The sequence below is a fragment of the Callospermophilus lateralis genome, unplaced genomic scaffold, assembly GCF_048772815.1.
Source record: "Callospermophilus lateralis isolate mCalLat2 unplaced genomic scaffold, mCalLat2.hap1 Scaffold_112, whole genome shotgun sequence".
Taxonomy (NCBI): Eukaryota; Metazoa; Chordata; class Mammalia; order Rodentia; family Sciuridae; genus Callospermophilus; species Callospermophilus lateralis.
The window spans coordinates 3,100,467-3,388,824 of record NW_027511460.1 but is presented as its reverse complement, the minus strand read 5'-3'; the positions used below and the strand labels follow the sequence as shown (position 1 = coordinate 3,388,824).

Here is a 288,358-nt window from a genome sequence, read left to right as displayed (position 1 = left end):
TTTCATTTCCTAATTTCCCATTTATTTTAACAGTCCATTTTGTTTGTCTCTTCCTCTGGTTAAGCTTTTTCCTTGAGTTGGAGAAAATAAGTTGCAAGGCCTAAATCTTTATAACCTGTATTTCCTGGGAAAAAGAAATTACAATTTCAATTGGGTTTGATGAGAATGGGCAAAAGAATGGAATGTTAAATATAAATACTTGCTATTCCATTTTTTTCTCATAAAAATATTCTCTTACTTTACAATATGACTATCTTTAATTTTAAAATAAATATGTGCACATAGTAGAAAGTTCAAATGCATAGAGAAATGTAAAATGATAATCTTTTAGAAGTCCTCTTTCAATCACTAGTTTACCTCCTCAGAGACTATTGGTTAACAGGCTTTTCTGTAGCCTTTCAGTTTATCTTGTGTGTATCTTTCTAATTATAATTATATTTTCTAATTATAGAATAATTTTTGTATGCCAGATATTGAATCATGCTGTACATAAAAAAAAGTTTTGTTTTACCCGGGAATATTTAAAAAGTACATATTTAAAAATGAAGTGTAAAATCTACTATAATAAAAATACAAGAGAAATAAACAATCGAGGATAGTTTATCCAGCATACTTTTTAGTCTTTAGTTATTCCCTATTGGAGGAAAAGGTAACAGGCTTCTCTTCATGTCTTATGTTAGTTTTATTATAATAATAATAACAATTATTATTATTAGTGCTGGGAATCAAACCCAGAGCCTCACACAAACTATGCAAGTGATCTACCACTGAGCTATACCCCTGGCCCTTCTCTTCATATATTAATATTTGTAGTCAAGAAGCTAGTATTTATTCAAAGATATTCCACTTTCTTTTTAGAAATAAATTTATTTTAAACTGATTTATAAAAGTATAAGAATTTTATATTTCTGTAGTTTATATGATGTTTTGATACATGTACACACTGTATAATGTTTAAACTGGGGAAAACATCTTTCTCCTCGATACTTATTATTTCCTTGTGGTGGAAACATGCAAAATCCTTTGCTTTAATGCTTCACATTTTGCAGTAGGTTACTATTGCCTATAGTCACCCTACTGTGCAGTAGCATACGGAACTTCTTCCTCCTAATTCACCTTAGCATCCGTTAATGAGCCTTTCCTCATGTCTCCCTCCCTCCTTAGTCTCCCCAACCCCTAGTAACTGCTATTCTACTCACATAAACAAGGATGGTTACTACTACTCCTTGGCTTTCTCTCTCGGTCCTGTAAATGTTGTTAGTGAGATAATCATCCTGGAAGTATTATACCAAACATTTTGGGTGGTGTTTATTGGTATGGTCTCATTGTATATGTCTAGTTTTAAAGCTTAGCGAACTATTAGTGGTTATTTTTAGATAATTTTTCAGAAAAGACTAGATCTATGAAATCATAATCTCCTAGGAGAAAGTGTGGCTAGATGTTATGAAGTATACATACTTTCTAGAGAAATTATTTGATACTACATTATTATTATTGGTGATACTTGGGATTGAACTCAGGGGTATTCTACCACTGAACTTGATCCACAGCCCTTATTATATTTTTAATTTTGAGATGGGATCTTCCTAAGTTGCTGAGGTTGGCCTCAAAATTGCCATCCTCCTACTGCAGCTTCCTGAGCTGCTAGGATTGTAGGTACACACCACCATACTCTCCTATAATATTATTTAAAATACACTGTCCTATGTGATATGAATGGAAATAGAACTATTATTTGACTCTGGTTGTGAGCGACTCATTCCTCTATGATGCCTCCAATTGTGATCTGCATATTTGCAAAAATAAGCGATTTTGGATTTTTAGAGTGAAGTGTGAATCCTACTGTTGGGTAAATGTGTAGTTTCACTAATTATGCTTTTCTTCTGGCAGAAGTGATTAAGTGAAGTCAAGTGGTGTGTGCTCACAGGTAGAGGGCTTGTCAACTGCCCTTGTTCTTTGAAGACTCCTGTCCTTGGAATTAGTGTTTCTTTAACCTCCCTGGAGGTGGGAGAAAGTAGGAGGAGAAGCCAGGTGTCTCTGGTGATTCTGGGACTGCCTTCCTCCACATAATTTGGCTCAGTTAGGGTGGATATTCATCGAAACATATGCCTACTACTCCTTTGCAGGTTCTTAAGGAACCTTAACAAATTTTTAGAGCAAAGAAATATTTTCTCTAATCTTTTTTTTATAATATAAAATTATAGTTTTCTAGAAATATTTTGATGACCTGTTTTGTTTCTTCTTACTTTAGAAATGTCTCCCATGCATTTTGAAAGCCTTCTCCCTTAGCAGCAATTACCAGCCTCTCATTGACCTCTAGACCAATTTTGCCTTGAAAGCAGAATAAGCTAGATTTCATTTATTTGTTTGTTGACTTGTTGTTTGCATACTTTGCTCAGAATAGAATTTAAACCGTGCCATGAATGGATTTTATGCACATATGATTCCTCAACTATTTTACTTTTTTTGTTTGTTTGTTTAAAAAAGAACTCAACAACTTTCATTTCTCCTTCCTAGTGTTTCTGGGGCTGAGCTAGGTGATCCTATTGGTGCATAGTTTGGAGTACTGGAATTATTGTAATAAAGATTGAAATTTGGGAAATGAAGGGTTAGCAGCAGTGTTTGTGCCAGAGAGGGGTAAACAGCCTTTTTACATGAAAATTATGTTTCAAAGATACAGGGGTGCTTTGTCCTTGAAGTATGCTTTCTTCTTTCCCATTTTTCTCTCTTGCCATTATTTGATGTTTCCTTTGTAGAGAGTAGCAGAGGGAGATTCTTGGTATTCAAGGCAGCCAGTGTTCTTCCAGCACTTGTGCCTGTGAGTTACAAAAGTGTATTGTTCTCAGTGTTGGTGGGTGAGGCTGGAAGAGTAGTATGTGGGGGGAGATTTCATAGTGTAAACCCTCACAGTGTTTTTATATTTCACATGCCAACTTACCGAAGAGTTGTTACTCCTCTATGAAGATGTCTTTTTGAAATTTCAGGGTCTCCTCCAAAGAAACTGTTTATTTATCCACAAACCAAGTTGACCTGACAGTTATTGGTTGACACATATCAGGGTGCACCTTTCCCCCATGTCGTTAAGTATGTGATCATGTGAGGGGGTGCCCTGGCTTTGGGCAATGGGGATGTGGGGCTTGTTTCTGAACCTGTGATTCCAGCAAAATCACTTGACTTTGCAAGATTTGGTTCCTTTCTATATGAAACACTGTAGGGAACTGGGATATTTCTAGATGCCCAGCCTACGGCCAGCATAGAGTAGGTGTGTTCAGTGAATAACTTTTCCCGCCCACCTTGCCTTTGAAGGCCCTTGTTCATCCTGCCAAAAGGCAATCTTTTCCAAAGCATTGACATTTCCCCCTTACACTTTGAAACTGTTTCAATTCTACTTAAGATGTAAAATATTTAAATTTAAGAGAGATTACACATCCAAGATGGTTTGTCTAAGTGCTGTTGACATTTTTGGGCAATTCTTTGCTGTGGGTGGTGGTTCTGTGGATTGCAGAATGCTTAGCTATATTCTGCTAGGTATTAGTAGCACCAACCCTCCCAGTTGGGACAAACAAAAATGTCCCCAGACATTGCCAGATGTCCTTTGGGGAGAAAAATCACCCTGGGCTGGGAAACACTGTCTAAAGGGGAAGAAAGTCTGGGCATAGAGACTTGTCAAACATCCAACCTTTTGCAATACAAATGTCATCCTTTCAATGAGGCTATTTGCCCTGTATTTTCTTCTTCTTTTTAAAATATATTTCAAGCAGAGACTTTCTGTATTCAAAAATTTTCCACATAACAACTTGTTTTGTGCACTGAAAGTTAATTTAGTTGGCAATGGATCTTTTAAAACTGTTTATATAATTCTTTTTAGTTGTATATAACATTAGGATACTTTCTGACATATTCACAAAAGCATTGGTTATAATTTGCTGTAATTCAGTCCCCAGCACATTTTCTCTGTGCCCCCTTCCTCTGCTCTACTGATCTTTTGGTGTCATTTGTATATATATGAATATATATATTTAATTATATTATACATAATTATATATATATATATATATATATATATATATATATATATATATATTTAACATATTCTGTTATATATATTAGTGTCATGTGGATATACTTGATGTTGAGATTCACTGTGCTGTATTAATGTATGTGCACATTAAAGGTACATATTAAAGTTTTGTCAGATTCATTTCACCTTTCTTCCCTTTTCTCATCCCACCTTCATTCTCCTCAAACCTCTTTTGTCTACTAATTTTTCCTCTATTTTGATGAAATCCCCGTTCCCATTTTTCTTCTCTCTCTCTCTCTCCCCCCCCACCCCCATTTTGGATTAGCTTCTCCATCACAAAAAAAACATTCAACCTTTGACTTTTTGGAACTGACTTATTACAATTATTCAATGATAGTCTTCAGTTCCATCCATTTACTGGCAAATGCCATAATTTCATTCTTGTTTATGGCTGAAGAGGGAGGCTATAGAATGGAAGAAGGTCTTTGCCACCTGCTTCTCAGAGTGCTAATATCCAGAATATATAAAAAACTCAAAGTTTAACACCAAAGCAAACAAGAAAACAAAAACAAATAACCGAATCAATAAATGGGAAAAAAAAGAAAAAGAAAAAGAAAAAACTAAACAGACACTTCTCAAAAGAAGAATTACAAATGGTTAACAGATATATGAAAAAATGTTCAACACGGGGAAATGCAAATCAAAACTACATTGAGATTTCATCTCACTGTCAGAATGGCACTTACCAAGAATACAAACAACAATAAATGTTGGTGAGGATGTGAGGAAAAGGGTACCTCATATATTGTTGGTGAGACTGCCCGTTAGTATAGTCACTCTGAAAAGAAGTATGTAGATTTCTCAAAAAAATTTGGAATGGAACCACCATATGACCCAGTATGTCATATAACTTCTCTATATATCCAAAAGAATTAAAATCAGCATACTTGGGCTAGGATTGTGGCTCAGCGGTGGAGCGCTCGCCTAACATGTGTGAGGCCCTGGGTTCGATCCTCAGCATCACATAAAAATAAATAAGTAAAATAAAGATATTGTGTCCAACTACAGATAAAAAATAAATTTTAAAAAATCAGCATACTACCATGGAATGGTCACATCAATGCTTATAGCAGCATAATTCACAATAGCCATACTATGGAGCCAACCTAGACGACCTTCAACAGATAAATGGATAAAGAAAATGTGGTCTATATACATAATGGAACCCTGTATTTTATCGAACCTCTTGGCTATACTAGTGACAGAATATATTTTATCACTATTTTAAACATAAGTTTTTTTAAAATCACTTAATCTTTGACAAATGGAACTGAGCTCCTATGTTGTCCATGTAATGAGTGTTTAAAAATAGATAGGATGAGGCAGTATTCACTTAAGAGTTGTAGACCATGGGTTCTAGAGTCTGACTGCTTGAGTTGAACGACCGGTTCTTGCATATCTGCCATCTTCCACATTGAATTCCTCAGTTATATTCTATATAATAAAATGGTGGTGGTGATAAAACCTCCTTCTGTACACTTGTTAGGATTAAACAAAACCATAGATATAAAGCATGTGATACAGTGCTAGTTATGTGGTAAGTGCTTATAGGATGTTAGCTGGAGTAGATGTCATGGTTATTTTTACCAGCAGCATCATCATTAAGGATGTGCTCATTCAGAAAAGTAACAGCTATTCCTGAGCAGAGAGGTGGAGGCCTTCTGGAAAAGAGGACTTTTCCCTGGAGAACTAGGTCAGCAAATGAAACCTGGCTGAGGAAGGGGCAGAAGGGCATTCTACTGCAAGCATTACCTTTATTTTCTCTCTCTCAAAAGAATTTGAGAGAGAAAAATGAATCAAATATTACTGTTTCTTTGAAATATTTAAACATGCCATCAATTTTCATCCACCTTTATTTCTCAGGCCAGCATGTTTGATAGTCTATAAAAGTTTATTCTATTAGAAAAATTTTATGAAATATTCTTTATATCATTTTAATGAATTTTCAGTGAAGCCCTTTATTCATGCTTGGGGACTACATGATAGTCTTGTCTAATTTTTGCATTCCTTCCAATTTCAAGTCCATAAAACCTGGTTATTTCTTATTTCCTTTTGCCTTTTCATAAATAATGTAAAAGCCCAATTTTATGTAATGGATATTTATCTGTATTTCATTTCCATGTTAAATACTTTATGTGAGAATATAATCTATTCTGTCTTGGACAGATCCTGATGAATGTGCTCAGTATTCAAAATCAAATCTAACCCCTTTCTAACATCTATATGACATAGCGCTACACTAGCATACCCATAGGTTCTATGGCGATTGGAATAATCAGTGGAGTGAGTCAGACAAGTTTATAAGCGAGGAAAGTGGCCTCATAAATATTAAGTTACTTGCCTAGATTGGCTCAGTAAATAGCAGAACAGGGGAGAGAAACCAAGTGTCCTTCATCCCAGAGCCTGGTATTTGTACCACACACCCAATGATGTATTCCAGTGTGCACCCTGAAGGCAGACTTCTTCTTTTCATAGACTTCTTATTAGCTACCTAGGTAGAGTGATTGTAAAAAAATATCAACAACTTGTCTATATTTCTTTTATATTTTATGATATAAACTACTGCCAGTAGTGAACACCTACTCATCATTTTTGCTTGTCACTATTCATTATTTTTAAAATAATTCAAGAATAACATTGTTGAATTAATCACAGAGACTATGTGGCATAGTAAAAGATACTAAAAATCACTTATCTTGTCCTTCTGTGAGCATAACTTTGACACATTTCAGAGTCTCTTTCACCAAATTCTGAAATTTTTGAAAGTTCTTTGGAAAATTGAATACTCATATTCTAGGGTAAATTGGACACTTCTTTAATTGGGTGAATTGTCAAATTGTAACAGATCCCCATTCCTTGGTAGTCTTGTTTGAGCATGCACTTCCACATGGAATGGGGCTGACTTGGGTAGCAACAGGAAGTGCTAGAAAGATAGGTTGTAAAACTCATTTGGGCTTTTCCCTTTGTTTTGTGGATTACTCATGTGTAGGAAGCCAGTGGCCACCCTATGAGGAGGCCTAAGTAGCTCCTTAGCGAGGTCCCCACATTAAGGAGCCCAGCCCTCCTGTCTTACCTTGAGGAAGTCACTTAGGAAGCTAATCCTCTAGTCCCAGTGAAGTCGTCCAATAACTGTCTTCTAACCACATCTTGACTGCAGCCTATGAAGATGCTAAGCTGCTACCAAATTCATAACCCATAGACACTACAAAATAATACATGTTTATTGTTTTAAGTCCTTAACATTTGGAATAATTGGTTCCCTGAGTAACAGTTAACGAATAGTGTGTATCTTTGGAATTTTAAACTTCTTAACAGGCACTGCTAATACACAAGTGAAATATTAAGTGCTTTGCATAGAGTTTTGTGTTATTTGAAATGGAATACATTTCTGTTCTTCTTTGCTTAGTATTATCATTCAAATTTAATGATTATGTTAATTGACATTATTGTTAGGCATTTAAGCTTAAAAATAAATTAGACACAAATATGGACCGTGGGTTTGATTTCTAAAATTAGGAAATGGGCTTTAACACACTTACAGTTTCTTAATAAAATCTCTCCAGGCTGTTTTTTTAATATTGTGATAAAAATGGTACAGTCCTTAAATATTACATTTTTGTCAGTATTTTATAAAATTTATTTATGGCTTTTGTAATGCCTCTGAGAAATAGAGACCTCAGAAGGAAGAACAAAGGAAGGAAGATGAGGCAATAAACATTATTAGCCCTCGTCTGCAACGCAAATATTGAAAGCACATGAAACCTAAATAAACTGATTGTCAGTTGCCTAGCTCATGTTCCTTCTCATATCAAAGGGACTTGAATTTCTTTCTCATTGTCAGGATGATCTTTGTGTTATGCAACTGAAAACTATAGCTTTGAAATCTGGGTGCCTCAGGAGACTTGCTCACAAAATAAGAATCTTGTTTTCATAATTATTGAAAAGAATGTTTTTATAAACCAGGTTAGTAGTATATTGAAACATTAGCATAACATTCTTCCTTCCTAAAAGCATTTTGTTATTCTCTGCCATATTTTGAAAGTGTGGTTTCTTACATTGGCATAATATATGATTGCTGCTAACCATGATTCTCTGTGCTTCCTCAGGAAATAGAGCCCTGTTCTCATCACCCCCTCCCCCCTTATATTTATTAGCACTATCAGAAGCCACAAAACTTCCTGAAATATTTAAAAATAATTCATATCTATCAACAATGATTTTTTAGATTCTATAAGCTTCTGCTGCTTAAGGTCGAAGACTATCTCAGATCCAGAAATCAAGCTCTATCTCTTCTAGTTGCCCTTTGTTCTGGCCAGAGCAATTGCATTTCATTTTATCCCTTCCTCTGGCAATTCCCTCTGTTGCTAAGGTAAATAAAACATATGCATTAAAAATGTAGCTGTGAATCTCAGTATACTTTCTTGTCTTTAAGCTCTGAGTGCAGGACTGCCTGGCTTTTGAGCAGCCATTCCAGTTGCTGCAGATGGTGTGGCCTGGCAATTGGATTTACACATGATGTATGGCATTAATTGTTTGGGGACTGTGGAAGGATAAATGCCTATGCTATCACAGGGGACACATGGGAAAGAAAAATGAATAAGTAGAGTTGTCATGGTGTGAATTGCTTTCTTTAAATCAGTGGATTTTTGTTGTTTTGTTTTCATTTGTATCTCTCTTTTTAAAGGTATAGGAGGAGGTATTGCACTCTCAAATGATTTGGAATGGAAGGTTTTTTGTTTTAAGGATCAGATGATGGCAAGTTAAGATAACAAGTCTCTCTTTGTCTCTCTCTCACACACACCTCCCCCCCTCACACAATAAATGTAGTAATTTTTATTAATGTTGATGTTGACAGGTGTTTGAGTAAAAAAATGTCAATACTCCAATGGGATCCATCTGTGAGGAACTTATCTATATGTTTGTACCCTCTCTTCAAATTAACAGTTCTGATTTTGAATATCCATTTTTGTGTCATCAAGTAAAAAGGGATCAAGGTAACTGGCTACATAAAAAGTTCAAAAAGAAAATATTTTGACACGTGTATAAGAACTCAATATGAAAACCATTAGTTATAGAGCACTTGGTAAAGTAAAAATGAGAAACACAGGTGGTATCATGGTAGAATTTTGAAATGCAGTACATGTCTGGGGCAGAACAATTGATTCTGATTTTTAATGCATAAGATGAACTATTCTTGAAGGACTGGGTTTTCATATGCATTCATTCTGAAACTCAAGACGTTCTGTGATATGTATTAGAAATGATAAGCAAACAACTGTGATATTACAAGTTAACATTTGTAGGATCATTTCTTATATTATGGACTGATGACTATGAAATACAAGGGGATGGTTAATATTAGAAGCCCTTCTATAGCTGTTGGGTCTTGTTTTGTTGCTATGGTTATAGACATTGGCACACATGTACTCAATGCCCTCCTACCCAGCAAAGCCCCCAACAACTCATCAGATCTGAAAAATGAACCACTGTAGCCTCTGTGTACAATCTGGCACTCACTTTGTTTGAATTCTTAGGAAGAAGCCAGGCGCTAACAGTGCAGTGGGTGAGCAACATCTCTTAACCACAAACATCCATTGCATGCCCTGTTTGATCTCAAGATGTCTCAGCAAAGGAAAATAACTGACCCCCCACTATGACTATCACATAATTCATATTTCACTGTCTAGCATTTTATCATTGTATATCATGGGACCAGAAGAATATAAAGATTTGGATGAGTACAGTATGTGGAGATCTGTGATGGGGAGAAGCATAAGTTTCAGAGTCTTCTGATGAAGCCATTCTGGCTTCCTTACTTTCTAGCACAGTACTTGCCCCAATCATTTCATTAGAGTGAGAAGAAATTGAGTAGAGGAGGCAGGGGACCCACAGGGTCTGATTCAAAGCCTTCAATGTTTTTTCACTACACTGCGTTGATTAAGGTCCATTATTGCTCTGCATGATGTTCATCTGTATGAATTTTTAATTGGAAGTTGGAGGAGGAGTGATTATAAAAGCACCAAGAAAACGTGATGCATAAGCGAGTTGTACTTGTTCCAAAATATTTAGAAAAGCAATGAAGTTCTCATATTTTCATTCCTGGCTTTGGCATATTGTGTTATATTAATCACATTAATTGTATTCCAGTTACTAATTAATTTGGATTTGGAATACCTTATGAAATAAAGTTGGATGGAATATATATGTATATTACTTATATAGTTACAATTTACCTTTCACCACATTATGTATTGCCTAAATCAATACTGTGACTAGATGCAGAGACAGTAATTCTGTTGTTATCTAGATGGGTGCATGAGGTACATATTTGTTCATGCCCAGAGACTGGAATACACACAATGCCTTTCAGGCAGTACTATTTGTGATACAATTTTATGTTAGACAGTGTCACAGTAAAAACTGATGGATACCAAACCATGTTGACAGGAGTGTGACTTGGCAAACATCAGGACAGAGAGTGGAGTAATTCATCAAAGTGTCTGTTTTGGATTTCTCATTGCAGGGCAGAATTGGAGGCTATAGCACTTTTGTATGAGCATGAATATGTTCATTTCTAGTTAAAATATGGTATTTTTCTGTTACTGAAAACAGCTTGATTTTTCTTTAAAATTCTATAAGGCCCAAAGTAAAATAATGAAAATAATTTTTTTTTTAAAAAAATGAAGAGCTTGTTTTTTGCCCAGTGCATCTTAGACACAAGAGAGCCAAGGGAGCCTCTTGATTAGTGATGTGTTTCTGGGAGGTTAATCTGGCAATAATTTATGCAGTGGATTAGAAGGAAACAGAATTCAGTCAGAGTCAGAGTAGGAGGGAATGTTACAGAAGAACAAGAGTGAACCCCATGGGTTTGGGGTTTTTCCCAGGTTTGCAACTGAGGCTGTGGAAATGTTTGGAAACATTTTCAGTTTCAGCTTGCCTGGGGTGCCTTTGGTGTTGAATTGGTACTGTGTTATGGGAGATCTCTTGCACATCCAGAGTGCTGGCATAGCCCTTGCACAAATGATAAAATGGAGTCCATGTGAGTCTGGAGGATATTATCTAAGAATCATCATAGTTAGGGATAAGAAAATTTCAGGGAAGCTGACTTTATACCTGCTCACCATTATTAAGGCCTGCTGTGTTCTCTGGGAGAGAGGTATGTTTATGCCCATGTCCTTCATGTCTCAAAGAATATCGAGCTTCCTTAAAAAAAAATCAGGGAGATAATTCTTACTAGTACCATACAGACAAACATTCTAACCTTTAAATTATTGACATCATCTCATGGGGAAGAATTAGAGATGAAAGTATCTGTGAAAAGTGCAGGCCATGATTTTAACAATCAATCTCCTTAAAGAAAATAAGATTACAAAGAACTATACTCATTCCCTCTTACACTAGTAAAATGATTATAGAAAATAATTCTGTATCCAAATTCATCCATCCTTTCAACACCTTTTTTTTTTAAGTTTCCAGGAATGTCCTAGTCTAGGGATCAAGCATACAATAATGTCTTAAGGGAAGGGAATTTACATAGTAATAGGTAGACAGAAAAGTCCATTAGGTCAGTAAACACACAAGAGCAGGACTGAGAGGGAGAGTGTTGTCTTAGATGGGATGGCCAGGAAAGGGCTATCACAGGAGGTGATGTTTTGAATAGCAATGGAAAGACAGATTAAGAGAGGGGAAAGTGATTCCTTAGAACCAGGAGCAAGTACAAAGATCTAATTGTATTCATTCATGCAAGGGACAAAGTGGAGTCCAGAGAATAAGAGGAAGAGTGCAGGAAATACAGCTGGGGTGGCAGGCTAAGGACCAGACATGTGGGAACTCTGGGAGCCCAGAGGAGAGCTTAGAGTTGCCTCAGAAGCCACTGGGCGATCCTAAGCATATTAAAATAAAAGGGGATACTCTGAACTCTGTGTAGAAAAAGCATGTGATCCAGCAAGATGGAAGGAGGGAGGCTGGTGCTGTCGCTTATGGATGATGCATTTGAATTTGTAAGGGGTATGGAAGTGCAGAAAGTGCAAAGTACCTGTGGAAGGTGGAGGTTCCGGACATGCGGATGGGTGCCTATAGTGTCGATTGGAAGAGGGAGAGTGAAGGATGACACCAAGGTTTATGGCTTGCCATCAGGTATCCATTTGAGAAAGTGGCATTTTATCCCAAATTGAGGTTGAGGTTATTTAACCTGGGGTTAAACTCTTTAAGTACTTTCAAATACTGCAGGATGATTCTGGGATGTCATCCTCAGTTCTTGCCATTTTAGTGGTTTATTGTAGATTTTAGATTTTTCCAATCTTTGATTTTTGCCTTTTCATATTTTTGAGTAAAATAGTGAACATATGTAATGTTTAAAATTAATATAAGAAATGCTTTGCAGAGAAATTACTTGTAAATAATAGTGTTGTGAAGATGGTGAATTCTAGAAGCAGACTGCCTGGGTTTAATTCCTAGAACTACCATGAATGATCTCCAATTTTAAGGAAGTTAGTTACCCTCTATTTCCTCATCTGTAAATTAAAATCATAATTTTTCCTACTTTAGAGAATCATTGTGAGGATTTAATGGCTCACTACATATAAAATGCTCTGAGCAATGTTTGGCACATGGTAAGTTCTTATTAAGTGTTAATGATTTTTATTATCTATTAATACCATTCCTAATAGGAACAGATATGTAGTGACTTGAATTTAAAAAGGACAGTTATAGAAGCAAGAGACTTGAACAAGCCAAACTGAATAATTAAATATGAGCTATACATAAAATTAATCATGAAAAGTTAAAGTAGTATTAAATTATTTTGTATAACAACATGTTTCATATTTGTAGCCTAAGAGAAGAAACATAATTGTCAGTAAAATAGATGAAGTTTTTCAATCTGTATCATTAAACCATAATTCTGCTACCCATTAAGTTATTCCTCCACCCCCAATTGCAGATTGCTTCTCAGGAATCCCAAATCTAAACACGTCTTCTGTGTTTTTCAGAATTTTAGATTTCTTAATAGCATTTTCAAATTCAATGAGAAGACTAAACCTTAATTGTTCATTGATTTGAAAATAATTTTATCACCTTGTAAAAAGTGCCCAAAATGCTGAAAACATAGTTTTTCAGATGTGAATAATACTTATAATATTTTAAAACATTTTTACCCTTGCATGAAAATAATAAAGGTATAAAACTGTGGGCAGATTTTTTTTCAAGTGCATAAATACTGTCTGTTTTTAGAGTTTAGTAACAGGATTCCAACTGTCTTGGACATAAGTATTCAGTAAATATTTGCAGCTTGTTTTATAAATTTCATGTGCTAAGTCAAGTGAAATAGAATTTCTGAGAATGCTGTATTAATCACACACAGCAGAAAATAATGTGACATTTTAAGGTGTAATTGTGATAAGTGGCCTTTAATTGGACGTTTTGAACTTGACCTGGCAACATTAGGATCTTCCACATGTTTTATTCAGTGACCATTATTCAGTGTGTATTGTGAGTGTGCATTGAGAATTTCACTGGTAAAGTTATGGTTAATGTGGTTCCCTTCTCTGGTTCTCTTTTCTCCTTGCTTGGACTATTGTAATACAATGTACCTTTCAACTTGAAATTTTCCCGGGAATAAAGCCCAAATCCTTAAGTAGTTTCTGCTGTGTGTTACCAACTTACATTTCCAGAAATAAATGTTTTATATAGTAATATACTAATGTCATTATCCTATTCTAATGTCATATTACCTAATTAAATGTCATATTTTTAACTTCAGCTAAAAGCTGTCCCCTCAGTTGACAAGGACATTTTGTTTATTATGCCTTCTTTTTGGATATACCAAGAGTTTAACATTGAAAATAGGAACAAAGCAGGCTTGGGAGAAGAGGGGAGGAGCTATCCCATCCAAAGGTTGAGTCCTTGACAGGGTATTGCACATAATGCCACTACTCAGAACTGTAGCCTCAGTTTCCATTATGGCATACCCAAGGTCTTTTTAAGGGAGTCTGTGCTGGAGATAACTCCTAGCAACAATGCTTGTAGAAGTAGTTTTTCAAGGGGTCCCATCCATTTAGCCCAAGAAGTTATGGAAGCAAAGCCAGAGAAAATCAATGAGCAGAAACTAGATAAGGTTCTCTCTGATGTAATTGACAACAGTAAAATTTAGGGAATGGCAGTGAGGTTCTCCTTTGAAAACCTGAGGCAGTAGGAGTATGAACAGTAGCCCATGCTTGCAGAGATTTCTGTCTCATAGTGAGGGAGTTCCTAGTTCTTACCTTCTTGCTAGTTGAGTTGAGGGACACACTATGCCTAGAGATGAGTGGATGATTACTTCTAGCAGGTATGAGCACCTCCTTTAAGGATGTCAGCTGAAAACTGTTGCTTCGGTTTCTGGGTTCCCAGTAGCATGCTTTTTTGCAACTCTTTATGGAACTGGATGGAGCTGGCTTTGTAACTGAGTAAATCTTGCACCCTCATACCAGACTTCTGTTCCTCTCCAGAACTCTGCCAATAGAAATTTTGCATCCCACAGGTGTCTTTTAAAGTTTGATTAACTATGTAAACTATTTCAGTGAACTAAAGGAAGAACAAAATGCTTAGCAGCATAATCCTTTAGTCTTAACTGGAAAATTTTAGGCTTCAAAAAGCTTCTTACTGCTAAGAGGGGAGAATAGCAATTTTTTTTCTGCTTTATTTCAATAAAATTTGCATATTCACACCTGAGGATTTAATCATCTATTTTTAGGCCTCTTTCACCCTCTGCATACTGGGTGAACAACTTGCTGTTCATTAAACAGATTGTACATTAAAAACTATAGAGTACAGAAGCAGAAATATCATACGTTTGGTGATAATTAGAAGTGTTCGTTTCCTCACTAAGTACCAGGGCATACCACACTGTTTCCATAGCAACTTCTATTCTGTTCAATTAACTGCCTAATGTGAATATATGAATAAGTTTCTGTGTTTAAAGAAAAAGCCTCCAAACAGGGATGATTTAAGAGTTTATTTATAGTTGTAGATGGAAGCATGTCAGTTTTACCCTTTTTCTCCCCCTACTTTTAGAAACACATTTTTGATGTTTTCAGATTCTGGACATAATCAGGAAAAGCATAAGTAGTGAATAAATTTTTTAATGTGTTTCTAAAATGGCCCACTGAACCAGATTCTCCTAGTCCCTCAGCTACTCCCTGGTTGTAAATTATGCAAATCTGCAAGCTGCCTTAACTCTTTCAGGTCACCAAGTTACTATTGGGCAAATACCACTCCAGGGGACAAATCCATTAAGGGGAAAAAAAGGGAAAAAAAAAAGAAGAGGAGGAGGAGGAGGAAGAGGAAGAAGAAGGGAACTAAGACTGTTTAGAGATTGAATCAGTGTTCCTTTAATTTATAAAATGTTCCTGGAAAGCAGAATTGGCATTATTAGTTTTTTTTTTTTTTTCCTGGAAAGAAAAGCTTAGATATCATTAGCAGAGTTTCAGAGGTTTTGGTTGATACCATGCTATATAGAAGGCAATGATTTTAGAGCCAGCGATCCAAGTTCAAATTCTAAAGCCACTATGCACTAAAACTGGAAGCACCCACTTTACTCCATTATGAGAGGGATAATAATCCTGACATTGAGTTCTTACTCTGTGCCACCCTTTTACATGAACCACACCTGAAGCACAGAAATTATAGGAATTAACATTGATCAGTCTTTCTCTTTATGTGGTGGAATCTTAAAATGATAGTGTTTGACCACTTTTGACCTTAAAAATTTAGTTCATGTAATTCAGCAAAATAGATGAGGGAGAGAAGCAATAAGGCTTTTGGAGGATAAGAATGGTCCCATGTCACATGATCCATAGGTGTATATCAAGGCCTATTCCATTCTCCTAAACCACAGAGATCTACTGTTTGGCTAAATAGTCAGTACAGCTAGGTGATTTGCAGGGATGCAGAAATCATTAATACTTAGCATCACCAAAAGAAAAAAAAAATACCTTCTCCTCATTCCACTTATAGATACAACTTGGGATTTAACCATACTATTCCTCTATGATCACAGATTGCTTAGTATTTTTCCTAAAAACACATGAGAAGACATGAAGTATGCTTTTTATATTTTAATAAAAAAGTTATTAGTCTATCTTAATATATTCATGCATATCACTGAGAAATATTTATTCTATTATCTTTACTTATAATGTCAAAGAAAAAATTTTGGAAGTTTGTCCTGCATGCTTATTCTTCACAGCATTGAATAGTCTTTAAAAGCAATTTATCAAGTTTTTGGTTTCCCTCCCCTACCCTATACAGATACACACACAAATTTGTATTTATTTATTTATAATTTTTTTGGTGACACTGAAGATTAAACCCAGGACCTTAAGCATGCTAGGTAAGCTCTCCACCACTGAGCTACATCCCAAGCTCATAATTTTTAAAAATAAAACATGCATAAATATTTTGAGTAGTTATGTATGTATTTCCTAAGATGTATTCGATATAACTTTAAATCTTTGTTAATGCTTAACATTGGCATAGTGACCACCTAGAAATGTTAGCTATCATTGCAGCTGGTCTTCTCTTATATGTCATATAACAGGAATAATTTGAACAAAATTATTTTTCTAGGTATTTATAATTTTGCTCTAGAGTCTTGCATTGAAAGAAAAGTTAAAAAAAATGTTTCTGTTAGAGTAAACTCAGTTATTAGGTAGATTTTATTTTTTTACAATGTGCAAGACAACACATTAAACAAGTATTATCTCATTGTATTTAACATCCCTAGGAGTCGTATGTTCTTCTATCTCTATTTAGTATATTTAGATTGCAATTGTAATGTTCTGATGAATCTGTAAATATTTCTGTCTATTTTTCACTGAAATAGAATCAAGTATTCTAAAGTTTAATTACTATTACAGTCATTCAGCTCTTAAACTCTTCTTAGGCACTTAATACTCATGGCTAAAGCTAATATATACCTAAGGTAAAATAACATTATCTTCCTGAAGTTAATTTTCTAATTGTTGCATCTCAAGTGTTCTCAATACAAAAGTTGAATTGATAGTTAAAATACAGAATTTTCAATTTATTTATTAATTTTTAAATTTTCAGACAGTGTCTCACCAATTTGCTTGAGGCCTTGCTAAGTTGTTCAGGCTGGTTTTGAACTTGAACCTCCTTCCTCAGCCTCTGTAGTTGTTGGGATTAGCTGTGTGCCACCATGCCTATTACTTTTCCTTTAAAAGAGCAGAATACAACAGTTACTAATATGGCATTATGTAAAAATGTGGATGTGTAACCGATGTGATTCTGCAATCTGTATTTGGGGTAAAAATGGGAGTTCATAACCCACTTGAATCTAATGTATGAAATATGATATGTCAAGAGCTTTGTAATGTTTTGAACAACCAATAAAAAAGTGAGAATTCTGATGAAATTCTGATGAATTACTGATGAAAGCTGTTTATTGAGGTCTACTATATATTGTTTAGGGCACTAATGCTAGAAATAAAATCCAAAAGATTTCAACATATTTTTCGAATGAATTTAAACATTTCACTTAAAATTTTAAAGAAAAAGACTAAAAAAATTGAAATCCTAAAAGAATATTTTAGTTAGTATTGAAGTTGGTAATGGTATGTATTTGTTATCTGTGTGTTAGGCAGCCTTTCCTCACTGTGACCAAAATACCTGACAATAACAATTTGAAAGAGGAAAGATTGATTTTGGCTCAGGGTTTCAGAAGTTTCAGTTCATATCAGCAGGTTCCAGGGACAGTACTAACATGGTAGAAGCCTAAAGAGGAGGAAAGCTACCCAGCACATGGAAAAGGGAAAAATGACAAGATACCATCCCTAAGGGCACACCCTCAGTGACCTCCTTCCTCCAATCATATCCTACCTGCCCACAGTTTCTATCTCCTCTCAGGAGTAAATTCAGATTACTAATCCACCGCTGAGGTTACACCTGAATACTCCAGCCACTTTCCCAAGCTCTGTTAACGAACATTGCTGCATTGGGGAGCATGCCTTTAACACATGAACTTTTAGGGGATATTCCAGATCCAAGCCAGAGTGGCAAGAAACTGTTATTTTTGAAATGCTAGATAGTTCTCATACATATGAATTTTTGACTGATCTCAAGTGCTATCACATAATATTTTTCTTTCCCTTTTTTTAACTTAGCATCATATCCTCTAGTTCCACTGTAGATTTTAGTTGTATTTACCAAAAATAAATTATGACTTGGTAGATACGTAATTTACTTTACGACAGTAATTATTTTACTCTCTTTGTATGTGCCATATCATTATACAAACCTCAACTATGTAGGGTACAGTTTATTTAAAGGCTTTTCAATTTTATACCACTACTTTATTGGTTGAATACTGCAAGATCTTACTTTCCGTTGCCATTTTATTTTATTTATTTCTTTTGTTAAAATATACTCATTTGATTCTATTTGAAAATATATTATTGGTATACTAATTCAAATTGCTTTAAACTTATATATAGGTTGAGTATCCTTTTTCCAAAAAGCTTGGGATTAGAATTGTTTTGGATTTTAGATATATCAGATTTTGAAGTGTAAGTGTGTGTGTGTGTATGGGGGGCAGGTATTTTAGGGACAGGACTCAACCATACGGAGGCATTATTTATTTTTTTTCATATGCATTGTACGGGTAGTCTGAAGTAATATCATACATCATTTTTTACTGCACTCGAATTTTGACTACAACCTGTCAAATGAGGTCAGGTATGGGATTTTCAGATTTTGGAGCATTTCAGACTTTTGGATTAGAGGTGCCCCACCTGTATTTATTTGGAAGATATAGCATTTCATAATGTTATGTTTTCCCATTCTAGAACATAGAATGACTTTCTAATTGTTTAGATCTTATATCCTTTAAAAATATTCAGTGTTTTCATTCTGAATTCCTATTTTTCTTGTTATGTGTAAGAATTTAATATTCTTGTCACTAATGTAAATGGGATATTTCTTACTTTTTTGTATGTATTTCAATCTTGTTTCCAGCTGACTTGGAAAATTTCTTATTAATTTGAGTTGTTTTAGAAGAGTTACTTCTGTTTTTGAGAAGATTAAAGTGAAATATGCTATTAAAGAGCTTACCCAGTTTCTGGCACACAGCAAGTCCTCAATCTATAGGGGCTCTTCTAAAAACTTGAGATTCCACTTTGAGATTGCATGGTCCTTATCTGTGGATCATCCTCTCAAGTGTTAATTGCATGCTTTGCTACTTTGATGATTTGATCAATTCACCTTAATTTCAAATAGCATTTATTGAACACCTGCAATTATATGTTAGTTGCTTTTACATAGAAGATGATTTTGGTAATTTTGTGAAGCAGTCTGTGCAATAAATTCCCTGTTACAAGTGTTATAATGTCACAAACCTTACAACAAGGGACCAACCTGCAAATTAAGCTTATTTGGAACCACAATTAGTGTGATCAATGTGACTTAAGAAAAAGTTGAAAATGAAGTGTTTTTGTCCTTGCAGTATTTTCACATTCAATAAATGACAACTACTGTGTTGTCAAAAACCAAAAATATTTGTGTTTTAGCATGTGAAACATGAAACTCATGATACTTTAGAGTAGGAGTTTTTTTTAAAAAAAAAAAAAAAGAGAGAGAGAGAATTTTTAATATTTACTTTTTGACAGACACAACACCTTTGTTTGTATGTGGTGCTGAGGAACGAACCTGGGCCGCACGCATGCCAGGCAAGCGCTCTACCACTTGAGCCACATCCCCAGCCCATAGAGTAGGAGTTATTTTAACTCCATACATATTCTTTGTGTATGTTAATGTTGGGAATTCTGTGTCTTAATTAAGATGTTAGCAATAATTTCACTTAGAAAACAATTATAAAAATTTAGCAATAAGTAAATTACATTGTATTTATGGCAAATGAAATTACTAAGACAATAAAAGTTTAAAGTATTAAGAAAATAAATCATAGCTAAAGATTTATGTTGATAATGTTCATATTGTAACCTTAACAAATATTATTTTAAGGATGATTTTTTTGTCTTCTAAATTAGGGAACTGTTTATGTAAAATGAGAAATATAATCTAACTTGGGAAATAGATATAGACAAAATTTCTCCTGAATTTTTGTTTATATATTAGCTTATAAAGATGTATCCCACATTTTGTGTCAATAGCAGTAATTAGAATAGAAAATATAGACAGTGTTTTCAAATGTCCTAAGACTTTACTACCATGTCTTTACTTGGAAGTTCCGAATCAGTTGAAACTGATTAATTTCTTTGGTTTATTGAAAAAGAACCTTAAAATGGATTAAAGGGTATTTTTATGGTAAAAATGAATAATAGCAGCTAACATTTATTGAGTACTCACTGTGATCCAGACTCTGAGATAAACATTATCCTTGAATTACTTCAGTTGCCATTCTGAAAAAAACACTATGAGGTAGGAAGGATCATTCTGTTTTGACAATGAGGATATTAAAGTTCTGAGAGATTAAATAAACTTTCTGAAGTTACAGAATTAATGTGTACATGGTCCAATGCCTGAATCTTATTTGAATTCCAAAGTCAGCCTCTTACCCTGTATTCCGTTACTTCATGGCAAAAGAAATAATGGTGTAAGTTATTTTTCCTTAAAAATTTCCAAATAGTTCATGTGTATACAGGCATGTTTTAATATGTAAAATAAACTTCACAAATGTTTGACTTTGAAAGATTAACGCTATGACCAAAAATTGACCAAAGAATTTGCAATATTTAGGCCATGCTTGAAATGTAAAAATTATTTATGATATTCCACTTTCAATTGTAACAATTAGGTATTCACTATAGTATTAAGGGGAAAACATTCCCACAATCCAAAAAATTGTATAATTTTGTAAAAATTTTTATATATATTTTTTATATTTCACTGGACTTGAATTTCCAATGTTGATCAAAACCAATTTGATTTTCAAAAGATGTATCTATTGTAAAGTTATTTTTATCCTTCAAATATATATTGGACATCATGTACAAGGGACTGTTTTGAATACTACATATCACACTTACTCTAGGCATTATCATTATGCTTATTTTACAGAAGAGGAAACAAAGAGTAAAAATTTGCTGGTATTTTTGTAACTAGTGAGTGCAGCTATTAAATTTAAATCTAGGCTAATTCTGGAATCTATGTCAAATGCTCCCTCACATAAATATCTTTTAAATACCTGATTAAATAGTTTAATCAGTGCTCTTATTTTAAATGTATTGCACATATTATACAATGTTCTGTGTCCTATTAAGAAACTGATGTATGCCAGCCTAATTCTAAAAAATGTAATTATTTTTTCAATTGTACCATGATAGAAAGGATTCATGTTCTTAAATAGTATGTTCTTATTTGAATACTCTCATAGAAAATTTCTGAATTAATTGACATTTTAATTAACAAGTCAAAGGTTCTCAACAGACACTTTAACAGTCTCTATTTGATTCTCCATAAAGCAACCTTTTTGGTGTGCTTTGATGCCATTTGTAGTCATATTTGTGCATTAGAGCATAGAAGATAATTTTTCTTGTCTATAGAGATTTCTTTTACAATTGATCATTAATTGAAAAACACAGTGTAGCTAAGTCCTAGGGGAGAAATTAATGTCTTATCCCAATTAAATGCATTAATTAAAAAATAGAATCTTTGGCTGATGTTTATGAGTTACTAAACTTTGTAATGCAGTCCCATTCCAAGGGTAATGGGAATTATTACCCTCTGTTTTGTTTGAAAACAACACCATCTTGGAATTTCTCTTCATGGATATCCCACCTTCCTGAAAAGGTAAGTTTTTCTTCTAACATGTCATTATTTTATTTAAAGACAAGAAATAACACTGAGCATCAGTTTACTACCACCTCATCCCTGTTCTACTCTTCCTGTCATCTTTCCTTTGCTGCTCCATGTAGTGTGGTTGTGTGCTTTCTGTAAGAAGACAAGGTCTTCTGTTCACAGCGAGTCTGCACAGTCATCCAGAGGAGCCCACAAACCATACTGTATGAGCTGCAATTCTGTCATATACTGAGCACGTTCTGATACTCTGAAAATATTGATTGGAGAATAGAGCAATCCAAGACCCTGATATAGGTTGAGTGTCCTTTATTGGAGATGCTTGGGACCAGAAATATTTCAGATTTGAAGTTTTCAGGTTTTGGAAGATTTATATAGTCTAGACAGTTTGATTTCCCAGTTTGAAAATCTTAAATGCTCCAAAACCTGAAACTTTTTGAACACTAATTTGATGTTCAAAAAATTTCAGATTTCCTTATGAAGATGGTAATTCTAATTGCTCTGATTAGGTCCTTATGCATTGTATATATCTCACATTATCAGTCTGCACCCTATAGATATGTGGGATAATTATGTACTGATGTTGACAGAAAGTTTCAGATTAGGCCCAAATTTCCATCAAATCTGGTTGGAGACTTACAAAAGATCTGGATGAGAACAGCATCTAACCTGAGATTGCAAAAAGAAGACACTGGTGTAGGAAAGAGTTGAGAATAACTTCCACAGGAGCAGGCGTGGCCATAGGCAAGGATACTTTTATGCCATCATACTAATCTCAGGTTCACATTATAAAGATTAAGGCTTACTGATCATCCTAGTATCTGGAACCTTACCCATGCTGCAGATAGCTTTTTGTTTTTTTTTTCCCCTTTAATTAAGTTATAAGATACTGAGCTATTCCAGGAAAGTAGATGTTAATTGACAAGCTTACTTTAGGAATGAAATGAACAATTCAGAAAACTAATGTCAGATACAAAGAGTAGAGAGGTCTAGAAGTTTTCTGCTGGAGTGTTTTGGATCTTCTAAATATAGAATCATGTCATTGGCAAATAGTGATAGTTTTGAATTCTTCTTTTCTAATTTGTATCCCTTTAATTTCTTTCTTCTATCTAATTGCTCTAGCTAGAGTTTCAAGGTCTATGTTGAATAGAAGTGGTGAAAAGGAGTATCGTCTCCTTGTTCTGATTTTTACAAGGAATTCTTTCAATTTTTCTCCATTTAGAATGATATTGGCTTCGGGTTTAACATCTATAGCTTTTACAATTTTGAAGTGAGTTCCTCCTATCCCTAGTTTTTCTAGAGTTTTGAACATGAATGGATACTGTATTTTGTCAATTTTTTTTCTGCATCTATTGAGATAATCATGTGATTCTTGTCTTTAAGAGTATTGATAAGATGAATTACATTTATTGATTTCAGTATGTTGAACCAACGTTGTATCCCTGGGATGAACCCCACTTAATTATTGATAAATTCAGCAAAGTAGTAGGATATTAAATTAATACCCATAATTCAATTATGTTCCTATACATCAGAGCTGAATCAACTGAAAGAGAAATTAGGAAAACTATTCCATTCACAATAGCCTCAAAAAAAAATAACAACAACAAACCTTGGGAGCCAATCTAACAAAGGTTAAAGAACTCTACAATGAAAACTACTGAACATGAAAGAAAGAAATCGAAGATGACCTTAGAAGATGGAAAGATCTCCATGTTCTTGGGTAGGAAGAAATAACATTGTCAAAATGGCCATACTACCAAAAGTGCTATACAGATTTAATGCAATTCCTATTAAAGTTCCAATGATGTTCTTCATAGAAATAGAACAAGCAGTCATGAAATTTATTTGGAAAAATAAGAGGCCCAGAATAGTCAAAGCAATCTTAGTTAGTGGTGAAGCAAAAGGCATTACAATACCAGACATTAAGTTATACTCCAGAGATACAGTAACAAAAATGGCATGGGATTGGTACCAAAATAGACATGTAGACCAATGGTATGGAATAGAAGACACAGAGACAAATCCACATAAATACAATTATCTCATACTTGACAAAGACACCATAAAGGCACATGGAGAAAAGATAGCCTCTTCAGCAAATTGTGCTGGGAAAATTAAAAGATATATATATATATATATATAAATGAAATTAAACTCCTATCTCTCAACCTGCACAAAACTCAACTCAAGGGGCTAGGATTGTAGCTCAGTGGTAGAGTGCTTTCCTGGCATGTGTGAGGCACTGGTTCAATCCTCAGCACCACATAAAAATAAATACATAAACGTATTGTGTCCATCTACAACTAACATATATTAAAAAACAAACAAATAAACAAACTCAAAGTGGATCAAAGACCTAGGCATTAGACCAGAGACCTGGCACCTACTAGAAAAAAAATAGGCCCAAATCTCCATCATGTCAGCTTAGAAACCAACTTCCTCATCAAGATTCCTAAAGGGCAAGAGATATAAAATCAGGAATCAACAAATATGACAGTATCAAACTAAAAAGCTTCTTTGCAGCAAAGGAAACAATCAAGAATGTGGAGAGACCCTAAAGAATGGGAGAAAATTTTTGCTACCTGCACCTTAAATAGAGCATTAATTTCCAGTATATATATAGAACTCAAAACACTTAACACCAAACAAACAAAAACAAAAGCAAAACCCCACCAACCCAGTAAATAAATAGGCAAAGGAACTGAACAGACACTTCACAGAAGTAGAAATATTATTGGTCAACAAACATATGAAAAAAATGTTTAACATCTCTACCAGTTAGAAAAATGCAAATTAAAACTACACCAAGTGCTGGAGTTGTGGCTCAGTGGCAGAACACTTGCCTAGCATGAGTGAAGCACTGGGTTTGATTCTCAGCACTACATTAAAAAATAAATAAATAAAATAATGGTATTATATCCATCTGTAATTAAAAAAATAATCTCACTACAGTCAGAATGGCAATTATCAAGAATAAAAATAACAATAAATATTGGTGTGGATATGGGGAAACAGTATACTCATACATTGCTGATGGGACTGCAAATTGTTGCAACCCTCTGGAAGCAGTATGGAGATTTTTCAGAAAACATTGAATGGAACCACCATTTGACCTGCTTATCCCACTACTCAGCATATACGCAAAGGACTAAAAATCAGCATACTATAGTGACGCAGCCACATCAATGTTTATATAGGCTCAATTCACAATATTTAAGCTATGGAACCAACTTATGTTCCCTTCAGCAAATGAATGATACAGAAAATGTGATATATACACACACACAATGAAATATTACTCAGCCATAAAGAAGAATAAAATCATGCCATTTGCCAGAAAATGGATGGAATTGGTGACTATTACGCTAAGTGAAATAAGAAAGTCTCCCAAAACCAAAGTCCAGATGTTCTCTCTGATATCTGGATGCTAACACATAATCAGGGCAGGGGGCAGGGGTGGGTTGGGGTGGAGAGGAAAGAATAAAAGTTTATTTGTTCAGAGAAAGGAGAATGGGGGGAAGGGAGGAGGGATGGGAAAGACAAAAAGAATCAGACATAACTTTCCTATGTTCATATATGAATATGTGACTAGTGTAACTGCACATCAAGTACAACCACAAAAATGAAAAGTTATACTCCATGTATGTATAATATGTTAAAATACATTCTATTGTTGTGTATAACTAAAAAGAACAAATAAAAAAATGAACATCCAAACATTTAAAAAAAATAAGAAAAAGAACAGAGAGGAAGATCACCAGTGCACCATATAGGAAGAAACAGTTCCTTATTGAAGGGATGAGTGTTCATTGGTCAGAGGAGGGTGGAACAAAGCAAAACTTTCTTGATAATATGCCTGATTGTAAAATAAATTTGTACCCTTTGACCTTCTTTTTCTCCCCATTTCTACCTCCTCACCTGTGTTAGCCAAAATTGTTGTTTCTATTTATTCGACCTTTTTTTTCCCTTTAAGACTCCTCATAGAAATGAGATCATATAATTTTTTTCTCTGTGTTTGGCTTATTTCATTTAGCATGAAGTCTCACAGTTTAATCTCTGTAATCTCAAATAGCAGTTAGATAAAATGAATAGTATAGAGATCTAATGCACAGCTTCAATGTCATAGTTAATGTGTTACTGAAAATTTTCTGAGAGTAGTTTTTAAGTGCTTTTATCACACAAAAAGTATAACTATGGAAGATGTTGAATATCTTAATTTGTTGAAAGAATTTATGCCTACATCAAAACATCATGTTATAAACCTTAAATACACATAATAAAAATATAAAGTATGTAAATGGGAACACCATTCTGGAAATAAATTTCATAAAATCCAGTAATCCTGCAGTGACCCAGAAAGTCAACTAAGTATTAGGTTGAACCATCAAAAATTACTGTTACTTGGCTGTTTTTGACCTACAAATATGAAGGTTTTTTTTTTTCTGGCTTCACACATACACCCACACACATATGTACCTTAGAAAATGTACATGTACCTTAGAAAAATTTATCCTTGTTTACAAGAAATACAAATGTGATGCAAAACATTGCAAATGATCCAAATGCTGTCAAGAAGTGAATAGATAAATATTTACAGCTTATTCATACAATTAAAAGAGCTAAAAAGCTAAGCATTTAACTTCTTGACAGTTAAGAAAATAGGGAAATGTCTTACTTCTTGGTAAAGAGGGAAACAGCTCCCCAGTGATTAGAAAGGCTTTAAATGCCTTGCTGGTACACCAAATTATATTTTATTCTGTTTCTGTACCAGCTAAAATCACAACCAGAAAACGTCATTCATTTTCTGAAACCACTCTGTGCTACCACCAGCTGGAGAATTGCAGCACATTTTTCTCTGCTGAAATGAGATAGACATAATTTTTTTAATCTCAGAAATTGAAGAAAGTTTAGGACTTGTATTACTACATCCATTTCAACCTCTTACCTTGTCTAGAAACACTTAAAAGGCACGTAATGGGAATTAAGCCACTTCCTGGCTAGTGCTATGCCTGATCCTCTTCTATGTGATGTAAAATAAAGTGATTTATTAATGCTATATGGTTGGTATTCTTGTCATACTGGACCCACTCTCTCTAAGGGATCGAACAATGCAATATAAATGCACACCCTTCCTATTGATACTACTACTGTATTGTGTTTTACTACCTCAGAAAAATAAAGCCTGCCCCTGAGGAAATTGCTTGATTTAAAAGCTAAGCTCAACTCTTTCTAGAACATGTAAAATTTACAGTGCACATCTCAACTTCTTCTAAAACAGATGGGGAAATGCAAATAATATTACATTTTGGGCCCTTAAGACCAAGGAATAACCTGGCCATACTCCAAAAATAATGACATAAGAAAGAGAAAAAAAAAAAAAAAACAGATCTTGATTCTTCCCTGATGTTGAACTCTTTATCATTGGCAAACCAGGGATTTTGGTCTATTTGAAAAATCATTCTTATTTGGAAAGGCATACAAAATAAGATAGAGTATTTCAGCTTTGTCTGATGTAAGTAAAGGACTGGTTTCAAAGGAATTTCTTTGGGGGAGTATAAAAGCCAAGAAGCTGCTGGAATTTATTCTCAAACAGGGTCTGATCCTAAATTATGGTATAATTCATCTGTACTTAAGAGACCTGATCTTTATTACTTTTCAGAAACACACACATACACTGTCAGACACCCCTAATTTTGCTTAATTAATTGGGCTCCTGGTTGGAGACTTTAAGTCAAGGGTGGCGTTTTAAGTCAAAAACATCAAAGGTAGTGAACATTTCAGACAAGTAGTTTAATAGCAGTATTAATATCTCACAAATTACAGATTTTCATAATATATTCACTGATTATTAAATGGCAGTAGTTGAATAAGGGCCAATCTGATTATTCAGGCATTTCTGCTTCCTGCTTATGAGATTGACACTCAGTGCAAAAGATAACTCGAACTCACTGTTGTTCATCATGTAATGGGGAAATTTGTAAAGAAATCTATAACCAGTGGGGCCTCTAATATCTGTTATTATAATGATTGTGATGACAATTTGTTTTTATTTATTTTCACTAATTGTCTTATTCTTGTCTTATGGATGAGCGGTAGGCCTGAAGAGGCTTTTTAAAATTTTTTTCCACTATAATTTCTATGATCGCAGCATACAGGGATTAGGGTGTCTACTAAGGAAATTCAGGTTTTCTTTGAGAGTTGATTGGAAACCCTCTGCATCTTGTCCTGTTTCTGATGTAGTTAATTCTTCAGAAAGTCTCAATGAACCATTTGGGAACTAGGAAAGAACCCAGAAGGTGGTCCAGATAGAATCAGGTTCAAATGATCTGCTGCAATCATAAATTATTTCTAATAGATGGGTTTCACCAATACCATTCCAGCCTTTAATTCCTTAATAAATTTCTTAATATAGTTTAGGCTAGATTTTGTTCAAGCAAATGTCTTTTCAGAGAGATCACTGCTACACTGATGGACCCAGATTTCAAATAAGATATTCATATATTTGTTCAACAAATATTTATCAAGTGTATACAATATGCTAGGCATTCTGTTGTGCATTGAGGTAATACAGGGAGTAAAACATAAATGGACCTCATGTAGTTATATGCTGGCATTTGTCTATTCACATTTCTATATGGAATAATTATTAAGAAAGACTTAATTGATTAAATGTGACCCTGATATAGTAAGACACTGTACCTTGTGTTTTGGATCCACTGGTTCTTATTTCAAGTTTTAATTTATCTTGTTTAATTAAGATGCATAAATTAGCACATCATGTTGTTTGCATCTAATTATACAGTTGAGTTCTTGGATTATCTTGTGCCATTCAACACACCAACAGGAAGAGTAAGTCAGAAAGAGACTTTTACTCTGAATTTTTAAACAACAGTGAAATTAATTTATACTATATTTATTATTGTGACTTTCATATAGTAATCTTATTTTAAAATGATTTTGTTACAGTATTTTATTAGTCTTCTGGGCAAATACAAGATCACTATACCTGTATCACTTCTTGGCTGTAATTAATATGATCAAAGATTTTGATTACACCTTTGAAAATGAATGATGTCATAGCACTTTCTCTTTCAGATGACAGTCTCTACTCTTGTTTGTCCCTTTGTAATAGTTTTATTTTCTTTATCAGTAAGTCCTTGAATTCCTATTTCATTTGGTTCAGACTCTTTCATGGATAATTTAGCCAGAGTATGCTAAAACAAAGATCTTTTTGTTCAGGTACATTGAGAGGTATACTTTATTTTCAGTGGTATCCTTGGTCTCCCTTTGCCTTGCCTCCTTTGGATTCTCAGCTCGTCTCCTATAGGTTTGGCCCCTACCAAACCACCTTTTTCAGACATTTCCCAAGTGCCTCCTCTGTGCTGGCTTCTGGGAATACAGTGATGACATCAGCAGTCAGAGCACCCAGGGAACTTAATAAAAGTTTCTTAACCAAATAATCACACAAAGGAATTTCATTTCTTATTTTCATATACTGAAAGAAGTAAGAGCTTTGAAGAGGTGTAATAGAAGAAACTTACCCTGTGATGTGGAAGAGGGGAAGACTCAAGCATTTCTTCCCTGAAAATCATGATTTAAGCTAAACATCGAGTGTCTACAGTTGGAGAGTCCCTCCCCCCCAAAATAAATAAATAAATAAATAACCCTGATGAGAAGAGTGTCTAGTTGCCACTTCACTGCTGTCAGGAGACTGATTTGATGCTGAGTTTTAAGGAGGTACAGCTGGAAGCCTTGATGTTTGATGCATTTAATTAATCTACTGTGTGATTTGAAAAGATTTAAATGTGCAGAACTCTAATGAAAAGATAATGTATTATGAACTATTATTATATATATATCCTTGACTTATTTAGTGTGGTTTATTACTTTGATTTAAAAGTTATTGGGGCTGGGGATGTGGCTCAAGCGGTAGCGCGCTCGCCTGGCATGCGTGCAGCCTGGGTTCAATCCTCAGCACCACATACAAACAAAGATGTTGTGTCCGCCGAGAACTAAAAAATAAATATTAAAAACTCTCTTTCTCTCTCTTAAAAAAAAGATGGGGAAATCCTTTAAAAAAATAAAAGTTATATGCATTATAATGTACTTTTATAAAAAAATGTTTTGTGGAAGTTATAAATTTGAAAATGTTCTTAGAGTAGGATATCAGCTATTGGTTAAAATTAATTCAAGGTATGACTTAATTTCTTATTTATGGCATTTAATAAAAGGTTACTATCGATGAGAGAGAATCTTAATATCTGATTAGGTTAGTGTTAAGATTAAGAATAAAATAAGTATACTGACAATGATAGGAACAGCTTCAGAGATGTCCATTTGTTTTCAAATGATTTGATGTGATTGAGTACTGAGGATCAAAAGATTTCATTTCCTGTAAGTTTTTAGCAACTATTTTAAATCAAAATAAATTTATCCATATAATGACTGCAAGAGAAATTAAACAGTCTGGTCAGCACTTTAGACTCATCAAAGTAAAAAATCAATTGTACATTTTTGACAAATTGCCATGAAAATATCTAAGACTACACAATCCCTTTGAGTCAAATTGATTGTAAACCATTTCCGTTTTTTAGTTCAGCTGCTTGCATAATTTTCTATTTGACTAATGTAACATTTTCATTCCTTAGAATGTTTTAGCCATTAAAATACAACAGAATCCTCCATCATATTTACACTGACTTCAGAAATATTTAAGTAAATTTCAGCTGCTTTTTCTCAGCCAGTCCTTAATTTTTTCAATTTTATGCTGATTGATCCATTCTTGTTTTCTCCACTTTGTTGTGAATTCAGTTAGTTACTCCTGAAATAGTTCTCCATGCCTTTTCTTCAGTAGTTTTTTTTTTTTTTGCTGCTGGTACAAGTGATGATTTAAGAAGATATATTTATCAGCTATAGGGTTTTTAAAATACCTTAAAATAAAACTTCTTAAACCTTATCCATTATTAGTGTAGCCTTTGCCCCAAACTTAACTTCCTTGAACCTGTTTTTATGCATAGGGATTCGCTAGGTGACTATCAAATATAGTTTGCACACATTGAAAAGCTCTAGAGACTAGAGAGAATTGGAATTTTGGCTGAGCTTGTGTGTATTATTTTCTTCTGCTACTTCAGTTATATGCAGCATGTTAAATGTGCCATTTACACAAAAACTATACTTAAAGGATAAAGGTACTCTTTATAACTAACAGTTTAATTTAAAAAGTGGAAAAAAATATAAATTAAAACTGTATAAAAAATTGAATTTGCTGAAAGGATGTTTCTTAACTAATGTTGTAAAAACAAACTAAAGATCCAGACTTTGAAAAGCAAAGAGTCAGAGGTGCTGGACTATGAATAGTAGCAAGTATCCTGGTTTTAGGAATCTAATCTCAGGGAGAATCTGCTCAGCTTGTGTTTGGTTGATTCTCCAACTGTGGCAAACACAAATCAGGACACTACTGAGAAAAGAGGAGCTTTCAAAGCAGTGGTGGGGGTATGGTGACCAAAAGAAGCAGAATGGTGCTGGGAAGGCAAACCAATAACTTTCTACTCTGCTTGAGTTCAACATTTTTTTTTTTTTTGGAGAAGGGATGTTACTACTTTTTCATATGTCACCAACAACAGTGAAACTAGAAGTACATAAAATAATTATTTAACAAATCTTAAGCACTCAGTGTCATCATTATTTCCATGTTTACAGATAAGAATCTGTGGTTCAGAGTGTTCTAAATAACCTTTCCAAAATCACTCTGATGGGGATTGGTTGAGCTGGAATTCATCATACCATCATTCTCTCTAAAACCCTGTGCCACATTTCCTACTCTCTCACATTCAATTTATAAAGAAAAGTTTGAATTCTACTCCTTCACTAATTATAACACAAATCTTACCATTTTTCCTATATAGAACATATGTTACTTGATTTAATCTTTATTTTCTCTTCTTAGAGGCCAGTGATAGGATCCTTATTTTAAAGATGGTGAAAATACAGCTCGGAGTGTTTAAATATTGTATTCAAATTCACAGATTAAGCTAGTACAACAGCTGAGCTTTGAACTCACATCTGTCTCAAGTCTAAGACTTGCTTGTCTTGACAGAATTTTCTGCACCTTGGACAGCCAAGAGTATCAGCAGTGTCCCTTGCCCCCTAAACAAGAACAATCTAAGTAATTTTAAAAAAAAATTAGTCCATCAGCCTTATATAACCTGTATACAATGAAAAGAAGGACACTTCTCAAACAAAAATGACATTTGTATGTGTTTTGAAAATTCTGGAAAATATTATAGCTCCTTCCAACCATCCCATGATGTACATATTAAAATTATCTTGAGTTTTTTGTTTTTATATTTCCCCAGATTGCATAGTCTATAGGTGATGGGGCCAAATCTGTAGACTGTCTACATATAAATTCAGTTATGAGATTAGTACTTTGAGGGCTTCTAATAAACAAGTATTGGATTCATGAATGCCTTTAGGCCACAAATTCCTAGTTTGTGTTCAGCACTTTTTCTTCTCTATTTTCAGTAGTAATAAAAATGCGAAGATGTGAGCAATTGACAGGACCAATCAAAAGACAAACTGGAACATGAAAAAGATTTAGTATAAAATACCAAAACAATATACCTATTAAAATGAACCTGAATTCATAAACTCTGATGTTTTGAAATAAAAGATGTAACCAAATATTTGAGAGAAAAACATCATAATTTTGATTTTTTGGAAGAGGATAAAGTGAATGCCTGAAGACTAGCAAAAAGTACATGGCATGTCCATTTTTGATAAAAGAGTGATGTATGAAATTAGAGATTGTTTGATGTTAACTTCCATTATAGCCGACAAAACAGTCAAGCCCATTAGGCAATTGGTGTTTGTCAACCCACATTTCAGTACATGGTCAGCAGACACAATTTATTTTCCAAATATTTTTTTTTATTTTCAGTTGGTTGATTTGGTGGATATGGGACCCAAGAGAAGGAAGGACCAGCTGCTTTTGGTATTCTTCATGGTGTATTTAGCAGACGTTAATAGTACTTGACTAGAAAATACAGTACTGCTCAGATATTTTAATATTGATAAACTTCCAGGGGGTTGAAATCTTGCAGCATTTCTAAAACTCCCCTTACTGTCAATCTTGGGGCTCCTCTGAGCCAAAAAGCAACATGCCTTGTTGGGTTTATGTAAGTGCCTCCTTTGTACTCAAAGGCTGCTTGAGGGCAGGCGCTCTCCTTGTTCCCCTTTGTGTCACTGCCACCTAGTGAAGTTCTATGAGGGCTGCTCAGTGACAATTTAACTAAATGAGTACATGATTAAATATTGAGTAGAATCTTAAAGAAAATGATAAACTTTTTAAAAACTCTATTTAATAAGAGAAAGCTGACTTAAAACAGATTTAAAATTATTTCTTATTTTCATTGATTTTAGAAAGGGTTATCTATTTTATCATTGGATTTATTAATGAAATTTAACTGACAATTAATGAATTCCTTTATATGATATGTTGGAAATAAGAATCAAATTTTATAGCAAAATAATACTGTTATTATGTATCAAAAGTATAACTTTTTTTTTTTTTTGTAATTCTTGGCCTGGTATGTTACCTAGAGGAGCCTTCAGAAGGACATATGGTATTACCAAAGCGTAGTTTAGTAATTTTGTGTGAATACATAATAAAGCTCCACATTTGTACCTAGACATACATAAATGTAAGTATATATGCATACGCAATATACATTATATCCTTATAAATATACAGACATTCTTATTTCTATATTTGGAAGCACATACGTGCAAATATGTGGAAAAAGCTTTTGAAAAAACTCTGGTTTTCTGAAGCAAGTGAAAGCAGATAAATAAATACCCCCTGAAGTAAGGAATATGAGATAGTCATCTCATTTTATGGTAATTATGTGTATAAAATTAATATCAGAAATTACTTATAGTAGGTGGAGCAAACTAACTGAATTACTTTAGTTTAATTGCCATTGTTAACTTTAAGAAATGGTTTATTAATGGAAACAGAAAATCTACCAAGGAGATCTTATATTATTCTGGTGATAAAATTTACCTTCCTCCACCCCCAAGGATGAGTATTTTAAGTGAAAAATCTGATCAATGCTAAGTACATTCTGGATGCATTCCTTACTGTCAAGCCTTGATTTCATTAAAGAAAACTGCTTATGCCTTATCATGTTTATTGCATAATTTGCAATTTACAGAAACAATGAATCTATTTAATTTTCACTTAAATGATGTAAATTACACTCCTTAAGAATACATTGAACACAAATCTTTTTTATTCATTGGAGATTTTTTTGTTTAAAGAATATGACTCATTTTTACACATCTCACACTTTACTAAGATATTTTTTTCCTTAAGTAGTTTTGAGTAAAGTTTTTTAGCTACATAAAAACCAAACTGTTAATACCGTTTTCCCCAAAGTATTAACTGGTATGATGATAAAAACACATCATTTTTTAATTTGCTGTGTGGGGTGTGTCAAAATATACCTCACCTTTCAATTCAAAGACATGGTCATGGGTTTTCATTTTGTCAGTTCTGAAATTGAATGCATTAGTTAGTAAATTATGGGCACAAGAAAAACTATTCTACAAAATAAAAATACAAAAAAATGATGTGACATATAAAGCTATCTTTTTTGACCACAAAAGAGGATTGTACTTGGGGCTGGGGATGTGGCTCAAGCGGTAGTGCGCTCGCCTGGCATGCGTGCAGCCCGGGTTCAAACCTCAGCACCACATACAAACAAAGATGTTGTGTCTGCTGAAAACTAAAAAAATAAATATTAAAATTCTCTCTCTCTCTTTTGAAAAAAGAGGATTGTACTCTATGCAAATATGCAAAAAAGTATTTCTCTTAAATGTGTGTACAGGTTAGTCAATATATGTGTCTCTGTATCTGTACGTGTGTGTGAGAGAGAGAGAGAGAGAGAGAGAGAGAGAGGTGTGTATGTGTGTGTGTGTACTGAATTTTGAAGAAGAGTGCCTGGTGTATAGTAAGCAATCAATATATTTTAGGTATTATGTTAAAATCTGGTTGAAAAACCTTAGTGTAATATTTCCTAGAGCTGATGGGATATAAGCCATCTCTTAGTTTTAAACCTTTAGTATGATGCAATAAGACAAATGTGATGATAAATGCAAATAAATCAAAATGGAAATCTTTGAAATTGTCCAGGATTTGACATGTGACAGTGAAGTACTTACTGTAAATAACTATTAATATTCAATTTATTAATATCTTAAATATTTAATGGAGATGTTTGGAAAACTGAAATTTTCTTTAAATACCCATGAAGATTATCCTGCTTAACATGTCAGAACGGTATTTTAGTGCTGGACTAAATAATTGGAATATCCAAAGAATAATAAAATTCTGTTTAATATATTCTTAGTTTTTAATTTCCTGGAAGATTTCCCTAAATATTCAAACATTCCTCACAAAACTTGTGGATATTTAAATACTTTTTCCATTTTCATACTTATTTTTCTTCATTTTTTATTGGCTCATGTTAGTTACACATGATATTCATTATATGTTATACATAACATTCAGTTTGATATAATTATAAATGTGAGGAATATAATTTGCTCCAATTCTTTCCTTAGTACTAATCCTTATCCTCCCCCTTATTTTTCCCAAGTTTTTTTTTTTTTTTTTTTTTTTTGGGCGGGGGGTAGGTTTTTTCTTTTCCTACCAGGGATGGAATCCAGGGAAGCTTAACCACTGAGCCACATTCCCAGCCCTTTTATTTATTTATTTTTTATTTTGAGACAGGATCTCACTAAGTTGCTGAGGGTTTTGCTAAGTTGCTGAGGCTGGTATTGAACTTGCAGTCTTCCTGCCTAATCCTCCCAAATTGCTGGGATTACAGGCCTGTGCCATCAGGCCGGCTCATTTGGATACTTTCAAAGTGCATTTGTAATTTTATTAAATCAATAGATAATTTGACATTATTATTAATAATGCCAAATATACTCTAGAAAAAATACATTATTTTTAATAGTATTCTAAAGATATTAATGATATCAGGTTCTCAATTTTAGCATTATTATAATTCCAGAACAGATTTTGTTAAATTTCAAAAGTTAAGTAAGTGTTGTATAAGTTTATGAATTTTTGTTCAAACTTCTTTATAAGTTAAGATGTAGTATCATACTTAACTGCCCTTCCATTTATCAAATTTCTTCAGATTTAACAACAAAAAAACCCAGAAACACCCTAAAGTCTCATTAATATGTTTATCTCCCAGAACACATCTTTGTACAGTAAAAATATATTCACTTGGACCTCCATATCTATGAGTTTCATATCCAGAGATTGAACTAACCATAGATCAAAAATGTTTTTTTAAAAATTGCATCTGTTTGGGTATGTACAGACTTCCTTTCTTTATTCTGTAGAGGATACAGTATAAAAGTTATTTACATGACATTTACATGACATGACTTGTAGTAAGTATTACAAATAATGTGAAGATGACTTTAAGTATGCAGAAAAATGCGGGTAGGTGATGGGCAAACGTCACACCATTGTGTGTAGGAGATTTAAGAATCCAAGCATTTTGCTTTTCACTGGATTTTGGAACCAATATTTCTTAGATACATAGGGATGATGGTACTGAGTAAGAATTCTCTAAACAAGTTTGTACTATTCTACTCGTATGTACTAAAGAGTTGTAATTACTAACAGTATTTACTAGTAAAGGAGTTATGTCAATACTTTTGGAAAAAGTGAGGATTCCTTAACTTTTTGTGGTTTGGGACCCTTTAGAGAAAATATTAAAATCTAGGACTTATTCTCTGAAAAAGGAGGCACACATGCAAATAAAATCATTTACAGTTTTATAACATCACTAAATCTCCTTAATCAAGGACATATTCCATAATTCTTAGTTTTTTTTAAGAAACCCAATTCTAATATTTCTTTGTAAACCAAAGATTATTCTTAACTCAAATTTTCTTTTATTTAGTTAATATTATAGAAATATCATTGCTTTTTCTGTTTTATATATTACTGTGTATCAAGTCATTATAGGTCTTGTAGTTTAATTTCATATTAATTGTTATTATAAAGAGTATAATATTTTTTAAATTATATATTATTCTGAAAAAAATGAGTAAGCTCTCTATCTCTTGTTTTCATTTCTAAAGATGATAGTTTTTATTCTTTTCTGACAGGAAGTTGTGAGGAGGTCTCCCTTGTTAGTAAAAACTTCCAGTATCTTTGGGAAATAAAGACTGCATAGATTTTACATACCTTTAAAATCTTTTATATACTGACCTTAATTTATAAGCTAAACACATTCACTGTATAGTAGGCTTATCTTCATCATGATTTCAACATTATTTCATTCATACTGTTAAGAAAGTATTTTAAAATTGATCTGATAGAATGCAAAGTATTCTGTTTTTTTTTTTTTTTTGTATTTGCTAAGAGTTGCTTTGTGGCCTAAGATATGATCTATTTTAGAGAAGGATCCACGTACTGCTGAGAAGAAAGTATATTCAGTCATTGATGGATGAAATATTCTATATATGTTTGTTAAGTTTAAAATACTAATTGTATTTTTTAGTTCTATGCCTTTTTTGTTTGGATTTTGATTGGATGATCTATCCAATGGTGGGGAGGTGTGTTAAAGTCACCCAGTATTGTCTTGTGGTCTATGATTCTTGAAATTTTGAGAAGGGTTTGTTTGATGATGTACATAGACGCCCCATTGTTTGGGGCATAAATATTTACAATAGCTATGTCTTGTTGAGGTATAATTTTCTTAAGCAGTATGAAATGTCCTTCTTTTCCTCTTCTGATTAACTTTGGATTGAAGTCCACTTTATCTTATATGAGGATAAAAACTCCTGCTTGTTTACAAGACCCAACTGAATAATACATATTTTCCCATCCTTTTACCTTCAGTCTGTGGCTGTCTTTGCCAATGAGGTGAGTCTCTTGGAGACGGCATATTGTTGCCTTGTCTTTTAAAAAAAAAATTTTTTTTCAAAATTTTTTTTTAGTTGCAGTTGGACACAATACCTTTATTTTATTTATTTATTTTTATGTGGTGCTGAATATCGAACCCAGCATCTCACATGCACTAGGAGAGCGCTTTACCACTGAGCCACAAACCCAGCCCCTGTTGCCTTGTCTTTTAATCCAGTCTGCTATCTGAATCTCAACCAGTAATTACTCAGAAGACAGACTAGGGTCCTTTGTAATCTGTTGGAGTTTACAGTCTTTGATTGTAACCATTCTACTTAAAGCTAAAATATTTTGCCTGGAATCATAAATGAAATGTTATCAATAAGTTTGTAAATTAGAAAAGAAATGCACATCATACAGCATCTCAACATTTTCACCCATTTTAATTAATTTATTCAGTAAGTATATAGTGATTAAATATCTAGTCCTTATTTGACATTTGACAATATTGAGGAACTATGTAATTATGTACGTCGATTTCAATGATTGGAATCTCTCTCTCAAAGGTTCTGTGTTGAAAGCCTGGTTCCCAGTGATGTGCAGTGAGAGGTGAGGGAGCCTTTAAGAGGTGGAGCCTGGGGGAAGGTCCTTGCAAAGCTGCCTTCAGAAGGAATTAATACTTTTTTTGCAGAGTGAGTCCTCTCAAGAGAAAGTTTTTACTGAAGATCAAGCCTGATCCTTGAAGCTCTCTTACCTGTTGTTGCTGTGATTACTCCCTCTAGTATTTGCTCTCATCTGTGATATGATATGGCTCTCCTCAGTGATAATGGCAGAGCTAACACCATTCTGTTTGGACTTACAGTTTTTGAAATTGTAAGCTAAATAAACCTCTTTTTTAAAAAGTCACCCCTCCACAGGTATTTTGTTACAGCAATGAAAAACATACTAATGTGTTATGATTTTAGTTTATTGTTTTTTTATGACTTAACCCATATAATTATTTTACTAATGATCTGTTTTTGGAAAATCCCACTATTCTTGTAGACAAACAAATATATATTTATAGTTGTTATCTAGACAGAGACATCTGTATTGTGAATTTCAAATCACTCATTAATTTCCCTCTAATTGTTGGCAGAACAGTAGTTTTGGGTTTTAATAACTTGTATTTCAAAAGCATCTCATTTTTAAACTAAATGCCTCATACAAAGCAGATTAGAAACAAGTATTTGTAGAACAAATCGATTAATGAATGAATTTTTAATGGCTTGACTACAAAAAGTGTCAGATTACTTTAGTTATATGTAGTGATACAGTATTTAATCTGACATATGTTAAATAAGAAGCCAATGTCACAAATATTATCTATTAGGAAAAAAGAATACTCTATAAGTAAAATAACAGTCTCAATTTAATGTGTTCTGAGATTGAATTCAATGATTATAAAGCGGTTGGCTGTGTTAATACATAAACTTACATATTGTGTGAAGGTATTAAATTGAATTATGAATTAAAACTCATATTTGAAGAGTTATATTGTGTTTCCTTGAGGCTTATTCTATGTGGATTAAGTATTTTCATTTGATATAGAATTTTGTTTTGATATTCACATTAGGAGGAGGATAGAATATTTTGGAAGAAATTCTTGTAAGTTTGATTTGTGATACTTCTTCTGTTGAACATTTTCTATATGATGCTTATTATGTTGGGTAGCAATGTGTTTCTTTGGAAGATAGGTTTGTTTCCTGAGTGTTTCATATTTAGTTTTATACAGAAGCCAAAAATGTTAATGGTCACCTTAAAATAAGAGTATTTTTTAAATGAAGAGCTTGTTACTACAATTATATGAACTAAAATGGAATTTGTGGGTATTGAGTACTGAGATACTTGGAAATACCAGTGGGGGTGTTTATCTGTTTTAGATCTATTAGTTCCATGCCCAAGTTCTAAAAGTACATTTCTAACTCTATAGAAATTGAAGTGGTAATGCAAGGAATTTTGTGGGTAAGGAGCTACAGGCTTTAGTCAGTGTGAATTTATGAGTATATCGAAATGCAGTAAGAGAACAACAACAAAGAAAATAGAGAAACAACTAAGGCCTTCCAAATAAACTATACTTACCTGTCATTCTTTTTTTATACCTTTATATTATTTATTTATTTTTATGTGGTGCTGAGGATTGAACCCAGTGCCTCACACATGCTAGGCAAGCACTCCACAACTGAGCCCAGCCCCAGTCCACCTTTCACTCTTGCTCTTACTTTTATCTATTTTTTTTCTTGAGCATTTAGTAGCTGGTCCTTGTACTTGCTCATATTCAGAAGCAATCAAGTATATTTTGCTTTGTACATTCTATTTTAAAAAATCTTTTGCATATACATAAGGATTAAATGAGGGATATAAATTTGAAAAATATCAGCATTTTTCTCTTACCTTTGTTGAGTGAAATTTCTCTCAGAGCCTCACTATGAATTTAGTTTTATGGTTTATACATATATTGAATTAAAATTGACTCTTTTATAATAAGATTGCTCCACCAGAGATTCATATTCAGTGTATAGTAGGAATAATTCACTAAGACTAATGATCATAATAATAATTTATGATTCATTGAAAGAGGTAGCATTAATAAACACCAGTGATAACTGTTAAGGAGATTTTCTTTTAATATTAAACCCAACTTATAACATACATTTTTCAAATTCCTAGGTCTACTTTTAAGCATGAAATCTTTCTTGAGCCAATGAAGGTGTCTATCTTGGTAGATATAAAAAATTAGATAATTTTTTGAATACCAACCCAAGCAATCTGATGAACCAATGGCTTCAAATTCATTTGAAAGTTAATATATGTTTCTTAGTTTTTATATTGTGTTTGATTTCAACCATTCCTACATACTTACAAAAGAAAGAAATTAAGAGGTTGCGGAGTAGCCTTTTCTCATGGGAGGATTTTCTACAAGAAAGATCTGCTATCTTAAATTATAAAATTTGTATAAAATTATAAGTAGGTTCTATTTTCCTTTTTTATAATCAATTCATGGTGTAATATTGCTTTTTAAAGTGTTAACTGGTATTTAGATTTAACTTTATTTTACAAAGAAGCAAGAATTTGGTTAACCTTCAGAGTCTTCATATATATTTTTATTAAAAATATTTACAACTCCCTATGTCCTCATTATCTAAATTTAACTTTGAAATTAATATCTCAAGTCATGATATGAATCATTATTTCCAAAGGGATCTTAAAATTCTATTAAGAATATCATAAAAATGTGCCATTTAGCTGTCTCAGCTGTAAAATCTATGATTCTGCATAAATGTAAAACTGGCAAACAGCTTTATGGGATTTTCTTCATGCAGCACTGGCTTTGGATCTTAGCTCATATTATTTGGATAATATTTATTAAAAAGGATTCCATGATATTTAGTGGGTTGCTTACACAGACAAAGCTAAATGATAGCTGTATTGCTTATCACTAAATTCACCTTCTGAATCTTACTCAAGTGTTCTTTTGAAGATATAACTAAGAGTCAACTGTTAAATGCACATATTTTCAAATTATGCTCAAATTTTGAACTCTTATTTTTTAAAAAAAAACTGTACACATGTATATCCAGTCATTCATGCAATTAATATTTATTGAGCACCCATTTACATATCCTAGAGAGTATGCTTCAGGATGCTCAACAGTGAAGACACTTTGGTGGCCAAGTGAGACCTGACCTCTGTCTTCATAGAGCTTGAACTCTAGAGGAAAAGACAGATAGGTACCAAACAATCATTTCAGCTATAATATGTGCTACCAAAGAAAAGTGAATGTCATGAATAATCTAACAGCAGGATCTGAACTGATATGGAAGTATTAACAAAAGCATTCCTAAAATAGTAGATCTTTAGGTTGGGGCATGAAAAGTGGAACTTAGGGTGACTGAACTTTAAGCAGAGAGGTACCTTATAGGAAGTCTTAGAAGTATGTGGAGACCATTTAAACATACTGACTAACTCACACTACATGCCAGATATTGAAAAAATATATAACATTTTACTTTGTTCATCATAATTTTAATCTTCTTTGTGAATATCCATTTATGTCCTTCAGATTTCAGCCAGAGAAGCAGGACTACTAGGCATTGTACATTAAGAGATGTATTTCAAGGGTTGGTCTTACAGTTGTGGGAACAGGCTGAGACAGTCCACACTCCACAGTGTAGGTCTTTAAGTACAAGAGGCTGAACCTCTGAGGCAGGATCTGAAACTGATACTCAAACACAGAATTTCCCTCAACTCTGTTTTTATGACCTTATAACTGATTTCCCAACCCCCACCCAGATCCTTAGGATAATCCTCATTAAAGCTTAAAGATTGTGCATTTTATCATAAGCTTAATTTACCTTCATAGCAACACCTAGATTAGCATTTGATTATATCACCAAGGGCTATAGCTTAGACATGTTGATGCTTGAAAGTGACCCCGTCACACAAACACAATGGAATTTGCCAAATTTAAACCCTTAGCCTCTCATTTAGATCACAATGCACTTTTCAGATTTCCTGTTTCCTTCTCTGTGATGGTATCCAGGTTCCAGGAGTGCATATTCTGGGAAAATTGTATCTTGTAAGTTCTGGAATCCCAGGAAGGGCTATAGACCCACTCCCTCCCACTGCACCCTGTGAGGGTCCTTGTGTGCATACTAGGTGGTGTTTGTGGGCTCCAGCTTTCTGCATTGGATCTACCTGGCTGGTCAATGCCCTTCTATTCCTGCACTTTGATCCTGGCCAATCCTTCTAATCTCCCCTCAGTCATTAGTGCAGACCTCTGGACTTCAACTTCACCCCTCATTTGGCCCCTCACTAGGCAGGGTTGATGGTCAATGCTCTGGCTCTTGAGTCATTATCCATTTTATGAGAAGCAGCTGGAGAATGCTAGCTTTAAGAATATCTGTGCTTGTCGAGACAGCACCCCTTGACATTGCTGTTCCCTAGCTTGACAGAAGGTGGCTCGCATGATGGCATCTCCCTTGACCTCTTCTGGGCACATGATACACTATACTCAGTGTTCCTCCAGCATCACTATTTGACAAGCCTCACACTGGATTTTATTTCTCTCTCCTTTAATTCCCCAGGATTAAAAGGGAGTGGACCTTCTTTTCTTTTTGCAGAACTCATCCTGTTGGCCTTCTTGACCCCCTTTACTGCCTGAGTGGCTGTCATATTGTCTTCCATCAGGCATGAATTGAGGAGTCAACACTCTTCCCCCTTTGCTATTATCTACTGTTTATTATAGGAAGATAAGGTTTTAGGGATGAGGTGGGCTGTATGACACTGGGGGGAGATGTGAGGATTGCATTCTTTAACTTTGCTTAGAGCCTTGGAATTTAAATGTCAACTTCAGATAGGAATGATAATTAGATTTGAAAACAGTTTCTTGGAGCCATAAAATCTCCTAAGCCAGCACAAACAGAATATGAAGTGTTTCTAACAGTGGTGTGGACTGACTCCTGATGAACATCTATCTTGTCTTAACCCATCTCCACACTGAACCAGAGGCATGTTTGCGTGACTTATTGAAGAAAGCAGTTCCTTTTGAGACCCCAAATAAGTTTGTCTATTCAAGAAATGTTTATTGAGAATATCTAGGCATAGCCTGTAATATGAAATGTCTCAGTTTGTAATTGGCTAATTAGCATTACAAAGACTTATTCTTTGAATAATATTTATATTAAGATAGATGGAAAGTATAATTTCACTAGTTTATGAGCTGATGGACAGAGGCAAGGCTGCCTTCTGGATGTCATTCTTAGAAGAGTCCCTCACTTGGCTTAATGCTTTGCCGTTGCCATCATCTCAAAATTCTTAGTTTTTGAACAAGGTCACCACATTTTTTATTTTGGTCTACAACCAGGAAATTATGTAGCTAGCACTCAGCATGAAGATTTGTCTTCTGATTGTAACTTCACTTACTAGCTCTTAAGCCAAATTATTTAACTACTCTAAACCTCATGGCCTCATCTGTAGAATGGGGATGTTCCATTGCCTGCATAGGATTGCTGAAAAGATAAAATGAGATGTGTAAATGGAGTAATGAGTATACTGTTTAGCAATTAGCAAGCACACAGTAAATGTTAGCAGCTGCTACTGCCGTTACTACTATGTGAATGAATGTGTTTCAGAACCAGACTTTTTTTTTTAGGTCTTAATAACTTACTAAACTGGCAAATACATTTCACTGTTCTAAAATAAATACAATATAAAGCCATTTTTAAAATTCCAAGTATTGTCCTAAGATTTCCAGCCTCTTTATTTTATTAGTCACTGTTTAGTTTTCATATTATAAGTAGATTTTCCTTGGTTCAATTTAAATTAAAATTGGATTAATTTTTTTCCTTATGACTTTAAGACTGCTAAATAGCTTCATCTTATAAAAGAGAAACAGTAGGCTTTTCACCTCATTAGTTTTGGTTTGCTGTCTGGAGTTGAACAATTTAGGTTCTATTTTAAGGAATTAATATTTGATATAGATTTATAGATTAAGTACATACAGGCCACAATAAATAGGACAGGGCAGTGGACAAATGGATATGGCAGACTAGAAAGAAGCAATAGATATAAAATACAGTAGTATTACATTTAAAAACTGTGTAAACAACTTCATTTGAGAGAGAATGTTCTACTCATTCAGCACTCAGGGCAATGGATAAGTCAACTTTCCTCTTAACTAAAGCTTTAGCATTTAAGTTCATAATATCCAAGATATTTTAATGGAAATTATGTTTCCTATACTTGTTGTGTTATAGACATCTGATTCATAAGTTGAATATACCAAGTATTGTTCATCTTAATGACTTATGGTCATCACTGTGAAAATCATGTACTTACATTGTTTTCTCTTTGAGGCTCTTAAAGAGTCATAAGAGTTACCCATTTCTTTAAAGGCACTTCCCCCAAACTCCTGTAAAATGCTAACTGGTGCTTAATTAATTGATTTGTTGGCATGACTTTAGCTTTCTAATGACCCTTCAAATTGAAGTGGCCTGTTCCTGCTGGTTACCCATTTCTCGGGATTTAAAAAAGAATACATGTCTGATTCTTGTCATTCTTATTATGTGGTTTGAATTAAGAGATTTGCAGAAGTTCAGGAGCAATGTCTTAGCCTTCTTATGCCATATGGTGCCTAAGAAGTAGAGAAATCTAGTTCCAGAAAGATTAGAAGGAAACTAAAGGACAAAGAGCAAAGAGAGAAGAGATAAGGAAAGTATGCCCAGATTCCTGCAGGCTTTCTGGCTTCTGTTTCTAGAGTTCTTGAAATTCTTTAGATATCGCATTATGTTTTAAGTGATTACAAAACTTCAAAAAATATATATAGTCTGAATATAGTCTTCTTTTGCTTATGAAGAAAATCACCGTATATATGACTAAGCCCAGGTATTTTAGACTTCAGAGCAGTTACTATTTAATGTTAGCTCAGTTTGAATTAACATTTCACTAGCTCTGGGTCTTTTTCTTGGTGGCTTACCCAAATTTTAGGACCTTACCTTTAGCTCTATTAAATTGCAGTATCACCAAGGTACAATTGAATATCTCAATTGTGAAAGAGATAATGAAGACCTTGGCTAGGGCACTAACAGAGATTATGGGGAACTATATATAGGACAGGAAGATGTGAGGAGAGGGTTTGATAGGTTATGGTGTTGATTGGATCTGAAGCAATGGATGAGAAGCTGAATTGTTAGGATAATTTACAAATGACAGGGTGGAGTTTGATGCCATTTACTCATCTAGAACACAGAGAAAATGGTGAAAGGGAAGACGTGTTCCCATCTGGTCATGGTTGAGTTAACTTCACTTATAGGAGGGAAGTGTATGAATCTGAAGTTCAGGAGAGAGGCTTAGAGAATAGCTTACAAATCTATGAGTTACTTGTTTTTCTACAATAGTTCATTCCAGTGTGGTGAAAGAAACCACTCAGCAAGAATGTGTGTAGCATGAAAAGAGAAGGCTAGAGATGGGACAGTGAGAAACACCAGCAAGCGGAAGAGGAAGAACTGTTGAGAAAACAAGAGTCAGAAGTCTGAAAGGTCTGCAGGGAAGAAGGAAAAGACAGTGTCAGAGAAGCCCATGGAGAGATGTGCTGGATAAGGAAGGAGTGGTCAACGGTGAATGGGGAGTGACCATAAGCACTGGTTACTGATAGGGAGATGCCAACATGAGGTACCAAACTGTCAGTGGATGGGTGGGAGTAAGGGTAGCTCATGATGGATCTGGAGGTAATGGCCCTTGTGGAGGAGAACATCCTATATTCATTCTTCAGAAGATCAACTGAGTGAGAATCGAGTGGATTTATAAATATGAGAGTTCTGTATGTATGGGTGAAGGGGAAGATTTTCAAGAATACAAATTATATTCTGTTTTACTAAAGGAGGAAGAAAGAAGGTACAAAGAAAAGGGTAACTGACTGATGGAGGGACAGAAGGAATAAGATCTAAAGTTCCAATGTCTGGATTAACTTCCTGATAAAATTTCAGGAGAAATAATCTTATGTCCTTAGGGAAGTACATGGGTGTGGGGTGGGGACCTGGAAATAGAGATGTTCTTCTTTCCCAGCCCAATGTTGATGTTTCCTTTTATCAAGAAAGAATGTCTATTGGGATAATTGGCTTCTTTCCTCTTTCTTACCTACTCCTCCCCCAGGAGAAGAGGGAAGTAAAATTTACTTAATTTGTGAATTTGAAAAAACTGGATATTCATAACTTACTGTTTCCTTTTCCTTCTTGTTGGTAATTTTCTGTTTCTTCGTTATGCTGTGACTCGGCTGGTGAGACCACCTACTTTTGGTTTTCAAGATTCAAAACTTTATTCAATTCTCACACTTCAGCTGCGATTTACAGTGTTGGCATTAAAAAAAAATAAGATGGTGTTTTGGATTATATTGGTTAATTTTTTTTCTTATTTTTTACTTGGTCCAGAATTCAAGCAGAGAGGAAGAATCACTACTTCTTGGTCCTCTTTATCAGTTTTCTGCAAACTGATCTCCTATGGTATGTGAAAAGTCAGTGAGAATAGAAGAAAAAAATAGATACTTGTTCAGGGGTGAATGGGATTTTAAGAGAGTCTTAGCTAAGTGTAGGAGACAAAAATGCTGGGAGAAATGGTTAGGAGTAGATTAGAACTTGAAGCGAGTCACATGTGGACCTAGAAAATCTACTGGTTGGCTCTTTTTAATTCAATTAAGAATCTATTAATATATTTTTCTCTTTTATTCCTTGTTAGGATTGACTATGATTATGAGATGAGAATCTTGGTGTGATCAGGGGAGAGGGTAGGAAATTCATCTTCTTTGTTAGGTTTCTTGCCCCGGAATCTAATCTTTTCATTTAGCTTTTTCTGAAGTCACTGTTATGTATCTGAATATGCCAAATAGTTCCAAGATGGCTCGATTACTTCTCTAATAAGCTATTTACCTTATACATCTTTTAATTTAGAAAAAGTTTCAGTCCAGAATAGTGATTCTCTAACTTACTTTATTTCCCTTGTAAGTATTGAAATTCACCCTGTTACAAACAACATGCTCTTCACAGAAGAAATACAGTCAACAAATGTATGAAAAAAATGTTCCACATCTCTAGCAGTTAGAGAAATACAAATCAAAACTATACTGAAATATCATCTCACTCCAGTCAGAATGGCAATTATCAAGAATACAAGTAACAATGTTGGTGAGGATGTGGGGGAAAAAGGTACACTCACACATTGCTGATGGAACTACAAATTGGTGCAACCACTCTGGAAAGAGGTATGGAGATGCCGCAGAAAACTTGGAATTGACCAGTTATCCTACTCCTCAGTATATACCCAAATGACTTAAAATCAACATACTATAGTGATGCTTCCACATCAATGTTTGTATCAGCTTAATTCCCAATAGCTAAACTATAGAACCAACCTAAGTGCCCTTCAAGAGATAAATGGATAAAGAAAATGTGGTATATATACATAATGGAATATTATTCAGCCATACAGAGAAATGAAATTATGGCATTTGCCGGTAAATGAAGGGAGTTGGAGAATATCATGCTAAATGAAATAAGCCAATCCAGAAAACCAAATGCCCAAATGTTCTCTTTGATATGTGGATGCTAACACACATTAAGGAGTGGCGGGTAGGGGAGAATATAAGTTCATTGAATTAGACAAAGGGCAATGAAGGGAAAGGAGAGGGAATGGGAAAGACAGAATGAATCAGACATTACTGTCCTATGTGCTTATATGAATACATGACCAATATAACACCACACCATGGACAATCATAAGAATGGGAAGTTGTACTCCTTGTAAGTGTAATATGTCAAAATACATTTTACTGTCATATATAACTAAAAACAACAAATTAAAAAAAAACATACAGCACTGGGTTGTAGCTCTGTGGTAGAGTGCTTGCCTAACAAGCATGAGGCACTGGATTCGATCCTCAGTACCACATAAAATTAAATAAATAAAGATATTGTGTCCATCTACAACTAAGAAAAATATTTTAAAACAATATGCAATTTGGTAAGCATGTTTTGGATTCCATTTGGTGGAAGAAAGGCCAGTAACAGCTGTTTTGTATTGATGATATCATATACCAAATCTTTTATGGTAATTCTATGCCAGGGGCCTTTGACATTCCTTTTATATTCTGTGAATTCATATAAATAGAATATAAGGATAAATAGTCAGTAGGCATTTTCAGTAAGATGAAAATATATTTTATTATAAAAATGTCTATTTTAAAATATTAAAATCAAAAGAGACTCTTACCTTAATTAAAACACCTGTATATGAGCAACATTTGCAGTTTGGGGAAGGTAAGAACAGTATATTGTGAAGTAATCAATTTTTTTAATCAGTAGGTTTCTAACACAAGATATTCTCTTAAAATGATTTTTCTTTTTGTTTTATGTGGCATAATTTCCAAAGTTAAAAAATTCACAATTTTTTAACTGTTAAGTTTGATGAGTTTTATAAAAAGTATGAACCCATGTAATCAACACCCAGGCCAATGGCTGCTCTGATTTCTACTTTCAAAGAAAGTTTTTATTCTATTCTCAATATCTCGTTGTGGTTTTAAGTTATTATTCTATTTTAAATAGGCAAGTAGAATTGAATATCTCTTAGGTGTAAAACGTGTTTTGGCATGATGTGCATCGTGGAGTGGCTCAGTAAAACTATTTAAATATACCTTGTCTCACATACTTATTTTCATGGGTGTATGGGGCAAACAATCTGCTCTCAGCAGTATTCAAATATATAATGTATTGCTATTCTATAATCACCATTTCCTATAATAGATTTCTTGAATGTGTTCCTCCTAACTGAAATTTTGTGTCCTTTCACCAAAATCTCTCCAGGCCCTCTAAACCACAGCTTCTGGTAACCACCATTTTATTCTGTTTCTATGAGGTTGGTGCCTTTGGATTCCACATATAAGTCAGATCAAGTGGTGTTTGTATTTCTATGCCAGACTCATTTAACATGATGTTCTCCAGGTTTTCCCATGTTGTTGCTTAAGATTTCCTTCTTTTTGAAGACTATATTATTACATTTTTGTGTGTGTGTGTGTGGGGGGGTGTGTGTGTGAGAGAGGGGTGTTTACTTTATTTATGTTTTTATGGACTCTTAGTTCGATTTTATATCTTCAACTTTGCGAATAATACTGTCATGAACATGAAAATACAAATACCTCTTTAAGGTATTGATTTCATTTCCTTAGGAAATGTATCCAGTGATATGGTTTCTGGATAGTGCTATTTTTATTTATTGAGAAACCTCCATACTGTTTTCCATAATGGATATACTAATTTACATTCCAATGAACAGTGTATAAATGTTCCTGTTTTTTCACATTATCTTGGCCATTCTAATAATAGGGAGACAATATCTCATTGTGGTTTTAAGTTGCCTTTTTTAATGATTAAAGTGATAGTATTTTTAAAAATATCTGTTGATGGTTTATATGTCATAGAAACACTGTCTTCAGGTCCTTTACTTAATTTTAAATCAGGTTATTTTCTTACAGATGAATTCCTAATATATTTTAGATATTAATCCTTTAAGAAATACACATTTTATAAATATATTCTACCATCTAATAGGTTGTTTTCTTTGCTCTGCTAAAACTTTTTAATTTGATGCAGTTCCTCTTGATTGGTTTTGCTTTTTTATACTTTTGATATGATATCCAAAAAGTCATTGTCCAAAATAATGTCATGGTTTCTATTTATGCTCCTTTCTAGTAGTTTCATAATTTTGAGTTTTATGTATAAGTCTAATTCATTTGAAGTTATGATGAAGGTCTAATTCTTTTGCATGTGGATATACCATTTTCCCAGCACCATTGATTGAAAAGATTATATTTTACCCATTAAGTGTTCTCGGCATCTTTGTTGAAAACCAATTGACTGTGTGTGTGTTTATTTTTGAGCTGTGTTTTCTGTTACCTTGGTTTGTGTATATGTTTTTACATGAGTTCCAACCTGTTTTGGTTACTGTGTCTTTGTGGTGGTTTTTGATATCAGGCAGCATCCTGCTTCTAGGCTGGTTCTTCTTGATCAAATTTGCTTTGTCTGGAGTCTTTCATAATTCTATATGAGCTTTAGGATTATTTTATCTATTTCTGTGAAAAATGTTATTGGAATTTTGACAGGGACCACACTGAATCTATAGATTAGTTTTGGCATTATGGACATTTTAGAAATATTTTAAAATAACATTTTATTTAAAAATTACTATTTAATTTTTATTGAATATTGTGACAGTGGGTTAAGCAGTAAGGTTTATTTTTAGGCTTCTTCTGCTAAACAAAATGCTTCTGGGATTTCTCCATTCACCAGTATCTGAAATTCATGTTTATTGCTTGAATGGTGCTCTGTTGTATGAATATTTTATATATCTCGTCTCCTCTTGATTGTCATCTGGATTGCTTCCAGGTTTAGATTACTGTGAATAAGCTTATTATATGAACATTTTTGTATGATAAGTTGGGGGTCATATTTTTCAAAATATTATTTTGGTAAATACATTGGAAAAGAATTGCTGGATCATAAACTAGGTCTAATTTTAAAAGACGGTGCTTAATGATTTTTCACAAATGTTGAAAAATTTTATATGTCCCCACAGTAATATCTGAGGGATCCCATTGATCTGCATTCTTGCCTACATTAGGCATTATGACTCTTTTTAATTTTAGCAATTCTAATGAGTGTGAAGTGGTATCTTGCTGTGGATTTAATTTGCATTTTCTTGTGGCAATGTTGAACATGTCTTCCTGTGGATGTTGGCATTCATTTATACTGTTTCCTGAAGTGTCTGTCCAAGTCTCTTTTTAATGTCTTGTTGGATTATTATTATTATTTTGTAGGAATTATTTATTTAGATAACCTAGATATAGGTATCTGATATGTGCATTATAATTTTTCTCATATTTTGAAATTTTTTTTCATTTTCTCAATGCTGTTTTTGATGAGCGGAATAGTAAATAGTGAAAAGGTAAGGCTTGTTAATTTTTTATGGGTAGTCTCATTTGTGTTCTAAGAAACCAACTGGATGTACTTTCCAAGGTTTTCTTGAATGAGCATTCTTGTTTGGTTTCATATTTAAGTCTCCAGTCCACCTTAATTTTTCCATGTGGCCAAAGATATGAATAATTGTTCAATTTTTCCATATAGATGTAATTTAATTCAGAAAAATATATCAGAAAGACTTTTCTTTCCCCCCTGAATTCTCTATTTCTGATATCTTTGTCTAGTCATTTGGATCTTTATGCACTGTTCTTTTGATCTGTTTTTCAGTTCTTATGCCAACACCATACCGTCATGATTATTCTACCTTTATAATAAGTCTAAGGTCAAGTAATATCTTCAGTTTTCATTCTTGTTTTTCAAAATGTCTGAAGCTGGACTTTTAAAATGAATTATTTATTGCTTGAATAGTGCAAATATATGTAATTATTTATTGCTTGAATGGTGTAAATATATGTAATCTATTCTTCCTGTGCACTTGTTGAAAGATGATGATTTTATTAATGGGTTATTGAAACTCAAATGTGTAGGTATGCATCTTTTCACTGTGCTTCCTTTAAGCATTGTAAGACATACCATGAAATTTTCGAAGCATCTTCAAGTGATTCTATTGTGTAATGAAACAAGTTTCTGGACAGATGCATTGTCTCCTGTTTATTACTTCCAATGGATGGCTTAAATCATGGTGAAGAGCTTAACTTTCCTCCTTTTAAGTTCAAAGTCTTCAGTGATGGATTTTCTAGTCCAGTCTCTAAGATGCTTTTCACACATGTGTGTGCTTGTGCTGTGTGTTTCTGTAATTCATTGATCTCTTTGCTTCTACCCACTTTATCCTTCATATCCAATTACTATTTCTACCATTTTCCTCACTATAGACCCTTTTGAAATGGTCCTGAACATTTCAAATCTCCACTAAGTCTCAGAGGACTGTAAGAATGACTTTTTGTCAGGTCATTGCCAATCTGGCTTCAATGTTTAATAAACTACTCAGTGTAGTCTCTAAGCCTGGTTGGGTCAGTTAACAAATTTGATGTTGTTTTTTAATATAAAATAATTTATAAATAAAAGAATTTAAGCACATTAAGTTCATTTTTCCTTCCTATATTCTTGTATTTAGAGTGGCTTAAAAACTAATAAAGACTTTGAAAATATTTACTGTAAGCAGAGTTATTTTTAGCTAATAGAGTAGTGTCTTTTTAGTGTTGCCAACTCAAAGGAAGTGTCTAGGTTTTGAAAATCAATGTTTAATTGCAGAAGAATAGATTAAGCATCTAGATGAATTTCTCTTCCTTCATTCTTCCTGATTTTTAACAGTCCTGATACTTGACTATCCAGGGCCTAACTAAACTCACTATTAAGGGATTTTTCTCCCTCCTTCCCTCTCTACCTCCTAACCTTCCTTCCTTTCTTCCTGCTTTCATCCTTTAGTTTCATACTTTGGCTCATTTCTCAAGTTTGTTTTTTGATTTTTGCCTTTTTTATATGTGTGATGCTTGAATTATCATACTCTTATTGTAAGGGCCTTAAAAACTTCAAAATCAATGTTCACCCATGACCCATGCCATCCCTAGGTGCTGAATGCTTTGCATACATTATTTCATTTTGTTATTGTCCCACTTACAGAACAAGGACACTGAGCTTTGACAGCTAAAATTAAGGTGCTCTTCCAAAATCCCAAATTAAACTCTGGGTCTTTTTGAAATAAAGGCAAAGGATTTATTCTGGTCATGGCCAAGGGAGCAGAAAACAGACAGTTCTGCAGCCCAAGACACAGAACATTTGTAGGGGACTGATTATAAGCCAATAAACCGTGAGGGAAAAGAGGCGGGGGAAACAAATACAGTTATAGAACATGTTTCACAGGGTAGGGAATAAACAGGTTAGCTTTTCTCAGAAAGATTCTCAGTAAATGCTCAGGAAGCAGGTTAATGTCTGTTCTATGAATTATAGAAGCTGTGGTCTGGGGGCAAGAGGGGTGAGGATGTTAGCTTCTGTGCCAGTGGGCTTACAGGAAGGCGGGCCAATTTTGCACAGGGTGAGATGTCTGAGCAGAATGGGGTCAGCCTGACTTAACTTTCAAACCAGCGAGGGAAGTCAGGTATGTATGATTTCACACAGTTCAAACTCTTAATGTACATTACTATTTTTCTATTTCAAACATTTAGTCTCTTAAAATAGCTTTCCATGTAAGAACTGTGATGAAGTTATCAAATGACAGTTATTTCTTCCTGATTAAGATTGATGTTGTAATATGCAAATGTAGAGTTCTGGGGAATTTAGAAAAATAGAAAACCTCAGCATGTGTGCATATCTATGACTCAATACTGCCTCTCCATGGGGTCTTTTTCCATAACAGTTTTTATGTCTTCATTACCCCACTAGTCTCCATGCATCTTCTATTACTTAAGTCTGTAATTTTATATAAGTATTAGCATATGCACATTTCAGTCTGGCTTTCGTGTTGTATCTTAAAAGCCAACATGATTTAGATTTCCCTCATGTGTCATCTCATAGACATTTTATGTTTTTGTGCTTTATATTTAGACTTATGATCCATTTTAAATGAATATTTTGAGAAAGGTCTGTGTCTATATTTTTAAATGGTATATGGTGGTCTAGTTATTTAGCGCCACTTGTTAAAAATGTTATCTTTGCTGCATTGTATTGCCTTTGCTTCTTTGTGAAACATCTGTTGAATATACTTACGGGGGTCTGTTTCTGGCTCTCTTTTCTGATCCATTGATCTATCTGTCCATTCTTTTGCAATAGTCACCCTGCCTTGTTTCTGTTGCTTTATAATAAGCCCTAAAGTCAGGTAGTATCAGTCCCCCAGTGTTGTGCATCTTGTTTTGTGTTCCATTCATTCTTCTCTTTTACCTCTGTGTGTAAACTTTGGAATCAATTTGTCAAGTTACACAAAATCACTTGCTAGGATTTTGATAGAGTGTTTTCCTTTAATGTTTTGGTTCCCTCTCCTGCTTCCTTCCCTACCCCCAACCTTGTGATATAAATAAACTTTCTTCTTTAAGACCACACTTGCTTCTTCCACTTGTGTCAGGAATGTAAACTCTGATGAGGTTGGGAGAGGGTGTGGTTATGTGAGAGGAATAATATTTATATTTATAGATGCTATGGTGAAATCATCCACTTGGAAAATTTATTGCTATAGAAATTTAGCCATGTATAAATAAATATTATTTAAATCTAGAAAAGTTGGGTAACTGATTAATAATAAAGCAGTAAGTTTCTTGTTTTCTGCAACAAACTGAAAAACAGGATCTTAATAAAAACCTGCAGAGCATATTTTCAGGTCAAAGAATACTGATACAATTTTTATAACATTACACTTATAATACTTTATACTTGCAATTTCAGCTAATGATAAAGTTTTGATGTTATCTATAATTGACAACTAATATTAATATTTAACATTCATTATTCTTTAACAAGTTAGTTAAAATCCATAGTATGATTTTGAGAAAAAATAAATTTTATCTGATGAAATCCTTATGAATTTTTCATATCTGCACCCTCCCCCACATACTTCTGTTATTATGTATATGTGTTCACAAAGTGCTTTTTTCATACTAGTAATGTTATATATTATTAAATAAACTCTAAGCCCTTATCCATTTCCAGTATGGATGTGTGTGTGAACACATGGAGATATCTATATGTATACACACATAGATACACACGAACATATATATCTAGTATGGAACTAAGCTCTTTAATCTTCACTGAGTGTTTCAAGGTTGTGAACTGAAGATTTTCCATATCACAGTTGAGGAAGCTGAGGCTTTGGAATAGCAAACATCTCTCAGTTTCTTACAATGTGTGCATTACTGTACCAGGATGCAAAACTGATTTCTTTGACTTCAAAACTTTTTTTTTTTTAAAGAAAGAGTGAGAGAGAGGAGAGAGAGGGAGAGATAATTTCAACATTTATTTTTTAGTATTTGGCGGACACAACATCTTTATCTGTATGTGGTGCTGAGGATCGAACTCAGGCCACACGCATGCCAGGCGAGTGCACTACCTCTTGAGCCACATCTCCAGCCCCAGACTTCAAAACTTTTAATAATTGTACTATAATGCCTAACAAATACAAATAATTGTACTATAATGCTTACTCTGCTTGTCAAGTCACAGACCAGTTAAGATAAAAAGAAACCAAGAGCCAAGGAAATCACCATTTCCTCCCCTCTCCCTGTTGGGCGACACAAACAAATTTGATGTGGGAATGAGGGGCATGCAAGGCTTCCCAGTTCAGCCGCATAGGTCACCTGAGCAAGCTTTAACTTCATCCTCCCTCAGAAGAATTAACAACACACAACCCCAGACAATGAGTCTTGGAAATGTGCATACTCACAAGGATCTCAGCCCACCCTGGTTTGCCAACGTTTTTATATCTAGTGCTTTACTGGTAGAAAATTGTATTACTTCCTTGTGGCTGCTGCAATAAATTATCACCAACTTGATGACTTAAAACAACAGATATTTAATCTTTCACAGATCAGAAGTCTAAATTCTGGATCACCAGACCAAAATCCATGTGTCATCAGGGCTGTGCTTCCTTCAGAGGCTATAGGGGAAATCCTTTCCCTGTCTTTTCTGGCATTTGGTAACTGTCAGCATTCTTTGGCATGTAGCTACACCAATCATCATGTAATCCACAAAGATATAAAAATGCACTGCCTAGTTAAAAATAATCTGGAAGAATCTTGAAAACTTATGAAATGTGTGGAAAAAGTAGACTTTGCACTCTCTTTCTAGCTTTACCTTCAGACTGCGCAAATCCATCCTTACAATTAGCAAGTTATTTATTAAGCATCTATTTTATGCCTGGCACTGGGTCCTAACCACCTCTCAAGTGGTAGAGAGTTTAAGCCAGGGGATATGAGTAGTTCAATCGGAATGTTTAAATTACAGAGGTAACAAGAATGGTGTTGTAAGAAGAGCAAGTTCATTGCAGACTGACAGGTTTGGGTTTGAATTCTGGCTCTACTATTTACTAATTTTGCACATTGATAAATGCCATGCTATGACTCTAAACCTCTGGTGAATGCAAAAAACGAATACTAACTTGACTGGAGTAAAAGTTAAAAGGTTTTTGCGTTTAGAGTTAATAGAATGCTTGCTTAAAATTCTATATAAACAAGTTTCCTGTGCTAGGATTTTGGGTGAGGCTGAAGGGAACTGAGAGGTAACTTCCAAACAACTTTGCTTTTCTCCATTCTTGACATGCTAGATTCTTTTCTTTATTTTTTTCAAACTGCAGCTTCATCATGCAATGTATTGTGTGTTTTGTGAGGTTAGAGTGTTATTATTGACTTATTAAAGTCAATTAAAATAGAATTTTAAAAAATTAGAGTGCATTGCAGGATAGTATGAGTAAAAATCAATTTGTGAAGCCTTTATTATCGTCTATCAATAAATCTGTATCCTGTGTGGTCATATAAAAATTTTTATTTCCAATGCAGTACTGATCATTTTTTCCCATTAGATCCCATTAGACCTCTGAGCTTTAAGATCAAACCCAGACCATTAGCATGGGGCTTGGATGATGCTCCTCAGTGAGCCCCACTTGTCTCTTTGGCCTCATTTCCCACCACCAGCTTTCTTCAAATTTCAAGATTCCTAACCCTGGAGCCTCTTCTGGCCTTATCTCCCTTCCCCTGCAGTTTCACCAAACCAATATGAAGCTACTAACCTTCAGAATATTTTCAGATTTGATAAGCAGTTGAAAGTTGAGAAAGAGTTAGGTGAGGTTCGACTTTTAATTTCTGGCTATTCTGAACTATGATGTTTCTCAACCAAGCTCTGTTCACATTTAGCTCCTTCCTGGGTTCACCTCATAGCACCTCTTTTTGGTGAGCCCTTCCTAAATGTATAAGTTGGGCTTCCCTTTTATCAGCAAAACCTGCGTGTTAAGATCATGGGCTCTGTGTGTCCTCCTGCAGGATGATTCAGTTATTAGATCAACACTTTTTTCATTTGAATTGGTGTAGATAAGTCCAGGTTAGAGGAAGAGATATTTACAGCGATTTTATATAAGTCTAAGTTACTCTTCTTTGCTAGCCTTCTTGGCCTCTGATCAGGAGTAGGCTCTCCCTCATTCTTCTCTAAGAATCTGTGTTTCTCTGATCACAACATTCATCACATTAAATTGGATTTATTACAAATTTATCATGAAAAATAAGAAGTAAACATAATTAAAAAATAACACAAGTCACAAAGGAATTCACCTTCCAGAGACAGCTGAGGTTACAATAGGTTTTTGATCTTCTAGACAGCGTCTGTATGATTCAGGACAGCTCTCTCCAGGACTTCAAAGAAATCCTAATTAGGATGCATTTCTCCTGTAGAGAAATGAGTCTTCAAGGTGTGATATTGCAGCTTGGTTTATGATTACTTAACCTTTTGTATGGAAGCACTTTTTGAGTCTAAGGAGCAGCACAGCCTTTAAAATTCCAAGTCAAAGTCACCTCTGTAAGCAAACTGCAAAAAGCGAGGGTTGCCATGATTTATTCTCCAGCATCTCTGCAATTATTTTTTCTTATGGTTTCTCTGGTTGGCGGGGACCTTGCTCCTCCCTCTCATGGATGTCTAACATTATCCAAATCTGACTTATCTGTCAAGTCTAAATGACATGTCTGTGAAGCTTTCTCCAGATCTATAATGAAAATAGATAACTTCATTCTCTTAAATGCCATACAATGTTGTTTATAATTCTTCATTGAAATGTATCATATGATGCTTGGTGCTATGGTGAGTTATAAATCTCTTTTGTATCTTCAGCTGCTTTATAAACTCACAATGACTGAGACCTTGTAATTCATTTTTATATCCCTTCACCAGCCAGCAGAACTCTGCCTATAATCAACAATCAATATTTGTTGAATGAATTAGTCATTCAATATTAAGGGTTCTGCCATAGTTTAGACTTAATCACAAAATCTAAGGTTGATGTTAATAGAATTGTTCTTATTTAGGAATAGCTTACTTAACACTGAAATGAATAAATACAAATACTTATAAAATATATTCTGTGTTTATGTCAAGTATACATGTTAACCCTCAGGTTTAAAAAAACGAAGGTATAAATATATTGATACTGTCTTAAGTTTTCATAAATGAAGAAAGAAAATGTGAGACCTTCTTTATCTCAACTTGAAATCCATTTGTGATCAAGCAATTAAAAATGCTTTTATTTATAATGTTCATAAAAATCATGGTAATGTACAATTATGATATCAGACAATAAGCAAAATTTCTGATTTGAAAAATGGGCTCCCATTTTTCATGGGAGTAATTGAAACTATTGGAAATAAGTCAATGCTCTCTAGAATATTTAAGGATAGTGGCTCTACTTTGAGCATAATGTAAGTGTAATAAATGTTCAGTAAATAAATAAGTGGTTTGATTAGAACATAAAATTAAGTGAAGGGACTCCAACATGCTGACATTAATTATACAAATAGTAACTATTCAGATCTAAAAGTATGTACCAACTTCTGTTGACTCTGTTTAATTTCTTCAACCAAAAAAAAAATCTAGACAGTAGTCCATTTTCACATTTACTTTAATAAAGCTCTACTTTTGTTTAAGGTTTCACAATAACAATAACTATTTGAATAAACTCCAAAAGCCTTAAAGGGCAATATATTTTGATACTCCTGAAAATACTGACTGAATCTAGAACTAGTGATGTTTTATTCTGTTTTCATTATATCAGTGTTTTCATAGTTACCTAATTATAATTAAATTTAACATGAAACAGAGAGGGAAAGTAGGTGTTCCATTCCAAAAAAGAAAAAGAAAAAAAAAAGGAAAGTCACAAATAGAAGACAGGACTCAAAAAATTGTGCTTAACTTAACAGTAGACAAGCAAGAGTTTTGAAGTGACTGTTAATAAGCTACAGTATGACTATTAACTGAGCCAAATGAAGAATGTGGTGCCTACAGAACTCAGAATAAATTTCTTTGTACTACTGCTGTACACTTTTAAAAATTACATAAATATCTCTCTTTGTATGTATATATGTATGTATATCCTTTTATATATAAATATATACACACATATATGTTTGCTTATCTATATTTAATATCATGAGAATAAAGTATAAAATGCATAACTTATGTTATACCATGACACAAATAACCAAAGACAATGGATTGCTAGGTCTTAGCAGTGGGATTCCTGCATCAACATGGGAGTACACTGAAAATATATACAGTTATTTTGAAGAGCATAGATTGATGCTGTAGTTTCCAAGATTTGTTGGGAGTTGAAATCACCCAGGAAGTGAAACTGGCTCCTATATATTGGCATTTTGTTTTAACTGATAGGAATATAAATTGGGCATCTGTGGATTTTAAAGTCATGCTATTTATTCTTATGTACAACAAAGATTAAGAATCTCTGGATTAAAAAAATGGGTTAGCAGGGTTAATGCAACATGCACAGTTCTTAGGCAGGTTGACATAAGGCCTAAAGCAAAAGAGGTGGGCTTTCATACATAGCCACTAACTATTAGTATTAATGACTTACATAATCATAATTCATTTCTTGTTTCTTGAGTCATTTTGTTCTATATGCAGTGTATCATGCTGTATGCTTTCCATGTACAATTTCACTGAATCTTCTAAGTAATGACATTTATTATCTGCATGCCATCTCATTATTTTTTTATTGAAAAAAATTATATATTGAAAGGGTCTTGTGAGACTTCCATAGGCTCTGCTGTTATGTGAATTCTTTGAAATTACTTTTTTAAGCTCAAAATATATTAGGAGCAAGTTCCTTTCATACATAGTTTCAGTATTTGTGGAATATTGGTATGTCTACATGTTTTGTTAGCTCACCCAAATTTGATTAATCCTTTGACATTTCCATTTCTCAGCTGTTTGCCTGTTATCAGTGAGTTTTGGCTTTCTACTGTCATTATCATCTTTTCTTTTCCAGAATAAACATATTTTCTTCCCTGACTTACAACAGCCAAAGATCAGAAATTGTTTTTGAATACATATCAAATTCATGTTATATTATAGAATCTGGATCAATAAAACATGGTTCCCATTTTCCAGAGACTGAAGGTCTCAAGCTTACATCTTCATAAAATCAAAACTACCTGAACAAATAAGTAAGCATACCTATGAGAGCTTGGCATACAACTCTACATGCTCACAAACTAAATAGGGGGAGTGAGGAGGAGATCAAGAAAAGAATAACTTTGTCAAATAACCTAGTTATTTTGAAATAGTTTAAATTTGGACAAATAATTGGTTGCTTATTAAGGACTAAATTACATTAGAACTCAATTCTTTCCTTTATTTGTGTATCTAGACAAATTAAAGGGGGCTGAACGAAGTAGTAAATGTCTTGTTCAGGTACTAGATATGGGGACATGTAAAAGTTAACCATAATTATATAGCCCGTATTTTAAATATTGTTCATTAAGTATCTAATTTAATTAAATTTTGGAGATACTTTGCTCTGAGCATGATTTGCTAGTTATTAGCTACTGAATATAATCTCCCCACATAAAAAGAGGCAACATAGCCATGGCAATGCTCTGGTTTTCTTTAGGGAAATGTTTTTCAAATTGTGACTTACCATCCATTAATGGACCTGAAGTCCATCTAGCAGTTCTTAATCAACACTTAAATAGATTTAGCAGAAGCTAATATAATGTAGTAGAAAATATCACTTTGTAAGTTTCCCAAAAAGTTAAGAGGTTTTTAGTTCAAAGAACATTTGTGAGTTCATATGGAAAAAAGTAATCAAAACAATATTTATAGTAGGTCTACTTAACTGGAATATATTTAAGGATGATGTATTTAAAAACAGCAGGAATAAAAAGATCATCTCTAGAATTTATTAAAGTAAAAATAATAAGTAACTGAAGCATGATATCATATAGTTAAAAATTCCACTCAAATTATTTTCAAGTATGCTTATGGTGAGGAAACTGACTACATAAATGGAATTTAATAAGATTTCTCAAAGCCATTTCTTTATACTGTAATATATTTTGATTGTGTAAAACATGTAGCATAATACTATCAAGTGTGATTGAATTTATAGGACTGAAATTAATCAGGGAAAAGATTTTAAAGTTATGTTTATTATACTACTGTATTATCAGAAAATTCATTTTGGCCTGGGACAATATTATTGAATAAGTAAATGAGTTTTAAATAAATTAGCCTTTAGTTGATATATTAGAAAAAAATATTAAAATATTTATTCTCTTGCTATTACTTAGCTACCATAGTCATAACGGAGACCTGATAGAACTATTTTAGGTTGCTGGTGCTCATAATGAATGACATAGAGGAAAAAAGGTGAATGCTCCTGAGAAATAGACTTGAAAAGAATTAGGACTGCTTTTTACATTTCTCTATTTGGGTTTTATATGTTTTCTCTGATATAAGGTGACTGATTCATAATGGGGTAGGGAGAGGGAGCATGGGAGGAATAGATGAACTCTAGATAAGGGAGAGGGGTGGGAGGGGAAGAGAGGGGGCAGGGAGTTAGAAATGATGGTGGAATGTGGTGGACATCATTATCCAAAGTACATGTATGAAGACATGAATTGGTGTGAACATACTTTATATACAGAGATATAAAAAAGTGTGCTATAAATTTTTTAAAAATATATATACATATTTTTAGTTGTAGATGAACACAATACTTTTATTTTATTTTTGCGTGGTGCTGAGGATGGGACCCAGTGCCCTACACATGCCAGGCAAGCACTCTATCACTGAGCCCCAGCCCCAGCCCCAGGGTTCTTTTCTAATTGTGGTTCATGTTGATGTAGTGCCATGTGTTTTTAAAACCCAATCTAGATATCAGTCTATTTCATATGCTGACTGAAAAGTAGACTGAAAAATGTATCTTACAAACTTAAAGACTCTATTTATTAGTATTTTGTGAATGTCCCACCCAACTAACCTGCTCATGTACCATAAAAGTAATTCAAATTTAGGAGATAACATCCTGTTAATATTTTTCAGTAAATGGCATATTTAAGTCAGAATTTTTCCTATTTTCTATAAAAGACTTATAATTGCTATGAAATTAATAACATCAGGACTGCTATTTCAAACATTTAAAAATATTTATCCATTTTTTTCAATATTAAGTCACAATCAACACTTGTTATTTAAAAATTTAAATGGACTTGAAGAAAAGAATTAAAAGACTGCTCTGGATGGATATAGGACATGCAGTTTCATCCATTTCCTCTTCTCTTTGCTCCTCCTTTTATTTCCTATTTAATTATTTTCTAGTAGCAAAGTGAACTGAGAACAAAAAAGAGGATTTGATGTGTATTTCAACATTATAGCCTTGCTGGATATTCAGATACTGATAGGCAGATAAAATTAATTAGGCTGTATTGTTACCAGCACATTCAACTCTATTATTTTTTGCAGTAGAAAGATATCAGTAAAACGAAGTGAATTAATATAAAAATCTTTTTTACCTCAAAGGAAATGTGTATACCTTGGCTGTGTCCATTTTCAATCACAGGATATCTCATTGACTATTACGTTAATTTTATACAAAATTACACTTAAAAAGGAATATGGTTTGTTCATTTCATAAGGATGGATTTCGTATAAATATATAAATTTATCTTTCCTTTTGAGTTTTTAAAGAAATGTTTTGACCTTACTATGATTCTAAGTTAAAGTGGACACTGGCAGAACATTAAATGTCTTCATGCTTGGCCTTTGATAAGAGCTTAATAAGACAGAAGTTAATATCTTCCCAATTTATTAACTTTAAATTTCTTATTTACTTTAGAATTCCAAGATTTATAGAATAGTTTTTTTTAAAGGCTCACAAAGAGATGGAATTTTCTAGCTTTCTGTACTTTTATGAAAGTCTTTTAGTTGTGTAACTCCATGGCCAATATTAAGATCAGCCTCTTACTTATAAAATAAGTCAGTCATTTTTTCTTCCTTTCCTTTCCCCTCACACTAAATGGTTATCAGAGGGAAAGGGATGGTACTGAAGAATGAGAATATAACAGAATATATTATGTGAATATACAAATATGGCATAATGAATCCCATGACCTTGAATAATTTTAATGTACCAATAATTATTTTTTAAACAAGTATGGATATCACCCTTTTAAGGTGGAAAAGTTAATACCTTTTTTTACTATAGGATTATTCAATTTTGTAGAAATATAAATACAAGTTCTGAAATAAAGATTTTCTGTCGTTTAGAATGAAAATGTGCCTCATTTCTTTCATCTTAACAACTCTTTTTCCACTTGTCTATTTTTCAATATTCTTTTGGAATTCTTAACAGTATTACTGGCTGAACCTCTGTTACTACTGTCCTAACATTCTGAGACACATATGGCAATCTCATCCCATTTGGAGATTTTTCATTGACACTCATTAAAGCACAAAATCCGGCTTTATGTTAAGTAGGTGGGTTGCTACTCTACCAAAATGCCATTCTTGACCAAGCCCTTATGAATTGTTTGTAGTTGTCAAACTGGACAATGAAGCCTTTATATTCACTCTGTAATTAGCCAAAATAATTCTAGTTAAACTCTGGTAAAGAGATCTCTAGAATGAAATGAATGTAAAGTATCCATTCTTTATCTTTCTTTCTGGTTTCATTCTAACTCATGTTTTTATTCAAAAACAACCTTCTAAATTGCCTTTTTCACTGCTTTTCATGTTGCAGATTGAAAATGTTGATGTCTGCCTTAGTTTTCTAGCAGCCAGAGGAGTAAATGTTCAAGGTCTTTCTGCTGAAGGTAAGGAAAAGTACCATGTAGTCACAAGTGGCATTATTGTTATCTAAGAGTTTTTGTAATGTAAGAAATATAATCTTGGAATATATAACTCCTTCACATGCTAAAGGAAACATATATTTCCAAAATAACAGAAATATGAACATAATGGTAATTAATATATATTTTAATCACTTAAATGTTTTCCAGAATAACTTTTGTTATTGTGACTGAGTTCATGGGATGGGGGTGAATCAACACAGCCTATGTGTAATAACTAATGTTGAGTATGTTTAGATTACTAAGTAGATGAATAGATGGCTAGATCCATGTTGGGTAACAAATGGACATAATTGCAGGTAAAATAGTGTAAATAAAACTCAAATATGATTTTATCAGTAACATTTCTATAGTATAATCAAGTTAGTAGTCATAGCCAAATATTTTCAAGTTTAAATAAGTCACCATGAGTCTTAAGTGATTATAGGAATAGTTTTAACCACTATTATATGTAAACATTTAAAAATCATTAGAGATTTGAAAAATCATCACAAAAATTGAAATATATCAAAGTTGAAAGAGATTGAATTACTCTTGTGATTATTTCTTTGTTTTAGAGCCTCTTTTTCTTCCACATATAGAAGGGGCAAAATTTTGTAAAAAGTTAGCATACATTAGAAAAACTGCCATAATTGAAAATAAATGATGTTTCTATCTCCTTCCCTCCATCATCTGTCATTTTATTCTTCATCAATATTTATTCCATCTAGTCATTTGTCACTTTAAATCTTATGTCTCAGGTGTATTAAAGTGTTATAAGCTTTTTGTATAAAAAAATTTTTACTTAGTAAAATACAAAATTTGGTAAGTTTTAGTAGACCTTTGCAAAATATTCAAATGCTGTTATTTTAAAAATCAGTTGTTGAGATTATGAAATAGCAAGTCCTTTTGGAACCTGCATCAAGAATAGTAACTTTTAGTTAGAATATGATTTATGTATTTAAAGTTATGATTTACATACTACTAAACACTTTAATAGTTCAGCTTTCACTACCATTAATTTGCTTTGAAAAGCTTTTGCCAGCATTTTTAGAAATATTAGACCATTTTAAGTATTTATAATTTTGTTTTCATTAGAATAAGAGAAGTTGTGTGTTTCTGAAATAATGGACATTTACTAGTTAGTTACTTCGTTCAGTTTCCCTTCTGTATTTAATTTTTCTAAAAGTTTCTTTCATATTTATATGCTATACTACATAATTAAACTATAGATTTATGGCCAGTAAGCTTAGGTGTAAACCTAACTGGTGACTCTGTTACTTAGAATAATAATTGAATAAAATTTCCCAGGAAAATATTTTGCTTTCTAAGTGGGTAAAGGCAGGCTATAAATGCTGCCAATATTCATTTTATGTCTCTGCCTTCTCACATGATAACCTTTATCAATATAAGGTTACTACCACTTGTCTTTTAAAATTATATGATGCTCCAAAATGATGTTCTGAATTAAAAATGCATAATAGCAATGAATTTTCTTAAAAACTCTGCAAGCAAGATCATTGAGGTTTATAGGGTAAAATTAATAGTTTCTCACTATATCTTCAGATTGATGAAGACAACTTTTCTATATTATGGAAACAGAGGGGGCACTGGAGAGTAAAAGAACAGTTCAGTGGCACATTTTACAGGACTCTTCCCACTGCATCATTTGGGTGAACCAATAAACAATCCAAAGATCAAGAAACCCAAATAGCCTGTTAATGCTCCTAAACTCTATAAGGGGATATAAAACCTTGACCACGGAGGTAGATGTGTTTTATTGACAATAGCAAGTTTTATTTAAAATATGATAAGAGGTTATATAGTTTTATTTGAAGTTTTTCTTAATTCTCTTTCTAATTGTTACATTATAAATGCAGAAGAAAAAAAGTAGGCTCATGTTGTAGCTGACTTTGTAAATTTAATCATTATTCAAAATGTTATTACTCAATATCTGCCCTTCATGTTAGAACTAGATTTCTACTTATATTTATTCACTTTTGTTATTTAGTGTGACATAAGCTGATGTTTATTATTTAATAATATATAACATGAATTAAAAATAGAAAGATTGGAACTTTAAAAATTGATACAGTATAGTCTTTTGTTAAATATATATGTAAATTTGGAAGATATAGACATATGTACATATGTAAAATAAATTGATCAGTGGGTGATTTAGAAAGAATGTTGGCTACTCTAAATCCAACTGAGGCATACCCACACCATAAGTATTTATAAATGTAAGATAAACAAAATTTAAGTAGTTTGTTTTCTTTAGTTCATAGTCATTGCAGTGTTGGGAACAGCTGTGTGTATTTATTTGTGAAGAAATCAGAGCACTAAATTAAATGATTAGCACAAGAGAGCAAGCACATCCATTTCCAAGAAGTTAACTCTAGGAAAATTGTAGTTCAGGGTCAGATAAAACAGCATTTCTGTTAGGTGAGTTTTGTTCTCTCTTCCTTCATCCCTTCATTCTCTTCCTGAAATTCCTAGCTACTTGGGAAGGTCAGCATGTTTCCAGAAATCCAGATTCCTTTGACACTGTGACCAAGACAATGAAGTCATAGTTCTGTCTTCATAGATTTGGTTTAAGAGGATTGCATATAGAATTTCATTTGTTAAAAAAGAATATATTCAATATATGATACTGTTTTTTGTATTTTCCATTTGTTACAGAAATAAGAAATGGAAACCTAAAAGCCACTCTAGGACTGTTTTTTAGTTTGTCTCGCTACAAACAGCAACAACACCATCAACAACAGTACTACCAGTCCTTGGTGGAACTTCAGCAGAGAGTCACTCACACTTCGCCTCAGTTGGAAGCCAATCAGGCCAAAACCCAACAAGATATGCAGTCCAGGTAAGGAAGGGTAGCAGAGAATGCAGGGAAAATTAGCTTGTCTAGATAAACTTGAGTTTTCTAAGTTATTTTTTGTCAACTTCAAAAATTTACTGATGTAGGTTTTTAGAGTGATGGAAATATTTGACTAATATTATAAAAGTTAAAACCACTCTTTTCTTTTTTTTTTTTTTGGTTGGAAAAGCAATATCTATTATCCTTTAGGAGAAACATTTTTGTTTGTTTTCTTATAATAATTGTTGCTCTGTATCAAACTGTGTGAAATGTCTTTGGTGTAAGTAATGTCGCATGACTACTTCCTTCTATAAATCACTTTATTATTTAGAATGTGCTCTGAGTCCTGGTCTCCCGTTGCGTAGTTATCTTTTGTTGATGCTTCTGACTGATTAAATCTGTCATAAATGTCAGATCTGTTCAACATATGAATTTGACCATGTGGAAATCTACTGTTTTTAATTTAAGATTGTGTGTGTGTGTGTGTGTGTGTGTGTGTGTGTGTGTGTGGTGTGTTTGACAGAGAGAGACAGACAGACAGACAGACAATGGGTATTTATATAAACAAACATGTATGTCTGTCTGATTTGAGTCTCTTGGCACATGTAAACACAGCCTAGGGTGGGGTGCTCAGAAATCTTTGCAACTTAGTAACCTTACTTTTTTCCCCTCAATTTGGAATTTTGGAATTTTATCAATCGGTATTCAATCAGGAAAAAAAAAACAATAAGAGTTAAATAGATTTATTGTTTAGAATTAGGGTTCATGGTTGTCAGGACTGGATAAATAACTTTGAAATCTGACAGACAACCCAACTGGAAGGGCTAGTTACATTTTTCTTGTCATGCACTGAAACTGTTCAACACAAGGCAAAATTTCTTCTCTCAAGGAAGCTTCAGTTCAACTTCTAGAACCTTTCACCAAATTGACTCCAGAGCATTCCAGTTATGTAAGATAATCTTCTTTACTTAAGGTCAACTGATTAGGAACTTTAATCACATCCCCAAAATATCTTCAAAGCAACACCCTTTATTGTCTGATGGAATATCCCAACAGACTTTATTGTCTGATGGAATAAATGGAACTGTAGCCTAACCTAATGGACACATCAAAAAAAAAATGACCATAAAATGAAATGTAAGTTAACCAACTTTATGCAAATCAGAGCATTTGTTTATGAGCAATGGCTAGGACATTGTTAAAATTAACACTATTGAATAAATATGAATGAATATTAAGGACGGAGGATGTAAAGATGCTTTTCAGGAGGGGGGATAGTAAAGAATAGGAAAGGCAGCAGAATACAACAGACACTAGTATGACAATTTATAAATCAATGGAAGTGTAACTGATGTGATTCTGCAATCTGTATACGGGGTAAAAATGGGAGTTCATAACCCACTTGACTCAAAGTGTGAAATATGATATATCAAGAACTATGTAATGTTTTGAACAACCAACAATTAAAAAAAAGAAAAAAAATATACATATAGTGGAAACGTGTAAACATTTAAGTTTTTTCATCTTAGAATCCAAGCATAAAACCTAGTAATACTCCATTTACCCTGAATTTGTTGTTGGTAATAAATTTCAACCCAAAAACTAAAATGTACAGACCACCTTACACTTATTGCAATTCTTCAACCATTGAGAAATCACCTTCCCTTTTAACCAGTCACTCAGCTCTCATTAGAATTTGTTTGCTACTTTATATCAAGTACTATTTCTTTCTCTATATTCATATGTAAGTTTTATTCTCTTTGGGAAATTTTTATTAATTGGTAAGTTTTAAATCTATGAAAAATGATCATATTCTTAGCAAAAACATAGTATGTACTATAAAGTCCCTGGAGTGTTGGGAGATGGTTATCATTGTTCAGGAATTCAGATAGCCTTCCAGTCTTGTCTTGACTTTCTGTGATGTCAAGAAAAATTGTACCAGAGTCAAATTTTAAAAACTTGTTAATGTAAGTTCCTTGAACCTCAATAATCAAGAAGATAAAACAGGAAACACCATTTCATATTTACTAGGTGTATGTGTGTTTTTGGTATAAAGATACCTAAATTTTGAAAAGTTCTCGAAATAATATTTCGTAGAATTTGGTTTAAGCAATTCAAATGGATAAGAGGCAAGAAAAGTAACTGAAGAAATAACTTAAGTAATTTTCTACAAATCATATTGATGCTGGAAGTGCTATGGAATATCATTGGGAGGTACTTTACCTCACTGTTTCTTTATCTGTCATGAAGAATTTTTTGTCTGGATTTTCTTGTTCAAAATTTCCTGGTAATTATGACCATTCGGAGGAAAGGTTTCCTTTCCTATCTCTCTGGCTATTATGAAAATGTAAGATATTTTAAAATATTATAGTTAGAGATTTTACACTATTTTAGGGAAAGATATTTTGTTTTTAATGCAAGATTTTATGAAAAGTATTCTTTTCATCAATATACTTTAAGGTGGAACTAAACATTTAGATAATTTTTCTTCGAATAAATAGGATTAAGCTGCTTTTTAACTGATATTTAATAGGTTTGTGTGGTGCTCACTTTACTGAATGCAGTACTCATGACCCTGATATAAAGGAATTCAAAGTCAGTTTTTATACAATTTATTATACATTTTGAAGAATGTTATATTTCAGGTATTAATATATAGTCTCATTCATATATATTTGGTGTATACTGAATTAGTCCAAGAATTATAATTTATGCAGAATTATCTGTAACAATATAATTAAGGAATTTTTCAAAAGTTCATAGTGATAACATGCCTGGGAAAGAAATGTAGTATTTTTGTGTTAAAACCAAGAGAATTAATGCAGAAAAATATCTCAGTGACACATTTATCTTCATTTTCTGGAGGCATGAGTCATAAATCATGATTTATGATGCCTTTGTATTGATTTCTCTGAAGTAAATAGTTTAGATGAAAGCTTGTTGTATTTTTTTGGAAAATGTTCTAATTTTTTCTGTAGACTAATAAAAATTTCTTAGGGCACTTTGTTTCATTTCAGTGAGAGCACTTTGGTTTTGTTCTCTTTATTTAAAATAAATTGTATATATCTCCATAATATTTATGTTACACAATAAGAATTTTTAATTTAGTTTTGCTATTTTGAAAATAACTCCAGTTGTTTTCAAACAATTTAAACATCTTTCATATAAACATTTCAATCTGAAGGTTAAGAAGTGAAATTTACAAAAGAAAACAATATCCAACATGAAATAGGAGGAATAGAATGTGGACAGCAGACTGTCTTCCTCTCGCCTGTCAGCTCCCTTTCACTGAGTGTGTACACAGCACTGTGGGCGTGTGGGTGTATCTGCAGACCTGTGAGTATGAATGCATATGTGTGGCCTGTTCAAATCACATCTAAAGCTCTAACTATCCAGTGCTCCTGTGGAATCAGACTCTGAGAACTGGATCCTAATTCTACCAATTCCAAATTATATAATCGTTCAACTTCTTTGTGCTTAAGTTTCTCACTTGTTAGAAAAGAATTTACAATGACACTGATGTCATAAGGTTGTTTAGAGGTTACATGTACACATTAAACACTTTGAACTTGCCTGGCACATGTTATTACCTGGTACAAATCCTGAAAATAGTTTCTCAGGGTGCAGTCCTATTCCCATCTTAGGAAGCCTGCTCTACCCAGTTCCTCTGCCTAGAACACAATTCCCCAGTATGCCCATGGCTAACCCTCTTACCTCCTTTAAGTTAATTGCTCACATGTTACCTTCTCAACCACACTTACTTTAAGCTTACTTTTAATGCTACAGTCTACTCATCCCCACTCCACGTTGGATGTTGCTATACTTTCTCTTTTTCTGTAGTTCTAATTACTCTCTACTTAAGATTTACTTAATATTTATATTCCTTGTTCACTACCCCACTGCCCCCCTTCTAGAATGGAAGCCCTGTAAGGACACCAGGAGTTTTCTTTTTTGGCTACTGCTATAGTCCCAAGGTTAGCACAGACTCTGACACTTAATAGGTTCTTGATAATTAAATGTCAAATGAATTATTGTAAGATCTATGAATCTGTGTTATTGCTGCTTCCAATGTAAAGCAGGAAAGCTTTATGAGATTTATAGTTATACAGTCACAGAAAGACAAATGCCATATAGTCTCACTTATTTGTGAAAGCTAAAAACAGAGAATAGAATAGTTGTTACTAGGGACAGAGAAAGTTGTGGGGGGAGATGGAGATGAAGAGAGGTTGGTTAATCAGAACAGGAGTGGAGCTTGATAAGAGGTGTAACTTCTAACGTTTTATAACACCTATGTAACATTTTATATAGGTTAACTATAGTTAACAGCAATTAACTAACTATTTCCAAATAGCTAATAGAAAGGATTTTTAATGTTTCCAGCACAAAGAAATGACTAATGCCAATTACTCCAATCTGATCATTACACATTATATACATTTAATGAAAGTCACACTATACCCCACAAATATGCACAAATATTTTGTGTCAATTGAAAAAAAACTATAAAAAATAACCATAAAAATAATTATAAGTAAAATTTGAAGACATTAAAAATTAAACCTATATGTATTTATAAAATTAGTAAAGATCACTGGATATGTTTTTGATTTGAGACTACTCATGATATTGACCACCTGTTAGTTTCAACATAGTTTACAGTGGGACCATCTGAGATTGCCAACACGCACTGAACTCTTTGCTGCTATCCTAATTTATCCCATATCATATCATTCTTCGGTCATTTGTCTATTTAATGTAAACATTAGGTTCCCTTTGTTTCTGATTGTTATGTGTGGTAGTCACTCTGAGGTGTGGCTGCCTCCAATATTGAATGTGACTTCTGTTTGGTGTAGGGTACCAAGATGGTTAGCATTTGGGGTATGGTGAAAAATAAATAAGCAATGTGAGTGAAGTGCTTGGCAGCATAATGTCACTGCCAACTTAAAGCCACTTAATGTTTATAATTTCTTTTTTTGTCATGCTTTGTTTAGATGCACTGATTAAGAAAACTGATACATCTTTAAAAATGACACATCTAAGTCAATTTTTATTACAGACTAGTAAAAACATACTGATACTATAACTAATTTGACATAAAAGTATCATCTCTGAAGATGTTCAGTTTGTTAGTAAATAATATTATTATGAAGAATTGCCTTTATCTTGGCAATATAATTTAAAGTTACAAAAGGAAAAATACTTTTTAAAGCCACATGATTTGAATTATGTGGTTTGAATTAATGATAAATGAGGAAAAGTGGATATCTTGAACACTGATCAGCTTTATCATTTGACTTAATTATCTACTTGCATTAAAATATCTAATTAAATACAGAATGTATATTTAAATAAAACTGGGTCTCAGATTCTAAATTTGCTAAATTCTTCTGAGGAACATATTTGGTTATATTTGGAGTGGTCAAGATTTATTAAATAAGTAAGTTCTCAAAAATTTCAGTCTATTTAATAATTAGATTTAATTTAAATTTGGTGTTCTTTGAACAAACTTCAAATGGATGAAATTTAAACACCTTAGTATAATACAAAATATTAACCATCTTATTTTTATTTATTTAATATTAAAAATCCAGCTCATTCTATAGTTCTAGCTTTTCTTTTTATTTTTTTGAAAAGGGGTAGGTTAAAATTTCACTCTTCAGGAAGGTAAATATGAGAAATGCTTTAATGAAGTCCAAAAAAATTTTCTATAAGTGTTGGAATCATGGTTATTTTCTATTATCATTAATTAGGAGATGGAAGAAATCCTCTTTGTTGTTCTATAATACATGGTAAAAAGAATCCTATAATTTTCAAACTCAGAAGAATTATTTCCATCAAGAAATATGTCTTGGGCATTTCTACTGATAATACTTTTTCATCTATTCCATTTTGACAAAAGAAGAAAGGAAAAAAGTTAAATTTCAGTAAAACTATATACAATACCTGGCACATGAAACCAGCAGACAGTACCTGGTAAATGAATGTATGATTCTGCTAAGAATATCTAGGCATACACACCATAGTGAAAATAGTTATAAGATGAAAATTTATTTTTCTTAGGTACTAATTAGTTAAATATAAAGTATTATGATGCTAGCACATAGAAAACATTTATTTGCCAAACAGCATTTATTTGCCAAAACCTAAAAAAAAAAAAGAGTGTGTGTGTGTGTGTGTGTGTGTGTGTGTGTGTGTGTGTGATTTTTCTTAAAATGCAGGCCCTTTAGCTTAATTTTGGTTGAGATTATTAAATTACTTTTCATCCTGTTATCAAAGAGTTGGCCACTTTTATCAGTTTACAAGGGGTAGTATTAAATCACATGAAGAAATGTTTTAGTTTATGCTTTATAGAATTAAAACATAAAGGAAACAGTAGAATGTGAAAACGGAAGTAAGAAATCACTTAGATGACAGAAGTGACAAAAGCAGGGATCACAGTGAGTCTTTCTAAATGAAAAATAGTTATTTTAGGAGTTTCAGAAATTATAGGGGCTAGGATTGTGGCTCAGTGGTGGAGCACTTGCCTAGCATTTGTGAGGCATTGGATTTGATTCTTAGCACCGCATATAAATAAATGAATGAAATAAAGGCCCATCAACATCTAAAACAAATTATGATGTCTACAGAAGGTCCTCTGTCTTTCTACTTTTCATTTTTTAAGAGCAAATAAAAAGTGTGTTCACTTTCTGTGTGAGAAGAACTTCCTCCTGTAGGACTCATAACTTTAATTGCAAAATCCCTGGTTACATGTTCTCTGAGTGACCGTTCCCTTCCCAGCCCCTTCCTAAGGTTCTCATGACCCCTGCCACACACATTGCTCTTGGAGCCTTCTTCCCATTGAGGACATTTGCCTTCCAGGGGTTCTTTTCCAGGAAACACCATTTCCTTCTGGGAGATTCACTCTAAAACTGGGACGGTTTACAGCTTTTCAGCCTGGGGTTATAAATCTTGAAAAGTATATAAGGAAGTTTAATTTAAGATGACAGGAAGGCTCTGGTAATTTAAGCCTTCATGAACCTGGCTTCAATTAGTTGCTTGACTCAGTTCTGTGTTGTGGCCTATAGTGTGTTCTTTTAAAAGTCAGTGAATCAATTAAACTTTAAACAAAACAGAAAAAGGAAAAGGGACATTTATGAATCTTAACACAATAAAAGCAGAATTTTTTTTCAGTCATAGATACAATTGAAAAGAAAGAGTTTCTTCTTTGATGGAATTTGAAAATCAAGAGTGGGGTGTTTAATCAAAAATGTGTGTGATGGGAGGGGAGGCAAAGGGATGGGGGATAGGAAAAATAGTAGAATGTAACAGATATCATTAATGTATATATATAACTACATGACCAATATGATTCTGCAACATGTACACTCAGAAAAATGAGAAATTTTATCCCATCTACATATGATATATCAAAGTGCATAAATGCATTCTACTGTCATATATAACTAATTAAAACAAATAATTTTTTTTAAAAAATGTGACCATGATCCTGAGCATACAACAAACACATACATAATTTGGTTCAGTTCTATGCTTTTATTTCATTATCTAGACAGCTTGAGAACCCTGAATAATTATGTTTTTGTAGAAAAAGACACATTTGTATAGTTTTTGTCATAAAGAGTCTGGCAAACTGTATTTAAATCCTACCTGTCTATTCCCAGTGGAGTGGCACTGGACAGGTGGAGTTAATCTGCTCAAATTCTGGTCTCCTTACCTGAAATACTAGAATGGTGATAACTGCCCCATGAGGGTGTTGAAGAGACTGCATGAACAGATTTATGGGTAAAATGCCTACTTAGCATACCACTTAGCATCTAATAAACAAACTAGCTGTTTTTAACTTTCCTTCTCCCACTTAAAGAACATGTCACATATATAACAAAATACATTGACCCACATTAGAAACATTGCTTATCTCATCACTGTTGCCTCTTTTGTCACATTCTGTAATCACACATGTGCATTCCACTTCTAAATTTATTTAATATATTAAAATAATTCACAATAATATCCTCATAATTAAAAATAATAATCTATTAATAATGCTTACTCCTTTCCAAGTCATCTAACTATACACAGGTAACCCCTTTAATTATTTTAGGTATTACTTTTTCATATATTTTATTGTGTTTTAAGTATTATCTTTAGTAGTTACTCTCACATAAGTGAATATAATACTTCTAGAATAGTTCTTATTTATCTGTTTTGGTCATTATATTTTGATTCACAATTCTCCATCTATCACTCTTCATTTGTTTATTTAAAAATATTCTTTAAACCCTTAGGATGCTGCAAATAATCTGATGGGCACTGGAAATATGGTAGAGGATGAAATAGATTTTTAAAATCTTTGTTCTCTTGAAGCTCCCATTCTAGTCATGGGTGACAAACAGTGGAAAATGAATTATGTAGTAATAATTTTGACACTGATGTTGGAGAAAAAGAAATCAGAAAAGGGGTCATCAGGCCTAAGAGATACATTTTTGCAAATTTAAATAGGATACTGAGGAGGACCTCACTGAGATGATGATACCAATCCCAGATAACAAGAGTACTAGGTGTTTAATAACAGCAAGGGTTTCAGGCTGACAGATGAACTAGCCCTCCAACCCCGAGCTAGGAGCCTGTTTGGTTTACATCAAAAAGAGAAAACATCCAGTTGGAATGGTTCAGAGGAAAGGAAGCCAAAGAGTAGGATATAATTCAAAAAAAGACAAGTAAGACGTTAGTATGGCTCTGTCATCACTGTAAAGACAGGCTTAATCCTGGCAAGCTGGAAAGCTAGTGCTCCATGAGGAGGATACAAACAGAAAAAGGAAAGCATCCCTCTCGCTATTGTAGTGAGAATGGAATGCATTGGGAAAGGAGATAGCATAGTATCATGGAGAAAAGCTTGGACTACCATAGTAGAAATGGAGAGAAGTTCCAAATGTATTTTAATGGCAGTCTCAGTGAAATAAACTGACAGATTTCTAATGGAAAGAGTCAACAGGAAGGAGATGCTAACATTGTTAGTATTGGCTGTTAGAAAATGGGACTTTCATTTATTGACTGAAAAGAATGTAGGAAGAGCAGTTTTGGTAGTGGAATGTAAAATATCCGCTTATTGATGTGTCAACTTAGAAAAGTCTGTGAGTTATATCTGGCTGGAAATATTAAGGAGACCATTGGAACTGCCAGACTGAAGTTTAAGTTTATAGATAAAAATTCTGGAGATATTACCTATAAAATTTATAAAAATCTGTGAGACTAGACAATAAACTCAGCATAATCTGAATACAGATGAAGATAACTAAGGTGTTGGGTGAGGAGACCACCAATGATTAGAGATTAAGGAAACAGCAAGACCTGGAAGAGGAAATTTTAACAGTTCAGATAGTAAATTGGGAAGAAAACCAGGAAAACTTTGTGTCATGGAAAGCAAGTGAAGGAACCATTCCAAGGAGGAGGGAAAGATGGATGGGAATAGTTAATATGTAGCCCCATCATGTTGCAATTGCTGTTCTAAATAGTTTTCACCCACATTCAATCTTTTATAATCCTCATGGCAATCCTGTGTATAACACAGGCACTGATCTTACTTTTCAGAGAAGGAAACTGAAAAATGAAAAGATCAATTAAAGTGTACAGAATTTCACAGAGACTAATCTCTCAACTGAATCCAGGAAATCTCGCAACAGACCTTGTATTGGTAACCATTATCTGCTGGACCTCAATAGTATCAAATATTGCAAATCAGAAGGATGAGTGCTAAGACCTGACCCAGGGATTTTGCACTGGAGATGTAAAAAAAATTTCATTTGTTCTTTTTAGTTATACATGACAGTAGAATCTATTTTGACATATTTATACAAACATGAAATGTATCTTATTCTAATTAGAATCCCAGTCTTGTGGATGTACAAGATGTTGAGATTCACTGTGGAATATTCATATATGTACATAGGAAAGTTTTGTCAGCTACATTCAGTAGAATAGTCCCTTTGGTAACTAGATTGGCATCTGTTCAATAGAGAACTAGAGAGAGGAATTATAGAAAGATATATACGATTTTTGAATTATAGATATATGCAATTTTTATCAATTAAGGTATGTTTATTTGCACATAAACAATCCTTTCTAGGAATGCTTCTGAGGTAGTAATATTCTATTCTTTTAGTTTTTTTAATTTGTTAGCTTTGTAAATTTGTAAAGCAAAATAATATCTTTATTGCTTTTCAATGAACTATGGAGTAACTTTTGTCATTCTATTTAGTAAAACATGAGATTAACACTTTTGTTCAGTTTCCATGCATGCACTAACAATTTCCAAGCCATTTTTCATTTTAAATATTTATAATATTAACATTCTATTTTGTACATGCAAGAGATTCTTGTACATTCTTGATATAGGTTGATTCTAAACGTTGAAAACCAGTGGAGTGTTTATATAATAAACACGTTTTATAAACATGTTCTGCAGAATCAAGACAAATCTGACTCTTTCCTTTTCAAGGCCTTTCTAAAAGTCTAGAGAATATTTATATTTGTTTGAATTTAAGCATAAAACTACAGATATTTTAAATATGGGGCATGGCTCATTTTATAATGCTCCATGGGCATCATTCCAAGCAAACTAAGGAATCCCTGCATTTCAGCAGCATCTTTTCTGTATTTTTTGTTTTACTTATTCCTGGAATTATTCATTTATTATAGTTAAAACTCTTTCTTATTTGTTCAGATGGTTAGTTTTGTTTTGTTTTTGCCCATTAAAACCCCTGGCCATAGAATGATCACAGACATGGATTGATAGGCATTAATTTAATTTCCCCCTTTTCTGGAATTTCCTAGTCTGGCTTCCCTACTTACTCTTCCATACTGAACCCTCCCACAATGTGTGCATAGGGTAAGGCTTTCTTTACTCTTCATTAAGCCGTTTATTTTGGTTCTCCAAAATCTGCTGAACACTCTTGTTCCTCAATGGCCCTTTTCTTCTGTCCTGTTTTGCTTCATGTTATAAACTTAAACTTTTGTTTTTCCTTTATCAATACATTAGTGCATTAGTGGCACCAAATAAGGTAAAAGAGAGTTACACATAAGTCTAAATCTCAAAAAAAAAGGAAACATATTTTCCTTAAGATCAAAATCAATGAACTGAACTATTTTCTGGTTATAATATGAAGCATCATAATTATGTGCTATCTTTCCAAAGTAATTACTGAATTGAAATATATTTTAAAGTATTAAACTGGCTCTTGATTTAGAGAATTTAAGTGACTATATATTAGGGATTTAGTGTCTAAATAAAAACAAATAGCCAGGTTTTTATAACTTAGTCTTAAAGCTGCCAATCTTGTTTTTAATGTGAAATGTGTGTGATCATGGAGCTGCGATTCACATACACTGGTTTGTAATTCACCATTTATTTAAAATGTTACCACAGGACATTCTGATTTCCTGTGTATACATTTCATGGGTGTTTTTTCCCTAACGTTAATTTGGTTCTAATTATAAACACTTGATTTTTAGTGTTTTAAAGGCACTCTCTTCTTAAATAAAGTACTAGCAGTAGACTTATTGTACTTGTAATTTTATATCAAATGAAATAATTTTATTAATAGATTATTGCATATTAATCTATTAATTTCTTACAATGGAAAATATAACTGTCTTAAAAACTATACTATTCTTTCCTGTAACTGGATATACAAGGAAATCCAAGTTGTAATCAGGGACAAGTAAGTACAGTAGAATTGGATCTTGGTGCCTGCACATTTCAGCAACTGAAGTCATTTTGATTTTGAGACTTTAACCATTGGTTAAGGTCCTGTCTTCATTGCAAAGCTCACTTTCAACACTAGCTTCTTTGTATTTTCTTCCTTCCTTCTGCTCACTGTCTCCCACTTTCTGATTGACCTCTTAGCCTCATAAGGTAGAGTTTTAAAACCAGTCTTATCTCCCTACTGGTTCTCAAGGCTGGGAGGCAGACTTGACCAAAGCTTACCACGAGAAATGTTTTGAGGCTACAGTCTCCCCTAAATAATTTGTAACTGATTGTTGTGATTATTATATTTACTTTGCCATAAATTACAGACTCAATAAAATAAACTTTCTTGTAAGTCTTCACATACTTTATATATGTGAGTTTATCTAATCATTTTATAAAGGTTATAATTAAAAGTCATTTTCATAAGCATATGTACTTAAAATAGTTAACGTATTTTATGCTGACTACAACATGTTTCAAGTCTTTGGAAATATTAAATAATCCAGTTTTTCACTAATCTGGGTGGTCTTTTCCCAAGTTAGTTTAAATTTGGGAGTTAACAAAATGGCTTTGTCCATTCTTCAGGGTCCAGTTTTTTTTTTTTAAGGTGGTTGTATTAAAATGAACTTTTGTAATGGAACTCTCAACATATTTAGATGTAATTTCATTCCATACTGAAAATTAGAAATGGAAAATGATCCATGGAACAGTATAGTGTTCTGAGCTGTGTTTAAGTAAAAGCATTGTGGAAAATCTAATTTACGATGACATTGTGAAAGAAATATGAGTCTGGTTTCCTGAGTTCTTTATCTTGGAGTCCAACATTCCTAAAAGAGTAGGAGACTTTGATGGTGAAATATCTTACACATGCATCTCCCTCTTTAGTTACTGATTTGAGATCTCTCAAGAGCAGACTATGCAGGTGGCCTTATTAACTGTCTGTAGAAATTTAAGATAAGACAGAGGTTATAATATATTTTCATGCCTTATTTCACTAATGGGATAAGTTATCACAGTAACCTGTCTTAAATGCAATTGGGATGATATTTCAGTCACCCAGCTACTAAAAAGAAACACATGTGGAAGAATGCTGTTTCTGACCCATAAATTTATGGGTAAGTGAATAAATATCTTCAGTGAATTCTCAGCAAAATTCAAGTATAGGGATAAAGAATTTTGTCACATGTTCTGACGTGCATATAGTTGCAAAATATCTTAAATATTTTTTGAAGAAACATGATTTTGAGGATACAAAAGATGTATTTGCAAAAGTGAATGATACTCTTTCTTGAGTTCATATCTTACCAGCTATCATTCTGTGGCAGTTTGCAAAGCTCCTACAGAAAGGAAAATCTCCATAGTAAAGGAGGATTCTGGCTTAAGGAAATATTTAAATCTTAATTCTGAATATACAATTTATTTTCATCTCAATCAATCATAGGATCTCCGGTATAAAGAAATATATTTCAGTCTATCTCATTCTTAAATATTTAGTAAATGTGCTTTCCTATTTTCCAAGTTCATTCTCCGGTCTAAAAATTCTTAGCACAAGACTTTCAAAATTATATTTAATTATAATGTATCTTAGGAAGTTTACTTTCATTTTTTTTCTAAAGGCATTTCTAGTAAATTTAAGGGAAATTCTAAAATTTTATAGGGATTGAACCCAGGATTGCTACCACTGAGCTATATTCCTAGCCCTCTTTTATTTTGTATTTTGAGACTGGCTATCAACAAGTTCCTGAGAATCTCACTAAATTGCTGAGGGTTTCACTGAGCTGCCCAAGCTTACCTTGCAGTCCTCCTGCCTCAACCTCCTGAATGGCTGAGGAATTCACATATGTGCCACCGCATCTGTCTAACCCCTGTCTCTTTAACACTTCAAAATAGAGAAATAAAATTGGGAGATAAAAATCATCCACTAAAACTAAAACCCAGGAATTTCTTTTTTTTTACTTCATATTCTCCAATTTATTTCTTTGTGTTCCTTTGTACAAAGACATTTCACAAAGGAATAGACTATTAAAGAACAAATGCGATATAGTGATTAAGAATAACTGTTTCTTACTTTGGGAATCAATAATTTGAGATGTTTGACTACAGAGGGATTCTTTATGGGGATATCCATTCCTATATGTGTAGCCCCTAAGACTGAATATCAATAATAAGACAGGAAACAAGGATGATCCTAAAATAATTTTCTGCAAAATCTCATAGATGAAGAGTTACATATCTCTCTCTATATAAATTTCTGTCTGTAGAAAATTTAAGATAAGACAGAGGTTATAATATATTTTCATGTCATATTTATCTCTATGTATTTTTCATGCAATATTTACATATATATATATATATATATATATATATATATATATATAATGGTAAAAATTGTCATTACATTCTACATTGATCTAAGAAGCATAATTTATTCCGAAACTTTTGGATTAAGCACATCCATCTTAAAAACACTGTTTTGTACCTAGTTTTTGTTTTAATAAATCAACCACTGTCTACTTGGGCAGAGTCAGTCAATGCATACCATATGGCTTAATGAAGGTTGATATTGTTGCTGTAATTTTTGTGTATTCCATTAGAAATCAGTTTTCTTTTCTATTGGTTATTTTTTCAAAAATTCATGTGTGATTTTTTTCAACAAATAATCACCCCTCCCCCGACCTCATGTGCTAAGAGTTTTACTAGATATGTAGTTGAGATTGGTGATATTTTTATTTTCAAGTTGCCTACAGTTTTACAGAGAACCTAGATAGTAAAGCACATAGTTCAGTAGGCTATGCTAAGTAATCTAAAAGAGCACAAAGTGTCATTTCACTTGGATGAAGCTGTAGCCTTCTGGGTGGGGAGAAAGTTTTAAGTAGAAATAGGTTCTGGATACCTATTGTGGTTTAAAAAAAACAACTCCACGGTTTAGTGGGCAGAGCAATAACCATTTTATTTTGTTCATGTATATTGTAACCCAAGGAATCAGAAAAGGTCCAGAGGCGATGGCTCGTCTCTGCTCCATTATAACCAGGACATCCACTGGGGAAGGAAGGACTGGTTGGAGTGTCACAAAGTTCTTGGAGGCAGAATATATCTGCTTGGAGAATTCACCTCCAAGATGAGTTCTACACTGCTCAGTAGCTCACCTGGAACAGAGACTGCACATGTCCAGTCCAGCTGAACAGTCTCAGTATGGTATACTTTTTCTATGAGGAATCTATTTGAATTCCACCTAAATTCAAACAGGGGGGTTGGGAAAGGTCAAAGTTCTCACCTTCCAATGGAAGGAGTATCAAATTATTTTTTCTTATGACTATGTTTAAATTATCATGGGGTAGGGCAAGAGAAAAGACTAGAGAAGTAAACAGAGGTCAACTTAGGGAGTCTGAATTCTATACCTAGGAGCTGGGATTTGTTTCCTGAATATAAAGGAAAATTGCTCTGAGCATTTTTAACAGAGGAAAAATGAGGCTTTAACAACTTAGAAAGACTGCCCTAGTGACAGGGTGAATCCCATTTCTTTTTTTTTTTTTTGTTGTTGTTGTTGAATAATTAGTGATGTATTTCAATAAGGAAAAATGATAATACAATAATGGAAACATGAGGTGGAAGAGAAAGCAGGAAGAGTTGGGGAGAAATAAATTTCAGCTTCAGCCTCCAGAGGTTTGAGTTGTTAATGGCACTTCTAGATGATGGTGTCTAGCATGTGACTCTGGAGTTCAGGAAAGTGGTCAGGATCAGAGATATAGACCTGAGAACATTTTTTTAACCACTTTTAACCAGTTAAGCTTGATACAAAAGGAGTAGAAGAGTATAAAGCTAAGGGGAAGAGGAGAACTCAGTCCAGAACTCTGGGAATCCAAACACCCGTGAGTCAAGTGAGCAGACAAGGAGCACTATTTTGCAGAATAGATTTTGTTTTTCTACCTTATTAAAGGCAAATAATGTGTTTTTTTAAAAGGAATGCCTCATATTCTGAGTCATTTTATCCTTGTCTTTAAAATTATCTGTAAACTTTGGAATATAAATTTTACAAAACTCTATTTGAAATGCATATCTTAATCTAATGACCAACCACGTCATAAAAAAATCCTCATTTTAAGATATTTTTTAATGTGCAATGTTGATAGTTACTGGTTCTAGAAATGGCACCCAGTGTGTTGTTCTGGAAGTAATGGTTCTTAAACATCCTATTGGACCAGTTTCTGATGATTCTTTCTAGAACTCTGTCCTAGAAGAGTTTCAATTGCTGACTTCAGAATTCAAGAAGATTGGATAATATCAAGGAAAATTGGGGGTAGAATAGTGCTTCATTGTTTCTACCTTCAAGAAATCATGTGCCCAAATTAATTTTAAACTTGGACACCAGGAGCCATAGTTAAAAAGCTCAGCTCCTATACTTCTCAGGGCCAAGCTTGTGGGCTTTTGTGTAAGGATATGGTGACATTGAAAGTGGTAGTTAAGAACCATCATTTTTATGGTGGGAAGACTACTAAATACAGGTAGATGAGGCTACTTTAGAGATTGATAAATATGATATTACATTTATAGGATTTATACAGATATTTATAGGGCCTCCAGGGACTCTATAATGTGCATCTGAATTCCAGTGTATTTTTGTTTTCATTGTTTATTTGTACCAGACATTGTTCTGCTGTACAGTTGACTCCTCACAAAACATTTCTGTAGGTGAAGCTATCACCCTTGTTTACCAGATGAGGAAATAGGCACAGAGATCAGTGAGCTGATATTTTAACGAGGGCAGTTGGCTCCACATTTTGTGCTACTAGCCAATATACTACATCTTACTATTGGTATTTCAGTTTATCAATTCACAGAAAATATACAATGCATCACTTTCTGCATATCTGCATAATGTTGTGTGTTTTCCCTTCCAAACTTGAAGTGAATTCAGTTTGCATTGAGTAACCCATTACATTTTTATGAAGAATATATATGTTCATATACATGATTTTAAACGTTATATTTCTCATAGTGAAACAGTCATCTCTGCTTAAACCTATTTTTTCCCAAATTAAATCATTTAAACACAGTGCTAATATATGGTCAGTAGTCAATAACTTCTTTTTAAATAATTTATTAATTGATTGCATAAATGAATATTAGATTAATGTGAAGCATGAACTAGGTCAAAATTCTCAACATCTGTGTCTTTCACTTTCAAAATCTTAGGAAAGTGAAGTTGCTTTCTTATTTATTCATTAGTTTGTCATAATGTTTATTCTGAGTATTTATGTACTTTATAAAATAACTATTAGAGTAAGATTGTAGAGTCCTCTGTGTAGGTAGATTTGCTCATTCATGAATATCCATCCTCCCAAGACTTTCTCCCCTCCTTGAATGTTGACATAACTTAGAATTGGAGTTTTGATTTTTTCTCTGTTCTGTTCCTACACCACACATAGATGTTCAACCTCCTTTTCTTACATTATTTTCCCATGTCACTGTACAATTCAACTCAAGCCAGAGGCCCAGGAGTCATTGTAGATTTTTTCCCCTCTTTTCCAGTTCCTGTGTCCACTATTTCAACAGAATCATTTGTTTCTATTTCCTGTGCTTCTGCTTTAATTGAGCTCCCATCAAATCTGGCCTGAATTATAACAGTGATTTTCTATTTGGTCTCCCCATTTCCAATCTAGCCAAGTTTCCCAACCTCCTTCCTTCCTTTATCCCTCCTTTATAAGTCTCAGAGAAGGATGTATCTCATCTGAGAAGGTACCATTTATTCTACAGTTAAAACCTTTTGATAATTCTCCACTGCACTCAGATGAAGGCCATATTCCTTAGCAAGTTGATATGGCGCTCTCTAGGATATTAGGAAGAAACAGCAGGTGTAAAAGTAGTAGTTGTGAATAAGAAAAGACAAAATATTTTAAATGACCAGAGTAATTAACTATCACTTCCTTCAACTGAGAATTTTGATGAATCTTCATAATAATTAAAGGAGAGGAAGTTGTGATATGTGAGGTTTAGGTATTTTGATGAATTTAATAATCCCCACATGCATTATATCTGATATATATATATGTTTGTGTATGTGTATATTATATATATGTACTTGTGTGTGTATATTATATATATAATATACACACAAACTTACATATATATCAGATATAATGCATGTGGGGATTATTAAATATATATTTAATTTTAATTTTAATCTCTATTGAGATACAATTCACAAAAATAAGACCTACCATTTAAAACATACAATTGATTGGTTTGGGACCAAGTCATGCAATTGTTCAACCATCACCACTCTCTAATTTTAGAGTATTTTAATTATCTCACAAAGAAACCAGGTGCCCATTAGAAATCACTCTCCATTCTTCTGCCTTATATCACTCACCATAAGAAACTGCTAATCTATTTTCATTCTCTATTGATGTTCCCATTCTGGACACTTTATATGAAGGAAACAATATGAAATGATGTATTGAATGAAGTTTTTAAAAAATTCTTTAATCTTTATTTATTTATTTATTTTAATGTGGTGCTGAGGCTCAAACCCAGCACCTTGCATGTGCTAGGCAAGCACTCTACTGTCGAGCCACCACCCCAGCCCCAAATGAAGTTTTTCTTTTTTTTTAATGTTGTCTCTCTGAATGCCAAATAGTATCAACTGAAAGTGAGTTTATTTATTTCAAACTTATAAAGGTGATATTTTGTAGGTAGGATAAAAGAATTATTATAATGCCTTGAGCATCTTTGTAAATCTACAGGACAATGAATAGGCAAAGAATCATGACAATTTAAGTGAGAGTCAATTTCTAAGAAGATAATATGGTATAACAGAACAGCATAAAATTTTGGAATTTAACCAACTTAAATCCAAATTTCAACATTGAAGTTTTATAAGATGTGTTACATGTTTATATAAATCTGCATTTTAAAACATCAGTTTTCATGCTTGTCAGTTGCTGAGCATACAGAGTATCAGCTGTATGGGACCATTGTGAAAAATAAATTCAAAAATGGACATAAATGCCTTTCACTTAATAAGGATACAAAAAGGACTATTTATTATCTTTCCCTTTCTTCTTTTAACATACTTATGATAATTCCAATATTGGATAAATTTCCCTTGCTTAGAAGGTAAAGATATAACATGTCATATTTAATAATTCCCCTTGGAAATAGCAATCAATTACTTATTTATTGAACACAGACTAACCCCATAATATGGACTGAGAGTGTACAAGCGAACAAAACATGATTCCTGGCCAGGAAAATACCACAGCCTGTTTAGTAGACCTTTATCCCGATCAATTACCATACAGTCAAGATAGACTGGGAGATATCAAGGAAGTATTTAGAAAGGAAGCTCTAAAGTTTGAAATATACATTTGCTGTAAAAGGAATGGAGGAATAGATTGGTGTCCAGTGTTATGGTTTTTAAATTATTCATGACCATAACATTAAATCTTGGGAGATGGGACAGTAATTGAACGTGTATTTGAAAAATAGGAGTAGTTGGATATACCTGTTTTGTCAGGACAACTAAGGGAGATGATTTCTAGAAGGGACCTGCTGACAGCTAGAGCAACAGTGTGATATAAGATGAGCACTGAAACAGGGCTTGAGGTGCTTACATTATGCTATTTAACTCTGGAAAATACATCTTTTTCCCCTCTGGGGAGACATTTCTAGGAGTTCTGCAGAACACAGAATTTCTAGTTTTAATATACATAGAAATTATATGGGGATCCTTTTAAAAATGCAGATTCTCAACCTGACACAACTTTTCTGTGTACATATATGAATACACCACAGTGAATCCCACGTTGTTTACATAATTTTATCAAAATGGACTCTATTGTCATGTATAACTAAAAATAACCAATAAAAAATAAAATATATATTCTGGTTCAGGAGGGAACCTGAAATTCTGTACTCCTAACAAGTCTCAGGTGATGCCAGTATTATTGGTCTACAGACAACACTTTGAGCAGTAAGGCTGTAGTGATTAGTAAGAAAGGGTCATCCACAGTGTAAGATGTGTTTACTTTAAGAAGCTTTCTTTCCTTATACTAAGTGGATATTGTAATTCCACATGAGGATTTACACTGAAGCTGGAATAGGAAGTTCTGAAATTTGGATCCTGCTGTGTTTTGAACAGCAGATAAGTCCCATTCTTATTTAAAAACATAGATTTTATATAGTTGTGTCTTCTTCCCTTCCACATTCAGGAAAATGAACAACATCCCTTTGATGTCCCACTTTACCAGAAAGGTAATCTCAGGTCCTTCCTTAGGAGAACTCCCAGTGAGTCTCAAAACATTTACTTCTTCTGTGTTTTTGCTTCTGACTTTTGTTTTCCTTGTCCTCATCTATTAGCTAGGTGTTTCATTTGACAACATTTCAGGAAAGAAAACTGCAATCTTCACTTTGGGTATCTAAAAACTCCCACTTCCTTGGTCTTCTGACCATTCACTTACCCCACTTTGCCTTGGAGCTGTGTTTACATGTCCCCTGTGTCTGTTATTAATACACTGCAAGTTAGCTGTGCCTGTGCACCTGCCTCGTCACTAATCTGTGATAAACTTAGAGGTTGGGAAGTAGTATTGTAGCCCTGAGAGGGAAAATGCTTTCCTGCTGTCTAGGAAGAGAGACATAAAGCACAATGATTTTTGTAAGAAAAAATAGGAGCTATTGAGAAACAAAGATTTTGAGTTAATCAAAAAGAGTTATGGGCAAGATGGGGGAAGATTGAATATGTAAGCAGCTGAAAAGAAAAAAATGCAAAAGAAATAAAGAGGAATATGGAGATAGAGGATTTGTGATTTCTGGTGATTACTTGTGATTTTAAGGCTAAGGTAATAACTTAATTTTTAAATAACTGATTACCAATGCACAGCTAAGCCTCCTAAATTGCATTCCTATCTTATTTTCAGATGAGAACAAAGAAACAGAGAGAAGTAGCAAGGCATGAAAGCAAGTTGGCAGCAAAACTATAATTAAAATAGCAAGCACCACGTTTGTAATTAAAATGTACATCTACATTTCATATTCACACAAAAGCAGTGCCTTTAACATTATGAAGTATTAAAGAAATGTGAGACATATTCCAACCTTGTATTTTACCTACTGGGCTCTTGATAGATGCTAAAAAGCCAGCTAAATATAAAAGAAATTAAAAAGTTCTTACAAGAACACTATGCTTCTTGTTCTATAAACATCTGTGAGTGGTAGAGACTGATGTAGTTACAGGTCAGGCAATTTTGACCAGACAGCTATTAGAAATTCAGATTGGTACAACATTTCTTTTAATAGTTAGAATTAAAAAAAAATAAAAAAAATAGAATTGATTTTCAATAGATTATTAGTTGATGAAATAGTAAATAAAATAATATATACTATGTATTAAAATTTAAACATAATAAATAGACTCATGGAATGGCAATGTTACCCTATCAGTAGACCTACTATGATAAATATAAATTCTTTTCAATACGCTAAGTACTGTGGCAGTTATACTTGATAGAGTAATTAATTTCTTCAAGTTAGTAATACTACAAATACTTCTTATATTACTTTTTATTTTTTAACAAACTAAATTCCATTTAAATTCCTCATGGACCCCCCCCCCCATTAGATTCAACCTTTTACCGACTTACCACCTACCTTGCTTCATTTATTATCAACTTTTCATATAGGTTTAACAGTTAAATATTTAACAACAATTTAATGTTAGATTCAGTCAGGATCTAAATAAGGATCCGTACATGACAATTACTTTTAAGTTATTTTAAGACTGTATAGGTTTTCCCTCCAAATATTTTTTTGTGCAATTTGTTTGTTAAATGAATTGTGTCATGTGTCATGTTGAGAGTTCCACAGTCATCGTCTTTTTTTTTTTTTAACTGTATTCCTGGAATATATGTCTTTCAAAATGCATCTCTATTGTCCAAATAAAAATTGTGTTAACAATATACTCCCTATTATTAAAATTATGCAATTGGTTTGGTGATGTAGGTCACATTTTTTTCCCAAAATGTACTGTTTTTCTCTTTTAATAAGAGAAAGCAGGCAAGCTCTCAATGTCTATGATAGTCTTGGCACATCTTATTAAATCAAAAAAATACCAGGAATTTTATTTCCTAAAAAAGATCACGAAACCTTCAGTTCTCTTTTCATCAACTTGAACATGTTTCAAGTGTGAGTTTAAAGATCATGAACATGATTTTTATGTTGTTGATATTTGTGGCTGGAAGTATGTAGATGAGGTTAATGTTAAAGGGACTTTTCTGATAAACTATTTTATCCTTTGCAATAATTCAAACAAAGAGATTACCTTGAAGAAACCTTGTTATGTTTACAATTTTAAATAACTAAAATTATGTTTTTATTAATGAAAAGGTAAAAAAAAATGCAGAGATTTCATGTGTGTCTAGGAGATGATGGCATGTTAGGTGTACTTGGTGTCATTTACAGTGGTCCTTTAGAAGAATTTAGTTATGATGGACACAATTAGGAAGTATTCCCATGGGAATGACAGTGAGAGTAAGGCAGCCCAAATAAGAGAAGCACAATTAATGTTTGGGTGATAATTAAGAACTACTCTTGACTACAAAATACATGAGGTGACAAAGGTGGAACATAGGGTGCAAATGTCAAGAAGCACTGTAGAAATCTTTGAATGCTAGAATCTACTTTTCATTACCACCATTCTTCCGTATGTTTTAGGAAAATTTATGGTTTATCTCTTTGCACTTTTCTTCCTTCACCTATAACATCAGGAGACAAGACTAGATACATTTTGTGGTCCTTTCTGGTTCTTATTGTCCCATTCTAGATAATGAATTTGGTAAGAGTGAAACCTTCCAACACCTATTTAAGAGGCATTGTGGAAAGTGTTGAAAGCTTGAGTTAGTGTGATAAACCTGGAAATTGAAAGAGAACAAAGATGCAAAAGGATTTGTAGAGGTCCAAACAGCATGACTAGATATTGATTACTCATCTGTAACAATTGAAAAGGAAAAGGAAAAAATCGGTTCTTGAGATTTTAAGTCCATATCACTGAAGAAATTTTGCTTCCATGAATAGAAATAAAGTTATTAATGGAAGGAACAGAAGATAAAAGAAAGCAAGTAGTGATTTTTGGTGTGAGTTTAAAGATCATGAACACGTCTTTTATATAGTTGATATTTGTGGCTGGAAGTGTGTAGATGAGGTTAATGCTAAAGGGTAACATTTTAGTTCAGATCTTTGTAGGAAATAAATTACTAAGTGAAAGAATGCATAAAAGTGTTTGAGGAAAGAAGGAATACCCTTTGGGAGGAAAAGAGTTGGGAAACTAAGATTTGTTGAAGGAAAAAAGGACACAAGAATGGTGATAGACAGTCAAGTGAGCTTGGCTGTCTATGAAAAGGAGAGATTCCAAAAATAGAAGAGTTACGTGGTCAAATTCAAACATAAATTTGGAGAAACTCTGGTATTCTTCAGAAATGCAAGAGAAGCAGGAAAGAAGCTAAATGTCAAGAAATTAAAGTAAGAGAACTTGTTTAGAACAAAAAACAGGCAGCAAATACTGTATTCTTTCATAAGAAATCAGAAAACACATATGGGCAATAAAACCAAGATGATTTTGACTAAATTACTTAAACTCTCTGGAATTATACTAGGAATTATATTATAGTATTTCCTTAAAAACATGGAGCAAAATCAATGAGGTAGTCTCATTTCCCTGAAAGGATATACGTGCTTGATTATTATCTTTATTCTTACATTTGTGTTCAAATTGGAAAGTATAAGACAAGAAGTAGTCACTAAACTTTAGGTGGTTCTCTTATTCTTGGACTGACAAGTTAACTGAGAAATTCACAAACAATTTTTTCTCTCTTTGGGTCCCTTTAAAAAAAACTTTAAATTTTAAATGAATATCTCATTGCATTGGTATAGTTTCTTTTTTTTTCTTTTTTTATAATTTATTCTAATTTGTTATATATGACAGCAGAATGCATTTCAATTCATATTACACATATATAGCACATTTTTTCAATAATTCTCAATAGCTAAACTGTGGAACCAACCTATATGCTCTTCAGTAGATGAATGGATAAAGAAAATGTGGTGTATATACACAATGGAATATTACATGGCATTAAAAGAGAAAAAAATCATAGCATTTGCAGGTAAATGGATGGAGTTGGAGAATATAATGCTAATAAGCCAATCCCCCCAACCAAATGCTTAATGTTTTCTTTGATATAAAGATGCTGATTCATAATGGGGAATGGCAAGGGTGGGGGGAAGCATGGGAGGAATAGATGATCTCTAGATAGGGTAAAGGGAGAGGGAGGGGAAGGGAGGAGGCATGGGGGTAGGAAAGGCAGTGAAATGGGATGGACATCATTACTCTAAGAACATGTATGAAGACATGAATGGTGAGACAGTTTATTCTTTACTTTTTACTTATTCTGGTATTACTATTACTGAGATAGTTTGGCCAGTTATAACTAGATGTTCAGTGTGGTTAAAATAAAGAATGTATTATATACAAATAACCATGTGCATAACATGACAAATGTAAAAGTGTTCAATGTACCTGAAGACTTCCTCTATGAGGAAGGACATCTGTGTTACCCAAGACTTGCTCAGAGGACTAATAATTAATTTAGGAAACAGATCCTGATCCTAAGCCATCTTTTTCTTCACTAAAGTGCTCCTTGCTGCTGGGCAACAAAGTAACTGGATCAATTGCAGTAAGGCTCCATGTGACCCTTGTCACCCTGATGTTGGTGACAAGGGTCACATGGATGATGTCACCCCAGTGTTGGTCCTGTTTCTTTGAATACTAATTCATCAACTCTTAATAACTAAGAGACAGTTTAACTTAATATACAAATTTGCATTTGTTTTATGAAGTGTTATTCTTCCAAACTTGGCTTACTTAATGTCTTTGAATGAAGATTTTGATTTAAAAAATCATTAAGAAAGGCAACTCAAGAGTGCCCATAATTGTTACCAGTATTTGTTAAGCTTGTTTTTCAAGAATTTAAATACATTTACATTTCAACTTTTGGGTAGACCCTTCTTTAGAGAAAAATCTTTTACTGTACATTTCCTTTAAAAATTTTTGTCTAGTAGAAACAATAACTTATTACACACAAACCCGCTTGGATTTCATAAGATGCAATAATATTATTAGAATATTAATACTATCACACAATCATAATTTTAAAGTTAATAATGCCACATCTTATTACCAGGGTTGTGCTGCATTATTTCATAGTGCATTCATAGTCCAAGGTCATGGTGATTATGTTGCATTACCATAGTTTTCTTATTAAGTTATTCTTTATACATGTTCATATGTGTTCCAATTGCATTTCATGAACTCATAGTTTTCTTATAAGTTTGTGCTTTCTTTCCATGTTCAAAGAATCTCTTTAATTCAATTTCTCTGTTTCTCCTCATACAGTCTGACAGCCAGATATGCAACTCAGTCTAATCACAGTGGAATTGCAACCAGTCCAAAAAAGCCTACTAGGTCAGTTAATATCTCTAATTTATTGCTTGTTAGTGATATTCAAGTAAACCCAGTGATATTTTGTCCTATCACCATATTTTTTTAAACATTAACACAGCTCCAAATGCAAAGTTTAGAGCACTGAATTATTCTGAATGGATTACCATATAGTCTCAGGAGCAAGCGTGTGTTGTTAGATGATTAAATGGTTTTGGCTTCTTTTATTTCATTTTTGTTATACACTATAAACTGCAATGAAGTCTAGGTTCTTGGCTTAAGTAAGTCAAGAAAATAATTTCTTTGTTGGCCAGTGACAGTAATCTGGAAATTATACCAGATTGCAGTTGCTTGTTGAGATGGGTGTATATTAATTATTGCACATTTTGAAGTGGAACTGAGAAACACTGGCAGATTTGGGTGGGTAAGTTAGCATCAGGTCAGCCTAGATTGTTCCTCTATCCATAAGAGTTTAAATTTCTGCTTCTTTATGATGTGTGTATTTTAGAGACACATAATAATAAATGGCAATATAATATGTACTGTTTGGAAAATAATGATACATAAGAATGTGTTGGAAAAGTTTGTTTTAAAAGAAAATATTACATTGCTGAAGGCGTGATGGTAGTATGAAGCTGCAGAGTCAAGCCATAGTGAAAGTATTTTGTACCTCTGAGTAGTCTAAGAGTCTGTGCACCTCCTCAGTCCAGGGGAAGTGGCCAGGGTGGTATATTAGCCCCTGCTTCATTACCGAATCCTAGTATATGATACTTGACCTCAAGGACTTCTGATGCCTTGACCTGAGATAGGTGCTTTCTCCTTTGCCTTGGTTTTCTATATCCTTTTCCACAGTAGTTAAATGATTCTAGAGAAACAAATCCTAAGAAGTATTTAATTAAAACTTACAATGAATGATATAAATTATGATGTGTAAGAAACCAGTGACCTGCCATGTACAATGGGCATTTTTATTATCCCCTATAACACTTGGACATGTAAGATGTATTTAAAGTACTTTGTTTTAATAGAATATTTCTCTTTCACGTACTCACTCTCTCTCTCCCCCCTCTTTTTTTCTTCATCTCATTTCCCTTTTTATTACTTTGATGAATGATCCGGAGGCTCTGGCTGCCTGTCAAATTAGGGTAATGAGAAGAGCAAATGTACTTTTTAATTTGTTTTAATTTGTTCTTCTGAGGACTGAAAAGCACTTGGCTTCATGGGTCACAGTAAAGATTAAAAGGCATTTTAATTGCTTTCTACAAATGGGTCAAGTTTCATTGCAAGAAGGGCAAATTTTGTGACTAAATCTGTTTACACATGTAAGTTTGGAGTGGGCTTTCTAAGACTATGGTTATATCTATAAGACTTGTTCACAAATTTATTATGATTGGGACGTTTGGCCAAATTAATTAGTTTAGTCCCATCTGCAGAGTGAAGTCACTGATACTCCTCATGTCTGCAGTTAGTGTGCTACACTTGCAAACCCTTGTAGATCTATTTGAGCAAAAGTTAAATGCTGGAATCATTTGGAAAAGATTCTAATCTGTATATGACATAACTTCTTATTAGCAAAATTGCTAAAGGGAATATTCATTAACCATTTGTATTTAAACTGTAAAACACTTAAAATTTTGAAACTGTTAACTGTTCCAAGAAATGAACACTTTTTGAAGCTACTACTTGCATTTTCCTGATGTTCATTTCATTTTCAATTACTGAAAGTACTATGAAAGTATTTATTCTTTGTAAGGATTTTATTTCTTAAATAATCTAGAGAAATAAAATAAGTAGTATTATAAAGATGAATTAAAATTTAAGTATTGTAACAACCTGATTGTGAAATTTTGACATATAACAGATAAAATACTCTGTTATGTTTAAGATTTTATAAAAGAAAACTGTTAAAATTTTGTATTGTATTGATAGATTCTGGGTAGTTTGTTCTTTTTCCTTTTTCAATAGGAATTTTCAGAGTAGTACATAGTCATGTTCACAAGGTGGCAGCACCTACAAGCAGAGATGTCGGGAACCTTCAATAACGTTTTCTAAATAGACCTTAGTGTCAACACTAGTTCTTAATTTCTAGTTTTTAATTTATATGGATTGGGTTTAATATAAATGTGAAATATATGATAGTAATATACAATAAAAATTAGGCATAGTTTATGAAATAATCAAGAGTTGGAGTTCTAAAAGGGAAAAACAGTGAAATAAATTATCTCAAATTATATTTAATTATAGTCCAAATACAATAGGTAGGTCACAACCTCTTGTTAAACTGCCTCTGATTATAAGATAGATCATGTGTATTTTTTCACATCTTGTTTTTTCACATATAAAGAGTAGCTCAGCCTGCTGTCATAAAGCTATATTCTAAGCTGTCATTTTCCTCCTAATATTGATTTCCTTCCTAGACCTGAATCTTTTTTGGTTACATCTCCTGTATGATCAGGTGGCCACACTTGTAAGATCACCAGCTAAAGCCTAGTTGTGTATTTTTTGACAAGTGAATGAAAGCCTTTTTTGTGAGGCAGCCCAGTCAAGTATAATTGAACCCATGACCTTAGTTTGGCACCATACTTAGAATAGCATAGCTAACTAGTTGAGATAGTCAAAACACAATTCCTGTTTGCCATATGTACAGTTACTTTCCTCTTGTTATTAATTTACAAGACTTGGAATACAGCTACCTGAGATAAACAAATATCACATGTATTAAAAGAATAAGTTAAACAGCTGCAAATAGCTAATTAATATGCTGAGAGTCTAAAAGTGAAGTGTTACCATTTCCCTTGCTTTTCCTATAATTATTAAAGTACTTGGAAGGCAAATTTTTATTCATTAAGAGTAGAGTAAGTTTGACTATTTTAGTGAAAGGTCACCTTATTTTAACTGTTCTACATTATTACTGGTCTTTGGGGGCATGCTTATTGAAAAGTGAAACAAGATTTGTCTGATAATTTCTGACTCTGTTTTAGCTATTTGTCACTTAAACCACCATTTTCTGCAAACTTGATTTTAGAAAATCCTGTACTGTATTTTTTCCATTAACTCTTCCCTGCTCAGAATCTCATGCCCCTTATTTTTTGAAATGCTGGTTGTGATGTAATTTTTCTTCTGCTATTTCAGGCTTCCAGGACCCTCTAGGGTGCCAGCTGCAGGCAGCAGCAGCAAAGTCCAGGGAGCCTCCAATTTAAATAGAAGAAGTCAGAGCTTTAACAGCATTGACAAAAACAAGCCTCCAAATTATGCAAATGGAAATGAAAAAGGTAAGTGTTCATCAGGTTTGCCATCACGGACCAAGTCTACACATCTCATGAGTTTACCCACTAAATTTAACATTTGAGGAGTGATATAGCCATTGGATTGGAATTATAATCAGTGGAGTTATCTTGTATTTCCTAACTGGAAATAGCCCTCCTGAATTTCAGTTTTCTTCAAGGCTTTTCTTATCTGAAGAGCATATTATGGAATGAACTTGTTCATTTTAAAGTGGTTAATTAGATACCTGAGAATAAAATCTGTTTCAGAAGAATATCTCCTCCCAGATGCATAAAAAGCATTTTCTTGTTTTTTAGGGATTGGCTAGCTTCACTAAGCATAATCTGCTCTAGTGCCATCCATTTCCCTGCAAATTCCATGATTTTGTCATTTTTTAGTGCACAGTAATACTCCATGGTGTATAAATGCCAGATTTTTTTTTTATCCATTCATCTATTGAAGGGCATCTGGGTTGGTTCCACAGTCTAGCTATTGTGAATTGTGCTGCTATGAACATCGATGTGGCAGTATCCCTGCAGTACGCTCTTTTAAAGTCTTCAGGGAATAGTCCGAGAAGGGCAATAGCTGGGTCAAATGGTGGTTCCATTCCAGGCTTTCCCAGGAATCTCCATACTGCTTTCCAAATTGGCTGCACCAATTTGCAGTCCCACCAGCAATGTACAAGAGTACCCTTTTCCCCACATCCTCGCCAGCACTTGTTGTTGTTTGACTTCATAATGGCTGCCAATCTTACTGGAGTGAGATGATATCTTAGGGTGGTTTTGATTTGCATTTCTCTGACTGATAGAGATGGTGAGCATTTTTTCATGTACTTGTTGATTGATTGTATGTCCTCCTCTGAGAAGTGTCTGTTCAGGTCCTTGGCCCATTTGTTGATTGGGTTATTTGTTATCTTATTGTCTTAAAAAAAAGCATTTTCTTATGTCTTTCAAGTTCTATGAAAATTCTTCCTGAAGTTATAAAGCTACATTTTATTCAAATTTTTGGTTTCAGTTTATATAAGTGCTATTAGTGGGCAGCTAAAGTTTGAACATCTTATATATTGAGATATAATTACGATAGGGCTGTACTTTTGAAACTAGCAGAATAAAGTTACTTTAGTTTTCCCCAACTTATTCATGTTTACTGTTTCTTGAATTATCAACTCATAAAATCTTTATGAAAAAAATGGCAGTGGAAGTCTATGTTAAAGGCTATCTCTCTGAGTGGATATAGATTAATAATAATAATAATAATAATAAGCCTTCTCTTATTCAGACATAAATAAAGATTACTTATAAATCATCTGTATGCCACCCAGTTCCCTGTGATCTGCAAAGTGTGCGTCTAAAGAAGGGTTGGATTGATGCTGCCACTGTGGAAGAGGGAGTGATAGTGATTTGATAGAGGAAAGTTCCATCTGAATCACAAGGAAATTAGGAACCTGTACTGTGGTAATGTGAGTTCTGGAGTGACCAGGATGTTCTGTTGGATTTCAGAACAGTGTTTTTAGACCATGGAAGTTTAAACCTTTTTTTTGGTTTTGGGTCCTATGTGGAACAGCACGTAAAATTAAAAAGTAAATGATATGTTTAATTAGAAGAACACATGGCAAATTTGCTTTGAATAATTCAACCAAATAGCAAATCTTTTGCACTATTTAGAAAATTATAAATTCCTTCAGATAGGTGAATAATTAGAGAATTTTCTCTTATTCGAATGAAAATTAACAGGATCTATGTACCAGATATCTCTTTTTAAAAATATTTTATTTATTTATTTATTTATTATAAGTAGGTATATATGACAGCAGAATGCATTTTGATTTTATTGTACACAATTGCAGCAAACTTTTCATTTCTCTAGTTGTTCACGATGTAGCATCACACCATATGTGCAGTGTTTAATATCCTCCAACTAAAGCAGAACTAGGCAGACTGTAAATACTTCAGAGCAGAGCATTGTCTCCTGATCTCTGTAATATCACCAGCTCTTGAATCAAATGGAAAAAAATAAAATAGCATAGACGTTTGGGGCTTGCCTTTAAGACACAGAATAAAGCTTTTGGTTTAAGATTCTGAGAAATATTACAGAAGAATTACAGTTTTTTCTGGTGGAGAAAGGAGAAGATATTTTCTCATTGAAAAATTATTTTTCCTCATTCCATGACCTTCCTAGAAAGTTTCTGTAACATATAACAAGAAGTACTAGCATCTTGAATTTCTAGGAGAAACTAACAGTCTTACAAATAAAGATGTGAATATGCTGATTGGACTTCTAGGTGTCCATTTAAACAAACTGATACTATAGGTTATAGTAAAAAATCCAAAGATAGACCAGCAATGACATTTTCCATGGCCATTCCATTTCATGTCCAGGAGTAGAGCAAAATCAGAATGAGGCAATATTTATAATAACCACAAGGTGGAGACAGACATCATATGATATGTGGTCTTTCATCACAAAGAAAATGTGAAAATTCTCTAGATACATATCTATAACAAAAGAAAAAGAGTTTTTCTGGTAAATTAACCATTAATTTTAATTCTAAATAATTGAAAATTTGAAATAAAGTGTGTGATCTTATATCCAGGTATTTATAGTATATCAAATGTAACATTAAATGTCTATAAACTGCCAATAATAACTTTAAATCATGTTATGTGATATAATACAGCTGAGGTTTTTTTAAACATGTAACATGGCATTGCTGTTGAATGTAGAGTTAACTTTATATCTACAGAACCAATATCATTGTTTCGTAATTAATCTTATGTTTTTATATTTTGTCATTTTATTTATTTATTATTTAAACATTTATTTTTTAGTTGTACATGGAAACAATATATTTATTTTATTTTTATGTAGTGCTGAGGATCGAACCCAGTGGCTCACGCATGTTTGGCAAGCGCTCTACCTCTGAGCCACAACCCCAGCCCCTATATTTTGTCATTTTAAATTATAGGAACAAACAAAACTATCATAAATATTACATAAAAAATAATAAATAATTACCTGCATTCGAACAGTATTTTTTTTTCATTCATATTATATGTAACATTTATTCTCTTCACTAAACAACCCCTTAATAGAATGCTTTAAAAAATGGGTAAATAGTCGAAGCAATCAGATAGTACTATAGAGTTTTGTTTTGTTTTTTTTTCCCTTTATTTTTTTTTATTGTTTGTTGTTCAAAACATTACATAGTTCTTGATATATCATATTTCACACTTTGATTCAAGTGGTATATGAACTCCCATTTTTACCCCGTATACAAATTGCAGAATCACATCAGTTACACTTCCATTGATTTATATATTGCCATAATAGTGTCTGTTGTATTCTGCTGCCTTTCCTATCCTTTATTATCCCCCCTCCCCTCCCCTCCCCTCCCCTCTTCTCTCTCTACCCCCTCTACTGCAGTTATATCTCCCCCTTGTATTATTTTTCCCTTTCCCCTCGCTTCCTACTTTTTTGTTAAGATGTTTGATTTAAGCTTTTTGATATGAAGATTGGTAGTTGTAGCATAACGTACAAAAATATAAAATTTCATGTGTCAATTTAAAAAATAAAAATAAATTGAAAATACAAGTTTCCATCTGCTGGTAAGTTGATCTTTGCCACAAAATAGTTTGCTTATATATCTTAGGTGTGACCAAAAAAGGTGAAAGTTGAAAAAGAATTTTAATAGGTTACAGTATTATAACAATAGAATTCAAAAAGTACTAACTTGAATATTTTAATTGTTTTTCCTCCTTGCTTACTTGAAAATGGAACATTTAAGTTTAGTAAATTAACATATTTTATTTGAATACTTAATCAAATAATCTGTAATGTGCTCCCTGAATGCTTTCTACTTTCTACTTTAGAAATATACTTTCTATGTTCTTTAACAAGTCTTGGGTGATGAGTTGTATAAATCAATTCAGGGCTATCTAGAATTTGTAATGGATAGTAAGGGTTTATTCTTAATTTTTTAAAAAATTCACTTCTTATTTAAGAAAAACAAGCTGTTGAAAACAACAACAAAAGTTTCTCATTTGTATGATTTGCGAAAAAAATAAACTAGCTTATTTGCAAGTGGTATGACATCTAATGGAAATCAGTAGAGAATCACAAACTACACTTCAAAAGATACATCTAATATCATTTTCATAATAAGGCAATTCTAAAAATGTGCTCATTTTACCATTTCACCAAATGAATTAAAATATCAGTGCACACTGTCATATATTATCACTTGCAGGGAAGGCTAAAGTAGAAATGTTACAATAGAATACCATGGCACGTCACCATTCTATTGAAGTGGAATGTGGGAACATATTTCTCAGAACAAATGGTGAAATGAAGATACCATCTTTTGTAAAGATTTTCTTTTGAGACTCCCTCAGTTTCTTGTCCTGATGATCTGCCATTCAGAAAATGACAATGAATAATAACATTCTGACACCAGCATTTATTCGTTTCTTATGTTCTCTCTGAGTCCTCTAGATAGATGCGTGCTCTAAAGAAATCCAAATACCTGCTCTCTGGTTATCAGATCTTGTGAAAACTATGCCTTGGTTCATTTGGACATACACTGTGCATGCCTGAAACTACCTTAAGAAATTATTCTGATTCTACAAAAAATGTGTAATAAATTGGAAAATGTCAAATGGTTTACTATTATTAGGGATGTAAATATCCTTAGCTTTATTTGGAACCCAGTGTCTAAATTATGCTATGAATATGTGTGGTTTGGCAGAGTTCCTTAGAGGAGAGGTGCTCTTACATGTTGCTAAGGAACATGCCATCGCACCAGAGGGAATGCTGTCATCCTTGCATAGTTTCTCCCAAGTGATTCTTAACATTGAACCTACACAACTGCTCAAGAGGAGGGCTCCTTTCCCTTTTCCTGTATTCTAATGAAGCTTCTTCTGATGTGGAAGCCTTTACTTTATTTTACACTCACATAGGATTTGTAGGATTGATGCCAAGGATTTGGCAAGATTTTAATTCAATGATATAAAATCTATTAGAGTTCATGTGTGTTTTGCAAGGGTCATGGAAATTTCAGCTGCACATTGTCAGCTACAACATACACATGTAACTCATAATTACTTTTTTCTACTTTTTAATTACCTTGGTTTTACTATAATGTTCAAGGACTGAACTGTTTTATTTGCTGTTTAAGATAATGTAAATGTGAAATTTTGGTTATTTTATTACTTTATGATAATTGAATTTTGTGTTTTACCCTAACACTTTGTCTTATTAATATTGTACAAGCATAAAATACAGTGTCAATATAATTTCAGAGATATGAGGGGTTTTCAAAAGTTAATACAACTAGGTACACATATCAGGTAATATGAACAAATAATTTGGGGTATTAGGTTATTTGTTTGCATGTACAATGCACACATCTTGAGGTGCTCTCATTTTATATGTGCCTGCACATAATTACATACTTTTTGAAACTGGCTGGTGAATGGAAGCAGCCCTAAATTTCACAATACTCCACAAAGTGGCACTCTGACTTTGCAAATGGTAAAATAAAATCAAGTGCAGAGTGGATGGCACCTCCACAATCCCTACTATAGCATCCTGTTTCTGTTGAACATAAAATCCATGACTTAGGCATTTTGCAAGCAATCATTTATGCAAAGTAGTGTTGGTAACAAGACCTATTTAGATTTGAATGCTCCTTTTTCAACTTTTTAAATATTTTCAAAAGCCATTTTGATATGTTATTGTGAACCAAATTGATATTTGATATGTTAATTACTTGGCAAATTCTTTGCCTTAGCTGCTGTGCTGAATCTTTTCTTTGTTCCCACAATGATCTGTGATGCTTATGGTGACCTGTATTCGCAGGGTCCCTCTGCATCACTCAGTACCATGTCTGCTATGCAGGGAATACTTTAAGCAAAATAGTTCTATTGTCATTGTTGCTGTTGTCACATTGAGGATTTCTGAGTCAAATGTGAGTTTTATTCCATCTAAGCAACATACTTAGTGTCATAAAGAGAAATTCACTGATTGAGGATGATCCCTGTGTCCTCTCTCAGGCTGATCGGACTGATGGCCATTGCATCTATTAAGTGGAGTTCTATAGTTATATATTATAACTATATATTAAGTTCCAGTTTAACTCTTCCAGTTACAAGTACTGCATTGCCTCAGTATATTAATTTTAGAGCTAGATGACTAGTATTCCCAAGTCAATATTATTTATTTGCAAAATGAGATAATCAGATATTAACTCTGAATGAATTAACATATATCTTAACATCACCTGGGAGGAGTGGGTGGAATTAGTATGTTGAAGAGGTTAGGATAGTTCACTGAGTGTCTTGTTTGATGGTCTCCCCATTCACATCCTCTTCTCTGAGGAGGAAGGAAAACATGATTCGAGGAGTCAATGATTCAGTTCACCATTGCAGCAAATGTGGCTTTCTGGAAAATTGAGGCAGCAGAATTTCTGGGTATATAGCAAACATAGAAATACTAGAGAGTTCAAAAGCCTCCAAACTTTGGAGACAGATAAACCTGAGCTCCAATTCTGATTTTGCCTTTTTTAAGTTTTACCATGCATATGTCTGGAGACAAGTTACTTTGTCTTTCAAAGTTTCCATTGCCTCCTTTCCAACAAGAGAAATTTAAAGCCTTTTGAGGATTATTATGGTATGAAAAGCTTATACTTAGTATAACGCAATCAGTTGGTAAGTACTATTGCTTGGTTATGGTCAAATTGGTGATGGTGGGTGTGGAGGTGGAAGAAGATGAAGAAGAAGAGATGAAGTGGAAGAAAATTGCTAATTGGAGACCAGAGCCACAGGCAGAGCTGTAAGAAGATAGGCCATGTAAATACAAGATACAAATCCATTTATAAGAATGCACTCAAATTTGTGCATCAGGTATCCATTCTTTTCCCCATGCTGTGACTCATTCATAGTCAGGAGCTGAGCTATCAACCTTTAGAAATATATCATTGAATCCAGGGTGCTTCTTATTGACCATATAAACAGCATAGACCAGGTTTTGTACTGCACCTACTCCACAGAGGCATCCATTTCTGCTGCTGTTGTGTACCCTTTATTGTGAGGAGTCCAGAGAGACTCTTATCATTCCATTGCCTTCTTAATGTGCAATGACCTGTGATTTGCCCTTTTAATGAAACCCGAAATACCTCATTGCTGCCCTGCAGAGCCAAGCTGGGGACAGATTTAGAGCTGAGTGCAGAGAAGAGTCGTATATGTGTGTACTCATCTGAGAACAATTTTACGGCTGTTGCTATGACCATTATGGTGGTTGGATGTGGATGTGATCATTTGGAGTCCCTCTTGTTTCATTTTGGGGTGTAGTGATGTTGAAATTCCTTTTCTGAATTTGATCTTCTGCAGCAGTTTGTCTAGTTAATGTTATCACCTTGTTTTCTCTCTTCTAAGGAAGATGTACCCTCTCCCACTTCTCTGTTCATCAGCCATTTAAAAACCATTCTGATTGGATATTTTTCTGCCTCTTTTTCTCTTCCCCACCAAAGCTCCCAGGCATTTATGGATAAGTTTCCTGACTTCTTAGTTGCAGACACATTATATTCACACTAAATTTGTGGTTAACGTGGTGAGAAAAAGCATATTGGGAAAACCTGATGAGCTTCTTTTGTTTTTAGTGACTCTTTGTTGACAAACTGTTAAAAATTCAGGTGAACTCAGGGTTAGCCAAGGTTCTGAAATTTCAAAGAGTGAAACTATTAATACTGCACAGTTATGGGACATTAATGGATTTAGCCAACTTGGATACTATGGTCAGAAACAGTTTTCATAATCCATGATTCTGTTCAATCCTGCCTACTCAAAACTCAAAAGTGCACCATAGCATGAATATTTCTGGAATCCTGTTGAAAAACAAAATCTGAGATGTCACTGCAAATCTGCTGAATCACAGTATGCACTCAATTAGGTCCTCAGATAACTCCTATGCCCATTAAAGTTTGAGAACCACTGTGCTAGACAATACTGGATAGTTCATATAGAATAACAAGTATCACAAATAGTTTTAGATCAGTAAAAGAAATTGAAGACAGGCAGGTGCAGTGGTATATGCCTATAATCCCAGTTGCTCAGGAGGTTTAGGCAGGAGGATCACAAGTTCAAAGCCAGCTTCAGCAAAAGCGGGACGCTAAGCAACTTAGTGAGACCCTGCTCTAAACAAAATACAAAACAGGGCTAGAGATGTGGCTCAGTGGTTGAATGCCCCTGAGTTCAATCCCTGCTACCCTTACCTCCCACCCACCCCCCAAAAAAAGAAAATGAAGACAAATTCAATATGGCATCATTATGGTCCTTTGTAAATAGTTTGTAAATAGACCAGCAGAGTGGGCTTTGATTTGGGCTTTAATCATGTTGCTTTTCACTTTGGCATTCCTGTATATGATGTACATATTTCTAAATGCAAATGAATAGAAGAAGATTCCTGTAGTTTCCTAACTATTGTCTTTAATAGCCAATACATCTCCTTACATTTTCTGCCTTGATCTTCCTATACAGTCCTTAGTGTTCTCTTGCAACTTGGATCTTCCCTACCACTTTCTTTCTCATCTCCCACTCATTTGATACTTAATGTTTGTCACCATGCAATGGCATTTATCTTTTATAACTGTTTTATTTCCTCCAAAAAGATTATAGTGTGTCTTGTAGTGTCTTGAACATAGTCTTAGTTGGTAAACACTAAAAGATCATGTATTTAGATTAGTAAGAATTTGATAGCATTGATTTTAATATTCCTGCAAAAAAATAGAAAAGTATAGCCATATATATTGAAATTAATCGGCAAAACAATGCGATCACTGTGTGAAATGCAAAGGCATTTATATAATACACTGAACTAGAAAAGTGAATTTTGTTTGGAGGCAAAAAAAAATCTAGTTTTCAACTGAATCTGGGTCACTGAGAAACATGGTTCACTTGATATAATCCTATTAAAGCCATTAGCCTAACAGTTACTATTTTTATGTTTCCATATTCAAGGGATGATATTATAATTGATAAGCTATTGAACTTATCCTTCTAGATTTGAGAAATAGTATAATACAGTACTTGATAAATTAATTTAGAATCCAGAGTTTAGTTCTGTTTTGTCACTTACAAATTGTGTAACTTGGGCTATGCTATTTAACTTCTTCGTCTCTGTTTTTTCCTTTATAAAATGTGAAGAATAATGAAAAATTCATCCTCTTATGAGGAAAATTGATTGAGTTAATACATATTAAATACAAAGTTCCATGCTTGGCATATAGTAGGTGATAGGGCATAGTATAAAACTATGAATGTAGATGTGGTCTTTACTTTTATGTAATAGAGTTTAATAGAAGTAACAAGAAATTATAGTAGAGTGATAATGGTTCTAACAAGAAATAATGATCTATGGAAGAACATAAAGGAACCACCTGTCTAGGCTTGATGCTCTGCTGATGAGAAGTAGGAGTGGGGGGACTTTTTTTTCCCCCCAGAGAAAGTTAAGTCAAATCTGAGACCCAACCAATAGGGAGGAATTAATATGGAAAAATATTTGGTAGGCATTCCTATATGTAAATAGTTCATGTGCTCTGTGACCAATAACTATTCAAATTATAATGAAATGTTATCAGTCTCTAAGAGGGTTTTGTTGGTGATATAAACTCGGAATTAACCATATTTGTAACACATATAATAAGGAAAAGATTGAAATCCATTTACAAAAAGCGAATGGATTTGAGTAATTGAAGTTTTGAAGTTTGTGATATTTGTTTGTTATTGAATCAGTACACCTGTAGGCATGAACCTAATGAATTTCCACAAATATGCTAAACATGGACAGAATTGTAGACTTTCCATGAACACTATAAAAGATCAATTTATTATCATGTGTTTTAAGATTTAAATAGGTAAACATTAAGAATTCAAGCAGTCAAAATGCAAGCATTTGTTCATTGACTTCTCAGTGTGAACTACTACATTTTAATCTAAAGTATATTGGGTATGAAATAGACAACGACAAATCCCATTCTAATACAGCAGTAAAAATAAGTAAAATTTATTTACAAAAGTAAAAATATATAGATTCAATCTTGTAATATTAGTGTGACTATTTATTTATGCCAATTGAAATGAGGACTTACAGAGAAGCAATAAGAATTACAAGTCAATATTGCTATACAAAATCACTTAAGAAAATTTAATATAAACATGTTTGTCCACACTATTCTTAATACTAATTTCAAATATCTACTTCTATTTTTTGACCTACTTATTTAAAGAAAATAAAACTCAAACAAAAATTTAACTAAAAATTTGGACACTTTTTCTTTCTTTAATTTTTTTGTTATTGTCTCTTGTTGAATATCAGTTACCTCTTTTGAAAAATAAGTAACACTAGAATGCTTTTCCTCTTGGCTGGATGACATATTGTTTTTCATGTATTTTCACTTCTTTGAAATAAACATTTAAAAATAAAAACAACTTTACACTTTTGAGTATGGAATAATATTTAATGAGATCCAATTCTTGACTGTTTCACCAAAAAAAAGAGCTTTGTATACACTTGTCAATATCTAGTAAGTTAACAGCACCAATTAAATATAATTTAGTCATCCCTTACCTACCCCCCCCAAAAAAAGGGTTGAAAAAGAGGTGCTCCCAGTTGATGCACTTGAAGTTAAATGACAATAGTTATATAGTTCAGAAATAGCATTTGAATTGAGATCTTTTAACTTAAAACTCAGTTCCTCTTTATTCTATACTCTGTGATAAATTTCATCTTTAATATTTTATCCCTAAAAATGACTAATCAAGCATTAATCAGCCTTATAACATTCATATAATATTCACATTCTAATGTGATTTCTGAGCAGAACTAAGCAAACACTGACTCACTGTGCAGTACTCCTGTGACAAAGGGACTTGTTTTCTTTACAGCTCCCCAGAATGGCTTTGCATTCTCTTATAATGTCAAGTTGTGATCACTCAAGAGGGCTGTATGTATGCTTGTTAAGAGCACAGTCTTTGAAATGAGTTCAAATCCAATCTATGTGAGCATGAACAAGTTATTTATTATCTCTCTGCCTCAGTTATTCTGTTAAATGAGGATAATAATATTAATATGTACCTTGTAGGATGGCTATAAAGATAGAAATAGAGAGGGATTGATTAGTAGATTATCTGACCTATAGAGGCATAGACATCAATGACTACTTTGTTCAAATAAAAATAGATAAGCAAAAAGCTAGGTTTTGATTCATAAGCATATTTAATCTGATAAAAATAGCTGATCTCCCTGTAGCTTAGAACAGTTTCTGAATATTCATTATACAACAAACTTTTTTAAGGCAATGAGCTATAGTGGTAGTTGGAAAAAATAGAGATGCATAGGGAAGGGACACACTGTTTTATGCATCTGCAGATTAATTTATTTGATAATAATAATATCAGAATGGAAAAACATGATCACCAACCAAAAAATCAATAATTCAAATGCTGTGATTTTTATAGTACATGATTTCTAAGTATCCCATCATAGAAGTGATTAATGCCACATAATATTTCTCTTTTGAGTTCAGAGGTGAGATGCTTATATTTGAGGCAAATGATATGATACGAATGATCAAGACTAACCAGCCTTTTCTTTATTTTCTTTCTTAACCATCTCCAGATTCCTCCAAAGTCCCTCAACCGTCTTCAGGTGTAAATGGTAACATGCAGCCTCCCAGCACTGCTGGCCAGCCCCCTGCCTCTGCCATCCCTTCTCCTAGTGCCAGCAAGCCCTGGCGCAGCAAGTCCATGAATGTCAAGCACAGTGCCACCTCTACCATGCTGACCGTGAAGCAGCCAAGCCCAGCCACCTCTCCCACACCATCCTCCGACAGACTGAAGCCACCCGTCTCAGAAGGGGTCAAAACTGCGCCTTCAGGTCAGAAATCTATGCTTGAAAAGTTCAAGCTGGTTAATGCCCGGACTGCTCTACGTCCACCACAGTCTTCGAGTTCAGGACCTAGTGATGGTGGGAAGGATGATGATGCCTTTTCTGAATCTGGTGAAATGGAAGGTTTTAACAGTGGCCTGAATACTGGTGGCTCAACGAATAGCAGTCCCAAAGTGTCACCTAAATTGGCCCCTCCAAAAGCTGGAAGCAAAAATCTCAGCAATAAAAAGTCTTTGCTACAGCCAAAGGAAAAAGAGGAGAAGAACAGGGACAAAAATAAAGTTTGCACTGACAAACCAGTCAAGGAAGAGAAGGATCAGGTGACGGAGACAGCTCCTAAAAAGACCTCTAAAATTGCAAGCTTGATCCCAAAGGGCAGCAAGACAACAGCAGCCAAGAAGGAAAGCTTAATTCCATCTTCCAGTGGGATTCCAAAACCAGGCTCAAAGGTTCCAACAGCAAAGCAAACCATTTCACCTAGCGGCGCAGCAAGCAATGAGTCTGAAAAATTCAGGACTACCAAGGGAAGCCCTTCCCAGTCCTTACCTAAGCCCATAACCACTGAGAGAGCAAGTGCATCCAACTGCCCTGCTCCTCTGGAAGGGAGGGAAGCTGGCCATGCTTCTCCTTCCAATTCTTGTACTGTGCCAGTGGTGCAAAGCAGTGGGCAGAGCACAGGAAATGGTGCTGTCCATCTCCCTCAGCAGCAACAACACAGTCACCCAAACACTGCCACAGTGGCTCCATTCATTTACAGGTAAGACAGCCTCTGTAGGTCCATATTTGTAACTCTTCATAGTCCGAGTGCATGGCATCAAGAAGTCTGCTGCAGTACTGTCTTAGATGGTCATTTTGGAATAAGATTTCATTCTGAAGCTAGAGGCCTACAGTTAAATATGGAATTTTAGTCTGGAAAAACTTCCAATGTGATCTAGTCTTATTCTTTCTCCTCTCCCAACCTTCCACCCCCTCTTTCAGAAACTAAGGGCTTCAAAACTTGAATTTCTTGTTGTTAAAGGAAAATAGAACCCAGGCTCCATGGTTTTCTTCTCCATTCAATATTATACTATTGTATTACTACTGTAACTTTTTTAGAATAATGTCAGTTTTATGGCAATTAAAAACATTTTTGTTGTCATACTTGGAAGAAAGTATACCATAATGGTTAAAGAGGCAGACCTGGAAGCACCATAGATGTGGATTTAATGCCCAACTGTACCATTTGCCAGCTTCTTGACCTTGACCTACTTGACCTTATTTAACATCTCTTAGTCTCATTTTGTTCAGGTGTCAAGTACCAATAAGAGTTTACCTTGTAAATAGGAGAATACTAAAAGAGACAGTGTTCACTCTATATCCTGGAATATTTTAAATGTTCCTTAAATGTTGTCTGTAAGGCATCATTTTTCCAAAGTAGATTTGATATTAATTTCCAACACTAGGAATAAGTTTCTTGGTAAAATTAAGTAGCTGTGTAATTAGTATATGCATACTTTATTATCACATTTATTCTATTTTTTATTTTATTCTATATGTAGTAATATACCATATATGCTATATCTAAATATAGGCATCATGATACACATCATAAAAGTAGTGCACATTGCCTATTTTGTGTGATATGCTTCAGTCCGTTAGAAATCTGTCAGTCACTGTTCTGTCCCCCAGTGTTATTCACTGCCTGGCTGGTAAGGACCTAACAAAGGAAGGAATAATGTCTACTTTATTTTGTATCATTTTGCCACATTGGCAATTTAAAAATAGGAAGGAAATTTTATCAATAGGAAACAGGACCTGCTATAATTAGTCTAGAGTCTAGACTATGTAGTTATAAAATTTATAAAAATTTATTCAATATGTAACATTTTTTAAAAATAAAACCAATTATTATAATGATTCATTTTCCTTCAGTGAAGAACCTGTTTTTCTCTAGAGCTTTATATACTCAGCAAAACAAAATTATAATTATTCCATTTAGTCTCTTGGGATACCTCCATCAATCTTGCTGTTCTCTCTTCAGCAAAAAAAAAAAAAAAAAGCCTTTGTGTTTGGATAAGAAGAGTCTGGAGACTTTTCAGATTCCAAGGGCCCTGTCTGACAAAGCAGAATTTAGATATCAAAAACATAATCCACATTTCAGTAACATAAGACAAAATTATCAAGTTTGTCACACACAGCACATTTGTGCCCCAGATATATTCTGTAAATATTACATCCATAATTTTTAAAAAATCACAAATTATTTTCACAGGAAAGTACAAATCTGTATCTGCCAACTTATCAGACTTTTGTTTGTGTTTTGATTCTGATAAAATATCCAGTGGTTTTACAAATTAAATAGTGTCCATTTGAAAATTTAGCTTTCTTTTTAATTTAACAAGTTTAATCCTTATTAACATCTCAGATAAGTTCTATGTTGCTATTGACTTTAGTAACATAAGAAATAGAGCTCTAATCCTTTTGTAATTTAATTTTTATTCATAGTTAAATTTGTATGTATTTACCATATATATCATTGTTTTCCGTGTACACACACACACACACTATAGGAATGACTAAATATGGCTAATTAGCATATGAGTTTCTCACATAGGTTTCATTTTTGTGGTGAGAAGACTTTTTAAAATCCATTCTCTTAGCATTTTTTGACAAATATTCTCTTATTAACTTGAGTCATCATGTTGTACAGTAGAGCCTTTAAATTTAGTCCTGCTCACTGAAATTTTGTATTCTTCTACCTGTGAATCTCCAAACCTGACCCCTAAAGCACCCAACCCTTGGTAACTGACCATTTGCTCTCTACTTCTGTGAGGTTTATTTTAGGTTCCACATTTAAGTGAGATCCTGTGCTATTGGTCTTTCAAAGTCTGGCTTATTTCACTTAACATAATGTCTTCTAGCTTCTACATGTTGTCACAAATGATAGGATTGCTTTCTCTTTTATTATTAAGTAATATTTCATTGTGTGCATATATGTATTATATGTGTATATACATTTATATCTCACTGAAAATATAACTTTTCAGTATTAAAAGGAAAATGTAGCATGACTTAGAAGTGTAAGTGTGGATTCACTGTGTGACCTTGACAAGTTCTTTATCCACTTTGAGTTTTAGATTGCCTATTTTAAAATGAAGATTATAAAAGGGAAATGATGTATCCAAGCAACCAAGAGTATAGACTGTGTCCTTCTTTACCATTGTACAGGAAGACCATCTTGTGGTGTTTGTGAAAATGGCCCTGCAGCATGCTGCCTGGGTTAGAATCTCAAGTCACCAAGTATCAATTATGTGATCTTTTCCTTATTTAAAGATTTTGAAACTCACTTCTCCCATCTGTAAAATGGAGGTTTTTAACACTGTCTGTCACCTAGCTAACAGCCTCCCCCAAACTCCAGATTCTAATCTTGTAAGCTATGATTAATAAAATGCCCACCTTAGTCAATTGTTGTATAGCTTAAATAAAATAATCCTACATAAAGCTTTTTAGCAGAGAGCGATATTTCGAGTAAATGACAGAAATGTAAGTAACATATTATTATCAATCTATATGAGACAATGATTAAAATCCCTGACCAGAATAATTTTATGAATGATAAATTAAGTCCTCTTAAGGCAGAGTGATTAATATTCATTATTTTTAATGGTCAGTGAAAGATTTGTATTATAAAGTCATATAAATAAATGATGTGACCCCTAAAGTCCTTGCTCACTCTCACTGTTCCTACTCTAGGTAAGAATCCCTCCTGCAAAAATAGCTTGCTAATGGTTTTATAATGGAATTTTCATTTGCTGATTGCTTACCTAGTGAAACTGTATGTTACAAGATCAGTACTTATTTAAACTTGACCATAACCCATGAGAAAGGAATGTTATCTCCATTTTCCATGGAGAAACAGATTTGAAGTCCGAATAGTAATACCGTCTTCAAGTCATAGTACTTGTGGGAGTTTACTTTCGAACTGAAATCTAATTCCCAAAATATTCCTTTTAATCAGTCTATGACATGCCCTCTTTTGTGTATCAGTATTTTCTATATGTAGAGAAATAAGAGGTTTTGTTACCAGGAAATGTTTGACTAAGAAAATGTGAATAGTACATTTGCAAAATTCTAAATCAAAGCTTATTTATAATGGCAAATTCTTAATTAAGTAATGTGAGTTTAAAATACATAGATGTGAATTTGTGTGTCTAAATATATACATGCTTATGTTTAAAAGCTAATTAAATCACCTCTATATGCTGGTAAGCTTGATAGCTGATGGTGATTTTTTCTTACTTTGCTTACCCCTTGGTCATGCTAGGTTAATCCTTATTCCTTCTTGGACATACTTCATAATACTTTTTCTTGCAAACTGAGTATTTAAAGTCCTCTAAATATAATGTTGGGTTCTGGCAGTTAATAGATTCATAAGACTAACTTCTTGTCCAATGCACAGTATTTTACATAATGTTTTTGGAACTCAATTATCCTTACAAAATGATAAAAGTCATTTTGAATTTGTTATCCTTATCCACTAAACGAGCAGAAGCAACTAAGATCAAAGGTGGAGAATTGAGGGAAGGATTTTAAGTTTAATATAAGAAGTTCTCAATAATTAGAGTCGTTTGAAATTGGAATAAGCTGCCTTTTTCAAGTGTTAAGGTGTTCATTGGAAGTATTTAAGAAGTTGTCATAGTTTAGACAACTGGAAATCACCAAATGTTTTTCCGCTTATGTGGCTTTCTCTCATTCAGTAGCTAATGGGTAATAGAGATGTAAAGATTAATAAAAATTGCTCTGCCCTCTAGGAGCTCAGTCTATTGGGGATAACAGTGATAACATAATCAAAGATATGAACCCATTGCTTATCTGGAAGTATAGACAACATATAGAATTATTGTAGAAGGAAGAGGAGGGTTTAAAAAAAATTCTTATGTGGGAATACAGCCCATTAATGCCTCACAGAGAAGTTAAGATAAGAGTGAGACATACACATGGAAGGGAAAATGATAGGCCATCATCCAGATTTGCTGTTCTGCAATTTTATGATCCAGGCATGATGGGAAAAAAATATTTATTCTTTTGTGAAGTGCTACAAACTGCTGGAGACAAGGGTTTAGAACTCATGACCTTCTAAATAGGAGACTAAAGAAGAAATTTTGGAAAGAAATCCATATTTTATTTCTATCTTCAATGAATCCCTCCCCACACATGCAGCTTTTAGCTAGTTCTATAAACATCCACTCAACACATCTCCTCATCCTTTCTGTTTCTATTCACCTCTCCTGGTTTAAGCCATGTATCCACCAATTCCCACCTAGTTTCCTGTGAGTCTCCCGGTTCTTACTCCAGAGCTAATAAAATAACACACTTCATACAGTAGGCACTCTGACCTTCTAAAAATGAAAATCATATATAGGCAAGCCGTGCCTTGTGATGGTTTGACTTGTAGGGGTTTTTTACATTATGATGGTGTGAAAGTGAAACACACTCAGTAAAAATTGCTCTTCAAGAGCTCCGGGGGTGGCTCAGTGGTAGAGCTCTTGCCTAGCACATGTGAAACACTGGGTTCGATCCTCAGCACCACATAAAAATAAACAAAATAAATCCATGCTGTCCATTCATAACTCCAAAAATATTTTTAAAACTCCTTTTTAAAGTTTGAATTTTGTTCTTTTCCTGGGCTAGTTCTAAGCAGGGATACTCTCTGTGTGGGGCAGTGGCAGCGAGCCATAACTCCTGGGCAGCCATGGGATCATGAGGGTAAACAGCCAATACCCTGCAGTGTACTGTGCCTGTACTGTAGCATTCAGTACGTTCTATCTTAGGATATTTTCAACTTACAATGGGCATCTAACAAGGTTCATTCCAATTTATGAAATCATCTGTTAGAGTTCCCTGATTCTTAAAAAATAAAACTCCAAAATCCTTTCACGACCTATGAGGCCCTTTGTAATCTGATCTTCTATCAAAACTTCAAGCCATATTCATTCCCACTTCCCCTTTGTGCATTATATCTCAGCTATCATTCTGTTCTGCAAACCTCCTTGCCCTGCTTCAGAACCTTGTCATTGAAGTTCTCTCCACCTGTGACAACCATCCTCCAGGTCACAGCAAGCTTTGTATGGCTGTATCTTCGTATCAGCCACTTTCATCCATCTAGTCTAAGGAAGTATCTCCCAAGTCCTTCCCAGCATTATATCTCACCATCTTCTGAGCTTATTACTATCCATTCCCTTGTTTCTATATTAACTGGTTTAATTTTAGCTACTTTTCACTCTACTTTCCACTCACTGAGAGCAGCAGTTTTGTCTTTCTTATTTATAGATATATAAGGGTGTAGGATAGAGGCTACCCACAGTGGGTACCAAATAAAAAATGTTTGAATGAAACATCATCATCTTGGATATGAGAATAGAAGAAACAAAAGAACTGCTAAGATGTACAATAGAATAGGAAAAATTCTAAAGTCTGTTACTCCCTATAAATGGAGAGGCTCAGTTGAAATACAAATAAATTTAAAATATTTAAAGAATTAAATCTACCTTCTTGTCAGCACATTCATTCACCTAAAAAAGGTTTCTTTCAATAACCACCTCCATGAGATGTCAAAGATAGAAGGAAACCTCATACATCCCAGGTGTCATTGTCCTTCCATTGTCCTCAATGGCAAAAATAAGAGGTGGGCTCAAAGAGCAGGAGGTGTAAAGCTCTTCAGGAATGAACCAGATTTGGTTGACCAAGACATCAACAAAGTAGAAAATTGCTTCTAGCTGTTGGAATCCTGGAAAGTGGCACTTGATGTGAGCCCCTAAAGAAAGTAGAATTTGGGCATGCAGAGATAAAAGGGACAAGAAGGGAAAAACATAAAAGGTCAATGCAAGATACATACAGGGGTCATCAATTAGGTCTGTTTTCCAGGAAAGTGAAGAGTGATTGGAACCTGACTGTGGTAAAAATCCTTTTTTTTTTTTTTTTTTTTGGCAGTACTGGGGATAGAACCCAGGACTGCTCTACCTCTGAGCTACATCCCAGTCCTCTATCTCTATATATATATTTTTTTAAATTTTGAGACAGGGCCTTGCTACGTTATCCCTGTTGACCTTGAATTGCTATCCTCCTGCCTCTGCCTCCTGTGCAACAGGGATTACTGTTGTGTGCCACCATGGCCCAGGGAGACTGTGGTTGAAATTCTTGAATCTGTCAAGATCTTGGACTTCCTATATGTGTTTGTATGCATCCCCACATGCATGCATATGAGCAAGTGTGTGTGAAACATGATCAGGAAAATTACTGTCTTAGTATGAAAAAGAAACTGCAGAAGAGATCAAAGTAGGATGAACCAAATTAAAGCTGCAGTTTACTCTCAAAGGAAGTTCTGTTAACGTGAATTAAAGATCCCAATATCAGAAGTAAAGAAAGACAAAGATTAGCAAGACTATTTTTAAAAATTTTTCCTCAATTTATTTGATGATTGATTGACTGACATTATTGTTCTTCCTTTATGTTTTCTTCTTCAAACTTGTTTTCCTTGTCTGTGGTTCAAAAATTATTAATCTCTTTCAAATTTTAATCTCTTTCAAATTTTCAAAACATGCCTCTCCTCTCCCCTATTTCATTTCTCTTCCATTGTTCTTGCATTCATTACAGTTGAATATATAAATAGCTATATTCCCAATATTTTCAAGGACCTGTGAAGTAATAATTGCTTAATTCAGGGGGAAAAAAGCAAGGCCTATGTGTTTTTCCTACACTTGTCTTTTTAGTAACTGTTAGTAAAATTTTAAACTAATTTTTAACCAGATTTATAACTTGTGATTTTGAGGTGGACATCCTTTTTTTTCATTTTCTTGACCATTTATAAATGCCAATAAGAAATGTGTCAGACATGAAGCAAATATCTAGAGGCAAAGAGAATCTCATCAGGGACATGAGCAGTTCTCAGAAGAAAAAGATGCCTATCCCTTAAATAAGGCAAGACACTATTTTTGTGGCAAAAATCACTATGCTTTATAAATCCTTTAATTAAATATAAACTGAAACCCTCTGTACGTACTTTATTTAGGTCAAGGAAACCTAAATTAGAGAGTTTTCTTCTTTTGATATGATGGTATGTCTTATGCAGCAGCACCATGGATTCTCACAAGAGATTTTGGTTGTAACAAGTTTTTGTGAGTGTCTACATTTTGCCTAGGATGTACCTTGGGAAATTGACATTTAACTATGCTATGTTCTAAAAGGCAAAGAATGCAAAACAGTAGTTTTGAAAATGCTCACTCACAATGTTTGAAGTTTGGCTTATTTGTTGAAAAGTAGATTGAGTAGGAAGAGCTGTTACAAAGATTGAAATGTGGAGTGTATAACCATCATTCAGATAAAGCTTTGTAAGCCCTGTAGCTACTATTACAGATTATACTGCAATTGTGGTTTTATGTGAACTGGGCATAATTGGTCATCAGCACAAACTAAAGCTTATTGAATTCTTGCCTTGCAAGCTTGTCTTTTGCTAGCTTTGATATATTTCTGTGCATCTGGGAACAGCTTAAACCCCTCACAGAGCAATATTTTTAAGATGAAATACAGGGACACTGCTAGAAGGGGTGTTGTTTTGTAGAATACCTCTGAGTTGGCATTTTCTCAACAGAGGGGTTTTCTTGTGTACTTGGTCACTGAGATTCACAGCCAGATCTTTGGAAACAATTTTTATTTGCAGAAAATTTGCAGTAATATTGCAAACAATTCCTATGTACACTGCAGATCAGAGCACCCGAAAACCTTTATCATGTTTTACCAATTGTCCCCAAAATATCACTTTTAGTAATTTAGAATAGGGTTTTGACCAGTTGTCATACTTTTTCAGTTGTTCCTGACTTTTATGACAGTGATATTTTTAGAGGCCAGACATTTTTTGTGTTTTGTTTCTTCTTTTTTTTTTTTTTTTTTAAACTGGGGATTGAATTCAGGGGCATTCCAACACTGAGCCACATCCCCAGCCCTACTTTGTATTTTATTTAGAAACAGTGTCTCACTGAGTTGCTTAGTGCCCTGCTTTCTGTCTTTTTAGTGCTGAAGCTGGCTTTGAACTCTGGAGCCTCCTGTCTCAGCCTCCTGAGCCATGGGATTTCATGTGTGTGCCACTGTGCTCGGCTTTGTACATTTCTTAATTTGTTTTTTTCCCTAATTTTCCTCATGCTTGTCCTTCATATATACATACATCTGTCAGGAATGTCACAGAAATGGTGCTGTGTATTCCCATTATATCCTCTCATGGTCTCATATTATCTCCAATATTTTTCATTTTTGTGGTATTTAATTTGATGGCTTAATTAAGATAAAATTCCCTGCCACTTTCTGATTTAAAATTACTTTATCCTCCTTGTTTTTAATAAACATTTTTGTAGGAAGATATTTTGAGACCATGTGTAAAAATTCTATTTCTTAATCTACATTCATCCATGTTTTAGCATGCACTGAGATTTCTAGCCTGAATTAATAATTTATTCTGATGAATGACAAGTTATTTTATATTTCCAATATTCCCTCCATTATTCTTCCTCCTTCACAATCTATTTAAACAGGTTTGTGTCTTGTCCAGTATCTATCAATCAATCTACTTACCCACCTACCTATCTACCTAAATTGTGAGGACTAATGGATTCCTACTATATTCCCTGGGTTATAATCCATTGCTGTCATAGCCTATTTTGATGCTTAAATATTCCCAAATTGATCTGAGTATGGTGGCACACACCTGTAATCCCAAGAGCACGCAGGAGAATTGCAAGTTCAAAGCCAACCTCATTAACTTACTGGGACCCTAAGCAATTTAGTGATATTCTATGTCAACATAAAAAATTAAAAGGGCTGGAGATGTGGCTCATTCATTAAGTGTCCCTGTGTTCAATTTCCAGTACTCCTCAAAAAGTCTTGATACTGGAAGCCCTTCAAACTGGCTCGACAAACTCTCTCTACCACTCTTTGAGAATTCCTTTATTTATTTTGTATTTTTTTTAATGGCTCAGAATGTTCTAAAATCATCTTGTACTTTCCACAACTTGACTTCAGCTTTTAAAGAGCCCTGATTTCTTTCTGTGGAGAGTGGTATTTAAAACTAAAATCTCACAGCTGAGGTTGTGGCTCAGTGGTAAAGCTCTTGCCTAGCATGTGTGAGGCACTGGGTTTAATCCTCAGCACTGCATATAAATAAAAAAATAAAGATCTATCAACATCTTAAAAAAATATTAAAACAACAAATAAATGAAAAATAAAGTCAAAATCTCACTGCACCTTTCTAAGCAGTAAAAACTAAGCAATATATTTAAATATATATGCAAACATTTACATAATTATTTACATATTTTTAATATAAATCTGTATGTAAACACCCATATTTATGAAATTTGAAATTTGATAGTATCTAGGATTTATTATCAAGTTTGTTTAAATGTCCAGTAAGTAAATAATAAAATTTAGGGTAGACCAGTGGACTTTGTTACATTCAGTATTGTCTGTTATTGACTTAGTGACTGAGTTGTCTGTGTGCCAAGGAAAACTCAAATACAGGAAAATACTCAGTGCCCAGAAGTATTTGGATGGTGTAAAACTATAGGTTACTGCTTAATAGATCTTAATTTATAGTCAGCTTGGTTCAAGTCTGGGTTAAGCATCTTCCAGAGGTGCACAAAAGCAGGTCATAGCTTTTAGGTTAATCATTGGTGAAATGTTGATTGTTAATTATTACAACTCTTAGTAATCTCCTCTAGTACTAAGGGCCTAGCTTATTAGACCTCTAAGTAAATTAAACATTACTTTAGTTTTATTAGGTACGTATATAGCATGAAAACCATGTCAAGGTAGTCTACATAGGACAATATCTGCTAACTATCATAGTACTTATTTTTGCTTTTTACATTTAATATAAGGAAAATATCAATGTGAGAATACTGAATGATGCTAATGTAATAGTTGCTCTGACATTAAAATATAGCTTCAGATTCTGAAGTCTTTATATATTGTTTCACAAATAAACCCAAATAAATATTTTATTGTTATGAGGCAGTTATAAAAATAAGGGATACTTGAGGATTCTTCAAAGACTAACTAAACTTTTTTTTTATTGTTGGTTGTTCAAAACTTTACATAGTTCTTGATATATCATATTTCACACTTTGATTCAAGTGGGTTATGAACTCCCATTTTTACCCCGTATACAGATTGCAGAATCACATCAGTTACACTTCCATTGATTTATACATTGTCATACTAGTGTCTGTTGTATTCTGCTGCCTTTCCTATCCTTTACTATCCCCCCTCCCCTCCCCTCCCCTCCCCTCTTCTCTCTCTACCCCCTCTACTGCAGTTCATATCTCCCCCTTGTATTATTTTTCCCTTTCCCCTCGCTTCCTCTTGTATGAAATTTTGTATAACCCTGAGGGTCTCCTTCCATTTCCATGCAATTTCCCTTCTCCCTCCCTTTCCCTCCCACCCCTCATCCCTGTTTAATGTTAATCTACTTCTCATGCTCTTCGTCCCTACTCTGTTCTTAGTTACTCTCCTTATATCAAAGAAGACATTTGGCATTTGTTTTTTAGGGATTGGCTGGCTTCACTTAGCATAATCTGCTCTAATGCCATCCATTTCCCTCCAAATTCTATGATTTTGTCATTTTTTAATGCAGAGTAATACTCCATTGTGTATAAATGCCACATTTTTTTATCCATTCGTCTATTGAAGGGCATCTAGGTTGGTTCCACAGTCTTGCTATTGTGAATTGTGCTGCTATGAACGTCAATGTAGCAGTGTCCCTGTAGCATGCTCTTTTTAGGTCCTTAGGGAATAGACCGAGAAGGGGAATAGCTGGGTCAAATGGTGGTTCCATTCCCAGCTTTCCAAGAAATCTCCATACTGCTTTCCAGATTGGCTGCACCAATTTGCTAAACTTTTTTGGTCATTTGAATAAAAGTTAAATGTTTCACACTTAGTACTGTCTGCCCATATATAGACTGAATTTAAAATATAATTCTACTTAATCAAACTATGAATTGGAAATACTTCAGGAATGGAGGGCTGTAATGTGCATAGGCCAGATATCTGGTCCCACTTGCATGTGAATATAAACCAATTATGACTTCTAAGTTTAACTTCTCTTTATTCCTTTCAAAGACTAATCTGTTTCCATTGGTAATGTAGATAACTCACTTGGGGACTACCATGGGAAATGAACCAAATGAACCAAAGAACTTGACAATAAGATTATCTTGTGACTAGAAAGCAGTAAGGAGTGAATCAACCAGAGACAAAAAGTACTGCCACATTAGAAAAATGAAAGGCTTTCACATCAATGCTGAGCAGTCAGAAGTATGAACACATTATAAAAGAGTGTCTTAGTGGGTATGGGGTCTTAGCCAATGAAACTGAATAAATAAATCTCAAATATTAAGGATGATAACCACAATTTAGCTCCTGAAGAATGCCATTTAAGACCTGTTTTAAGTAAAGCAAAATTTCTACTACCAAAACACATTCTGAATATTCTTTCTCCCTTTACAGATTATTCTAGAAGAAGATACTAGGAATCTTTATAACTCACATGACCACAAGCATTCTAACTCCTAGGACCAGCAGCTGTCATAGGACCAATTAGAACTGAGCTATAGACAGCCATCTCAGGGAGCTATTTAATATAACTCAGCCGCTGAGAGATGAATCCATGAATATGCAGTCTGCTGGACAATAGGCCAGTGCTGGCTTACAGCCAGCTCACCAAGGAATGGTGCCTTTGTGACACTTCTTGGCAGGCAGCCTGTCAGCTTTCCTTGGGGACCCTAGTCTCACTATTTACTCTCCATTTAAACTTCTTCAACAAATAATAAAAACCCTTAGAAACCTCAGAGGACTTTTTCTCTTTATTCAGAGCCAGATATGGTCCTTGTTTTGGTATTGACCAGAACCCCACATGCCTCAAGACAGTTAATTTTTAGACCTTTAATAATAATAACATTTGACTTCACCATTATTTTTCAAGGCTTTGCACTTCTCTATTTTTTTTGCACTTCTCTATTTCTATAGGTGAACAAACTAAAGCTCAGAGCAGCTAAGTAACTTGCCAAGATCATATGAATTAATAACTCTTTAGTGATAGCATCAAGCTTGTTTTTTCCCCACATTTTTTATTAGTGCATTATAGTCATACATAATAGTGGGGTCTGTGCTGCATCCTTGTACCTGTATTCAATATAACAGTATAACTTGATCAATATTACTTCCCAGCACTCCTCCTTTTCCTCCCCTCCTTCCACTTCTTGGTCCCTTTCCTCTGTACTACGCATCTCCCCTTTTATTTTCATGAGACACACTCCCCAAACATTCTTTACTTTTTTTCCTCTCCATCTTCCACATATATGAATAAAAAAATATGACTCTTGACCTCCTGAATTTGGCTTACTTCACTTAATACAATGTTCTCAAGCTCCATTCATTTTCCTGCAGATGACATAATTTCAGTTTTCTTTATGGTGGAATAAAACTCACTGTGTATATATATCCCATTTTCTTTATCCATTTATTGTTCATTGGACACTTACCCTGGTCCATAGTTTGGCTATTGCGAATTGTGCTGCTATAAATATGGGCATGTCTATATCACTATAGTAGGATAACTTTAATCTTTTAGGATAAAAATGAGGGGTAGTATAGCTGGATCATGTGGTGATTTCATGCCCAGTCTTCAGAGGAACCCCCATACTTGCTTCCATAGTTGTTCTGCAAATTTACAACCCCAACAAGAGGGGATAGGGCCAAGTTTTAAACCCCACATGCACACACCATTGTGCAACTTTTCCTTCTCTATTCTTCATCCTCCAATGATACTGTTATACTGTCACTACTGATATGGTTTTTTCAGTCATTTATCAATATTTGTTGAGAGCTACTTCTATCGTAGACATGGGGCTAGACTTTCAAGTGCAATGGAAAGCTTAAACATAGCGAAGAAAATCTTAATTTGAGAGATAAACAGTAGCCAATTATATTAATTTAATATTACAAGTGTATAAAATACTGGAAAAGTGTAAGTTCAGAGAGCACTAAGGGAGAATAAATAAGGAAAAATGTAGTCTCCAGAGAGAATGGGAAACAAAGTGAAGGATGCTGGCATAGAAGTCAAGGTAGGATAGTCTCTTAAAGAGCCAAGTAATCTGCTTCTTGAAATACTACCAAGATATCAAGAAAGGAAAAGACCAAAAATATTTGTTGAATTTAACAACACTGAGATCTTTGCTGGCCTTAATGGTATGTCCTGTTGCTTGAATATTGTAACTTCTGACTTAAATTTGTTATGCTTATTATATTCAGTTTTAAACCAAATAAATATGAATAGTCTGCCAGAAATTATTGCAGGTCAAGGCATAGCTGTGTATAGGAATTCTTGGTCTGTCATTCTTTTGTGTATCATCTCAGATACATCTATCCATCCTTATAGCATTTTGTTTACTATGATGTCTTAAAATCTTCATGAAAATTTCAGGCTCTTCATCTGTCAGTTAAATATGAACTATTTCTGATATCAATGATTACAATTTGTGGGGGTTTTCCCCCTCAAAACCAAGATTTAGAATAAAAGCAACATATTTATTAAAATTTATTAAGAAGATACTTTTTCACATAGAAGTATTTTTATAAATCTTTAAAGTTATAAATATTCAGCAATAACTTATCATGGTCCAGACCTTGTGCTAGAAGTAATACTGTGAGTAAGCAGATGTCTATAAAGCACACCATGCAGCATGTAGTGCTGTCTTGTCTTGCCTCCTTCTGTGTCTTAGAACTTCACGCTCTGAATTTTTTAAAGATGTGGTGGTTGAGATCAAATATATGTAGATTTTTGAAGCTACATCAAGAAGAGTTTCTTAGAACGTTTGCCTGCATTTAACAGGAAAAGATTGCAAGAAGTAAATTTAGAATATCAGAAGTTCTACTGTCCCTATGTTGAGTGCTTTCCATTTGATCAGACCTACCTTTACAAGTTAGCCACACACATAAACACACACTATGCAGGTGCATGTAGATAGAAAACGCCTAATAGAAGATCTAAGAAAGATAAATTTTTTTCTGATTTACTTTAAGTCTTCTGAAATCTTTGGAAATTGAGTCCTTATAATATTTGTAGCCACAATGACTTCTTCATTTTTATTCATCCTTTGTATTTGGGGATATATGTTGTAGGATTTTCTTGGGGGAAAAAAAAGTTTAGGTGTTGTTTCAATTCTTTTATTATTCTCATAAAACATAATGTGGCCTGATTTCCTATAAAATAGACAAAAAAATTGTCTCTCTCCAAGTATTTTACCCGATAAATGTAATTAACTCTTGGTGGTTGGTTACAACCTTTCAAATTTAGAAAAGCTGATATAACACCTCATTCCTGGTTTAGTTGTATGTGAAAAGTTGAAAAATTCTCCTACAGATAGATAGCCCTGGAATATCTCACCATAAGCGAGTCTGTCTTACCTTGATGGAAACTTATAATAAATTGATTTCTTCTTGTGTGCTGGAGAACTTCCACTTTGATGAGTCACTGTGACTACAGTTGCTGTTTGTTTCTGTCTTGGTTAATTTCAGAGCACATTCAGAAAATGAAGGTACCTCTTCACCATCTGCTGATTCCTGTACCAGTCCTACAAAGATGGACTCCTTGTATAGTAAGACTGCTAAGCAGTGCCTAGAGGAGATATCTGGTAAGTGACCTGATTTATGGGTAGTTCTAACCTTGGAATTTGGTAATCTCCCTGTAAGTCTTTGTATTAAGTCATATTTATGCTATACTTTTGCAAAAATAAACTCTATGAATCTCATGCTTCAGAGATTCTTAGATGATTGGCTCTTCTGTCTAGGATGATCTTTTTGTTGCTCTGAAAAAAAAGTGGTTCTGCTTTCAGAAGCTGATGCTCTAAGTTATTTTTCCCCTCAGTCAAGTTGAATATAATCAGAGAAACCCGGTGAACCTTCTGTTGTTAATAAGACAGCTTGGATATATTTGGAAATTGAAAATATTTTAAAGATCTATTGTCAATGTAAATTTTTTGACTAATCCAACCCTGCTCTGTCTTCCATATTATTCAATTTGGAACATTTGTACTTGGAGATTCTAAATATACATCTTGAGAAAAACTCTAATGAGGGAAATATTTTATTATATGTAGATAACATATGAAAAACAAAATTCACACCTGGGTGCATCCCTATAGTCCCAGTGACTTGAGAGGCTGAGGCAGGATGATCACAAGTTCAAGGTCAGCCTGGACACCTTAGCAAGACCTGTCTTAAATAAAAAGCGAAAGAGAGTAGGGATGTAGCTTAGTAGCAAAGTACCCCAGAGTTTAATCCACAGTATCAAAAAACAAAACAAAAACATATGCCTCAGATTATTCAAATTTCTTGAGTATATATAAAATAGAATTATCAGCTTTAACCCAACATTTTTTCCCAGGATTCAAGTGAGCCTAGGAGTATATGGAAAACCTTTGGAGTAATTTTGTTATATGTAATCTATATTCATGAGTAACTAGGTTACTTCTTATCAAAATATGCTTTTCCTGGGGTATGAGAGAATTTATGAAGATTTTATCTGTTCCTAAATGAAAGAATGCATGGCAGTAGACATATATCTGCTCTTTCAAAAAGTCTCTTTCTCAGCCTTCATGTATTCACAGATAAATCCAAAGGAAAAAAAAACTAAATGAACTATTTCAATTGAAAAATTACTGTAAAACTACATGCACTCAATATATTGCTGTGAAGCTCATGAAAGAAGCTACATCACAATTTGAATGATTCAGAAAGTTCTGCACTTTGGTAATCATGAAACACAATTTGACAAACATTAGATGTTACTGCAATATCTGCTTGTAAATATTGACAATGGCAGAACATCCCCAGGGTACCTTTTATAATCATCATTAGGCATCAGAGGTTTCAAATTGAGAACAGAACAAAGGGCCTGTATGGGGAAGGGTAGAAATTATAATGCGAAGATATATATATGAAGATGTTATTTATGGGTTTTTCAAATGCTCAAGGGAAGTGTTGGCTTTCTCTTAGCTCCAGGTAATACTGTAGTCAGAACAATGCTGTGTATCTGTACTGTAGCCAGATATCTTATAAACCTAAGATGACAGGAAGATACTATAATTCCAATATTAATTTATACATTAATATCTTAAATATGCCTATGAAGTACTACAGCTCAAATCTGTGGGCAAAAATAAACTTAATAGGAATTTAATTATAATTGTGAATTTCACAAAAGAACACTATTTTCTGAAATTAATATATCACTGAGTAGCACAGCTGGAATAATCCATATTAAATTTTTTTTCTACAGTTTATCATTCTGTCTAGCATTTAATCATTTTTTCATATTTTCAGTTAATATTGCCAGTTAATGTTCTGAGGTTTTTAATGGAATACTTGAGGGTGAAATATAAATTAGACTTCAATATAATATAACAATTTAATGGATTTAATTGAAGAAATACTAGTTTGCAGTAAGAATGAATTTTTTATATAGAATCAAAGATTTGAAGAAGGGACGAAAATAGAAAATAAATGTTACAATGAGTCTTATCTGATTGTGTCATTCTAACTGTTATCTGTTTTAAGTGTAGCCTGTAAGGGAGTGATAACAACATCTGTCAATGCAAACATTAGATATTGTGAAAGAAAGATGGTATTTGTTCATAGTTAGTAGGTTATAAATTGAGTATAGGTGAATATTCATTATCCAAAATGCTGGGACAAGAACTGTTTCAGATTTCAGATAGGCTCAGATTTTGGAATATGTGTACATATATAATAAGAAATATTGGGGTGGGATCCATGTCTTAGCATGAAATTTACTAAATTCATATACGCATACACACACAGCCTGAAGGTAATTTAATACATTAATATTATAAGTATACCTGTGTTTTTAAGTTATTTTCAATTGACAGATAATAATTATATATATATATATATATATATATATATATATATATATATATATATATGTTATAAGGATATGCATTGTGTAATGATCAGCTCAAGATGTTTAGATTACCCATCATCTCAAACATTTATAGTTTCTTTGTGATAAAAACATTCAAAATCCACTCTTCTAACTATTTTGATTTATATAATACAATATTGCTAAATACAATCACCTTCCTGTGTAACAGCATGATAGAACTTATTCCTCCTATCTGTGTCTTTGTACCCATTTTGACTGTGACCCATCACATGAGATCAGGCATGGAACTTTACACTTGAAATGTGTTGTCAGTGCTCAAAATGTTTCAGGTTTTGGAGCATTTCATGTTTTGGGTTTTCAGATTAGGGGTGCTAATTGAAGAAATGTAGATGAGGATATACCCAGTAGACAATGAGAGGATGATTATGATAGAGATGGTATGGCATATCTTTCTCATTTTTAAATTTTAGTTGGTAGATACTATTACTCTCTCAGTTATATGCCCCTTTTAATTTTTAGTGACTTTAATATTTGCATAGATGGACCTTTTAACACCCTAGCCTCTCTTCTAGTAATCTTGACTTGAAATCCCTCCTGAGATATTTATCCTCATGATCAGATCCTACATCTAGGCATCAGAAAATAAACTTATCTATAACCTCATTTTCATGCATCTCACTATTGTTGATTATAGCCTCCTGTTTTTTCAATGCTCTTTATTTTGTTCCCTCACCCTACCCATGATTTCTCAAGGATTTCCAGTTCACAGGTCCTCTCACATTTTACTTTCCCTCATCAAACTGCTTATTCTTTCTTCCCTCCCTAATCAGTTAAATTCTTATGATAACTGAAATATATATTCCTGTGATATAAATTCCCTCAACTCCCTTGTTCCTTTCTCGCTTCATCATCCTCATTCACTGAAATCACAGACCAGTTTATATTCAACTCTCCACTCTTTACCAACCAACAGTGAATGAACCAGGAGAAAAATACATACAGGTTGATGTCACTCACTCAATATTGTTAATCTCAAAGCTTCAGTGAATATGTAATGTTTTTTTTAGCAATCATTTGATATATCTCTGGGTTTTCTCTTAAATTTCTAAGTGACTATTTTTAACCTTTCCTTTTCAAACCTATAATTTCACCTGTTCTATCCATTCTTTAAACTGAAAATTTTGATGTATTTTTCACTGAAAAAATAAAAGCACAGAGAAAGGAAGTTCACCAACCCTTGCCAACACATCTACCCATTTATAGCAATTAAACTCACTTAGTATCTAATATACTCGGCCTGTACTTGGATTATGCTCTCTTCCACTCTTTAATATCTCTCTCCATAAAATTATTCTCCTTAGCTAAAGAGATATTAATATATCCCCAATCTTAATGTTTTTAAAAACAACTTCTCTTGAGCCCAATTCATGCTTTAAATACTGTTCTAATATGTGTCTTCTTTATATCACACTCTAACAAAAGGAGGCCTTCAAACAGTCTTTAATTCCTCTCTTATTGTCTCATAACCCTATTCCAGTTAGGCTTGTAGCCCCATGTCTCCACTGAAACTACTCTTAATTGAAGTTTACAATAGTGTCAACATGGCCAAATCCAAGGATCACATCAGTCCTCATCTTATTTCACCTCTATTATGGTTTGGATATAGAAATATGCCCCACCCCTAAGCTCATGTTTTGGAAACAGTCCCCAGTACTGCAACATTGAGATATTTAACTTCTAGGCAATGAAGAGAATTTGGTGATTTAATACCAAACTGTGGCATCATCAGTGGATTAATCCATTTGTTGGATTAATAATTTGAATGGTTTGCTGAGTGGTAACTGTAGGCAGGTGGGGTGTGTGGCTGAAGGAAGTAGGTCACAGGGGGTGTAATTTATTTTGTCTTAGACTTCTCACTTGTTTCCTGGTTCCTGGCTATCAGGCTCCTCTCCCATGATGGTATGCCTTACCTTGGGAACAGAGCCATGGAGTCAGCTGACCCTGAACTGAACCCCTAAAACTGTGAGCCCAAAATAAACTTTTCCACCTCTAAGTTGTTCTTGTCAGGTCTTTTGGTCACAGTCACAAAAAAGCTGACAAGCATAACCTCTCACCACCCATTTGACCTCCTCCGTAAAAGTTTCTTTCTTCATTTCTAAGACCGCATTTCCTTGGTGTTCCTCACACTCACTTTTTAGTCCTCCTTGGTCTTATTTTGTAGTTATTCTTTTTCTCCCTGATTTTGTAGTCACTGCAGTGATCCAGGTATCTGTCTCTGGATTCCTCTATCTGTACATGCTCCATTGGTGATTTAATACTATATCATGGTCTTAAATCTCATCCATGTATGGATGGCTCACAAATGTTTCTCTCTAATTCTCTCCCCTGTGTTTTGGATGCAAATATCCAGCTCCTTATACAAACTCTCCACTTGAATAACCCATATCCCCAAGTTTCAGTGCCACTACTATGGTTGGATTTTTATTTCCAATGGTTACTGTGGAGACATCAGTGGGAATAATTCTGTCCTGCATCCTAAGTGAAGTGGTGTTTATGATCTAGAACTCTGATAGAGTTAGTCTTGGCAGAGTATGTTTCAGGTTTTGTGAATTTTTGAAGCCTATATAACATGAGGGATCCTGAAAATAATACAAAAATAAAAATCTAAAATAAGGTACAGCACCTCAGAAGATATACAGGTGAGTTAGGGGATCTATAGTTTAACCACAAAGTAATCTACCTTGAAGTCCTGGTGCAGCTTTTCTGATGCATATCCATTGCTTCATCTTCTGATAACAAAACCATCTTGATTTTCCCTGGGGATCATTCTGTATTCATGTGGCCAACTAAAATTAACCCAAGTAGAGTCAATCAGAACAACTCCTCCTTGACCAGAGTGACAGTTTCAGGAGTGGATTTATGACCTGATCTAGTTCAGTCATAGCAAATGAGGCTCAATCTCAGATCTTTTCCTTAGACTGCTCTGGAAGAGAGGTTCTATTTTTTTCCATGAGATCAGAAGCTAATAAAAAAAAGTAAGTTGGGTCCTGCTGGCAGTTACATATACCCTCAAATAAAGCAAACAGAGAAAATAGAACCTAAAGCAGCAGAAAATGAACCTGAGGTCATTGTAAGAAATATCTGAGCCCCTGAATAATACATATCTGAAACTCTCCTTCTCTGAAATTTTTAGATATGTTACTCAGGAAAAATTCCTTTTTGTGGTTAAACAAATGTGATAAACACCCCTATTTCATGAGGTACAAGATACAAGACATGCACAGATTTGAAATACTGTTAAGGAGCAAACTTAGTTCAGACTGCAATGTAGATTTGTTGGAGAGATAGATTCACTGTTAGGTAGGAAGTATAGTTGTTGAAAATTTCATCAATGTAATAGCTCACTTGAAGTTATGAAAACATTATCTTTATCATTAAATGGCAGTGAAAGTTCAAAATGTAATTAAATCATGGTGTGAAGATAACCATCAGAAATGAGTGACATGACTGGCAATTGGGAGATCTTTATAAGTCTTCAAGAATGTCTCTCCAAACTCTTTAAGTACATCACTCAAATTTCATTTTGTTTATCATATTTTTTTGGAGAAGACTTATGATGTTTACCTAATTTGGTGATGCTGGTTCCAATAATTATTATTATGTATTATATAATTTGCAGAAATGAACAAATGAGCTCATTGCTTCCAGCCCATCTATCCTCTAAGATTCATGTCACAACCTTGATATTACAAGACTGGCTGAATTGATGGTATAGATTTTACTGCTTTGGCTTGGATTTTATTCTCACATTCATTAACAAAAACAATTTGTCCTTTGAGGCCATCCCTTTCATCAAGTGCCAGGAGATCCTGCCAAATATAAAATGAGCCTAAATTTTCATTTCAATTCAAGAAATATTTTAATTTTCATTTCTGCATAGCTTCACACTTGCCTTTTCTTCTTCTTCTTCTTCTTTTTTTTTTTTGCGCATAAGGCTAAGACACCTATTTAACCTATTGTTTAACCTTTATCTGGAATTTATATTCAACTGAAAAATGTTGATAGATGTCATATTGACTTAATGCCAATAAAACTGGAATGTCATTTTTAAATGATATTAAAATTATTGGATAAATTCAGGGAATGGTCTTGGAAGTAAGCATTTAGGTTGAACTGAAGGATAATGTAAAGATTGTATATATTTTTCTAAGTTACTAGACTTTGTATCAAGTAAAGGGGGATATCTGGCATTTAAGACCTTTGTAAATGATAACTAAAATTGCCTTTTTTCTTGAATGTTTATAAAGATCAAGAAGATCAAGCTCAGGTAATTCAAATCAGTTTATATCTTTTACTTAAACAGACACATTATAATTTTATTTACTGAAGAACTGAAAATAATTCTTTTTCAGAATATAATAGTAGCTGTACTTTTACTTTAGGTCTTGGCAAAATCAAATGAATTCACATTTTTTTTATTGTGTGTATTTATTTCCTTCTCTACCTTGCATAACATGTATTTATATGTGTGAATCCAAATTAGTATAAACATGCCCATGTATGAATGTCCATTTAAGACAAGAGGGATAGATATCTCTAGGGAAGCAATAAGTGGGTTCCCTACTATTGGTTCAAGGTAAACCTATGGACTAATGTAGTTTCAGGGGAAAAACTGCTATAGCTACAAGTTAATAATAATATCTTTAAACAAAGAAACACAAATCCCCTTTTGATATTTTCTCTGTTAGGTTCTTCTTTGCCATCTTCCTCTTATATTTCTGTTGAACTTAGCCCACCCATTCCTGGGCTCACTCCTACAAGAGGGTTATATTTCCCACCCCATTGGATCAGGAAGGACCATGTGATTTGATTTGATAAATGAAATGTGAGTAGACAAGTGGTGTGGGCCATTCCTGAGCAGAAGCTCTAAGAGCCTTTCTCTCCCTCTGTCACTTCTCCTTTTCTCTGTCATGAGATCAACACATTCCACACTGGGGTTGCCCCTTTAGCATGGCTCTTAGAAGAAAGAGTACTTGAACAAGAGCTGAAAGTAATAAAGAGTGGCCTCAGATGAAGTATATTATTGTTTTTGACAGGTACTCTAAACCAGGATTTCTCAACCTTGACACTATTGATATTATACACTGCCCAATTTTTTATTGTGGTGCTCTGACCTGTCATTGTAGGATGTTTAGCAATGTCATTGGCCTGTACCCCTTAGATGTCTCCCACCACACTCTCCAAGTATCAAAGATGTCTCCAATATTATCAAATATCCCTTAAGAAGCAGAATTGCCCCAGGTACTATTTCCAATCTAGTAGTTCTTAAACTGGGGTCCCAGAGCCAGCAGAACCTGGGGATATGTTAGAAATGCAATTTCAGGACCTCAGACTACTGACTGAACAGTTGTGGGGCTGGAGCCAGGAAACTGTGTTTTAATACACCTTAAAGTGGTTTTGAACACTTAAATGTGAGGACAACTTGTGTAAGCAGATTGGTAGGTAAGCACTATTGCACAAGGAATGAGAAATTGATTTCATTTATAGGCAACAATTTTTTTTCATTCTTAGGCAACTCTTTTGACATCTAAAGTATGAAGACTCCCTTTTATGTGAATCTGTAAGGCTTTGGGGCACAATATCATAGACCAGTATAATACATGTCAAGCAAATGAAGTTGTATAGCTTCAATAAATTTCACTATAGTGTCATAAATTGAAAATTCAATGGGTCACAATAATTTGAAATGAAGAAAAAAAATATATTTTGTTTAGGAAACCCAAGAGCAGTGGCATTCAGTCCTTGTAATGTTTTAATAAAATTATTTTTTTTAGAAACCTCAATTATCAGTTTCAAAGATATGTCATTTGTATTCATTTTATTTGAGCACATAGTAGATAAATATAATTTTAAAATAGTGAAAAATTGAGAATCAGCATTCACAATTCACAGGTTTATTTATTTCCAGATTTTGTTACAATTAATAGCTGTTTTTTCCATTTGATTCCTTTTATGTGTCTGTAAAACAGATCTAAGTATTCTCTACCTTGAGTAGGGACAAATGGAGCAAAGTCAGTCATCATGCTTAAAAGTATAGGAATTACAGATTATAATGCTAATTCAGAGTTAGGAGGTCAGACATTTCCCCTAGTTGTGATTAGAAATAGAAGGTGGAAAATCACACATCAATTTTCCTACATTAGTTTTGAACATATAAGGATTTATGTATCAATTTGAATGATTCAGTTTATATTTCTTTGGATTTTCCACTTTCCCCTTTTCATAAAGGATATTTGTGAGTAGAAAATTTCCAAAAGTTTTTCTTTAATACTCTTAATGGTACACATCATATCTTTTGTACCATAAATTTTGTGTTTTTTAATAATTTTTTGTAGTTATAGATTGACAGTATGTCTTTATTTTATTTTTTTATTTTTATGTGATGCTAAGGATTGAATCCAGTGCCTCACACATGTTAGGCAGTGTTCTCCACTGAGCTACAACCCCAGCCCAATAGATATATATTTTAATTGGTTGTTTTAGTCATACATGATAGTAGAATCCATTTTGATATATTATACAAGCATGGAATATATCTTGTTCTAATACAGACCCTAGTACCTCTCCTTCCCTTTCAATTTCCCCGCCTCATATATTTGTTTTTGAAAGTTTTCCTAAAATCAGAACTTCATCATGGTGACATCCAAGTCAAATACAAAATAAATATAAGGAATTTATCTTCTAGGTTTCTGTTTTATCAAAATGTAAAAAATTAAGCACTTATTATGCAGTGATAGGCTTATATAATACACATGAAAATTCTCAATTTCAAAAGACATAATATGCATTTTGTATTTTTTATCATATCACTATATTCTATACACTTGATCATATACTTCCAATAGTATGCTTTGAGTGGAAATATTGGAGGAAACCCTTTTGAGTTTCATTTTCCTATTGCTTTGCAGAAAGAAGAAATCTTGATTTTTATTGTCACACCAGGATTTTACGAAATAGCTTCGGAATAAAAATCCCTTGAACTTGTCATTTAAAAGATGAGGCATAGTCTTTCTCTTTAAAGCATTGGCGGGTAGAGGCATGCTCCGTTTTTTAGGTCCTTTACACTCCTGATTTTGATTTGTGCTGTAAAAGCACAACTCCCAACATTCAGAAGGCAGATCTGCCTGCTTCAGCTGCCTGCAGCTACAGAGAATTAGTCTGTCATTCTCAGCATCGGGGAGTGTGTGTAGTGTGTGTGAACGCGTGTGTGTTCATGTCTGAGGCTGGGGGCTGAGAGTCATTTAAATGTGCAGAGGGTTAATAGTATAGCATCTCGTTCAGGCTTGGCTTTGAAACCTGTGGCATTCTGGGCTGGACAGCTGCTTCCGTGCCTCTGTTTTAATTTAGCAGGATGTTTGCTGCCATGGCAGCCAGCAGCATCCACTGCAGCAGCAATGAAGAGCCATAGATCTGAGAATGCAGGTGGAATACTAAAATGCAAGAGGCTCGTGCAGGGCTGGGCTTCAGTGCTTAATTTCTGCTCTTACTGGGCTCCGATGCGGAGGTTGTACTTGCTGCTCTGTGTCAGCTCATTAGTAAAGGGTTGCGGACCCAGATCGGGTTAAGGGCTGGTGAGATGCAGGAGGGAAAAAAAAAAGAAAAAGCAAGAGGCTTCATTCGTGCTTCACTACATCGCATATCGGAACAGAGAAGCAATCCAGGGAAATGTGGACCCAGCATCCTGCTGAGACATGTGATTGGATGAAGACTGGAAAACGTAGTTGGCTTCCTGGGCTACTTTTCAGCTGGAGCAGAGTCTTTGATGAACTCTTTTCTGCTTCAGATATATTTAAGCAAAATGTTTGTAAGTATTGCTGATCAGTGAAATGATGTGACAAGCTCAATTATGGGCAAATATTTATATGTTACATATTGCCAGAATCTTCGGTGAATGTTTGAGCCTGAGCTTTTATTGAAGTGCATATGTTAATTAAAACCAAAAGGGCTAGTTGCTATTCTAGTGTAAAAAGACAATATGCTGTCCAGTTGAAAGGAAGAAGACACTAGAAGAATCATGCAGCGGCCTGCTGAACTCTCTGTGTTTCGGAGCAAAGAAGTAAGGAGAAAGGGAGCTTGCCTTCAGAAACAGAAGTCTCTGACCAATCTCTCCCTCACCAGTGAGGGGGAGAGGAGAGCCACTGTGCGCATTTCCAACTGGTTTGGCAATGCTGCAAAGGCAAGCCAGAGAGAATCCAGCTATGTGGAGAGGTGCTCACTGTCCAGGTTTCTCTCACGCTCTGTGCAGTCCCTGTACCACAGCAGCAGCTCAGGGGCCTGGAACTTCCTGCCTACAGGAGGCAGCCAGTCGTGCAGCGAGGACTTAGAGGACTGGCCTTCAAGAAGAGGCTCGGAAGGCGAGAGTGATGAAGATAGTAGGTCTGAAGAGGAAAATGTGTCCTCCAAGCCAAGCAGCCTGAGCAGAAGCTGGGCGGAAGAGGAGGGAGAAAGCTGCCTGCGGGAGGGGACAGCTCACCTGGATGAGGATGTGATCCTTACAATGCTGGGTGATCTGGAGCAGGCTCTTTACACTGACTTACTAGGTAAGTCTCCTTTGCTCCTAAATATGTGTATGGGATTTTAATAAATTTCATTTTTTCCTATAAAATCATTTGCATGAGTCAGATCTTCAGTTTTTCAGACTGATTTTTAAAAATATGATCACTTCCCTAAGCTTTAAAATTTATTATATCTTGAATTTTTTTTTTTTTTTTTTTTTTTTTTTTGTAAAGCTGAGCTGTGAGTACCAATTGTGAAGTCTAATTGAAGAATGTAAATACCAGCCATCTGCCATGGGCATTACTGGCCTGGTGTCTAGTATATTCCAGATATCCCTAAATAAATGTTAACATTTTAAAACTCCAGGTGTGTTTTTTACTTAGTCATTAATGGAGTCTATTTGTTCAGCTTCCCTCAAGGTGACCTTACCTTCACATATGGAATGAATAATGTACAGCCCCCTGGGTATATTTACTGTGTAGTTAAGTTTCTTCTGCTGTCTCCAAGTTACCTGAATAGATGACCCTTTTTTAAACCTCAGTGACAAGCACCCCAAATTCTAGTAGCATGACAGAGATGCAGGGATATCTACTTCCTTTTATTTATGTGTGTGTGTGTGTGTGTGTGTGTGTGTGGCAAAAGCTGTGTTCATTATAACTACTTAAACTATGCAGATAACTATGAACTGTTTCCATACTTTACAAACTAGGCCTTTTGGATGATATGAGGCTCAGTAGTAAATTGTGAATGATCTTTAGCTATGAAGATGCCAGGTGATTCTTCAGCTTCATGATTAAACTTTCAGGGTTAACTTTGCCACTTATCCAAACAACTAAAATGTGAACATTTTGGTATTTCTAAATTCAGTGTTCTGCCAAAATATATTTACATCCTATAGTCCTTTCTTCAAAAATATCTATGTATGGAGCACACCACATTTTATGTCAATGTGTATTTTTACAAAGGACTTCACACAGGACTCCTTATATGCAAAAGAATTAAACCTGGCCACTGATCTCTTTGTTTCTGATGCATGCAACTGATGCTAAATACAGACTTATTTTGATTCTTCCTGCAGCCCCTCCTGTTACAAGATGTTTTATGAGATTATCTGGGTTGCTTTAGTGAACCAGCTTTAGAAGAAGAAAGCATAGAGAGACAGCACAGGCAAATGTAGCTCAATTTTTCATGTCAGTTTGGCTTTAAAGGAGTAATGTTTCCACAGTTGTCTCTGAATGGTGATTTCCGAATCTGAATGTACCAGGTACTCAGACACCCAAGATTTACTTCTTCACTATTGTGTGATTTCTGTGACGAACTGTTTCCTATAAAAGAGCTCTCTGTATAGTACAAAGGCAAGAGGGAGTCTTAAACCTTGGGAATCTTTTTTCTTTCTTTCTTTCTTGTTTTTTAAATCCTCTAGAACTGTTCATCAGGTAATATTCATCGTTGGCTTTTAAAATAGTTGCATTTATCTTGTTCTAAGTACCTCTTGTGTAAGTATTTTCAATAATATGAACAGAGTGCAATTCCCCTTGGCAGCATTTGTTGGTTGCTCCATTAAATTACAGCCTGCTGTGGGTGGGTGTATGTAAGAAACTCGCCTTTTTGTGCATAAATAACTTGGATCATTACCATCAGAGGGCAACTTCTCAATAGAAGTCTGAATGTCATGGTTTTTGACAGAGCATCTGCTTATTTTATTTATGTGGTTATTCTCCTTATCAGCCCCTCCCCAACTGGTGCCAATATTCAAAAATTCAAGTACAAAGTATAGGGGAGAGTTCATTCAAATAACTTTGACATGAATAATCATATTTTCAAATAATTAAGCATTCCAGTTAAATCCCTTTATTTTGGTAAATATATCCAAGGTCACAACACAGGAATTTCAGATTTTCTACCACGTGTTTGACTAGGTTCTGCTTATGACTCAAAATGGCCTCTTCTAACTTAGTTTGTAGGCAGGACTCCTTGAGTTCAACTTTGTTCTCTTGGGTATTTGAATAAATTAGACAGACTCGGATCTATACTATAACCACATAGGAGAATATTTAAAGTGATAATCATATTTTTCTGTTTTCCCCAGAAACATCAGGATAATGCAACTAAATTTAAAATTTTCATCCAAATCATTGTTGGGATCATATATAAAACTTGGGTTATATTTCAAAATTTTTAAGTCGGGCAACTGTGCTCTAAGTAATAACATTTGTAATATAATAGTGTACAGGTTATAATTCTCTGAATCAGGTTCATTCCTATATAATTTGATTTTTATTAAAAGATGGCAGTGCTGGCAATGTTAATTATAATGTATATAATTAAAGCCTAAAAAGGGCAGAATTACACAAATTAAATGGTCTGTTTGCCACTAACTGATAATGCAAAAGTACCAAATTGAGCCTATTATTCTATGCTCCACTCATGGAAAATCCCTTATAAGCAATGAGAAAGCATTTTGCACCAATGTAAAAAAAACTCAAGTGGATTTCAGAAAGTATCATTCTAGAAGATGGGTGGAAATCCCTACCATGGTGTCTGACACATCAGAGGTGTCCTTCAGGAATAATAGTTGACTTTCAGATTATGCAAATGGGAAGAGATTCAACATTTTTGTGACTAAATAAATCTTCCATGTAAGTGTTTTTGCTTTTATGTATTTAGTAAACATCTAATTTTATGTGTGCCTTCATAATCAGCCTTTTGCATTCCCTGCTCCCAAGATCTCCTAGACATACATCATTTGAATACAAATTTATAGGACAGTTCAGACTGAGCAATCAATCCTAAAGGAATTGGTAAATGCACTTAGTTTTTATATGGCCTTTTGTGGGTCACTAAAAACATTTACAATAATATATTTTGCTTTGGTTATTATCTTACATGACATAAATAAGACAATGATTATGGTTCTCTCAGTAATTGTTGGGAGGACAAGGACCACATGTCTGATTATCGTGAGTGGTGCAATGTCATAAATGGAGGTAATGATGGAAAACATCAAAGGAGAGAGGGAGGCTCTGCTACTGAACACAAGGGACACCAAATAGCCAAGCAGTGAATTCAACTGGAGATATGCAAGGTGCTAACTAGAAAAAAGACATTTAAATAGAAATAGAGCAGATGTAAAAAAAATGTATTTAGCGAAAAAACTATAATGTTCTAAAAATGAACATTAAAAAGATAATGAAAAAATTCAAATATCAACTTTAATATTATGCAAGCATTTGAGATGCAGCCTGATTATCTCGTAGATGTTCTCCCAGAGGGAAGGGAATAAGGGATGGGTGGCATGTGATGGTGTTACCTAGCACTTGTCATGTGACATATTTCTCCTCCCTCCAATTCAAGTCCTCTCAATACTGTTAGACTTTAATGAGTTTGCATTTCTTGCCTTCACCTAAAATCAAAGATTGTATATGGGTTTACTTCTCCAGTTTACCTGCTTCTTCACTATTTTTGATCCAGTTTGAATAAATCACTTTGTAGTGCCTGCCTTCCCTTTGTATATAATGATATTTATTTCCTACTCTTTATAAATTTCCTTATAAAACCTCTGTTTTTTTCCTTCAAAGTTCTACCAGATTATTTGAAAGTGAAAGACTTATTGATAACTATTTCTCAAATATAATACATCATGTTAAGAAGATAAGCAGAAGAATTTCCAGGGAGGATATAGTCAGAATCTCTAGGGTTTTCAACAGTTCTCAGTTCTAAAATAAATGTTCATCTATGGGATTAGAGGCTTCATGACTTGAGTTAATGTAGAAAAGTTTATGACATGTGTGGGAGGTCTTGAAATGTATTTTTTTATGCCTTAAAATATGTTTACTTGATTTTTTTAAAAGAAAAGATATTAGTGGTTTCACAGGGCTTGGAGTGGGTGATAGCCAAAGACTAGTTATTGAAATGATGAAAATGTCCCAAAATTAACTATAGTAATAGCTCTATATATTTAAATATATAATGAAAACAAGCAAATTGTATGTTTTAAGTGTGCAAATTGTATGTGTATTTTATCTCTATAAGATTGTTAAAAATTAATAAGAAAACACTTTCTCATTAAATTAAGAAAGAAAGAAAAATATCTTTACTTGAAGTTATTTAGTACTTCCAAAGTGTGAAATAATGCTATTATAAAGCATGTTTCAATTGTTCAAATAATTTGTAAAATAAAAGGAACAGATTGATAGACTGGCAGCAGAATGGTGATTGTTTCTGGCAAACGTCCAGGATGAGGAGTAATGAGCAAAGTAGTGATGTTTGGCTGAAAAAGATAATAAAGGAATTAGCAGGGTTTTTTTCCCCAGATTTCAGTGGCTGCAATGTAAAGATAATATATTTTGTCTATTTAGCTTCAAAGCCCCTGGGCCTATTGGATGGAAGTTAAAGGAAGACAAATTATTGCTTGTCCCCCTTTAACGTTTTCACAGTGACACTGGCCTACTACTGGAAGGAAAGGTGGACACCCCTCTGATGATGAAAGTTTTAGACAGATGCTGGTGGCTGAGCTACCCATGAGACATGAATGAGTTCTGTGGCTGACAGGTCAAATGGGACCATCTCTGAAATCCTCACCGAATCTGTGATTATGGATGTTCAGTAGATACATTTGTTATATATTTTTAAAAGTGTGGCCTGAATGCTAAGGAAGAGTGTTAGCAGATCCAATAGCTGCCTAGAAGTTCCCATCCCTCTCCACCCCAATGGAACAGAAGAAACACGGTGTTTTCTCTTCTTTTCATGTTCTTCTTTTTATCTAGATCCACGAGCTTCAAATGGAGGCTTTACTGGAAAGTATTTCATAGCCATAAACAAAATGGCTTAATGGCGAAATGACGTATATGGTTGTGTGCAGGCCAGCCTTGACCATACCCGCAGAGCGATTTGACTCATATCCATTAGACAGACATTTGGGGTTCAAGAACTTTACTTGAATTCTAGTGTCACCAGTGTGGATTTTGGTAAACTATAGAAAGTGGAGAAGTAATTAAAAATAAAGACATCCAATATTATGAATCTTGGTCCAGGAGTCTAATAAAATTAAAAACTCACGAAAGCTTTTTAGCTTCTATGAGAAAAGGCCTCTTATGTATTCTAAAATCTAAATGTGTACTTGCTACATGAGCAGGTTTACCCTACCCATTCTAAGTATAGGTCATTATTGAGACAATTAATATACAAATAATCCTTTGTATCATTCAATTTTAGATTAAGCCACATACAATGTATTTCTTTCTTTTCTTTTTCTTTTTTCTTTTCTTTCTTTTTTTTTTTTTTTTTGGTACCCAGGATTGAACTCAGGGGCACTCTACCACTGAGCCACATCCCCACATCCCCATCCCTATTTTGTATTTTATAGAGAGACATGGTCTCACCGAGTTGCTTAGCACCTTGCTTTGCTGAGGCTAACTTTGAACTCACAACCCTCCTGCCTCCACCTCCTGAGCCATAGAGACATACAGTGTATTCCTGAGTGACTATTTTTGCAATGATTAGGGTCATAGAACTATAAGTGTTATTGTAATGTTTTTTTCCACTTAAATGTTACTACTTGTGAGGTTACATTTGTTTCTGTTCACATTTCATTTGTAGAAAGAAGAATTCTAATTTTCAGATGATAAGAGTTATTTGAAATTTCCTAACTATCTTTTGACTTTTAAGAAGAGGGCTTATATTGCCTGGCTATGTGTACAAATTATCCTAAGAACAGTAAATTGCATGAATTTATTATCATTCTTCTTTTCCAGGTGAAGACCCTGAAGCAAGAAGAATGAGAACAGTTAAAAACATTGCAGATTTGAGGCAGAATTTAGAAGAAACTATGTCTAGTCTTCGTGGGACCCAAATAAGCCACAGGTTTTTCTCAATTCTGTGAATCTTTGGGCCAATAGAGAAAAAAACAATTACAGTCAAACACTTCATTTCTCTAATAATGATACAGAAGAAGTTTCACTTATCTTTTAGTATTTTCTCATTTGAATTTTACATGATAATCAATTAGCAATAATCCTTGAACTGAAAATTCTCAGCATATACCCAGAGATTTTTCCCCTTATCCATCTCTTCTGTATAATTTGCTGTTCAAACTGAATTAGCAGCTGCAACTACCCCATCACAACTAAGATTTTCATGCCTGTCCCAGAGAAGAGTGGCAGAAACTTTAATATGGGCCTAGGGAGGAGTGATAGAAATCATTCAAGCATGATTGCAATTAATTTTCAAGATAGGTCTCAGAAGGTTACAGTGGGTTCAGCTTAGAATTTGTTGGGAAAGTGAAACAAATTGGTTTTTATCCAAAATGTAATGATGACATTTCCTTTAAAAGAACAAACAAACAAACAAAAAATAACTGCAAATGAATTTCCCTTCCCACATTTTGACATCTGCAGAGGTGCTTAGAATCACAAATGAGTAATTTAGCTTTCATGAAAGTACTATGCTGCTAAAAAATGAGACTGTGTTCTTTTCTTGTCTTTGTGCATTTTTGGTCTGTGGCCCTAGTGAACCAGAGGTGGGTTATCTCTCACTTTTTATTTGACAGCACCCTGGAGACAACATTTGACAGCACCGTGACAACAGAAGTGAATGGAAGGACCATACCTAACCTGACAAGTCGACCCACTCCCATGACCTGGAGGCTGGGCCAGGCATGTCCCCGCCTGCAGGCGGGCGATGCTCCCTCCATGGGTGCTGGCTACCCGCGTAGCGGTACCAGTCGGTTCATCCACACTGACCCCTCCAGGTTCATGTACACAACGTCTCTCCGCAGAGCTGCCGTCTCACGGCTGGGAAACATGTCACAGATTGACATGAGCGAGAAAGCAAGCAGCGACCTAGACATGTCTTCTGAAGTGGATGTTGGTGGATATATGAGCGATGGTGATATTCTTGGGAAAAGTCTCAGAACTGATGACATCAACAGTGGGTAAGTGGTCCTGATCTCAGCAGCACTATGTGAGGAGGGGAGGTGGCCTCTTGGAATACATTCCTGTGAAAACATGGGAGTTTCACTCACCTGATCCTTAGAAAAGCAAACAATCCAAGGTATACAGTACTGTTTCTGAGTCTTTCTTCTGCCCATACATGGAAAGTAAAATATCTGAGTTTTCTGTAGATTCTTTTTATTTAAGCTAGTAAATTTTCCTTTGGTTAGTTTTCAGAAACCCATGCGGCCTGTATTTTTCAGAGTGGTTTTCACATGCTCTCAGTAACAGATTTTGTAGTGAAGGATGTGGGAAGAAGACAGGAGGAGCTTTGCTGAACTGCTTGACTTTCTTTTTTGGCTCAGGTTGCCTCCAACAGCTTTGAAGAGAAAAAAATTTTTTTCTAGCATTCTTTGATTATATGCTTCCAATTAAATGAGGGAAAAATAATTTTAGAGTAGAAAGTTTTGATCAATATATTCTCCTTCAATGGTATCAAACTTTTAAAAAATCTTAGTCTTTGTTTTTCTTCTGTCTTCTATTATATTCTCCCCTGTATTTTGGCAGTTTGGAATCCTTGGTTTAATCAGAGAATGAGCCCTAATGCAGGCATAGGGTATTCTTTTAAACTGTCTTCTACTAATAATTGCCATTTTGAGCACTTCCTGTTATCTACCATATTTTGTTAAAGTGCTTAAATTTATTATTTCATTTAATCACCGCTCCAGCAATAACCCTTTTGGGGAGGAGATTTTTAGACATTCTTGCATATAATGAAACAGAGCCCAATTGGCCCAAATGGTGTACATAGGAAAGGCCAGACTTGCTTTAGAATCCAGGTATGTATGACTTAAAAACTGAGGCTCTGTAATTTATGGAAAAGTCTGCCAATGAACTTTACCTGTAATTTTCATGTGAGTCTGGGATTTGACCTACTCTTAATCTTTATTAATTTTAGAGGACCAGTGCAAGAAACCATTCTTCCATATGGGTAACCCTCCCTGATTTTATTGATGAAAAGCTTATGTTTGAATGATGACAAAAACTAAAAAAAAGAAAGAAAGAAAGAAAAAAGAGCTTTTGATCACATGTATTGCTCTGCTATGATATTCTGGTATCCACCCTATTGGAGTTTTAAACAATTTTAGAATAAGGGAGATGAATGATGAGGAGAGTAGATTGTAGTTTGGTTGTCATTGGAATCAGAGTGAAAACCAAATTCCTTTATATCATTGGACCCCTTGGGAACTTGGAACTTGTGTTACTCCAGTTCTTTTATTTACTTATTTTTGTTAGCTGGAATAAGAATAAAATTATAGCACCTTCATGAAGTTTTTCAGAATAAAAGAAATCATCAACAAAATTTCACTTATCCCAAAGTTTGCACAGTATTAAGTATTTGATAGTTTTATCCTCCTTCTTATCATTACATTTCTTATAGTTAATATAATAGAAACTGTACTTGTTTTTAGTTAGCATATTTATACATATGTAATGTGTCCTAGAAGGGAATACCCAGTCCAGGGAACATCATGGCAACATAGAAATATCCGAGACATAATCTTTCCCTCATATTTCCCTTTTTTCTTCTCCATTATTTCTGTTCTCCCTCCTATCTTCTCCATTCTTTTTCTATTTCTTTAAATGTGAATATATATGTATCTTCATGTTTTACATTCACTCTTCAAATCCATTGAATGAATATTTAATTTTATATACAAATATATATTCTATGTATGCACATATATTTATATATGTGCATATATATATATATATATATATATATATATATATATATATAAGCAATTTCATTATTCCTGGTAGTTTTGTCTTATTATATGAGACACATAAGTACTGAATTAGTGAGCACTGAACCATTGCTCCTAGGGGAAGAATAGGTTTAGGTTCCTGCAAACTTCTGGTTACATTTTCATTAAATAATCAGTATATAACTGTGTTTTTTGAGTGTTTCTGCTTAAACACACTTTATTGAATACATACCCTTGATTCAGTAACATGGAAATCACAAACAACAATGCCACACCTCATGTCTAAATGAAGCTTGTCTAATGCATTTTCTCTGTGAGACACCTCTTAGCCTTTCTCGCACTTAGGAACACAGATGGCACCTCTGCACCACACCTAGAGGGTGTTTTAAGTCATAAGATTTCAAATAGAAAGGACCAAAATGTGAAAAGGTGGCACTAGACCATGAATAGGACATTTTGGGTGCTATGAGAGCTGAAACAAGTAGATCGAGTGTTCCCTTGTTTGGCCTCATCTGAAAACCGCTGAGACTTGAATTTTTCACTTTTCTGCATATGTCCACAAATGACTATGAAAGTAAAGCAAGTATTGATTTTGAGTATACAAATAAAATTTAGAAAAGTAGGCACATTCACAAATGCAGGGTTGTGAATGATAAGGATTGAGTGCATTTATGCACACAGCGCATCATGGGAGTAGCTTAAATCAGAAATCAGAGGAGCATCTGCAATACAACATGTGGATAATTTTGAGAGATTCAATAGATAAAAACTGAGCTAAATTCAGAATTAGAAGAAAGTGCTAAACTCTGGTATGAAATAGAAAGGAGTTTAGTTCTGTTTCTTGATTTAAATAACTGTAGATGAAGAAAATATGCTAAAAGAGAAAATTTGTAAGAAAAGTTTAAATACAGAAGGTGTAAGCCATTCAGTAAACTTGACAAAAAGATAATTTTTAGAACCAGTGGGAGAGTTGGGTCAGATGATATTCAGTCTTCTTTCTCCTAACTGAAAGGCATGGAAGATGAATATTTAAGGACAAATTCCAAGAGCTAGGGACTGTCAAAACAGGCCTCAACATCATCATCCTAGAAAGTTTGAACTGTGTACTATCAACAGTGGAAACTGCAACTTCATAGAGATTATGAAATAGTCACAGAACAGGACATGAAGAAGGTGATAGTTTTTGAAAGACCTGTTTGGTGGAAAATGGATACAAATGAGAAACTCTGGAAATATATTAAGAGTTCAGATTCAAGGTTAGAAGGCATTTGTGGGGGTGAAGGGAGAAAAATAATTGATGAGGGAGGCACTTGAAAGAAAAAATTTTGCAGGGATGATGATGGACTACACATGAGGATATATGGGAGGTAAAGAAATCAGTCAAGATACCTACATTGTAAACACGGGAGATAGTAAAGGATACCATTGAAGAAAATAGGATGAGAGAGGGAGCTGATTTTTTGTTGAGGGTGTAGATGCATTGGAAACAGTAGGATATAGTTTATGAAAAAAGCAAAAGTAGTGTCCAGGAGAGAGAGATATCTCAGTAGAAGATAGTGGACATTGTGGAGGCATGAGGCCTCCTGGGGAAAGAATGTACAAAGGGAAATCATAAATTAATAAACATATACACACATTTGTGTGTGTGTGTATGTGTGTGTGTGTGTGTGTGTGTATATATATATATAAATAAGTTTTATATATATATATAAATTCAATTTTATATTCATACATGTGTACATATATATTTTATATATACATACACACATATGCACATACACATACATAACACATATATTGACATATTTGTATATATAAATTCAATTATATATATTCTTATAGAAGAATATATTTATATCTCTATATTTATATATATTCATATATATATGTATGTGTGTGTATGTATATTACAAAAATATTTGTTGAGTTCATTCTGTGTGTGAAGCAACATTCTGGGCACTGAGCGTGTAATAGTAAACAACAGATACACAGTACCTAACCACCCAAAGTTCACATATTAACATTTTTTGTACTTGTGTAAGTGCTTATTTATTTAATAAGTAAATGTGTGTGTTTTTGTGTGCATAAGTATTCTGATTTTAAGGAACTATTTTAAACAACTGAGTTCTCATTAGGAATGTATATTACGGGCATACCTTCCTCAGGAACATTTGGTCTTTTCTAGAATACTACCTGTATTCGGTAATACTAATTTTGGTAACACAGCAATCTAAAAATTTCAGTAACATAGCACAAATAAGCTCATTCTCCTTTGCATAAAACCCTCCCTGGTGTTGTTGACCTGCAGTTAGGGCAGGTACACCACATAGTCATTCAGAGAGTAAGATGGTAATTCTACTATTATCAAGTCACCTTGGACATTGATATTCAGTAGGCAAATGACAAAAGAGATGAAGCACCATGGTGTAAGAATATTTTGTTTGCACCGGGCCTGGACATTTTGCAGATGAATTCCACCCACATTTTCTCTCCAGAAAACCACATGGCCACATCTAACTATAAGAGAAGCAAGAAAATATGGTTCAGCTGTATGCACAGGAGGAGGAAGCTGGTTTGATGAGACACGGCCAGACTGCTGAATTGGCTATTGAGAAAAAGAAAATGTTTTAGATCCTTTGTCCTCTCTTACTTGTTTCATGGCTCCTTTGAAATCTGCTTCATACTTCTATACGCCTTCATTTTTGTTCCTTGAATCTTTCAAAAAATGCCTTGGACAGTCTCACAAAGGAGTCTCTTTAAATGGTCATTGGTGGCCCACATGTCCCGTGTCACAAATACCCCAAATCCTGTTTGAAAGCTTCCTCAGGAGATATTTACCTGCATGGGCTTATATATTTTTTTCTTTTCCATGTGAGAGGGCAGGAGAATGAAATTTAAAGCTCAAGTCAGTGCTGTTTCCTGTGTGGGGATGACTAGACATGGTTGACGGGATGGGATGGTCTCAGCTCAAGGGTGTTTGGAGGATACTGACTGAAGGATAGCCAGGGGTGTGACACATTGCTCACCAGTGTATGTAATGTGCCCTTCTTGGCACCTGCAGGAGGGAGCCCAGTACCTCAGCTTAGAATTTAAATGTCAGGAGATGAAAGAGATGGAGCTATCCTAGAAAACATTTAAATTGATGATATTTTCTTTAAGTCATAAAAGGGGCTCAGAAATACCTGTGTAACAACTCATAAAAATATTAAATCAAAAAGTTCACTTTCTCTTGACAGTTTTTTAAGGTATGTTTTACTGTGTAAAGGAACAAAAGTCTTAATAGATACAGTAAAACATGAGGATGTTTGATTTAGGATTTTTTTTCCCCTCATGTAACCCTAAGAATGCATGAAGTCAGTGCAAATGGGAATGAAGTTTCTTTTTTTTTTTCATGTGTTTTAGGTAGAAATAAAAAAAATTACTTGATTGGTATTCTGAGAATTCAAAATTTCTTGAAGCATGCAAAGACTTATCTCTTCTCTTTTTGAAATTACTTTACACACTTGGGAATGTGAATCTCTCAGTAATTAGGAATTAGTCAGAGTAAGGCCTCTTATTTATAATGAGTGTGAAAAAAGTCTTCATTTATAAAGAGAAAAGGAACACTGGAAAATTAGGAGAAAAGTTACAGACTTTAATTGGGTGGAAATTGAAGTTACCTTTAGGCATCCCGGTTTTAAATATTATAAGCAATGCATGTAACCTTAAATTAAAATTCTCCTCAAACCACATGACTCAAATACAAAATAATTTAAGAATTCTGAGGCATGGAATTTAAGAAGGCTTTGCTTTAGCCTCCTAAGTTCTCCTTTAGTAAACTTTGAATGACTACAGTATGCATAACAGTGGGAAGATCAGGGTGCCTGAACTACTAAGAGGACTTCTGGTGAGCCCCTGATTCCTAATCTTAATTCTGCCTCTGATTTCATACTCAAGATGTGAGCCATTTTTTGTGAAGACAGAAATTTTAATGGTAAAAAAAAACACAGCTGGCAGCACTAGTCAACAATGGCATATTACTTATTGCATTCTGGGCAGTGTTTTATGATTGATCAGTTGATTGATACATCATCCTAAAATTTATACTTCAGCACAGATAGCATGAAAAGATGCCCCCTATTGCAAATGTGCTAGCAAAGAAAACTATACTAATAATAGCTGACTGCTATGAACGTTTTTTTTTTTAAATGATTGTATTAAAAAAAAACCCTCGATGCTCAGAGAGAAGCTTGGGCAGGTAGACTATCTCATTGGGCCACTATGTCATGATATTTAAGAGGACAGACTGGAACCCGACTGGAAGAGAGCCAAAGGGCGGGGGAGTTAAAAAGGAGAAGATAATTAATTACAACAAAGATGATGACAAGGTACTGTCTCAACTCCCAAGAATTGATAGCAAAGGGACATCTGATGATACTAAGAGAAAAGAGCCTCAAATAGCAAACAGAAACTAACTTAAAGCACACAGAAATTGTCTGATGCTGGTAGGGATTTGGGCCACTTGACTAGTCAAGAGTGCGAGGGATGATGGTCACTTTATGACAGGAATATAGCAGTCTAAAACCTGTAAAGTATTCAAATGGCCCAACCATGGGTCTCTTTCAGGACAAAACCTACAGGAGGCTGACTGTTGGGAGTAGAATCACACTGAAGAGAGAGTGGCTGGCAATAAAGGTGCAAGCGGAGAAGGTCCTAACAAAAGTGGGAGAGGGCACTAGAGCAAAAGTCTGCAAAAGCAACCTACTACACAATTTTTAAATTTCACAGACATAACAGGGACTATTGCTATGTGAAATTAGAAAGCTACTTAAGCCAACCTTCCTTTTATTCAGAAAAGTTAATATTACATACCAAGAATGATCAAGACAAAATCACCAAGGTTAACTTCATATGTGCAGTGTATTTAACTAGACAATGACTAGTATCAGAGAGGAAGACAAAACAAAAAAGTAGAATCTAAGAAAATGAGCAAAACACATTAACATACATTTTATATAAACATAAATGGCCTATAACAAAATAACAGTATTACCAACCTACTTAGTAATGGGGAACATGTAAATTAAAATGAAAATTAGACATCATTTCATGTGTCTCAGGTTATACAAAAATACCAAATATTGGCAAATTTCTCAAATAATGAACTGTCCCATCCACCAACAGGAGTTTTATTTCTGAAATTATTTTAAACATTATTTGGCATTGGATAGTAAAATAGGATATATGTATATATCTGTATGACCCAGAAATCCTGCTCCCAAATATAGACCTTAAATAAACTACTGCCAATAAACAGAGGGAAACATGCCCATAAACATTTATGGCAACACTGTTTGCATCTACAAGACTAAAACCAACTCACATTGATAGTCAAATAAATTTTAAAACTATAGTGCAGTTATAAAGTGGCACTCTACAGCTCTAAAATGTTATACATCAAAATGAACAAATTGTGAAAAATGTAAGTGAATATAAGTGAAAGAAGTCACAAAAGAACATCACATTATTTACATCACATCACATTGCAACCATGCAATGCTAAACAAAACAGTTTTGGAGATGTATATCCATATGGTTTAAATACCATGATTTAAACTCAGTAGCCAAAGAAGCAACATTATCTAAGAGTATGCTGACTATCTAGACCTGCTATCCCCATAGCACGGTGGTGGTTGGGTGATCTCAAAGACAGGAAGTGGGGGGTTAGTAGGCCTTCCATCTCAGATCACTTTGCATAGTAGTTAAGATCATAGTTTCTAGTCAACTTTTCTAGATTCATTTATCAGCTCTGCCATGGTTGGTTGAGTGACCATATGCAAGTACTTAACATTTTAGCATTTGTTTTCTTCATTTCTGAAGTGTAGATAATAATGTGACTTTATTAAAGTAAGCTATTTAGAATGGGTCCTGGAAACAACTATTTTATGACAGTGACCAACTGTGGCATAATTGTTACTTATCAAAGTAAGTTTAGTAATGTTCCATTATTCCTATGACCTATAATTCTTCAAAAATGGTATTTACAAAATTATATCATCATTTTCTTATTTTGTGAGGGTTATGCACAGCCTGTGCAAAATACTGACAGCAAAAAAGAAAAACAAGTTTTATATTAGGGTACTTGTTGCAGTAAGAAACACTGATTTTCTAATGAAACTGAAAAGATGTTTTACTTCTTTCTGATGAGGAAAATGTTTTATACAGAAAAATATTAATAATTTATTTGGAGCAATTACTGAAAATTGATAATACAATTTGTTTATTAAGTTAAAATTATATAGAGGGGTTCCTTTAATTTGCTCTTGATTCATTAGACATTTTTCTTCAGGTACATGACAGATGGAGGGCTCAACCTGTACACTCGGAGTCTGAACCGAATACCAGACACAACTACTTCAAGAGATGTCATCCAGAGAGGTGTTCATGATGTGACCATGGATGCAGACAGGTAATTCTGTCAGCATATGTGATGGTGAGGAGTGTGTGAGGCATTTTCTCAAATAAGGTCACAAAGGTTTTACAGAAGACACAAAGAAGGCTTTATTTTGACATGATGATCATTTTGGAATTTTTTGAAAACTAAAGTGATTTAGTTAGCGAGATCATTTTGACTTTGTGATAGTGAAAAATTGTGTTGCTGATGAGAAGACTTATAATTCTAATCTCTATAAAAGTAAAATTATAAACAGAATTACTTTCTATATTTAAGAAAATGCTGATTCTTCTTTTTTTTTCTAATGCAAATACCCTCTGATTTACTGGGAGGTTAATGCTATAAGAATTAAAACTTATTTCACATCATTAGATACAAAGTTTGAAGTTTTTCTTGTCGGTATTGTTAAAAAACATACAACTCTTGTTTTTGTCCTTTTTCTTTTCTCAAGGATTCACATAGCTTACCTCTCATCCTTGTGGTTTCCCAAATACTTTAGTTAAAGTTCTTTTAAATAATATGAAACATATTTGAGATTGATTCTTAGCAAATTAGTAAATAAGGCTTTTCAACAGTTCACTGATAAGAAAGCTCAAAAGCCAAAAAAAAAAAAAAATTCCTCAAGGGTGTTTTTTCTTTATTTTTTTAAATTCATTAGGTATTCTGTCTAAAAGCTGTATTACTGAAATGCAATGCATTTAGATAATAGCACAAAACCAGCTAGCTAGAATAGCAAGGACTCAAGATGTTGTTGTTGCTATAGTGAAGGCTTAGGTTCCCATCTGATCATCTTCTGGTAAGAATGTAGATGGCAATCAAGAATAGCTGAGTAATTCTTACTAGCAGATTGAAAATGCCCCCCCACACACACAAAAGAAGAGAGTTTGCAGTAGCCAGCTATGATGTATTCTAAGTATTGTGTTGCTTAAAAATGTTCCATGTCAATCCAATACCAACCCCATTTCCTTTTTAACCTAAGAAAAGATCACAAAATAAATGTAATCCTCATGGGCATGTTAGAGACTCCCTAGGAAATTTTATAATATATTCATAACAGTTAAAGCAAAAGGAAACATTTACAAAAGAGTATATTTTAAGTAGAGACTTTGAAAAAAACATAAGATTTGTGACATACCCTGGAGAACCAGAAGGAATTTTGGGAATGGGATCATAGAGGCTCAAAATAATTTGGCATAAGAAGCATTGAATGTGATTCTGTTAGTGCACTGGGAATGTGGATGGGAATGACCAGAGATAAAGGACTTAGGGAGACATTCTAGGGTGTTTGGGCCTACAGATAATAATGAAAAATTTTTACTAATTATAATTAGCTTTTTAAATTTTTTTCAAAGCAAAAGCATGCAATGGTTATTATAATTGTTGCATTTTTAAATGAACCCTCCCACTGAAATATAAGATTAGTGGAGATGGTTGATACCAAGGCAGGTAGGTTGCTTAGGAAATGATTGTAAAAGTCCACATCAAGCTGTGTGTGGTGGCACATGCCTGTAGTCCCAGCAGCTTGGGAGGTTGAGGCAGGAGGATCATGAGTTCAAAGCCAGCCTCAGCAACTTAGTGAGGCACTTAGCAATTCAGGGAAATCCAGTCTCTAAATAAAACATAAAAAAGGAATGGGAATATTGCTGGGTTAAATTCCCAATACCAAAAAAAGAAAAAAAAGTCCAAGTGAAGAGTAGTTGAAGACATAAATGAAAAATGGCAGTGGGAATGGGTCTGGGGACACCCTTTATTTCTAGAGGAACTTGGGTTTGCCTGCTTGACTGCCATCAAAGGATACCTCAAAGTGAATGTCTTAAAAGACTTCATTTCTCACCGTTCTAGAGGCTAGAAATTTATGGCCATGAGTCAGCAAAGGTGGTTTCTGATGAGAACTTTAGTTTACAGATAGCCAAAAAACATAGTGCATATGACCAACTTAAGTTGGCAGCCCCCTTCTGCTCTAGAGGTTGCTGCCTTTGGGAAGACTTGAGTGTGGTTAAAAGGCCCAGGGTTGCCAAACCAGTTGAGGTTTCCAGTGAGGCTGAGTCTAGACTTTTGTGTAAAATCTAATTTGTAAATATTGGTAATTCTCCTAACAGATCTATAAGGACAATGAATAAAGATATTATCTTTCTTCAATAACAAATAATCTATATAAGCAAAGATGCTTATATAAAGCAGGAGACAATATTCTTGCTTATAGTTTTGTAAACTACTCATGTCCCTTAAAGCTTCTGACAGAGGTATAGCTGGTAATGCTACTGCCTGTTCAGAGAGAAAAATGCACCAGTGAGGAGAAGCTTCCCACCAGATGCAAGTAACAGTGGTGAAATGATCTGAGCCACATCTCCAAGTTTTTTTTTGTTTGTTTGTTTGTTTGTTTGTTTGTTTTTTTGCTGTTGTTGTTTTAATGCAAGACAGCACAAATCCAAGGTCAGTTTTCCAGCCTTAGTATCTCTCAATGGAGCTGGCCTTGGGCCAGCCTAAGGCCTTTTTTGGCAGTAACTAATTAAATCATGTTTAATCACTGTGTGAATTGACACTATGCACAGTAGAAGCACATTTGAATCTCTGATGTGGAGCGAGAAAATGAATCCTGAGAGCAAATTTGCCCTTAACATCTTAAGAGTAAATAAAGGAAGCTCAGACATTGGAGAGTCAGAAAGGTCAGGTCCGATGCAAAAACTGAGGAGGGTAAACTGAGCTAGGGTTAACTGATGATGGTTTTGAAATGGAGAGAAGGGGGAATAGGTAACAGTGTCAGATTCTGAAGAAATGTAGTTTGGCAACGACTTTTTTATTAGTGAGCGTATCAATATTAGTTTCAATGAAGTCCTTAAGGAGTGTGTTAGGTTATAAGAGATGAGAAGGAAATAGAAGGTTAAGCGCAATGAAAGCAGAGGTGATCTTCACAAAGGTAACAGTAAAGGTAAGGAAGGTGGCCAGTTGAAAGTGATCACAAGGGATAAGAGGAAAATGACTTTGTCACTGGTTTTCTGTTTTGTTTGGGAGATGTAAAAATTCCAGCAGGCATTAAGAAAGTGAATTCCTAGACAAAATAATATGATAATTCTTTAAAAAAATTGGAAAAATCTAGCTAGAAATGATTGGGACTGTATAGATTTAACTCTTATACTCCCTTTCCAATTCATATGTTTAAGTCTAACTCTCATTTTGATGATATTTGGAGGTAGATTTTTGAGAGATGATCAGATAATGAAAGCAGAATCCTCCTGATTTAGTACCTTTACAAAAGAGATCCAAGATTGCTCCCTAGCACCTTCCACCATGTGAGGTTACAGCAAAAAGATGGTGGTCTATGAACCAGGAAGTTAAGACCTCACTGGACACCAAATCTGCTGAATCCCTGATTTCTGATTTCCCAGCCTCCAGAACCATGAGAAATTTCTGTTGTTTGTTTATAAGCCATCAAGGCTGTGGCAGTTTGTTACAGAGACCTGAACAGACTAAGAAAAGAACTAAAATTGTAAGCACTATGAAGTTAGCTGAGGGGAGAGACCCTTCCCTCTCTGAAACAGAAAAAAGTGGTATTATCACTACTTTGGAGGTATGGGAAAATACCTGGAATTTATAATTCTACTTTCTCTGTAAAGTAGAAGCTAAGAAATTGCTGAGAGTGAGGAACATATGTGCAGGATGGGATATTGAGAAACTTATCAAAATTTGAAATTACAAGGTTTGCAGAGAGGCCTTGAAAGCCTCAGTAATAGAATAATAGCATTGTTGAGATCTAACTTACATGTAAAAATTTTTCTTGCGTACAATTCAGTGATTTTTAGTGAATTCATAGAGTTGTTCAAGCACTGGCACTGCCACATCCAGATTTACAACTTTCCCCCTTCCCCCAAAGATCTCTCAGTGCCATTTGCCATCAGTCTCCACTTTGACACTCAGCACTAGGCAACCACTTGAACACCTTCCGTTTTTATGGATTAGGGATATTTCATATGAATGGATTCATATAGTCTTTTGCATATAGTTTCTTAGCACAATGTTTTTGAGGTCATACATGTTGTAATGTATCTCAGTAGTTGATTTTTTATTGCTGAATGATAGGTAGGATATACAGTTTTGTGTTTATCTGTTGGTGAGTTGATGAACAATTGAGTTGTTTCCACTATTTTAGCTCTTTTGTATGATGCTGCTATAAAATAATGGTGAAGTCTTAAATTCATAGTAAGGAGATCTGTGTTTTGCTTCTCCTTGATGGACACATTTAGGTTGAATATCTAGGTCATACGACAAATTTGTGTTTAACTTTTTGTGAAATGGCCTCTTTTCCAAATTGCTATACCAACTCATTCCCATCATCAGTGCATAATATTTACAGTTTTCATCATGGTCTACACTTGATAACAGTGATAGTTTTTAGTTTATTTATAGCTTCTTTGTTTAAATGTCTACTTAAACCTTTTGTGCATTTTAATTGATTTGTTTGGCCTCTATTTAGTGAATTTAACAAGTGTTTTAAAATACATTCTGTATGCAAGTTCTTTTACCAAATCATATCAGTTCATAGTTTATCTTTTTGTATTTTTAGTGATATAAAGCACAAAGTTTTAAATTTAGATTGTGTACCATTTAGTGCATTTTCTGTGCAAAGCATTCTTCACATAACTCAAGGCTAATAGTTAATACTCGAAACCATAAATTTATAATAGATTCAATCAGTATCTACTTTCTATAGTCTTACTCAGGAGTTTGCCTATAGGAGTAGGAAAAAAAAAGTATCTCACTGGATGGATCCTGAATTGGGAATTGAGTGGTTGAATTTAATTAGATGTGCTCCTTAGAGTATATATGAAGTGATTGAAAATTAGGCTTATGCTGAATTGAGATGGTTGTGAAGCAGAGCATGCTATCTGTGAAACAAAAAGAATTCTACTGAAATGTTAGGAGTTTAGAAGAAGTCCATAGCATGTCTAATAAATGGAAGGGAATGAAAGCGCTTTATTAGCAGAAGAAAGTATTTGCCAGAGAATTAAATCAAAACATGAAGTCTAACATTTCAAAGGTAGCTATTTCCTGAATGATTGGAGCAGTTCCAAGCTATAGCCTGAGCTACTAAGTAGAATGTCACAGAAATCAAAGTTTGTTTGTGCAGGTGATTTATCCAAGCGTCTCTGTGATAACAGAGTCAATTTCAAGTAAGAGGAGACAGCTCCTGGTACCAAATTCTTTATGGCATATGAACAAAATCTCATAAATCATAGTCACAATGATACCTTGTCCATCAAACCGCTATCTAAACTAAAAGCCTAAATATAATGGCTGCTAACTTCAATTATAATCAATTTAACTATTCATACTTTTTAAAACTGATTTTTACATGTTTAATGATGACATTTTTAAAATAGAAAAGGGTCATATATTATAGAAATTATTATATTTGAATTACACTACCAGGTGGATTGGTTTGCTTTATAAAATTATAGTCCAGAATCTGAAGTCATTGTTTATAAAAAGGTTTACAAAAGACAATAAAGGCTGTCATAAGTTTTCATGCCTCTTAGGCATGTAACTCTATATTGAAGGCAGAGTGGTTCTAAACATTTAATCATCTTAAATCTCTAAATCTACAATTGTTAGCATATGCAGAAAAATTCATTGTTGTTAAAATGGGATCATAATAAAATCTCCATAAAATCATATGGGGAGTCACGTGTAAGGATGGGAAGACTTTACCATTTTGAAGTGTATTCCAAGCCGGAAAAGTTAAGACAACAGATTTCTCCTAAGACACTAAGCAAATGTCTCAGGAGTCAGATTCATTATGCTTGTCACTAGTATGTGTAAGCTCTCATAATTCATTCTATTCTGTGTTGATTTGCTCCAGCTTAATCACAGAATCACCATGTTCCCATACCTTAAGTACTTCCTTCATTAGCTTACTGACTTTCTATAATAATTAAAAGCAAACACAAAAATGATTAATAGGCTGAGATGGAAGTATAGCAAATATAATTTCTCTGTTTTATCATCAAGTAGTCTGTCTTTTTCCAACATTTCTTTATTCTAAATACAGAGTTCAAGCAAAACATGACAGAAGAAAAAAAAAACTTTTATTTGATGCCTTCTTGCCATCTTTGACAGGCTTAGGAGCTGGTGCTGGACTTCTCTCCAGTTCTCAGAACTAGCTGACCCCATTGTGAAAAATCTTATAAACTTTCAGTAGTTTTAGGAAATACCCCTTATACAGTTGATTCATACCATACAAATATACTGAGAACATACTCCCTACCAAGAACTATGCCCCATCCTGGGGACCCTCTATTCAAGCACATTAGAATAGAGACTGTTAAAATCTAAAATGCCATTGAGATTCAAAGGAGCTTTGAAAACATACATGGAGGTGTTCTTTAAACGATTGGTCTGAATATTAAATAAATAAAGCCAAAACTTAACTTTAACATTATAAAATTCATCTTCCAATAGTGAAGATTGCTCTAGTACTCTTATCTATGCAAAAAGAAATTTCTGCTTCCAATGTGATTTACTAAGAAATCTTGTGAAGATGATGATGAAGAAAAGGAGGAAGGCAAGGATGCTATAATTAAAAATAGCTTTAGTTGTCATCAGTAGTAAGGACCTAGCATGTGTTGGTAACTGTAATAATTCTGCATTAATTAAATATATTATAGAACATATCTTTGCAAAGTCCCTACAAAGTGAGTTTTAATAGTACCATTTTATAAATAAGGCAGAGTTCTTAGATCAAGTAACTTACCTGTAGATAGTGTGTTAATGATTTGAACTCAGATCCTGTACTATTACTGTGATTAATAAAATTAATTTAGTTAAAATATTTATGCCTGGATGACATATCTGATTTTGCAAATTAGTTATTTTTTCCTTTTTGTTCGAAACAGATCTATATAATATGAACAGGTTGTTAAACTTTTATACAACTTCAAAAAATTTAGTAATATAATTCAGTGAATAATCATATTCTATTTCTACTAAAGATTACCAATCCATCTAAAACCAAAAAAGAACATAGTTTTTCACATAGTTTGGAGCTTCTAAATGGTGGCTGGCTTCTTAATATCAGTAAAACAATTTCTCAGTGTTTGTTCGTTTATGTATTTAGATGTCATTATCTTGAAATGTAATGTTTGTTGAAATAACTTTCTGCAAAGCTCAAATAACAAAAAGTTGGAAGACATATATGTTGCATATAGATAGAAAATTACTAATAGTACTTAGGTGAAGCATAAAACAATCTGGACCTTTAAATTGCATGATTTTCCTCTTTATATCAAGAGCAATAAAACCAAGCAATTCTGTTGGTTAATTTAATTGTTTAAGAAGTTGCCTCTATACATGAAGCACTTGCTTTTTTCCTTCAAGAACTAGGGATAAATTCTTTTTGTAATAGGCTAGATAATGGGGAGAGGCATTCATCTTTGGATCATTAAATTTCGAATTCCGGCTAGCAGCTGATAAATTCTGTATCTTCCTGTCTCTGACTGCACAGAGTGGGTGACATGGATTTATTTATTAGAGTCATATGTGATCCATTTCTGCTTCTTGGTTTGATTTAATTTATGTTTGAAACAGTTGAAGTTTTTTGCAATGAGCTGAATTTTTTAAGCGTTAACAGAACTTCCAAATGTTTTTCTCAGATAAATTATAAATGAAAGTGTTTAAAAATAAATGAGGGCTTATTTTCTGAATTAAGTAGTTATTTTGCATAAACTTTTCTGTGATTATTGAAGAAAATTCACAGAATATACAAAAGTATAAAGGAAAATCTCAAAGAAATCTATAGTCTTCTCATTTCAAAGACAACCAAGGATATTAGTATATTTCTTCCTAGGCTTTCCCAACATCTCTATTTACAGGTTGGGTTGTACCATATGTATAGTATATGTGTTAACCAGCTTTTCATTACAGTAATGATATACCTGAGGTGATTAACTTTATTAGAAAAGAGGTTTATTCAGCTCACAGTTTTTTTTCAAAAAAAAATTAAATTTGTCTTAATTAGTTATACATGATGGTAGAATGCACTTTGATACATCATGTACAATGGAGTATAATATCTCAGTCTTCTGGTTTGTACATAATGTAGAATCACACTGGTTTATAGTTATATATGTACATATGGTAATAATGTCTGATTTATTCTACTATCCTTCCTACTCTTACACCACCTCCCTTCTCTTCACTCCCCTCTAGGTAATCTAAAGTAACTCTGTTCTTCCCCAGCCCCCTTCATTGTGAATTAGCATCTGCATATCAGAGAAAACATTCAGCTTTCAGTTTGGGGGGATTGACTTATTTCCCTTAGCATGATATTCTCCAACTCCATCCATTTACTGGCAAATTCCATAATTTCATTCTTCTTTAAGGCTAAGTAATATTTATATTTATATATATATATATATATATATATATATATATATATATATATATATATATATAAATATAATACACACACACACACACACACACACACACACTACATATTTTAATCCATTCATCTGTTGAAGGGCACCTATTTTTGTTCCATAGTTTAGCTATTGTGAATTGAGCTGCTATAAACTTTGATGTGGCTGCATCACTGTAATATGCTGATTTTAAGTCCTTTAGTGTATAAACGGAGAAGTGGGATCACTGGGTCAAATGATGGTTCCTTTCCAAGTTTTCTGAAGAATCTCCGTACTGCTTTCCATAATGATGGCACAATTTGCAATTTCACCAGAAGTGTTTGAGTGTCTTTTTCCCTATATCCTCACCAACATTTATTGTTTGTATTCTTGATAATTGCCATTCTGACCAGAGTGAGATGAAATCATAGAGTAGTTTTAATTTTCATTTTTCTAACTACTAAAGATGTTGAACATTTTTTCATATATTTGTTGATTGATTGTATTTCTTCTTCTGTGAAGTGTCTGTTCAGTTCCTTGGCCCACTTATTGATTGGGTTATTTGTTTTTTAGATGTTAAGTTTTTTGAATTCTTTAAATATCATGAAGATATGCTCTATCCGAGATCGTGTGGTAAAGATTTTCCCCCATTCTGTAGGCTCTCTCTGCATGTTATTGTTTCCTTTGCTGTGAAGAAGCTTTATAGCTTGAATCCATCTCATTTATTCTTTTTTATTATTTTTTATTTATATGTGATATCAGAATGCATTACAATTCATATTACACATATAGAGCACAGTTTTTCATATCTCTGGTTGTATACAAAGTATATTCACACCAATTCGTGTCTTCATATATGTACTTTAGATAATAGTGACCATCACATTCCACCATCATTTCTAACCCCCTGCCCCCTCTCTTCTCATCTCACCTCTCTGCCCTATCTAGAGTTTATCTATTCCTCCCATGCTCCCCCTCCCCACCCCACTATGAATCAGCCTCCTTATATCAGAGAAAACATGCAGCATTTGTTTTTTGGGGAGATTGGCTAACTTCACTTAGCATTATCTTCTCCAACTCCATCCATTTACCTGAAAATGCTATGATTTTATTCTCTTTCATTGCCGAGTAATATTCCATTGTGTATATATGCCACAATTTTTTAATCCATTCGTCTACTGAAGGACATCTAGGTTGATTTTACTTCTTATGCTTTAGTTTTGAAGGTTCAAGTGCAGGATACTTGCATCAGCCTAGTTCTGGTGAGAGCCCTCTCAGCTGCATCACATTGTAGCAGTGATATGCAGGATCAAGTGATCACATCTTGACATAGGAAGCCAGAGCCCTGGGGGAGGCCAGACCCTATCTGTTATAACAACCTTTTCCTGTGAATTACCAATGGGTCACAAGAGAACTACATCAATCTCTCTCAGGGAAACAGAGTTGAAGGTTGAATGTAGGGTAATTAAATGAAGTCTGTATAATAAATGTTGAGATTCACAGTTTTTTCCCCTGCTTGGATCCTATACCTGGCAATTAGGTATGAGTCCTCCTAAGTAGGACCATCACTTACCCGCTACTCTTCCAATATTTCTGACATGTGCTCACTGAGTACAAGTTCATAAATCACTTTAAGCAGTATACATTTGGAGAAAATAAAGTGTTGGGAGACAGTCTTTATTATGATTGGTTATGAAAGGGGGGTTGATAGTTTTAATTCCCAAATTCTCATTTTATCTAGATCACTGGGTATGTATATGACTCTGGAAGGTTCTTTGTAGCCTCATTTTATAATAAAAACAAGTGAATGAAATAGTAATTGCCAGATATAATAATAGGCTGATTGAAACATGACAGAACATCATATTAAAAACTTGCCTACAACAAAAAAGTTTTGATTGTTTGCATAGTTTAGAAGCCCATAGTTCTCTCTGAATTTGGACATGGTTGGATATAACAATACCTGATTCCCTCTCTCATGGCATGGCTGTGGTATTTTCAATAGAGAGGCATGATTCCTTTCTCATAACTACAGTACACTCTCTTTCCAACACAATTCAAGATTCAAATCCAGTAGGGAGAAGCAAGTTTCTGCAAGGACTCTAAGAGTCTCTTGGTCTAAACAGTCCAGAGCCAACCACCAAAGCCCAAGAAACATCTTGAATGCCCGAGTCCATACTTACCTGTTGACATGCTGTGTCTATGGAAGTACTGGTGCACTCTGTCTCCACTCCCTTCTCCTTTTGTTCCAAACCTAGGCTTCTGGCTTCTGGGTCACAGGTTTACCTCATTATTGCCTTGCCTGATATCACAGTTTACACTTCAAAAATACTGAATTATTTGTTACTGTTGCACAACACCCCCAGACCTATTCTGTGCCTTTGGTCATGCCTGGAATCCCATATTCAAGCTGAATATTAATTGCTTTTCTTCATAACTCCTGCTTATCCTTCAAAGACTCACTTCAGGTGAACTGTCCTCAAAATCTCTTATGAGGCTCAGTATCCTTTCTCTGTGCATTAGATGTATGTTAGTTTTATAATTTAAAACATTATTTTAAGAACTTGTGTGTCTGTTACTTCCAGAAACCTATGACATAGCCAAGGATAAGAACTATATAGTATTCACAGCTATATTTCAAGAGTCTACAGCTGTTGTCACAAAATATACACCTGTTGTTTTGAAACCCCATTTCATCATGTGCATTCTTGTGTTATAATTGCTATCCACATTATTCTCAAAGAACTTATTCCATGTCTTACCTGACTTTATAGTATTAGCATCTAGCTTATAGCCTGAGACACTGTCAGTACCAATTAAATATTTGTTTAAATGCATGAATGGTTGAAATGCTTTCTTTGGTAGAGAACGTAGATATATAAAAAAGCATGTGGGGTGTTAACATTTGAAAGCAATATAGGGAAGAACTTAAGTGTGAAACTCTTTCAAAATTGAATCACCCAGAATAGTGGTACTTGCTTTTGTTTACTTAAGAATCTCTATGCTCAAAGTTATAGCCCCAGTTATTTCTAAGGTATCCAGCATCATTGTTTTTTTTTAAATCTTGATCAAAAGTTTCAAACACAAACTTAAATAGCAAAATATGATAGAATACCAGATGGCAATTTTTTTTCAAACTTCTTGTTTCAGTATCATAGGATTCCATCTAAAGCAGCAAGTATTTTCCCTGAGTTTAGAAGATTTGTAGCATAAAACCATAGATTTCTAAAATTTGGTGTATGTATAATTTATATTACTACTTCAGAAGAAACTCTGCTACAATTATGGATGTAGGATATTCCTCATTAATATTTTATGTTTTTTCTTAATATCTTACTGTTTCATATTAATTGTGTGAAACCAGAAAAGTTACTAAAAAGTTCTTTTGTACCACTAAAAATATGGAGGCTGAAAGTTAACTTCCAATAATTTGATTATGAAATTGGAACTGAACCCAGTTTGATTCTTATTTAGGTTATGGGTCAGCAAACATTTTCTGCATAGGACCATATATAAATATTAAATGTTTCACCTCTCAAGAGGCAAAATCGAGATAGTGTCTATATGCTTAGATAACAAGAGAAAACAAATTGCCATCATTTTTAAAAAACTATTTGAAAGTATGAAAAACATTCTTAGCTCACAATCTACATTTTGGATTTGGTGCACAGCCATACATTTGCTGAGTTCTGTTCTAGATGTTACATTATTCATGGTATTAGTTTGCTAAGGTTGTTATAAACAAAGTGCTACATATTGGGTGGCTTAAGCAACAGAAGCTTTTTGTCCCACACTTCTGGATGCTGGAAGTCAGAAATCCTGGTATTGATAGGGTTGTTTCCTTCTGAGGCCTATGAGGAAAATAATTTGTTCCAGGACACTTTTCTTGCCTTGTAGATGACAGGTTTTCTTTTTTTCTCTATGTTGTCATATTGTCTTTCCCTGTTTCTATGTCCATATTTTTCCTTTTTTGTAATACCAGTCATGTTGGATTAGAATCTACCCTAATGGGCTCACTTCAGCTTGATGAGATGTGTAAAGACCTCACCTCCAAGTCAGGTCACATGCCGAAGTGCTGGGAATTAGGATTTCAGTGTACAAACTTGGGGCAGTGTATCATTCAACCCATAACCTTCTCACTCCCACTGTCAGAAGTTCAAGTAATAATTATGAGAGTTGCACCTCACTTTTTCCATTATTCTAATTTAAAGCCATAGCTTCTCTCACCAATCCTGCACCACAATAATAGCATATCAAACGATACTGAGGCAGTGGAAAGATTACCCTCTGAGACCTGTTACCTCCACCTTACAAAACACTCAGACAGTAACATGCAGTAGTTGCCAGTCATCTACGTAGCAATAAGGCAGTGATGTTTAGAAAAATCAAATGATAAGGAAAAATACTAATTTTGAACATATGCCTGATAAACATTTTGTCTTTTTTAAAACATCTTAACTCTGATTCCCTAAATAGATCAAGAAGATTCCTACACAAATAACACCCACCTGTGTCCACGCAGCACTCAACACTGACTGTAGGATGAAGCCGTCACCTGAAATCCCCAGCTGTGAACATGTTTTGATGTTAGGAATTGTCAAGCCTTCTGTAACTAGAACTGTCACAGCTTGCAGAATTGATGTGCCACAGAGTCTCACATCCAGGGCACAAGAATTCTGAAGATGTCTTTTTATTATTTTTAAATGAAAAGACAGTGCACAATTCTTAGGTATATAGACTTAGATGTATAGCTTAGTTACCTGAAACTGCCGTTGGAAGATTTAGCTCACAGCTAACATTGTTGAAAGAAGAGTGCTTTAAAACAAAGCCTAATATTACCTCTCAATTTTATTAGTCTGCCCTTGATCCATCCTTTATTTTCATGACTGATAACATTCTTATCAGTAAGTAGAAGCTTCACATTTTGGCATTTTTCATTCCATATTGATATCCACTTCATAATCCCAAACCTACTTTAATAGGACTTTTATAAAGAATGAATATATATATATATATATATATATATATATATATATATATATAAAATGACATACAAAAAACATGTTATACAGTGCCAGGCACAATTCTTTTGTTTTCATAAAAGAAAGTGGTAGAAAGTAGTTAATCTTTGAAAACTCTTACTTCTTATTATGGTTTAAATATAAGGTGTTCCTCCAAAGCTGGTGTGTGAGACAATACAAGAACAAGAACTTCAGAAATGAAATGATCATATTATGAGAGGAATAACCTAAATTAATGGTTTAACCAACTGACATGAATTACTGGGAGGTAACTATAGGGTATGACTAGAGGAGGTAGGACACTGGGGGCATGACTTTGGAGCATAGATTTTTGTCCCTGGTGACCAGAGTTCTCTCTCTGCTTCCTGACTGCCATGTCCTGAGCTGCTTTCCTTCACCATTAGGTTCTGCTTCATCTCAAGCCCAGAGCAATGGAGTCAGCCATCTATGGACTGAGACCTCTGAAGCCATGAATGAAATAAACTTTTTCTCCTCTAATTGTTTTTGTCAGTTCTTTTGATCCCAGCAATGAAAACGCTAACTAACTAAAACACTCCTTTATAGCCCATGCCTGTAATCCCAATGGCTTGGGGGATGAGGCAGGAGGATCATGAGTTCAAAGCCATCCTCAGCAAAAGCGAGGTGTTAAGCAACTCACTGAGATCCCATCTCTAAATAAAATACAAAATAGGGCTGAGGATGTGGCTCAGTGGTCGAGTGCCCCTGAGTTGATTCCCTGGTAACCCCCCGACCCACAAAAAAAACTTTACAAAATAAAGGGGAGAGGAGTATGAGGTTTCTTTAATTAGAGACTGCCTAGAAACCAGCACTCATCTTACATCTATAATGGAACTGTCTGTAAAGAGACTGTGGTAGAAGTGGTTAGGTCATCCTGCCCATAAGAGGAAGTTCCAGACATTCCTTGCATGGTAAGAGATAGCTACTCCCTTCCCTACATAGGGCAACCCAGAAAGAAAGGTGACTTTTTGTATTTTATTTAGAGACAGGATCTCAATGTGTTAGTTGCTTAGCACCTCGCTGAATTGCTGAGGCTGGCTTTGAACTCATGATCCTCTGGCCTCTACCTCCTCAACTGCTGGGATTACAGGCATGGGCCACTGTGCCCGGCGCCAAAAGGTGATTTTATTTGCTGAAATAACTACAAGATAAATTATGTGACAAATGCTTTATGTTCAAAGCAGAGGATACTCTGTTCTGCCTTTTGCAAACGAGGCAACTGAAGCATGGAGAATAAATATGCTCCTCATACTAAATGTGTTTTGTTCATATTTTAATATCTTATAAACCAGCTCTCCTCCTTCCACCCATTCTGTTGACAATAGAATCTCAAGTTGTAGCCACATGGATATTCTTGAACCTGACATTTCAGATCAGAATAGTTTGAGAAAAGGGTGTAGTCAATATATTTTTAAAACTTAAAAGTTTCTCTCTCATAGCAGGTATTTATGTGATATGGGTCAATATATAAAGTATAAAAAGTACAAAGGGCCAGTAGAAAGCAGAAAATAGAGGATCACATCCCTTAACAAGGGAACCACAGGAGCAGGACAAGCATCCTTCTCTCATTTTCTAAAGATCAATAGAAACCCTTTGTAAAGATTAAGTTGTCTGTGTGATATAGAGAGTGAGCCTTAAATTAACTTTTCAGTGTTTTGTATCTTAAAACCTGCTTTAAAATAAATTTCACCTACATAAATGTTCCCTGGATTAATGGCTTAATCACCGCACTTTGAAGAGATTCTTTTCTTACCATTTTTATTCCATTGTTATTGTAATGACAGGAACTCATTAACCCAATGGGTGTCGGTATTGATTATGATTTTCAGATTTTTCTTTTTCACATTGTAGTTGAGTTTCTACCTAAAATAAATTATAACTCTTGATTGGTTGCTGCATTTCTCCAAGATATCTGACCAACTACTAATGGTGAGGTAATGGTGTTCAAATTGATACTCATGGTCACAGGGGACTCTATACCTTTGCTTCCACTCTGATGCTGTGTTTTTCAGAATACAAGTGTTCGTGTAGTCATCAATACAGAATTAATCATGAAAGTCAAGTGCACGCTGCAGGTAAAATCAGCACCATCTAATTATCTCAACTTGTTTGTCTTATGACTATTTAACTGAGCCCATCCATCTGATAACAAATAGGCTAATTCAAAATTCTATCAACTGCAAGCAATTTAGGAATTGTAATGTGGACTCTGGTGTGTTTTAGAGATTTTTATCCATGTCACAAGCTAGCAGTTAGGAAGAAAAAGGGCAGTAAGACAGGAAAGAGTGAAGCTGGCACATTATCTTTTAGGAGAAAAACGTATCAGGCTGTTTGGGTCCTGAACAATACTCAGTTACTTATATTGTTATAATAATATGTCTAATATCTTATGAATTCTATGGTATTTACAGGAAATTAGGAGAGAGTGAGGTTGTTTTTTCAGACTCATAGGATCATTTCCTGAAGGCATTTCTACTAGTAAGAGTTAATGGACAACTTGTGTCTTTATTCTCCTCAATATTTATCTCCTCAATATTCTTTCTACATGGAAATGAAATGAGGTTTCTCCTTTTTCTGAGAGAAGGAAAAAGGGCATAGGGTTGCCGGTTGTCCCCTGGAAGTCTAGAGTCCTCACTCCCAAGTCCTCCATAGTCACCTCTCCCTTTCCTTTTGGAAGCCAAGCTTTGTATTTCTGCCTCTGCCCACATCACAAAGATAATCTTTTTTTTTCTAAAATTCCATACTTTCTAAAGACACCATTGTTACTTAGATCATACCCCAGGTGCTTTTTAATATATTGCATTCCCTGTGGTATGTGTGTTCTCAAAAATAAATATATATGGGCTAATTAATTATTTTAACTTAATTATTTTACCAAAATAATGACCTGTTTTCAAAATATTTGTGGACATATTTCCAAAAAAAGCTTCTTCAGAGCAGTTAAGCAGTTTTCCATAGTAAATGTTAGCTTGAGGGTTGCAAGTTATATGTTGCATATTTTAATGTTTTGTTTTAGACAAGCTGTGTGTGATTAGTCTCTTGTTAAACAAAAATAACAGGCAATATAATTCTCCTACAGTTAGCATTTTTCTAAAAAATATGTAACTGACTAATTGAGTTATCATATGGATCAGATTTTTAAGACAAAAAGTTAGTCCTGTTATTCGTATGCCCACCAATACATAATTCTATCAGTCTTTTTAACGCTCACTTTTCATACCTCCCACAAACCTGAAATCCTTACACTAGACATCTTAGGATTCAAAATTCACTGTTAGCTAAATAATTGCCTCTGTTAGTCCCTCCTCCTTTTCCTCCTCCTCTTTCTTCTTAGTTGTTGTTACTAGGGATTAAACATAGGGGCACTTTATCACTGAGCTACATCCCAAGTACTCTTTTATTTTTTATTTTGAGATACAATCTCACTAAGTTGCTGAGCCCTAAATTGTTGAGGCTGGCCTCAAACTTGCAATTCTTCTGACTCAGCCTCTGGAAACCTGCCTCTCTACTGGGACTGTGCAGTCCTTCCCTATACCTTTCCAATCCTGGGCCTGGAGGGGTTAAATGTCTATTTTCACTCCCTGGCTCTTCCCTAAAATCTGCCTGTGCTGAAGCCCCTACTGTCACTTTAGACCATGCCACCCCTTTTCATTAGGGTCACTCCAGGAACCTCAGTACTTTCTCCCTAGCCTATGCATGGTTTAATTCCTGTGGTCGCTCTCAAAGTTCACCTTGTCATAATTCATTATGGCATCTTCATTCCCATACACCTTCACATAGCCTAGCTTCTCAGGACACCCATGTTCTTGCCCCCCTTTCTACCTCAGCCACATTCTCCCACTGCCACACCTGAGAAATTGTCATACTAAAATCTCCATCCTCTTCACTAGGTTTTGACTCTCCAGCTTTCTAACTTCGTCTCTTTTTCTAGTTTGCTCCTGTTATCATCCCCAATCCAAAAAATATCGTCTGACCAGTACCCTAGCTGTTGCCTCATTTCTTCTTGTACAAGTTAGATTGTATGATCCATCACAAGAATTCAAAATTGCCTTCATGGATACTCTTACTCATCCACTCCTTTCTCCCTTTGCTTATTTTACTACCCAAACCTCAACTTCATGAATCTCAACATCTTCCTCTTCTCTGTTCCTTCTTGGATGAATGTTTCTGGGTAAAATTTACAACAGCACTCGAACTGATTTCATACTAAGTTGATGACAAGTAATCTCAAGTGAATAACTAGTGTGTCCCCAAATCCCCAAATTTCCCTGGCTACCACTCTTCCTTTCTCTTAACAGGTAATTTGGAACTCTTTCTCTTTAAACTTCTCACTCCTCCTTCCCATTCTCAGTTAGCATACTTACCATTTCCCTGATAAAATAGAAACAATCCAAATATGTCTCATCACCCAACTACCTCCCTATTTACACCTTATACTTGGTAGGAGTTACTGTGGACACACTGTCTCAGATTCTATATGAGGCTTATCACTCCAGTTAAGTGCTGGATCCCATCCCATTTCTGTGCTTAGTCAAAGCACAATTTATATGTAAGATGTCCTGCATCCCCCCAAAAATATTTTGGGGTCCTCTAGGTCACTTCCATCAATACATTGAAGTTTCCCTTTCACTTTAAACAAAATAAAATAAACACTAAAGCTTCCCACCTTTTCATTTTATATTGTCCTCAAGCCACTACTCTCTTTCTCTGCTCTCCTTCACACTAAAGCTCTTGAAACTTTTTTTTTTAATTCTCTTGTTGATACCAATTCCTCTCTTCTTTTGCTCTTGAGTCTACTCCATTCAGTCTATTATTAGTCACTCTTCCAAACCTGTTCGTTAGATAATTAGCAATGGCATCCATTGCTAAATCCAGTGATTAATTCTCATTGCTCATCAAATGTATTTATAAGCACTATTTAATGTGATCAATGACTTTAGTTTTCTGAGACTCTTTTTTTTAAATTTTCAATTTTGAATTTATTTTATTTTGGCCCCTTGGAAAATCACTTATGATATTTGAATAAGAAAGTTAAATGATCAAAGTTCACTTGAGCATAGACAAAGAACTAGAGAACAGACCTGCAAAAGGAATTTTAATTGCCAAAGCGATGGGTTCTAATCAACATGAGCAGAATAGTGGCCATGTAAAGGGAAAGGAAGGAAGGTATAGACCATTTGTATTTTTATAATTTAGAAATACTTATAATTGATTTGATATCAAGGTGAGAGTAATGAAAGTTCTTATTTTTAGTAATAAGAAATGACTATCTAATATCATTAGCTTACAATATCAAGCACTTATTGGTTCACAATACATGGCACAACTGTGCTTTTGTTGTGTGACTTGACTTCACTCCTCCCTTCATTACTAGGCCCAGACTAAAGGGGACATCTCTGTCTGGGATATCTCTTCTTGAGACAGAGGGGGAAAGCAGAAGAGTCAGTAGAAACTTGCACTGACCCTTAAAGGTTGTCAGACAGCGCTCGCATTCCATTGGCCGAAAAGTACATCACCTGGCCAAGGTCAAAATCAGTGGGATAGACCTGTATAATCATGTAAGAGGAAGATGGGTGGAATACTTGTGAATAGCAGTACAGTTCCTTAGAGTGGCAGTTCTCCGTGGTTTCTGTCTCCTAGAGTGATTGTGAGTGTGATGGGCAGAACAAGAGCTGTAGAAGAAAGGATGAGATTGTGAAGAAGGACAACAGGTTCCATAAGAAACATGTTGTGTATGGGATGAACGTCCAGGAGATGTCACGAAGACATTTGAAATAGAAACAGGGACTTAGGGTAAAGGTTAGCTGAGGATTTTGAATAGATCCAAGAACAGATCATTTAGCAATGCTTATGTTTTTGCAAAGGTGGTTAATAAGATGTAAATATAGGAAATAGTAGTTAGTTCATGAGTACAAATGTTGAGTAAAATATAATGTGATAAAAACATGCAGTGTGATCTACTGTTAAGTTATCTAGACTTATTCAGCAATGGGTTCCAAGTTGTATGGATTCATCAAAGAGATAATAGGCATAATCTCAGGGCTCCAAGAAGTGGGCTTACTTTCTTGCCTAGCCATTTTGTACCTTTTAGGTAAGATGAAGCAAATTATTTAATTTTTATCTTCAAGTCTATTTCCTTCTCTGCAAAATTAGTAAACAATAGCATTTATCCTTTCAACAATTCAGTAAGGATAAATGCTATTATTAAAATGAGATAATGCCTAAAAAATGCTCAGAGAGTTCCTGGTTCATTTTAAATCCAATTGGTAAAAGTAGTATTTGCTAACAATTATATAAAAGAAAACATTACTTCTGATTTGTTTACTTTTGCTTTAAGTCTAAGCTTTTTTTGAAGCACATGGTCTTTATTTAATGGTGTTAAAAAATTCTACAGACAACAAAGAATGTCTGGGATGTACATTATTAGCCAATTATAGGAAAATGCAAATAAGATTAAATTCAATTTTAGAATGTATGCAATACTTTATTAATAACATATTCATTTCTAGATTCATTATGTCCAAATGCTCAGTTCTTGATTCTTGTAAGAATATGGCTGGCAACATGCCTATGTATTGCTACTGGTAATATTAGACTAGTTAAATTATGAAAGGCTATTTGGACCATATTAATTCTATTTACCTTCCACCTCTTAAAATTTTATGCTCAATACGGAATCACATGGTAATGAACATTGTTTTTAAAAGGATTAATTATTGCAGAGGAACCATTCCATTTGGTATGAAGAAATAAATGAAGGTACACTGTGGAAGTTGCCTAGAATTTGGAACCTGGAAAGAAATATCTATTCAACTGCCAGCAGTTCTGCAGCCCATTTGTGGCCCAGATTCACTATGCATTTGGTCCTTTCCTCTATTTCCATTTCTTTCTATTGAGAAATGTCATTGTCTGCGTGTTGGGATTCCAGTGGTTTTATTGGCCATTCTTCATACTAGTTAAAAAATAACAAAAAACAAAAAAAACTTAGGGGCTAGGGATATGGCTCAAGTAGTAGCATACTCACCTGGCATGCGTGAGGCACTGGGTTCGATCCTCAGCATCACATAAAAATAAAATTAAGATATTGTGTCCACCTAAAAAGCTAAAAAATAAAATGAATATTAAAAAAACTTCAATGAAGATTTTCCTTGTGACTTCAACACTTTTTCCTACTTTTGAATTAACTGTCTATAACATCTTAAAAGCTGACAATGAAAAAATTTGAATTCTAAAGCCTATAGCCCATATTGCTCTTTTATGTTACCTTGTGGTTTTCCCGTCAAGTGGTATTTGTTGTTTGTTTTCTTTAAGCATCACCATCCATTTATTAGGCTTCAGGGCTAATAAAAACCCAGACTTCCATATGAGGCTTACAGATGTTGTTGAATTATAAAAATTAGCTTCAGGTATGGCAGTGATTTTCTAAAAATAGTTATGTTCATCTCACTAAAATCGAGGATTTCTTTGCTAAGCTGCCAAGACACATAAATCTTCTAGGAGAACTGATTTTGTAACAGACCTTGACATGTATGAGCTAATTCTAGAAATCAGACTTCTAGAAGAAAACCAACAGCCTCAGAGAGGATTAACAATTATGTTGGTGTCCATATGTGTGTTCAGTTCTGTATGGCACAGAGAAGTTTGGAAGACACTTGACATGTTAGGAAGGAACCCAAAAGTACATGGATGTTACCAAAATAACTTCCTGAGAGTTGCAATGCAAAGGAAAAATGGGTGAGAGGTGAGTGGCAATCTGAAGAGAATTTCATGCTCAATTTTATGTTGTTTGACTTTTTAAAAATCTGATCACTGCCATGTTAGTGGGTGTTTAACATAGTAATGGTCAAGGTAACTAGCATTGTAAAATGCAAGGTCTCTTCTTATCTTTTTCTAGAAATAATAATTCATAAAATTCTAGTAGTAAAGTGAATTCTTTTTTTAAAAAAATTTTTTATATACATATGCCATGAATGCTTTAGAATTAACATGTCCTGCTAATGATTTTTACATGTAATTAAAGATATGTTTATTCTAGTATTATACATAAATTCCTATTTTAGTAAGTTTTTTTTATTGCTGTGACCCAAAGACCTGACAAGAACAATTGGAGGAGAAAAAGTTTATTTTGGCTCATGGTTTCAGAGATTTCAGTCCATAGATGGCCCACTCCATAGTTCTGGGTCTGACGTGAGGCAGAACATCATGGCAGAAGGGCGTGGCAGAGGAAAGCAGCCCAGAACATGGACACCAGGAAGCAGAGAGCTCTGGACCAGGAACAAAATATAAATCCCGAAGGCACACCCCCCAGTGATACACCTCTTCCTCTAGCCACACCCTACCCGCCTATAGTTCCCACCCAGTTAGTTCATATCAGTGGATTAATCCTCTGATTAGACTACAACTCCTCATAATCTAATCATTTGGCCTCTGAATGTTTTTGCATTGTGTCTCACCTGAGCTTTGGGAGACACTACAGATACAAACCATAACAACCTCTAATAGATTAATATTCAGTTATGCATCAAAATGATTATTATAAACTGTTGTGTTTTTTTTCCTGAAAGCAATATAACATCACACAAAGCTTTTTTTTGAATATATTTTTTTTAGTTGTACACAATATGTTTATTTTATTTATTTGTTTTTATGTGGTGCTGAGGATGGAACTCAGGGCTTCACATGTGCTAGGCGAGTGCTCTACTGCTGAGCCACAACCCCAGCCCCCCCACAGAAAGCTTTTGTTAAATAAAAAGGCCCCACCTCACTTCCAAACAGAAATGATTTTAACATTTTTTTCCTTTTTTCTTTCTTCATATACATATTTGTTTTGACTAGTATAAAAAATACAAATTGTATTCATTTTTATATTTCTTAACATGGAAAGGTTTTTATGATTGTAGTTAGCAACAACTTTATTGTTTTAATTATATAATTCATACAATACATAAATTACATTAAAATCAGTTGACAGATCTGAAATGCACATAAAGCAATCAGTTTCAAATAGGCAGATCATAAACAAAATATAGCAGGTTTAAATATAAAACAATTCTATAATTATCTTTTCTTTCCAAGTATCTTTCCTACAAAGAATAAAACACTATTGTCATAGAATGTGTAAAGAATTATTATTTCAAACAATCAGCTAGGTGGACAAAGAAGGAAGACCCAATGCATACATTAGTTTTCAACTTCTTTCACTTTCATTTTTCAGCAGTTTTTTGAGACATACTATCAATCATATAAACTCAGAGGTAATGCTAATAATGTCCTCATTAGAAGAGAAAATGTAAAGATTTTTATCTGACTTCTTCCTTCTGTTTTGTCCTCTTCTCAAGAGGGAAGCCCAGGAAGCAATTACAATAGGAAACTTCCAATCCCAGGTGCTGCTACTCTTGTGACTATTACAGTAATATAGGTCTTGCTTTTCTTAGGCCACAACTCCACATGTTTACAGGGGTCCCCAGAGAATTTGAGGATATGCTGCCCACTCAAAATCTTAGAGCATAAACTGGGGAAAAGCTGTGTATCCCCCATCCCTGCACGGTGGGATCAAAAACAGACATATTATACTAGCAGAGGTGGGATCTGGAAAGATACCAAATATTTATGCATGCTAAAACCCAGAAATATCTCTGCTTATCAGTATTTAGATTAGTAGTCTTAGCCTTTGACCTTTCAGAAAGAACTCTGCAGTTCATCGTCATAGCTGCTCATTGATATCTTGGCACTGGGGATTATGGTTAGATTCTGTCCTCTACATGTTGTGAGACCAGGATCATAGGCATGTGTGTATTATGCATTCTTCTTGCAAATATGACTAGTCAAATAGTTTATTTTGGGTATTTAGTCAACTAATTTACTGTCCTTCCCCACTATTACCATCACCCAAGCCCCAATAAAAACAACAGAATTTAATACATTTATAAATTCAGATTTCTTCCCTCTGTAATTTTAATTCAGGTAGTGAAAATAAGTTAATATAGGGGAGACAAATCAGGAAGAAATAAATGCTTACTTATATGGTGAGGGTATGATTATTAAGGAAGAATTCACATGACCATGATAACATATTTTTAAAAACATTCCATTTTAACATGAAAAGAAGGCACTTTAGAGATATGAAAAATTGTGATATATATGTGTAATAAGAATTGTAATACACTTATTTAAAAAAAAAGAAAAAGAAATAGCTAAAAAAAGAAAGAAAGAAAGAAACAAGGCACTTTGCTTTGGTTAAAGAAGCAAACTAGTATATCTGATTTGCCCCTAGATCCCTTAAGTACTTAAGGGATACAGTGTACTTCCCACAATACTTCAAATACGGTATACTTCCCAAAGTTACATGGTATTTGACTTTCCAGAGATTTTCTTTTCTTATTTTTAAGAGGTAATAAAGTTAACTTATCTTGCTGTGTCTGCACAGCAAATGAACAAATGACCGATAGCAGGCTGTGAGCCAGCTGAGAAAATAAAAGTCTAAAGAAATATTAAGAAATAAAGACAAAAGACTTGAAAATGGTTGAATAGTGGGATTTAGTGGGTGACCATCTGTGATAGAGGCTCGATTTAACAAAGAAGAAAAGCCCATGTCTTTTATTTTATAGGCAAACACATCAAAGTGTTTCAGTGTGAAAAACTTCTTGAGGTAAACAGGAGAAAATTTGAGAAAAACATGGTTGGGGATTAACAGATTATGTTCATCTCTTCTACCTCTGGGCATCAGGGATTTGAAATCAAGACTTTTTGAACTGGTGAATTTCATGATAAGCACAGAATCTCCCCCATCAACAGGAGTCATCTTGCAAATGGGTGTTGTCCTGGTACCCTTGTACCACAGGGTTCCCAAAAGCAGTGCATCACTATCTAGGCTTTCACATAGTTCAAAGCAATGATTTATCAACTGCCCAAACATATTTCAGTTATTTTTGTTAGCTTAGATGATGAAATTTAGGCTTGCCATTATGAAAGATTTTTTATTTTTTTTAAATCAAGTTTGGATGCATGAGTAACTTAAGGTCAAAAGTAGAAATTAGGACCATGCCATTGTATGGAAATACTAAGCATTTGACAGACAGTTGGTTCCCTTCTTCTTCCTCAGTATATGTAGACTGATACCCATGATTGTCAGTGACATCTGTCCTTCTTGATAGTACTTCTTTAGCCATACACTTAACCCTTAAAGAATCAATGTGCATCCTAGTCTTCCAGGTTATCCATCCAATCTCACCTTCCATTCTTCACACAGCCCATCTGAAAAATCATGCATGCACTGATATCTCTCTTTAACCCCTCTATTTGCCTTACTCTCCTTTCTCCATGTATTCAAAATTACCTTTCTCATACTCAGGTTTGAGCTCTTATTCTTCTCTGTGCTATCTGGCATTTATATTATCTTGTTTGCTTATTTTATCAATTCACCTCTATCACCATTTTGCAAAGTTAGAGTCTTTATGCAGATTTATCTATCTTGTGTATGCACTATCCTATGCATCAACTGATTGCTACTGTACTTTATATACAGCTTCCTCCTCCCAAAATATTTTGAAAGTCAACTTAAGTTTATAATATTCTTATAACCATACTTCTTCCATCTCACTGCTTCAAGTTAATGTGTATAGTGTAACACTAAGCAATGGAAAATTCAAAGATGTCAAGAAATGTATCCAAGTGTCTAATTTAAGATTGTCTGAATTTAAAATCTCTGCTGCTAACACTAACTACATTGCCTGAATATGTCTGTGATAACTCACCCTAGGAATTTGCCTTATATGATTCCAATTTGCTAAGTTAAAATAAAGTATCTTTGGACTATTTCCCCAGTGATCATGGTACTGTAGACATTAAATAAAGCTTTGTTGTTGATATATTGTGAACCCTGTTGCAAAGTAACCCTGAACACTGCTTTTATAGGTTCTGCTCTAAGTTGCTACCCATATATTTTTAGTTTCTCCAGAACAAAAACTGCTAGAGTTGACACATCACACAACTGTCTTTATGACCTATCTTTAAAGTGATAAAAATGCTACTATAATAGTTGCTCTCATATTTCTAAAATTCTCTGGCTGCAGAGATAAAAGTCAAAAAGATGTGAAAATTCCATAACAGTCTTTTCATGGGATCTATCCTTTCACTTCCAAACTCACAATATGTTGAAGTGAAAGATGGATAGTATTTTGTAAAGCATCAGAGCTATGTCTATGCTCCATGCATATGTGAATATGTCCAAACAAAAAACTTTAGCTTTTTACTCAACTAATATGTTGGTAAATTAGGTAATGTAACTCAAAAGTGTGAAATTTACATTTTAAAATTCCTTTTTGAAATATATCTACTTGCTAATTTGACAACTTAATGAAGATAGTACTTATTTAAGATATGTGTTTAAGAATATAAAAAAATACCTACTGATTTTTATTGATACTTCTAGATTAAAAACTCAATTGACTATAGTAATAGGAACAATCTTATTTTGTAAACTTAAATTTGACTTTAGAATAAGATTATAATGGCACTATTGACCATGTCTTGCTAAAATGCAAATCTGATTAATATCAACAATTTTAAACTATAGAAAAGTGGAAGTTCAGGAGCTAACTCTATAATAAACCTTCATTGTTTAGTGTTTGGTTGGCCAAAAATGCAAAACAAATGTTAACTGCAAATAATATATTGCTCAGATCTAGCATATAATAATTCTGTTAATGTGCTGCATGTCTTGTACAGTTTCTTCATTTCTTCCTCTTTTATTTCCATTTTAAAATCTAGAAGAAATTTGTAGAATCATCATTATATTCAGTTCATTTTTAAAAATATCATGTTATTACAAATTAGAGTTGTGGCAATTGAAAGAAAGAAAATGATAATTTAACTTTCCTAATTTTTTCAACCCATGGAATTCATTCATAATCCATTCAGCAAAATCCCAGACCTATTGTATAAAAGCACTGAGCACACAATAGTGCATAAGACAATCCGGACATAGATTTCATATGGCTTAGATTGTTGCAGAATTTATTGAATTCTTGAGAAATGTATATATGTATATGTAAGTTAAGGGTTATTTTAATTTTAATTGTAAATAGGTACCCCTGCAAAGTAGGAGGAAAACGAGGCAAGGAGAGATCAGCCCTATATATATAATTATTGATAAGTATTCATAGGGGATCAGAGTATATAAAATAATAGATCTTTAAATGTGTGCATTAACTTGGTATAGTAATATTTTTAACACTAAAAAGAAACTCATTTCACCCTTTGAAAGTACTATTTTCAAAATTGTTTGATCTGTTTTTAACTGATCTTAAAATTCTAAGGAGTTTCAGGTCAGAAGATGCAGACCTTTTGTTTCTCCCTGTTATAAGACACAGCAAGGTATTTACTTGACTTTCATATATCAAGTATTAGCTGGATGTTTGGTTAAACCCCCTGGAGAAATTTGCCAAGAAATATCTATTTTCTGAAATAATTTTTATTTGGTCAAACACTAGATGACCAGGTTTGTTTCTGTTGATCTTCATATAGACTGAGTAAACACATAATAAATCCTTGAAGAATGAATGAATAAATGAAAGATGAATGATTTAATGATAAGCAATAAATATGAATCACTGGGTGACATTTTCAAAATTCTGTGGCTATATTTGTGACTGCATTCTGTGGAAACAAAAAGATTCTGGTATAGCTTTTATATAAGGCATTTTTACTTTCTTGTTATTCAACTGAAAATGAGCTAAAATTAAAGGTATCTGTTTTATGCATTCTTTATGCTTATTGAGGACAAAAGCTAATTTCACATATCCTTACATAATCATCTGTTAGTGAAGTGGACTTGAAATTTAGGACTTGCTCAAAATAACAGAGAGAGCATTTTAAGTTTGGGTTAGGAACTTCAAAGTACACTGAAATCTCACAGAATGTGAGGTTGTGATCAAAGTAATACAGCAAATTCCAGTATAATTTTTGGAAATAAAGCATTTATCATCACTATTGTATAAAAATTTTGTCAGTGCAGTGGAAAAGCTATAGGAACGAGAGGGATAAATTCTCTGCTTTAGTTTGGCAAAACAAAGGGACTCTAGGGATCAAAACAAAAACCTGAAGAATATTAAGCAGAGAATCAAACTCTTGAGAAAGACAGACATGAAACATATAAATTTCTTTTTCCTAGTAAGTGTTATTTCTTACCCAAAGTCATCATTAATATTACATTTAAGAGATATGTTGATTCCAAAGGACTGTTTTAGCAGAGACAAACAAGTCTTAAAAATGGTTTTATTTTTATTATTGCCTCCATTTTTAAGGATAGTTTCTGAAGCATCAACTTAGACTATAATTGAAGAATTAGACATTTATGCCACGTGTCTCTTCATTTAGGAGTTTATATAAAATCACTGAAGGAAAAGTTGTTAAGTCTTTTGCCAGTTGAGAACTTCCTTTTAGCACATAGCTATGAAGTCTGCTTTTCCTTTATACCAAAGCAATCTAGGAAATACTTATGTCAAATGCCTGAGATTTACTATTATGTCCAGGTTGTCAAGTAATAGAATATGTATTTTTAATTGAAATGAGTCAACAATTGTAATAGTTTGATGTTTTAATGAGAAGAAAATAATTATCAGACCAAAAAATTATACTTGGTAAATTACAAGCAATTACTTAGAAGATAGCAAATTGCATATTTAAATATGGAGGATGATATTATATTAACATATATTAATATCCTAAGCCATTTAACCTTTTGAGGTCATAATTATAATACTTTGTAAACATGCAGTGATACATGTGTACCATTGTACTTATCCTAAAAGAAAAACAGGAAAATGATGAGCATTGAAGAAAGAATAAAGGTGATTTCAATTACCAAGTTATATATCTGAAGCAAACAACAACAAGCATTGTGCCATACACATCAAAAATATTTTAAAAATATTTTTTGATAGCTTAGTTGATATTTCATGTAATACATTACTTTGTCAGTATAATCCTCTAAGCAAAGCCTATGAGACCTCACTATCAGAATATCTGGCAAGTTATATAAGTACCTTATGAAGATATTTGAAAAATTGCTTAAAGTGATCTATCAACTGTTTCAGTCAATTCAGACTCAATGAGCAAGAGCAAAAGAGAGAAAAAAGGACAGAGATTATGAATAAATATGAACATAAGCACAATTGAAGTAGGTCTGATTTTTCATTCTACCTTCTACTCAAGGAACCCATGCCCCAGAGTGAGTGCAGATGGCAGAGTTAAATTTGGCTTCTGTAGAGTGAGATAAGCAATGAATGATTCTAGAGTTTAAGATATGTTTCTTTCTTACATCCTGCCTCCTCAGTGTAAGATATAGACTTCATATAGAACTGATTTTTTTTTTAAATTGCAGTATGTTCTAATGGGTCTGAATGAAATTATCTAGGGAATAAAGTATTGATAAAGAAAGGAAGATTTGTGGAAAGACTTTAACTTATAAACGCTAGATTTCCATCTTTGCCTCATTTGAATTTTTACTGGAACCCAACCAGTCTTTTGTGTATTGATATTTGAAGTGAAAAAACGTTACCAGATTGCTACAACTTTTTTCAATTATTTTCATAAGGGCAAGAAATGATCAGGAGGTTTAAGATTTTTTAGTGCTCCAAAAATGAAATATTTCAGTCTTATGTAAATCTACTTGTTAATTTCAACATGTATTTGAACATATTTATAAAATTTTTGTAGACAACACTAAAAAAAATCTGTTCATAACTACCAGCAGGTAGATCATGTTCTAATGAAAAACAGGTAAGTAAAATAAGCAAAAACAATTTGGTGAGAGAAGTCCTGTAATGAGGATTATGAATGTTTGAATTGGATAGTCATAAAATACAGAGGGAGGTCATATTAGACACTGGGTGTTTGAAGATTTTTGAGGAAAGATGATTTCTAAAGACATGTAAGAGTTAGTCTGAAAAAATGTATATTTAGAGAAATGCAGTTAAGAATGTATGGATTCATAAAATTAGGAGAACATCTGAAGAAGTGCTAAGTGGCTCAATGTGACTCTATAGGGAGGCAATGGGGAACTAGGTCAAGCCAGGCAAAAAAACAGAGTTTGATGAGTCTACCATGATGAGATTTTTCAGAAATTATTGTGGCTCTTTGAAGTCTGCGTTGGCAACCCAAAGCAGAAGCAGAGATTCCAATTAGGATATTAGAGCAAGAGCCTACTGGGAAATGGTGAAACTAGTAGCAGTGGAGATGAAGAGATGCAGATGGAGATAATGCAGATCTGATTGAACTTGGTGAGCAGTTGGATATAGATTGAAATAAGGCAATATTTAGAGAAATATAAATTTTTTTTCTTGGGCAGATGCTTCCATAATAGTACTCCATAATAATAAAGTACATAATAGTACTTTATATCATCTCTAGATAATTTATAATATTTAATACAAGTAAATGCTTTGTAAATAATTGATATGCTATAATAGTTAGATGATAATGACAAGAGAAGAAGTCTATACATGATTAATACAGGTGCAGGGTTTTTTTCCCAAAAAATATTTTCAATGTACATTTGGTTGAATCTATGGATTCAGAACTCAGGAATATGAAGGGCTAAATATATACAAATTTATTGGCTACAGAGGTTAGTGGTAGCCCTAAAAATAAGCTAGAGTATAAGAATGAATATAGAAGATGCCACAGGCTTAGAATGAACCCAACTAATAAAACCCATCTTCTGATTAAACATCTTGACTCATATCAGCCTGAGAAGAGTATTCAATATCTTGTATGCCTGAAGCTAAATCACATGGTAGTAGATTCAGTATTTGGTAAAGAGATAAAATTTCAGTTCTCCAGGACAGTCTTATGAGTTGGTACCTCATAGGTAGGTCCAAACCAATTACCTGACGTCCCCTATGCTTATAAAAATGAAACCTCATTCTCTCTCTAAGAGGAGCATGGAATAATTTCATAGATGTTAGAAAGTACCGGAAGGGGAGCTGCTTTTCCCTAAGTCTTTACATCTTTCTTTCTGGCAGGCTCTTCTGTTTGCCCTCACCAAATCCTGGGAAATTGATTTCTGCTCTCGTGAAATAAAAGCTCTTTATTTGAGAGGAAGGAATGGCTGCCCCATTTGTCAAAGTTCTTTTTGTTATTGGGTATCCAATCTCTTCTGTTTAAGTTCTGAACTTTTTCATCTCCTATAAATCCCCTAACTGCTGCTTGTTTGTACTAGGACTCAGTGACCTCTCTCGCTTGCTTTTCTTCTGCCCTGTTCATGCCCTAACTCTGGTCTGTCTGCCCAAGGTGTAAGAAGGTCCTGGGTAGCAATAACAATCTAGGGACTGAAATCCTTTTCTGACAAGGAGCACAAACTACATGGAAGTTACTAAACAGGGTTCAGAATGGAGACCAGCATGTGAGATGTAAAGCAGTGGCTAGGGAGCAGCTGGCCGTGTGTTAGACCTGAAGATAGCTTAGCCAAGCATCAGCAATCAGACACTGATGGTGAAATGTCAGAAAACGAAGGCACCTGGGTTGTGTCAGCTCAACCCACTTTTCAGACTTAATCTTGTTCCTCTGTTAAGACGATTTATGTGCTTTCTTGCATTTTTCTTTTCTTCCATATCCATGCATACAATATAAGGAGACAGCAGTAGGCTGTTTGTGCTAGAAAATATAAATGGCCGTTTCGAAATTGTGCCAGACAGGATCTGCTGCAAGTTTTCATTGTTACTGCTGCCCTCTGTTGTTCTTCAGTAGGGGGATATGAATTTCTTGGTGAATGTCTCTCTAATTCTGAACTATCTTTCACCTTTTCCTAGACATATTCATTCAAGGGAGTGGTTTTTCAGAGGAGTATTCTTTACTAAGGCAATGTTCTAAGTGTTTTAAAATGGAAGCATCTGGAATGTTTTATAATACAAAATATTTTGTATCTTAGAGAAAAAAATATTTCTTCAGTGTTAGTATTTAACTCTTAAAAATAAACATGTTTTATTGCATTCTTACTGCTTGAATGTATGCTGTTTCAAGAAGATAAAGCAAAACAGATTTCTGTCTTCGACCTTGTTCACAGTCGAACATCCTGAGTTGTAGCTAAGTTGTTGAGCTTTATCTAAGCTCTTTTATTTCTATATAATGTTTCCCTTTTCATTCAACCTTAAAATTATAGTAATTTGGGCACTTCTGTTCTTCTGAAAGAGATAGCTAATGCCAAATGTATTTCAAACAAGAAGGAGGGTTTTCGAGAGGGAAGATAATTTAGCTGAGGCTTAATAGCAATGATTGCTATTAAGTAGGATGCCTGTAACTAAATGTTCAGATATCCAAACAATAGTCTGTGAATTCTCAAAACTGAACATTGTATGTTTTCTAAATTAAGATCAAAATTGTATCTCTATACTATCCTGATGACTTCTATATTCTTTTCTTTCCATATGATGCCATTCAGTAATGTTTTATAAATTAATAAATGAAAAAAACATGCTTGGTGATCATGGTTTAGAATAATAGATAATTTTTACAGTTTTTGAGAAAGATTTTCAATGGCTTAAGTTCTTAATTAAGCATATATACACATGTATATATGTGTACATCATACATATATACATATATGTATGTATGTTTACATTATAAGTTATAGTTGGTCTTTAAAAAAAAACTCTCAGCATCAGTATAATTTTTAGAGTAGCATGATATTACTGTAAGAAAATTAACAGATACATCAGATACTACAGTTGCTGATCACTAAAAAAGCCTACATATCATATATTAAGACTTTATAAATAAATCATAATAATAAATAAGAAAGGAAGCATCAATAAGTGGACTCTGAGGAATTCACCATCTATAAATTCAAAGAAAATAGAGTTTCTCACCTTAACACAGAATGCAATATAAAAAAATAAAAAGAGGATAAATCAATTAATATGTGCAAAATTCCCTGGGAGAAGATACTATAAGATAAAATTTTAAAAATTAATAGAGTTGTTTAAAGCATTTTTAAAATTTTACATAAAGATGTCATTAAAATAAGTGTAGAAGCAGAATAGTTCCCGGAAATATTAAAACATTTTAACATATAAAAATAAAATACAGATTATTTGAAGTCCATTGCAAAACATGTTAAGGACATAGACAATTTATGGAATGAAAATAGCTAATAAAACAATGGAAAACTCATCCTCCCAATTTGGTAAATGTAACTTAAAACTACAATTAGCAATTATTTTCGCATGTTAAGTGTTTGTAAACTAAAGAAAATCATACTACCTGAGAGCATCCGGGGATTTTTAGATTGGTACTCTCGTGCAGCTAGGCTGGCAGGATATAAAATGACCTGTGTTCTTCAGATGTTAAATTGTATCTGCTATGTTTCAGAGTTTCTGATATTTATGTTTCAAATGAATCATTGATTCTTCTAAGAATTTACTCTAGGAAAATAATCATGAACATAATTTAATATTATATGCAAAGATATTCATTGTATTATTTATAATAGAAAATTATAAAATATTTTGTATGTCTTAAAATACAAATGGTTGTAGATTTATACTTTTATAAAAATATACTAGTGCATATGAAGTGATTGTATATTCATTTATAAATTATTTACAGCAACTTACAGTTGTTAAAATCATTATAATATAGAGTGAATGAATACTCTATATACACGTAGTATAATCAGATAGATCTCAACCAGGTAAATTTACATGAATATGTGTAAAACGTCCAAAAAATGACTGTGCATAAGTCCTTAAGTCTTTTATTACTGGCTAGAATTATAGATTATTTGCTTTGCCATTTTTATGTATTACTAGACTACTCAATTTTCAAGAATGAGCATATATTGACTTTTGAAGCTGTATAAGTTATAAAAAGATATGAGATAGTAGTCCTTGTAGATCCTTGAATTAACTTTCATCTGTGTCATATATTCTTAGTTTATCACAAAGACTTTTAAATAAACTTTTGCATATTTCAACCATATAATATCATCATAAAAATGAGCATTGAAATAACCTTAATACACTACTATGATACTGTTCCAGTAATATGTTTAAATGAATTAATAACATTATTTTATCAGGCTTATTATTTCAGTTCATATAATAAAAAAGATGATTTTTCTCTGCCTCAGATATCATTAAAATATAAAAATATGCCTGACTGCATAAATCAATTTTAAACTAACATTATTTATTACATTTTATCAAGTCTACCTAGGGCTTCTTTTTATAAAGAATGAGGACTTTTCATTTTGTTTATCTGTCCCTATCTGATGCTACAATAGAATAACTGTAAATCTTCATCATTTGTTTTTTACTGAAAATAAAAGGAAATGAAAAGGTCAATGCACAGTTTATTGATTGTTCTCCTTACACAGAATCCACATAGAATTAATGTTAGTCTATATTAATATTTCATAGATAAACTGAGAGCATTATGTACTAAAAAGAATGAAATGGGAAGACTTTAACTTTCTGTGTATTTGAATTTTGGGTTTACCAAGGACACTCTTAAACTATGGTACAGTAATCTCACTTAGGCTTCTAGTAATAGTACCAAGTAATAGTACCAAGTTCAAAGTTAACTCCAGATTAGGATTATGGTTTGAGTCCTCTTGATGGATTATTTCTTGCTTTTCCAATGGAAGAGGTTAATTAGAATCCTTTTTTCTCTTTCCCACATTCCCACCAAGAGCAAACACTACTGTGTTTACTTCAGAATGTATCTTGAAACTGCCTTCCTTAATTTACTTGTAATTCTTTATCAGAAACTGAAAATGTCACACTAGTCTGTTCCTTACAATCCCCACTTCCATTCTTACTTATCTCTAATATGTGCATGATACTAACACCCACACCAGGCTAACACATGCCTGTTCTCCCAGCAACTTGGGAGACTGAGGCAAGAGGATAACAGGTTCCAGGGCAGCTTTAGTAATTTAGTGAGACCCTGTCTCAAATTTTGAAAAAGGGCCAGGGATGTAGCTCAGCAATAAAGTACCCATGGGTTCAGTCCTTAGTACTGTAAAATAATAATAAGTTTAATAATAAATAACAATAATAATAAAAACTTTTAAGTGTGCTTAGTTCATTTTACTGCCTAATTGTACTTGCATGAAACTCCAGTTCTTTACTGTTGTCCATAAAATTCTTCAAGGACTGGCCCTACTTACATTTTCCATCTTGAAATGTACACCTTTTCTGTTGTCTACTGCACTAGTCCCACTACTGCTCACCTGATTTTTGATCTGGGTTTTACACTTGATGTTTCCTCTTCTTGTATTGTTCTTTCCTCTCCCTCTTTCACAGAGGGCTTGTCTTCACCCTTTGTTCATCTACTTAATGCTATTTTTAAATGACCACCTCAATGAAACAGGTTTTTATTCATCCAGAGTCCTCGCTCACTTGCTCCCTCTGTCTCATTGATTTTCCTGTCACTTCTATCCCCTTTATTTTTACCATAATCCATAATTACTTAAACATTTGTTATTAGAATGAGTAAATGAATCACAGCTGATGGCTGTAGTTTGTGACTGTGCAAAACCAGATCATTAAAGAGATGCATTAAACCACAATCAAGGTGAGCAGGGAGACTGTGAGGGAGAAGCCACTGTCCTTGCCCTCAGTCACAATCTTAAGAATGAAACAGCTCTGTAAGCAGATAAATTACAGCATAATGGAAGCACAGTTGCAATGAACACAGATGTGGAAGAATTAAAATTTTCTTGGAAATCATGGAAGGATTCACAGAGGAAGTGATGTTTCAACTGGAGTCTGCACCAGTTGTTATCTCCATCCAGTTGAATAAATACTGAGCAGTGGCAGGAGGAAATACCTTCAAAGGTGGAAGAAATTTTATTTGAACCACAATAGAAATCATACAAATTTTAAAGGTTGAAATGTATTTATTTAACATAAGATCCTTTTGTTTATGACTAATTATTTGTACTTAGGATTATTCAGTTCAAAAATTCCTTCTAATGACCTAGTCTTTTTTTCATGGTAATAAAGTATTTTTTTTCCAGGGAAATGCTGAATAAATCTTTCCTGAAATAACACTACATTGCTTTCTATCAATGACCCTGAAGTAATATAGAGTTTACACTTCAGTGGTTGCAATGCTCAAACTTGACAGGTGGTGTATTGTGTTTGCTGATAAAAAAAATTTTAAAAAGTAGTGTAGGATAAAGTGGTTTTTGTGCTCATTTAGTTTTAAAGAGAAAATCATTTATTTAATATTTTGATACAAAAACTCAAAGTCTAGACAATTAATTCTCAGTATTTTTACTATTATAGCAAAGGTCATTATGTCTAAAAAATATTTTAGACGATATGTGTGTCTCTTTATGGGTGTTAGTTAAGTAATACTGATAAACAATGGGGGAAAACCTATCCTGGAGTATATGATAGGATTCTTCAAACTGATGCCTTTATTTTGTTGTACAAATGTTATACACTTTTCTCTTAAAAACAAGAAGCACATCCATGAGTTTTTACAAAATTATTTCATAAATAGCTAATGTTACCTTATATTTTGTTTGATGAAGTGGTTATTTTTTATTTTAATAAATATTTAGCAAATATGATTAGAAAAATGATGAATTTGCTTAATAAATTTATATTTTTGAGGTGCTCAAAAATGAAAATAAGAACATTTGATTTTAATTTTAGTACTCAGAGTAGGAATGGAGTAGGTAAGGAATTAGGACCTGGTTTAAGACCTGCCAATGAATCAATGGTGTCCAGAGGACTGAGATGTAGGCAGGCGCAGCATTCAGAAATATAAAGCAGTGCATAATATTCTACTCATGCTTGGTGATTTAAAATCCAATTAGGTAACTACTGTCAGCATTAAAAATCATGTGGGCAGGTGGTCATTTCTTATTGATTTATTAAAGTAAGTGCTTAGTGAATATCTATTGTGATCAAGGGTTTTGCACCCAGTATGTAAACATTTCCAACTTTCACGGATTGTCATATTGGTTGACAATAAAAGGGATAAAGTAATTAAGTATGTAGTATGTTGTATGATAGCAATTTCTAAGGGAAATGCTATAGTAAGAAGATAGGGAGTATGTGGTGTATAGACAGGGAATCTTAATTTTCAAATAGGATGTCCATGAAAGACCATCTTGAGAAAGTTGTGTATCCACAGGGATCCTAATGAATGGGGAGGAGACACATGCTGGTACCTGAAGGAAGAGCAAAATGCTGTTTACTTTACCTCAGGCTCTTGTTTCATATCTGTTTCAATAACATTTACCTAAGAATACTCAGGTGTTGACAAATATTATAACATCCATAGCCATGTTTTCTTTTCTAAATAACAATACAGTATATCACAGCATCAACAAAGTACAGAAACATGTTTATATAACTATGTCTTATTTTAATTTTTAGTAAAACAAAAAAAATACCCATTCAAAGGTTAGGACCTAGTAGGTACTTCTGTAGAAATAAAAAATGTCATGTGAGTAGAAACATTGTCATGGTTGTAATTGGATTAGTGTTGGAGCAGAGTACACCAGGAGGGAATCAGTAGTAAGCCTGTTCCTTGATTTCATTAATGAAAAAATTGAATAGAGTAGCAGATTGAGACTGAAGTTAGTGTTGAGTGTCTGAAGTATAGGAATGTTATTTTTAACAGAATTTCTCTTTTGTTCATGATTAAGTAGGACAGTTGACTCAGTGATATGAAATATCAAAAAGGCCGACTCGAATACCTGCCATATAAAGTGCTCCTACACCAAAAAATAGGAGTGTGCTGAAAGATTACCTACAATAGAATTTTTCTCTAGAGTGGCATTTTCCTCTGAAATCACCTTTAAGCCTGCAAAATTTTTATACCTTTATTTAATTAATATTTCACAATTCCTAATCATTAAAAAACAGAAAAAAATAAATAAGTTGAATCTATAACACACTTCTTTTCAAGCATGTTTGTCTCTAAGGGTGAATCCAGAGGTAAATGTGGGCTACAGAGCTAGAAATGCATCACCAGATAACTGAAATTAGCCCCACTGAGATACTGAACACCAACAATCTAAAAAAGCATGCTACAACAATCATTTTCTTTTTAGAATAGCTACTGATCTAGTGTATATTCAAATAGTAATCTGCCTAAATGTTTACTTTTTTTCTTTGACATTCTATAAAATTTGTACTCTTCTGTGTTGTAATCTATGCAGCAAGCCATGTGACCACCACCACAAACCTTCACTCCTTCACTCCTAATCACTGACCTTCACTAGGTGTCCTTAATTCTCTATTTTTCCTTTTTTAAATAAATCACATAAATAGAATTGTACAGTATATAGCATATTCAGTCTGCCTTCATTCACTTAAGAAATTCGAAATTTAGCCAGGTTGTTGCATGCATCAGTGATTCATTCCTTTTAGTTGCTAAAAAAATAATAATAATAATGCTGAGATGGGATGAAGATCTTTGTAAATAAATCTTAGTTCTCAAGTCTAAATATTTATTTAGAATAGACTCCAAGGTCAAATTTTCAAGTAGTTTTAAGACATTTGATAAGATATTGTGAAATAACCTCAAAACATTATACAAGATATGTTTCTACCAGTATCTCTATCATATGAGCCTTGGCAATATCAAGTAATACTGTAAACCCTTGGGATAATCTTTACTAATCCAATGGGTTAAAATCGCTATATCACCATTACCATTTTTATTGTTGTGGTTAAATAACTGTACTCCGTATCTGTAGAAATATGGTTAAAAACTCATTATTTACTATGAGTGAGAAATTGGGTGGGTTATTTGACTTCTAGGAGTCTCAGTCTCCTCCTCTATCATCTGAAGATAACAGCAGTGCTAAACTTGTTAGGTTGTTGTAAAAATTAATTCAGTTACTAGAAAATGCTCATAAATAATATCTAGTCACTAGTAACAATCTGCATGTGTTAATTGTTTATTAGCTAGCACCTTTACCTATTAATGAAACTAAATTTATTCATATGATTTTGGAATTTTTGAAAGTTTTCTTTGTGCATACTATATTAATATTCTTTACCTTTTTTCTGTAGACACTTAGTATTATTCTTACTACTTGGAGCTCCAGACAGTAAGAATTTTAAATATTTTCTGTTGCATTTTAGGTGCAATAGAAACCTTTTATGCATTTTATCTTTCACTTTCAGATCACATTTCCAACAGAAAGTAAAACATGTTTTTTAAAGTCTAGTTGGTTTCTTTATGATGCTCTTCATTGCTTTTATTATTTGAAAATTCTTCCTTGTCTAGAGAAAAGAAATATATATATTTCCCAAGATAGTCTTCTACTTTTCATTCTGAAGTCATTTGGAATTTAATTTAAATTGTGATATAAATCTTCATTTTATATTTTCCCATACTATGAATTTTCTCAAGAACTTTCACTGAAAATCTAAATCAAGTTTTTTATTTGTTCTTCTGTTTCCTTGATATTATAGTATCCATTATTTCTTGAATTTTCTTTCTGGACTTAAATATTAAGACAGTGTTAATCATTACATGGGAAAAACATCTTTTTGTTAGTTATGAGTAAGAGACATTTATTCTAGATTGGACTCACATCCTCAGCCCTATTTTGTTTTTAATTTAGAGACAGGGTCTCACTGAGTTGCTTAGCATCTCACTTATGCTGAGGCTGGCTTTGAACTCATGATCCTCCTGCCTCAGCTTCCCGAGCTGCTGGAATTCCAGGCAGCATGCACCACTGCCCCAGCATCTTGATGATGCTTTAATATTTAAGTATATCAGAATGAACACACGCATTACCAAGAAAATGTAAAACTGTCTTTTTTTACAGTTGACATGAAAAAATTGCATGAAGAAATGACAAAGGAACTGATTTTAAAATGAGAGCTTCAATCCCTAGCACTAGCACCAAAAAAAGAGAAGAAAAAGAAAATAATATCAATTAGTGAATTCAACAAGAATGTATCATAGAAAGCCAAGATTCAAAATTCACTGGTATCGTACATACTAGCAATAAAAAGTTGAAACATGAAAATTTTGAATTTGTCATTTATGACAGATGACAAAAAAAAACATGATATATTCAGGAATTATTACTGAAAGAAAATAAAGTTCAAAATACATGGAGAGATACTTCTTGTTTCCAGATTGAGCAACTCAAAATTATTAAGATATTAATATTTTTTACTTGAATCTCTAGATTCATTGTAATACTAGTCAAACACCACCAGGCTTTCCATAGAAGCTGAGAAGCTGATTCTAAAATTGAAATGGAAATATAAAGGCCTAAATAGCTAAAGCAATTTTTCAAAAGAAGTTAAGTACAAATCTAGTTGATGTATATTACCAAATTTCAAGACATAATCTAAAGATACAGGGTCAAGAGAGTGTGATATTTATCAAAAAAGATGCACATGTAGATCATTGGAACAGAACAGAGAATCTTGAAATAGACCTACACCTATATGATCAAATAGTTTTTAATGGTATATGTGCCAAGATAAAGAAAAGAATAATCCTTTCATCAAAAGATTTTGAATAAAATATGTATCTATACATTAGAAAACTTGTGTACTGCCATTTCAAATTTTATCATATACCTAAATGTAAAAGCTACAACTAAAATATAATTCTTCTAGAAACCATTGGAGAAAAATCTTTGCAACCTTAGGCAAGACAGTGATTTCTTTGTAGGAAAAACTACATTGTGAACTATTAACAATTCTTCCACTTTATCAAAATTATACACTTCATTTTTCAGCCAGGCTGAGAGAAAATATCTGCATTAGATGTATCTGAAAAGAACCTGTATACAAAATATGCAGAAAAATATTATGACTCAACAATAAGATAACCCAGTAAAAATTTTGAACATACATGTCACCAGAAAGTTATAAACACATAAACCATTGTTCAGCATCCTTAATTATCAGGGAAATGCAAATTAACATCATAATGACATACAAGTAGATTGGCTAATATTACAAAAACTGACAGTACCAAGAATTGACAAGGCTATGAAACAACTAAAATTGTCTTAGGTTAAGAATGTGAAGTTAGGGGCTGGGGTGGTGGCTCAGCAATGGAGCCCTTGCCTAGAACATGTGGGGCACTAGGTTCAATCCTCAGCACCACATAGAAATAAATGAATAAAATAAAGGTATTGTGTCCAACTACAACTAAGAAAAATATTTTTAAAAAGAATGTGAAGTTATATGAACACTTTGGAAAAGAGTTTACATTTTCTTCCATTCACCCACCACCTGCACTTTTAGGTATTTACCCAAGAAACATGTCCATGCAAAGACTGGTGTGTGAATATTATTAATAGCTTGATTCAGAGTATTTCAAAACAGGAAACAATACAATGCCTTAATGTAAGGTATGTGGATAAGATCCACAGAATTGAATTTATGGAGGGGTCATGAATTGTTAAGGGAAAATTTAGTCAAATACTCATTTCGGACTTGGCAGAGATGAAGAGTTGGCAGGGATGAAGAGCTGCCTTTTTTATAAAGAATGTAGTCCAGAATTCTTATCCTATCTTAATGCAATTAAAAATGAAAGGATGAAAAAATATTTTGATGAGATTTGAGAACTTAAAGCTAATTATGTTAATAATTTTTCAGTAAAAAATATTCTCTCTGAAGATTTTTTCAACTTAATTAACTATGCCATAACAAGCAGGATTAATTGCATCCCAACTAGGGAGAAATCCGATGTTTATAAAACCAAAGAAGAAACCAAAGTCAAGGTCATAAAACTTGAAGATTGGGAAAATAATGCTGTCATCAATCAAAATTTGTTCCTTCAAGTTTGCTTAGCAAAAAAAAAAAGCCAAACTCAAACAATTTTTTCTTCAATACTGTGTTTATTATTGGACTTAATCCAATTTAAGATCACTTAATAGAAGCAGTGTTTTCAAAAGCAAAACTGCTTTATTTATTTAACAAACATATCTTAGTCATCTGTTCAATAACAGACACTATGTTATATGCTAGGACTATAGAGATAAAGCAAGTTCCTTATTTTGAGTAATTTGTACTATAACCAAGAAGATAGAAAATGCACAAGAAAATGAATGATTATAACAGGTGGCAATGCTACTAATTAGCATAGTAGTTGGTCTTCTAGTCACTGCTGTAATATTTCTATTAGGAAGAAATTTGTCAACTCTTCAAAGAAATAATATTGACTCTGTCTTGCCAATATTTACTCTCACTTCCATTATAACACCAATTCCTGTTATAATCATTCTTGAAACTGTTTTCCTCCCCAGTAAACATTGAGCTGTTCAAGGAGAGGAGCTTATGTTTATTGCTGACTAATAGGTTTTATGGAATGAGGGCCAAGTGTAGAAATGAGAATGTGGAATAAAATGGAGGCGTATTCCCCACCAAGCTGAATAATATTGAAGACTAAAGATCCTGATAATGGTGCTGAGAAGAAACAGAAGAGTAATGCACTAAGGCAGAAGGATTGGCAGGTAATGCCAATTAATGAAAAGGGAGAAGAATTTTTGAAGAGAAATGATATTAATTAAATAGAGTACATTTGAGATGTTGACAGCACATCCTTGAAAACCTGTCCAAATAAGGCACAGAATGCTGATTTTGTATTCAGGAGAGCATTCTGGATTAGAGATGTGAATTTGGGTATCATAATCATGAAGGTGATGGTAAAATTGTGGAAGGTGGGCAATTCACAAGGAAGAATTTCTAAAATGTTTTAAGAAGATTGTTATGATTTGTATGTGAGGGATCTCCCAAAAGTTCTCGTGTGACACAATACAAGATGGTTCTGAAGTGAAATGATTGGGTTGTGAGAGTCTTAACCCAATCAGTAAATTAATCCCCAGTAGGGATTAACTGAGTGATAACTGAAGTGGTAGGGTGTAGCTAGAGGAAGTGGGAATTAGGGCATGGCTTTGGATATATATTTGTATCTGTTAAGTAGAGTCTCTCTCTGCACTTCCTGATCACTATGTGAGTTGTTTCCCTTCACCACACTCTTGCTACATGGTGTTCTGCCTCACCTGGAGACCTGAGGAATAAAGTCAGTTGTCTGTGGATTGAGACCTCTGAAACCATGAGCCCTCAAATAAATTTCTCCTCCTCTATAATTGTTCTGGTCAGATCCTTTAGTCACAACAGCAAAAAAGCTGACTAAAACTAAGATAAGTTCAGAATACTGACAGATGTAAAGAAATCTCAAAGAAAAGGAAATAAGTAAAGGACTAGGAAGACTCAGGTGAAGCTAAGAGCCTAAATATAAATGCTTATCATTGACATATTTCAAGAAGGCAGGGCAGCATAGTGCTAACCAAGCTTTAGTGTCAGAATTCCTGGGTTCAGATCCCATCTCTGCCATCATTAGATCTTGACATGTGACTTAACTGACCTGAGCCTCTTCATCCTGAGATTAAAGGAGAGCAATCATTCAATTCATGGATGTTATTGAAATATTTTAAAGTAATTTGATGACAGTTTTAGTGAGAAAATCTTAGAATCAAGAGGAAGAAGGAGAGAAATTAAAACTGTGCCTTTGGAAGAGAATTACTTTCATATAAGTTAGAATTTCTGAGCAGTCCAGAGAAATTATTTGGAGTTAAATAATTTAAATCTCTAAGCATTTGTTTGTTATAATTAATTGACTTTCTTGCTATCTTCTTAAATGTATGCTGGGGTTTGGGTATCATTTGACTGAAGCTCCCAGAGTCTCTGGGTTGATTTCAGTCTTCACTGTGATGGTATAGAGGCAGTGGGACCTAGTGGAAAATGATTAGGTCACTGGAGTGGGCTATCGGGGGGAGAGATTAATGTAGTTCTGATGGGACTCCACCTAAACCCATGGTAACAAATTGTTATACAAAGAGTAAGCCTGGCCCCTGAATCTCTCTGGCTTTCTTGATGGCCATGTGATCTCTTCCTGTGCACTCACCAGCCCAGAAATATCATCTGCCATGTTGTGGTGTGGCCAGAATCCCTCACCAGTGCTAGTTCGATGTCAGTACCTTGTTCTTGAATCCCCAGAACTATGAGCTAAATAAACCCCCTTCCTTCCTTCCTTCCTTCCTTCCTTCCTTCCTTCCTTCCTCCCTCCCTCCCTCCCTCCCTCCCTCCTTCCTTCCTTCCTTCCTTCCTTCCTTCCTTCCTCCTTCCTTCCTCCCTTCCTCCCTTCCTCCCTTCCTCCCTTCCTGGGATTGAACTCATAGGCACTCAACCACTGAGCCCCATCTGCAGCCCTATTTTGTATTTTATTTAGAGACAGGGTCCCGCTGAATTGATTAGCATCTCACCATTGCTGAGGCTGGCTTTGAACTTGTGATCCTCCTGCCTCAGCCTCCCAAGCCACAACCCTTTTTCTTTGTAAAAGAATTTTGTTAAAGAAAAAGAAAAGGACTAAGACAATATGAATGAGTAAAACATACATTTGAATTAACACAGGATTGAGATTGATATAAAAGACTATTAAGGAGGAAGGAGAACTATTAATAGAGTACTGATTAAGCCTTCACTCAGGCTATCTTTTGGTTTCAACATCTTTGAATCCCATATCATTTAGTAAGCAATGAGTGGAGTTAAAAGAAAAAATAAAACTGGACACAAAAAGTAGAACACTCTAGTTTTAGAGTGCTGAAAACATAGAAGAGTATTGCCAAAAAGTGAGATTTTGGAGTTTGAGATCTTAGAGGGAAAGCAGTTTGAGGAGCTAGAAGAATGTAAGATAGTATAAAGTGGTTCATGGAAATGATTCATTTTCATTCCACAAAACACTGAGATGGGAATGTCAGAACTGTGTAATGCAGTAAGCAGATTAGCTGTGTAACTCTAAAAAGGTCAAATATAAGACCTTAACCCCATGAATTTATTGGTTTTATTCAATTACAACAAACTAAATTTGAAATTTGTTATTTTATTTTGTTTATTAAGATAATTATGTTTCAGTTTTCTATTGAGTGAAAATTTTTGACTCATTTTGGAATCATTCATGTATGTAATTTTAACCACAAAGGTACATTGTGTTCATTTGAGACATTAAATGGTTTTTAAGCAAATACAAAGTACATGCTATGATTACAGTAGTAGTTATAGCATTTAACTTCATATTAATTGATGCAGGATTTATATCAGTAAAAAGCTATTAGTAGAAATTTTGATGTCTAGCTTTCTACCAGAGAAATAGTCACTAAAAATGCTCATTAGAAATTTTACATTTCTGTTTAATTCCACTCTGAATATAGAACATAGGATGGTAGATATTTCTTACAAATTCGTGTTAAGTATGAGAGCTTACCTCAGTAACTGCCTTTCGCTTAATCTCAACAAAATTCAGAACTTTTATTCAACACTGAAATGTTATGCATTTCCCTCACCAGTAGTGATTCAAAGAAAAAACAACTCATAATTCTGAGCTCAGGAAACATATATATTGGTTAATGGTTCACTCTTTTTATAAAACAATATGCTAAATCCAGTCCAAGAGGTACATATATGTGTCATGACAGTATAGAAGAGCTACCTAGGTCTTTCTGAGAGAGTAAGCATCTTCCTAGAAGACAAGCCCCTGAACTGAGGCATGCAGCTAAGTGTGGCTTGGTCAGAGAGCCAACGGGGACAGATCTTCAAAGCAGAAGTGATTGGAAGCACACACAGTCCCAAGTCCTAGTGCAGAACACAAGACAGAGGATGTAAAATCTAAGCTAAAGAAGCAGACTGAGACCACATGGAAGCCTTGTTTGGACAAGACTTGTCCGTCCCTCCCTCCCTCCCTCCCTCCCTCCCTCCCTTCCTTCCTTCCTTCCTTCCTTCCTTCCTTTGTCTTAATCTTTTATTAAGTTTGAGCAGTCAGTTAAGAGATTTTCTATGTACTCCTTACCCTCATGCATCAGGGCCTTTCCCAAGAACAACATCTTCCACCAGCGTGATAGGTTTGTTATAATTAATGAACCTTCATGAACACATCCTTATTTCCCCAATTCGAAAGTTTACACTAGTATTTGCTCTGGATACTGTATGTCCTATGAGTTGGGAAAACATGTATGGATATGTATCAGCCATTTTGGTATAACACAGGAATAGTCTTGTTACCTTACAAATCTTTCATGTTTCACCTCTTTATCCTTCTCTCTCAACCCCTGAAAGCCCCTGCTTCATATATATAATATAAATATATATTATATATAAAAACTATGGTATGAGATATATATATATATAATCTCCATAGTCTGCCTTTTCCAGAATATTATGTTTGGAAGTATAGTATGTAGCCTTTTCAGATTGGCTTACTTCACTTAGTAACATGCATTTAAGTTTCCTCTGTGTCTTTTTGTATTTGGATACATGATTTCTTTTGAATGTTGAATAATATTCCTTCGCCCAGTTATCTAATGAAGGACTTCTTGGTTGCTTACAAGTTTTGGCAATTGTGAATAAAGCTACTATAAATGTCTTTGTAAAGGTTTTGTGTGGATGTGAATTTTTATCTCATTTGAAATACCAAAGAGTGCAGTTGCTGGATCATACAGTGTAGATACGTTTATTTTTATAAGAAACTATCAAAATGTCTTTTTTCTTCCTGCCAACAATGAATAAGGGTTTTAGTATTTCACATCCTCATCAGCATTTGGCGATCATTTTCTGTATTTTAGCCATCCTAGGTGTATAGGTAACTATTATTTTAATTTGCAATTCCTAATAACACAGTCTTTAGTATCTCTTCATATGCTCATATGCTCATACACATCTGTGTATCATTTTAACTGAGGTGTCTGTTAAGTTTTGGCCCATTTTAATTGACTTGTTTGTATTGTTGAGTTTTTGAGACTCTTTATGTCTTTGGAGTAGCAGTACTTTATTAAATATGTATTTTGTAAATATTTCTTCCAGTCTGTGGCTTATCTTCTCATTAACTTGATATCTTTCTTGTTAATGAGCCTGAGTTTTATTTTACACTAGTGGTTATCCAAGTGCATATTTATGTTTTGATAATTGATATGCACATATTCCTGTGAGAAGGTATTATGTGAATTACTTAATACATAAAAAATTAAATATAATAAAGAAATGAATGATGTTTTATGAATTATGAATGTATTGATTGAGGTTCTTAATTGCAAAATACAGAATTTGCTTTGGAATTACATCATGTTAGAAGGCTCTTTGGATTTGGGGGCTGATTGGAGAACTGGGCTCTTAGAAAACCAATCACCTTGACTCTGCTACCAGTGGGTACCTCTGACGCTTAGAATAAGAGGCCAGATATCTGCCAGTGCTAATAGGGAAGAACTGAATGACTCTTCCAGCTGATGGAAAAGACTCAAACAATTCTGCTACCTTGTTCGCTAGAGATGGTTTTTCTCCTTCGTGATTCTGTGGGCATAAATGGTAGATAGAACCTATGCTGCTGTCTGTCGGGAGTCTGGAAGTGTGAATTCCTTTATATTCTACTTTGGGATCTTATGGCTCCAGATGTGAGAAACTATCAAAATAAAATATACAGAAGGTATTCCACAGATGACAGATATTTGCTGTAGTGATAGAAAATACATTTTTGCTGACATTGAAAAATAATTGTTATTGATAATAATCTCATTTATTTATGAATATTTTAGCAATCATGAGGTGTTATAAAATCTCAAGCAAAATACATACACGAGGAAGGTTCATCATTAGTGATAGTGCTATAAATTCAATTTTTCTTGATAATTAGTTTTTTGGTCAGTATCGTGTGATCTGAATACATCACTATTATTTTTAACTTATCGTGTAGCTCAAAAATACATTCATCACTCCTTTGGGGTTTTGCTCATGCTTTCCTTATGAGTACACTCTTCAGTGTTGGATTATTTACAGGATATCTACAGCAACCTGTCCGTTTCATGAGACTATCTTTTCCCTATATATTATTTCTGAGTCTAATATGCAAAGATTCATTTAACATAGCACAGATAAGTGATAATATTTCATAATTGATTGAGAGCCAGTCAGTAAACAAAGGGACTGTGTTTCACCCCCTGGCAGAGCAGAGTTCCCACTCTCCTTCAGGTGACTCTGCTCATCCTACATTGTTTCTGTACCATCTAACACATTGATTAAGTGAAGGAGTCTGTTAGCCTACACAGAAGTATTAATATAGTCTGGATAATTCTTGGTTAGATGAAAAAAAATAGGCTCAGAATTCCAGATATTTCTCTTATACCAAAAGTGGATTTTGTCATGCACCCTGTGATGCAAATATATTTTATTTTAGAATCTAGGGCTTGGGAAAGGAGAGATTTTGAGAGAGTAGCAGGGTAGTGTCATGGCCAGATGTGAATTTTTAATCACTGTCCCAGATTTATCAGTTGAGGTTGTACTAGAAAAGACCAAAAGCATTAAAGTTAGAAAGGAGGATATTGTATATTATTCAGAATTCTGACTGATGACGACATGATTGAATGAATCTCAATATTTAAGGGTTGGTGAATGATTAGAAGGAGATACTAGGGTAGGAAAAAAGAATGAAAAATGACCTTCTGGTTTATGACTAAAATACAGGGTTTTTAAAAAAATTTTTACAACAAAGGTTGAATGAATCATGCTTTATAATTTCTGGTTGTTTTTTTAGGGAGAAAAAGAAAAGCCAGTTGAATATTATTCTTTCCTGATATTGTGCAATACTTGTATCAGTGTTTTCATTAATTCCACAAGTTCCCCTGGAACTTGGATCTACTGTAGACACTGGTTCTTTCTAAATTTCAGATAAGATTTTTCACAGGTAGGCACTCAATTTCCATGATTTTCCCAAAGTGGGAAATAAGTAATATTTCATGGTAAGATTAAAAAAAAAGATTGCCTTCCTAATACCTGATCAACATATTATGAAAATGTAATGGCTTGCCCTGTGTGTCCTGGGTTGAACTCATTTTAGCTGGGATGATAGCAGTTCTGTGAGCAGTGGCCTGAGTGACACCCTGGATAACATCAGCACTGATGACCTGAACACCACGTCTTCAGTCAGCTCTTATTCCAACATCACTGTCCCTTCCAGAAAGAACACTCAGGTAGGAGTCACCATCTTTCTTTTACCACTGTTTCTGCTACTTTCTTCCCCAAAATTATTTTGTATTAGATTAAGCTGTAGCACAGCCTCCTACCCTGAAATAATTGCATTAACTGATTAAGCCAGAGCTGAGAAGGATTCATTTTGCTTCCCTGGTCCCCAGAGTGTCTTTATCTTAGTCTTTGCTAGAGCTACAGCCTGAGGATTTGCAACAATGTGCACCTCAGCCTAATTTTGATCATAGAAAGCAGCTTACATATATGTATTTCCTATTTTTATCATTTAACCTAGAAAGACCTATGTTGTCATGTGTTTCCTATTAATATTGATATATTTGTTCCAAACAGCCAACCTTTGGATAATGCTTGATTAATTTTATTTTGATCCCTGAAATGAATTACTAGTTCTCATGTACTAATGGCAAGTCAAGAATGGACATTAAATAATTAAGTTTTATCTTGTCTTACCTTTCCTTGTTACATTTGACACAGAAAATTCCTTCCTTTCTGGAGTGTTTAATTAGGTTTTTCTGCACATATTTATCCTGACATTCTCTAATCTGTGCAAGTGAGAATTATGTGGCTAAAATTAATGAAACCTAAATGAAGACATAGATAAAAATAGAATCGTCTCAGGAATCCTTTTGAAGACGTATAAATCAGTGCAGCTTTTTTTAAACCAGTTATCTGGGAGAGCATCTCCAGTGCCTAATTCACTTTATAGATTTTTCTGCACAGAGTTTTTCTGAAATATTTTTCTTCATAGCTGAAGACGGATTCGGAGAAACGTTCCGCAGCAGATGAGACCTGGGACAGTCCCGAAGAGCTGAAAAAAACAGAAGAGGATTTTGACAGTCATGGCGATGGAGGTAGCAAGTGGAAGAGTAGCTCCTCAGGACTTCCTGAGGACCCTGAGAAGACCGGCCAGAAAGCTTCCCTGTCTGTTTCTCAAACGGGTTCCTGGAGGAGAGGCACATCCGCCCAGGGAGGGACTCCAGCCAGACAGAAAGCTGGGACAAGTGCACTCAAGACTCCTGGTAGGCTCGGCACTTGGCAGCTGTTTCATAAAAGTGCTTTAATTTATTGTTTCAATTCAGCCTTATTTTCTTTAAAAATAGCTCTCTTTTAAAATCAGATTCTTCTCCATATACTTAAAAAACATTTTAACTAAATTTCACACACTTTTTTCATCTAAGGCCACATGAATATGACCATCTAGGCATGCTTTAGAGACCTCCCTCATAGTTTGGAGATCTGGAGTGTCTTAGTGTGTTGTGATCACTTATGGCCATGGAGAAATAAAATAAGGCTACTGAATCAACAGTGCACCTCCATCTGTTCTAACTTCATTAGGAAAATTTATAATATTTATGTTAGTTATGCCACTGAGCTTCATCACAAACTCTGAGGGACATAAGCAGTCACACTAATTTAATGGGTTAGGATGCTGGATATTTAAGATCCTGTTTAGACTTTTTAAAAGAAAAGGGTAAAAGAATTCTGAAAGAACGCACCTTTTCCTTCTTTTTTTTTTTTTTTTAACTCTCTGTCTCCCTTAACTTTTTTTAAGCAGTTATTTAATTTTTATTAAACAGAGCCACCTGAAGTATGGATGTTACAGGTCATCCAGATATAATCATTTCGATGTATTATATTTTATTTCTCTAATATTTTGCTTGATCGGGTAAAGTGTTATCCTTTTAAAGCGTGAGAATTGCAAGACATGAGATATTAACAGAGAGCATTAGTACTTGTTTTCATTTTATCTCCTCCATCTCTGATCAAATTTCCTCTGACAGCTAAAAATTTTTTTGTGCTTACACACTCAGTCCTCCCAATACATTAGATTGTACTCCAAGATCTAAAGTAGTTCACATTTAGGAGCTGAAGTAATATAAAGAAACATTCACATTTTATACATTACTTTAGGAAGAGGCATGACACCAAAATATGCAGACCCATATTTGTGTATTTCTCATTAATTAGGGAAAACCGATGATGCCAAAGCTTCTGAGAAAGGGAAAACTCCCCTGAAAGGATCCTCCCTACAAAGGTCTCCTTCAGATGCAGGGAAAAGCAGTGGAGATGAGGGGAAAAAGCCCCCCTCAGGCATTGGAAGATCCACTGCCACCAGCTCATTTGGATTTAAGAAACCAAGTGGAGAAGGGTCTTCTACTATGATCACTAGCAGCGGAGCGACGATAACAAGCGGCTCAGCAACACTGGGCAAAATCCCCAAATCTGCCGCCATTGGTGGGAAGTCAAATGCAGGGAGGAAAACCAGTTTGGATGGTTCACAGAATCAAGATGACGTTGTGCTGCATGTGAGCTCCAAGACCACCCTACAGTACCGCAGCTTGCCTCGCCCTTCAAAGTCCAGCACCAGTGGTATTCCTGGACGAGGTGGCCACAGGTCCAGTACCAGCAGTATTGACTCCAATGTCAGCAGCAAGTCAGCTGGTGCCACCACCTCAAAACTAAGAGAACCAACTAAGATTGGGTCGGGGCGCTCAAGCCCTGTCACTGTCAACCAAACAGACAAGGAGAAAGAAAAAGTAGCAGTCTCAGATTCAGAGAGTGTTTCTTTGTCAGGTTCCCCTAAATCCAGCCCCACCTCTGCCAGTGCCTGTGGCACTCAAGGGCTCAGGCAGCCAGGATCCAAGTATCCAGATATTGCTTCACCTACATTTCAAAGGTAAGGATATATAAAATGATGCATAAAAGTATAGGATGTACATGTCACATACATATACTATATATAAACATTTATATATGTGTGTGTGTGTGTATATATATATATATATCCCAAATACACATTTTCTAAGATGCATATATCTTAGAATCTTGTAAAATGCAAAGAGTTCTAAGAATCTGATCGTATACATAGGTAGCAAAAAAGTGGTGCTCCTTTTGAGAAATGGTCAAACTTTGCAATTGCATTATCATTGTGGGTATTAGTAATACAAACAGCATATGTAAGAGAATTGAAATCAGATGGCAATACTCAAGGATAGTGATTAAAACAAAGTAATAGCTTGTAAAATTTCAGTAGAGTTTCATCAATCAAAGCAGTCAGTCTTTATGACTATCAGCATTGACTTCCAATGTTTTGTAATATGGCTGGTTCTTAATGAGTCGATGGTCATAATATAGATGATGCTGTGTTCTTATTACAGATTACATAGGGAAAATTCATACAGTACCATATCTTGACATACTAAAGAAAATTAAGGTATGATATGATTGGCAAGGTTTGAAAACATTTGGAATTTTGATATAGGATGACAGGCTATTTTCTAGCTCTTCATCAGCTTTCTTTGTCAGGACTCTGGTAAGCACATGATTGGTTTCTGCAACAGTATGATCTTTGGTATCAAATAGGTGAAGTTCTCAGAAATATAACTGTTTCTAAATAACCTAAGTGGCAGGAAAATAAATATAGTTAAAAATTTGAAACAAATAAGCTATACCTATCTGGGTCTGTTTTCTCATCTGTGAAATTATAGAGCATAACTTACAGTTCATTACCTCAATACTTTTAATGTTGCTTTTATTCTGCTAACTAAACCAAGGCCTTTGATATTTTGGAAATAATTGGTCTTAAAACATTTAGCAATCTTTGATATTTTTTTAAATTCTAGAAAGTTCAATTCTCAATATAAATATTAATCCTGAAGAACTGGCATTTTGAAAGGTTGATCCTCATTGGAAAGAATAAATTACAGCTTATAGCAAGAGTAAATATTTGCATTGCTTAAGGAAAAGCAAATAGTGCCCTCCTGTGGCCCATTACCTATGAAACAATTTCTCATATTCGTCATAAATATTTCACTGTAGAAAATATGGATTTCATTGGAAACTTAATCCGTAATCATTATGCCATTACTTCATATCACTTTATTTCCATATTTACATAAATTTGATTATATCATCTGCTTCATTTACAAAACTAAAATGTTTTCTAAACTAAACTCCAATATTTAATTTAGCACCAACTGTGTTTCATGTCTATTATAAATATGCATTTGAAGAGCCCTGGCAACTGACACGAAACCCTTTGGCCTTTCCAGGGGAAAATATGGACAAACTCACATGTTGCCAACAATGTCCAATATCGTTTCTGACCAACTATTCCCTGACAGGCACCCAGGCCACCAGATATTCAGTGCAACTTCCTAGACCTTGCCTTAAGCATTCCTTTTAGATACTGAATAAACTGTCAAAAAGAAAAAAGAAAAAAAATTCATTTAAGTGTTCTATATCGAATGCGTAGAAGTTGTTTCATAATAATGGTTCTGTAAATAGGTAACCTCAAGAATGATCAGAATATTTGCATGAAAGATTCTTATGATCGCTTAAATTGTGAAAGCCCCGAACTTTCATGCTTGGTCTTTGTTTTGCCTGCTTCCTCCTTGCCCTGGGTAGCAACCCAGAGCTGACTTAACCCTCACCATGAGGATATGAGAGATTTTGAGTACTCAATTAATAAAACAACCAAGCCTATAAAGTTCTTTAACATAGAGACAAGATGTGCTTGGTAGCTCAGTACACCACAGCACACTTGGCTCTTGTGCACTGTAACCCTAAATATTAAATGTGGATATTAGTTTCTTGGAACAACTGAAGTTGTTATTTGTTTTTCTTTTAGGTTGTTTGGTGCCAAGGCAGGTGGCAAATCTGCCTCTGCACCTAATACGGAGGGTGTGAAATCCTCCTCAGTAAAGCCCAGCCCTAGTACCACGTTAGCGCGACAAGGCAGTCTGGAATCACCATCGTCTGGTATGGGCAGCATGGGCAGTGCTGGAGGGCTAAGTGGCAGCAGCAGCCCACTCTTCAAAAAACCCTCAGACTTAACTACAGATGTTATAAGCTTAAGTCACTCCTTGGCCTCCAGTCCAGCATCGGTTCACTCTTTCACATCAGGTGGTCTTGTGTGGGCTGCCAATATGAGCAGTTCCTCTGCCGGCAGCAAGGACACTCCGAGTTACCAGTCCATGACTAGCCTCCATACGAGCTCTGAGTCCATTGACCTGCCCCTCAGCCATCATGGCTCTCTGTCTGGACTGACCACAGGCACTCACGAGGTTCAGAGCCTGCTCATGAGAACGGGTAGTGTGAGATCTACTCTCTCAGAAAGGTGAGCTTTCCTGAAAGCATTGCTGAAGTCTCACCCCTTTCTCCCTGCACCGTGCCTAACTCCCCATGTGAGTGACGTTTGTGCAAAGCAATACAAGATTGAAAGACATAGTATTGATGAGACTTAGCCTTTTATTTTATACGAAATTTGCAGAGAAATAACACCATTAAGGGTAGGGTGGCTAGATAATTAAGTTTCTCAATATGAATGCACACATTTATAGCCAGCAGGCAATGTGAACATTTAAAGCATGTATTTATATATTGAGCGATGTCTTCTCAAGACATTTTAATGATTTGGCTTGAGCTCCATGATAACATAAGCTCCTTATAATAATTTAAACATTTTTAAAGACCAAATTTAAATGAATTCTATAATCATGCTCTGAGCAATATGTTAAATTGGTTTTATTTGTGCTTCTACATGAAAAAAATAGCAAACTGATCACTGGGGAATCCTAGGAATTGGAGGGGAAAAAAGTCAGTTGTCAGCCCTGAATTCTTAAAGAAAATTATATATAGTGCTATTTGTAAATAAGACTCTTAAAAATTGATCATCGTCCAAGTATTTCCATTGGTTCAATAATTTCTAACTTAAAATAGAGAATATAATGCAGCATCTCTGACTAATACACTTACCAGAAGGTGTCAATGTTGAACAAAATGATTCTAGAATCCTACTGACAACCCCCCAAAATCCTAAAATAATTGATAACGATTCTTACTCCTGGGAAAATTTCTTTAAAAAATTCTTAAAACTGCCACTTTTCCCCTACTTGTTTCTTGGCACACATAAAGCTTTCACAAATAGTCTTGGCCACATGTGTTAATGTACTATTTGGGTAACACTCTGGTCATTGAAAATTTTTGATACGTTTTCCTTTGGTTTTGCTACTGTAAACAGCATATACAACCAGTGTTTGATTTTTTCATCAAAGAAGTTAGGCTTCCGAAGACATTGCAGATTCTAGTTTCAGAACTTCTAAGGTATATGGGCATCATAACAGGTCATTTATAAAACTTCTAAAAATTAAGTCAAATTATAAATTTTCATAGCCAATTTTAATGAATGTATCATAGGTTATAAGTCAGATGTGGGGAATCCAAATAGCAAGTTGACAGCCAGATCAAGCATACTACAAATAGGTTATTATTTATTAGCTAGAACTACCCTCCAAAAAACAGATTATTTTTAAATTATGAAGGTAACTGCAGCAAGTTGGCCATCAACCTCCTTCCTCAGCATTCGGGTGTTAAACACACAAAAAAATATAGTCAAGTAATTAATTGTAACCCAGTAACCCTCAAATCAAAATCACATGTTAAGATTGATGAGTTTTATAGCTATAAGTGAGATACAGTTTTGACATTTTAGTCTGATCTATATTTTAGCTGAGTACAATATGAAGTTTCACTATAGAAATATACAAATATGTAGTTACTTATTCATTTTAAGCAAATCTTTTTTTTAATGGTTGATTAATCTTGCAAATAGGCCAGTTTTACAAATGGGAATTCCATAATATTAAGCAAACCAAATAAAGATTTTTTTCCAAAATATACTGTGAACCAATTTTTAATAAATGAATGCTTTACCTTTGAGTCTTAAAAATGCATTCACGGACATTAAGCCACATAAAATAAATGTTAATACCTTCATAGGTATAGTATATAAGAGATATTAATTAGTCCCAGCAAATTAATGGATGGAAATAATTTTTTGATATAAAACATTCTGCATTTTCTTAGGAATGAAACTGCAAGCAATAGCAGTTTAACCCTTTAAAATGCATGTAAGGAAGTTTTTGATCTGTGGAGAAGAAATTGGATGCAGTTCATGGTTCTGACTTAATTGGACAGCAGCATGTAGAGAATGCTAAGGAAATAATAGAGCCATATCTGACAGAAAGTGTGTTAAAGTGTAAATATTTAAAGGAAATTAATTAGAGATATACCATAGAGAAATCTGTAAGTTTATGACAATAGTTTGATTTTCATATTCTATATTTATATTAAGTCAGTGGGTTTTCATACAGATTTTAATTTTAGTTTAAATTCTTTTTCCTTAAAATTGGTGAAATAAATAAATAATAAATAAATGAATAATAAAACACTTTTTTTTATAACTTTCCCTCTGTAGCAATTCTAGATCACTGGTAGCCTTTGTGCAATAATAGTCCCATTTGTTTTTTGTATTTTTTCAGACCTAATCAGACTCTAAATAAAATAGTAACCAACTATGCAAATTTCTGGCTCATTATTGAATGTCAAATCTGACAACCATGCTCTAGTCTTTCTGCACAACTATGGACTTTCGGCAAACTACCTTGATGGAACCCCTACTTTACTCATTGCAACTCCTTACCTGGCCCTCCCTGGCATACGAGTTGGCAACCACTGAGGGTTTACAGAAAGTCTACATAATAAAATCCGTAACATCCATATTTGAATGGAGAGTTCTACCTAAAGCTTTAAATTACTTTGATAAATTTAATTTTTTTTTAATTTTTTTTATTAAATTGCCTTGTGATATATACACATAATTTTTATACAACTGTTTCACATTGTCAAAGAATATCTATTTTTAAATCTTCCCTGCAGCATTAAACTTTAATTTGCACACGTGAAACAAATGATCTTTAAAATAGCTTATGTGACCACATAAATACGTTAGCATAATGTAGTTCATATTTGGAGATTTCTCATATTTGTTCAATATGATTCTTTTTGTTTGTTTATTCATACTACTAAGAAAATGTCTATAGTCAAGATGTATCCTGGAACAGTCCTCTGCATAGTGTAGTAATTACCATAGTGGACATTCCCAATAAATAATGTTAAAGTTGTGTGAAGCCTTCAGATGCTATCTGTGACAATACTAATGGAGTATACGTTGAAGAAAACATTTTAGCTTTGATTTTGAGTGATTAAGTAAATGTCTTTTCATTCATGTTTTGTCATCCCCATTATGCATATCCTGTGTATTTAATTTTGATCATTTGAGGATTTAAAAGAAAGAGCTATAATTCTGCAAATTCAATTAATTTTTCTCTCTGCTGTCCATATGCCAGAGATGATAGCAGAATCCTTAGACTTGTCCCACTTTGTTGTTGACACCCTCTTTTCCTCTGTTTTCACAGGCCATTTCTCATTTAATCTAGGCACATCTTTTCATCCCCTCTTATGACCAGTTGAAAATACTTTTAAAGAGAGATGATAAATTTTATTGTTCTTTAAATACTCAATTGATGATTTCTAAAAAATAGTAATGCTTAAATTCATTAAATATTTAAATACATAATATCAGAAACATTGTTTTAAGGAAATGCTCATTATTAGTCTTTTTCTCTTATATGTAAATGGGAAATACTCAATACCTCTGCTTTTATTAAAAATAATGTGAAGACAAAAGATGATTTTAAGTGGTGCTTTTCATCCTTTCTGACCACTGGAACTTGTCACTTTAACTTTAGGCACATCTATCTCATTGCCACCTCTACGGTTCCCCTGCAGGAGAGGTCATAGCAAAAGTCTAGTTAGTTGCAAAGAAAAGGGAAAGATACCACAGTGTTAGGGCAATTATGCCAACATATGATTTAATCTACTAATAATACTGTCACTATATTACCATTGATGGTATGGGGTTGGAAAGGAACATTGGGAGAAGTAGACATTTTGTCACCCTCTGTTGGCCTTTTTCAGTCAGTTAAACTTTGATATATATGTGTTACCAGTTATTTTGTGTAGTTTGGAGAATCATTTTTTGTTGGTTGTATAATTTGGAAGTTTTGTTTACATTATGTCCTTAGGGGTTTTCTTTGTTTTAACAGCATGCAGCTTGACAGAAATACACTACCCAAAAAGGGACTAAGGTATATATTTATCTCAGCACAATTGCTTCCTTTTTCTGTTGTTATGGTAACTTTGTGTGCTGTCTCTCTTCCTCTCTATTTCTTTGTTTGCAATGTAGCACCTGACATTGAGGGTGAAATCACTTGTAATCTCAATCTTTTCTCTGGTCCAGAGAGTTGGTGAGATGGCCCTTAGGAAGAGATACTAGTAGAGATTGAGATGGTGCCTCAAAGTAATTTCAGTGTAATTACCACTATGTTGAAGTAATAAGAGTTCTCAAAGCACTTGTCCCAAGCCTTGGTTTTGGTGGGCAGCAACTTTTATAGAATACAGAACTTACTCCTCCAAATATTTATAAAATGACTTCCCTAACTTCTACATCTTGGAGGCGTATGCTTGCAAAACCTCAAAACCCATCTAGTCTGCACATGTGGCCAGTAATGATGAAAGATTGAAGGATGCTGTAATTTGAATCAAAAGAAAATGTATTTTCATCATCACAGGACAAGTACTACAACGAAGGTATCGATTTTGGAATAAAACCTCAAAAGTCTTAATTTCTATTTTTCCCAGGTTCAGATACATTTAAATCTGAATTAATTTAATACAGTTTAAGAATCTCAAAATAATTATTCAGTTTATAATAAAAACTAAAGTGAAATTTTAATTTATTGCCATATTTTACTGCATACGGTTTCCTGAGGAGGAGACATAGAATAAACTAGTAGTGGAGGTGTAGAACTATGAGCAGGATAAATCAATTGCTCTTTGGTACTAAGAATTTAATTATTCTAGTGAAACAGTGAGTACTGGCCAAACTAGGTCTTCCCCATTATGTTTTTTTCTCTCAAATTTGTTAGCAATAGCAAATGCCTGACAATATCATATTTCAATATTATGTTCTAGAAATTTATTTTCCAATAAAGTGAGCACATTTCTTTCCTTTCTTTTTAATCCAGACATGATTATCAAGTGGCATTTTAACCAAATAACTACTACTCCTTTTTTAAAAAGATGGGAATTAATTTGTGTCCCATTTCATGCCTTTCTGTGACCATCACTTCCCTTCCCTTGCTTCTGCCTACCACTGTCCACCATTTTTAGTCTGTGTCTTCACCCTCTCACATCCTTCTAAGCACTGCACTTTTGGGTTCTCCTCAGTTAACTTGGCTGTCTGCTCATTGATTTTCAACTTCATATCTCACAGAAGCATAATTTTCTTCTCAAATGCCTTTATTTTTTTTTTCCTGTGGGATTCAAACAGATGGTGTCAAATCATCTGGAAGAACTGAGCAATTCTAATTAGATCCAATCTGTTTGAGATTGTTGTTCAGTCTGAATAGTAAGCCCCTCTCAATTGTTTTCCTGTCCTGGTATTGCCTTGCCCTTGTAGATGTGCTGAAGTATCTTAGCTGTGCTGTTTTGCAGATATACCCCATCATCTCGGCAGGCCAACCAAGAAGAAGGCAAAGAGTGACTGCGTTCTCATTCCACCGGAGGGCTGCAGGATACTGGCAACCAGTCACCTCTGGTCTCCCCTTCTGCCATGTCATCTTCTGCTACAGGAAAATACCACTTTTCTAACTTGGGTAAAATATTCTACCACATAACTGTGTTTTGTTCCTCTTATGATTCACTCTCACAGGAGCCCTGGTATCTCTCCATAAAAAAAATTATTTGCATGGTAATGGTAATTTACTGTTCCCAGACTATGTCATTTATTGTTCATGACAAATGCTTTACATGGATAATACTGTTGTGATTTAGCAGCCTATGCTCCAGAGGCTCAGAGAGGTAATTTGACTTGAAAACAATTCCACTATTAGTAAGGGGCAGAGGCGGGCATCAATCCCAGAACCTGGTCTCTGTGGGGAGATAGCTCAGGTGGTAGAATGCTTTTTTTGCATGCACAAGGCCCTGGGTTCAATTCCCAGCAACACACACACACACACACACACACACACACACACACACACAAAATATTTCAAAACCTGGCCTCAAACCCAAGAACCTTTTCATTATGTCTTAGAATCCTCTTTAAAACCATTATTAAAGCATATCCTTATTTTTGTTTAAAATGTTAAAAATCCTTATAAAAAAGATAACAGTTTTATGGAGAAATAGAAAAATAGAAATAATTAAAGAGAAAAAATATATAATCACATGACTGAAAGATAACTTCTATGAACATTTTTGAAGTTCAGCTTGCAAAGACATCATAGAAAACACAGGAAAGAGTGACAAAACAAATAAGTTGAAATAATGCCAGTTATCATTTAATAGATCCAGTGACTTTAAAAATGTACTTCTTTTACAAAGTTGAATATGAAGTAGTCACACTGTTTGTTCTCTTTTCAATTGAAAAAAAAAATTTCTAATCATGTCCACGTACATAGTCCACATTCTTCAATAATTTTGACTTTTCAACTTTTCAGTCCAGTCAGAACTAAAGCCTGTTTCATTTCTAATTTTCCCCACTATACCAAATAGGTATTTTTAACAATTAAAAGAAATTATTTTGGTATTGATTTCATTCGAGCTAATGAATTCTTAACAACACCAAGTTTGGGTTGCTAAATCTACACAGCAATGAGACTATTTACTTTTTTATTTTTATTTTTTGCCTTATACTATCAAAACATTTGAATCATTTTGAACTTTGTCTACATTTAATTAGGTATAATTCACAAAATATTTATAAAACATAGCAAATGTGAAAAAAACATACAAAAACCTAACATATTAACTCTAAAAAATTAATTGAAAAATATTTTTCAATATTTTGGAACCTCAAAATATGAAACAAAATCTAATTTCATAGAATATCTAAAACAATCCCAAATCAACCCAAATGCTGTAGACTTACTTAGTACCTTATATCCCCATCAACTTTTTCATTGATTAACATTAGTTTGATTAGTTGACTGTACATCATTTCCCCACTATTATTATTATTATTATTATTATTATTAAATTAATTTCTTCTATTATTTTCTAAAGAAATAAAAAAACCTTACAATATATACCTGAACTTTGTCTACATTTAATTAGGTATAATTCACAAAATAGCAACTGCACGATTTAATGTGAAGGAGATTCACAGTTTAGGTTTTAGAGAGACTCATGTACAACTACGACATTTGAATCAATGTCTTACCAAAAATGTCAGATATTTGCACAGAGATAAGTTTATTCCAAATTGAACTTAACATGTCAGCTAAAGCCAATATTTTTAAACAAATGTGATAAAAATTGATGTATGTCCCACTTGAGAATACTTTTCATTACATAGTGTTCAAAGATTTAAAGCACAATATGAAATGTAAATTATACTTCTACTGATAACAGGCCCTTTTGATAGAACTTTAATGCCTACTTATCAAATATGTCCCTTATTTTTTATTGCTATAGAAACCAAGCCTACCTTCTTGATTCTCCTAATACTTTTCCAGCTACAATTCTTTTTCTGCAAGGGCTCATCTTAATGCGGTTTTATCATTTTAGTAAAAACTAGGTCACTTTTGAAAGTGAAAACGACTATGTTAATCATTGTTCCAGGCTTTAAGCATAAACCCTGCCCAATGTACTTCATCCACATTTACTCCTCATCTTTATGTAATTACAGAGTTTTTTATTTAGACATCTTTCTCATCCTAAACACAGTTTCTATGTCGTCATCCTTAACTTTAATTTTTACCCTTTCAATCAACATTTCTTTCACTTCTAGATCTTTTTGAGCTTTAAAATTAAACCGCATCCATGTCCTAGGCTATGTAGCTACATCCAATCTGCCGTAAGCTCTCTTTTTTCACACTTCCTCATCTCCTTTAGTGCAAAATCTCAGTGTAAACGACAGGTTTATTAAAAAAAAAATCACCATCCACCCTTCATATTGTACACTTTTCAGTAGACCAAAACTTATAATTTTTATTTTAAAAAATTTGAAAGTATTATATTTCTCTCTCTTTGGGGGCATTACTCTTGCTGAAACTTTAACTCTGGACAATTTCAGTGGATTTCAAAATGATCTTACTGCCTCTTCTCTCCTATCCCTCAACATTTTCACCCATTGAGATATATGGAGGAAGACCTTCCTATCCATGTCAGTGCATTCCCCAGGGCCTATTCACATTTTATAAGCATATGTGGCTTCAGATTAGGTATCCCCTGTTCTCTATGCTGGCAAATTACAAAGAAAAAAAAAAAAGCTAATTATCAAAACATGAAAATAACGAGTTTTGATGATATTTCCAGATCACCTGGACTTCTATTTATTTGGCAAAAAAATGGGTTATTATTAAAATATAACCATAAATTAAAGTTACCTTATTATTAAATTCTTAAAACTACATAAAATTTAACTATTGAACTTGAATAGGTATAGTATTTCCTGCAGCTACTTTGGACATCACCTGTTTTCAGTGAGATCATTATCTTTTCTGAATGATCTGTAATATACATGATTATAACTAACATTCAAGAGTTGGAATACTCTTATTTTGAAAAACGTGTTGGTATATAAAGGTTTTTATAAATATTACTATAAAAATCATGTATAACAAATATTAGAAATTTAAGAACACTGAATTTATGTCATTGTCAGTAGATTACTATGAGCTACAGCTAAAGTAAACTATGGTTTGTGTGTAGTTCCTTACATGCTAGGTTTAACAGCATCTACTTCCACTTAAGAAGTAATATCAGATATAACTTATGTAAACAAAATAAGTCTGGAGATGAAACAGCATTTTGAATTGTTCACAGTTATTATGAGGTATCTCATAACCTGGTGAATGGTGACGTGCCTATGAATGATGAGAATTGCTTAGATTCATTGTTCACCTTGCTGCAAGGGTTACCCTGCAGAAGCATTGATATCAGCCTGTCACTTCCCAGTTCTATATATTAGATGACTTCTTTGCACACAGAGTAATTGTTAAGCACCTTGTATTGGAGCAGATTCTGTGCTTCTGCTCTCAAGGGTCACTTCACCTTATAACAGTCCTCTGTTACCCTCTCTGAAAATGCCCTTCACCCCATTCCAAATGAACTGTTTCTTCTATATTTATGGAAGTACAGAAGCTCACCATTGAGACACACATCTGGTTCAGTCATTCATTTAATATGTACATTTTCATGACATCTCTAGCTTCTGCTCTAAACTCACCAATGACAGAAACTGTGTGAATCTAGAAATATTTTTGATATACTTACTTTAAAAGATCACATAAAAATTTCCTGAATCTTCAATTACTGGTCTTAGTTGTATATCCAGATTTTACAAACTAAGTTAGGATTATAATCCATATGGCATCACTTTTCTCATTTAAAACAATATCAAAAACTCATTGGTAAATGTCTAGCAAAGCTACTTGGAGGTATTTTCTGCCTTGTTCTCCACAAATCACCACAAATAAATACATAATTTTAATAAAAACTATGACTACACATTCAATTTAAGACAGGCCAGTAGACTTCTTTTCCCTTACATACATCTACATCTATTTTTCTCCTATTTGGAAAGTTTTATGTGTCTTCTGGCTTTGAATGAATCTTAGAAGCCACTTATTCTACCTTTATTTTATTTATTTATTAAGGAAGAAACTGAAAGGTTGAGATGGGGATATTTGAAGTGGATAGAAAGTATAACAACTACAATTCCTTTACCACTTTCTGTCCCATTTACAAAAATTCTCTTTGTCTTTGTTACTTTTGCCTTCTGTTATGTAACTCTTCTTGGTATATTTTGCATATAAACTTTTTACCTTTCAATCACCTTCCCTAGAGGCTACTCTTGAAATCAGGGACCATATCATATTTTATCTTTCTATTCAAATTTAGCATGAAAACAAAATAAAGAAGGGCTGCCCATGATATTACCTTAAATGAATATTTTTAAATACTATGAGTATATTTCCAGTAGAAACATTATCAAAAGTCTTTGTAAATCCAATTATGCCCTTTAAAGCCCACTATAAGCCCCATTAATGAGTCACTTTGAATGAGTAATGCATTAGGTTTTGAAATGATCCAGATATATGTGATGATCCAAGTTATATATCTACCTTGATATAGAAATAAAGTCAGCATACCATAGAGGGAACTGAACATCCATGCTGCCAAGTTATGGAAACCTGTGTCCACCAACAAATGAATGGATAAAGAAATATGGTCCATATAAACAATGGAGTCAATCGTTTGATGGAAAATGGATGGAACTAGAGATGATCATGTTAGCTGAAATAAGCCCAAACCAGAAAGACAAGCTATCACAAGTTTCCTCTCATGTAGAATTTGGAGGGGAAAAAACAAGATGAATACAGGAGGAAGAGAATTAGTGGAGAGGAATGGAATGGGGAAGGAGGGACATTAAGATGGGTAATGGGGATGAAAATGCTCAAAATGCTATTTGCATGTGTGAATGAAACCGACCATTCTGTGTAATTAATATGCATTAATGAAAAATCAGTAATAGAAAAATTCTCAAAAATAGCATGTCTTCAGAATAAAAACCATCATGTAAAAAAAAAAGAAAAGGAAGATACTTCTCTTGGATACCTCTGTAATCATTTTGGTAACAATTATGCAAAGCCAAACTGTGAACAAAATGGCCTTCTAGCCTCTAGATACATATATTAAAGTAATGCATTTGTAGATAAGTTGAAAGCATTCATTTCACAAGCCTTAATTCATAATGTATGTAGTCCCACCATAGAGTGATTTACACAAATCCAGGTACCTTTAACATTAACTAACATTCATCCCAGTGACTCTGGAAGCTGAGACAGGAGGATCTTGAGTTCAAAGCCACCCTCAGCAATGGCGAGGCACTATGCAACTCAGTGAGACTCTGTCTCTAAATAAAATGCAAAAATAGGCTGGGGATGTGGCTCAGTGGTCAAGTACCCCTGAGTTCAATCCCGGGTACACCACAAAAAAAAAAAAAGGTTAACATTCAAATTTTGAATATCCTAGTGCCTGTTAACTGTGACCATACTGAACTAGAATTCATGTCTAAAGGAATATACCTGAAAATAGGTCTGTTCTCTTGTTCTTTCTCTTCCTCTCTCTCCCTCAACTTCCCTCCTTCTCCATTTCCATTTCTTCTTCCAATATATTATAAATTTTAGAAATCCATAGTTTCTTCTTTATTATGTTTTTCACATGCGCACATGGATTTCATTCATAGTCCTGTGTTTTCTTTTACTTTAATTCATACTATCTCTATCAGAGGGTTGGTCTGTGTGATGATTCGGTTAATGACTATGAAATGTCAAGCATAGTACCTGGAAAACAGGAGGTATACCCCTTGAATTACTTCTGGGTACACTCTTCCAATTTTACCTTATTGTGAGAGCCATTAATTATATTAAGAAGTGTGAAGCCTGCTTGAAAGAAGAAAATATAGGAAGTTCTGAAATACCAGATCAACTCCAAGTCTTTGGCATGCATTTTCCAAGGTTCTGAGAGGACTCAGCTGTTTCCTTCATAGCTTAAGAAGTTCAGAAGTTTCCTCATATATCAGTAGTAAACTTGCTTTTCTTTAAAAAAAAATGTTTCTCAATTTGTCTGCTATAATTTTATTCCATATTTCAAAACTGTATTTCAAATGTCCCATACATTTAATCAATCACATCTTTCTTTAAATTAATGATTCTCATTTGGCCTACATTGTTGAAAACCACTAGCACCAGATAGCAACAGACCATTGAAAATAAATTCTTAAATAAATATTTTCTATTAAAAATAAATTCTTATTTATAAGAAATAAACTTCTTACATTACAGACTTAAGATACTTCCTTGGAAACAAAATCTATTTGTGATTTTTGAGAGTCTCATTGTGGTATTCTCTTCTTAGACTCAGTACAAAAAAGTTTTTCTATGATTCACATTATGACAGGTTTACAGATACCATGTACATTACATTATATTTCATATAAAGGAAAAGTTTATTTTATTCATCCTCTTTATAACCCAATTTTCATAATAATGGAAGTACCAACCATGAACTTACATAAATTCATAACTCAGAATGACTGAAAGAAAGCTTTTGTCTAGAAGTATCTAAAATTTCTTCTTGTTAAATGTATATTTTTTTATATTTTACTTTCTTTTCCATTTTGCTTTTCCCAGTAAATTGGTGGTTTTTCTCTAAAATGAAGCCTGTAGACTATAGAAAACAATCTTTTTTTCATAACCATGTGCAGAAAATAACATGTTACTGTATTTCTAGTGTGGACAGTAGAGGTGAGTTGGTGGTTTTGTTTACTGTTGCCTGACAAACTGACATACTGCCTGCCATAAAATTTCCAGAGGAAAAGAGTGACTCTGGTGATAGTGATTGGCAATTCAGAGACAGACTCTTGGCCTGCTTTAATAGGAACACCCTATAAATTCATGTTTCTCTAAGAATTGGGATGAATTCTCACTTTTTTTTCAACTTTCTATTTTCATCATTCAAGCCCTGGAGTAATAGTCTGCATATGCTTTCTTTTTCAGTGAGTCCAACCAATCTGTCTCAGTTTAACCTTCCTGGGCCCAGCATGATGTGCTCCAATAGCATCCCAGCCCAGGACTCTTCCTTTGATCTCTATGATGACTCCCAGCTTTGTGGGAGCGCCACTTCTCTGGAGGAAAGGCCACGGGCCATCAGCCATTCAGGATCATTCAGAGACAGCATGGAAGAAGTTAAGCTTAGGGATAGGGAAGACTTTTACTTAACTGTTAGAGAAAAACTGTCCCATTGTCCACAGCACAAAAATTCCTGAAGAAGTAAACTGAGTAAGTGGAATCCTCACTTAAACCCTAGAGCTGAAAGTTTTATTCTGCAGGATCTTCTCTACATTATGAATTTATATATATGCCAGAATTTGTTTAGACTAATACTTGGCTGTAAAACAATTTACAATAAATCCAATGTTCTCTTATAGAAATATGCAAAATTTTAGAGACTGTTACCCAGATGTGTCAAATATTAGAGCAAATATTTTGTTTGACATCTCAGTTTACAAGCCATAAAGATACACAAGCCAGAATAATTATCTTACAGACTATCACATGTTGTTGACTTTTATTCTCAGAAACTTCCTCTGGTGTTAGTATTTTACCATTTCATTTTAGAATTCCTACTGTACTATATTTGCTTTATATCAGTTTTTTTTTTCTTTTACCAATTGGCAATAAAATTCACACTATCCTAAAACATGTCTTTTTAGCTGTATGTATTATGTGATATTCCTTGTAAATCTTTTAAAACTCAGTAAACATAATAGCTATTTAAGTGTATATATTTTCCTAAACTGTATGACCTCAAAAACCAAACTTAATGAAAGATGTGTTTCTTTTATTTAATGAACGATTTTTAAATTATCTATAAATTAAACATGTGAGATACATATTATAATATATTAGCTATGGTTAAAATAAAACCAAATATAGAAATTCAGACTGATAAGAATGAAAGCAACCATCCTCATCCTCGTCTTAATAGTTATGCATAAAAGGAAAACTTCAGTCTCAAAACATAGCAAGGTTTAAACATCTAACCATCAATTTATTTATTGTTTGAATTGGGCTAGTTTCTTAACTTCATTAGTCCTAATTTCTGCTTCTGTAATTCTGTCCCAGGGAATTTCTTATTTAAAACATCTTCTGACTACTAAAGTTTTAGGCAGTCAAGAGAACTGTCTTATATTTTTCAGGTCATCATTGTACATTTAATATGCTGGCACTAAATCAATTAACAATATTTACATCTACCTTTTAGGATATTAACCAAACTACTGAGTTCACTGTGGCAAACAGTGAATTATATATACCCTGGTGAAATCAGCTGATTCCACTGTGTAGTAGACGAACTATAAGTAATCTGACCTGCAGGGGCATTATTTCTCTGAAATGGATATGTCATTCTCTCACACATAGACCTTTCATAATACTTTAAAAACAATTTGCTTAGCATACAGTTCATGTCCTAGAGTGCCTCACTTACAAATAGAATGATGTTTTTATGCTGGGAAATTCCAGCCTTGCATTAGGAAGCTTAATTGAATTGCTAAAAGCCAGCTTGAATAGATGAGATGGATTTTTGATACTCATGCATTGGACACTGAACTATTATTATTATTTCATTGTGATCTAGAATTAATAAATTATTGAACTAGAAGAGAAGTATTTTATTGACATCTTTCCCAGTGTGCATGCTAACAGATGAAGAGACTAAGCTATAAACTATAAGGTCACACACCTATAAATAATACGTGCATTATTTCCTAACTCATTGTCCATCTTCCTTCTGATACACCAGGCCAGTATTCTTAGTTTGTAAATGAGTCATGTAAATGAATCAGAAGTTGAAAGAATGTGTTTTGAAAAAGAATAATTGATTTAAAGACTAATATTTTGTATATCTCATAGAATGATAAGATTACCCAAGTTAGAATTCTGGTGGTGTTCTTTATTGTTCTTTTGACTCTATATATTTTAAATTAACTTCCTATGAATTCTTATAGTACCAAAGCATTGATAGTAATAACACGTATGTTGCTCTGTTGTGATTATTTTTAATGTTTTCTTTCTAATTCTCTTGGGGCACCTATCATTGTTTCATATTCATTTTGTAGTCCCAAGATCTAGCAGGGCCTGTCACACTGTGTGTGCTCGACTAATGTTTATTTAAGAAATAAGTTAGAAGAAATAACTACATTATCCCATCATAAAAAAGGGGATTTTTGCAAACCATATTAAGTTCAATTTTATCCGCCATTTGGATTTAATACTTTGGAAATACAAAAGACAAAAGTAGACTTTGATTGTTTAAGATGGCATTTTGATAAATAAAAAACAGCATATAATTTCCATTCTTATTTTTTATGAGATATCACCTTGAAATAAGAAGTATTTATATATAACTAAAATTTTTAAAGAAACCACAAATCTAAATTTAAAAAAACATAGATTAATTTATTATAACTGATTATTGAAATAGCTACTTGGAAAAAAATGCTTATATACCTGAAAGTATATGAAGAAAATTTCTGAAAATAGATCTTTGTTGGATAAAATGAAATTAAATGAATAAACACAAAGTATTTTTAAAATTTTTAAAAGCTTATGAAATTTTTTTTTAGTTTTATGATTTTCTATTTACTATATGAGAATTTATACTTTTCATATTTTGTAAAACATGCTTTTAATGCTCATGCTTGTCAACTTCTTTCTATAAATTGGTGAATGAGATACTTTAGGGAAGAGTATGGGATCTTTTCATGTCTCAACATCTTGACCTCCAAAAAATTATTACAGACTATGTTGGTCCGTTTTTCACACTGTGACCAAACTGCCTGACAATAACTTATGGGCTCACAGTTTCAAAGATTTAGTCCATAATCAGCCAACCCCATTGCTCTGAATCTAAGGCAAGGCAGAACATCATAGCAGAAGGGCATGATGGAGGAAAGCTTCTCAGATCATGGCAGCTAGGAAACAGAGTGTGGGGCAGGAAGGAGCCAGAGACAAATATAGTCCAAGGTCATGTCCTCAGTGACCTACTTCCTCCAACCAAGCCCTACTTGCCTACAATTACCACCCAGTGGTCCATTCAGATTAGTAATGCACTAAGGGGCTTAATCTACTGAAAATTATAGCTCTCATAATCTCATCTTTTCATCTCTGAGGATTATTATATTGCTTAACATACAAACTCATAGGGGAATATTTAGATCCAAATCATATACAAACTTGTTCTCAGAATCTTACAGCTAGCTGTTAATATTATTTCCCTAGCCACCTGTTCTTTACTTTTTTAGTTAATGCCTAGGATTTATGAGTAGACATGAGTATTTTAATTCTGTTGTTCTTGTTTTCTCTAGTTCATGGCTCTTCGTTATCATTGGTTTCCAGCACTTCTTCTCTTTACTCTACAGTAAGTATTAAATGAGAATAAAAAGCTTCTGCCTGTGCCATGCATAGATGATTAAGTAGATTGACATTTACACAGAAGTGGTGTGGCCACATAAAGGCATACTCTAAGCCACTCTATACCCGTTAAGCTGGCAAGTACTCCATCACTCCCTCTGTGACCCACTAGTATGTATTTTCACTTGATTCATTATAATCAATGAGTGGATGTAAAACTGAATTTTATACAGTCCCTTGGGGTATGACAGGGAGTCCCTGAAACCATGAACTATGATTTGTCATATTTTCATAATGTTTGTTTTCCTTTGTTTGATTCTCTGACTCATGAATTAATTGTTCTATGGTATTTTTTCAACTTTTTTTGTTTTAAGTTCATTTTTTTTGTAAAGACTATTCTGAAAGAACTAGAGATTTTTTTAAGTGTGATTTAAAATAACTTTCTAAAAAAATATTTTTGCTGCTAAGGATCCAACCCAGGTCCTCCTGCATGGGAAATACACACTTTCCCCTTGAACTGTGCCCCCAGCCAAAAAAGAACTGTTTCTTAGAAGAGGAAAGCCAGTGTTTCAAATTCTTTTCCCAGTGTGTGAAATTATAGTTCACTTTTGCCAAAATGAGTTTTCTGTCCATTAAATATAATTTTATCTTTAAAAATGCCTACAGGAAGTTATATTTTATAAGAAGCTTCCTTTATGCCCAGGTAACAGGCAGGATATTAAAGCAGTTTCCTAAATCTCTATGAGACTTGAGTGCTATGAGTAATTCTTAATCCTGTGTTGAAAGGTTTACAAAAGTCTTTGACTCCCACTGAGCAATTAAGTATTAAGGACAATATGGATTTTTTCACTTATTTTCATTAGGCTTAAATGTTAAAGCCTTTTGTTTGTAAATTAATCTTGCATATTTATTGCTTTAAAAAAGACATTCACAATCATCCATCAATGCAGACATTATTTTTCTTATTTCTCCTTTTAATGATTAAAATTGTCATTAAGTTCTCTAAATGAAGATATGTAGACTAATGAATAAAGAAATAATAAATGTGAAAGTATATTTAAAAAACACATTTAATATGTTAAGATTTATTTCTCCTATTGATCTAATATTGTTACTCATTTATGATATGTATTATGACTTAAATCACTATAATTTCAATCCCTATATAAAAGCAAAAGATGGCACATAGTTATAATCATAATTTAAATAAATGCGATAACAATATGTGGGTAAAAATTCCTTTATGAAGCTGAGAAAGAAGAAAAAGAGCATGTGTTTAAGGAATAATAGAAAATGCATTAGTCCACATTCCACTAATTAGACCAGAGTCCACTAAAATTTTCTGTGTTAATAAAAATGTCCCCTGTCTGCACTGGCTAATACTAGCAGTGGGTTGCTATTGGTTATTTTAAATGTGTCTAGTGTGTGTGACAGAGGAACTGTATTGTTTATTTTAGTTAATCTAAATTTAAATAGGTACATAAACCTGGTGACTGAGATTGAATAGTTCAAGTTTATAGGGAACAAAGGGGATAAATTTAAAAATTAAAGAAGGGTGAATAAAGGGAGGTTGGTTGGACCAATGCACACGGTATTAATGTGTGGAAATATCACACTGAAACTAATTACTGTGTAAATATATGTTAAAAATGAAAAATAATAAATGTTTTTAAATATAGGAAAATAGGAGTAGGATGTCTAAATCATGAAAACAATTAGGAAGTATTGGTGAAAAGTACTGTATTAAAAATATAATGTGAACAGGAACAGACAGTAAAATAAAGAGCCTATAAATAAGTATAGGCTAACATTTAAGTGTTAAGGACAATAGGGATTTTTTCACTTATTTTCATTAAGCTTAAATGTTAAATCGATTTGAACATTTAGAACTGAAGTAGACCTACTGTGTTTAGCATAGAATGAATGGGTTAGATGATCAAGCTATGAGACAAAGTGATATTATTAGTCAATTATTAAATTAGCTGTATTGGAAATGATGGAAATTTAAAATGTATTAGAAATGATGGAACCTACATATTTGAATTGACTAATTATAGTAAAATAATTCAAAAAAATGCATATTTGAGGGCAATTCAGGTTGGGGGGCAGATAAGGAGGAGTCACTCTCTTTCCATTCCCCACAGTCATGTACTAGGATTAAACTGGCATTAAAATATCTGTGAAAGTGTTTTTTAAACCATGAAATGAAACAGCAATTAATTATTATTATTTATGCCTTCATATGTTTTTGGATAAAGATTTAGTTGATTTGCCTTCTTATCTGGTTGGATCAGTAATTACTGTGTGACATCAGGCAAGTTGCCCAATTTCTTTGGATTACACCTATAAAATAAAATGTGAAAACATCAGCCAAATCTACTCCATCTGTCCCATGGGATTTCTGCAAACTGTTTAGAAATCACAGACCCAATCTGATCTGCCAAGGAGTTTGGAAACTTTAGAGTTTATATTTGTTTTTAAATCTAAGCCAGCACTGTGAAATCTGGAACATTCCCCCTAAAATCTACACTTGAAAATCCTGGAATATCTAGCAACACATCCTCCATGTTTCTAGTAGTCACCGTGGTTGGTGGCACATGCTCTCAGGCAAGCCACAACCTCCACCACCTCCTCTTCTTGACACTCAAGCTAAGTTTGGGTTGCTAGTTGTCATTGTGCTGTTGCATTATTCATAGGAGAGAAATGCTCCTCGCTTTCTATATCTCTATTAGAAAGTAGAAAATAAAAGATAACCTAGGAAGGTTGTGTGATTTCTTAAAAAATATTTAGAATCTCTTTTCATTCTCTATTATGTATGTATGTGTGTAGTATATATACATACACACATACAAACAGCTATTCATCCATCCTGTTAGGTATTTAAATTCATGATCCATGAGAAGATGTTTTTTGATTGATATTATATTAGATCTTTATTGGAGCTGTTAGTGTTTTTATTTATTGTATATTAAATTTTTACTGGAGCCATTCTGCACTTGGATTCAAATTTATACTTTTTTCATGAGAACAAGGATCCTGTTTGATTCCTTGAATAGCTCCTTAGCCTATTACCTAACACATGGATAACACTGAAGTGATGTTTCCATAAGTTTGAATGGATAAATAAATGGCCATATGATGGCTTACAGAATGAAGAGTCAACAGATATATTTTAATTTAGACAAGGTGTTTTATGTTATTTACCATCCTTAAGGACATTAGTCTTGCATCAGAACCATCAATAAAATGTGGTAAGTACTCAAATTCCATCATTGTGTCATTAATCCCACTCCTAAACCACTGAAAGAAATATAATATTAAGATTCTAGCTCATTCCTTCAACTTGAGGGTCATACCTACCCACTATTAATAACCATAGAGTGTGAAAGAGGGCAAGGATTAACAAAAATGATAGCTTTGAGAAATCAATAGTGAGAAAAGTCGTGCCCTGCCATGTATGTAGAATTAATAATGGTTATGTTTACTTTTAACATATGCAACTTTGGGGTATTTTAATAAAAAATGTGATGAGCATGTTTTTTATATTTTATTTTTTAATTTTTTTTACATAGCTCTTGACATATCATATTTCATACATTTGATTCAAGTGGGTTATGAACTCCCATTTTTACCCCTTATACAAAAACGTGGATGTGTAACCGATGTAATTCTGTAATCTGTTTCTTATATTTTAAATGAAATATATTTCTTCAAATACATGAGATAGTTACAAACCTTTACCATTTTTATATAATTCTAAGAAACCTAAAAACAATATAGACAAACTAACAAGAAACATATAACATACAAGGGAAAATTAAGTCATTTTTAATTGTGCTGTGTGCTTAAAGAAATGAAACACTTAAATTAAGAATCCTTGCTTAATTTTAATTCCAAAACCAAACTGTATATGAAGCCTTGAAATTATTAGAATTAAAAACTATCTTCACTTAAAATGCTGAACATGGAATGTAAAACGAAGGTTTATGTCACCGTTGCTTTTCAAACAGTGTTTTCTTATAAAAGCTATTATGATTGTATATGTTAGCCACTTTATCACTTTATTATTTTATCACTTGACATTTTTAAAGGTGGAGAAAATGCAGGAAAGACAAAACTCAGGTTAAAAGAGATCTTTATGCATGAAATGTATCCTGAGAGTTATTATTTTGTTTATTTTTATTATCTGGAGGAAAAGAATAATAAAACTTAAGATGTTTTTGTATTGATTAATCAGGAAATATCCCAAAAATAAAAATAGTAGCTAAGAGATTATTTTTCAGCTTTGTTTCTGCTTACAGTAATGGATAGACTTACTGTTCAGGGATATTATGCATTCTCCAGCCTTTTCTAGAATGAGAAAGGTTTACCAATGTAATGGTGCACATAACTCATTTTCTGGTATTTTGCAGCCCAGCATGAAGGGGGGAAAAAGCAGAGCTAGGAATTTTCTGTACTGAGATCAAAAACACCCTGCAAGTTCCTACAAGAAGCACAACCAAAGACACTTTTATTGCCACCTTATCACTGAATGTTTTAGTGTCTTGATGACTTGCAGCCCAATAAGTTTAATTAAGGATTATTAGGGAAATAAAAAATAGAAATGAATAACCTTTATTTGCTGTGATTATCAGTAGAGGTCAGCATTTTCCCCCAACATTATTTGACATTCTTTATGATCTATAAGTCACAGAACAAAATTCTTATTCCTAAATCTTTGCTAAGGCTCTGTATAATTTAATGGAGTCCATTTTTTAAAATATGTATGAAAAAACAATATTACATTTTTATATGTACCCATCTTTTTAAAATATTTTTTAGTTGTAGTTGAACATAATACCTTTATTTTATTAATTTATTTATTTTGTGTGTGTGTGTGTGTGTGTGTGTGTGTGTGTGGTGCTGAGGATCAAATCCAGAGCCTCGCACATGCTAGGCGAGCGCTCTGCTGCTGAGCCACAACCCCATCCCCTGTGCCTATCTTTTTTAGAGTATAATTTTATAATTATTTCATTTCTGTTGTTTTTGGTATAAATCTTAGCATTTTTTAAATTCTATCCTTTCTTTCAAGGTACATGACAAATCCAAGGGTTAAATTATCTATATTTTTAAATAACTAATATTACATATAAAGGAATATTCATTTTAAGTCTTATAGTATCCTGTTCTTACTCATTAATTGAATCATTGAATGTATTTTACTTGATCTTACATTAGATCATAAAGACATTTTAAATGCACAGTAATTTTTTTATTCATTTGTTCATGTGAAATGAATTGACACTAACTTTATTGTTAAATTTGTTTTTCTTATATCTTTTGCAGGCTGAAGAAAAGGCTCATTCAGAGGTAAAAAAAAAAAAAAAAAAAACTTGAACATTTTTGTGTTTGACCATTTCTGTTTATGATGAAATGAGTGTTATTGCCACTAGAGGGCTCTGTGATACAATAACATAACTACAGAGAAACTGAGAAAAGCCAGCCAGCTAGCTGGGAATGGTCTTAGCTATTACCTCTTAAAAAGAAATAAAATGAAATGTTTAGAAGCAGATTTCCCTCTCATGTTCTAGATTTAATCTTAGCTCATTAACCAATAAGTTGACTTTATTAGTAGATGCTCATTAAATCATGGATGAATGAATGAATTTGTAAAATATTTGATTAGTCTCTCTCCTGACCCCAAACTGTCTGTGAGACCATCTGCATGGATTAATGGACACACTGAGTCTGAGGCAGCAGTCCTCCCTGAAACAGACACTCACATCCCAGCCTAACTATTTTGTGCATTGACTATACTCCCTCTTTTCACTATTTTATATCTAGGGTAGTGTATTATTCTAATCAAATTTCACAAATGCATTCTTGGTTGCAGTCATGTACAAATCAAAGTGCAACCTGGAAAAACATTCTTTTTCTTAACTTATGTATGAATGTTGCCTAAGGAGAGCAGAAAGAGTTTAATTAGGACTTTATTTAAGGTGAGGTGATAATTTTTTGATAGGTTTGCATTGAAGCAATCACACCACAAAGAAAATAAAATAAATGTCTGGGCATCAGGCTTTGTAATGGAATGTCTTTCCTTTGAAGTCCTGTTTCATGAACTCTTAAAGAAGCATTTTGCTATATCCGAAATACTGAAAATTTATTGATTATACAATTCATTTTTACAACCTCTAGACCAAAGAGTGAATTTGATGTTTAAAAACCTAAACTGTTTTCTTTCCATCATGAGAATGTGGCAGTGTTTCTAATGTTATTATTACTTAGCTACTGGGATATAGAAATGCTGCATCTATTTGCCTTGGTGCTGGTTAGGCCATTCTGTATTTATTGCTTAGGCACTATAGTGGGTCATATGTTTGGGAAAATATCATTTAAATTACAGTTTCCTGAGTTATATCTTAAAGGAATTAGAATCATATAATGATAATAGACTATTAATTTGAGAAAGCCTCTTTCAGTCTGTATTGATCTGAAAATATGAGATGTTCTGCTCTCTGAAACTATTTATAGTCATCATCATGTACATCTGGGGTGTAGCTCCTTTGTAAAAATGCAAATAAAATGGAGTCTCTGCTTCCAGTGAAGAGATCTCCCTCCCCCCCTCCCTCCCTCCTTTACTGCTCCTCCTCCTCCTCCTCCTCCTCCTCCTCCTCCTCCTCCTCCTCCTTCTTCTTCTTCTCTCTCTCTCTCTCTCTCTCTCTCTCTCTCTCTCTCTCTCTCTTCTTTTTTCCTTGTTTAAAGACTTTAAATATTGACCATTATTTCTTTTTCACAAAACCTTTTGTTTGGGGAAGGGCAGGGTTGGGGTGGAGAAGGACACTTAATGAACAATGTCCAGAATGTTCTTTCAAACTGAGACAGCATTCCAAAAGCCCAGTTCTAATAAGAGGGAACTTATATTTTAAGAAATGAGAAACATCACAGTAGTATGTTTGGCATCTTAAGTAGCTGAATTCTCTTGAGTCCAGAAATAGACTTTCAGGACCTAGTTTATATGGTCGTAAATGTTTTGCCTTAATAATCACTCTTCAAATTTCCTGGCAAAATGAGATATTTTGATTAGACTGACAAAAATACTTATAAAGATTTTAAATATGATATGATATGCTTTCCATCATCCTTTATATCAGTTTTGTTAAATTGTTAAATAAAAAGGAAAACATTTTAGAATATTTAGTTTGTTGGTTCATCTATTTAGTTGTGTGATACCAGTCATTTCCCTCTTATTTTGAAGCCGCAGATATCTATAAAGCATTTCTTCTAGGAGTTAATAATACCTCATTAAATAAAATGCAATATAGTAAATATTTTAGAGGGCTTCTCTGTTAATCATTACAACTCCATCCCATAAAATTGTTTTTAAATATGGACTCATTAAATGTTGAATTAAACCCAACTTTCAGGTACTACTATTCTATAGCTTTTGAGAACTTGCCAACCCTTAGAAAATAAAAATGTACACACAGAGAAAAATCCCTGAGATTTTCAGAAAAATAACATTATCTTTTGCTAAAAAAGATGCATACTTAATTTTAAAAATTTCTTTCTGAATTTTATTACCAAAATTTTTCAGAAGGGAAAAAAATCCATGGAGAAAGTAAACTGCATCTTGAGCCCTTCAGGGTTGCAAGTGGAAGAAGTAAACATCCTTTGATTGCATATTTGAGTCCCAGTTTGCTCCTGTCTTTGTAAGTGACAGTTTAGTTACTGAGTAGATGGTATTCATAGTTTTAGGAATTAGTACTAATACAGTTGTGGTTAAATGAGTTAATATAATATCTGCCTTCTTGGATAGAATTCATAGTTTTAAGTAACAATCCACTAACATATTGAATTATTTTTTTATCCATTTAGCAAATTCATAAACTACGGAGAGAGCTGGTTGCATCTCAAGAAAAAGTTGCTACCCTGACATCTCAACTTTCAGCAAATGTAAGTCACTTTTGATTTTTAAACATATCACCCCAGAATTGATTATAACAAAAGGGAGTAGGTCTGCTAACACACTTGCAAATTTTAAGCATCCAAAAATCACACAGATGCAAGGTACTGAATAGTGGGACTCATATAAAATTAAATTTTTCTGCCCACAAAGAAATAAAATGTAAATTCATGTAGAGGGGGATTCCCAATGTGATTAAAATTTTGTTCCCCATAAGATTTCTAACAGTGGTATCAGTTGTAAAGGTCACTTCTTGTTTCATATTTTTGTTACTCCCCATTCATAGGTTCCTCTCAAGCCTTAATGTACTAAGGGTTGTTAGTGTTTGACTTAGGAAGATGCAATATTACTATTCCCTGCCCCCTTCAGTTGCATTTATTGAACAATTAGTTAAGCATCCAATTAATTCTAAAAAAATAAATAAATTAGATCTGAAGATGGATAGCTGAGCTACATTGTACATGAGATATAGTTGTCTTGAAAAACCTTGGCAGCCTTCTCATGGTGGTATAAAAGGATACATTTCTACTGGCAGCCAAGCAGCTTAGAATGGCAAAAATGATGACAGTGAAGACCGTCAATTATATTAACATTTATTGAATGTATTTCCATGTGCCAGAGAGTGCTCAGAGTAGCCGCAGAATAATAAAGGGGAACATATGGCATTGTGCCCAGTCCTAGGGAATGGTAGTTTTGGGAATAACAGCCAGGGGTACAGGAGCTCCTGCCATTTTGCCGTATGTCCTGCCACCCTCCCTCTATATTAGTTTGCTCACTTCTGCTCTGGAGCTCTGAGCTGCTCTCTGCCTCATCCCCCCACCTCTGCCCCATCCATGGGGACTTTCTGTTTCCTTAACAAAGCATGACATCAAAACCCAGCAGGTGCTTTAATAAGAAACATTTTGAGGATAGAAATTATTTTTGTAAAATAAATTCTAAAGGAAATGTCATTTCAATCACAGTGTATTCATTTTAGCATGATATATGAATTGAATTTATTTGTTCAATTTCTGGAGAATCATGTGAATTTGGGGACTCAATTTTTTTTATTGGTTGGTTTTGGGGGATTTCTGAAAAATAAAAGCAGATTTTTAGAGACCTGTTTAGACATTATTAGAAGATAAGAGTATAATTTAAACAATATTTTGTTTTTAAGAGTAACTCTTAAAGAGATAGTTACAAGACAACTGTAAGCTTTATATTGTAAGTTACATGATAGTGGTATCAAACATTCCTATGTAGGTTACTGAATTTGTACAAGCTTTTGTTCACTGCAGTGAGGAAGGACAGTGACTGGCCTGTCCATTAGATTGTCAAAACACTTGCAGCCATCACAAGCAAATACTCGGGGCCTTATGGTATTTCGTAAATGTTTCTTGGTGGGCCTCAGCATAGAATTCAGATATTGGAATGATATAGCTGCAAAACATAATGGAATATAAACTGAGAGTCTTCCATTTAAAAAGTAATATACACATGTTATTGAAAGGAAAAAAATGAAACTAAAAGAGCACTTTGTGAGAAATGTGTTCAGTTTTCCTCCGAGATGCCATTCTCACTGTGGTTATTGGTTTCTCGTGTATCCTTTAGTCATTTTTCAGTTTTTCCCCCTGTGTACACACATACAACATGCACTTACCAAAGCATGTGCACACGGTGGGAACCACATTCTAACATGGAGGCACAGTTGTGATGGCCAACTCTTCTTGGTCATGGTTTGGAAAGGGAACAAAACCTTTAGAAAGGTGCCAGCCACTGGCTACCTACACCCTCTGTACTTGTTCATATCACACCATTTTTACTGATGAGTTTTCATGACCTTGGAGGACGCATTCTCTAATGGGCGGTGACCACCAAAAAGGGAAATGTGGTTCTTAGGATTGAAAAACTCTCTCTTCATGTGTGAAACTCAGATATACTTATGGTATATAAATGGGTACCTAGAACACCTGTGCTGTTAAAATGTCATGACAGGAGTGAGCAAGTAGGGAAAAAAATCTATAATATCTCTCTAGGGGAATAATAATGAAAAAAATAAAAATAAGGAACAGAATTAGAGGAAGCAGTACCAAAGGGTAATTTTACGCTCGTCTTCAAGCTAGCTTAAAAAGTACTAGTCTTGGGGCTGGAGTTGCGACTCTGTGGTAGAGGTCTCGCCTAGTATGTGCGAGGCGCTGGGTTTGATCCTCAGCACCACATAAAAATAAATGAAATAAAGGTATTGTGTCCATCTATAACTAAAACATATATATATATATATACTATATATATATATACTATATATTTTAAGTACCAGCCTTAAAAAAATTCCCAAATACTTCCAGTTTCCCCCAAGTTATATCTATAATAATTTGTGCACAGAGATAGGAGCCTAATTAATATCCTATTATTATGCCTCCTCTTTAAACATTGTAATATACTTAGGAATCTTCTCAAAATACTTCAGATAGACACAAAAAGCTGTTCGTGTACATAGCAACTTTATTTTTAATAGCAAAACAAATAGGGAACAAATAAAATTATCCTTTAATTGATCAGTGGAAAAACTGATACAACCTTACCATAGAATACTACTAAGCGATCCACAGAAATGAACCATTGATACAGGTAATATTCAGTTGGCTCTCAAGGACATAATGAGTGGGAAAAAACAATTTCAAAAGGTTGCATACTGAATGATTCCATTTATATAAAATTCCAAAAATGACAATTATAGAAATGGAGAAGATATTAGTGATTGCCAAGGTTGAGAGAGGGAGATAGCACAGAGATCTTTGTGGTGATGGAATAGTTTTGTGCTTTAATTGAGGTTGCGATTTTTTGAATTCAAGTGTGTAAATCAGCATTTATACCAATATGGATTTCATGATTTTAAAATTATGTGAGATGTAACCATTTGGGGAAACTGGATGAAGGGTAGAGAAGAGATCACTGTATCATCTTGGCAACTTCTTGTGAATGCACATGTATTTCAAATTTAAACAGTTAAGTACCCAAAGATCTATAACAGTTTTGGAATTTGTTTATACAGTTAAAAACTAGTTACCTAGTTTTTAGTTTCCTAGGACTTTAAATCTTATTCTACCAATTACTACTCATTTTTTTGGTTGTGATATGGATTGTTAAAGCTTTGTACCATCAAAAAAGTTATTTGCTGACATTATTAAAATATGGGAGTCAAAGGGTTCAGGTAGTGAAGATGCACACCATCTTCTACATTGTTAACAAAATAGTTTATCATTATTCAAAATTATACTCAATATTGATGACATGTAAATTGACACGTGTATAATTGTAAAACAATTTTAATGACTCTACTGTTTTGAACATTTTTATTAGTATCATTAGAACTGCAAGTGATGGAGTCATTTATGTACATGTGTTTTTAGGGGAATGATTCTCTTTTACATATTCCAGAATTTGAATGACTCACAAGGCACATATAAACTACAAATCATCTGAACTCATTTATTCATTTTAACATTTGACTTATGATGTCACTTTAGATTTCCCAGACCACATGAACCATCAAAGAATTTAGTTAATACTTGATTTTTCTTCAGTTCAAAGGAATACCGTTTAAATTTCATTCAGATATTTTTTCATTTAATCTGAGTTAATATCTGTTGATGTATGTAGTATATACACATATTTTAACATACACATACCAAAAGTAAATTAATCATAGGGACTGAATAAAATAATCTTGTATGATTTCTTCATGATAAATCAAGTGGTATTTTTTTGTTGTTGTTTTGTTTTTGTTTTTATTTTTGCCATGTTGAAGTTTGAATCCAGGTTCTTACACATGCTAAACAAGTGCTTTTACCATTGAACTATAGCCCTAGCTCTAGGATTTTATTTCATTAATTTACAATTTCTATTTGGAGGTAGAGATATGTCTTTAAAAATCTGATACTCTACCAGTTGAGTTACCTGAACAAGTCTTTATTTACTAATTTGTTCAGATTAGAAGTAAACTTTATATCTTGGTTAAATAGAAACGAGGTAAGATTTGTTTTTTAGAAATGCAGTCAGTCTAATTCCTAAGGACAGATTTCAGTGAGTTGGGTTGTGTGGAAGATATCATTAACCATGTTTTTTTTTTCAATTTAATAATCATTCTAAGTATCTCGTATTCGTTTTTATTCAGTACATGAATACTTTGTTAAGACTTAATGATTTTCCTTAATTGGGCGTATTTTTGTAATTGGTATGTCCCAAGCTTGAACCCAGTATGACTATGTTTATATGAAGTCCACATAAGAATGTGTTCTAATTTTTAAATTTGAAATGTACTTCTCTGCTGAGATGCTTTCCTCTCTTTTTGCTGAAAGGACTAGTGGCAGGTCAAAAGGTAACCAGTCAGCTCACTTCTTCTTTGGCAGAGCAGAGCCTCTGAACCAGTAAGGTTTCCCTCTTCCAGTTGCTCTGGAAAGAGCTGCTTAAAACCACCAGAGACTGTATATAAAGCTGATTCTACTGGTAGATCTTCGGAAAAGAGGGAGGGAGGATGTATTGGCAAATGCTGTTGCCTGTCCATCTCTGGGTCAATACCTGCTCCCCAATAAATAGAGGAAAACAGGAGCCTCACCCTGCACATGCACATGGTCTCATCACACCATCACCCAGGTTTTCCAGGCCTCTTGCCCACACCTGCTTGCAGCTGAGTCAGGTAGATATCTTTGTTTGCTTTCCAGTATATTTTCTTTCTAAATCTTAGCCATTAGATAATTTGGAAATGGGAACTCAGACTAGTTATTACTTCGATTTTTCAAAGACATTACTGAATGAATATGTAACAAAACCAGGGGTACTTTTTTTTTTTTTTTTTTTGTTTTTCAGCAAATAAGTCTTTTAACCAAATCCTCTTGGGTATTATTTTCTTTGAGAGTGTGTCCCACTTATTTGCTCTATTTAATATTTTTATATAATCTGACAGTGCCTCTTGCTTTTCTGCAGTTCTTCTAACTGAAAAATATTTTGCAAATGTTAACAGTAATGAAGACATAAGGGATAGTTCTGTATAGACAAAAAGAAGTGTTAAATCTTATTTATGTTTCAGATCATTCTTGGTTCAATTATTTTATTATTATTATTATTATTATTATTATTATTGTTACTAGTAGTAGTAGTAGTAGTAGTAGTAGTAATAGTAGTAGTTTTAACCCAGGAGTGCCTTACCACTGACTATATCCCTACCCCTTTTTTTATTTTTTATTTTGAGACATGGTCTCACTAAGTTGCTTAGGGTCTCACTAAATTGCTGAGGCCTCAAACTTGTGATCCTCCTGTCTCAGCCTCCTGAGCCACTGGGATTACAGGCATGTGCCACCATGTCCAGCCTTGGTAGAGTTATTAATTTTCAAATACAAGTTCTTATGTATCTGTATATATGTGTGTATATAAATACATCCTGATAGAAATTTATGGATGGAGTATTTTTTATTTGGCTGATGAAATGTCACTTCTTTATGTGTGAACAATGCAATGTAGGTATTATGTATTTCATCTCACTGTTTATCATCACAATAATTTCCTTTGAATGTCTGTTCAGCTTCTGTTGTGTGATCCTGTATGTATTAGCGAATAGTCTCCTCTATTTTCTTGCCTTGACAGACTTCATCTAACCCAACTCATGAACATTCCCTGTTCATCACCATATTCATAAAATTTACCCTGACTTGAAAATGATGCAGCTGCTAAAAAGCAAAGTTTAGAGCCAAGTAAATTATGATGAAAATCCCTGAAAATCAAACATAAAGTGTTTTAGCCACATTATCCTACAGTTCAGTCAGCTTTGCTTTCTAGTTTCTTCTCACTAAGGTGATAAAGATCATTATTGGTAGGAAAAATCCTCTCATTTACCTGTTTTATTCTATTACTATTTACCACAGCTGGTGAGAAATGGAACGGTCCTACTTCCAAAGTAACAAAGTTAATCTGACAAATTAAGCCAAGGTGACGTAAATATAAAACAATATTTCACTAATATAATTTTAGCATTCCTTTCAATAAAAATAGCATGACTTAAGTTAACCTGTTCTTTAATAACCAGTGATAAGGGGTATTTTTATGAATAATTAGTGACAAGCAATTCTACAAAAATTAGAAACTGATATTCTAATGGTAAATATTTTGCCCTTATATCTACAAAATTTAAACAATATGACTTATATAGCATATTGTTTATTTTTATTGTTTCTTTTTAGTTATACATGACAGTAGAATCCATTTTGACATAATTATACACACATGGAATATGTCTTGTTCTAGTTCAGACCGCAGTACCACTCTTTCCCTTATCCTTTCCCCACAACTTGCTTCTTCTCTCTTTATTGATCTTTCTGCCACTTAACTAATAGTTTTTTTTGTTAATTTCTTGTGGATGTACATGATGGTGAGCTTCATCATGTGGTATATTCATATATGTATATAGGAGAGCTGTGTCAGATTCACTCCACCATCTTTTCTTTTTCCATCCATCCTCCCTTCCCTTCATTCCCCATTGTCTACTCCACTGAACTTCTAATCCTCCCTCCTTATTGTGGGTTAGCTTCCACATATCAGAGAAGATATTTGACCTTTAGTTTTTTGGGATTGGCTTATTTCACTTAGGATGATAGTCTCCAGATCCATCCATTTACCAAGAGTGTCATAAAGTCATTCTTCTTTATGGCAGAGTAATATTCCTTTGAACATATACTGCAATTTCTTTATCCAGTCATCTGTTGAATTGCACCTATGTAGGCTTTATAGCTTAGCTATTGTGAATTGTGCTGCTACAAACATTGATATAGCTGGCATTTTTTTACAATCCTGATTTCTTTGCCATATTTTCAGTTCCTATTAAATCAATAAAATATGAACAAAGGGAAAAGTCATTTTCTTCAATTGTATACATTTAAGGGTTTACAATCCTTCAGTGTTTAAGAAGGCAAAAACATAGCACTTAAGAAGGAAAATTTAGGTGTAAACTTTGCCAAGAAAAGCAAGAAAATAATCAGCATAGACATTAAAATAGCCGTTGCCTTTGGCAAAGCAGAGGGACCCACAAAGGGGAAGGAGCAAAACATGTGTCTAGGTTCTTGAACGCCCTTTCCTTGATTTGGTTGATGAGAATCTGATTAAATCAGCAAACTGTACATTTTTCTTTTTGGTTCATTTTTATGGAAGCATTTTTCACAATTAAAAAAAGTTAAAATGTAAGCAAAAATATAACATAACCTTATGCTAATTTCAGAGCACACAAAAACTACCATTCCGTGTCATTGGAAATATTTTAAACTGCAAAGAAAGATTCCTTTTTTAGAGTCTCATTTGTCCAATTAATTCTATTAACAAACTTTGGTGTATAATTCTCCATGGTTGGTTTTTGTTTTTATTTTTGTTCCTGGCGTGTGTGTGTGTGTGTGTGAGAGAGAGAGAGAGAGTGAAGTTTAGATCCATGTGTCGGGGGAGAAACAGAGACAGGGAGTGAGAAGGAAAGAAGAACGGAGGGGAAGTGAGGAAGAAAAAGAGAAGGTGGAAGGCAGGGTGGACGATAGTGGAACTAGAGAATAGAGTGATTCTGATGGATTGAAATTTAGCAGTATTCCTTCAGATTGTTTTTCTCCCCTATTGTAATGTTAGGGAAAGAAAACCAGCCCAAAATGAGTTCAGAGCTAGGAACGAAGACATCTTTGCATTTGATGCTGATGGAAGGGACTTGGATATTATATTATGAATAATGTAATAAACTTCCAGATTCCTGATTCTTAGGACTCTTATGATGTATGTTAGAGTAGGTTCCTCAGCTCCAGCTATAGAAGAATGTATGCTATCGGAGTCTTCTTATTTTCATCCTTTAGAAAAACAATCTTTTGCCAAGGATTACCAAGTTTTGCCCATATGTAGTTTATTATAGACTTGGGTTATAAAATATTCAACTTTTAGATCCTTCTGGGGGTGTAGTATCAATCTATCAGTTTGAGATAATGGGCCTGCAGCCTGATGAGAGACTGACCTACCTCTTCATACTAAGTATTGGAACTATTGCATAATGGTATGTCAATCTGGGGCCGCAGTAAGACTGCCAAATTCTTCTTAATCATAGGAGTTATATTACCTACTACAATATGTATAATTCTCTGAGATTTAAAATAAAACCACCATCCACAAAAGCTTAATGCTAAATAAAATATCAGTGACTATTATTTCTGGATGGCCTACCTGTGCTTCCTTAGTTGAAGGGAATAAAAAGGAGAAAGAAAAGCTCTTTTATTAAAGAGTTTGGAAAGTGAAGAGGACTCTTCGATTCAATTCTTTGTAAGTAGAAAAAGAGGAAAGATAATGTTATAGCTGTCAGCAGTTGTCTGACAGTTGAAGGAGAGCATCGTTACAATAGAGGAGCTAACAATATCTTCAAAGGTCATCATGGAAGTCTAAAAATGAGGAACATTTGTCCATTGCCTGTTTCAGTGACCTCCTTTTGGGCTTTCTTTCTAAAAACTTGGCAGCTCAGAACTTTATTCAGTATTTTGGGTGTCAAATCCCTGCATGATGTGCAAGCCAGAAGGTGTGATTATTTGCAAAATATCATCCATTTTCAGAAATTGAACTCATATTAAATGTCAAGAGACTGGTACACTGATTTTTAAGAAGCCAAAGTTTAGAGATGAAAAAGATAAAATGAAGATTTATGTAAAAGGAGAATCACCATTGTGAGCTAACCATGACAGTCCTAGTATTTAAAGAGTGAGAACATCTGAAAATAAGCATTTTGTAAAATGAAGGGTTTTCATCTATCCACATGAGATCCTGACATTTTAACGGTGTTTCTTGCATTATGTTCACAGGCTCACCTTGTAGCAGCTTTTGAAAAGAGTTTAGGGAATATGACTGGCCGATTGCAAAGTCTAACCATGACAGCGGAACAAAAGGTATGTTCAGGAATTGCCACGGAGGCTTGCAAAGAGGAAGCACGCTTCAGAGAATGTTTATAGGATGCTTAAATAATTCCTGAGATGAACCTCCTTAAGAATAATGCCACAGTGCATCCACTCTATACTAAATTAGAACAAAGAAAGGATAATAACTTTACTTTTCAGATTTTAATTAAAATTAAAAACATGATCAAATGAATCCATATTGGAACACGCACACACAAATACACACAAAGTTCTTTCTTTGAAGTCTCTTTTGCTTCTCACTAAAACTATTAAAAGAAAACCAAAGGTTAAGAAAGAGAAACAGTTGTATAAGAGAGATTTCGAATATTCTAGGAGCAAATTGTCATGAGTTTGTCAAGAATTGAACTCTAATGAGAGTACAGATGCATGGTATATAAGCCCATTAATAATCCTTGTCTAGAGGCTGAGATGCCCAGGAGAGATATATAGCAAAAGTGTATGGACTATAACATAAGGAACTTAAAGTTATAGCATCTATGATACAGGAACAATACTGTGCAGTTTGGGAGTCTTAAGAACTAGTTAACATCTAATGATCCTGCCTTTGAGTAATGTTATTCCAATTATCTTTAAAGCTTTAAAATAAATGCAAAAGATCATATGGTATCGAAGAAGAAATACTGAAAGGAAAGGAACAGTATTTAGTTCACAAAGGCAGATCTATTAAAAGAGTCCATACTGCTAAGGGTCTAGTCACTTTTCCTAAGAGACCAGTTAACTTTCTTCCCTGCTGTTAGTCAAGAGCCCTTACCTCTTTGGATTTATTGTCAGAGAGAGTTAGGTGCAGCCTCTGAAATTTATGGAAATTTTTATGAAAAATGCATATGTATTTAATATGAGCAGGTGCTCACAGTGCTTTCTAATTCTCAAAGAGATTCCCAACCTAAAATAATCTGAATATTTTCAGAATCTGTTCTTATATTTGTCCAGAGGGATGGTTCAATTTTGTCTTTAGCTTTTGTAAGGTCTAACATTAGCTTTACAAAACTAGCATATATTACCAAAGTTTAAAGTTTACAAAAGTTTAAAAAAATCTTAACAGTCAATTAAAAGAGAAAATCCAATAACCTCCTATAATTGCCTTGCCTGGCATAACTGGCAAAATATATTAATATATTTTTCTAATATTTCATAAATTTATTTTAATATTTTATTTGATATTTATTCTAATATTTCATAGATTTCTCTTGCCCATGAGAGAATACTGCCCCTCCCTGTCCAACTGTCCTGGAAGAATAACTAAAAAATTCCCTTGGATCCCATAAATTTCTTTACTGTATGTGTCTGTCTCTCTCTCTCTCTCTCTCTCTCTCTCTCTCTCTCTCTCACACACACACACACACACACACACACACACACACACACCTCAGTTTGCCACTGCTCTGTGTAACGTAAGAACCTAGTAAACAGGATTACAAGGCCTTTTAGGGCAGTCAGGTGCAACAGAATATTGACATTGGAGACCAGTAATTCTGAGTGTGAATCCTGATTGTGTCCCTTAGAAGCTGTGTAATCTTGAGCAAGGTTATATAACATTTTCTGAATCTCAAATTCATCATTTTTCAGGTGGGAATGATAATAACTACCTTGTAACATCACCATAAAGAGTTAGTTAGATGCTGATTATGTCACATGCCATGGGCAATCAAGAAATATTCCCTTTCTTTACTTTTCTCTCTTTTTTTTCTGCCTTAAAAGTTATAAGATAAAGAAAATCATCTTTGGGTGTATGGTGGGCATATTGCTGAAAATGAGGTTTAGTATTAAAGTCTTACTATCTTTAAGTTGAAATCACTAGAAACATTGCCCACCGGTATTTTCAACTCATTTATATTTGTAAGTAAATTTTCTCATAGAATCTATCAATATAAATAGTTATGTTAATTTGCAGTGAATAATACTGGAATATTTTTAAATGTCTCCATAATATAAGAAATTTTATAATTTTGTGTACAACACCTTTCATCTAACATTGCCAAAATTGTGAAATTTTTTCCAAAGATACCATAGTGTATGAAATTTTCTTTACCATTTTTTTGGTTAGAGTACTGGGGACTGAACTCAGGGGCACTTAACCACTGAGCCACATCCCAGCTCTATTGTATATTTTATTTAGAGACAGGATCTCACTGAGTTGCTTTGTGCCTCGCTTTTGCTGAGACTGGCTTTGAGCTCGCAGTCCAGTCTGCCTGCCTCAGCCTCCCGAGTTGGTGAGATTACAAGCGTATACCACCATGCCCGGCTGTTTACCATTTTTAACTAAAAACAATACCTTGTCTAGTTGCACATTGTACACACCACACACACAGTAATGTTGGTTGCTAGTTTATTAATCTGAGCTTATAAATTGACTTTTTCCAAAATACTTTTGAGAAGCCTATGATATTAGTTGCAGTATGATATGACACAATTCAGTGACAGAATCTAATGAAAACCAGTAGATGAATGTATATAAGGTACCTGAGCCTGGTAATTACCACCACAAAGCACTGAACCAAACTGAATGTCAAGGAAGCTAAGACACAAAGGGAGATTGCTTGATGTGTTTTGTTCTCATTTTCTGACCAAAAGAGCATAATTTAGATTGAAAAGACAAACTTTTTGGCCCTGAATTCAAGGACAAATGTATTTCAAAGCTTCTTAAATTGGGGTCATGGAATAACAAAAGACAAAAATCACTGTTCAGGTAGACATTCCTCTAAAAGCTGAGGGCATAACACTTAATCATATTTCAGTAAAGGCATTTTTTTCAGGGAGCTGAGATGAAAGGTATATTGCTCTCTGGTGATCCAACAATCCCAAGAAAATGTCTGAAGTCTATAGAGCACAGGTTTTTAAACTCTATTCCTGGAATTCCTAGTTGTGTTTGCCTGTTTAATCATTCACTATATTGAATTTCTACTGTGTAAGAACTAAACAGTACAGACAGATGGGTAGGTTTACAAGATGTGAATCTATTTCCTGTCTCTATCTCTGTCTATAGATACAGATTCCTGCTAGAATATAAACTCCATGAGGACTATTATAATACATTCCTCATAAATTATATACACTATAAATTTATATAGATCACAATATTTCCCAAGAGGCTTATATTCCTTATATATGAAAATGATTATATATATGTACATGTATAAAATGTTCCACCTGGACTTTATAGTCTATATATGCACTATACATATAGCCCATATATATACATTCTTACATAGAAGTTATATTCTAAAAGGTGCAGAAAACGATAGACATATAATTAAAGCATCAGATTTTAGGTGATGATAATCACATTGAATAACATAAACCTGAGAATGAGACTATTGGGAAGCAGGATGAGCAGCTAACACATAAAGACATAAAGACCAAGGTGGCCAAATGTTCTTGGTTACATATAGGAAACAGATAAGCTGCAACTCAAATCCTGATCTTTTGCCTTCAGAGAGTGATGTGAGCAATCAGGTGGCATTATAGCCTGAAACTACATCAAAATTTTAGTTTTATTTATATTTCAAAATCATTCATTTGAATAGCATTCTAACTATTTTCTGTTTCCACATGCCAGAGAACACAGATTCTCTGGCCAAATTGGTGTGCCAAAATACTGCTTTTATATACTTACAGCCTTGTAAGAAAGAAAAGACATGTATGAATAACTCAAAAGGCAGAAAATTATCATTCCATTAGAAATATAAGAGTGTAATGCCATGAACATTCTCAAAGGGAACTTGTGCATCCGCACGATGCCTGCAGAGTGGAGATGGCACTGGGAGCTCCTTGAAATTGGCAGGATGAAGATTAGCTCTGGGGAAATGTAGGAATGTATTTCAGAGAAAGGAACAGCCTGACATTAGCAGCAAGAAGGAAAATTACTAGGAGACATCACTCAGAGCATTGTGCAGGTCGTACTTTACTCACAGAATGCCAGTTGGGAAAGGCTGTGATACATATCATTAAATTGGCAAGGATTCTGCAAATGTTTTTTTGACAAGTGGAATTTCTACAGAACTTCTGCTAAATCTTTGCATTCAAATTTACTAAATATATAATATTTAAAATTAGGAAGGCATTCTAATTAGTGCCCTATAGCTATCATACTGGGGCTATTAGAATATAGATTAAAGTGAACTAGGTTATTCCCACTCAAAGGTCAGAGCAAAATAGAGGAATATCTTCCCCTAAGAGTGATGGAACTCAGATATTGGCCCTTATGCTAACCATAAATCTCAGGGTTTCCTTATTCTTACCTCTTTGAAACTGTCTTTTTTTCAGGGGGGTGGAGGGGTGGAGTAGGGGAACCTGAATGTAATCCTTGAAAATGAGGACATTAGAAGCCAGATCTTTGAAAAAGATAACATGGAAGCTAAAAATTTAGTTGATTTTAATGTTTACATTAATTCTTCTCATTCTATGTTGATATTTGCGTTCTGAAAGTGTTCTTAAAAATCTTTTGGAACATAATATAATGCTAATTTATAATTTTTAAATTGCAACTGGTGTTGAGTTTTGGTGAACCTCATTTATTTGAATCTATATACAGTAGTCATAGCCAGATTATTTAAATTGCAACACTAGCAAGATTTCAAAGCAAATACAAAGATGAGGAAGAGGAAAAAAATGTGTTCAAAGAAGCTACAGCTGGTTAGTGTGAGATTACCTACCCAAGTGTCAGTTTGAGGAAGTGAGACAGACTTAGTGCCTAGAAGGTTAAGTTGTTTGATGAGGTTTGTTGCCAAGCTTCTGAAATCTCAATAAGGGCTTTGACAGTGAGAAATTTGGAAAGAGATAAGATACAGTTAGGAGATTAGGTTGTAAAGAACACCAAGCAAGGTTGGTATTATATCGCGATATTTGATTATTTTATTTTGGAGCATTTTGCAATCATCTCAACTTGTTTAGCCTCAGAGACATGTACAAAACTGCATCTATATTGACTCCATCTGGACTCTTAGATACAAGAAACTTTCACAGAAAACTGGTATCTTATATAGGCAGTGGGTGTTAGATCATCATTATCTCAAATGGTTTATCAGAAGGAGGAGGAAGTATCAACAAAATAGGATTTCATCACCTAATTCCCAAGACCCTTTGCATAGTTATCCTAGCTACAGTCTTCCTTTTACTATCTATTGATGAGAGTAGGAAACTGGAAAACACTGAATTAGAGAAGCAAACTATAAATTCATATCTCGATAGCATATACATTTCTAAGGATATTTTTTGGGAAGGCTTAATAAATGATTCTCAAAACAAGCATGTTGAATTGGCCAATTTTAAAATAAAGAGATTATAGGGAAATATTTTAAATTATCTAATGATTTTTTAGTCAGTTATCTTGAAATTCATTTCTAATCAGTCTTTATCCAGACTCTCCACCATGGACAAAATTTTTAAAAAGGATAATTATGTCTAGATACAGCATTGCACTTTCTATACACTATAGAAATCTTATAAAGCATAGCTTAAAAAATAAATGTGAACAACTATAGTTATGAAGCAGAAAAATGAAGAGTTGAAAACAGTCTCTACATCAGAGTCAAGTTTTTTATTTAAAATGCTTTCTGTTGATCTCTATAATACTATTATTGGGAAAGAGAAAAAGGCAAACCTAGCTTCATTGATCTCCATAGGAGAAGATTCCACTCAATTAGCTATGTTGAGACTTTCTGTTTATACTAAGCAAGAAAAGTTTTGATGTTTTTATGTCACCCTGCTCCCTAGGTGACAAGTACCCTCTTATAAAAATAAATAAATAAATAAATAAATAAATAAATAAATAAATAAATAAATAAATAAATAAAATAAAGATAAATTCAGTGAAGTCAAAGTTTTCAATTATTCCTAGAAGGTAAAATGTATCTGTTAATCATGTCCCAGAACATTTCAAGAAAACCATCCCAACATTTACTGAGATCATAAATCAGGTGAAAAGATACATTCTTCAACACCTAAATAAACCTAGTGCATTCAATGGCCTGAAAACCCACAGAAGAGAATTTCTTTCTTTCTTTCTTTCTTCCTTCCTTCCTTCCTTCCTTCCTTCCTTCCTTCCTTTCTTCCTTCCTTTCTTTCTTTCTTTCTTCTTTTCTTTCTTTCCTTCCTTCCTTATTTATTTATTTATTTTCTGATATGAAAACAGAGGTTTCGCAATTAGGGAGACATTTTGCTATGGCCTCTAAGGGACAGGAAGATATTTAAAGCAAAGGGGAAAAAAATCATATGAAAATGCCTAGAAAAAGATGGATATAGCTTGAATGACAAAAATGAGAGTAGACCTCATTAGGAAATAAGGAAGAAGGAAGGTTTTTGTAGATATGTGGCAATAACTAGTGCAAGTTGGAACAGGTTACCTCAAATCGGCCTAAAATTTAGTTTTCTTTCAAATTAAAGACAATGGGACACATTGCAGGTACTTTAAGTTCACCTGAACCAATTTTTTATAGACGTTATTTTCCCAGGTTACATATAGTAAATACATTTCTTACCTAGTTATTCTTCCTTTGGGATAACTGAGCCACATTAAGTAATAGCTAACCTGTTAATATTTGTGTTTTTTAAAAGAACCTTAATTTTAGAATGGGATCATCCTTCTATAGCATACTGAACACAATATTCTTAAAAAAATTCCCTGAACAACTTTCTCCACTTTTAATCATTTTAAAAGCAGTCTCTAGAAGAGATTTCTCTTGAAAAGATTAAAGTTTTAATACTGAAATAAATCAACTAGCCGAAAGTTAAGCTTAGTTTTTAGACCTCATGTTCACTTTTCTCTTTTAAAGATTAGCCAAATATTTTAACAGATTTTTATTCCACAGTACCAATATTATTGATTTTAAATTGAAGGATAAAAATCTGGATTCAAGTAAAATGTAACATGTATCCTAGTGTTTATTTTATAAAATTGGATTTAGATTATGTGATTTATTAATTATGTACTATAGGAATTCTTTTGAATAAATTTCTAGTGGAAGCAGAATCAATTTCCAGGAATTTTTTCATCTCTTGGGGGATTTATTTTAATTGAAAAAATATACTAAGTTTTGATAAAGTTATCTATCGCTACTTGGGCAAGGACCTAAATTATAGAAGTTGGAGAGACTGGGATATTAAGATGAATTGGGTTAGAAATTTTCCACAGATAGTTTTACTTTTATGATAAAGAAATATACTTGAATTGGTTACACTCAAGTATTTGAAGACACACCTATAAATCCAGCATATTATTATTGATTTCTTATGAGGTCCTTTGTTTTATAAGCCTTTAAAGTTAAGAGTATCTGCTTGTTATTTAAAATATAATTATTCTGTATTAAGATCAAATAGCCAAATAAAATAGATACATAAGTTATCAAGTATGTGTTCCAAACTTGTATATCATCTCAATTAACACTGTTTTTAAGAATCTAAAGTTAGCATAGTTACTGGGTATTCTCATGTATGAAGCAATTTTCTGCAATGAAAATTCTGATCTTTTTTTCTGTATTCTGGGAGACAGTTGAGGATGCATGAACTGTCATGGAGTTAACAACCCAAGCCTGATTCTTTAGCTTTTTTCTAAAGATGCTTGAGGAAACGATGGATGCCAAATGAATTACCAAGAAATTCTCCAAGATGCTGACAAGGATATAAGGATAGTTTTGGGGATTGTGCCTCTGGCAAGAAGGATACCCCTTACTATTAAGAATCTAGTGTAAATGTCTCTGCTGAAAGAGCTTCGTTTCTTTCTTTTATCATGTACCTCCCCCCCACACCCCACCCCTGCACACACACACCTTCTGGCTATCCTATCTCACTCATTATAAGTCATTTCTGTTAAAATAATTCATTTAAATAACTGTGAAAGACAAAAGTTATAGTATAATTTGCACTGAGACACAACAAAATTATTCTAAATTCAGTAAGAATACATTTAAAATGTATTTCCTATAAAAATTTGATATTACACTGATTTTTTGGTGATTTATTAGTTAAGGGGTATGTATTTTATATCTCTCTAGTCTCTGTTTTAATTCCTATGTTGCTCTGGCTTCATGAGGCTGAGTCCCCATATTAGCAATTTTATTGGATGAAAAGTGTCAGAATCTAGGATGATCTGAATATATCAGCAAAATTTAATAAGGTGATATTTAACAGGAGTGAGTTAGGAATGAGTTCCAGATTTTACACTTAGATTCAAAGAAATTATTGCCAAAGTGCAAAATACTTCAGGCAGAATCTATAGTCACTTATTTGATATCACTGCATATTTCTACTTGACAATAAGTGCAATATAATGCAGTACTATTATTCTGCTATCTAAATATCTAATATAATCATAGGTAATATGACTGTTTGATAACTAAAATGAGTGATATGATACCTTGATTTGCTTTGCACTGGTCAGCTCTAGGTGCCACCCTTTGAAAGAACTAATGACTATTTAAATCATTTCTATAGGACAATAAGAAAAAAAAATTGATTCGTCTTTACTTTAACTAAGAAAGAAGTTGTTAGATACAATTTGACAAATTTAGCCAAGTATCCAAATCTCTCAGGAGTCTGGTACTATATAAAACCAAACCCATTTGATGACATACTATGAACAAGGGCTTTCATTTTTGTCTCTAAATATTAAAGCTTCTAAACTCTTGTTTATTTCACAGGAGTCTGAACTTATAGAGCTAAAGGAGACCATTGAAATGCTGAAGGCCCAGAACTCTGCTGCCCAGGCGGCCATTCAGGGGGCCCTAAATGGCCCAGACCACCCTCCAAAAGGTATATTCAGAAATGGTATCATTTTTCATCTTATATAACAGGTATCTGTTTTATTTATAGAATGGAGTTGTATTTACTCAGTGGCACTGCCTTTTCTAATGAGTAAGGAGAAATTAATGGGATCAGAATTCCAGAATTGCAGACTTTGAGAACAGTAGCTTCCTCTGTTGAATAATTTTTAAATTGACCTTAATGAATTGACTTCTATAGTTCTACATATATTCTCTCCATTTGATCCGGGAGGCAGAGGTGATGTGCATATTGACTTAAGCAAAACAAGCCTATAAATGAGTATGATAATCCAGATCTGCAAATAAAAATGAAGCAATCAATATGTTAATACCAAGTCTCAGGCGTTTGGAGCAACTTCTCCTGGGTGGGACAATGTTCTGTAGATAATTTTTAAATAATAAGAAAACAGACTAGAAATCAGCTTGCATTTTATTATGACCATGTTTCTACAGTTTTAAACAATGAAAATATTCCTTTTGCCATCATCTCTACCCTTTGGTTCACCACTAAAGAAATGCTCCTTATTGTCATATCATTTTTTCTTTATATAGGTTCAATTTATTCATATTCTCTTTTCAATAGCATTAAATATGTCTCATTCTCTCTTCCAGCTAAAAAATTCTTTCCTAAATCCTCAGTTCTTATCATCTTTCTTCCTATTTCCAGATAAGTTCTGGTAAAACTAATTTTGGAACCTTTCAAAGTCTTCAATCACCAATCACCTTTCAGCCCATAGGATCGTAAATTCTATCCCCACTACTCCACCAAAGCTTTTCTCTCCAGGGTCAACAATGACTAACATAGCACTTAATCCAGGGAAATAGCTAAAATTCTTATTGTACTCATCATGGAAACCACATTTGGTACTGACGTCTAATTCCTTCTGCTGGACACCTTCATTTAAGACATCCTACTTTATTGGTTTTCCTTCTTATCCTTTGAAATTTCTTTCAAAGTTTTTCTTCTTTTTCTGTGTGTTCACTTCATTATATACATTTGTTAATTATTAATATTCTAAACTCTCTTCCAAAATGATTCTGAACATCTCTCCAAAATTTTATATAAACTCACCTAGTGCTCTAGCTATCATTATCATTTATGTGCCGCTGTCTCTGTATCTCTAGTTCAGGCTCATCTCTGGAGATAGAACTCTATCTTATCTAGATGCCAAGAAAGAACTCCCCTTGGGTATCTTTGAGTATTTTTTTGGCACCTTAAACTTGACATCTCCAAACTTGAACTTCCCTCCTTGCCCTCCTTCTCCTTCAGTATTCTTTGCTTCATTAAATGGTATCACCCGAATCCGCAAGGTCTTCTGATTCTACCCTTTAAGTATTGATAGATTTGTTTACTTTTCCCTGATCCTGCTGTCACCGTCCTTTGACTCTTCCCTGATCTGGCACCAAGTCCTACATAGCCTTTCTTCTCTTAACCTTACCCCACTTTATACCATTCTTCAACTACAGTCAGAGCAATCATCTAAAAGCAGGCATCTGCAGGCACCCCCTTGCCTTTGGGATGAAAAACAAGCTCCTTGACATTAGATAATCTCCCTTCACCAACTTTATATTCAACAAATATTTAGTGATTGCTAATTACATGCCAGATGCTGTCCTTGACTTTATTTCTTGCTCTATGTATTCCGTATTTCAGTTTTCCTGAATTTCTTTCCATTCTTCATAAGTTCTTTAAACAGTCTGTTTACTCCACTTGGAATATTCTGCCCTGTTTGTTCAGAATAAAAACTTTTGGAAAACTGCAGGAATTAGCTTAAATATGCCTCTTTATCTGGAAATAGCTGTACTTTCCTTATTAAAATTTGCATTATACTCTGGTGCCTTTGAGGTCTGTGTGTCCTGATTTATGAAGGAGGGTTTGTTTCTTCATCCCAGTGCCTATAGCATTGCCTTGCACATTAAAGTGGCTTATTCGAATTTCATAGAAAAGAATAACATAATTAAGAATATATAGTTGAATTTAAATTTTAGGAAAACAGTTATGTAAAATGAGGTCTACTTAAGTTGAAAGACAAACTGGATTTCTATGGGCTACTTCTGTTAAGAATTTAGCAATTTTCCATGTGGGGGAGTTGATTTATATGCTGCATGGAAAATTACTGTGTATTTAAAGCTTATCTTAGAGCTATAATAAAGCAGCTTATGTTCTAAGTCTTCATGTCGTAAATAGGTCCAGAAGGGATTTAAAAAGGCTTAATCCCTTCTTTAATACAGCACAAGTCACTGAAGTGAAACTTTCTGGAAGGATTCCTTTTATCTTAGGCAACAGGTAGCTTGGTATATCTACTGGAATTAAAAAATCGGAATTCCTTTGCTCAGAAATGTGGGAGGGATAGTGATTAAGAGGAACAAAATAATATATCTAAGTGGTCAAAAATATGAAAAAATAATTTCCCACATTTTTAAAATTAAGGAAATAACTAGTTATGAAGAGTTGACAGTATATAAGACATGTAGACTGTGTTTCTGAAATATTAAAACAATATTAAATTCAATGACTCTAACATTATGTGTATTACATTGACCATTAATATCATATGAATAAAAGTCAGTTGGATTAGTTATGTATCTTTCTATAGGTTCAGTGGATTGCATAGTTTATATGTCTGTGAAATCATATTGAAATTCAGTTTTTGTGACCTTTAAAAAATTTTATGTAAAATTTTAGCATATAATCTTATCATAACTATTTGGAGTAAGGCAACACTTTTATAGATGATCAAAGTATACAAAATTGCATAAAATTTATTAATTTACCTTTTCATCATTATTTATACATCACATTTATTAACAGTCTGACAAATAAGAAGTCTATAATAAAATAATATTTATTTATTTACAAACATTTAAATGTCTGCTGTGCATTTGGGAATTTTGGTTCTTGAATACAAAGAGTGACTCTGTACCCAAGTGGCCCACAATTCCTTTCAATGAAAGGTAAATATATATTTTACCACATATATCCATGTTACATATGTTATATATATATACATATTTCATATATAAAACAACTGTAACAAATATAATTATTTTAAGGCTGACAGTTGAAGGCATGGGAAATTTTACTTTAATTTTTCCAAATATACTGTTCTTTAAGTCACTACCTCTGTGTAAACATGGAGTACTTTTTCTTTAAGAAGTACCAAATAGGGCTGGGAGTATAAGTCAGTGGTAGAGTGCTTGCCTAACATGAGTGCAGTCCTGGGTTTGATTACCAGAACTGAAGAAAAGAAAGTACCATTTAAATTAGACAAAATATAAACATATATTAATTACTATTAGTGATAAATATATTTTAGAAATAATTGTAAGAAAACAGATTTGCATTAAATCAACAATTAGAATAAACTCATTTAACAACAACATATTAATGGATTACTTCACACAGTGCTGTACAAGGCCCTGGACATAGACAGTAAAACCAAAAATAAACATGGTCTTTGTCTACACTGAACTTTCAGTTTAGTGGAAGAGCAGAAAATAAATGATCGTGTATGATCATTGGTGTAGCTGGTTCATAACAAAACCATTCTAAGGTGGACAAGAACAGATTACCATAGAAAAAGAGGCTAAAAGGAAACCTATTAGAGGTTGCATAGTCAGGAAGGACCTTCCCACAGTGGACAATTTAACAGGAGATAGTGTTAGGTAAGGCAGTGGTGATGAAATTTTTCTTCTAAGAAGATTTTTATAGCTCCTATGTATAGAATGGTTTGAAGGTGAGAAAATTGGATAGCTATTCTTGCTGTAGAGCAGGTAAGTGATATGGGTAGCTTGAACAGTGGCAGTGGTGGGGCAGAGGGTGAGAAGTGAAAATTAATGAAGGAACAAATGTATAACTGAAAATGATACTTTTAAAGCAGGTGTCTCCATGTGTTTGGATTATCTATATTCATTGGTTAAGGTTCTACGATGCCCTATACACCAAATTAAATTCTTACAAGCACTAAAAGGAAATTTTTAGAGAAAAATGAAATGCATTACCCATATTTTTAAAACTTTGAGATTAGTGAAATCAAATATAGTTTATTAATTCCAGGTATGATAAAAACTCTAGAAATCTCCAACATGTCTGTTTTCTTTGTGAAAGTTATTCGAGAAAAGTTAGTAAATGCTGTACCTTATTCAGAAAAGCTAATAGCCAATTGCAGCAGAAATTTAAAACATGAATAAATACCTACACATAAGTTTCTGTGATTTATTCATATGACTTTCATATTGATTAACAGATACTAGGTTCCTTTATTATTGAATCAAAACAGTATACATAAATAAATAGTGTACATAAATGGTAATTTTTCACATATTACATGTTCCACTTAAGTTTTTTTACTTGGCTAATCTGCATTGATGCCAGTTAAGTATGTTAATAGGGATGTCTTAAAAGTAAATTTGACCTTATAAATTCTCTTGGTAACTCACTAGCACTTAATATCAGTTTACTGTAAGTAAATAAAATTTTAGTTTCTTTTAATTTTGATATTTACAAAATAAGTCCTATATAGAATAAGTGGAAAATTTTTAAAAGTTATAAAATATCAAATGCTACTCTCTATAAAATATCTTGTAGAACCAGAGAAGTGCTGCATGCTTTGGGGAAGTTTAGCACAACCATATTACATGGCAGGTAGCACAATAGATATTAGACTCAGCCTAACTCTGAGATTCGTGCCACTATTTTTAAGCTATATTACCATGTATGAATTATATATAATAGATAAAATCTATTTTTAAGCTATATTAAGCTATATTACCATGTATGAATTATATATAATAGATAAAATCATTTCATTGGTTTACTTCAAGAGTAAAATTAAGTGTGCAGGGACATACTAAGCATCATTATTAGTCTTACTATTTTGTCACAGACAGGGACTGGGGATATGTTGGAAGAATAGCACCATATGACATATGTTCTCTGTTTAATTTACAAACTGCCTATCTAGACTCTCTCTGAAGGATCTTCTCTTCATTGCTTCTTTGACCTTGGTCAAGTCAACTCCTTTGCACTTCAATTTCCTCATCTGCTAGATGATGTGCTTATTTGACTTCCTAGGATTGTTTTGGCTCCAACATGGCATGATTCAATGAAATGGAAAGTCAGTATATTTGGCTTTAGTAACTTTATTCAAAGCACAAATATTAAAAAGAATTAATCTCATCCTATTATGAGTTTCCATTTACTCCATGGAAATAATCATTTGGAATAAATCATTTTGGAACTGCTGTTTGATCCAGGTATTCGGTAGAAATCAATAGCATGGCATTTCAATTTTGGACAAAATCCAGAACTCATTAAAGCACCAGTGTTACAGACTCATATGAGATTCCTGATGAATCTTAATGTAGATAACTCAGTTAATTAAAGTAAATAAGGTTGTACTTTATTAAACTTGTAAGACCAAAACTGCAATAAAATGATCTGTACAGAGCCTGTTGATCTTTGTTGGAGAACATACTCTCAGAAAGCCTCAAAGACTTACTTTGTTCAGACTGCAACTTTTATGAGCAAATGTGATATTCTCTGTTGCTAGATCTCCGCATCAGAAGACAGCATTCCTCTGAAAGTGTTTCCAGTATCAACAGTTCCACAAGCCATTCCAGCATTGGCAGTGGTAATGATGCTGACTCCAAGAAAAAGAAAAAGAAAAACTGGGTAAGCCCTCATCACCCATCTAATTAAATAGCTTATTCTGGTATAAGGACTTAGGTTTTTTTCTCTGGAGCTTTAAAAGTCTGCAGCAAATGACAGAGTCCCATTCAAGTACCTCTGGCACCTCAAATGTTGCACTAATCACCGAGATTAGGCTGGCATGGTGCTGAAGAGCATATATTCTGGAGTTAGAACTAAGAGCAGGGTTTTATTGTCAGGGTGAAGAGGAAGAAGATGATAAAGATGATGGTGGTAGTGGTTGGTGGTGATGGTGGTGATGGTGATGGGAATGATGGTAATGGTGGAGGAAAAGGAAAATTGGAGTTGATAATAGGAAAGAACAGACATTGAAAGCTAACACCACACACACCCCTGGAATCAACAGGGGCTACAGGGTGAATAAGATTTTTCCCCATAAGAAACCACTGCATTAATGTGTGTTGTTTTTTGTTGTTGTTACCAGTAGAACATACTGGAAAATGCAGAAATGAACTTTAACAGAACTGGACCTTAAATTTGCTAGAGATATTATAATTTATGATAATATTAAGCAACCACTAAAAACCTGAGGGGAAGATGTGGTCACTGCAAAAAGTTTGAAAACAACTAAGTAAAAGTTTTGGTATTTTTGTTTTAAACCACCGAGACAAAGGTACATTTTAAATAAATACAGTGCTAGATGAAATCCAACACAAAACTATACAAAGATACTACAGGAATGCTTTCTGTAAATAATGAAAAAAAATCTCATTTGTCTAAAAAAAAATGTTTATTCAGGTAATATTTTAAAATACTGATCAGCCTTCATTCCCTTGATTTGTAATTCCACACTCTTTCATGTTTCTGCAAGGTGAACTCTAGAGGAAGTGAGGTGAATATAAAACCATGGACAATTTGGCATGCATCTATACAAAAAACCCTACCTTGGCATGAATGCTATTCATTTTGGCAGTAGGCTTTTATACCTTTTAAAAACAGATTACCTTGTATGTCTTTTCTTTGTGTCTTTTCATTTTAATCTCAAATTTTAAGGAGAAGTAAAACCACTTTCTGAATAGAGCTGTAGGGGATACCAATTCTGGTTTTGAATAGTCTGGGAATTGAAAATTTGAATAGAAAATCACAATTAATGAAGTGTTAGGTGAATTTGATTTCATTTTGCTTTTTAAGTTTGTACTGTCAGCAGGATATGACTTGATTGTAGCGCTAAAGTGGCCATTTAAAACAAATTGCCTTGAAGAGAGAAGCATTGGGAATGGAGATCCCTTCAAGGTACTTAGTTTTAAATGAGTGCTCTGACAGCCATGCCCTTGACCTTGCACTATTTAAAAGCCTTCCATGTTTGCACTGTGCTGGATTAATACAAGAATAAAAGGAAAAAAACAACATGCAGTATCTTTTTTTAATTTTTTTTTATTTTTTAGAGATACTGTGCTGCAACTGTTAATACTCTGCTTATATATACTGACCCCAGGCAGTGGCTAGGTGGCACCTGCAAACTAACGCCCCAAAGCAAAATCCCTCCAGGTGCAAACAGACAGGAGAGGTAATTTCTGTCCTTCTTTCAGCTGAGAAGTTCTTTCAAACAAGCCTTTGGAAAGAAAAAGTCCACCAAGCCCCCATCTTCACATTCAGACATTGAAGAACTTACTGATTCATCTCTCCCGGCATCTCCCAAGTTGCCCCATAGTGCTGGTGACTGCGGTTCAGCATCCATGAAGCCCTCTCAATCTACCTCAGTGTAAGTCACTGCCTTTGCAGGATGCTGACCCACTTTTTAAAAAACAGCTTCAGGCCAAGTCCATGTTTATGTTCTAAATGCAATCAGTTGTACTTTTGCAACTACAGCACCATATATGTACCCGTCATTTTCAAATCTTACTGAGAAAGGTAGACAGCATTTGTCTTTGTTTTTGTGATCTCATTTTCTACTTTTTTCAGTCATCCTTACTTGTTTTCACTTGCATTTACCCATGTATCTGTCTAACTGTGCGTACATGCAGGTCACCTCTTATCTGGCCACCAAAGAAACGACAAAATGGCCCTGTGATCTACAAGCATAGATCCCGGTAAAATGGAGTGATGCATGAAAACTGCAAAGATCCAGTTTCTAACCTAGCAATATTTGCTTTTGTGTGTTTTCTAAAATTACTTGCATGCATTACAACCACAAATACCTTCTCCTTGTTTTTGTATTAAAATTTTGGTTTTCTAAAACCAACTTACATTCCAGTGTTCTTTGATTCTATCAAATAATCGAACAAGACATGTCTTTAGTAGCCCACTTTTAGATACCACAAGAAAGAACATAACATTTAAAAGATAGAAATACTTTTTGATGAAATGATTCTCTTTGTTTCATATACTGTTTAAATCAGATTTTATTGTATGCTCATGACAATGACTATTATAGAACTGTCATGTAGAACAAGGCCACTGTGCTTTGGCTACATAATTTCATTATTATATAGGAAGGAAGATAGCGTCTTGCCATTTTGTGATTAACAATCTAGTGTTCAAATTTTAAATGGAGAATGCATTAGTTAATATAAAGCAAATTTTTTTGGCAGATTTATTTTAATGATGCTATCCAAAAAAAAATAAGAAGAAGAATATAGCATTATATGACCTTCCAGTTGCCCCAAGCTAGCCTCTTGCATAGGCTGAGGTCTGAAATTTTTTTCATTAGCTATAATCTCCTGAATCAGCTGGGCCTAACAGGAAGATTATACAACACTCATCCATTATTTAAAAGTCCAAAACTAATCTTTCTAAATTATTTTCTATAATATTTACATTGGATTTTCATTACAACTGGAAAATGGTGTTGAGGCAAATATGGTTATTGTTTGTACAATTCTACAAAAGGAGAAGTTTACATTTTGAGGCTTGACTCTTAAAAAAAGAATATTTCACATGTTGCCAATGGAGATTTAAGTCCCTTGAAAAATATAGAATAAAATATAGTAATATTATGACTCTTCTACCCTGATTTTGTGGACAGAATATAGAGATGTCAGCAACCAGGAATTTTGAGGATCACTTTATATTCTGTATGTTAGTAGATTGTTTTTAAATTTCAAAAAATAAGAAAAAAACAAGATTAAAAGAAAAAGAGAACTGCTTTCAGTTTTGAACCTATAAAATCGTTATGGTTAATAAAACTATTTCTCCTTTTCTCTAGGTTTTCTCAGCAAATAATTTCTGTACCTGCTGGGTATTGTGGCAGTTCAGCCTTTAAAAGAGGCATTGTTTTCCCTAATCCTCTTGCTTCCCAGACCACCGATTTTGTGTTTGTTTCTTTCTTCAGGATCTGTGAATGCACAGAGGCTGAGGCAGAGATAATTCTGCAGCTGAAGAGCGAGCTCAGAGAAAAGGAATTAAAATTAACAGATATTCGGTTGGAGGCCCTCAGCTCTGCTCATCATCTTGATCAGATCCGGGAAGCCATGAACCGGATGCAGGTCTGTGCTGAAGCACCTTCAGGGAACAAAATGGAGAGAGAACAATGCTGCCTTTATTCTTCTCTCAGTTATTATGCAACAGATTCCATTTTTTTAAATCCCACTGTGGACATGTCCTCTGTTTATTCAGTCTCACAACTCAGTTCTTAATACTGAATAGAGAATTTTGTCAAATCCAGGGTTGGATGGGGGAGAACAAACTGGCCAGTTGAACTCAGGGGCCATTCAAAATGCTTTTACCAGTGATTGGATTAGGGCCAAGAGCTAAGTGTTAAAGAAACTACTGTAGTTTTTGGTTCTTTATTTTTCCATGAGTTACCTTTATGTTGGCTTTCTAACAGTGTTCTTTTGAAATCTGGCTTTCAAATACCTTCGCCTCTTTTCTATTGAAAAACAAAAAACAATGAGGAAACTACACAAATTCCACACAAGATTTCTGAATATTGAAGTTAAAGTGACTTAGAATGCCATCTGTAAAAGTAAAGCTTTCGTATTTTTGGTAGCATCTAAAAGCTAAATTCAAAATCAGTCTGTGTTCAGACTAAGTTTCTATTTTATTACTGTAAACCAGTAAGCACTTCTTACCACAGATGACGGAAATAAGAAAAGCTCATGCTCTGCACACTCATCTACCACTGTATATATCCATAAGAAGGTCTTTATGAGCTTAGTGCCCCATCTTGAGAAAACAAAACCTTTTTCATTTGTTAACTAGAATTATGAAGTAATTTTATATCAATTTATATATTATTTTTGATTTGTCCTGTTTTCCTACTCTCCATGAATTTACAGAATTAAAAATGGCATTATTTGCCTAAGAGATTTTAATATCACTTTTAATATGAAAAGGGTTAGGGTCTATTGAATTAAGATTTATGTTATTCTTAATTCAAATGAGAAATTAGATCAAGTCCAAAAAATAAAAACTACTCAAATTTGGATATTTTTTTAAAAATTAGGGTTGGGGTGTACCTCAGAGTAGACTGCTTTCCTAGCATGCTTCAGGCCCTCAGTTTAATTCCCAGCACATAATAATTATTATAATAATGGTGTCTACACTTGAGAATATATAAATGCATATATATGTGAGAGACAAAGGTTAACCCCTTGTTTAAAAGGAAATCCTCTTTTCATAATTTGTTTGCTTATCGAAAGCATCACCACATGCTTTAACAGAGAAATGGAATACAAGCCTTGGTGCTACATTCTCATCAAGCTAGCTCAAATTTTTCACATTTTCCATCTTAACAATAGAATGAAATTGAGATACTGAAGGCTGAGAACGACCGGTTGAAGGCTGAGACTGGTAACTCTGCAAAGCCTGCACGGCCACCTTCTGAGTCCTCTAGCAGCACCTCCTCTTCCTCTTCAAGGCAGTCCCTCGGGTTTTCTCTCAACAACCTGAACATCACAGAGTCCATTACCTCAGGTGAGCTAGTACACATGCCCATCCAGCCCAGTGCAGGTGGGGACAAGCCTGGAATTTTGAGAACAGTACCCTCTCCTGAAAATGTTAACATTAATTATTGGAAATGATCCCATTTTTATCTTACAAATTCATTCTACTTGTGGTTTTAAAAGCACATAACATGTGAAACAGGAAATCTTAGAGACACAAATTTCATACCATTTTTTAAAATATCACTTTTGCTTGGGAAGTGCTTCCTCCATGATTATGATGAATAAGATGAAGAAATAATAAGTATTTTCAGTGATGATCGCTAGTACTCATGAATATAATAATAATAACTCAGTGCAACTTAATAGAATTTTCAGGGTACAGAGTTAGTTCCTAAATTAGACTAGATGATCCTGAATGATGTTGCCTAGAGAGAACATAATGCTGCTACATCATACAGTCTGCAGTTCTATTAAATTTTCAACAAACTGTAAGAACATACTGGATTCAACAGTCCTAATGATGGAACAAGGGTACAGTTTTGATTTGATTGCAAATGGAATCATATGACATAATTTCATCCTAATATCTGATGAACTGTTCAATTATGAAGTATAACTGCTTCTATGACATTGAATCATTTTAGGATATAAGATTTAGTTTAAGAAATGTTTACTTGAGGATCTGGGGTGATTACAAAGTACAACCACCAGATGACGCTTGAAAACCAATAGTGCTCATGTTCCTGGATAATTTTATATGCCAGTGTAGAACTGAGACACTGTGCTCCTTGCCTTAAATCACATTGAAATTTAGAAGGAGAAGAAGTAAAGAGGAGGAGGAGAAGCAGAAACATGAAGATTAGAAAAATGATACAGCATGCTGATTTTGATTACTTTTTTTTTTAATTATATCTCTTCAAAAAGTAAAAATTTTTAAAGTTCTATTATGGCTGTCCTCACATTATACACTGAGGTCATTTATATCTAAAAGGCAAGTTGGAATGTTTATAAACATTTGGGATCATAACTTACTCCCCCGACCAAAAAACCAAGCAAAATATTTAGATCTCTCCCTCTAAGCTTGCTGTTTTGCTGTTTTACCAGAAACATTTTCTTAGCTGATTGTCCTATCAATATACTGAGAGCAGGGAAGACCTCAATAGGATTTAGAATAAACACAGAGGAAATGAATCACAAAAGAGCAAAACTTACTAAGCATGATAAAATGCTTTAAAAGTGTTATCTCATATGCTCAATAACCCTGCAAACTAGATGTTATTTAAGTCCATTTTACGGATCAAATGACCAATACTTAGGAAAGTGACACAGCAGTTTTGTTTTGTTTTGTTTTGTTTTTTCAAGATCATGTAACTAAGAAGTGGAAGAACTAATATATGAATTCAATCTGGATGAATCCAGTGCCTGAACTTTTAACTATGGTGTTAATTTTGCTTCAGGTAGCTGTAGCCACATATACAGAAGTCAAGCACAGTCACTCATTTAATGGAAAATCTACCCTACTGTTATGAGGAGTAAGACCTGTTCCAAGTCAAACTTGAGCAGATATGTGGATCAGCAATCCAGTTAAACCCCTTGCCAAGGATTACAACCTACTTCAACATCACCTCCTACATTTGCTCTTACAAAAGGCTTTTTCATTTATTCTCATTGACCAAACCTCTTCACCTTCACCTGCCCAGCCTTTCTCACCTTCTGTTCTTACCTCAGACATCACCTGCTCAAGGAACCCTTCCAGGATTGCCTATAGAGCGTCCTCCCTTCAGTTTCTGCTTCACTGACCTGTTGATTTCCTGCACAGTACAAAACATTCTGAAACTACCTACTTGAGAATGTATACTCCAAAAGAGCAAGGAATTCATTTTCCCTCTCACTTTGGTATTCATTCTCAATGCCCAGCATACTCTCTGATATCTTGTAGGCTTAATAGGTATTTGTTGAATATTTGTAAGTAGTTGAGCATAGTACTAATAAAGTAGTTTGGACATGAATTACAAGAAGTTTATGTATGAACAGCCAATGGAAAACTACTCTAATTTTCTGAAATTAGAAACAAGAAAATTAACATTTAAGGGAGAGATTTTTTTTGCGGGGGGGCAATATTCATACATATGTATGGGATACGTTATGGTAATTCAATACAGGTATACAATGTGTAATAATCAAGTCAGGTAATAAGCATTTTCATCTCATCAAACATTAATCATTTCAATGTGTAGGAATTTTATACTCTTCTAATGACTTTGAGATATATCATAGATTGTTTTAGTCTATGGTTATCCTGTTCTAGAAAGGAACAAGAAATAATTCTTCCAGAGACTTTTATTTCTGAGTAAGATATATGAAAAATTAAAGACTATAAGGATATTAATCTATGAAAATAGTTAAATCGCAGTACAGGAGATTGTTGTTGATGAATCAAAAATTTCTAGTGGAAATTTTCATATGCCTCCAGCTCTACAAAGTTGTTTTTCAGCAGAAGGTCCTCATACCATTTTTTGACTCCTTTCTCTGCAAAATTAACTATGCTTAATTACTAATATAATAGGAGCCATTCCATTTTCAGGATCCATCTTATTTAATTGTTTCCAGGATGTTGTAATCACAGCCATCATCTCTATAAAATTATAGGCAGAGCAATTGAGTCAGCTTGTTACCAGGCACATGTGTTCTTTAGCAGGTAACTGAGTTTCCTGTACTCATAGGACACTATCTTCAAATTAAGCATGGCTCAATAATAGCATCATTATTGAAAGAAAGCATATCTTTGGGATAGTTTTTCATAATAATTTTCCAAATATATTGTACCTGGTTGTGTCACTGGAACAAAAGATCTTGAAAATTAATCTTTAATCACATTTAAAAACTGATGCTTTAAAGGTTGACCAGCTTTATCATGTTTCTGTAACTTATAGATGATTACTAGAACATCATATTGGTTTTGAAACTATTAATCCAAGTATCCAGGAGATCAATAATTAATATACGTATGTAGGGAAATATAAGGTCATGGTTAAAATTCAATAATAGTACCTAATAATGGTAGATAAAAGACAAGCAGTAATACAACTGAATATATGCCTGAAAATAATTTCACTTGACAGTCAATCTCAGCACCTTTGCATTCGCAAATTATATGAATATTGAGCTTGAATATTTTAGTTTGGATAGAAAGATTGGATTGCTTTTCAGTTTGTTACAGTTATAATAGTGACTATTACTTAGGTATTACTCAGACCTGTGTGTAATAGAAAAAAGGGTGGGGGCTATTTCTTCATCCAAAGGAAATGATCCAACACTTGGATAAAGAGCTTTGGAAGCAGAAATAAGTTCTTAGATTGAAACATGAGACCAACCACATAATTCATCTTCTTGTAAATGGAGGTTTTTCAGAGCAGTTTGGCCAGAATGGGAAGCAGTTGCACCGAACAGAATAAAAATGGAGAAAGCAAAGCAGTAAATAAATCTGAGCTAATATTACTTTTTTAATGTAATTTCTCTTGAAATCTGGTAGATATTTTGCTAGATGATGCTGGAGATGCAACTGGACACAAAGATGGCCGCAGCGTGAAAATTATAGTCTCCATAAGCAAGGGCTATGGTCGAGCAAAGGTATTTCTTTAACTTTAAATTCTTTATTATAACTAGAGGGTGAGAATTCCTATAAGTTAAATTTATTTTACATTTGAATATTTGTTCTAATAAATATCCTATTGAAGATGTTTGCCTTGGTATTACCTTAATAGATTATATAAGCATAAAAGGTAGAGACATCACCATAAAAGTATAAATGTGTCTCCTAGGTATCACATTTTCACTCTTTTGAAAACAGTATTGATTGTCAACACCCTTCACTACTAAAACTTACAAAAAATTTATTTCCTTGATATAAACAACTTGTTTACCATACTCTTTGATTGTCACTTATACATTATAGGTAGTGTTTATGATGTGTAGTAACATGTCACTAGAGCGCTGTCAATATGACCTTTCTACAAAGAGAACACTGTAAGATGAACGAATATTAGGGACATCCAAAAGACATTCTACTGAATCAGTAGACTATATATTCAGTAGTATTTAGCAGGATAAATTCCATTGATGCTATTAGTCTGCATCATTTCTAAACAAGATCCTAACTGATCAGGCAAGTATTTTAACTTTTAGATTAAAATATTCCTTAATTTTAGCTCTTTCTCAAAACTAAAAAGACTTCAAGTTGAACTTTTAGTTGAGTAGCCAATAATATAAATTTGTAAATATCCTACCTTTTCCCCATCAAACAACAACACTTTAGAATTTTAAACAATATAAGGACTTGAGTCTGAAAAGTGAGATAAAGCACTTGTGAATTTTCATGTTGAGCAAATGTTCCAAGGATCCAGTGCCATAAACTTCATGCTTGAACTTCAGGTTTGTGCCTACTCTTCCCAAGTGGATCTTTATGTTTAATAGTCTCAGTGAAATCTAAATTAACTCTAATTTAAAAGCAGCTGTTACAAAGCATTGTATAAGCACTCATTCTGACAGCATTAGCAACATTAGCAAATAAATTTTTCTTTTTGAAGTAATTCTAAAGGACCATGTCTTTTAAACATTTCTTTAAGCATCTAAGAAAGTAGTCATCTTAGTGTGGTACAATTGCCATGGCAAAATACCATAGAAGTGGAGGTTTAAAAATCAGAAATGTGTTTTCTCACAGTTTTAGAGGATGGCATATGCAGGATCAGGATTCTGGCCCATTTGGTTCCTGGTGAGGGCTCTCTCCTTGGGTTCCAGATGGTCAGCTTCTCCATCTGTTCTCATATGACCTTATGTCAGTGTCAATGGGAGGGAAGGTGAGAGATGCCCTCCAAGGCCATTAATCTGATCATGAAGGTCTCACCCTCATGATAAAATCCAAACCTAGTCATTACCTCCCAGAGGCTTCATCTCTAAGTACCATCACATTGGGGGATTAAGACTTCCCCATGTGAATTGGGAGTGAACACAAGCATTTATTCTGTAACAGTACCAGTCAGTTGTGGGTTTCTCCACTATTTTCTTAAAGAATATACTGGCTTTTAATTGAGGTTATATCTCAATAATGCTCATCATGATTTGCACATATAGGGTTAAATATTATAGATAAAGAAACTGAGGCCTTGAGTCAGCTAAATGATTTACCTAAAGCCATATTTCTTAAGTAGGTGGGAGATGTTGTGCATTATAGAATCCATGTCTTCTAACCCTTGACTCAGTGATTATTCTACCAACCTTGAATGGCCACCTAATTGGTGACTAGAAACAGGATTGTAATATATTAACTAACTATGTTTACTGATATTGTAATTGCTTTTCCCAGTCAATATTAAAGAGACTCCAGTCAAACCACAAATCCTGTGTTGTTTACATTTCTAATATTTCTAGAAATTCCTCAAAACCTCACTCTACAAAAAAAAAAAATATATATATATATATATATATATGTACATACACATACATATACACACACACATGCACATTTTGAACCATTATGTGCATTATAAAAGTTTTCTCTGACAGTTTCTTGGAAATACTGAATTTTCTGATAAATTGACAATTGGACATGTTTTATAAATATGCAAATATCAAACTCTTATGAACAACATTTCTTACATCTAAATTGAATGGTAATAAAATTAAAGAATGAAAAAAACTAAGCATTGAACTTATCAAAGATAAGATCACAGAATAGTAAGAGAAAGTTCAAAGATTCATATGATGTAGTACTTTGCTGTCTCTTTCACCCTTTTCTTCCCCAAAAGCTTCTTCTTGTAGGATTGTACCAACTGTGTTAAATTGCAAGGCCATTCTCTCTGATTCACCTCCCCTTTCCTTTCTACTGAACACATCACAAATCATTTTCTTTGACTTAACACTTCATCTGATGTCTTCTTTCCTGTTATTGTTGCTACTGCTGTTATTTTATTTGTTTGGCTGGTTAATTTGCTAGGTTCATATTTTGTTTTTGTATAACCCTCCATGTATATCTGTTACTATAGAACTTGCAGGTTTAATAATTTTTTTTTTGTGTCAATCACCAACTACATCAATAAGTTTTAGTAGGAAATATATAGTAATAAGATGCATAGTTGAAGTTTATCTTACTCTGTTTTGTTCTTAGGATCAGAAATCTCAGGCATATTTGATAGGATCCATTGGTGTTAGTGGAAAAACCAAATGGGATGTCTTAGATGGTGTTATTAGGCATCTCTTTAAGGTGAGTTATACGAGAAAGCCTGATGTTAAATGTTCTTCTGTGTTCCTTTTCACCTGCTTTACTTCACTTTCATAGATAGCATAGACACACCTGCTTTTTTTCCCTCCTCCATTTGAAATACAGAAAACCTCTCCATTTCTGCTGCTTAATATTAACAGTTCTTACATTACCCATATCTAAAATTCCTGACAACTAGCTTTATATCCCTGTTTTGTATTTGTTGCAGATTTGTCAAACCTGTTTGGACTGACTTTTCCATGTGTACCATTTTAGGAATATGTACTTCGATTTGATACATCCTCCAGCCTTGGTCTGAGCTCTGACTGCATTGCCAGTTACTGTATAGGAGACTTAATTAGATCCCAGAACCTCGAAGTGCCTGAACTGCTGCCGTGTGGGTACCTTGTTGGTGATAACAACATCATCACTGTGAACCTGAAAGGTAATCATGAAAGTGAAAAGTACAGTTGTAACATTTTTTTTTTTTTTACCAATATCCTTCTCTTCTTTTTTTTTTCAGGTTTCCTTCAAGTTTTTATGTTTGCAAATTACAATAACACTTGAATAGTTTCAGTATAAAGTGTCCATGTTGATTTTTTAAATATGAAAACCTTACTAAAATCACTAAAGACTACAGGATTTTAGTTTTTTGTTTTTTGTGGGTTTTTTTTTTTTTTTTTGAGTTCTGGGATGTAACACTTAGAAGAATACAATTCTGAAAATTCACCAACTTGCAAAAAAAGAAATGTAATTTAAAGAATTCAAAATTCTAGATTTTCTCTATTATCATTTTTTACCAGAGGAAAACTGGAAAAAAAGTATTGTGTGTTCCAAAGTAATATATTCATTTCCATATTTTAAACTTATAAACGTGTGTACTCAATAATTATACACTGGGGGTATAGAATGTAAGTAAAAGTCTGGTGAGTAGCACAATCTTATAATCCCAGAGACTCCAGAGGCTGAGTCAGGAGGATCACAAATTTAAAGCCAGCTTCAGCAATTTAGAGAGGCCCTAAGTAACTTAGTGAGACCCTGTCTCAAAATAATAAATAAAAAGGGCTAAGAATGTAGTTTAGTGGTGAAGTGTCCCTGGTTTCAGTCCCTGATATGAAGGAAGAAAGACAGAGAAACAGAGAGAGAAGGAATGAATGCAAGTTAAGAATCAGTAATGAGAAATTCTGCTTTCTTTGCTTTGGATGATGTGACTAATTATGTATACTTGTCTCCACAATTCTTTGTTTGTATATGTTCAAGAATCAGAATGCATCTCTATAAACTGTAGGTTAATAGAGGAATTTATCAATATTTGATTTTATGATTAAGGTAATTGGGTTAGTAAAAGGAGATACTGTTGTTGCCCTTCCTAATTCTTTGCCTAACATTACAATTTGTATTCTTCAATTGTTCAAGTGTTTGTACAGCTGGGATGAGAGATAGAAGGTAATAAAGAGAAGAGCAAAAGAGTGAGAAAAACAAAGAACACACACACACACACACGTGTGTGTGTGTGTGTGTGTGTGTGTGTGTGTGTGTACTTCCCATTTATTCTTAATGAGACTAATTGCTTTCAAAGGGAAGGAAGACTTTATGAGAAAAGTTTTAATGCTTCCATTTCTCTCTGGAGACATGAGTGGAAAACATGAAGTAGTCAGTGGAGGGAAGCCTGAACAAAAAGAAACAGCTTGTTTTCATTTGGCTATTCACTCTGCCTTCTTATTGATACACTTTCTGTCTCAAATTGACCACATATGTTTGTGGGATAGAAATATCTAGATAATTATTTTGCAAGGACTGCATTCCTATGGCTAACAAATCTCTACCGATGATCTACACCTTTTTTTTTTTTAATATAAAACAGTAAACCTTGTTATTACTCTCTTTGTTTCTTCCGTCAGGGGTAGAAGAAAACAGTTTGGACAGTTTTGTTTTTGATACACTGATTCCTAAACCAATTACCCAAAGGTACTTTAACTTGTTGATGGAGCATCACAGAATTATACTCTCAGGACTCAGTGGTACTGGAAAGACCTATTTAGCAAACAAACTTGCTGAATATGTAATAACCAAATCTGGAAGGAAAAAAACAGAGGATGCAATTGCCACTTTTAATGTGGATCACAAGTCAAGTAAGGTAAGTCACAGAATCCAAAGATAACAGCTGTTCTTTATCTGCAAATGTCTTAAACAATCAAGTTTTACAGTTGTGTGAGACTTCCATATTGTACATGAAAAAAAAAATCCATTTCTTTGAGTAAAGCTATAATCTTGTGGATGAACAAGCTTTGCTTTATAAACTTGAACAAAACTGCTATTTTCGATAACATTCGGTTATCAGGAACTGCACAAGGCCTTGGAATTGTGCAGAATGAAATGGCAGAGCCCTTGTTGCCTGAAATTTTTTAGACATCCATTTAGGAAATGTTATAGTAGAAAAGAGGTTTGTGTACAGTGTTATGGAAGCAAGAGGGAGAAATAACTCTACTTGGAAGAATCAGAGCTTTATAAAAAGGCAATACTTCGTCTGAGTATCAGTTGATAAATTGGAATTAAATGGGGTGTTTCAGCAATGAGGATTTGGGGATAAGTAGAATATGTTAGGCAGAAAATCTGGGAGAGCAGCAGTTTGCTTATGTCAGATTCTTGAAGGAACTGTATTTGAGAACCTTAGGAAAATAAGCAGTGGTCCATTCTCCCCATCACCTGTGGTCTGAGATGCCACACTCATCAGCCTGAACACTCTAGACCATTATGTAGATGTGAGGAGCTCTACAGTATAGCCAGTATTTTTACACATGCTAAGTAAAAACAAAGAATACTAAAATAAATTAAGAAAGATAAACAGATAAATAAATAAATAGTGAAGGGCTAACATGTTCTTCACACTTGTTAACTTTACTAGTTTTATTTATTAGAGTTTGAATCAATGCCGCCTAAGATTCTCTTGGGAATTCGTAACTGTTATAAACAATACCTTGAGAGAACCTCAAAGACTTTGAGTTTTACTACTTTTTTGAAAGATAACCTGCTTTGATGATCTAAACTGACCTAGTCTCTCAGAAAGCTCAGGTCTGCAGATTTTAGAAATAAATATGACTCACAAACCTGTTGGATTCATGAAATAACCAGATATATAGCGTAGTGTTTAAGTCATGAACACAGGCCACTTGTAGGATTTAAGGCCATTACTGAATTTCCTTGTTCCTTCACTTTGTTTTTTTTTAAATCTGCAAAATGGAGGAAATAGTAGGGTTGTAGGAAGGACTAAATGAGTGTGTGAGTGAGTGTGTGTGTATGTGTGTGTGTGTGCGCATGCGCCCGCGATGGAGATAGATACAGAACCACACAAGTGGCGAGCATAGTATGAGGCTTACCTGCAAGTATTAATTATTTCATCATAGCCTTTGGATTCCAATTCAGATTTCTTGCACAAATATATACCACACATGTACATGCACACAAACATACACTCTCCCTTGTTAAAAATTGTTTTGTGTATATTCTTCAAGAGTAGCAATGATGTACATAAAATACAATGGGATGTCTTAAAAGTTAAATCAACACAGCCTGTAGATTCTGAATATTACCTTGGACCTCAGCACTATTCGAATTGTGGCTGAACCACTCATTGTTGTTTCAACTCAATAGAAGCATAACTCTAGAGATGGGATACTTGACTCTTCTCTGAGCCAAGTAGGAAGAGCACAATTGGTTGGTTGCTTCAGCCAACATGTTTAATGCTTCCTGCTATTTTGTCTCCTTGTATCTTGACAGAAAAGCCTTTCAACACATTTTTTTTTTCTTTCCGGCAAAAAAAAAAGATGAAATGATTGAAGTCTCTTAGGTATCCTCAGTGTTCTCTTTGGTTTTTCTCAGTGTTGATATGCCAAAACTCTTCACAAATTCCTCAATGAAAAATAAATAAATAAATAAATAAACAACAAAGCAAAACAAAAACACTGGTTAGAGAATACAAGTTAAATGGATTTATAAGAAAAAACCAATGCACTTTGATAAAGGTGGAGATAACTTAAAATCAAGGTGTGAATTAAATAACTTGATTTTGAGCTTCATTATTATATAGCTTGATGCACTAAAATAAAATGAGTAATTTTCATTAATTATAAAATATACCTCTTCCTAAGATTCATATATTTGTGTATGTACTTATATATATCCTTTTATTTTAGTTTATTAAAAAAATATTTTGTGCTGAGAGATATTATTAATAATGTTATGTGGGTATCCTTTTAAATTTTTTGATTATTTCTAACACTCATTTTCTGCTTTTTTAAAAATAAAGATCATTTGTGCCATTGTTAGGTCAGTTCAATATTTGCTGTTGCAAAATAATGGAATGAAAAAAGCATTTCCAGGAGTGTTTGAATGGAAGTAATGATGCTTGGAAACAGTACTAGGAAGAAACCCATGGGGAAAAATCAGATGGCATTAATCACTGGGAGAACACAAAATACAACTGAAAAATGTTTATTGCTTCTTTATGGCTGTTAGATATGAACGAGCTGTCAGTAATGCTGGATAAGCAGTCATTGCCAGAGACTTTGGCTAATCCTTTCCAAGTTGACATAGAATCCACACTATTTTGGGGAGGCGAGGATTGGTGTAAGTGAGGATGATATTAAAGAAGAGGGAACGACAAGTGGAGATTGTGCTAGGAATAGCTGCTAAGAGTATGGATTGACTAAAGTAAGATGCTAATGAGGAATGAAATGATAAATCCATCCTCTGGAAAAAAAATTGGAGCTGTGTAATTCTGATATTTTTTAATGCTATGCCATAGAGAGCACTGAAGACATACATCCCTAAAGCACTTACAGATTAAAAAAAAATCAAACAATAAACCATCAAATAAAATCTTTTCATGTTTTTGGTACCTCTTCATTTTACATTCTGTTCCTCTTCCCACACTTCAAGCCCTCCCTCAAGCTGCCAGCTGGAATATTTTGATTGAGAGCAGTGCCCATAAACAATTACACTTTGTGACATTTGATATAGCAAGCCCAGAAAGCTAGAGATGGATTTAGTAAAGAATATGTGGCCAGCCAAAGCCACCTGGAATGTTAGGTTGGAAAAGATCAGAAAGTTGGACTTGGCAGATTCAATTTTAGTGTGTCTGGAGTGAAATTCAGAGAAAGCAATGATCAACAGTGTTTATGTAACTATAACTTTCTATCTGTATTTTCAAGGTAGAGATATAGGATTCATCTCATTGTTCATATCCACCTGGTAGATACACCTGCTGTCTTCTACCTAAGTAGATATGGATGTGAAACTTAATGCATCAGTACCTTGATCTAAGATTCCATCCCCATCAAGACAGAGGGAGGAGCATGGACAATTTCAAAAAAATTATGAATGTCTATGTATCTGCCTGGTTTGTAGCTGTCATTAGATCCCAAGGGATCTATTACCACTCTCAAGAGGAAAAAGAACTACATAACAATGTGATAGCTGTGCTTGTCCAAATTTACCCAGCAACTTCCTAATTACCAAATACAGCCTCTTTTCTCTCTCATTCTAACTGTCCCCCATTTGTGCGCACACACTCTCCCTCTCCCCACACCTACCTCTCTCTCTCTCTCTCTCTCTCTCTCTCTCTCTCTCTCTCTCTTTCTCTCTCATTATAGCATATTGTTGTAGTTGATCTCCCCTTTATAGAAATTCTTCTAATGTCAGAGTTTTTATTTTCTCCTTATTTCCTTGCTACTTTCCTGGTAAGTTTCTTCTCATTCTCTCATTGACTGCTCTTTCTTCACCTACCACTAAATGCAAATACTCCGCTACATTTCTGTTCTCTCTCATTTTGTTCTCCTTTGGACAGTTCCCATGAATTCAACTTGTGTTGATCTATGCAGTTGACATGAATGGAACACTCTCCCAAGTTTGTAAATTCTCTTTGAGCTTACACATGTTTCCATTCATCTAATGAATATACATGTTTATAAAGGATAACTTCACTTATGAAAGAAACATTAGAAGTGCATCCTTTTCCATTCATCTCAACCAAAACCACCCTCCCTCCCAAAACTAACACCCTCTATCGTGTGAACTTTACATTTGTTTTCTAACTGCTTCATTCACTATTCCCCTAAAATTTCCTTTCACTCTTTTGTTGGCTTTCTCCACTCACATCATAAAAAAACAGAATATCTTTTCATAATTAATTAAAACTCATACAGTGTTTTCCCATTGCTTTCCGAACTAGATCAAAAGTACCACGCTGTTCCCTGTTCAGACCCATACAGTCTCTTGGCTTACAAATGACTTCAGTATTATGTGGCCTGGTCTACTTCCTTCACAATATACTTACCACACTGTTCAGTCACAATTCTATTTTATGTAGGTCCCCAGAGTATTCAATGGTTCTGCATCACCAACAGGAAAATTCCACTGATCTTAACTATTATTTAATATTGGAAACTTTCCTTTCTAATTTATTTACTTTCTAATTTATTTGCTTTCACAAACCTTGTACTACTCATTCTTGCCTACATGATTATCATATTTACCTGCTTCTGCTTTTGATTATTCTTCTCCATTTGGAATGCTCTTCTCCTGTTTTTGAGCATCAAAATATTACCTAATCCTAAAAATAAAGGGTTAGTAGCAAATAATACTGCCACCAGAAATTCTTTTTTAGAAGCTATGATTAATCTTTATGTGCTGTAAACAAAATCTTTGATCTTTGCAAGTAGTATGTTTTTTGACTGTTAATTATAGTTATATATGTACATGCCTAACTTTCTATTCTAGGTAATAAGCTTCTTGAATTTTTTTCCATTTCTAATTAGTCATTATATCCTCCACATTTCTGTTTCCTTTGATTAATAAATTGCTCTCCCCTGCTGACGACAGTCAAGCAAACAAACATATCAGTGGCTCACAGTTGTTCATGTAGTCAAATCCGACTTTCTCTACGTGGATCCAGAGTCTTTGTTTTTTCTTCCATTGTACATACTATTACCATATAGTATATTCTCCTGTAACAACAGAATAATTACTGTTTTGCAAAATACATCATGCCCTCATACTTTCCAACTTTGAATTGTTCTTGAAGTTTTCCTCCACTGTCTCCTGTCATTGAACCTGAAGGCTAGTCACATATTTCTCTTACATCTCCCTGTAGGGCTCTGCATTTCACTAGCATGGTATTGTGATTCACTTGTTGGCCTGCTTCTCTGCTTATCAGCTGTAACTTTCTGGAGCACAGGTTTTAAGTTTTACCTTTGAATCCCTGTGCCAGAGTACCAGGGACTTATTAAGTGCTTGATAAAGATGTGTTGAAAAAACAAATAACTGCAAGCTTTTCAGTTGGAATTTTACTCATTATTCAAGGTTCTTCTCAAATCCCATCTTCTCTATGAAGTCCCTTAAGAACCCCCAGTTGGAATTAATCCCTCTGTCTCCTACAGGCCTCCCTTAGCCTCTCACAGAATGTTAGGCATGATATTTTTGTAAGTTCATTGTTCATATGTGTGCCTACCTTCTCCCCAAGCTCTACCACTATGTGCTTCAGAAAACTGTCCTTGAAGCTCCAAGCTAGGTGAAATCTCTTCCCTTGACTTCTCAAGTTTCATAAGACACTCTTGATATTATAAGAAGTACTTTCTTATATTTAAATTTCAGTGCCTAATATGATACCTTTTAGAGCTCATAGAGGAAGGCAGTAGGATCTAAAATTATAAACATAGTAGAAAGAGAACATTTTATAAATGAACTAATTAATGACTTAAGATAACTAGATGAGTGATAGAAATTTCATTTTCTTTTTTAAGGTAAATGAAATCCTCCAGATTTTTTACTAGTTTTAAACAAATTTTATCTTTATTTCTGATTTTTGGCAACATTTATTTTATGTGACTGGTTGTATTCTATTTTATGGTATCTTTGTTCTGTGACACAACAAAACAGTATCTTAGATATTTAATAAATTAAATATAAAAGTCTTTAATATTTTATATTTAAATTTTATATTTGAACTCAATATTTTATTAACAAATTAATATTACCAAATGCCTCAAATCCCTTTCACATCTAGTTCTTAAAGTTGTCTACAGACAGAACAAAGTAGCATTTAGAGTAAGTAGTTCTTATATTTATCTGGCTGCCAGAAATTGGGATTCTGGAACTGTTTTTTTAACCCTGAGCAAGTTATTCAAATTGAAAATGTCATTGTAAATATGCAAATATTATGGAAATGCTCTTACTGATTAGGATAATTCTAAGAAAACTAAATATGTTTCTGGCCTACCCATCTGTGAGAACGGTCAATCACAGAACTGGTTATCATATTTAGATTAAAAGCTATTAGGAGTAGTACCTGTAAAAGAATCAGGAAGCTCAAGAAATTCTAAGTGCTAATATTAAACAATCCTATGAAATACAACGAGTGTTGTCTTTGTTTTAAAATTGCAGCGGTTTCCTAAAAGAGTCTACACAAATAATCTATTATCCACGCTTTAATCAGAGTCCTATGGCTGTGCTTTTAGATGCATGCCCATCTAAATTAATCAAAATTGAAATGTTAAAAATGCTGGTAGAGGGGCTGGGGATGTGGCTCAAGCGTGCTCGCCTGGCATGCGTGCGGGCTGGGTTTGATCCTCAGCACCACATACAAACAAAGGTGTTGTGTCCACTGAAAAACTAAATAAATAAATAAATAAATGTTTTTTTAAAAATTCTCTCTCTCTCTCTCTCTCTCTCTCTCTCTCTCTCTCTTTTAAAAAAAAATGCTGGTAGAAGCTTGGAGGTTCCACTTTGGATTTTGTGTATCCATGAAGTTATAACTATGTTTAAATCCACTTTAGTCATTGAAACATCAAAAGCAAGAATGAAGTCTTTATATTTATGGTTTACCATAAGAGTTCATATCTAGGAGGCTGGGGATATAGCTCAGTTGGTTGAGTGCTTACCTAGCATGCATAAGGTCCTAGGCTCAATCCCTAGCACCAAGGAAAGAAAGAAGGAAGGAAGAAAGGAGAGTTCATATCTAGAACTTTCTTTGACTTTTCTTTTGGAACGCAAATCACTGAGAAATATGCCTTCATTTAGAGTTTTGTATTTGCTACAGATACTCTTTTTGCTTATCCTCTTCTGTCTTTCCTTTAAAAATCTTATCTTCTCATTGTTAAATGCTTGTTTTGTTTTTGCTTTATAGAATGTTTTTATAGCCATAGACTGCTCTATGACTTTTAATGAAAAAAAATATATATGGATGGAAGATAGATTGTGTTATTCCTAGAATATGAATTGCTTGTCCTTGGTATAAATTTATCATGCATGTATTTGCCTTATTTGTGTTTTAAAGGAATTGCAACAATATCTAGCTAACCTGGCTGAACAGTGCAGTGCTGATAATAATGGTGTAGAGCTCCCAGTTGTAATAATTCTTGATAATCTTCATCATGTGGGCTCTTTGAGTGATATCTTCAATGGTTTCCTCAACTGTAAATATAGCAAATGGTATGTTTATAAAATATCTTGAATTATCAAATATAAAAAATGGTCATGTTATTTGCTTTCTTGTGCCTTTTTTAAAATTTTAAAACCTACAATGGATGCCATTAATTTGAGAACCCCTATTTAATATATTTTTACTGTATACCAAAGAATTCATGTATTCCTTAGAAGATCAATTCATTCAAAAACTGTGTCCTAGCATTTTTATTACTTCCTTAATGATGTTATGTTCTACAGACATGCTGAAAGTGTGAGAGACCAATGTCAATGATGGAATAGTTCAAATCAGGGAAATTCATAACTAGAAGGAGATTTTAAAGCTCCAGTTTCCTTTTCAGTTTGTATCAAAGTTTAAATTCAACTCCTGAAGTAAATTTAATTCATTCATATGTGACCCCTCCTGTATTATGTTTTTACTATTTAAAACAAAAGGAAAGGTTAGAGTAGGGAATAAAAAGATCTGAAAACCCACTAAGATTTATTATAGCCTTATCTCTAAGAAAGGACACTTAATTACACAATCAGCATACGTGACATCTATTTTAATGGTACCAAATGTTCTAATTAATTAATCTCTGATAGTGATAAAATGTTAGAATTATATCAGCATAAAGAAGGGTTGAGGGAAGAATACAAACCCTCTTATATTATGTAGAACCTTTAAATAACTATAAAACACTAAAATAGGCATAAGTATTAAATTTGAATACAAGCATAAGAGTTATAAGATGTTAGAGTGGGACAAGACTATAGCCTCTTTACTTTGTAGATGGGTAAACTCAGACTCAAAGAAGGTCTTTCTCCTGCATCCTAATGCCATACTTAGAACCCCCATGGTGACTTCTATTCCAATAATCTTTGTCATTTTCCAATCTAACATTACAAAATGACCCTTTTAAAGCCTACTGTTAAAATGGAATAATCCATATTTATCTTAATAGCTTTCACAGGCCATGTTAATGTATTAGTCATTTTTACCTCTAACACATCTGAATTTCCTATTCTTTATTTTTACCTAGTCCATATATACAATGAATCAGGGAGTTTCTTCATCACCCAATCTAGAGCTGCACCACAATTTCAGGTAAAGATTAGTCAAAGGATGTTTTTGTTTCTTGGTTTCTGGGTGTTTTTTTTTGGGTTGTTGTTGCTGTTGTTGTCCCCACCACCCCCCCACTCCTGCCCCATGGTGTTTCTTTTTGTTCGTTTCTGGTGGTTTGTTTGTTTGTTTCTTCCATTTGTTCTTTTTCATATCCTGCCAGTGGTGACCTGTGATGTGAAAATAATTCTCACTTCTTCTGACACTTTTTCAAAAAGACATTTCGTGATCCTCATTCTATAATCAGAAGTGTTTCTTTAAAAAGAGAGAAGAATAGAAATGTTTTTCCTGCTCACTGTGTTCCCCTGCCTGAGCAGAGCACTTTTCCTCTAAGTGTGAGGAATGTGAAGAGAGTTCCTATTTCAGGATTCGTGATTCTCCTGCAAAAGAGGGCTCAGCATGTAGACGCCCACTCACTTCTGATGCACACAAGCTTCTCTTTAGCTGGTGGCATTTGCAGCATTAAACCTCTAATGCCAATAGGCTTTCTAACCCCTTGGATCATTAAAATGTGGCCCTCAGTTGATATAGGAATATTATTACTAAAGTTACTGTGGGATTAAAATTTAATTTATATAAAAATTTCTCACTTTATTTTTCTTTTCACAGATGGGTATTGTGTGCAAACCACACAGAACCAGTGAAAGGCTTTTTAGGCAGATATCTTCGAAGGAAACTGATAGAGATGGAAATTGAAAGGAACATACGCAATAATGACTTAGTCAAAATTATAGATTGGATTCCTAAGATGTGGCATCATCTGAACAGTTTTTTGGAAACACACAGTTCTTCTGATGTTACCATTGGTGAGTTCCAAAATTATAATATGCCATTTTCCAGGAACCAGGAGTACTTGGTAAAGATGGCCAGATTGGATGGTAGAAAATAACAAGCAAAGCCAATGTTTTTCAAGCTTACAAAGATTTAACTTCTTATTTTGCTTTCTAAAAGTTTGCTTTCTTCCAAGTTTTGTATCACTAATTAGATTCGTTTTGTCTGACAATTATGGCTTACTAAAATATTATTGAAATCAAAGAAGTTTGATACAGACTAATATGTAAATATCAGAGAACTTTTAAAAATAAATAGTATCTGTTTAGGATACACTATGTAAACACAAATTAACTCATGTCAAATATAGTTGTGAGGGAAGATTTTAGTTGGAAATAATTTAGATGTTCTATAGATACTTCAGGTGTTTATATTTTTCATGAAGAAAAAGCTGAATTATTTCTCTTTCACAGTTATAACTAGTTTATTTTTGTGTTAACTCTTAAGTTGCATGTACATAAATCTCTTTCCCATTATTACAGATCATAAAAACATTCTGACTACAGATACAAGCACAGATTAAGAAGAATTCTGTGCTTGGAGCAGAGTATCTATACTCAGACCAAATTCTACAAGCAGTGACATGTTTTATCTTCAACAATTCATTTCAGCACAGCTGAATTTTACATTGTTTGTAAAATAGGACAGGTTGACTAAATTGTGACCTTTACCCTTTCTCCTCTCTCATATTGTGCTTTAGATTAATATTTTAATATAAAACTTTAAAAGGAATAGCAAGGAGATGGGATCTTCAGTAAACATGTTTCAGTAATGATTAAGCTGGTGAGATTATAATTGTCTAAGAATGTTGAAAGAAATATTAAGTCTCCCAAAATGGTGTCTAAATATGTATTTATAATACTTCTCAAACATATTTTGCTATTTGTGTCTTCTCAGGTCCCCGACTTTTCCTTCCTTGCCCCATGGATGTAGAAGGTTCTAGAGTGTGGTTCATGGATCTTTGGAACTATTCTTTGGTACCTTATATTCTGGAGGCAGTGAGAGAGGGTCTTCAGGTATAGTATTCATTTTTGCATTACTATCTAAAAAGCAAAGCAGAAAAAAGTTATTCTTTTAATAGCAAAAAGTATTAATTTCTGTATTTATGCAGAAAACTAAAAGCATGTAATATAGATAGAGGAGGAAAAGAGCAATGAGCATGCAGTACTTTGTCTGTTATTGAAGCCAGATTTAAAGTTAGGTAGTCAGTGTAGTTAGGTAAATTGGGTCTAATATCGAGTGAAATCTAAAATGGAGGCCATGCTGGGAATGACTCAGGAAAACGCAGGACAACTCATGGAATGTTAATGAAGTCCTGAAAAGGCCCTAGGCCAAAGTCCACCTCAAAGAAATGTTAATGGAGCCCGGGAAAACAGCCCCAACAGACTTGGAGATAGCCCATCCCAAAAGGTGATAATTAAGCCCACCTGTAGGCCTCCAACCTACATTCCATCACTGAAAGAACTATAAAAAGGGGAAAGAACAGCCCTTCCACGGATTCCACCTCTTGGGTCCCCTTCTTCCTCCGGGAGAAGTCTTTTCTGCTGTCCTTTAATAAACTTCTAATTTCTACTCTGACCTTGCCTCGGCGTGTGCTTTCTGGTGTTATTCTTCAACATTGGGGAAGCAAGAACTCGTCACCGGTCAACAGCGGTTTCATTATGACAACAAAGATGTAAGAGAGAGTAAATACATTTCTTTCAGCAACTACATTTTCAAGGCCAAATTAGTTGCAGGGGATATTTAGATTGTTCTTATTAGAAAGCCACGTTATTGTAGTTCTATTTTCTATGACACAGGCATATTTTTTTCACCTGAGCCTTGACCATTTATATGCTTATCACAATTTGCAGCAAGTAGTTTTTGCTTGTGCATTAGGATTCTTCATTAATTGAAGTCCTTCAATATGATTTGTAATAGCCTTTACTATTATTGAGGGAGTGCTATAAATTCCAAGAAAGTTAGTTGGTCTTTTTTCTTTTCTTTTCTTTAATCCACAACAGGTAGCTTTAGCAGCATCTCTGCTGTTCCTCTTACCTGCCCTGTGTCATGAGGCCCTACAGCCTCTCCTTCTGTTTAAGCTTATCTAAAAGGCAAACATAGGTCAATAATAAGAAAATCCTGTTTCCTCAAAACAAAACAAATCAAAAAGTTATCCCTTTTCCATCAGTCTTGCTGTTTCCTTAAAATGGATTTGAAATTTCATGAAATTGGAGAATTAAAAACTCTTTTAAGATCTATATTACATAATCACCCAACTTACTGTGCAGGAATCCAATCTCCTTTTCAATAACTCAGCCAGGATTTAGTCAGTTTTTGCTTGGACATTTTTATTTCTGGTTTTCACAACCAACTGCTACTAGAATTAAGATGTAGTTCATATTTTCAAAAACCTGTCATCTGTAATACTTGTTAAGTCTATACCATCTAAAAAATTGGTCCTGTATTTTTTATTCTTTCATTTCCTGTTACTATGTTTCTCTCTTCTAGTAGATTGATGTAGCAGTACTTAGAACTACCATGTAATTCTGGTGAACATGGTAAACATTATGAAGATGTTCTGAATCCTTAGATGAAGTTAGGATGCTAACAATTCTATTGATTGTTTTTAACTCCAGATTTAAATAATCCAGTTTCTTATTTTGAGGAGTCTGAATGAATCTAGTCCCAGTAAGTAGTTCCAACAAAATAAGAGATGATGCCAATGGTTTTGATTTTTCAAATATAACAGATCATATTTCTCCTAAAACTATTATGCTTTCTAAGATATAATTCAGGTCGCTCAATTTTGATCATTTATGCAAAAATAATTTTATGAGAATCTATTTGCAATATAGAAATCATATTTTTAAATTAATAACCAAATGAATTATTTGTCCTTGAGACTTAGTTTCAATATTAAGATCTCATCTAAATCTTTATATATAAAATTCTATTTTATATTTGCTTGCTAATAGGAAGAAAAGGAATCTTTTCTTAAACTCAGAACAATTATACCTAAAAAATCCTTAGCTTCCTTTTGAAAGCTGCAAAGCTGTTTTGTTTGTTTTTTTTTTTTTTTTTGGTTTGTTTTTTAATCAATATTGTTTGGAAAACTTTATCCTGAGTGTTATATAAAGCTTGTATTTCAGCAAAACTATAATCATTTAAGTAATAGCAATTTTCCAAATTAAATTGAGATAAATATTTGACAGTTATTTTGAGGAGGAATGAATCTGTCTCAAGTCTCTTGCCATGGTTGTAGTATTCAGGAGTAAGTTAGTGTGAAAGCTGAATTAACCATGAGGTGAAGTAAGAATTGGGATAGACTTGAGAACAGGAAGAAAAGAACAATGTGGGATAGGAACAAAAGGAAAGCCTATTAGTGGGTAGGCATTTGTTGCTTTTGAAGGCTAGCTGGCCAGAAAAGTCCCCTGGCAGGAGGCCTCCCTAGGATCCCCATCCATGAACCCCCGTCCCCGGGGGTGGGGGGGTGTGCAGTAAACAAAGAGTCTTACATGCCATGGACAGTTCTCTTGGATCCATGGCAACACAGCACCTTGAACAGGAAGAAGAGGTGAAAAAAAGCAATGAAGCCTGGTAGCCAAGATGACATTCTGAGTTGAGAGAAATCAAACTATCTCTTTTCAGATGAAGGCTAATGCTTTGGTGAGGAACCATCTGGGAAGTGCTCTGTGCCACATGGTCTACTTGGAAAGTATACTAGTGAAGCAATGGATTTGATTTTTATTCTGATGACTCTTTCTTGAAATGTTAGCAGTCAGTTCATCTTATTCTGAATGTTTAGATTTCTTTTCACCCTTTTTCTATAATATTGATCTCACTCCAGAATACAGAGTTGGGCCGGTTTAGCTTTTTATTGTCACCTCCAACTTGGCTATCCTGGATGCTTCCTTAACAGACTGGCATTGGTTGCTTCTAGATTCTCATGTTCTTTTTAAGGTTGATTCTAGACTCAAATTCTTATTTCTTTTAACATAAACTTTCCAAGAACTATATATTTTCCTTCAATTACTTCAACTTGTATAGCAAGCTATATTTTACTTCCTTTATAAAGCAGGTTTTCGGCAGAGAGGAAACCTTCTGTTCTAAAACAAGAGAACTATTTTTAAAAAGATTCAAAATGCTACCTCTGCCATCATCTCCTAAGGAAGTGCACAGATGTCAGGAACTAGACTTCCCTTTCTCTCTCTATTTCTCTCTTTTTTTTCTTTTTTTAGGTTAGACTGAAAATGCTTACATAACTTCTTCAGGAAGTTTCAAAAGCAATGCATAGACTTTTCATTGCCATAGCCACATGTCACTTTTTTTCCTCACTGAACCACGACAAACTATGCAGAGGACCAGTCATCACTATATGTCCTGTGAGACTGGATACATACCTGGTAACCAGGGTCGTCCATAGTGATGTAGGCTAAGAGAGGAACAACATCACCACCTCTTTCTCTCAATTTTAACTGTTCTTTCTGGGTCCCTTATGGCCTTGTGCTTTTTTTTTTTTTCTCATCATCCTCTGTCTTCATAGTGTTTTTTTTTTTCAATTGTTTCCAGATTAAAAATGTTTAATACCTCTTGGATTCATTTTTCTCTCTTTACTCCACAGCCAGTACTTTAGCTATGCTGGGTCATCTTTTTCTTACTGGGCTCATTGCCTCCATATGAATTCTTGAAACTTTAGTTTCCTATTTTTCCTGCTCTTTTCCTAGTCATCTTTTACATAAACATTTAAAAAGAGTTTTTACAGGAAGTCTTGGAACTATTAGAGGAAGGTAATTGGAAGAAGTGGTTATCAGAGAATGGATTTTTGATCTCAAAGTTTGAATGAATCAGAGAAAAAGTCATTTTTTTTCTTTTGATCTGAAGTGTACTTCAGTAGCAAACTCTTTTAATTATAAAAATTCGGTTTTTTAAATCCTCCCAAACTGGACTTTTAGTTATTCTCAATGAGTTTTATCATGGTTTGTAAAACTAATAAAGACAAATGTGGGCAGTAATGTCTACATTTATTAATAAAAAGCCTTCCTCATATTATCCCTCAAATACTGATTATGTGGCCAGATGTTCAGTTTCATTTTGTCCATCCTTCAACTTTTAAGTGAGCTATGTAGAATAATCTAGAAAACTATATACAGATGTCTTCATTCCCTAAGTCCCATAAGAACTCAAAGTGCAAAAGAAACACTTGATAAGGAGTCGGGATTTTTACTTAGTAGAAATTAACTTTATATGCACCAACTCTGTGGTTAACTTTCAGATGTATGGGAAGCGTGCACCCTGGGAAGATCCCTTAAAGTGGGTGCTTGACACATACCCATGGAGCTCAGCCTCTCTGCCTCAGGAAGGACCAGCATTACTTCAGTTGCGACCGGAAGATGTTGGGTATGAGGGCTGCACCTCTGCTAAGGAAGCCACAACCTCAAAGCACATTCCACAGACAGACACTGAGGGGGACCCCCTGGTGAGAAACTGATGGTTGATTCTTGCTATATAATCCTGACATTGTTGTGTGCTTATTAGCATTTAGTCATCTGCATCACAGATGTGGGTTATCTTCAGTAATATTGGGGACTGCCTTGATATTGGTACTCAGTTTTAGTTGTTACCTTTAGCCTGCTTTAGTTGGATGAAATTCATACAAAGAAATCTAAAACCGTATGCTAAAAACAGTCAAGAAATTCTGAAACCAGTTTGAACTTCATGACGACAATATCTCTCTTATTTTTCATTGTGTTAACAAATAAGTAAATTTTAAGTAACATAACTCAGTTCACTAGGCCTTTAGAAGAAAACTGAATTTTGTACTTAAATGAGAAAACCAAAGATTATGATCTAATGTATACTAAAGTATATTTTACATATATCAACCAGCCTGATTAAATTCAGAATTGGTCTTCTGTGACTATAATAGGGAAGGATAAACTGGCGGGGAAATCAAAGGGAATTTATACTTCTTGCTTTGCTCAATTTGCAATGTATATGGTTTTAGTTTTTAAAATATTAGAATAATTTGAATAAGCCTATAGAACTCCAAAGTATGAATATTCAGAAAATTATTAAATAGACAGTATTTTTAGGAATAGATGCTGATTTTTCTGCATCTATTTTTATTTTTATAAATTACTTTCTGTATGTTAGTATAAATGTAATTAGCTTATCATTCTATGTGTTTATTAGCTTATCATTCTATGATTCAAGGGATCATTGGATTTGTACAACCAATACAGAAAGAAAAGATATTGAAATAAGGCTAATATTTTACTTAAAAGAAAATAATTGAAAATCAGAATTTATGACTCTACCCAAGGACAAAAAATGACTTAAAATTTTGAGGAATAATCTTATACCAGTAACCCAATATGTGAACATCATCATAATCTCAGCTGATCCTTCTTAACATTTTGGGAGTTACATGTAGAACATCCAATAAACTTTCAAGATATACCCACACAGAAAATTTTGCAAACTATTTCAAGAGTTCTATAAAATCTCTGAAATATGCACAAAGACATGTTTAGAACCCAGAGTTCCTATGTATAAGATAAATGATCTAGCCTAATTCATGAAGGCCAAGACTCACATTTTTATAACATGGTACCTAGAATCAACAGTGGTAGTGGAATTGGTTTAAATCCAGCATAATGATTATCATATACTAAATAATTGCTGATAGAATGGATAAAATTCAGTAAAGTGTAAATTTTAACATACAAGTATGGATTATTTAATCTGAATATTTAGTAATTCCTATCTAATCTGTGTAATTTTGTTATAGTATGTCTGTTTTAGATAAGGAGCAATATTTATATATAAGCTTTGTTTTCACTGTTAGTCTGTAGATTGTGGAATGCTCTGGAAATGACCTCAGCTTCCCAATCCCCTAGTCCTAGGGCTAACCTTATTAAGCATTCTTTTTCCTTGTCTTCTAATGCAGGAAAGAGAGCCAGGGTCTCCTATCCTGACAGGATAATTGGAGAAAAAAAAAATTCAGGTTTCTTATCTGCTACTTTAACAAAAATCTAAAGAAAGAAGAGATTATGATATCTTGCATGCTAAATGGCCAAAGATATCATCTAAAAATAAATCTTAAGGTCAGACATCCTGATAGGAAAATAAATATTCTCTACCTGCCTTCATTTTTGTATATTTCTATAATTACTGACATAAGGAAAACTATATTTGCAAATGAGTCTATATCAGAAATCCTAGGAAGGGTAGAGATTTAGCTCAGTGCCTAGCACTACTCCCATCACTGCCAAAAATAAATAAACAAACACCTTAGGGAAAATTTACTATTTAATATCAGAAGTCTGGCTTTAAATCTGAACAAGAATATAAGTTTTGGGACACATTTCACCTTATTTTAAAAATATGGTGGGAATTCATCATCAACAAGCTGAAATTTAATAAACATGTACCTAGTGCCAACATTTAGTGATCATGAGGTAAGTTATCATTTCTGATTTTACGAGGTTTACAATATAATAGTGGAGCAAGATGTTTGCCTACATAAATTACAGTAAAATAATGATGGACTTTGTAGGAAAAGTTATGAGTCTATCGAAGAAATAATTAGGAGAAAGTTTCATGGAAGAAATGCTTTATCTGGTCCTTGAGGGATGAATAGGAGTTTATCATATGGTTGGATGAAGAACATCCAAAATTGAAGAAACAGCACATGAAAAATTATAGTATAATAAAAATTATGAATTTGGGGAGTTATGTTGGAGTTGGTCAGAGGAATTAAAACTACAGAAGTAAATAATTGCTAGATCATGTTAAGCCTGTTCATCTTTGCATGGAGTCAAACTTTATCACACAGTCAACGGAGAGCCTCTAAAGGTTTTTGAATAGTGACTTATCTAGTTAGATGTGCAGTTTCTAAAAATCACTTTGCTAACAAAGCAGAGAATGGATTGAAGGAGAGGGACAAAGGCTGGGAGACTAATAGTTCTGCTAGGAACACCTAGGAACTGACCAAGGTGTTAGAAATGATGGACATTATATTATGACTGTGGACACAGGGGAGCAGCAGAAGAAAACCAAAGGAGACCACTTTCACAGAGGATTATGACCTGTCATAATTGAATCACCCATAAGTTTATCTTCCTTTTGTAATCTCCTTGGATATCAGTGAACAAAGCAATACTACTGAGGAGGCAAAGCAAATCTCATTGTATATAGTTATTGGGAATCTGAGCTTGGATCTTACGCTAATGGAACATATTTACTGCATGGCAACATTTTCAAAACTTAAGATGTTAATTACACTATTATTCACCGCAAAACCTTAACAACATTTAGAATTTAAATAGTTCCAAACATTTTTGGCTGCAATAGAATCCTATCCCTTTTAACAGATTCCTTTACCATTTCTACTCCTAGTAAATCAGGAGGGTGCTCCAAACACATTTCTGTTATACACATCAGTTTCCCAAATGCTTGAACATACAGCCAGCTGCTAAGGAGGCAGACGAAAGACCAGGGGGAGGGCATATGAATGTGCATGAATGTAGGGGGGTGGGGAGAATGAGAGGAAGAGAGAGACAGAGAGATTGATTTGACTTTTTGGCTTGCCAGATTTAAAAGGTTATCACATCTACCTTTATTTTTAATCCTTATGTAGGTGACTTAGTGCATTCAGAGTCAGACCAAAAGACTGAATTGAGGTCAAAAAGTATTGTCCTGAGATTATTAAGAATGACTTTAAAATATTCAGATTATTAAGAATGACTTTAAAAATGTCAGAAGGACATTCTTGCAGAAATTGGTGATTATACCCAGTTTATCATTCATTTCACAAGTATTTATTGAACACACAGTTTATGCTGAACATACAAATATGCATAGCCCATCTTATGACCAAGGATCCTGTTTGAGATTTTTCCTTTCTATTCTTTTCAGTTAGAAGAAAAAGAACACGTACAATTACTATATAAAAGAAGACAACTAGTGTGCATTAAGCAATATAAAGTTGATGTATAAAAAAACATGATAAGAATCATGTCCATTATCCTCATTAAGATACGTGTTGATTTTTCTGTGCTTTCTAAAATCATCATACCATCTATTTATCCAAAATTTGCTTTTGAACAAAAAAATTTTTTTTCCACTTCTATCTCTAATAGTAGAGCAGCAGATCTATCAAAAGGCAAGCAATGTGACTGTCTTTTATTTTGTAATACACGGAATAGCTGCCATTCCCCCCAGGTGCTTTCAGGCATATGTCCTTTTGCTAGAACAAACATTACCATTCTCCTATAAGGCTGGGAAACTTGAGACAGCTGCTATTGTTCCAGAAGGTGGTTTTTGTTTTCAGTGATATATCAATCATATTTCAGCCAGAAATTCAATGACAACAAAAACTTGACAATGATTTTTTTCCTTCTCCGTCTTCAAATGCTCATGGTCCGCTTCATTCCGTCACCTCCTCTCGAGGTCAGCTCCTAAACAGCAGATGGTGTGCTTGAGCACAGCAGCTGGCTTGATTCCACTCCATCCCCTCCTTTCCTCCAGGGACCCAGTGCACGGCTGGGCGTGCGTCTGTGTGTATGAACATTCACGACTCTCTGTTGCCATTCAGTGCTTTCTGCTTGTCCCAGCCAAAAAGCTGGGAAGCTTGGCGGAGTCTCCAGCAACCAACCCAGATGTCCAGCTGTGATATAGCTTCCTCTCCAGTCTCCCCGCTGGAGCAGTATTCATTCACAGTCCCAAATAAAAGTGTTATCTCCCAGCCATGTTTTGTCCTTATGGTTTGGTGTTGTAGTCACATGTTTGGGGGAAACAGCATAGGAGCCGGGGCAAGGAGTGACAATGTGGAACTATTTTCCCATTTGGCTTGGTTGGGATACTGGGGACCTTTGGGGTGGCTTGGGGCCTCCTTTGTTCTGGGGCCAGCTGATTCAATATATCATTGCCTCCATCTATGTCTCTTTTTCTTTCTTCAGATGAATATGCTAATGAAACTCCAAGAAGCAGCCAATTACTCGGGCACACAAAGCTGCGCGACAGCGGTAGCACCAGCAACCATGAAGACATTTTGGATTCGTCTCTTGAATCCACCCTTTAGAGGGTGGACAGAGTTAGGGGAAAAGATGATGCTTTTAAAAAAAAGTGTTTTAAAAGAAAGGTATTTTCACTAAACCACTGCCAGTATAAAAGCACCCTGTCAGGGGCCCTGACCCAGAGTCGTGGTCTTCAAGGAGGCAGCAGAACTAAGTCGGAACCGCCAAGATGCTAAATTGAAATGGGAGCTTAACTTTATTTTATTTCTAGGCATTTTTTATATCCATGGAGTAAGAGAAGGCTCCATTACTCAACTGGAAAGGACCCTAATGACAGGGCAACTGAAGAGATTGCACATGGGATAGCCAAACTGGACTTTAGTTTCTTCCTCTTTAAAAGTTTACAATGCAGACCTTTTTTTGTCCCTTCTTTCTGTTTCCTCTGAGGGGCTGTTCTCCCCAGGCAGGGTCCAACCTCTTCTGTGCCACATGGTGCTGGTCACAGGGCTCCAGTAGTATTTGTGTTGTGCGCTTACCCCATTCCAGAATGAATCCAAGAGGCCAGTCCTCCATAAGCACAAGTGGAATTGTGCAACCACCAGAAAAACACTACTGTGGCAAACTGGAGAAGTGCCAACTCAATTCTAACTGCCATGCTCATGACGTGCGCCACCCACTTTTTAGTGTATGAGTCCCAGGTTTTATAAGGTTGTTTTTACCACCGTGGTCTTTTTAAACCACCTGCCCACTCCCTTAACAAGAGTTTTATACCAATTATTAGTCAACACTGACAAAAGGCTTTCTTAGGGCTTTATTTGTTTGAGCCTTTTCAGTGAAAGAAGGAACATTTCCTATGGTGCTGTCTCACTGCCTTAAAACAGATTTCTACAACAGGTTAGTTAACAGTTGGTTTAAATCCTAAACCATTGGTGATTTCCACTGTCTTTTCATTTACAACCAAGAACACCAGTTACCACAGTAGCTTCATCTCTATATATCATTTTTTTGTTTTGTTTTGTTTTGAAGAAATGGATAGGAGAAAGATCAGTATTTTTATCTCATGAATAGATTGCTTTGCCTATCCTCAAAGTATTCAAATAACCCAGAAACCCTCTTTGACCGTCACAGAAAAGCAGAGACGTGGCTAAATTCCATCCAGTTCTAAGTGAAAGAGTTTCAGAAGGTGGGAGATTTTGAATTCGTATCCAGCAGAGCTGGAAGCACTAGATGCAGCATGAGCACAATTATTTGGCTTTCCTTCCCTATTCTTTCTTATATATATTTTTTTAAAAAATTAGTTTTGACGCATGTTGTTTTGATTGCTATTGTTGTACATGAGAAATTCAGCATTAAAGAACACTGAAGCAGTAAAGTCACTGTGGAAGAGGAAGCGTTGATACTGTAAAAGAAGGTTAGATTTGCACAGTCTACTGGGTAGGTATTGTAAATAATAATTTTTCAAACTTGCACAAATCAAATCAAACAAACAAAATTGTATTTTATCCCGTTGGTGTTAAGAGGTGTTTCACTTGCTGAGATTTCCTGTACGTTGCAAACAAATACAGAATGCAAACCCTCAAAGCTGTTATTATCTGGTGTGTTTGTCCTGTGTTTACAGTTGGTATGACTATGCAGGAGCTATCAGTGCTAGAGTGAGCATGCTTCAAAACTGTACATGAAGCCAATACATTTTTGGATAAATAAAACTGTCTGAGAGTACATCTGTTGTGGCAGGCTTTAAAGAGAGTGCATGAAAACTGATCAGTCATTGGAGAAGTTACCATCACACACAGAGGACAGGTGTTAGGTTTATGAAACCCAAGGGCTAGGCCATGGCATAGACTAGTTCTGTGAGTGTGAAAAAGTGTGACCTTTAGGACGTGTAATTGGTGCTATCCTCTGTGACCACCCATGGGTCAGTTGCTACAGAACAATAACATCAACCCAAGACATCAGTGCCGCTTTCAGAGTGTTTCTAAGTGCATAGGTCCTTACATGGTGCTATTGCCCTGAGGGAATTGGAGCTGAATTTATGCACATAGAATTGTCACCCTGACTTTGAAGCCTCAAACATGGATCAAATCTGTTGTGCACCATCAATTTATGTAGCTGGATGAGTGACTAGTTGCCCTTGTATAATATGTGATCTAAGAAAATTGCTAATCTTTCCCTGCCATTTTGAGAAACACAGTCCAAACATGAGCATAAACAGAAATTCCTGCAATACATGCCAGTAGGTCCACCTAGTTTACAACTTAAACTAGTTTGTGAAACATTTGTCTGTATACATTTTATATTTTGTACATTTTGATGTAACATATCATGTAAATAGGCAGAAACAGTGAAATAAATCATCTGAAAAGTTTTGTAGTCTTTGTAAAGCCCCAACAATAAGTACTTGGTGTCAATGGACTTAACTGGATGACGTATTTTCTATTGGTTTATTGTTCCTCTAGCTTGTAAACCAGCTTGCATATATTTTTTTGCAAATGTGCACCCTGTATCTGTCTAAATTATTACTTTGCCATTAAAGTGGAATTATTTATTGACAACAAGGTGTGGTGTCTATGTATGCAGAAAAATTGGGTAATTATGCACAAGGAAGCTTTAAAATGTTGCTTGAACAATTAACGTTCACTGTTAACATAAGGGATGCGTGTGAATTTATATTCTACATACATCATAGGTAAAGCCCAAAACTTTTAAGTAAAGAAATAAACACAATAGGTATATCTGTTAAAATGAAAGTTATTTATTCAGTGAGTATTTTTAGAACGTTCTTAATAGACTTCCTATATGCCTGATGATAAAATAAGAATTAATATAAAATGTTGATATTTGCTAAGTTAAATCAACTTATTAAATGTTTCTTTGTTTTTATTCCATTTTCATCTGATCATTTAGCTTTAAAGATGACTTTAAAGCAAACTAATTCTTTGCATTTTTGCTTATTTTTAAGAGTATATTTCAAAATGAAAAAGAATTTAAAAAAACACTATAATATCTTTCAAAGTAATTTCCTTTAACCCCAGCAATTGGAATGTATGTTTGTATGGTACAAGCAAGATAATTTTTGAATTAGAATAGTTTTAGAGCAGAAAAAAGGCATTAGTTAAAATGGATCATTTATCCATAATGATTTATAATCAGTATATTTGTTCCTTCACCCAGTTTGTGAGATACAGAAAGTTTCTTCAATTCATCTCATTCAAATAAACAATCCCAAATTTAGGGCTGGGGATGTAACTCAGTAGTAGAACTTGCCTGGAACAATGCCCTGCATTCATTCTCTAGTACCTGAAAAGAAAATAAACAAATTTAAATTTCATTCTGCTAAATGCAATGTAAGGGCACATAAGTGTGAATCCCAGGACTGTTCTCTCTGTGACCTTGAATAATTTACTCAAACTCAGTGCCTCAGTGTCTTACCTCTGAAAAGATGGTAATAATAGTACCCACCTCTCACAGGTCACAGTGAGGATCAAATGGGTAATTACATGCAAATGTCGAACATTGCCTAGCCTTTCATGATTTGTAGTTGATTTACAACCACATTATGCTGCCTTAAAATGTTTAGTTCTATGTTATTATCAGTGAAGATGTTTAAAAAGAAGCTCCAAATGTATTTTATTTCATTTTGCTTTTGGGGGCAATGATTAATAGGTGAAATATTATATAACTGAACTTAATATTTCTTAATTTAGTGAAAATTATTTGGATCAGTAATCATTAGAAGATCTCTTCACATGGAGTTCACACATTATCAGGGTAAGTATGTCTTATTACCCAGGAAGTCATCCATGTTTATAGAAATTAAGTTAACATTCTAAAGTAGAATCTTAGAGGAAAATGAAAGCTCTCAAGTTGTTTATTTTCCATAAAACTGTAAAATAAAAATAAATAAACCTTTATTTTATTGGAACTTTTTTTAAGATTTTTTTTTAAATGGACACAATATCTTTACTTTTATTTATTTTTATGTGGTGCTGAGGATCAAACCTAGTGCCTCACATATGCGAGGCAAGTCCTCTACCACTGAGCTGTAACCCCAGTCCCCCTCTATTGGAAATTCTAACACTTGACCTCACTGTTCTACTAGAAGAGTTGAAGTTCATCAACTGAGTAACTGATTAGATGTTGAAAATGATAATATTCTCAATAACAGTATTGAGATATATTAACTGTAGTGTTAAAATGAATTTACCTGATTTGTTTCACTGTTTTGATGTGGAACTAGACATTTTGAAATTAAATATGTTGCTTAGGTCTGTCTTCACTTTATATCTCAATTTCTATTGGTAGTACTACTATAAAAAGACCGATCTTTACAAAATGTAAATGTGGTCATCTCCCTCATCTCTCTTGAATTTTGTTTTTAAAAATAAGATTCAGATATCCACCCCTTGCTTAATCTGCATCTCCTATGCCCTGGGTTTCCTCTTGTACCATGTCCACCACCCCGATTTGGTTCTGTTCCCTATAACATTAGCCTTACTGTAGAACCTAGTGGTAATTACTAACTCAAGAACAATGATAACTTTCTAGACATAGATATAAGCGTGGGTCAGAGTTTTCTTTTGATCTCACTGTATTGTAAATCTTCTTGGAGGCCAATTTAAAGGTTTTTTTCTAGCAGAAACATTTATAGAAAATGCAGATTAAATGGAACAGAAAGGACTAATTAAAGATCCTCAGATTCTTGATTCTCATGTAAATATGGGCGTAACTGCTTCCCAGGCAAATATTAGTCTCATAACTAAATCATTATTGAAAATGGCTTAATGTTTTATCAGAAGTCTCATTTTTTCAAAGGTGACCATGAAATACATCAAGCAATAACAATTTGGTCTAGACCAGGTTTGGAACAACACTTTTTCAACAGTAATTTGCTTGCTCAAGACCTTTACACATTCTCAAACACTGTTTCAAACATTTAATGCCTTATACAGACCTTTCTGATCCCTTATACTAGGTCAAGAATCTGAATTATTTTCTTTTCTAGAACAGTCCCACTTTTCATGTTGCACTTTCAGGGCCTACAGTATAATTGATGCTCAATAAATATGTATTGAATAAAACTATCACTATGTGGAGACAGCAAATGAACTTAACCGCATGTTAAACAATTGCACTAAATTTGAGAAGAGCCATTTATAGATGTGGCATTTCCTAGGAAACCAGATTTACTAATTAGAAAGCTGAATGGTGACCAGAGAAGGAAGCAGATCACCCAAGGACATGTGTGTGTCATGTAGTACTGCCTCATGGTTGGGAGTTGTTCTCCCTTTTAGACATAATGTGTTCCATACTTTCGATAGAGTTTTCTATTTCTTCCTTCTTTTAAAGTCTTCTTCAGATCCCTTAGCTATATACAGTGCAATTTAAATGTGTGAGGTTTTCTGGGAACAAAGAAAATACACCAAGCAGTTGAAAATGGAATGCTAGAGCCTAGAAGACAGGTGGCAACTGAAAAGATCAAAATAAGAATCCTTGGCATGGAAATGAGAAGTGAAGATGTGAATTTCACTTTGAGATGATTCCCCACAAGAAATAACTCCAACAAAGAGATAAGACTAGAAATAGAACTTGAGGGTGTTGTCCAGATTTTTATGATTCATTTGGCTTTTACTTTCCAATTTGCCAAATATGTTTATGTACATTTAATGTAAATTTATAAAGGAGTATAAGTGAAAAGCCATTGAATTAAGAATCAGAATACCTGTGACCTTGCCATATTTTGTGATTCTTCTCAGAATAACTGACTGATCCATCATCTATGCTCTTAAAGATTTTGTATCCTGAGATGATGACAGGTATTAATTAAGCCTAAGTAACTGCAGTGGTACTACACATTGCAATACAAATACGCATCTATCAGATATCTCCACTGGCCATAGCCCATCCAAGAAAACTTGAGTGCTTATTTATGTCTACTGTAGTGGTGTTCAGTCTAAGTGCTAACTTGACATGTT

At 34.0% G+C, this 288,358-nt stretch overlaps 1 protein-coding gene across 1 annotated transcript; it reads left to right on the top strand.

Annotated features, from left to right (window-relative positions):
- The first annotated feature begins 133,559 nt into the window (after window positions 1-133,559).
- Window positions 133,560-282,451, top strand: LOC143640077 (neuron navigator 3-like). Its single transcript, XM_077108020.1, is given in 30 exon segments — window positions 133,560-134,085; window positions 139,795-139,903; window positions 140,589-140,972; window positions 149,068-149,187; window positions 197,492-197,624; window positions 198,389-198,659; window positions 199,609-200,317; window positions 202,271-202,759; window positions 208,039-208,199; window positions 215,112-215,357; window positions 218,483-218,535; window positions 223,854-223,877; window positions 226,386-226,463; window positions 235,311-235,394; window positions 244,058-244,169; window positions 249,733-249,854; window positions 251,420-251,592; window positions 253,162-253,315; window positions 254,570-254,744; window positions 258,249-258,346; window positions 260,880-260,975; window positions 261,249-261,417; window positions 262,874-263,109; window positions 270,304-270,462; window positions 271,475-271,539; window positions 272,164-272,360; window positions 273,283-273,401; window positions 277,640-277,843; window positions 282,330-282,386; window positions 282,389-282,451. Coding segments are annotated over 30 exon segments (5,586 nt in total).
- Window positions 282,452-288,358: the final 5,907 nt, after the last annotated feature.